This window comes from Hirundo rustica, chromosome 12, assembly GCF_015227805.2.
Source record: "Hirundo rustica isolate bHirRus1 chromosome 12, bHirRus1.pri.v3, whole genome shotgun sequence".
NCBI lineage: Eukaryota > Metazoa > Chordata > Aves > Passeriformes > Hirundinidae > Hirundo > Hirundo rustica.
Window position 1 is genome coordinate 15,654,290 of NC_053461.1, and position 273,830 is coordinate 15,928,119.

General features: G+C 42.6%; 1 protein-coding gene and 1 long non-coding RNA gene across 5 annotated transcripts; one reads left to right on the plus strand and one right to left on the minus strand.

Annotated features, from left to right (window-relative positions):
• Positions 1–13,000: 13,000 nt before the first annotated feature.
• TAFA1 (TAFA chemokine like family member 1) lies at positions 13,001–236,554 on the plus strand. 4 transcript variants are annotated; one of them, XM_040076558.1, is made up of 7 exons: positions 13,007–13,182; positions 14,703–14,799; positions 17,272–17,385; positions 22,574–22,694; positions 195,893–196,033; positions 232,242–232,366; positions 235,670–236,554. In XM_040076558.1, exons 4-7 carry the CDS (start codon positions 22,577–22,579, stop codon positions 235,685–235,687), a joined length of 402 nt encoding a protein of 133 aa, XP_039932492.1. In that variant the 5' UTR covers positions 13,007–13,182; positions 14,703–14,799; positions 17,272–17,385; positions 22,574–22,576; the 3' UTR covers positions 235,688–236,554. The 4 variants fall into 4 exon arrangements, 3 of the variants coding, with proteins under 3 accessions (XP_039932492.1, XP_039932493.1, XP_058278238.1); XM_040076559.1 differs by lacking the exons at positions 13,007–13,182; positions 14,703–14,799; positions 17,272–17,385 and adding an exon at positions 20,347–20,470; XM_058422255.1 differs by lacking the exons at positions 13,007–13,182; positions 14,703–14,799; positions 17,272–17,385 and adding an exon at positions 20,347–20,470 and having other exon boundaries at positions 195,896–196,033.
• Positions 216,641–217,867, minus strand: LOC120758380 (uncharacterized). Its single transcript, XR_005702875.2, has 3 exons — positions 217,711–217,867; positions 217,035–217,186; positions 216,641–216,773 (listed from the first exon to the last, which is right to left on the minus strand). It is a non-coding gene; the product is annotated as an uncharacterized LOC120758380 (long non-coding RNA).
• Positions 236,555–273,830: the final 37,276 nt, after the last annotated feature.

The following is a 273,830-nucleotide window of genomic DNA, read 5'->3' on the forward strand; positions in this document are numbered from 1 at the left end:
ACGAGCTGAAAGTCCTACAAATGCTTTTAAGTGGTTCCCCCTCTGCCCTCCCAGCACACATGAAGAAAACATTTGATTTTATAAAGCAGTGGAAGTGCTTTTTCTGTGGCTAGAATAAATTTCCTCAGTGTTTCTATAGTGGAGACTAATAACCAAAGTGGCTTTGTTATTACCTAACAAAAGGCTAACATGTTTTATCTATAAAAAATCGTATCTTTTCTTTTGTCTGTTTCCTCTCAGCCGTGTTTTCTGCTATAGTTAATTACTTTTCTCATAGACAATATAAACTCCATTAGCAGCAACAAGGGAGATCCAGATTAAGGGCTCAGGGAGGCTTGGATCTTTAAGTTAACATTATTGTGTGAGCTGGAATTTATCAATTTGGGATTAAGAATTAAACACCAACAATGTTTTCGAAGCATGATTCACAGTCAAACCAGAATACTAGAATGTTTATTTGATTCCACAGAAAAGATAGTTGTCTTTTTCTTAAGTCTATGGAAATTGCACTGGAAATCAAAAGGAATATGTCTTTAACAAAGCTAAATTTGAAACATCACTTTTTTTTTTTTTTTTTTTTTTTTTTGCCTTTCTCAGTGTGACAGGACTCAGACAAAAATAGCAGGATAATATCACAGATGTTCCTTTACACCAGTCACTGGTATTGCTGATCCAAATGATGTTTTAATACAAACGCACAACTGCTCCTTCTGTTTTATCGTTGTCAAAATTTCGCTTTGTATGTAATAATAAAAGGGGAAATGTGAGCAGATGCGGCATTGACAGTTTGCTTCCTCCACTGGGCTGCGTGGCAAGCTCCAGCCACATCTGCATTTTTAGAACATTCAATCCTCAGCCTTTTCTACCCAGCCTGACTCTCCTCAGTTGGCTGCTGTGGGTGGGCTGGGGCTGTGCAGGAGCTCTGGACAGCTCCTGCACTCAGAGCTGTGCAGTCAGCTCCCACCATCAGCCTGGAACCTCAGGTACCTCACTGACTTCTTGGAGAGCGCTGGGGAAACTCACTTTTCCAGCCACAAGTTCCCCCTTTGAGCTTTGATTGTGTTTATCCCAGATTTTTCCGATGTTTGCCGTGGTGCCAAGCATCCCTGACTGCTGCACCGCTTTGGTTTCAGTCCCAGCTGTGCTCTAGTAAAGCCAGTGATAAGACTGGCTGCCAAAATCAGATGGATGGGAGTCTGCAGCCTCTGGGATGTCTGGAATTTCAGAGGAAGGGTATTTCTGGTCAGGTGGAGGTGTTTCGGGGCAAAGGGGGGATTTTGGGCAGGAGAGTCACCGAGATTCCAGCTAGCAAAGATCCCCTACCCTGTGGAAATGGGTAACCTTTGAATCTGGGAACCAGGCAGTGAGAAATCCCAAGGAAGAAACTATTTTAGTATAGCAGCAGCTGAGGCCATAAACCACTGTGAAATAAATATACTTTATAAACATAAAGTGAAAAAGTAGTCCCTCACTTACAGTTTTTATGTGATTTATGTCTTTAATTTATTTAAATCAGTGACCCACCAAATGCAGGCACAAAATTAGAAGTTCAGAAAAAAATTCAACAGCCATAAGGAAACACAGAGGTTTTTTTTATTTGTTCTTCTCCTGCAGCTGCCTCTCCATGTATACAGGAATTTATCTCAAAATAAAGCACAATGAGAAATCATCTTGCCAGGTTATTATTGATCTGTGATTTGGGTACCAGGCTCAATACCCTGCAGACACAGATGTGAAAGAGACAATTTACAGCCTCTCACCCCCAAATTTTTCAGAGGGTACTTAGTTTCAGATATATAAATCTGTAAGCTTTTCACAGCGGTTTTGTGACCAAATCTATGCCACTTTTATTACTTCTGGGATTTTTTTCAGTAAACCAAGACTGAGTCAGTATCCTTGAATAATCAGCTGGTCATGCTTTGAGAGCTGCTGATATCCGTGCACAGGGCCCAGAGGGTTCCTCACATAGCCAGGCTGGGCTGGGAGGTGCTGAAGTGAAGGGGGTTCTTTTTTCTTATTCCTCTCTTTTTTTCTTATTCCTTTTTTTTTTTTTTTTTTTTTTTTCACCCCATTGGTTACAGTGGGATTTGGTTGGAGCTCAATAAATTCAACAACAAGCACTGGATCTTCAGCTGGTGTAGATTTCACACATTTGCTTCAAAAGCAGACGCTGCCTTTCACAGTGGGAATTTTCCTGCTATCTTGGGTATAGGCAATTTGCAAGTGCTGAAGTTAGAGGGTCCGGCTCTGTAACTTTGAAAAAGACACTCAGATTTTCAATGCTTTCCTGGTGGCTGTACAGTACTTTTCTCCCTGTTTCTATTGTCTTTGTTGTTGGCTGGTGAAATGGTTATTTGTACAGACATTTTTCAGAAATATATGACCGAATTATGCCCGCAGCATTTGAGTAAAACGTGGTCCATGTTTCAGGACAAAGCCAAAAATTCACAGAATGATATTTTCTTTGGCCAGCCCTGCTTAATTAAGGAAATCAAACTGTTTGCAACATTACAATCTGGCCCTCCCTACCAAAATAATCCAACCCTCTTTCAATATTTACCAGGAAAGCTACTACCAATACATCAGTCATTAGTTGTTGAGAACCATGTATGAGCACGGGAAGAAGGGAGTTTTAATGCTCTCCAAAAATTTTGATTTCTTTTGTAGTCTCTGAGAAGTCAAACGACCTCTTTGGCCCTGCCACTTCTTCAGGGTATTGGTGGTCAGGAGAGAAGGGTTGGTGGGGTTGAGTGTGAGTGTGGGCACATGGCCTGGGTGAAGCCCCTCTCTGCGTGGTTGCCTCAATAAAAAGTTAGTTCACTTTTGCAGGCTTGGAGCTGTACCACCTGGAGAAGCTCTTTTATCTTCCTTAGAAGAGGGTTAGTTCAGCTCATGAGAGTGTTTATTCCTTAGGAAGATATCGTCAGGATTAGGCTCTTTGAAGTACAACAAAGACAGGTTACACTTTCTCCAGGCTGAGTCATTATATGTAAAAACTCCTTCTGGAGCCTGACCATTTAAATATTTTAAAAGTTTTTTTTTTTTTTTTCTTAATATGTTGAGCCATGAAGATGAGATAATGGCAGCCAAACATTTGTTCCTGTTCCACAGTGATTACCTTATCTCCTTGTCCAAGTGGAGGAAGAGCTCTTACATTCACAGATTTCCTGCCAGTGCTTCTGCAGAGCTGTGCCCAGCTCTACACAAGGATCACAGCTTCCCAAAGGGCCACCAGACTCTGCTCTGGGACATTCTGTGATGCTCATGGGAATTTCTTCCTCAGCAAGACAAGAGGAGGACACTGAGGATTTCTGCAAGACAGGGAGCAGGACCTGCTGCCCGTTGTGCCCTCGCTCAGTGTCATGGGAGTGGCACCTACCTGCAGCTGTACCTGTGCAGCCTCTGTCTAGAGGCACCGCAGCCACAGGACAGGGGCCATGGCAGCTCCACCTTTCTTCTCATTGCTGGGGACAAAAGGTGACAGAAAAGATGTCCTAGTTCATCAGTTTTTCCAAAATATAACCCAGAAATTTTCAGCTGAGGAGCTTCAGAAGCTGAATTTGCAGCACCATCAAACCTCAGCTGATAATTCTCTTTCCAATGTCATCTCTATTGACCTCAAAATGAGATTTGCTTTTGCAAATACTCTGTGGAATATGGAGCCCTCTAATGTCAAGAAACTGCAGTGGGTGAAATGTGTCCTCCACAGCTCAGCTCCTCACCCTTGAGCATGTTGTGGGTCCTGGCATTTTTGTAGCACTGTGCTGAAACACAGGGTGATATCCCCGATGAATGAAAGACTTGTTGAGTGCTCTGACTCTACATGCAGATTGCCACACTGATAACAGCTGACTCCGCTGGTACTTCACCAGGCCCAAACCCAGCACTGTTCCTTCAAGAAACTGATGTTTTTCTCATTACAGATGTTTTTACAACATTCCACCAAATACCGATGAGAAACAAGGTAAATAAACACTGTGCACTGCATGCCAATTTTGTTTGCAGAATAGACATGAGGCAAATTTCTGGAAGAAACCAGTAAGTTAAAGTTAGAAATTAAATCCTGCCAAATCCTTAAACTTGGGGAAAATACATGGTTACTAAAGAAACAAAGAGTGTGAAGAGATAGCCGTGCCATTGGAGCTCAGACCTTGTCCAATGGCCGAAAGCAGAGCAAGCTGCATTAATAGGAGAGAGCTCAGCATCTAACAATGAGAAAATCTGTAATAACGGCTTAAAAAGCCAGTCTAATTTTCTGTGACCTTCTATAAGCCCAGTAATACTCATTAGTGTCTACATGAATTTGTTAAGCCTTCTCAGCACTGAAAAAACATGACTTCATTCAATTTGGATTTGCTTGCATCTGAAACTTCCATATGCTGTAGCTTCCCTGGGAGTGACAATAACTTGTATTTGAGGATTAAGGAAACACATAATATATTCCACACCTCAATAACAGCAGCTAAATAGTGTAATCTACCACATTTCAAAAAGCAATCAAATGCACAGATCCCTGCCCTTTTAAGTAAGAGAGCTTGCCTGTAAGAGAAGCATTCTGAATTTCTTAATTAAATGAAAGATGAGATGAATGCAAGTGAGGCTATGAGCTGATGCAGCTTCATTGTAATGGCAGTCATTAATAGTTATTAATGATAACTGGGATAAACTGTTAGATGTCATCCATGTGACATGAACAAATTATTAATGCATATTATCTTAAGGAAAAAAAATAAATCCTTGGCTGAGACTTGGTTGAGCTTGCAGGCTAAGAGAGTAGATACAAAAAATTACAGAAACTGGGCATTTGCTTTGATTTTGGATATATTGTGTTTGAGCAAGGAGCCCAGCATCCCACAGTGGCCCGGCAAGGAAACGGCAAAGGTTTCACAAGTTGTGATGAAGTGCTCCTTTCGGCTCAGAATCCTGTGTTCACCTCTGACTAATTCCATTATGCTGCTCAAGCTGGCATCCTGATTAAAAGCAAGTCATTCCATTTAATCATTAGGCAAACACAATATGAGTGCTGGGTAGCTTTGGTAAATACAAAGCTGATGGGTTCTTGCTCCTCAGGTGCTGATAGCACTGGCACCTGCCTTATCTCCTGTGTTATCGGCACCACAGAGAAATTCTCCTGCGTTATTCTGCCACAGAGACACCGCTTGAAACTGCAACCTCATAAACAAGAAGCCTTTGGGTATTTACTTTTCTCTCTTTCAAATACACGTAACCACTCAGCAATACCAGGATGGTTAAATTGCCCTTAAAACCAAATGACTTTGAGCTTGGTTTCTTCTCTTGACTACATCAAATCCTGGTGCACCACTGGCACCTGTGGATGCACCAGGACAAAGATCTTTGCTGGGGAGATATTTTGCTGCGCACTTACAGGCTAAGGTGGATGGAATGCAGTGGTTCATGCTGTGGTACACAGACCATGAATTTCTCCACGTGAAGAGGCAGCTGAGTCCATCCACCCACGCCCATGTTCAGCTGGTGGCCACCAAAGAGATCTCTCCTTTGTCAATGCTGTCTCCTCACTGAACAGGGACATTTTTGACTTAGGTGTATGACATACACTTCAGGACGCTGCAACAGCAGGGGGGGCATTTTCAAAAACACTGACATAGATCCAGCTCTTTGAAACTATGGGAAATTTACTACTGAATTCCATGAGTAGAATTAGAGGACAGCTTTCCAAGACACACTTCTGTGCAAAAGATGCAGACGGTATTTCAAGATTTAGGGATCATTGAGCCATAGAATAGCTTGAAATGGAAGGAGCCTCAAACATCATCTTGTTCCAACCCTCCTGCCATGAGCAGGGACACCTTCCACTGGACCAGATTTTCCAAAGCCCAGTTCAACCTGGCCATGATGCCATGAGGGTTAAGCTGAGCTGAGCTGTAGCACTGATGGGGACCCTCCTTTTTATCCCACTCCTTTCCTTGTATTTACACTGAAGTGTAAATTATTTACTGTCCTGTATTTACCACCTGAAGCATGAGGGGAAGTGATGGGCAGGTACACAGAGCTGGAGGGAAGGAACTACAGCACAGACAGAGCCTTTCCTTGGACACAGCTCATCTTTGCCACAGATCCATGGCAGGGTGGAGCCTTGCTCTGCTGCCATGCAGGGGTACCGCTCAGGAGGTTGCACCAAAACCCTTCTAAAATTGGTGTTCTGCCATTCTGCAAGAAGCAGCCTCCAAACACCTCTCTGAATAGGAGTTTTGAAAAGCCCTAGCTCGCAAATTAATATTTTTCAGGCAATTCCTGTCATATTTATTATTACATTACCATTACTACTATTGGCATTTTTGCCCGTAGTTGCTCATGCATTTTCACAGAGTGAGGAAAGAATTGGAACCCAATTAATTTTCCCCAATTCTACTCTCACACCTCTGAAACCCAAGAAATTCTGCAGTTGTCACCAACCTGCCTATTATACCTATTATTTTGTTTCCTGATTCCCTCCCAGGGAGGAGCATCAAGATGAGCTTACTCTTGAGACCTTGCTGTCATTTCCCCTTGTTTCCTGTTGCAGAGGGGAGAAGGTTCATCAGCTGGGCAAACTGAGGGAGTGGCATAGCTGGAAATAAAACCTCCTGCAGTTGCTGGTTTAATACTGTTGGCATGGCTTTCCCTCTTCAGTTTGCAATCACTCTGACTTCAAAGAAGCGTTTTACAAGCTCCTGCATTCAGAGCTTTGTAGAGACAAGTATTTGTTCCATCTTCCCATCAGGTACTCTCAGATACAGCCTTACAACTACTGGTTAAAGGGAGAGAGGCATTTTATTGTTTTGATTATCTTAAAGCAGCAACACCCTGCAAAACTGCAGGACTGTTATAGGTGCTGGGAGGTTTCTTTTGCTATCTCCCTTTCTAGCTTGTGTATTCCAGTTTAATACATCCTCACAACCATGATTTTCCATGATCATAGTTAACATTTTGCCTTCTGAAGGCAAAAAGATGCATTTGCTGGTCTCTCTGGAAGCTGAGCTAGGGACTGTTCTTTCCCACTTGATAACACTTTAATGTTCTTGGGAAACATTGGTCTATTTGTTGAAATTTTGTTCAAATAAAACCTCAGCCAAAAATGCTGTCGGGCTTTTTATATTAATCTTTCCAACGGCCTTGTTTTAAAGCATGAATTTTCTTCAGGGCCTGTTGTATTAACTTACTTATTATTAAGGACATGGAAGATTGAGAAAAATAAAGGCAAATCTGCCGACTGCTGAGCTGAGAGACCCATATCCTAATCAGAGCATACAGTGAGATGTAGAGACTGTGATTAGGATAAAAGTCTGGCCATGAAAAGTGACAAAACACTCATTGCCTTCAGGAAGATCAGCATTCCTCCAGTGTCTCTCTGTTGAGAACAGAGGTTCTCCTTCTTTGGCTAAACCTTGTTTCTAATTAAGTCACTGATTCCAACCTCACAGTGAACTTCATCTATTTTTTCCCCTCTGCTAAAAATTAGACTGCTTTAAAATGAACTGTGAATTCTACAGAAATATTCCGGTTTACACAAATTTGCCATTGAGTAACTGGGTACTTTTTGTTAAAAAGCCTTTAAGATTATGGCGCTTATTTTACACCGATCCTGAGAAAATTTCCCCTTCAGGCCCCTGTCTGAGTCTCCCATTGGTTTGATTCATTGCAGATTTTCCCCTTATCGGGTGAGTAGCTTGACCATTTGATTTTATTGTTGGTTTCTTTCCAGATGCCAGAAGAACTGAGTATTTAAATATATATCTGAAGTTCAGCAGGAAATTGAAAATTGATTCTCTACAGCAGTTATCTGAGATATGGTTCAAGTTCTCGCTTCAAGTTAGCCAGAGCAAAGAGCTGAAGCACTCTCTGGGGAACGCCAGCTTGACAGATGCTCCAGAGTGATTTCTGTGGCATCTTTGAAGAGAAATTCAGAAATTACGCTTTTGTTTCAAGAAGTCTCCTGTCTCCTCTTGGTTCTACAAAATAAGGGTGGAGGGTAAGACGAGGACAGAAAGGATTTTTAATCCCTTGGTCCCAGGCACCCTTCAGCAGGGATGTGTGGTGAGGTGTCAGGGGAGTGATGCTCAGGATCAGGCTCTCTGTGATCTTCTTTAGTGTGTCACACACAGTGACACCATAAAAGTTCAGAAGGCTTCTTTATTATGGCTTCATGCTGTCTTTTACACAGCTTCTACAGACCTCCAGGGCAACTTGTAATTGGTTAATAGCTTTCTTGTTGATTATTCTATTGGTTAGTAAAAGGTATTTTACTTGTCCATTCAATCTGTCTTAGATTGTTTACGTATTTTCTTTCCTGATTCTCATGGGACAAATCCTTTGTTATTACAGGCGCAGTTATTTTTCACCCTCAGAACAGATTGTTGTGTTAAAGGAACTTCTCCTTCTCAAAACAGCTTCACCTGGGGACTCAGAGATTACTTGTGAGCTGCACTTAGAAGAAACGTCAGGCCAGCTTTTTACCCTATTCCTACACTTCAGCTGTGCTGGGGCATGGCCACAGGCTGTGGTCAGAGCTCAGACAGCTCTGCTGGATCTCCTGGATGGAGCTGTGAAGGAGGAGGTGGCTCCTTCCCAAATATTTCGAGGAGAGTCAGCGTGTTGGGCAGGAGCAGGATGACCAACCATGGCTGGAGCTGGGATATCCACAGGGGCAGACATGAGAGTGTGGGTGGCTGCTCCCACAAGCACAATCCACTGCTGGCTGCTGTTGGAAGCTGCCTCTCAGCCTCTGCCATGATACTGGAATTATCCTCCTTTTGTTTCCCAGCCAGTTCCCAAGGCTGCCTCGTACTGCTGGGGCAGAGGAGACTCCAGTGCAGCCAAGTGCTTCCTGTAAAAGTAGAGTAGCATGACATAAAGTCCTATTTTTACCAATATTTCTATGAATTTGATGTCCTAACAGAGATTTACTGACTCAGACTGATGCTCTTTGGCATCCTGAGCTATATAAAAATGAATGGTTAAAGCAACATTTGGAAGCAGAGTTTATTGATGGTTTTTTTTCAGCGAAATTAATGAAACTATTCTTGGGTAAAATATTTACAAGACTATAAGGGCGACTTAGATACTTCCCTGCCTAAGTTTAATGTGTCTCCAGCATCACTTGTCACTTATCAAATGTCTCTTGGCCTCAAGAAGCTGGGATATGTGAGACCTCAAACCCTTTTATGGTCAGGCAGGAGAGTGAGTGCAGCAATGATTCACTGGTACGGGCCAGTGCTCAATACAGATTGATTTGGTTCTGGATCTTCTTGTTTGAAGTGCATCCCTGCACAAAGGAGTCTGGCGTGTTCAAACTTCCTAGATAATCGTTTTACCAAAATTCTGTAATAAATAAATTATCCTCAAAAATCTGCAGGACATACAAATAAATCTGCAGATTCTCTGTTCAACAGCAGCAATAAATCCTTCCTCTATCACATACAGTGTTTACATTTGCCTAGGGGCTCTAAAACATTATGAGATGAAATGATTTTCCTGTTCCTTGGTGTCTGACTGCCATAGAATTTAAGTGTTTCATGAATTTAATTGTGAAGAGAACAGTTTAACATCTTTCATCCCCCTGTGGGAAAATGGAAGGAGGAGCCAGCTGGATATTGCCTGGAAAATGATTCATATTTAAAATATAACAATGATTACTGTATCAGGGGAGGTTCAGGAGGGCAGCAAATTACCCCATGTCCATTAAGGATCTGTGCAAACTGGCAAAAGAAAGATTTGGTACCATAAGTAGGACCTAGCCTGCTTGTGGTACAGTTGCATTCCAGGTTGCATAAATATCTTTATTTATGCAACATTAAGCCAATTTTCATCATTTACTGAAAATCTATTAGTTGCTTTCAAGCTCTCTGGAAGGTATTCTATTTCATTGCAGGAGAATTCATCTGCCATGCTCTGGAGAGGGTGTTTATATCTCCAGCAACTAAAAGCTTACAAAAAGGCTGTTGCAATCTTCTGCCGGAGCAGAGGTAGATGAAACAAAAACTGCTACTGTTGCTCAGATGTAAAAAAAAGAAAAAAAAAATCTATTTTCAATGGAAAAGATTGTCCTGACTTGCCTTGATTACTGAAATCAAGGAAAACATAACTTCAGTCTATCAAAGCACTTTTGTACCATTTAGGGAAAGAAAGAGAGGGTTGCTGTACAAGGTGGGAAAGAAAGCAAAACTACCAGTTGTACCTCTTTTAAACACACAGCCCTTCATAGTTTCATTTTCCCATCCCTATTTTGTTTTCCTGGCCCTCTTTTATTCATCTTTTTCTCTTCAAGAAATACAAGAAGGAATTCCAATGCACTGTGTACGATCCTTTACTCTGACTTCCCTGCCTGGTGCAAAGAAGTCAGAGTGTGGCACGAACAACAATTTGGTGTACAGAGCCTGCAGTGGATTCTTGGATTTTATTCAGGACTAAATGACAACAAAATCTTTGAAAACCTGAGAAGAGGGTGGGGTAGTAAAGGGGATGTGTGGGAGAAGAGGAATTTTAAAAAAGGATCAAAACAGATAAATTTCAGTTGGCAAGTGATAATATACTCTTCACTTTCCTAGCATTAAATTTGCAGCTTCCAATGTATTTTAATGATGGATTCCACATAGGGAACTTAATGTAAATTAGCTATTATAAATTTGTTTTCTAACAAGAAAAAAACAAATATCATCTTATAAATTTTGCTAATGTGCTTGGTAGTGAAGCAGAATCAGCAGTAAGAAAAAGAATACTGCTGACAATTTCAGTGAAGAAGAGAATCAGTCAGGTGTAATGTTCATCATTCCTCATTTAACGGGATAATTTGATCCTGACATTCTGCACTGTGATGGCCGTGGCTTGCTTTGCTCGAGATGTTACCCATTTCGTGTCTCCAGGAGCTGTCTTCTTCCCTTGCCACCAACTCAATGCACATCCTTCTAACGCCCATGCGTGGGAAATGAGTGTTTCCAGAGCTCCTGATTGTCCCAACACCTCTCTACATGCAGCTGACACGAAGACAAATGAATCTGCTTGCAGGGACACATTGTCTGGAGCATTGCTTTGGTTCATTAAAGCAGTGCCTGAGCAGTGCTCAATGAATGCCCTTTACCACTGGAAATTAGCAGCGGTGTGAGCAGGTCTGTTGAACTGTGCAGCTACACTCAGGGTTAAGAATGACAGGGTCTGAGTGTTGGGAGAAATAAAAAAAAAAAAAAAAATGGAAAGAAATTAGGAAGAAATAAAAATCTGAAATCAGAGCAGCCTGGAGACCGGAGCATTCATCCCTGCATCTCTCTTAGGGTGGGACTGTGCATTAGCAGATGGCAGCCTAAAAACAATATGTGCTGAGAGAGCTGGAGATGTATGGCAAGATTTTCAACACCTACACAAGAGTTCTGAGGAGTATTGTCTGTCAGGGGTGGCTCAGGAATTTACGAGTCGCTTTTGTGTGGATTTCTGCAGCTATTATCTGCAGACGATCAGCCAGGAGATGTTGGAGGCAAATTCGAGGAGAATTTTTACAAAATGGAATAAGATAACTAGTCAAAATATTAATCCCTAAGCTTTGATGTGAGCCTTGTAAAACACATAAGAAGCAGCCCAGGCCCCTCTTTACTGGAAGATTCTGGAGATGGGTTGGGTTGTGAGAGGCAGCAGAAAATTGTGACTGAAGAGCAAACCATGATCTTGCCATCTGCCTGGAAGGAGCTATTATATGGGGTTTGCTGTCAATCAACCAACCTGTTTTGAAGCAGAGGCAGAAGAGTGTATGATTTTTTTTCATCCTGCTCATTTCATGCACTAATTCCCTACTCAACCTCACCATTTGCAGCACCAGCACAGCACTCTGTGCTCTGGCTGCAGCTCCTGCCTGGCCCAGTGAACAGAGATGTGTGAAAGAGAGTGCTTAGAGTGTTTTTCTTAAATAATGACAAAGATCATAGCCGTGACAAGGAACTAAATCTTAATTGTTTAAACAATGGCATCAGGGAATATTGGCTGTTGTATGTCACATATTCATGATCATTCTCAGCTTTTTTTGTTCCAGTGGGAGATCTTTCCCCCAGACTCTCATTTCCACCCTCTTTAATGGCTTCTTTTGTGTTGTTTTATGATTTTTTTTTTCTTTTGGTTGGTTGTGGGTGGGTTTTTTCATGAACATAACTGGAGGCAAAAATTGTTGCTGTCTGCCTGCTTTATCTTTTCAACGATTTTCCTATGAACCCTAGGCTATAGTATTGCGCAGCAGTGTATTTCATCCATAACTGCATTTCCTCATGTAGCACCTCTAGTCTGAGGATGTCCAAGCAGGCTAAAATAGGCGTGGGGAGGCCACGCTGTGCCCCTGCACAATCCAGGGCATTTTAGAAGTAATAAACTGAAGTATAATTTAATATCATAGAGTGATTCCATTACAAGAGTCCACACTGCAGGGAACCAGTAGCACAGAAACCTCTCAATTTGATAATGTTTGGGGTTTTTTTTTTTTTTTTTCCCAATGCTGTCAGTATTTATGACAAAGCATAAGAAAATACATGGGTTTGCAAATCAGCTGTTGTGTCAATCCCCTGGTGTAATGTAAGAGCTGAGATTTGCTCTGCAGCTGAGGCAAAGGCAGAGTAAGAAGACTTTAAAGTGTTATTTTCAGGGTAGCACCTGCACTTAGAGAGACCAGAAGTGCAACACTGCACAGCTGATCCGGCCTCTTGCATTTTCCTTTGGCACCAGCCAAAACTTCCTTTCCAAAAGAGGTGCTGGGCTATGCCAGGATGTGCACTGGGCAGATCTGGGTGTCTGGAAACATTTCACAGCCAGGAGAAGCTCTGAGCTCCCTGCGGCGCTCCTGGCACAGAACCACCCTGGCACCTTTCCCCCATCAGCCTGGGTGTGCCTGAGCATTGGGATTTACTCTAACTAAAATAAAACTGTGCACCTGAGGGGGTTTTGAGCCTTCAAACCAGCTCCTCCCTGTGCTCAAGTGGTTTGAGTTTATAAAAGCTCCCAGCAAGGAGGAAGGACACTGAGAGGTAGAGAAAGGTGGTGGGTTTTGTTGTCTTTGAAGCTGGGGAAGATCTTAGAGAGAGAGAGAGGAAAAAAAAAAAAAAAGGCAGTCTAAGGTAGAGGAAAACAAACAAGAACTAAACCTGTCTCTGACTTCAGCTCCATTTTTGGGGGTTTTTGTTTGGTTTTGTTAAGGTGAGTCTTTGGGAAATAGGATTTTGCAGGTTGTGGAGTGCTTTACTGTTTGTGTTCATGGTTTGCGCTTTGAGCTTTCATGGTTTGTTGGGGGAATTTTTTCTTCTGGCAGTGGTGGGGACTGGAAAAGAGTTAATGTATTTTTGTATTTTGGTCTGTGTGACAACTTTTTGTATGGATTTGGCTGCTTTTCCTACAATTGTCCCTGTGCCAGGAAAAGGTGGAAGGCTGGCTGGGCTGGGGAAGTCTCTCACGGAGGAGAGAGGGGTTGGTTTGCTGGGGCTTAATTGCCGCAATGTTTTAGGGGGAAATTTGTGCCCTAGATTGTCTTGTTTCTATGTTGATGTCTGAAATATGTCAAATTTGACAGAGGTGGCTTCTTTTAACTGCTGTTGAAGCCTCCTTTTTTATTGCTTCGTGATAATGACAGAATCACAGAATGGCTGGGGTTGGAAGGGGGCTCTGAAGACCATCTAGTCCAACCCTGCTTCTAAAGCTACTGAAATAATAATGGAGACCTACCTTTTATTAAGTTTAACTGAAATTTAGGAACACAGGGAGCGAATGTAACCCAGTGACCGTATCTGAGCTCTCACCATAGTGATTTGCTCCCCAAAGTTTCTGAATGGCTTTGCTTTTCTTGGATTTATTTTGTTTATGCTGTAAATATTAAAAACACCTGCGCCTTCATGTAAAAGTTGACTTTTCAGCAGCAGAAGCAGATGCTAAACCTGTGTTTGAGGACCGATGTTTGATGTAATAAAAGTGATATATCAAATGCCAAATGTCCCCTCTGGCTACAGATACAGCAATTTTCAGTTCCTGCAGCCTCTGACCCATGATTTGTCCACAGTAGGTGGATCTTGCCTGCAATGGGGTTTTAGCTGGTCTGGAAAAGCATCTGCAGCCTGACAGAAGTAATAGTTTGTTTTCAAACTGGGAGTATTCCAACAGCATTTTGTGTAATGGGTTCTAGCTAGCTCTTTTAAGAATCAGCTGGAGGCGCTGAGCTTGTGCTGGGACAAATTTGGGAACCCATGAAAATATTCTGGATTTTCAGGTCAAGATGATCTCCACAGCAGATGTACAGATAAAGGATAACAGTATCACAAGAAACCATGAACTGCTATCAGTTCATGGGCTGTTTTAACTTAGATTTCTTTGCTTTTTGGTATCTCTGAACTGAAACTAAAAAGACAACTCATCTCCACTACATGATGCTTTACCTGCCATGATATCCTGAGCACAGTCATGTTTTGCTGGTTATGTTTAAAATGTATTGAATGCTATTGAAATCCTTTTTCTTTGCATGATGATAATGTGCAACGCACAGACAATTCATCTTGTTAATCCTTAGCAAGTGCTGATCTTGTCAGCTAATGGCAAGCTCTAGATAAGGGCTGAGACTTTTTGTGTGCATTGTCCTACATACTTTAAAAATAACTAGGACACAAACTTTTGTGATATAAACTTCCCTGACAAATATAGATGTGTTCTTTTTTCTTTCCCTCCCCTCTTAGGCTTTGGAAAAGTGTGAAAAGCAGGATTACTGCCTCCCAAACACAGTAATTGTGAAGACCAGACATCCCTCTGACCAGGAGCAGCCACACGTTTAAGGTAGGCTGGGAATCATGAGAATCCTTCCTTTTGTGTTCTGTTTTCACTTCTTGCTTTTGTCAACATTTAGACTTGTCATTTAATTCTTTCTTGTTTTCCAGTGCAAGATACTTATTGCGCTCGTGTGGTTGTTGTGGGGTTTTGTTTGGTTGGGGTTTTTTTGGCTGGTTTCTTTTCCCCTGTGATTGTGTCATCTTCCTGGTTGGATCTTCCCTGTATATTTGGGGATGGCTGACAAAACCGCTGCTTCTGCCAAGCAAGTTTGGTGTGGCTGAGGCAGCAAGGAGAGAGGCAGAGCAGGGATGTGCCATGAGATAAGAGGGTGGGAAGGAGCCACCAGCTCCAGGTACCAAGAGCGGCAGGTGGAGCATCTCCTCTGAGTGCGCTGTGCTGCTGCCTTGGCTGATCCTCCGTGTCCATGTGTCTGCACCTGTGCTGGAAACAGCAAATTTCCCAACATCCTGTACTTGAAGTGGGACAATAACTGTCTGCACCAGCCCCTGGGCTCCCATGGGAAGAAGCTTCCCTGCAAATGTTGCTCAGCTCTGCTCTTTTAGGCTCCGTGTGCGTGGTCTTTGTGTGGGTCAGTGGAGGCTGTGGTTACAGCCAGACAAATCCTTGGTGTTCATTCCCTTAATGAAAAATGTTGTATCTTTCTAGCTAAGATTTTCTTGTTTGCCTCCAGGAAAAACACTGCATCTTCTCTTGTCACTGGAAAAAGCTATAGGAGAAGAAAACCTGACAGCACAGACAAGGATTTCGTGCTGTCATTGGAGACATAGGAACGGCAAGAGAGGAAATAGACTCAGTTTGATCACCGGGGTTGGATTAGATGTCCTGCAAGAGAGGGAGAAAAGCGTTGAGGACTGAGAAAAGGACAGGACAAGGAAGGCTTTCCTGGGAATGTATCAAAAGTTCTAGACATGAAGAGCACCTGGCTGAGCAGGGAGGGGATGTGCATGCAGAACATCAAACAGTGCTGCACTCATGCACTGCATGTGGGTTGTGTTTGTGTGTCCAGCTGAACTTGTGCTCTCCCTGTACCAAAGGAATCCTCTTTGTGTTTCCTGTTCCACTGGGGGAAAGGAAAGCAACCAAGAACAAGAAACACAGGGAGGCTCAGGGCCCTGGCTGAGGATTCCTTGGCTGGTTTTACCCTGGGCTCACTGGCATTGCTGTTCAGGCAGTCACACGTGGGCAGCTCAATCTTCACACGCTCAGCTGCTGCTTTTCCATGTGGGATGGTTCCCAATGGAGCAAAAACTCTGTGGGGAGGTGAGGGGGCCAAGCAAAACTGCTCTGCCAGAATTTTGAAAAAAAGCTTCCACAAATGTTGTGAAGCTGGGATGAGCGTCAGAAGTGTGGCTTTTGGTGGGACTGAGGTAAAACCTGCTGTGAGACTACACTTGGCTCACCTGGGTAGGGACATTTAGGTAGGGAGGAGCTGCAGAGTGCAGCGCCTGTTGCCCAGGCAGCAGCCAAGGCGAGGTCTGGGATGAGGGAAGGAGCTTTGTAGGGTGGGTGGAAGCAGCTGGGAGGGGTGGAGAACGCAATCTGTGAAAAGCAGAGCTTCATTGTCCCAGGAGCACACCAGAACTGAGGAGCTCTGCATTTCCAAGGTGCTGAGCCTTCCCCAGACCCTGTGGAACATGAGCCTGGGATGTGTCATGTTAAACCTCTTCATGGGGAAAAGGCAGGTGTGGGGGAGGAGGAGAGAGAGGCAGAGGAGGCAGAATGCAGAAAGCAGAGGCCAGAGGCCCCTGTTTGGGTGCAGGCACCAATCTGCCGTCTGTGTGAGCCTGCCGGAGTTGCATATGCTCTCCTTTTCTGTGTGCCCAGAAAATTGTGACAAATAGAGGTCCAGGCAGGGAAGAGCATTTATTTTTGTTTGCCTATTTTTGTCATTTGCTTGGCATCTCTAGATGGATGGTGGAAGCAGGAGGGAAGGGCTGTTCTCCTTGTGCATGCAGCCCTGGGTGTGGGGCAGATTCTCGCAGAGAGCTGGATTCCAGCTGACCCTTTGCAAGCTTCCTTCACCTTGGAAATATCATCCAGTGTAATGGTCTGGTTGTGGCAGCTGTGCCAGCAACCCCGTGGAGTCATTCAGAGCTGTGGCTCGGCAGTTTCCATGCTCTCCAGCTGGGATAGCCCAGGTGCTGCTCTCTGTCCTCTCCTCCATCCCATCAGGTGTCAGGGTGGGGTTTAAGGACCCCCCCGACACTTCACCTCCCAGCAGTCATACACGGACCACAATAACCCAAAGGGTGTTCTGCCCCTCTGCAGGGCATGGATTCATCCTGCCCCAGCACTGCCAGGAGCTTCCATTCCACAGGGCACCACCTTTGGTCCCCATCTCCCTTTTGTCTAGAGACAAATTGCTGTCAGCCCTCCCTTTAAATGAGAAAGCATTTTGGAATGTGCAGACTCCTCGCTCTGGTCTTTTTTAACTTCCTTTTTTTTCCCTCTTTCCAGTGTGTCAGTGTCAGGAGCCCTGCATTCAGCACAGGCCCAGGGGTGCTTGTAGAGCATCCTCCCCTCCCTGACAGATCCAAGTGAGGAGGCTGAGGTAAAGCCCCAAAGCATCAGGTGAATGTGACACTGTGCTTAGCGAAGAGGGCAAGAGGAAAATGTTTGATGTCCTGTTGGTCCACTGAAAGTTAAAATTGGCAGCGAAGACATCAAAGCAGGTGTGAGGATGCTTCTGGAAGATTTGCCAAGGACTCCTGTGCTCCTGTCTGATGCTGGGAGCCAGGGCAGGGGAGAGGCTGCAAGCACAACCTGTTTAATATTCTCTCTGTCCCTCTGATCTCCCCCCTACCCCGCAGAAGCAACACATCCCCTGTTTCTGCAGAGCTTGTCCTGAGCAATAGCAGCATCTGTCAGGGGTTATGGTGGCATTAGCCTCATGGAGCTGGGAGTTAGCAGTGCTTGGCAGAGTGACAGTTCTGCTGTACCTTACATAAATCTGTATCCTGCATAAATCTGTCCCTGCCTGCTCTGCCAAGGTGTGTGGTCACAATTTGTCTGATTCTTCCTGCTGTCCATGAGGCTTTTGAGTTTCTTAGAAGATTGCATCTGCTTGAGACGCTTCTCCTTCATCTGTCTTCACACCTCCCCACTCCATGAAGTCCTTTTCACCTGTATCTTTTCCACCAAGTCCTAAAAGGGACATATCTTAAATATTTTAAATATCTTATTTTCAATTAAGTTCCCATCACCTGCTCCTCAAAGGAGCTGCAGAAATCTCCTTGTATTCCTCTGGAATTGAACTCCTTGAGCCTCTCTATGGCTTTGGCACAAAACCCCAGCAGCCTCCTCCTGCTGAGTCCTGCTCTGGGCTGTGCCTGATCCTGGGTAACTACCTTGCTCATCAGTACTTCATGGTATTTTATTGTCTCTCATCTGCTTTTTCTGAGGCCATAAAGTAATAACTACGTCAGTTCTTCGCTGTCTTTCAGTGTCTAAGGAAATTCTTCAGGAAAACGCAACTTCAATTCAACAAAATATCATTATGTCATCATACTTGTTCCATGTGTTTTCAAACAAAGCACCTAAAAAGAAAATGTTGACCCCTTGAAAGCATCTCTGGTCATGTGAGTCTTGGCCTGAGCACTCTCTCATCCCCAGCTCTGCTCGGGGACCTGCTGTTGTGACCTGCGGGGAAGGTCCATCATCTCCTGTGTCACTTTGTCACACCCACTTGTCACCACCTGTGTTAAGGCTGTAACAAAGCCTTAACATTTATGTATAACATTTCTGTTGGTCTGCAGGGCCAGGTAACTTGGTAGGTGTTGCCCAGGAAAATAAAGCAGCTCCAGAGGAGCGTGTGATCTGTCAGGTGAACTCATTGCACCTCTCAGTGAGTCTCCACCGAGATGGATGTCCTCAGGTGCTGAGATGGAAGTACTTGAGCATAAGTGCACTTAGTCCTGGTGTTATTTATGATTGTTTGGCGTCTTGTGCTGGTGAGCAGCGAAGGTGGCACACTCTTCTCGCACAGGTTGTGCAGGGGAGAAAGAAATAATCCCCCACTGTGTTATAGCACACATCCTGGGCTCTTAAAATGGGAGTTTCTGTTTTGTCTCCAAGCCCTTCCTCTTTTGTAGGCAGACATAAGAGCTGTAACACCGAGTGAATGGTATGTACTAAGTCTATACAATGGCTCTTTAAAAAAAAATAATTACATATGGTACAAGAGGGAGAGGAGGCCACTCCATTCCCGTAAATGGCCACTTAAAACGTGGAGAATAAATAACTGCAATAAATAACCCGGCACAGCTGAGCTTTAGCATTTGGGAGCAAATCAGAGCTCTTTGCCCATTGTCCGCAGAGATGCCTGGGAAATGGGGTTGGAAGAAGAGATTCCGCTCAGAGTTTGGGCCAGGTGCTGGCAGCCCCTGGGAGCGTATCGGATCCTCCTGCTCCCCGCTGGGTCTCCTCGCACTTTCCCTGCACCACCTCCCGTTCCCGGGCATGTGCCGCTCTCTGTGCAAAGGGAGCAACACTCCCTTGAGGTCTGCCTCTCCTCTCGGCAATTAAGTGCCGAAATAAGGCTGGGGAATAAAGGCTCTGCGGGCGGCACCAGCAGGTCCCCAGCCCTCTCCTGGCTGCCCCTTCCCCACCCCTGCCCCTTCCCCACCCCTGCCCCTTCCCCACCCCTGCCCCTTCCCCACCCCTGCCCCTTCCCCACCCCTGCCCCTTCCCCACCCCTGCCCCTTCCCCACCCCTGCCCCTTCCCCACCCCTGCCCATCCCCACCCCTGCCCATCCCCACCCCCCCATCCCCCCCTGCCCATTCCCCACCCCTGCCCATTCCCCACCCCTGCCCATTCCCCACCCCTGCCCATCCTCTCCCTGCCCATCCCCACCTGCCCATCCCCACCCGCCCATCCTCTCCCGGCCCATCCCCAACCCTGCCCATCCCCAACCCTGCCCATCCCCAACCCTGCCCATCCCCAACCCTGCCCATCCCCAACCCTGCCCATCCTCTCCCTGCCCAACCCCACCTGCCCATCCTCTCCCTGCCCAACCCCACCTGCCCATCCTCTCCCTGCCCATCCCCACCTGCCCATCCTCTCCCTGCCCATCCCCACCTGCCCATCCCCTCCTGCCCATCCCCTCCTTCCTCCCGCAGCCGGAGCAGCCGCTCCCCTGCGCCGTGCGGGCTCCGCTGCCGCTATTTAAATGCGGCTCCAGCCTCTGGCTGGGGCTGTGTCGCTTTAAGGCACATGTGATGCTCTCCCGAGCAGGGATGTGTTGAAATAGGCTCCGGGAGCCGGGACCGCCGCCTTTCCTCGCCGCCCGTGCGGAGCCGCCGCTCGCCCCCGAGCCGCGGATCCTCGCCGCATCCCTTCGGAGGGCTCCTCCGGCGCAGAGGGGGATGCTAGGAGATGATTTAAGGGTGAAAATGAGAAGGTTTCCACCCCTCAAACCTCGGCCACTTTTCTGACGGCAGTCTGAGGGATCAGATGTCTTCTCTACTCTGGAAACAGGATTTGTAACGGAAAAGAGATTTTTGATTTTTTTTTTTTTCCTACTTTTAATCCCGAGAAAGAAGATTATTGGGAAGCTATAAAAGAAATCCCTTATTGTGATACAGATGGATTTAAAAAAGTATTAGATCTTTCCGATGAACACTACTAGAGTGCTCTGCTCTTGGTTGGATTACTCAGGTAAGGAGCTTCAGAAAGCAGATCTGGAACTCATCAGATAATAAGTGGAAAATATTCTGTTTCTAGACTAATTATAAAACGATCTCTGGGTAAAATCATGCGTGTGACAGTTTGCTGACGAACGAGTGCATGAAGAAATATTTGCGAGAAATACCGAGTTTGAGCTAAAGTAGTTTGAAATAGCGCAGTTTGGGAGAGGTTTTTATATTTTAAAAAACCCACAAGAACTAATAATAAAGCCTGAGTGGGTAAAGCATGCCTGCTGTCCATGTGCTAGGAGCATGATGCTGGAGGAACGACACGGGAGCTTTTAGCAGGTGGTGGAAGTTTTGCTCTTTGGCTGGGATTTTTAAAGTTCAGTTTAAATAACCTGAATACCTGGAATCCCCCCGCGTGAGGCTCACCTTTCCCTTTGCCTTGTGGTATAAAAAGCACGGGAGCACCAATTATGACAAGAAGGTGTTAATTCCTGGAGACACGGGAAGCCTCCCGGGAGCTCCCTGATCTGAGGAGATTGCATCTGTTTTGCAAGATAAATGGGTCTAAAAAGAGAGGAGAAAAAGTGCATTGTATACTGCAAAGCAAACCGTTGGAAATGAAATTAATTATACACCAAGCAGTGCATCAAGCACTCAGTACAGGGAAAGGAAGAGCCTCATGCTGATCAAAATAATGTTTTGGTATTCTCTATTAATTATACTTGTCAGTTTATGTGGTTCATCTCAACTAATTAGACTTAAAAAGCTTCCCAAAGACTCTGCTGCTTTAAAATCAGGGCAAAAAAAAAAAAAAAAAAGGATTTATATGCATGCATTCTATCACCACAGCATTTCACTATTTTAATATTGTTCATCATCCTGATGTAGAAATCCCCTGATATTGCATGCAGATTTTTTTTTTAATTTTTTTTTTTTTTTTTTTTTTTTTTTTTTTTTTTTTTTTTTGGTAAATACATGATTTTTTTCCATGTGAGAGATTTAATCTTTCAAAGTCTTTCTCGCTCTGTGAAAATGTGATGTTCAGCTGATTGGATTATTAGCTAGAGAGCAGCATCCCGTCATTGGCTGGGTGAGGAGAGTGCCTGAAGTTTGATTAATCTGGCCATCTGAAATGCAGCAGAAGGTGCTGTTAAGGGAACTGGACGATGTGGAGCGTAGCTGAGCCTTGCAAACCTCCCAATCCTTGCAGGCACCGAGAAAGAGCTGCTGAAGTTCACAAGTCAGAGGGAAATTCGGCCAGTTAGTACAGCCATGAGCACAAGTGTGAAATAGCACAGCTGTCTACACTGGATGGCCGAGAGCACCAGCAGACAAAGAAATTGTCTTTTCCCTCTGCAAAGGGACTATTTTTAAAATTTTGACACAATCTGCTTTGTGAAAACATCAAATCTTTTATAGAACATACCTGAAATTCAGTCTGGCCATACTCCAGTCCTTGTACATGCTCAGGTCAAACAAAAGGAAGCTGATTTCATCTGGGGAATGGAACATAATTCGGAGAAACAATTACTTTGTTTGGTAGACAGAAACATGATTAATAATTAAAGCTTGTGAAAGCAAAAAAAACCCCAAACAATGCACTGTTACCTTCTGGGTCAGCAATAGCCTTTTTAGTTTTGGGGATGGAGTATTTTAGCAATGTGTCTTGGATATGTGAGGATGTTTTTTGCCTTTCTGCAATGTGTTTAAAGCTTCTTTGATACTCTCTGGACATCATGTTGGTTTTTTCCAGCTGGTATTGTGATTTTTTTTTAAATTTGGTTTATATTTTTCACTCCCCTGTAAATTGAGCTATGGGTCAGTGTGAGAATATTTCCCAGCTTCTATTTATATTGTGGGGTTTTTATTCCTCAGATTATTACAGCTTGATTTTTACCACTGAATTATTAAAGTTATCCAGGCTCCTGTGTTGATGTCTCTTTAGCTCAGCTGTCCTTCTGGGCCATGACCTTTGTTGTACAACAATTGCGTCCTGCAGCGGGGGGAATAATAATCCAAAGACATTTAGCAAAAGGAGTGAAAAAGAAAAAGATTAAAAATGCTGCTGTAATGGAAGCTGACTATGAGGCTTCGGATAATAACGTGTGTCTAATGTTTTGTTTAGAGAATGGCAGTGGTCTCTGCAATGTCCTGGGTCCTGTATTTGTGGATAAGTGCCTGTGCAATGCTGCTCTGTCAGGGGTCCCTCCATCACACTTTCCAGCAGCATCACCTGCACAGACCAGGTAGGACTGAGCTCAGCTCTGGGCTTGCAGGCTCTCTGCCCGTGCTCGTGTCTGTCTTGAGAAATCACTGACTAATCAAAGTTCTTCTTTTCATTTAAGTTTTATGAGTTGTTTGCCTTTGTATTGTGCAGCATCTGGGGTTTTTTTGTTTGGTTTTTTTTTTGGTGAGTCTAATGTGCGTTGTGCTCTGCCAGCCCAGTGTGGGAATTGCCTTCCTTTAATGTCATTTTCTAACAATTTCCCAACGTAAGAACCCCGTTGTGGGTGACAGTTCAGTTTCCGTGTCCTTGTTTCTCTCTCCCCTTCTCCCCACTCGGTGAAGTTCTGGAATTTCTGTGGAACTTGGACAGTGGGACAGCACAGCTTTGGTGGAACTTTGTACATTTTCTGACCCAAGCTGGGTTCAGGTTTGTTCCGCAAAGCAGCGGCACCAAACCTCCCTCAGCCACGTGTGTGTGTGCTGGAGGTCAGGAGTTTGTCTTGGATTAAAGGAGACACTGAGCTTCTCAAGTTTACCTCTGAAAATAGCTGGGGCTGCCAAAGTGTGGCCTGGAGGAGAATTTGGGGCTGTGAATGGAGTGCAGTGCCTGAAAAGGCAGAACCAACCCCACAGGTGAGCAGTGGAGGGCACGGCTCACTTGGGCTGCTGGACCTGCAGGGACAGCACAGCAGTGCTTGTATTGTGTTTTTATTAATAGAAATGGATCACATAACTCCTTCAGCTGCTAATTGCATTTTGAAGAATGTGCTGCGCTAAAAATCGAGGTGGTGGCATTTTCTAGCACAGTATTTCCATCTGGTTAAAATTAGACCGGCCAAGAATGTCACTTAACCAAATCTGAATCCAAAGAAAAGGTGGGAGGAGCTTTAGGAGTTGTAGAAATGAAAGATGGAAAGTGTTAGCTCACAGTGCTGAGTCATTTTACGATGTGGCAATTAATATTTTAATGTTTTTTGATTGAATGACATCCCTTCAAAGACAGATGGTCTTGAACACAGGTCTCCAGCAGCTTTAAAACTCAAAAGTTTTCCCAAGAACATTTCTTGCCCAGGTACTGGCATTGTATTGGTTTGCTGTAATAAAGCATAACATTTATAGAGGAATAGACTGAAATCCTTGCTAGGCCAGGTCTCAGTGCCCATGTTAGAGCATCAGATTAACCAAGGGTGTTACCTTTACCACCTGGCACTGGAAATTTGGGAGTGCTTGAAGTTTGAGGAGTGAGGAGTTATTTGGGACTTGCAGAGATTTATTATAATGCAATTTACAGTAATGCTGCTGATTATTTGAGTGTGTCCCTAGTGAAGGAAAGGGGGGGAAAAAACAGCCCAGCTAAGCAGATATGTAAAAGGAAAATATAACATCATTTTATGGAATCAGTTGAAACAAGTGACATTATGAGGAAAAAATGAGAACTGGGCAGATCCAGAGCTCTGCAACATTTGCCTAAGCTTGAAAAATCACCTTTTTTATGAAGCAGGAACAGCAAGACGCTGAATGCATACCAAATGTTGGGGAAATGTGAAAAAATGACAAAATCTTTCACCCAGAGATGTGCTACAGATAGAGTGAAGGTTTTACAGCTGCCTCATCACCTACTTAGGAGCAGCCAAGCTTTCCCTCCTGCGAGCCTGGCTCAGGCAGCTTCTCTGCACCCTACACGAACAAGATTGATGGTGCTCTGATCCCAGGCAGCCAATTTCAGTCTCTCAAGAAATAATCCACTACATTGACAGATGAGTGGAATCTGACATGATGTTCACCTCAAATTCAGATTATGCTGCAACTGGGAAGTACCAGCCTGTGAGTGTCCTTTAGGGAAACTCTTGGATATTTTGGACGATTTCTGCTGTCACAACAGAAAATCAAGACAGTAGGTTGGTTTTTTTTGGGTTTTGTTTTTTTATAAGGCCATGAAATTGCAGTCTGCCAACTGAATGTGAAAGGTTGTGCATAAAAGGGATGGAAATATGGTAACTAGCAAACTGAGTGATTTTAATGTATTCAACTGCAGTCCCTGAGCACACCCTATTTTTCATATTTATATTATTAGGAATGCGTAGTTTACTTTTAGTTAGAAACTGTGTAAGTAAGATTAAAATGTTCAGCCAAATAAAAGTGAATGAAAAAATGGATGCAGATGAGCAAAGGCGTAATTTCAGTAATTTAATATTTGGTATATGAAATTTCAACTTATTGAATCATGACGAATAGAGCTGTAATCAATAGCATGCTCAGCATACCTTTTCTTTCAGTTTGCAATCTTCCATAGATAATGAGCTGCTCTAAAATAAGAGAACTTGAGCAGTTCATCTCCATCATGGGGCCACTTTTGGTACAAGATAATTAAAAAGGCAGGTTCCACCCCGTCTTGTGCTTCTCATACTTGATGAATAGAGGAGTCTCACTGAGCAAAGGAAGGTGCAGGTAAAAGATAAAATCCTCTTGGAGTGTATTTAGCATAATAAACTTGAACTGAACACAGTGGATTAGCACAGCGAATATATCCATCTGGACCGCAGCAGTTAATCCAGTTTGGAAACCCTGGAAATCAAGGGCAATATATTAAAAGGTTAGTTTATCATCAGAGATTTCTGAGCTTGATATTTTTAATTTTTTTTTTCCCCAGAACCTTTCTTAACCAAGTATCTGGATGGGCTGAAATGGCTTTTTACACACTGTGCAATCACAGAAGCTTAAAGCCTCTTTCCAGTGCAGAATAATTTTTCATTTCTGTAATTCAGTACTTCTGTATTCAGTTAGATGACTTAGCAGAAGGCATGAGCCTGGAAACAAATGTGATAAACTGCTCTACATGACAGCATTTGTGATTGACTGTAGCTTTATTTTCTGTGAAATGCTGGCAGGTGGGCACAGGTAGTAAGGCCATAGTAAATACTGCTTGCATGTAAGATGAATGATGCTGTATTGTTTGTGCCTGTTCATTAATTCTTTCTTGTCTCATTAACACGGTGAGAAGTTTGAGTGCTGCTCTTCAGTGCCCTTAAGTACTGGTGCCTGTTCTTTTTGACTTTAGGTGAGCAGGAGGAGACCTTGGAGTAAACCTGCAGAGCCCCACTGCAGTGCAATTCCCCTTGGGCAATGCTCCTGGCTTGCTGCAGGTTTTTTTTATGACTATATTTCATTTTCACGAAAATCATGTTAGGCAAAGGATGTGTGAAAGCATTCACAGGAAATAACTTTATGTGGAAACAAATCTCCATCTTCTTTGCAAACTTGTCATTTCTGTGTGATTTAAGGAGAAGCAGTGGTAGTGAAAAGAATTCCACGCTGGTTGTTTCAGTCCCTGAGTTGCACACAGCTGTAGGGCTGTTCAATTGGCCTCGGGGGTTAGAGTGGACATGTGATTTGCAGAGTTATCTGAGTGCCTGTGATAGTTCATTGATCATCTGATTGGCAGGATTGACCCTCCCTGCAGTAGGAAGCAGATGCTGGGCTTTGGTGACACAACAAGATATTAGCAAAGTGCAGGATTCAAGTTTAAAAAAAAAAAAAAAAATTAAAAAGCAGCCATCACCCTTTCAATCATGCAGTTCTATGCAAAATTTTGACTTTGCTCCATAACAGGGTGTTGGATGTGTCAGCTAATCATAGGTGACAACACTGGCCACGTGTTTCCTGGAAGGACGTGGGATTCACCTGTAAGTCTGTGCAAATGGATTAGGCACAGAGCAAGTTAGTCTTGTGTGCAGTGTAAAGATGTAAGGCAGACACAGGCTGAAAAAAGTACCCACTGCAGCACTGCTGACATTTGCAAATATGTTAATTAAAAATAGGCCTGTTCAGAGGAAGAAATCATGGGCTGAATCAAGGCTGGAATTTTATTATGCCAAACATGAAGTACCTTTTATTGTGACAGCAGTTAATGATGTGCCTATTAAAAATCTTCTCAAGAAGTGATTCTCTGTACTACATATTACGAGACGGAAAAATCAGTCTCAAAGCAATTCTGCACCAACTAACAAGGAACATCAACCCAAGGATGCTCTGAGCATGTTTCTCAGTAGACAGCAGTTTGCAGAAACCGTAGTCTGTGGCTGTGAGCAAAAAATGTCTTAGTTCTGATCTTGGCCTTCCCACTGATTTCTTTTTTTTTTATAGCCTTGGGGTAAACTGCATATTTTCACATTTCAAAAGGTCTGCTATTTTCATGTGCCCCATATATGTGGCTGTTCAGTTCAAAACAGGCAGGGTTTTGATTCTAATTCCTAATTCCAAGTGTAAATAAAATGTGTCTCTACTTTGTAGAACAATTGACATTATGAAGGTGAGTTCAGTATGACTTTTGCTCTTGGTGTTGACAGAAGCGAGTGTGGCCACCAGGTCGTTAATATATAAAGTTTCTATGATTAGGAAGAGCTGTGTTTCATTAATCACATGGTGTGAATGCGAAGTGTTGCCTTCAGTATACAATGTTCAAATTGCCAGGCAGGAACACAGCCAGCCACGGCCATGAAAGGTGACAGCTATTGTTTCTTGTTGTGTTAATTAAACTGAGCAAATGTTTAAGTTCTAAGATGTGATTCAGTTTTCATTTGCGCCAGCAAACGCATGGGAAGCGCCACAGTGCCCTGGGTGGTTCAGAGTCAGAAAATCCTGCTCACAAAGAACTGCTCCAGTCACTCACTGGAAAGATCTCCCTGGTGGTACCTTCGTTTTACACACCTGGCCTTCACAAGGCTGCTCTTGAAAATGTGAAATTACCAACTTCTAAGTGAAAAAATCCAGGTTGTAAGTACCCACTGTGTTCCTGGTCACACCCAAAATGCATTTGGATGTATGTGGACACGTATTTTGTTTAGGAAGAGAACTGATGTGACAAAATCAGCGCTTAAGCATGAGGTAGGGCTTCTAGCAGCATGATGGCAATGAACTGCCTGCTGTGCTTGTGTGATGTGCTTGTTTACAGCAGCAGACTCCATCAGAAGTATTGCACCCTGTGATTTGGATTTCTTGATTTTTTTTTTTTTTCCCCTGAAAAATCAAACCTCCCAAACAAAACCAGCATGGCTCCAGGGTTTGCCTGCAGATGGAGTTAGCCATGGGGGTTTTGGGGGGGGTCTGTAAGCTGAGGCACAGGGAAATAAATGGGAGAAGGGGTAGGTTGGCATTGCCAGGGACCAGGCAGTCCTCACTGGCTGGGCAGTGGCAGGAGGAGAAGGGCAGCTGGGACTCTCACAGCTCGGTGCAGGTGGAGGAAAGCTGTCAGCAGCCAGAACACAGAATCACGATGTTGGAAGAGACCTCCAAGACCATTGAGTCCAGCCCTAACACCTCCACAAAACCATGGCACCGAGTGCCACACCCAGTCTTTTTTAAACTTATTGTTATAAACACGTTTTGGTGCAGCCACGCAGAGCTGAATGTGCTGCCCTGTTGCTTCTGGTCCAGGGAGATGGAGCAACCTGAGGAGAGGGGCTCGATGGAGTGTGAAGAGCAGCAGTGGCCGAGGTGTGCACTGGGACCCTGAGCATCTCAGGGAGGCTCCCCAGGAGCTGCTGGAAGGGTGGGTGCACACTCCCTGTGGGTGCACACTCCCTGTGGGTGCACACTCCCTGTGGGTGCACACTCCCTGTGGGTGCACACTCCCTGTGGGGGCACACTCCCTGTGGGGGCACACTCCCTGTGGGGGCACACTCCCTGTGGGTGCACACTCCCTGTGGGTGCACACTCCCTGTGGGTGCACACTCCCTGTGGGTGCACACTCCCTGTGGGTGCACACTCCCTGTGGGTGCACACTCCCTGTGGGTGCACACTCCCTGTGGGTGCACACTCCCTGTGGGTGCACACTCCCTGTGGGTGCACACTCCCTGTGGGTGCACACTCCCTGTGGGTGCACACTCCCTGTGGGTGCACACTCCCTGTGGGTGCACACTCCCTGTGGGTGCACACTCCCTGTGGGTGCACACTCCCTGTGGGTGCACACTCCCTGTGGGTGCACACTCCCTGTGGGTGCACACTCCCTGTGGGTGCACACTCCCTGTGGGTGCACACTCCCTGTGGGTGCACACTCCCTGTGGGTGCACACTCCCTGTGGGTGCACACTCCCTGTGGGTGCACACTCCCTGTGGGTGCACACTCCCTGTGGGTGCACACTCCCTGTGGGTGCACTCCTGGGGTCACCCTCCCCGCACACCTTGTGCCAAACAGGATGGCAGAGGGCTCCCAGAGGGACAGATTCCTCCTGCCTGGCTGCTTTGCACTGACCCTCTGTGCTCAGCTTTAGCCCCCCCTGCTCTGCCCTTCCTCCTGGCCATGCTGCTGTCCCCATCCAGCGCTCCCTCAGGCAAAGCAAATCCCTCCTGTCATTGCAGGAGCTGCCTGGGGAGCATCTCCTGCTCCCACCCCATGTGCCGAGCCTCCTCTCCGAGTGCAGCCTTGGGGCCCTGGAGGCCATGCAGGGACCTCTCAGTGCACACCACTATTTGTAGCTCGCTGTCACGGCGTTAAAGGCTCTGAGAATTCGTTCTGTGCTGGTGAAGTCCCAAGGAAAGTTTGGCACCTACAAATATAAACCCCAAAGGCAGACTACATCGCTCTGCACTGAAGTATTTCTGCTGATAACATCAGAAACATGCCTTTAATGATTAGCCCGCTTCAGTCCAAGGCTCATTTATATTTTAAAATGTAATATTCAAGTGCACTGCTTGGTATGATTGATGTGTTTTCCCCTGTGAGTTTGATATTATTTTATCCTGTACTGTCTATAATCTTTGTATTTCCTTCTGAATGTTTTTCTTTCCGCTTACTGAAGCCAATGTTTGCTGCGAGCGAGGTTTTTTTGGTTTTTTTTTTCCTGGTGGAACTCAGCATTTTTTGCAGTTTTCAGATGCCCTGTGCAGAGCAGTTTTCTCCAGCTGAACTCACTCCTTTGCATGGGAGTGATGCTGGAGTTTTCTGTTGGTGGTGCCCTGGGCAGGGACCACGAGGACTGCAGCGCGGTTGGAGACTGAATTTATGATTCTCAGGCAGTGATGCACAATGGGGAATCGGGGGTGTAAATTAAGCTGAATGAAGTTACAAAGCCCAATGTTTCTGTGACTCATATTTCCACGCTCTGTTTAGATTGCTTTTTGACATCTCCCTCTTGCCTTCTGTATTTCTTTTGGAATAACAGCCTGCCCCTTTTCCTTCACAGAGGGTAAAGAAAAGCAGTCCTGCCCTTCCTGAAAGGTCGCTTCAGTGACAGCAGCGTGCAGGATCACTGTTGCTATCCTGATAATCAATAACTGTGTCCCACTGCCCCATTGTAATCCTTGTTTTGAGAAAACAGCTTGGCTTGGGAATTGAATTGAAGGCAGGAATGGAAAATTCTACTCGTTTTTGGAGGATGTGAAAGTGATTCCTTGAGAAGTGCAGTACATGAGCAATCTGATGTCTGGGATGGGTACCTTCCTTGTGCTGTAGTGTCTCTGAATTCCAGGTAACCCAGGGAACAACCTGCTTTCCATGAGCAGCTCCTACATATGCTGGGAGGTTTTTGGAATGGGGCAGAAGTATTTCTTCCATGAACAGTTAAATTTTATTTGTGTACCATGTACCTTAGCTCTCACTAAATGAATAGGCAACTAAAACCCAGCTTAAACACTGATCCTTGTGTCTTGATTACCAGGAGAGCTGTTGGTTCAGATTAAGGGATGTTTTTAATCCATCCTCTTGCACGATCCAGAGATTCTACTGGATTAATTTGGTTTTCCATAGCTGACAAATCTGAACCAAGAAACGTTATTTTGAACTTGCCGAAACACAGTGAGCAAAATATGCTGTCATTAAACTGTGTGCAAGTGAAAGTTATTTCTGTGGAGAACTGGATTAAAAACTCCTGTGAATGTACATATCATTTTGTTGGAAAGTGAGGAACCTGGGACTGGGATTTTTCTGTGTTGTAAATAATGTCAGCAACCAAAGGCTCTGCAGATCAGCCTGGGTGCAGGCAAGAGCCTCAGGATCTAAACTGCACACCCTGATAAAACTTTATTTTTGCTGTCCTCATTAATGCTCTCCAAAACTGCTGCTAAATATTTCTGGCAAGCAGTGCAATTGTACTGTGTTGTTCAGGATTTATTAATTATAATCTTTTCTTGCAGAGTCTATTTATATTTGATCATGACATTAATTGGTTGCCAAAACAAACTAGAGTTAATGGTGTTTAATTAAGTGGTTGAGAGCAAGCAAGGACATTTTATTTGGAAAACTGGTTTTATTGATTTATATGTTTGTTTCTTAAAAGAACATGCAGGAATGAAGGGAACCTCTTGGTTAGCACCTTTTTCCTAAGTGCTGGCCAGGAATCACAGTAACACAGCGGGGACTTTGAACATGTTGAAGAGTTTAAAAGTATCTGCAGTTCATATATTTGCCTGTATAAACATATGGAAACAATATATGTGTTTTATACATTATATGTTAGAAAGTAAGTGTTCACCTTCTGAATTTAAATAAAGCTCAAAACCAGACAGAAATGAGATCAAATAACACTGAAACTATCATAAGGTCATTTTCAGAACACTGCATTTTGAAAAAACCCCCACATTTTAGATAATACCTTTGCTTTATTTCTGAGCTGGCTTGAGGTGCTGAGGATAAAGAAGGTAAAATACACCGAAATATAACTAGATAGGCATTTTCTGTAATTATATTTATTAAAACCCCATCATTTTATTTCTATGATATAATAATTCCTATGCTATCATGTGTTTAAAAATTGGCTAATTTTACTGTTCAGAAACCTTTGAACACCAGCCTATTTTATGTTTTAAAGCCAAAATTGGAACAGGGTAAGAAATTCTGAGGACTTAATATTTGGGGGGTTTTGTTTAAGAATCAGTTTCCTAAGCGGAGACTTTAAAAAGTGGTTTGATATCTTTGTGCCTTCTTTATTTCTGCCTTGATATTCCTCTTTGAGGAAAAAGAAAATAAAATAAATTATCTGTGTGGGTATCAGCAGCTACCTGAAACAAGCCATCATCCTGATAAAGGCATAAATCCTGTCTGGAAGCATAAATTCAGATCTGCCAGTGGCTGCCTCATTCCCAAGAGGAATCAAGACCACAGAGAGCTCAAATTCAGCACCAGGGTGAACAAGAGGAGGGTCCTGGGTGTCCTCCTGGCTGGTACCAGCTCTTCTTTTGGCTTAGGGCAGCACTGAAATTAAAGGAGGTTTGGTGTTTTCAGAAGTTGCCCTTTTTAGTACGAGGATACACTTTCCATTAAACAGCAGAGACTGGGGGGGAAATCTTGCTTTAATCATAAGCTCTCGCAGCTAGGCTAACACAATTTACTGTGACTTTCATTAACGCATTAAATTCCTCTTTTTGGTCACTTGCATGGGGTGCTTTCACATTTGGGTGGTCAGCCAGCCAGAAGTCACTGCTGTGCTCAGCAGAGGAACCCCAAGGGATGAGCTGATGCTCACAGAGGTTTTTGAGTTCGTCATTGTTTTCAGAGTGCTGGGGCAGGATCTGACAGAGAACGACTGTGTCTAAGCCAGCTCCCACTTCTGTAGTATGATTATTTCTTCAGCAATATCTTTTTGTGAAGCTTTAAAATGCATCTCTCTTTTTTTTTTTTTTTTTTTTTTTTTTTTTTTTTTTTTTTTTTTTTCTTCAGGTAATTAGAAACTGCGTTTCCTCAGCTGAAATCTCAGTGCTTTCTCTATTAAGTCAGCTGCCTGGGTGGTGTTTATCCTAACTTTGTTTTGAGTTTCTCCAACAAATAGATGACTCCTTTAGTTCTAATTTAGTTTCCCTTGGTATTTCTATTATCTCTTTCTAGTTGGCAGGCAAGGAAATCAGATGTGCATCAAATGAAACCATTTGTCATGGATTAGTGCATGCAAATGCCTTGATAACAGCAGTAGACAAAAGCTGTGAGTGTCTGACTTAGGAAGAGAAAATTAACAAGACCAAAGCAGGGCTGAAAGCTGTCCCTAAATGAGATTATTCAATGCCTGAGAGCAGGGCAACACTTCTGTGCCCTCCCCTGACATTTGTCCTCTACTGAAATCTTAATGCACTAGGGAAATTCCCAGTGAAGCCGGGGAAGTGTCAGTGGCAGCTCCTGGCTTTCCCAGGAGTATGGACACATCAGGACCTTCCCTCTATCCATTAAATCCCATCTGTACCCCCAGCAGAGGTGGAGGATGGGGCTCACAGGTGGGCAAAAGCAGAGAGAAGACATTAATGATCCTCCAACCTCGTGCATCCCAATTTGCCACAGCACACTGGGAGTCGGGAGAGCTGCCAGGCAGGACACAGCAATTCTGTTGAGGTTGAATGTATCCGCCTCCATGACTTCTTTGGAAATGTTTCGCATTTCTTTCTTTCTTTCCCCGAGAGCAAAATTGGGTAATTGTTCAGTGCTGATTCCTGCTGTTGACAACACGCTGAATTGAATGAGTTGAGCAGTTATTAGATAATTATCTCATGTTTGTCATGGTTACTCCAGTTCCATTATGAGCCTGGTTGGTCTCTTCTGCGTCCTGAGAGGTAAATGTGAGCTCTGGAGTTCCCCACTCAAAGGATGGAGGGAGGAAGAGCTGAAACACAGTTGTAGGAAAGGGGAATTTTGAGATGTCCTCACTGGGAGCAGGCTGTGGGCAGTGAGCATCCAGGGCACATTGTATTTCTAACCCTCCAAAACCACCCCTGGGAGACCAGCAGACACAGAGGCTGTCATTTACTGCAAGGTCCACAATGCAGGCAGATTGCCAGCTGTTTGCTGTAGGTTTTTATCCTGTTTTGATCTTTATTTTACCTCTCCCCTCCTCTAAATCAGTTTCCTTTATTTTCTCTAAATCTTCCTTTTTGTAAGCTCCTATGGCTGTCACTTCTGGAAAAGGCTTTCTGAACTTCCTCCTCTTATTTAATGCACCTTGATGTGGTGTTTGAGCAACAAAATTCCCTTTGATTTCACCCCAATTTGAACACCAGCGATATCTTAATAAACTCAATAGTTTCAAACGGTTCAATTTAAAAAGCATAAAAATGCAGCTATTTGATAAAATTTGACATGCTGGAAAGAATTTCCTGCTTGCTGATATTTTTTAGGATAGATTAAATAAGAAAAACTGGGAGAAATACGAAACGTAACCTCTTCTACCCACAGGAAATGTTATTTCTGTTGATCAGAATCTCCAGTGGGGAAGATTTTGTGGTGGTATCTGGTGTCTGCACACCCCACACGTGTTTTGATTGGTACCTTCTACAAGCAGTGTGGTATTGAGCAGTTCTTTGTGCCAGTCAATCCTCTGAGGTTCAGCCTGTGCAAGTCCCCCTTAAACCCTGTCCTTAGGTGACATGAATTATTTCTCAGGTTCCTTTCTTGTGGTTCCAGCCTATCAAAGGAAAAGGTGTTATCTGTAGTGTCTAGAGATGGAAGCAAGCTACAAAGTAGTATCAGGTTTATGCTGAAGTGCTTCTCTTGAGGGTTGTGTGTCTCTAGTATGCTGCTCCCCAGATCTGAGTGGCTGTGCTCTTTAGCAGGTGAAAAGAGATTATCCCTTAGTCCTGACAGAATCTCTGGATCAAAATCTGGAGGGGAAATTCAGGCAGAGTTTAGAATGCAAGCCTGCTTTAAAATGTAAACTATAGTAAAATTTTCTCTGTATTAAGAATTATATAAATTAGGGTCTTAAGTCAGATATCTTACTCTGAGCTATGTCCTGTCTGCTTTCCAAGAGCTTTAATGTCCAGATTTCACACAGGAGGCAAAAATATGAACAAAACTCAAATATGCCTTTGTCAGGAGGGATTATTTCATATTTTGATAACACATACTGGTCTCAGAACCTCATTTGCTATAGAGGCAGCCTAGTTTTACAGGGACTCCAGCAACCACTGCCTGTTTGGTTCTTCTCTCTTTATGGCCAGCCCGGGGACAGCCTGTGCAGCATCCAGCAGTGGAACTGGCCATCGGAGCAAACAGCGCTCCCCCAGGAGCACATTGCTGGGAGCTGGGATGGGAACAGGGAGGTTTTGTTACTGTGCTGCTCACAGCCTCCTCTGGGGGCTGCCAGACGCTGTCCTGCAGCTGGTGATGGATCTGGGAGTGTCTCAGCTCCCTCTTTTCATGGAATCCAGTGCTTTGCTCTAAGCCAACTTCACGCTGGCTTAAACTTCCATGGTGGTTAAGCTCAGACTGCCCCCGCTGAGAGGTGTAAAGAGCCCTCACGTTGCTGTTGCTCAGTTGACAAACAGGTTGTGCTGTGTCAGGGACTGTTTCCCTGTCCAGGGAATATTTTCCTGTCCAGGGAATGTCCAGGCTGAGCTGGCAGTGCCAGCTTTGCTTCAAGTGTGGAGCTTCCCACTTTCTACTTAACTGCTTCCTTAAAGGGGTGAGAAGATTGGGCTTGTTTTAGGACAGGAAGGCTTCCTCTTTAAGCATGTTTCTCACTTGAAACCTCCATTTCCCACCTGAATTTAGTGCTGTGCTTCCAGCCTTTCCCAGGCAGGGGAAAATGGATTCTGTATAACTCGGTGTATTTTTTGAAATGTGTCTGACTTGCAAATATTACCTGCCCACTGTTACTCAATACTCAGTTCTTGCAGGCCAGCTACAGCAGAGTGGAAACTTGTGTCAAGATAAATGTCATCTTACAAAGGGGGAAAAAAAAAAAAAAAAAAATCATTGTTTCTTTTACTATAATTGCAAAAAACCACCCAAACCTTAATATCTTGGCTGATTCTAAAACCACGGATAACTCTGGGGAATGCCCTAGAAGATCTGTCCCTAAAGAGGACTGTGCTCTGGGAATCCTGGGTGGAAAAGAACCTGTGAGTGTTTCTTGTTTGGGCCAGCCAAAGGTGGGGACAGGACGCTGTCGAGGTCCTGCCTGTCCTTCCCCACTGATGGCCATTTTTGGGCTGTGGCTGTTGAGGTTGACTGCAGAAGTTTTCCTTCTCGTTTATTGGAACCTAGAAAACCTCCAAAGGTCTTCTCCATGGTTTATCTCAGTTTTGGCAACACAAAAGCTCAGGGGTTCTGTAGATATTTCTCAGCATTTTTGTTTCATGTCAGGACTTTTTGCTCTTTTTGCTGTCATGGAATGAACTGGGCGTCCCACTTCAGATTGGATTCGCCTGTTTGGGATGGGGAGTCCTGGCAAGGGATCCTTTTCCAGAGGATCCTTTTCCAGAGGATCTTTCTCCTCTCATGCAATGCAAAGGTGACTGAGCACCAGCTGCTGTCCTTGGCCTGACTTGCAAAAAGTATCTGAGGGTCCTCATTAGGCATTGAGTATCAAACTATGACTTGATTCCCCCTCTACTGATGAACTGATGTAAAAAAAAATGCTTATTTAATCTCTTGTGGTGGTAAGCTTTCACGTACTTGAGTAATTGCAGCAAATTTTCTGTTGTGACAATTGTTTATTTTTTAGTTAGAGGGAATAGAGGGTAACAGTCTATATTTTGAAAAGCAGCATTGCTTTTGTTGTGTGACTAAAGCAGTGTAAATAATTGAATTTTTTTTTAACATGACAGCCAAAGCAAGATATCAAGTGTTGGTTTGGTGCAGTATTTACATTTTGAAATTAGTTTAGAACCACTCGATTGTTTTTCTGACTAAGTGGAAAAGAATAAATAGAAAACAAAACCCGAAACAATTGGACAAATTTCTAGACACTGAAAGAAGTGCGAAGAAACGGACAGATAAAGAAGAAAGAACCAGAAAACTAGGGATGGTACTGGTTCTTTCCTTAAATAGATTTAATTCAGAGTATCTCTAATCAGAAGTTGTGTCCTGCTTTAGGGGCTGGCTCTTCATCTTTCTCCCTAAAGTAGAGCTGTGGTGTTAAGATGTGGCTGGAAAGGAGAGTGCCTTCCAACAGCTCTTCAGTTTCACCTCTTGAATAAATAAATAAGAGAGCAGAGATGGGACATCAGGATTTTTCTGTCTCACTTTTCAGGAGGCTGCAAAGAACCCCAGCCCATTGCTCTCAGTCTCCATGGGTAAGGTTCTGTGGGAGGTTGGAAGGAATTTGAGACAGCCCCTAACCCTGCCAGAAAGGGAGGAGATGGACAAGGCAGGTCTAAAATCTCTGCCACTGAAGCTGAGTCCATGGCTGTGCTCTGAGCTGGTGGGGGCAGTCGCTGGTTATTCAGAATTTAATATATGTGAAAAGGAAGTTTTAACTAACAAAGGGTGTATATTACAAAAGCAGCTCAAACCAAAGTTTGCCCTCTGGACAGGGAATACTGGGAGATTTTTCTTTCTTTTGGAAGAAAGTTGAATCCCTGCCCCCCAGCTCTCAGAGCAGCGTGAAAAGCAAAGACTTTCTGCTGCTCTGCTGTGTTTGAACCCAAGGCTTGACCTCTGAGTTTTGGGGGAGGCCAAGGCTGCAGCAGCCCTGCCCGTGGCCTCTGCCCATCCCTGCAGGAAGAAGCAGGAGCCCAGAGGGAGGGAAGGCAAAGCTTTGACAAACCCCTTTTGGTCTGCAGTGCTGTTGTGTTTTGCTGACTTCAGTCATCTCCAGCTAATTTAGTGAGCACATTTCACTCGTCAGTGTGACAGTTATCCGTGTCAGAGACCAATGCTCCTCCTCCAACACACATCTGCAGCAGTAACTCCTCTGCCCTTGAAGAAACTCAGGCTGAAATGTTACTTTGAGGGATGCTTTTAGGTTTTTTGTTTGTTTGTGTGTGGTGTTGTTGTTGTTTTTTAACAAAGTCTTAGTATTAGAAATGTGTTTCTTTATCTCAGTAATAACTTCTGCTTTTGTCATTTTTGTGTAAACTCAGCTCTGCCTTGCACAGCACCGCTGTTCTCTTCTTCTGGAGAAAGTGGCATCATGTCTCAGCAATGAAACTCTGTGTGATCTAATAGCAGCCACTGAGTCCAGCAGCTGTGAAAACTGTACCTGATTGTGCCTTTTTCATTGCAGGGAGGCTGGAGGGGATTGTGGTGGTATTCCCATGTGGACATGTTTGTTTTCAAATAGTAGGACTGGCAGTAAATGAGTTGGGGGTTACGTGTCAGGAAATGTTTGGCAAAATAAAAACTTGTGGGGAAAAACCCCAAAACCTCACACACTTCTGGTAGGACCACACCGCTTTCAGCAGGACCCAAATTTGGGTAAATTTGAGAGAGAGGCTGAGATCTGATGTACTGGGTTTGGCCAGGTTTGGTGACAGCAGGGGAGCTACAGGAATGGCTTCTGTGGGAAGCTGCCAGAAGCTTCCCCCGTGCCTGACAGAGCCAATGCCGGGGGCTCCAGGATGGCTCTGCTGGCCAAGCTCAGGCCCCTCAGAGAAGGAGGCATCACCAATAATAGTTTGGGAAGGAGGGAGGGAGTTTTGGACTGAAACTCACCCTGGAAAGAGCTAAGGTGTGGGAGGGAAGGCGTTTTCGAGACTTGTTTTTTATTTCTCATCATTCTGCTCTGGTTTGGTGACAGATTAAAGCGATTTCCCCGAGTGAAGTCTCCTTTGCCTCTGCCAGTAACTGGGCAGTGGTCTCTCCCTGCCCTGCCGTTCATTTTGTCTGTCCAGCTGCGAAGAGCAGGGATGGGAGAGCCTTGTTGGGGACCTTGAATCCAGCCAGGGTGACCCCACCGCACCAAGGGTTTGGATTTTTTAGCAGCCCAAAGCACAAACCTCTTTCCAAAGCCTTGTGATGCCTGTTGAAGTCCCAGCCCAGTTTTGTGAGATCTTTTCATGCTGTTCTCCATCTCAGTGGATGATCTCTTGCTGTCAAATCTTAGAGCCCCAACTTTCTGCCAGCAGAAATAGAATAGGGTGTAAAACACTTTAGATTTTGATGGCTCTTCATGTGGAAGAGAAAATGTAGATTCGTTTCATAACTGACAGAAAAGTGATTATTTATGTTTCTTAGAAAACAACGAAGGACGTCCAAGAATCTTTTTTTACCATTATGGTTGACTTTCCTTGTATGTTCACATCGTTCTTTTTTGATTCATGACAAAGTGAGATTAAACAACAAACAGCCCCTGAGATCTGTCATTTTCTTTCCAGTGATTTGCATAGGATGGAGGATGCATAAATTATGGAGGAAGTTACTGAATAGTGTGAATGCACAAATACTTTGTGATAAACTTTTGAGAAGCATCCTGTGTATTATATCTGCACAAGATAATGATGCTATCCTATAAAAAAAGCTGCTAAACATTTTCAGGACAATAAGCCTTGAGGCAAGGGTGCTAATTTCTTTCTTTTTTAACATAAATATGAGAAGTTTTATGCTGGATTATATAACACTCTGCCTACCTCTCTTCTTATTTATTTAAACATCAAAATTACAAAAATCCTCAGTGTTTTAGACACCCTCCTTTGTCTGTAAATCCTCCTTCAGTAAATGGGAAGCTTGGGAAAGATGCTTTAAAAAAAGGAGGCTTAATTCTGTTCTGCTGCAAATACTCCTTATTTATGGCTGCTTTTATGTTATTTCCATTCATTACTTCTTGAGGAGGGTGGAGGAAGGGGGCAATGTATCATCTCCCAAAGCGAGAAAGTGTGGAAATGCACATGGCCAGACTTGTCTGACTTTTTCTTCTCTGTGGCACAGGGATATTCAGTGCTGGCTTCTGTACCTTACCTCATCCTGTAGTGCAGAGACCCATTTTTGGTGTGCAGAGCTGGATTCTTCACATAATTGTCGTTTGCTCTTCCCTAATTCCTTGTCTTCTCAGCGCAGCCCACAGTGGGATGTTCACAGCAGCAAGGTCTGAGGTCCCTCATGGGTAACTCGGTGCTAAAAGTTTCCCTTTGGCTACCAGGTCCTGCCCTCAGTTATTCAAACACTCACAAGGGTTTGGGGTCTGGCTGCTTTCCTCCTGGCCCAGGTGAAGACTGAAATGTTTCCAGTCCTGCTGTTCCTGAGAGTATTTTTCCTCACTGTCCAAGTGCCAGTCTGGAACAAGATATTTCCCCTGGGACCTCGGCTTGTCAAGGACCAAAGCAGCAGGAACAGCACTGTGAGGGACAGCAGGAAATCCCTGCGCTGCACTGGCCACGGGAAATGGATGCTGTTGCCTTCTTCAGATTTCTCCCCCTGCTCCCTGGGAGAATTTCTGTTGCCCTAGCAGCAGTGAAGGTTTCTCTCTGCAGCTGCAGGGACAAGGAGTGTCAGAGCAGCCCTGGCCGGGCAGCAGCAGCAGCAGCACCCGGCACAGCAGGAGCTCAGCACACTGATTTTCCATGTTCCTCTTCCCTTTGTCTGTCCTGGGACACAGCTCTGATGGGCTGGCAGAGGTGCTGGAGAGCTGTGCACACATTGTCCAGGTCTCCTGCCCCCACAAGGCAAAGCCCCAGCTGACCTGGGGGTTGAAACAGCGCCACTGCAGGCACAGGGCTTCTGCCATTCTTTGGGTGAAATCACTCACTCAAATTCCCTGATTTTTCCTTGTTTTGTTATCTGTCTACCCCCACCCCAATAAGAAAGGTATACTCCTAATATTTTTATTTTACATTCTGTTCTCTGGTGGCCACAGCTGGGCCGACCTCAGTGCTCACAAGGATAGGTTTTCTAAATGAAGTACTTAAAATCATAAAGGATAAATGTATGAAACCTGAAACCAGTATCAATTACCCTGCCCTTGTTCTTCTCTAGAAATATTTTTCTTATTACGTTTTGAATTATTGCTCCTGTAACAAATTCTAAAGCCTATCTATTGACTCAAGTGCAGAGAATGCTCAAAGTGTCGTTCAGTCTGCCATGACTCTTTCTGTCAATAGTTCATATTTGGGTGAGTGTAGCCCATGCTGTAAACAAAGCCATGGCAAACTGGGGGAAGGTGGTGTGTTGTGTCCATACCACAGCTTTGCATCCATAGCTTTACTGTAATCCAACTCACTTCTGGCTTTGCATTCCCCACGATCGTCTGGATTTCTTCCACGGGAGTTTTGGGCACTAAGCCCTTCAGTGTGTGTGGCAAGATTCAGAAGCTGCAAATCCATGAAATCAATCCATTTGGTGATCATCCAGTAAATAGCACCTGAGTTTATGGCTCGTTCAGCCTGGTGATAGATCATAATTTGGATTTAGAGCTGTTTGCCAGCCTGGTGGGTAAATCTGCTCCTCTTGGGAGCCTCCAGCCTGGCAGCACCTCACCTGTGTGTGATGCTCAGAGCCTGGCAGGGAGAGGATGCTCCAGTGACTCCTTGCTCCTGGTAGCAGTGGCTGGGGATTTAAGGAAGTAGCAGCCTTTCTTTACTTGCCAGACATTTTGCTTCCATCACACTTCTGGCAGTGATAGAATATTAATTATCATTTTTATCATGTAATAGTCCATAGGCCCAAAATATCAAATTGTGAGCACATCTGTAGATTAGGTTTAACTTTTAGTGCTTTTCTGTATCTGAATATATATTATTTCTTTATTGGCAATATTAAATCACTCCAGTTGAAGAGTTAAAATCTGGATTTTATTAATTTCCCCCTTTCCACCAGAATCATGCCAACATCACAGCATCCTGCCCAGCTGTCAGTATATGATGATGTTTTTTCCTTATAAATCTCTAATACAGTTTACACCACATGAAAGAGTGGAGGATATAAAGATTTCATCTGTATGCTTTCCCATAACTTAATTTATATCTCCTAATTTTTCAAGGAGGGAAACTTCCCTACCTGTGAGGAGAGAAAAAGAGGTAAACTATGAAACATTGCTCTTAATGGCAGCAATGAAAGTGTTCTGTGATTTGGGATGTTAGAGCAAGTCTGCTGGGAAATGGATTAGTAGGCCAGGAGAAGGTATTGTGATCAAAGTGCATAGTAAATTAATTTACCTCACACTCCAGCAATTTATCACATGGATATCACCTCTACACATGTAAAGATATATGAGTATGGATGTGATATTGCTCTAGTGCTTATATCTTATTCCTCAACCTAAATAATTTAACACTCCTGTTTAACCTTATTGAAATATTAAAACCCTGCCATTCCTTAGATTTGGCTTTGTTACAACTGTTACATTACATTTTTGTGTCATTTTGACACCCGTTGGTAACTGCAGCCCAGACAGGTCTTTGGCTGAATAGGAAGCAAAGCTGGTAAATGCAAAGAGATTTCATGATGAACGAGAAAATGCTTTGTGAAGCAGGAGGAATGACAGATTCACTGACATCAGGAGCCTTTTTAAAAAGAAGTTTTTTTTAACTTGCTCCCTCTTGCAACTTTTGGCTTGTAGTAATTTCCCATCTCTAGAGCAGTTCTGAGTGCTTTTTCAAGTTTCACTAGTTATGCTGCACAATTAGACTTGGCTGGTAAACAGTTCATTAAAAATATCCACTTCAAAGCGAGATGAAAGACCGCTCTCAGAGGTTTTGTTGGAGAATGGAACGAAATGAAGATCCACCTATTGTTGAAGGGCCTCAAGGTCGGGCAGTGGAGGTGGTGCAGTGAAGTTGGGCACGGGGAATTCGCAGTTGTGTCCTGCCTGAATTAAGGGAGCGGGGAGAGTTTCTCTTTCCTACTCTTTGGCCAGGGCAGTGCCCTTACATGGAGCTCTGCTGTCCCTGTGCCTTTGGCCAAAACCTGCCTTGTTCCTCAGCAACTCATTCCCATCAAATTCCCAAGTGGCTCCTCCTCAGGAGGTTTCAGCTGGACAGAATGTGTGCCACCAGGTCACAAAAAAATTCCCTCGGAAAACTCCCAATCATCTCTGTGCCTGCGCTCAGTTCAGAGAAGATGAGCTGGTCCCTGCTGTTGGAGAGGGCACAGGGCTGCAGAGAGAGGATCTTCCCTTCTCCTGCCGTTCCACAGCCTCTTTCCAATGATTCCTTGGCTCCTGTCTGCTGAGCCACCAGTTTCATAGGATCCCTTTATTGCCTGCATTCCTCCAATTATTACGTATCTCCTGGTCTTTTAAAAATCTGTTAATTGGTGTATGTAGCTGTCTGTTTGCCTTAAAGTCTGAAACCATTTTTTGCACATCTTATCCAAGCATACAATCAGCTAAATTAATACTAATTACAGTTTCCAAGGCTCTCTTGATTTCATTTTCTGAAGGGAGAAAACTTTTCTTGATGTTTATTTACAAGTAGAGGTCATGAATATCCCTGTATTAATCTTTTTTGATTACTAACACCTGATAACTCTGATTGCTTCTTCCTAAAGTATTTTTTGGTTCAATTAATTTGTCTGTACTGCTGGATCTAACACACATTCTGCTGTAGTAAATAACCTGCTAATGAAAGTACATCATCTTAAATCAGTTCAGACTTGCCTTGTTAGACTTTCGTTTGAGGAAAAAAATGCACTTAAAAATACAGAAAATGCAAGTAAAAAATAGTTATTCAGATAATTAATTTTAGTTGAAATTTTTCAAGTGAAATACTGTGACTTTTTTTTTTTTTTTTTTTTTTTTTTTGAGTGGGCTTAGCCATCATCTGCATTTTTCTTCATAAATTTTTAGCATAGAATTATTAGTGTTTCTTGTAGATTTTTCTGTTTATTTGGTCGCAGAACCTGTACTGTCAGTATGAAAATATGACCCAAGGAAACCATGAAGTGTTTTTCAGAAGCTCCTGGAACGATGAGCTGGTGCAAATATTGTAACTCAGACTCCAAAACTGCCAAGAAAAAAGGGATGCAAGAAGTTGATTGTCTTGTATAGGAGAAAATCTTTCCAAGCCAGCAGCTGGCTCTCAGCTGAGCTTTCATCCTCCCTTTACTCCACCAGGACAATGCAGGCACCAAGTAAGACCACGCTGATTCAGTGGCATCTTTCCAGCATTGCCCAAAAGACTCAGGGCAGTAGATAACTGTTCCAGGATTATGCAGAAAAGCAGCTTTAGACCCTCTGCCAAAGGAAATTCCCTGATGGCTCGTGTGAGGGATTTCAGATGAGCCAGGTGACCCAACAGAGAAAGGTGTGAATGCTTAATCAGGGCACTTTGTCTTAACCAGGGCAAAACGAATCTCTTGCACTGAGGTAGAAAATTTGTGATGGCAGCTTTTGTTCAGGCCCTCAGGAGGGAGTGTGGTGTGTGACTGTGTCTGCAGGTGGCAAGGAAGCATTTGGTGGGCAAAAGGGAAGAAGGGTGCAGTGATCTTAAATAAAGATGCCAAAGCTCCAGAACCCCTTTGCAACGTGTCAGACTCTTCACAAATCAGCATATGGTGGGATTCAAAAAAATAAATCAGGGACTTAGACAACTGATAAACTGTAGATGTATTTGGATAATTTTTAGGTTGTAATCTTCATTTATCAGTGTAATCTAGCTATTCAAATATTAATTTATGTAAATCCTAGTTTTGCCTGCACTAAAACCTGCACCTGTCTCCCTGATGTCTGTGATATCTGGTGGTTTAGTCTGACACAATACAGTTAGAACAAAGTTCTTCTCTTGTCAGAGCTGTAGCAGGACTCATCATTGTGTCAAATCTCAGTTTTCAGTGTTGTCCACTGTAAATAATTTCACCCTGCCTGTAACCTGAGTATCATCTTCAGCTTGTGTCATCCTGGCTGTGTCTGAATCATGCTGCACGAGCCATCAAAGGTGCAGCTGTTGAAGTTGATATGTGCAGCCAGATTTCTTCTTAAAGTTCTGGTTTCATGCTATGATTATTTCCACCTTCTTCATAAGTTTTGTTGCACTGCTCTGGTGTCTTTCCTTATAGCCTGTACCTTATCCTCCCTCTTTCCTGGTATCCCCTTTGCTATTCTATCAGTTGTAGACTACCTGTTTTGATTTGTTTAATAGTATTTTTTGTCTGTCCCAGCAGATTTATTCCCTATTTGTTTGCTTTGCACTGGGCAGGTTTTCATGTTGCTCATTCCCACAGTACTTTCTGTACCCTTTCCAAGCACCAAGCCCCTTTGGCATCAGCTGATGTTGGGATAGGGAATTAGGACTAGCAATAGGCCTGATATTCTGTAATAACTTATTAATTACTACAGAAAGAAAGATTATCTAAAAAAAGTCTATCTTCAAAAGCCACGACTTAGGATAACAGATAAATTATTCTGAAACTCAGATGACTTTATCTGATCTCCAAAGGCATTTCCTGGCACAGAGTGGTTTGGGTACCCAGATGCAGGTTTGTGCTTTCTGTGGATTTCAGCCATGAGTTTCCAGGCATTTAGTTTAAAAGTTGCATCAGGGTTTCGTTTCAATGGTCTTAATTCTCTGAATATCCCTCTCTCATAAAATGATTCTAGGCGTGTCCACAGAGTGCAAAGGAGCACAGAGGTGTCCAGAGGCAGCACAGGTGCATCAGGACACACTCCCTGTGTTATTTTGCTACCCTGCTTCCCAAGCTGAGCTACTTTGTCTTGCTTCAGTGTCACATGTGTTGATTGCAAACCTGCTTTCTGCACTCGGCTGTCCAGAATAGCCTGTTTTAAGCTATTATACCATCCTAGGGGCTCACAAGGCAAAAATTCAGTATTTTAAGCATTATATTAATTGCATGTGTTCACGCTATGATTCTCAGATTTTGTTAATGGACTAAATTATCAGCAAAAACTGTTAGAAGGTGTAGCTAAAATTTGATATATTGATTGACTCACTTGTGCCTCTGGGTATGCATAATATGGAGTGCCCTGGTTTATTAATCTGAACCCAATTTTACCCTCTGAAAGAAGGAAGATGTTATTAAAGTGAAATATATGTGTACAGCCAGGCTATTTCCCTACAAACTGTGGTGATAAACCTGAGGCTTAGGTTCTCCTGAAAATATCCCCTATGGAGAAGGACGTGCATTTGTTTATAATAAGTCAGGGACTTAGAACAGGATTTCAGCTGGTGTTTCTAGCCCATGCCCTGGCAGCAGTCAGCAAACTCTTAATTAGCATCTAAACCCAACTTTAGGGCCTCAAGGGTGACCTTCAGTAGAGGGGAGCAATGAGACACTTTTAATTTCCTAATTACTGAGTGGGGCTAATGGATGCACTGCGACATCAATCCCACAAAAACTGCTCTCGTTCCTTTTGGGTTCCTTGGACTCCTTTGTGTGTATTGATTGCATCTCTGCCCTGAAAAATGTATAGGCAGTGTGAAATAAAGCTATTTTAGCCCGAGGGGCTGTGAGATCAACACCATCACTGTGCTGATCACCGTACAGGGTGATTTAAATGTGATATTCCAAACAGAGGGCAAGGCGCTGTGCTCATCTCCACTGAAATAATAATTGTTAACTGTGCTCTGTTTTTAAGGAAATAAATGTGAAATAGGGATTTTCCTCAGAGCTGAAGGGTTTAAATTGTTCCAGTGCATGGCACACATCGTGCCATCAGTTAAGAGCAGCAGCTGGGGTCACTGGGCTTTTTCAGCCCATTGAGGGGAGAGCTCAAAGCTCTCTAAAACTTCCTCACAAGGGAAAAAGTGGAGGGTCAGGCACCGAACTCTGCTCCCTGTGATCAGTGACAGGACCCAGGGAACAGCTGAAGCTGTGCCAGGGGATGTTTATTTGGGTTTTAGGGAAAGGTTCTTCCCCCAGAGGGTGCTGGGCACTGCCCAGGCTCCCCAGGGAATGGGCACAGCCCCGAGGCTGCCTGAGCTCCAGGAGAGTTTGGACAGCACTCTCAGGGACAGGATGGGATTTTTGGGGTGTCCTGGGCAGGACCAGGAGTTTTCTATCTGCACTTGAGCATCTCAGCTGCTGGTTTGTATACAGAGTGTGTTCACAGGGTGTCCCTCATCTCTGCTCACCAGCCCAGGGGACTCAGGGCAGGTGCAGAGCTGGGGCTCAGACCTCGCTGCTGCCATGGATCTGGGACCTAGTGGTGGATTCAGAGGCCACACCATGAGTTATTTCCTTTAAACAACTAGGATACAGGGTCCTGCCTCCCCTTGAGTTCTCTTCACTTCTTTTTAATGTAGCTCAAGCTTGCGTAGTGACCTGGAACCATGTAATTGCTGTGCAGTAAAGTACATGTGTTTACTGGTGCTATTGTGCCATATAGCAATTACACCGATCCAAAAATTGCTCGCCTAAGTCAAATTGACACGTCATGTCTTTAATGCTTTTCACCAGTTTTGCATTGTGAAGAATGGTAAATAAGTGTTTGGTCTTTCCATGTCATCTGCTAATGTTTGTGCTTTCCTGTGTCCCTCCCCTTTATTTGTCCCTGCTGGAATTTTCATGTTTAAATTGGTTAAGTGCTCTTGCTTCCCCTTGCTATTCTTGCTGGTCTCTTTCCCACTTTGTCATTTTTAGCGTGAGTATCTTACATCATACTGAAAAAGAGGAAAACTTATATATATTCCTTCTGTACTATTTTTTTCCAAAACTATTATGTTTCTAGCTCCCAAAGTGTCAGGTGTTATGGCTGAACTATCACTTTTTTTTCCAACCTGACATTGTTTACTTTAGAAATAGCTTGGGGAAGGTAGAGCTGACTTATGAGTTCAAGTGGAATTGCATCTGTTTTGTTAACTCTTGTATCATTTAATGATTTTTTTCCCCCTTTAAAAAGAAAAATTCGAACCACAAAAACAAATCAAAAATCAATTGAAATGCAGTTCAACAAATGAAAATAACAGTTAATGTTGGCCTTCAAAGTGAAGCAGGGGGAGTTAATGCTGGTATTCCCTCCAGAGCCTAGTGCTATTTTTCTTCCTTTGATAATACCAACAAAGTGGAAGCAGCCTGGGCAGATTTGTGTAGGGAGGTGTAAAAGTTGTGGGAGTGTGGAAACAGCAAAATAAATTTATCTTCGTCCCACTACAGTGTGTCATTGCAGCTGTTTATTTCAGTGGTAGCTCCACAGAAAATGCCAGAGCAGAGCCATTTTCTCTGCTGCCTCAAAGTGGCTGCAGCACTGGGGTATTCTCAGGAGATGGCCAGCGAGGACCAATGAGCCTGGGTGCTGCCCATGTGCCTCGGGCGGAGGCAGGTCCTGCTGCTTCACCAGAAAACAAAATCCTGCTGCCAGGAGCTGTGCCTGTGCGCAGCAAGAAAGTGACAACCCTCTGAGGAGGAGCTGGAGGTTGGAGGATGCTCTTTCCTCTCAGATTTGAAAAGCCACATCCTGTAATTTTTTTTCCCCCTGTGTCCCCGTTTCTGAAGGGAGCAGTGGGACAAGTGCTGAGAAGGATTCCCCTGTTTCTCAGCTGCCTTCTCCCTCCCTCTGGGAAAGTGCCACAGTGAGTCACTTGTAAAAGCAAGAAGTGACTCCAGGAGTGTTGCTGTTGGCTGTAGAGGGGAGAGCTCCAGCACGCCCTGATGAACCAGAATTCCTGCTTTTGCAGGGCTGTGTGGTTTGGCTCCAATATAAATAAAAACTGCTATTTCTTTTCGAGGACTTTCATGACACTTGAGCTATTGCATTGCAAAGAGACCTCACCATCTGCTCCCAGGTTCTTATCATACCTGGCCAGAGACAGGTGTCACTCTGGGTAGAAAGGGGAGAGGAGGCTCTGGACAATTAAATAAATGCAGATTCTTTAGTGTTTATTAAAGCACAGTAACTCTCATATTGAAATAGAAAAATAACTCTTGCAAGTGCAATTTTTCTCCTAAAGTTCATCTGCTGCTATATGTGATTCTGGTGCTCCTATACTTAGAAATGCTTAACATAAATTATGACCTAATTAACATTTGCATGGTAATCTAGACTTCCTACAGCTTATTCTCCTAATTAACACATGACAAATGATCAAGAATTAATATTTTGTTGAAACATAAACTGTCCAAGAAAGCCCATTAATGCTGCAGAAAATGTTTCGTTCCCTTATAGTTTTACAGCTGAAAAGTGTTCTGTTACAGCTGAGACTATTATATAAATTCTGTCATTAAAATTATTTGTTATTAGAAAAACTATTGTAATAAGAATGAGTGAAGGTGTTTCCATTTTTGTGAGTTGTGCTACAAATAGAGGAACACGTGTCCTAACGTGATCACCCGGGCTAATTAGGGCTAGGGGGAGTTTGGGTTGCTCGGTCGTTCCTCACTCGGCCACAGTGAGCTTCAAACAAGTGCAAAGAAGTGCAGAATGCACAAATAGTGCTGTCCCTCTGTGTTTATTTGCAGTGTGACAATGCCAAAGGGCAGTGTCTGCTCTGTGCTGGGCTGGGAGCAGATCTCAGGTGAGCCCCAGGGAGGCCAATCCCAGCACGCACAGACACCCTGGGCCCTGCAGCTGCTGGAGCCTCATCCACTCTGCATTTCACATTTTCCCTTTTTAATGTTGCAAAACATCCTTGTGTTTATCTCCTGCAGTGGGGTCAGTCTTTGAGTGGGACCCTGCTCTCTGTCCTCACCTTTCACAAGGAGAAGTGTTGCCTCCTTGAAGGATATGAGGATCTCAGCTCCAATTTCCCATCTTAAATGGATGGCAAAGTACAGCTAAAACAGAGAGCTAACACTTCAGGACAAAAATACTTTCTTTAGATCTACAGGAAGAGAGCCTGATGACTTTAGTAAATGTGTATAGGCTTAGGATAATTAACACTTAAATAATAATTAGCTGCTAACTCATATAACCAGGAAACTGAAGTTCTAAATCAAGGTTGTAATTAGGGTTACATGATCAATGCAGCACAAAAATCCAATGAGCTAATTCCTTGAGTTCACAGTAATTAAGAACTGGCCGTTTTTGCTGCGTCTTTTCAAGCATTTCTGTTTCTGGGCACCGCTTACCCAAAATTTGAACTGAGCTGTGTTTTCTTGGGCTGAAACAGTAAGTTTGGTTACACTTATGAAACTCCAAAAATTAAAAATAATCAAGCGAAGCAGATTTTCTACTGCTTGAATCCCCATCTAAATAATACCACTAAAATAATTGGCTCCCTTTTGCAGGAATGTAGGGCCCATCTTTGTTGTTTGGCCATCAGATACATCTCTGCAGGCACCACTTGCTCCATTTCTTTTAGATAATATGTCATCATTTGCTCACTGAGCAATAAATCCTTAGTGATTAATCAATCAATGCCTATCGGTTTCAGAAGGAATCTCAGCTGCTTGTGAAATACTGGCTCTGCTCTCTAAGGAAAGAGCAGAAAACATGCACATATTAGACTAACATTTGCTTTGTTTTAAAGTCAAATTAATTTTACCTTGCCTGAAGCTGAGAAGAAACTTAATCATATAGAGAGTATGTAATAAATCCTGCTTGACATCTGGTATTTCCTTATGAGCCTCTGAGAAGGAGGGGGACACAGCAGACACGGTGTTCAGGGACAAAGGCCTGGTGTTTCTGGAGCACCAGCAGGACTCTGACATTTTGGATTTGCTCTTGTACTCGAGCTGTGTGTGCTTTTCCTGGAAAGAGCTCCTGACTCAGTTTTGTTGCACATGGCTGCTTGGCACAACCCTCAGGTGCAGTGCAGAGCCACGAAGCTGAAAATTCTGCTTCACAGATTGTCACTCATCTCATCTCCGAGGTGTTTAAGGCTTGAGCTTTATGGCTATTGTTTCATAAAAGCCTGAATACTTATCTAATTATAAATTAATCATAATTGTTTTTAATTCAATCAACGGTAAAGATATTTGGGTCTATATTTTCAGTTCTGAGGTTATGAATATCTATCTCAGCAGTTCAACATGCCCAAACTTCTACAAACTGTCATCATGAAATGAGTGATCAGGCTGGGGAGGCTGCTTCCTCCCGCCCTGAGTTAAAAAAAAAGGGCAAGGATATGGGGGTTTTGCACAGACTGGGTTTGTATCTGAATGGTGGCATTGTGTACCGTGTCATCCCAGCTGTCAAATGAGTACGGGAATGCTGAGGATCCCTGTGTGTCCTCCTGCCGTTCTCAAGAGAGCCTGAGTGAGCTCTGGGTGTTACGGTTTTATGTTCGCTAAATTCCGGTTGCCAAATTTAGTGCAGTGATTTTAGTGTTTATTCTCTCTTTTGAGAAGAGCAAATTGATTATATTACACTCCCCCAAACACGCCAAAGTAAGAACTATGTACTCACAATAGTAAAAACTACCACAGGATAGCTAAAGACCTACCCTGTACCTCATGCTACAGCTCATAACACCATTCTAAACCCTCAAAAACAAGTTCTTTAAAAGCATGGTATCCCTAAAAAGATTAACTCAAACAATAAGACTCATTTCAAGAATAGCCTCATCAACAACCAGGCAAAGACACCAATTAATGTAGTAGTTTTACACTCGCTAAATTCTAGTTACCAAATTTAGTGTAGAGATTTTAGTGTTTATTCTTTTAAAAAAAAAAAAATAAAATCAAGAAAAAGCAAAGAAAGCTTAAGCTTAAAAATAAACAAATAGTTTTATTAACACACATTAAAAGAAAAGAAAAAAGAAGTTAAGAAAAAAACTAACACACTCATTTTTTGCCTTAATATTACAGTGAACTTAAAGTTGCAGGGTTGTATCTTTGACTTTCCTGTTAAGGGCAACTGCTAGAAGAGTTCCCTTTGTCCAGGATGGGAGTGCAGATGGAAATTGATAATATTGATCTGCCAACAGTGATGTATTTTACGGCTGAATGTGAAGCATAACATCCCTTTGAAGCTTCCTTTTTTGTTTGGCTATTTTTCCTTTGTTCTAGTTATTTTTTATGTTCTGGGATTGATGCCCACAATGCAAAGAGAACTAAATGAAAAAAAAAAAAAAAAAAAAAAAAAGCCCTCAAAAAACCTTCAGAAATATAGCAGTTCATGCCTGTTTACATTCTTCTGTTCTACATTAGAGATACTCAGACACATTTGACCCTGAAAAAAGGTTTCCTTTAAGGCTTTTGATTCACTGTGACATATTATGTGTGTCTGCATTATGGAGGTCCCATCATAGCATTTGTCCTCTATCGTACAGCTGGAGGAGTAAAGTAATAACACAAAATTTCATGTCAGTCACTTCAACTGTAGGTGACCTCTCAATGCTCCCAAAACCCAGATGTGTGCTGTTTTTGTTTTTTTTTTTTTTCTCCCATGAACTTCATAGGAAACAGTAAAAGATTGTTTCTATGGAAGAGTAACAAAGCTGATGGAGGGAATAAAGCAGAAATCAAAGGAGGAGTTGTTGGGTGTGTTTAGCTTGGAGGAAAGGAGGTTCCAGGGGCCTCATTCAGCTCCTAAAGAGACCCAGGTGGGGCTGGGTCTCTTCTCCCAAGTAACAAGTGACAGGATCAGAGAAAGTGCCAGGGAAGGTTGAGACTGAATATTAGGAAAACTTTCTTCACTGTAAGGGTTGTCACGCACTGGAGTGGGCTGCCAAGGGAAGTGGTGGGGTCACCATCCCTGGAAGTGTCCAAAAACAATGTCTGGATGTGGCACTTGAGGGTGTGGTTTGTTGGTGAACATGGAGCTGCTGGGTTAACTGCCAGGGGCCTGAATTCAAAAGAAAATATCTTAAATGTCTTTGATCTATGACAAAAGGTCAAAAGTCTGAGATGCAGAAGATACTGCACATCACCCGTGGGTCTGGGGATGGCAGAAATGTCAGTCAGGCTCCCGGCTGTTTTGCAGCAAGAGCGATTTTATGTGTTTTGTGGTCCTAAATCCTCTGAATGCAGAGCACTCTCACTCTTGTGTCCTTTGGTTTCTTCAAACACCTGAAGGGTGACTGTAACTTGGCCTACTGACTGAAAGGAATTATGAATAATTAACTCTTGGCTTATATGTGATTTTAGATCAGACAGGCTCTGTATTGGTTACTGAGATTTTTTTTTTTTTTTTCCCCAAAGGTTGGAGAGTCAAATACCTTGGAGTGATTTTATTTCTTTTACACAATAAACAGCAACGTTTTGTATCTCTGCATTGTTATATCCTAATTCCATTAGATCTGCAGATAAACCCACAGCCCTGACTGCCTCAGAAAAGGTTTTACTTTCTTCCAGCTGCCTGAAGCAGAACCTATTTGCAAACAAACAGGGAGTTGTTAACTGTGTCCCGTAAGAAACAACGCTGCTCAGCGCAGCGAGGAAGCTCCTCCAATTTGTCTGTCTAAATGCAATTAAATGCTGCAAGTCTTGCCATAACAAACTGCTAAATTGTCACTGTGATCTACTGAAAGAGACACCTCGAGTTATTGGGGGCACTGTTCATTTCCTGCTGGCAGATCAGGGATCTGTCCTGCTGTCAGGTGTCGGTGGCTGTCAGTGCTGGGATGTGCCCGGACTCCAGAGCGCGCACGGAGAGCTCCGGGATGGCGCCTGGGCTCCTGCTGCTGCTGCTTCAGGCCTGCATTTACATCTTCAGCTGATGCCTTAAGTTTTAGCTTTCACGTTTTTCAGATTCTGTGCTGCCTAGAGATGCAGTTCTGAGCCTCATATTAAGTGCTAGTAAGCTCTCTTCAGAGTAGGGACACAAAACATATCCTTTTCATTCTGAAGACCAAGCACAACTTCCAGCCCCAAAAGCACAAACAAAGGTGGCTGAAGGGAGGAAGAAGAAGGATGGGACCTCACAGCCTGGAGCTGGAATTGGACAATTAAACCTCATTATGTAAATGAACCAAAACTTATGAAAATATAAGCTCTCATGACCGGTCAGCCATTTTGTGATTGTTTTGGGTCTACCTTGGGCGTAGCCCTGGCCAGGCTCTTGTCCTGCCCAAGGTGTGTCCTAAAAGATTTTCAATAGATACCTACTTTATTCTCTAGCTATGTCCAGTCTCTGTTTCAGCTCAGCCTCCCCAAGGCATCACAGCTTCCCCAAGAACAACTTCTGATTGTAACAGAGGATGGCAATTCTTCAGGGGAAGAATGGAGTGGGAGCAGGGATTTAAAGGGGTGAAGTTTTGGCTTTGGTTGTTTTTGTGAGACAGGGCACAGCTCTGTTCCCTGGCCATGGTGAAGGAGCAAGCTGTGGTTTTACATTTGGGTCTGTCTGCAGGAACTGGCAATCACAATGTCATTTTGTTTTCTCAAAATGTGCTTTGTACAGAATACCTCCGTTTCCACAGACCAGCACAACATTTAAATGGAGGGAGAGAAAAAAATAAAATCTGTTTTTGTTGTTGTTAGCTGTAAACACATCACAGGACAGTCTTTTCTTGTTGTGAACAGAAGCCTTACTACCTGAATTTGATCTCTCTCTAGCACTGAACTCTTACGTGATTTACTTTTTTGCTTCACATCCCTTTTTGGAAACGAGAAGAGCCCACCAGAGGCTGTTTCCAGCATTAATTACTTGGCATAATTGGAGATACTGAGAAAACTCATGGTAGTTCAGGTACTTTGTTTTGGGCTGCTGCCTCTCTTACTGATTGCTGTTGCTTCTTCCTCACATGCTAATTTAGTGGGGAAAACACACACCGTTTCTTCTTTCTGTCCTCTGCCATCCAAAGCATCTGGAAGCAACTGCCTGTGTGCCAGGCCATTAAAGAGGAAATGTGGCTGTGCACTGCTGCACACTCACATTTCCTTCTGACACCTTTGGCTCTAGTGCTGCTGGAAGGCAATATTTTGGCTTCTGGAGCTGGTATTTACATTTAGAGCAACACTGTCATATTGCTTGATGGCTTGGAGACGTGAGGCTGTCCATCCTCAGACCCAGCACGGGTGGTGGAGAGCCCATGTGCTCCTGCCCCTTGAGAAGGGATTTCTTTGCACTGACCCATCCAGCCACAGAATCAAAATGTTTATGGTGTCTGTGTCTTGGCAAGGCTGTCTGCAGCGCCCCAAACACAAATCCATCCAAGAGATTGTTGCAGAGCAGCCATGTGTATTAACTCTATTTATCAGATAATTAATTTTGGTAGCAGGGAGAAGGGATGACCATAATTTACAATGCAGTTCGGGGCCACGTGGGAGGAAGGACAGCTCTGGAGTATTGTGGGCTGCAAATGGGAATTTTAAGCACACCTGAGTGTCTCAGTGAATATACTAAATACACAAGGCAACCTGCTAACCAGCAAGCCATCTTTGTAACAGGGTAGTCCAGTTCATGTCCTGTTTCTGGCAGGAAAGGAATCACTTCCTCCTGTACGTGTTTCTTCAGTAAGAGATGGGATTTGGGTTTTTGCTGGGATTTTTTTGGTGTTTTAGTATCACATAAATCTCAAGAGGCACTATTATGGGTTCTCTGGCAGCAGTCACGTTTTAATATTTTTTAAACAATATGGTATTTATAGGCCAGCAAAAAAGATTAAAACAATTTTAAGCCACAAATTCTGCTTGGACTAAGAGATGTGGAAATAAACTGTCCTAGGCAGGGCCTGAACCATATAAATGTATAATCAGCCCCACTGTCATTCCCTGCACTTTGTTGCTGAAGGCACTCCCAGGGACTGCAACACAACTTTACCTTGGTTTCCTTTGCTAGGAGAAAAGGAGCGCACATCAACACATCACATCATCTGTGTCTCCTCAGAGCACATGGAGTGCTTCTGCCTTCCACCCCTCAGCAGCCATGCTGAGGCAGGGAGAACACTTATCCTGGCTACCTCTTTTTTTCCCTCAGTATTGTGACTGGGCACTTCCACTTGGCAAAACATGTACAACATGCCGAATTTCGTCTTTTCGTAATTGGGGTGACCTCTTTTATCAACAGCTCAGTAGAGAGCAGGTAAGGTCTTTCAAAATTTATTCTCCCTCTCCGCAGTTTTCCTCCATTTTCTACAGTTTCTAGCTGGAGGGGAGAGAACCAAACTGAGCATTCAGTTTTATTTTCCAGTTCAGCATCCCCTGCTCTCCGGCAAGTAAAGCGCGGGTCACACTCCAAACACCAGATAAATGGCTTGTTTTACCTCATCTCCAGGTGAAACAGTCCTGCTCACTTTTTCTCTGCTCTTACAACGTGTTCGCTGTTGTTCCATTTGCAATATTTGTTGCAAGTTCCGCTCTGATGCCCCCGCGATCCTCTTGGCAATGTCTGCGAGCGGTGCTGTTATAGCACAAGAGGGAAACCAGCAAAATTTCCTTTACTGCTGCATGGCTTTCTGCAGAAATGCCAATTCCTTCGTAACGTGGTGCATTGTTAGTTTGCCTTTTATTTTACCTTGAGTAGTTGCACTGACTGTCGTGAGCAAGTTAAAGGAATCAAAGCTTACACCAGTTGGTGATTTGGAATGAAAATTTGGCTGTGTCCTGGGAAGTGAGACACTCTTACAAAACTATATCAGAATTTGAGCTGGTTAAAATGCGAGGTTTCAGGGAGATTTCTCTATATTTTATATTCTGTTTTTAAACTTCGTAGTAATTTTTTACGAGTGGTGGTTCAATATTTTGTCAGCTCATCTTTTGTGTTGTATCTTCTCCCGTGTTGTTTTGAAAGTTGTTATTATCTTGCACTGACTAAATCACAGTTGCCTTTATCAGAGAAAAGTGTCAGCTTTGAGCTGCAATGAAGGGTTTGACACATGTACCAAAATCATGCATTAAGACATGCCCATGGGAAAGGGTGAGAGCAAGGAGAGCCGTGTAAATTGTAAAATGTGCCACATTATTTTAATACCACACTTATAAACCCCTAATTTAATTTTCAAGAATGCCTAACTGGAATACATTTTATTCCACAATATCTTCATTGAAGTTTGTATCGAATCAGTAGAATTAGTAGAATTTTGGGGTTTTTTAGCAAATACCATTGGATCCATACAAACAAACAATGTACCCCAGGGCGGAATGGCCTCTCAAGACAATCAGGTCCTTATCAGAAACTCCATAAGACAGATGCTAAACACACTTTCTATTCTTGCCTGCTCTTTCTCAATCAACCTCTACTGGGGGAGAGAGAAGAAGAGCTGTTCTTTCCTAAAGCCCTTTCATGAGGCTCTGAAATCCATGACACAATCAAGTCCTTATACCCTAAGGAAGTGTGTGGTAGTTGTCAACCTAAATAGATTTAAATGAATTATTTATGTGCATATTTTTGGGATTGACAGTAATCAGTCTGAGATGGCATTTCTTTTGCTGAGCAATGTTTCCCCAGAAACAGGACCAAGGATGGGGCAGCTGGGTTGGGGCCCCTCAGTTTGGAGAGAAGATTGAGGGGGACATGGAGCTGCCCTGGTGAGGCACAATGTGGAGGAAAACCAGCCAAAGTGGAGCTGGAAAATTGGAGTTATGAGCAGAACACTGATTTTAAAGAACATTTGTGTTCTTGGCTGTTGCCAGTGAAGGGCTGTGGGTTTGTAGGTTGTTTACTCCCCTCGCAACAACCCCACAGACAGCTCTGGTTGTCACCAGAACTGGATTGTTACTTCTGAAGAAACAAATGAAATTTCAGTGATATGGACAAATTCTTTTGAGGTTGGTTTGCAACAGGTTTAGCTTGTTCCCAGAGCCACTTAATCTCAGAGTATCTAATATAAAAGATTAATATTCTCAGTTTTCAGTTTCTCCCGGTATCCTGTGTCCAAGCTTTCTGCAAGGGATGCAGATTTTAGGGTGTAATTCTATCATGACGAATGCATGCATAATGTATTAAACCTATTCCTAAGCAAATACTGGCTGATATTTGCCAACATTTTCCTTGTACCCAAGCCAGTCTTTTCAGCTCAATTCATATTGATCTTTCAGCCTGATTTCCACCTTTCCCCATCAGGCTTTTTTTGAACCACTGACCTTTATTTTGTCCTCTGGAACTGTAAGAATGACTGAAGTGATGCTATTAGCTTGCTTTTTAGGAAGATGATGGTGACAGTGGCAGCTTTTACTTCAAGCTCAGAAAAGCCTACAAGTGTGTATTTATATCCCCATATTAGTTTAATCTCTCAGGTCAATTCCAAAAAGAAGGAGCCGTTAAACCAAACACTTTGTCACCCCTGAAATGGGAAGAGTGTACAACAGAAGCCTGGTAGAGCAGACATCTCTGCTGCCTTTTGGAGGTTCTTACTCCAAATGACATGGAAACACCAGCTTTATACTCAGATAGGGAGCACACAGTTTAAAATTTGACGTGATTAAACACTGTCCCACTTGTGGGGTTGTCAGGAATTTTAGCTGTGCCCTGCAGAATGAGAAGAATCTTCTTGACATCATAGCCCCTAAATCCCAAGGCTGTATTCCCTGCCTTGGAGGTGGGATTCTCTGATGTTGGCACACATCTTCCACTTTGGCACTTGTGGCTTTAAGGACTGTATGAAATACTGACATGCTCTGCAAATGGCACTGCCTGGTTACTCTTGGACACCTGTTGTGGTGCAAGGCTTCAATCAGAATTACACAAAAGCTGAATCACAGCCTGTGAGACAAACTCCTCAAAACAATCACGCTTTGTTCAAAGAATCTGGTCCTTTAGCTTGAGGTTGGTGGAAACACCTAAAACTCCATTTCCAGAGGGGTTGTTCTTTTGTCTGGGTTGGCTGTATCAGGAGAGAGATGAATGCTTGGCAATGTTTTGTGAGAACATAAAAAACCACATCTTGGTTGGCATATTCTATATCCTTAGCTCTACTCCAGAGGAAAGAGCAGGTCACAAAGACCATCCTGCTGGTTTTGAGCTGAGTCTCCTACCATGGAGCTGTTCATTGATGAAGACCCACACTCTGCAAGCATTATTTTGTTGGGTTGGGTTTTTTTATGAAGGGTTAATTACCTTTTTCTCCTGGCAGCTGAAAATGCTGAGCATGTCACATGTTATGTTCAGTGCCTCAGAGGACTGGCTCTAAAGGATGCATAAGTATATATTAAGGTTCATTTTAGGTGTAAAAACCCATGGAGAGAGGTTAAAAATCATGACACTGAGATGATAATCTCAGCCCCACAGCACTCCTTCAACCTGCCTAACTTCTGAATCTTGTGAGGAAACTGGAAGAAGGATCACACCTACAGGGATATCTGTGGGTACATGAAGATACAGAAAGATGTTAACCACAATCTCACTGGATGTCACTCTATCGGTATTTTGTTGTTTCAAATCTAGCTCTTGGACTTTGGCTCTTTCCTCAGCTTTTCTAAGCCCCATCTAAAATAATACGGTTTTGTGGTAGTGTTTTGTATTAAATTTCTGAGTTGTGTTTTCTCCTTGGAAGAGAATAATAATAATAATAATTTTATTTTAGTTTTTGTGCTATGAATTAGTTCCTACCAATCCTGAGGTGTTTTCTTCTTTGGAGCCCTGCAAGATTGATGGGCTTGTTGTCATTTGAGACTAATGCAGAACTGTCAGTGCCACTTGCTCACTCAGGGATGAAGACAACTTTAATAATGAAAAATGGTTAATAACAACAGCTTTTCATGTCTACAATCTGAAATTAAAAATCTCATGAAAGCTTTTACGTGCTCTCAAATTGTGGCCACTAAGTATCTTGGTACTGTTACATGTTAGTAATCTAACAACTATCCCCTTCATGCCTGCTGAACTCACAATTGGCTGATGTGGGAATGAAACTACAAACATGGCTAGAGCTCCTCTAGCACTTGCTTGAAGATTAATTTTCATTTCTATTACTTGGTGATTCTAATCTTTGTTTCAATTATAGTTACATGTTGATAATGTGATATGTGGGTACAGATATAACCCAAAATTTATGAATATATAAATTTGATAGGTAGATCTACCTCTTTAATCTGATACAGAAATGTTTCCATGGGTATTAGTTGTCTAAAGAAGCATTTCTGCAGAATTTGCAATGCCAATTCATGCATGGTATCACAGTGCAGGATTTTTGGTCACCCCTCAGTGGATGGTCTCAGCCACTTTTACCTGAGCTGGCATATTTAGATCCAGGTAGCCAGGAGAAGTTCCCTGGTGCCTCTGTCAGCACAGAACAGTGGCTGGGAGCAGTCTGGCTGGAGGTGCAAGGTCAGGTACTTCTGGATCCACTCTTGCATCTTTTGGAGGGCTGAGGTGCAGCACCCAGTGGCTCTGCTGGATCAGCAGATGGAAACAGATTCCCTCTTTTCCAGAATGAGGATTCATTCCACTAAGCCCCAAACAGTCCATGATACCTACCCTAAAAATAAACCCCTGGTGTATGGGAAGTTTAGTGCAAAACCATTTTATGGTATCTTTCAAGAGAGCACCAATACACTCCTGGTAGTAAGTTAGAGCAGATATTTAGCTGAAGCAAAAGAGAAAATTACCACAGTTAACGTTAAACACACTAAACTTTTCATGTTGAAGTATTGGTGTGGATTAAGCACTCCAAGGAGTCTGCAGGCATTTGGATGACATTCACAAGTTCCTTGGGAGCTTCCTGTCTGCTCTGGAGACGTGCCCAATGAGTGCCAATTAAATATTTACCGCACCACAAACTATTGCACAGATACAGTGCTCACCACTCAACATCTCAGAATTTGTCTGCAGGTGCCTCATTCTCTCCACAGTTACTTGCTAATTCAGACATAAGCACAAAAAAATGGTGAGCAGAACAAATGGTATTTCAAACAGCTAACAGTTGGAGGAGGACTGAGGACATTCATTCACTGATTGTGTCAGTGTAGGATGTGAATTTAGGCAACCACCAGTGTCTCACCAGTCATGTTCAAACAAAAATAATGCAAGGTGTAAAAAGTGACTTTAAAGCCATCAGGCGACATGTCCTTTCATGGTTTCTTCTCACTTTGGATTCATAGCTGGTGTAGTTGTAGTGAAAATGATCTTTCTTTTAAGTTGCAGTTATTCTCGTGCTTAAAGGGTGCAGCTTAATAAAACACAGCTTCTCTTTGAAATGTCTCTTGTCAAAACTAAACATTCGGAAATTTTCAAACAAACGTCAGATGAACTCACTGCAATTGGCACCAGCGTGTTGAATATAAAATGCATTACTCTTGTAGGATTTGTTTCACTTCAGTCCCATATCTTGAAATGAACGTATTCTGCACACTGAAAATGTTTGGTGGCAAGAAAAGTGATGAATGAACGTGACTGGTGGCAATAATTAAAATGTGTAAGTAAGTGTGCATTCATTGTGCTGCTGTGTAAACTTTTTTCAGGCTGAATAGAATCAATTTGCATATATTTGGCTGAGCACTGATAAGTTTCAAGATTTTGTCATGTATTATTGCTGGTTTAATAATTCATGTATTTATGCAGCTGTTAGTACCCCTCGTTTTATGGACTGGGTAAGAACTGGTCTTTCTGCAGTGCCCAAAGAAGTGCACCTGTAAGTGGGCATGGGGTATGGAAAGAGTGCTAGAGGAATAGGATGTGGCTAAGAAAAGGCTAAAAGAATCATAAAAGAATCATAGTGGGGAGAAAAGCAAAATAAATCAAACTAACACATGGGGAAAAGAAGACATAGCACCCTAGAGGCAGGGACATAAGAACTGAAATCAAATTAAATTGCTATAAAGTATTACACCTGGAATACCTCTACCTGCTAGGCCAAAACATAGAAATGAGACTTCAAGGAAGACCAGTGTTGGTATGGAAAAAGGAGAAACAGAAAGAAAACCACATTGTCCTGAAAAGGAAAGCAGTGGCATGAACACCTTCAAATATTTCCCCTGTTGTACCTCAGGGGTGAGACCACCATCTGTCCCTTCAGAATGCAGAGTTGGTTGTTTTTTGGGGGGTGTTTTGTTTGTTTGTTTGTGGTTTTTTGTTTGTTTGTTTGTTTTCTTTTTTTCTTTTTTCTTTTCTGAGAGGCAGTGGAGGGAAATACCTGGAAGCAGTGTAGTATATACAGTGAGGTATGAATGGAAGTTTCCTCTGCTGAGTAAAGGACTGGGTTCTTTTTGCAGGGATGGGGAGGGGTTTTTTGGTGTGTGTATTTGTTTGTGGTTTTAGAAAGCTGCAATCCTGGCTGCTGTGCATTTGGAGGCTTTAGTCCCGCTGATGTGGAGAAGGCAGAGCAGAAATTCCCATTCTGCCCCATTCTGCTCCTGGTTGTGCATTTTTGTTGCTGAGCTGTTGCTGTGCTGCTGGGGTGAAGCCTGTGCTGTGCCTGGGTGTGGAAAAGCCCCTCAGGAGAACTGGGCTCCCTGTAAGAGCCAGCCACTCTAAAGCTCAGTGATTTTCACCCTCCTGTGCAGTTCATCACTTGGATCTCTCAGAATAATACAGATTATGTGCACCCACATTAAAAAAACCTCCTCCTGACGGTGCTGTTTAGAAATATGTCAGCTGCTGACATCAATGTTTGAGGCCTTTGGTTGGGAAAGCTGCCTTTATGTGGTTCTTCTCTTGCTAGAAGACAATATCAAAGCTGCCATCTCACCCTCCTGCTAATTTGCTTCCAGTCAGTCAAAGGATGAGTTAAACTGCATTCTTTTTCCTTGTATCTGGCAGTTTAAGTCAACCTCTACCTTTTCTTCCTACACAAAGCCAACACCACAGAAATGCCTCCTGACTAGGTGTGTGTACATTAACAGCACAGTTTCCTAAATAATCCGATCTCTAAAAAGCAATAAAATCTGTTGCTTGTACAGTTTCTGAATATTTAGTTTAAAAAAAATGTGCAACAAGGATCTGATGTTTAAAGTTTTGTTTCATTAAAAAAAGAGAGGGTTTTTTTGGGAAAAAAATAAATTGCAGTGGAAGAGTGACACAGCATTTCTAATCCTGGGATGAATTCTGGGTCACATTTGCTGAAGCTGGTCACAAAATCAGTTTTTGCAGCTCAAAGCCAGAGCTGTCCTTTCCTGTGCATCCACCAGGAGCAGGGCAGAAACGCTTCCCACAGTCTAATCACTCCAAACAAGCGTGCCTGGAGCAGACAGGATTACAGGGATATTAGGAAGGGACATCAATTTAATAACGATGCTGTAAGAGAAGCCAAGCATTTGGAGTGTATTTCAACCCAGAATTTGAGTTTCTGGCATTTGAATTTGTGAGGTTTCTCGGACTGCCTGGAAATCACTGACTTGAGGGAAGCTCAAAACAAGAGTAACTTTGACTTCTTTATTTTATTTTTTTTCGGTGCTTTGAAATGAGGTTGCTTGTTCCCTCTTTACAATCCTGGGCGATTTAGAGGGCTGGGAGAGGCAGGTAGACAGCGGAATAATTAGTTTGCGGTGCATAAAGCATTCACACGGTGAAAGGAGGCAAATGAGTGCCTCGGGGAGGATGTGGGATGCACCTGAATTAGCCTGGGTGCCCGACGTGGATGACAAAGCTGACCCCAGGCTGGCATGGGGACATTAAACACCCATCCTCACGGAGAGCTCAGGGAGTCACACCACAGTTTGCTGCAGTAAATCACCCTCTAAATGAGAAGCAAGCAGGTGAGCAGGATTTACACAGCCCTGCTATGTCATCCTTTTACACGAATAGGCACTTAGGACGTTTGCTGCGGTTATGTCTTGCTCCCCTGGGAGGCTGGGATCATTTTTTGTGGTGGTAGTTTAGTTCAGCTCTGAAGAGGTTTGTCTGTACCTTTATTTTATGGCACGGCAGAAGCTGCTGATCTCCCTCAGCCTGTCTTTGCTTGCAAGCACTTGCTGGTGAACTGCGTGATACCTCTGTTTCCCCAGCAACTCCACTCATTCATTTAAATCTTTCTTATAAAGTAACTTTTGCTGTCCACCTTAGGATAGAGAATTGTAAGGGAATTACAAAATCAATATACAAAACAAACACAAACTGCATTTAGAGAGACCGCTGCCAAAACAATGTGTGTTTGTGTTCCTTATCTAGGAAAGATTTATTTTTCGCATTGTTCGCTTTTATTTTCCCTACAACTATTTCTTTATCCATCACATCAAATGTAGGAAAGGATGCTGAAGCTGCTGAGGTGTGAGTTTATGCATAAATGTGATGGAGCTGTGTTATTTTCTTCATCCAGCTATGACTTAAATGTAGATCCCAGTTTTTGTAGTATATAAATTGCAGGGTGCATTTGTATGGATATTTTGGAAGCACAGAGAATATTTTGAAGGGAATTCTGCATGGATTCTGTGTGGATGCACACAGTGCTGGGTGGAGATCCAGCCAGGATGATTTCCCCACTCCATCATTACATTAGAATTAGGAACATCCAAATCTATTGTGTTAGTGATTAACTAGAGGATAAATATTTCGATTCAGCGCTGTTTGGTGGATGCACAACTAAGTGCTCTGCCTTTGGCTCTGGTTTAGAAAACATTGGCATGAAGATAGGAGGAGTTTCCCCCACAGTGCTGAACTCCCACTGCCTGCCCAGTTTGATTCCTTAGCACTCTAAATAAAACTCCCAGGACGCTGGCAGAGTCTTGAAATTTCCTTGGAACACAGGAAAACATGAAAAATAGCGGGCACTAGCTTTTAATCTGTTGGAACAAACCCTTAAAAATCAAGTCCTTTTGCTTTCCAGACTGTGACAAAGCCTCTTGTGTTGCAAGAGCTTTTCCAATCCATACCTTCATGGTGGCTCAACCAGAGCCAGGCTTTGAAGGTGTGTCTGATGCCTTCTCGTGCTGAGCAGAGCCCAGGCTGTGTGTTGTCCATGTTTTCTTCCCAAAATCTGAGGAGCAGTGGTTGGGGCACAGCCATCTGCCCCAGGGCAAGTGGAGTTTTCAGACATTTCTAACATCAGCTACTTCTGCTCAGCACTGTACAGGCGCTTCCAAGGAAAGCAGCGAGGGCCGGGCTGAGCTGTTCTCCCTGGCAGGGAAAGCTGAGTTCTGTTGTCTCTGCAGCCCCTGTCTGCTTTGAAAGGATGAAAATTAAACTTGCAGGAGCGTATCAATCCTGAGAGAAAGTTGTGCACAGTCCTATTGCCTGTGGTCTGCACAGGGGCCAATTTCACCCTGCCTTTCTTCATAGCCCAAGGCTGTCAGCTCCTTGCTTTCCCTGAGCCTCGAGGATTCAAAGGAAAAGCAAGATAAAGAAAACTGCTTTGATTTTTATATTTTCACTACCACCACCAAACAGTATATAATTAGCCTTTCTTTTACATACTAAAGCTAGCCTGGTGATGCAATATCCATTATAACTCTAAAAGCTTAAACTTAAACAGAGCAAAAAAAAAAAAAAAACCACAAAAAAACCAACAAACCCCAGAGGAGGATCATATGCCTGGAAATTAGCATAGGGTTTTTTCCTCTTTAAAGGAATGCCTTGAGTGCATGGATGCCGAGAGGATGTGACTCACACAGAATGAGAACAAGTTGTTCCCCAGCCTCTTGATATAGTGCCTGGGATCTCAAATCAAGTGCAAGCCCTGATTTGAAACTCCCTTAGAGGACCAATTATTAATTGGATGTGAACTACTTTTAACGAAGGAGGGACACCTCCTTTGGCGTTGTAGTTACTTGAAAAAACGAAAAAGTCGTTTTATGTGAGCAGTAACAATGAAGGGCATGCAGCCATCATCCAGTAGAGATGTTTCCTGACTGCAGGAACCATCATTTTTCCTCACAGCTGAACCATGGCATGTGGAGGCCACAGGCTGCCTGTGGCATCTCACACAGGGCTCGGCACATCAGTCCTGTGATGCTGCTGCAGGGATTTTATTTTTTACAGAAAACCTCCCCCTCAGGACAGGAGTATTTTGCCATGTTTATTCCCAGGAAAGATCAGACCCACCTGGTGATTCCTCTGTTCAGTGCATGTGGAGAATGAATAACCGTCTGGCCCTCAATTCCCCTTTCATCAGACCCAATTTTTTCCCATGCTGGCCGTGCTGTCCATTGCACCTCTGCATGAGCTCATTAACCTCCCTCATTAGTGCCGTGTGGTGGTCTTGGCACCATCCCACTGGGGAGTGGGGTCATGCATTTGTGACTTGCTCCTGTGCAGCTGCTCTGTTTAGTGGCTTTAACTAGACCATGTTTTGGGCTGGTTTTGCTTCAGTGCCAAGGCAGAAGCTTTCAGGAGACGCCTCCTTGCATCCTGCACTGCTCCTTGGCAGGCAGAGCACTGACCACCACCAGCTGTAATTGGCATAACAAGTTTGTCAAATAACTCTTGGTTGATTGTTACTCTTTCTTAGAAAGTAGATTTTGCTGGGTTTTTGCATTTTTTTTTCTTCTTCCGTCTTATTAACCAGCCAAAATAAATGGCTTATAAAAAATAACGTTTAGAACATCTCTTTTCTAGGCATAACAAGAAGCAGTTTGAATTAAAGCACTGCTTGGAAAGAAGGAAAAAAACCCCATGACTTGGCCTTTGCCTTGTACTTCTTACTCTTTTTCAGCAATGATAAACAAGCTACCCGACTATTTAAATAATCTTTCATTCCAATAGCTAAGTCACTACCACAGCCTCGTTATTTAACATTGATGGGAGTGTTTTGCTGTGCAAAATCTCACTGCTCTTCTTACCCCTTGTTGTTCTAGCTGCAAACCCTCTCACCAGTTGATTTTCTGTCTTTGCTTTTGTGATTTAACAAGTTTAATATTCTGCCCTATGATTTCTGTGCCCTGGATGTTCTCACAGAGTTGTTACAGAGTAGCTAAGCACGGCTACATTAATAATTTGCTTCTCAGTAATTTTCCTGCAAGCAAAAAGCTCTAAAACAATTATTTTTTGCTGAAGGTCTTGGAAACTTCCTTTGATTATCCAACAAGCAAAGACCTGGTCTCAGGGTTGACTGCATCCACCTTGTTCTCCCCATTCTCTACAAGTTTTTGTGGCCACAAATTCACAGCTGCACCTGAACAGCTTCCAGTGTGTCTTACACAGCACAGGTAATATCTGGGGTGTGTTTTTATTCTCACCTGCTCCTCCTTGGAAAGGGCAGTGTGAGCTGCAGTGTTCCTAGGTGTTTTTTTTCGTTGACTCATGCAATAGGAACGTGAGTTTGTCCCACTCAAGTGAGTGGTTTTGAAAAGGAAGTGTTGAAGGGTCTGTGATCCCTGTGTCAAACTGAACAACCTCAGCATCCCCCTATGTGGTCCCCATATTCCTTAGAACATTATTTTATTATTTTTTTTTCCCAAACAATGAAATCCTCAAACACAGGCTGTGATCTACAGACACCTCAGGTGGGCTGCAGGAATGGGATGTGTCAGGAGAGAGCAGTGCTGGGGTGTCACTGCCTGCTGGGTGGGCTCTCCAAGGCTCCACAGCTGTGCCAGGGAACCATTCTACTTCATTTATTCTGGTTATTCGGAGAAAACAGTCATAGGACCATAGTGGTAAAGGTATTTACCCTCTGGTCTAATTAGGCTGGATGCTACAGCTTCACACCCCGAGGTAGGTGGGATTCAAGAAGGAGATGGGATCTTTTGGGAAATCTTGGTGCTAGAAAACAGAAGAATAACTTGATTTATTTACAGTGGAAGCCAAAGGGTTTATTGCAGCTTTCTGTCCAGGTTCTGTTTTCTCTGACCAGCTCTTTCTGCCCAGGACCTTTGCACCACGTGCAGACCTGACAAAGTCTGAACCAAAGTCATCATCTGCACCCCTGAGGGGGACAGGGAGCAATCCTTGTGTGTGCAGACATTTGAAGCCTTGGATTTCTTGAGTCCGTAATTCCATGGAACTCTTTTCCAGGCAGCAGGACCCCTGAATCCTATTTCATTTTGGTCACAAAGGAAATTGGTCCAACCAATTTCATTATTTCCTCACTGAGAGTCAAATAGACCTCGTATTAATTGTGACAGTGCTTCAAATTTTCCTTTTTTACTATATGCTGTCTCATTCTTTCATGCCAGTTATTCTTTGTTTGGTCTGCCTCACTGCAGGAATTTATTAAGAATCCTCATAGCCCAGATTTAGACATGCTTAGGCATGATGATTTTTCATTTATTGTTATAGAATGAACATTGCAGAGCAAGCAGGAGGCTAACCATTTAACACCAAGTGTCTTATTAATCAGCTTTTGTTTATTTAATTTAATAAGCAGCTTTTGATAGCTGTGAGAGTCTGGTTGTGTATTTAATTAGATCAGCACTTACTGCTCGGGTCTGTAGAACATCTGACTTCAGCTTTCCTGATACTTTGCTACTATATAATATAATGGCCTTTGGATTTCAACAAGATTAGTTATTTTCTTTTTTCCTTTTTCAATTGAAAATGCAAGAAGTGTTTTCTCAGTAAGATAATTTCAGCTCATTCCTGATTTTGGGGGTTCTGTGTGGGGATACAGAAACCAGGGAACCACTTGTATTTTGGTATTAAATACAGAGAAGCCAGTGCTGGAAATTCCTGCTGCTGAAGCCTCTCTGGTCCATTGGGAAGACATGAAACCTTCTTGCCATCCTCCTCTTCTGCTGAATCAGTCCCAAACTACTTCAAAACCACAACTATGTGAGGTGGGGGCCAGAATCCCCCACAGAGACCGCACTCTCACAGTCCTCTGATCATATCTGCTACGGGTTTTCTCACACAAATGGTTTTAGAGCCATTTAAAACACTTCCCAACAGGCACAGTGCTGCATTCCTGTGCCTGGCACCCCAAACCTTGTCTCCTTAGGGATCTGGGGTCCAGCAGATGATTGTCACTCTGTGCTCCTCAGAATCCCCCAGGACAGAAATCAGACCTGCAGAGTAACAAGGCTCTGGGAAACCCTTCTTTACTTTGCATTCCATGTAGCCATGACTTATTTATTAAGTAATTAATCTGGTTTTATTTTTCTGAACTAGAAGAATGCCATATGTTTTTTTGTCTTCCATTAGTTCAGTCATGTCACATTAACAGGATGGGTTTGCACGTGCAGCCTGGAATTCCAAGAGGCCTTGGGCAGTTTCTTCATGGATCCTGTAGCTGAGGTTGAACCTGACTGTATTTAGTAAAAACTCAAGGATTCTCCTCAATAGACGGCGCAACAGGATTCAGTAAGATCTTGATAAATTGAGGACAAAGTATTACTGAAATAAATCCACATACATGCGAGTTCCATGATATTAATTTTCAAGAAAAAAAACCCCAAACCAATAATAGTGATATATTAATTAATCATATTTTTCGCAGTTTTGCAGCACTATACTGGCATGGAGAGCATGTGTTGACAAATTGACAATGTATATGTATGTGTGTGCCTAATTTTATTCTCAGTGCTGTGGGCTACAACTCTTTGTTACAGAAGAATATTCAGGATTAAGTCTCTTAACTTCACAACTCCTTGCATAAATTACTTAAATACTGCGGGGGCTGGGAGGGGAGTTTCAGAAAACCAGATAGGTGTAATTGTCTTAGGGACATAGATATTGACAACATTAGCGTTAACTATTTGAGAAACCCTTTGGGACACAAAAAACAAACAAACAAACAAACAAACAAAACCTGTTTGCTGTAACTGGCAGATCCTAAAGCACTCAGAGGAATACAGGGATGGACAGGACTGCAGAGTGGCCCCTGTCCTTGGCCCCCAGCAATGCAGCCCTCTACAAGTAGCCCCGATTACAATATTCTAAATAAGATTAGTGAAGGACAGCTATTCAGCGATGAAAAGCTCTTGAAACCCAGCCCAAAACAATAACAACAATAAACCCCCCCCCCCCAAATCTCTTACACAATTTATTACATTGGCTATTAAAATTACCTAACGCCCAAAATTCCATGCTTGGCAGAAAGCCAGGGGCAAGGTTCAATTTGTTTTTCAAAAACATGGGAATATAAGTAATTAACAAAGCAAGTTTTTAAACCCAATTTAAAAGACAAAAAGGGGGAGAGTTTTGAAGCCCATAATCCAGCTCCTCTTTCAGTTTATTGCCATGCTTTCATTGGATTTTAGGGGCTGTTGAGTAGTTCAGTCGTAGTCATTAGGATCCTAATTCTCTTAGGTACTTATTAAACACTGAATTGCTTGCTTGTGCCAGTTCCTAACAACACATTATCCTGGAATGAAAAGAGGGAGAGTACAGATTGACATCTGAGTTATTCTTCCTATTGTGTTATCTGGTAGAACAGTAAAATCAGCATTTTACAATATTTTCCTCTCTCTGCCCTATAATCAGCACATAAGACACTTTTGCCAGCGATGGAGATGCCTCATCTAAATGGGAAAACTGAAGTTTCAGTTCCCCTGATTTTTTCACCCTTCCAGGAGCAGGCATCCATAATTGATTCATGGTACCCAGCTCCCTCTGTTTCCAGGTATCCAAAGGAAAAGACCACTGTGCTCAGGAGCAATGGAATGTTCCTTTGTCCAGTAACAGCGGGACTTGGAAACATGTTCCCAAACAGGATCTGAAACAAAGACCTTAAGCTCTGTTGTAGGAGCCTCAGCTCTCCGCTGTGAGTGGGAAGGGCTGGTGTGTGGAATCGGCCATGGAAACCCATTTTCCTGTGTCCATCAGCTCCAAGAATGAGCCATCTCTCACCTGTGGTGCCCATAGAGCCTACATGGTCGTCCAAAACCCATTTCTGCTGCAAATAATGTCAAAAGGTCTGCAGGTTAATTACCTCTGAAGCATTACAGCTCCTCGGGGAGGCATAAACACAGAACCAAATGCTGCTGTGTGCATCAGGCACAGCATGTACAAGAGTCATGTTTTCGGCACAGAAAATGCCAAATTGGGAAGAGATCCCACTGCAGAGCCTTGGGAACCTTGGCTTTCCCAAAAAAAACCCAAGTGGCCATCCACAAATTAACCCGAGATGCCTCCGTGTTCTAATGGATGAGCTGCTAGGCACGAGGGTCAACAAGTGCTCTTTGACAGAAAAAATCCTGGATAAAAGATGTCAGAAACAGCCCCTGGGGAGGGGAGGCAATCAAAAGGTCACGTCGGATGAGGAATTGGCTTTGTACAGCAAAAGGTGACACCAAGCTCCCTGCATGGGTTAACAGGCAGGAAATGATCCTGAAAAGAGCTGGGACTTGTTATCCTTTCCTGACCTGAAGTGGTGTTGGCATGAAGGAACTATTAAAGGGCGGTGGAGCAGAGGAAAGAGAATCCTTTAAAGTGAGAAATGAGTAATTTGAGGAATGAGTTGCCTTTTTTTTTTTTTTTTTTTTTTTTTTTTTTTTTTTTTTTTTTTTAATTTAATTGCTTCTCTCTCTCTCTATTAGTTAGATACCAGATCTGAAAAATGTGCTCTTTGGGCTTCTGGGAATTCATCAGCAGTATTTCAAGTTTGTTTGTCTATTGTTTTTATAGACTTATCAGCAAATAAATCATGGGAGAGGGAAAATCAGAAAATCTCTAATTGTGTGTAAATAATCAGTTCATTTCCATGAGTATTTTGCAATCTTACTTCCACAACACTAAGTGCATGTCTGTGCTTTATTTTCATTGTGTTTATTTATTGGAAAGCTATGTTATCGATAGAAGAGTGCTTTTCTAAAAGCAGTCTTGCTGGAATTGTAATGTCATGTTTCTGGCACTCTCTCTTCTGCCAGTGAGAGTATTTGTTATTGCCATTTCCAAAAATTAAGTCATAGTCTACTGTTTCCTGCCTTATTTCTGGCTTGGGCTCTTTTCTCCAGATCTGTATGGAGCTGCTGTGGCAGCTTTGCTGTCCCCTGCAGCTTAGGAGCCTGTCCCTATTGCTGAACAATGTAAAACCCTCAAATTGCCTCCTCTCATCTGGTGATACCCCCAAAATCACACCTCAGAGCACACCAAGGGCTGATCCAGGCTTCATTCTTCCAATCCTTTGTCCCATTTATTTATCTTACTCTTTAAAAACATTTCATTTCCTCACACCTTGCTGTTGTTTCTCCCTTTTTCACATCTCTTCTTGCCCTCTCAAAGGCAAACCCTCACGTTTCACCCACCCTGGCTCTCCCTCTGTCCCAGGGGTTGCTATCCCAGGCATAACCATCCTCCTCATCTCCTTTTTCCTGGCACTCCAGTTTCTTTCCAGGGCAGTGGCTGGCAGACAGGTTTGCACCACTTCACCCAAGCCAGATAAAATGAATGTGCAGTTTTGTTCCTAGCAGCTTATTTCAGTTTACATCAAAATTGCTCTTACACTCTGCCATGGGGAAGCAGCACAGAAAAGAACTTTTTTTTTTAAATCTTTTTAAAGAAGCCATCCAACGTGTTTTGCTGGCTGATCCCTGCTGGTTCTTGGATAAGGAGGTGCGTGAGGTTGTGGACAGGATCTGAGGACTGTGTTTCAACCCACAGCCTCTCCATTATCCACTGCTTTTGCCCCCAGGTTGTTTTCAGGTGAAAGAAGCACTTCCCTTCTGCCCCAACCATCTGCTCTGGTCTCACCACGCTTTTTCCCTTGTGGCTCTAAATGGAGTTTGCACCATTTGGACCTTCTCCCTCTGAGTGGACAGGATTTGTAGATGACGGATTCTCAGCTTGGTTTTCTCACAATTTCCCTCTTTTAGGAGGAGCATGGAGTTGACAGAGCAGTCCCTCACGGATGTTAATTGGGTCACCCTCCTCAGCACCTCTCCTGACCCATCTTTTCCACCTCAATTTGTGTGCCTGAGCTGGGCTGGCTTCCTCAGTATCTGTGCAAACATTATAACATTTTATGGAAATAGCAGCGAATAATTCTGTTAGTTCCTCCTTGCTGGGGTTTCATTGCCTGTATTTTAAGCATAGCTCATTAAGGCTGTAGTTATTTTTAATTTTTTTTAGCTCTTATCGTTTAGCTTTCAGCTTAGATACCAACTACTGCTTATTTTTTTTTAACTTGGTGCCCTACTGCTCTAATAGGGTTTTCCTGAGTTTCTGGAAACTCCTGAGGGCTTGACCCTGTCAAAACCAGGTCCTTACCCTTTTTATCAGTCTGATTTTCCTGATATTTATGCCTGCCAATGGAACACAATCCCTTTATTTATAATGATAAAACATGCATCTGTACCCTCAACTCAGCTTTGGTTTTTTGTAGCTTGAGAAGGTGATGGTTGTTTCTCACATCTCTCAGTCTGACATAGAGGACAGCCATTCTTTTGTCTGTAATTCTGGTGGTGAGGAGAATACAGAAGACGCCTCTAGGACAGGTGCTGCTTTGGAGAGGGATGGATCACTGCAGCCAGGTTCCTGCTTGCAGAATCTCATGAATAGGCTGGATGCCTCCAGCAGCACTAAAAACTCACAGCTTCACTGGTCTGGTCTGCTGATCTTACTGCATAGAGGGGTTTAAAATAGGTATTTTTGCCTTCAGCTTAATTAATTAAATTTTCTAATTGTGTTCTCTTTTTACTGCTGTAGGAGGTGATAACTGGTGGCTTAATTGGGATAATTCAAGACAAAAAAAATCATCTTGATCTTATTACAGGGTTGTGGAGTTTGTTTGTTTGTTTAAGGCTTTCCTCAATTTAATACCTAAACACTCAACTGCTTAGGACTGTGGGAAAGTTTCTGCCAAATATGGCACAGGAAAGATGCTGAGAATCCCGGGAGATGTGGGCTGGCTTCCTAACAGCCCTGCAGCTGCTGATGCTGGACTTCACGCTGGGAACCCATATAATCACAATCCTTTTAGGATTAAATTGCAGCATGAGGACCACAGGTCTTGTTAGCCTGATCCCAATTTGTAATCACTTTATTGTCCCTCTGAGATGGATGCTGGACAAGAGAAAATAAGCCCATCAGGTGTGTTATGGTCACTGGACATGCACCACAAACCAAACTTTGAAGATCATCATGTCTCTAAGAATGGGCCCATTTCCCAGAGAGGTTTCATGAATGGTATTGGCTGCTTTGGGAATGGGCCATTGAGAGTTTGTGGATATTTGGCAGTGGCCGTAGCCAAGGGGCATCAGAGCTTTTCTACAGTGGGCAAATTAACTGGTGTAATTACACCTGTGAAAATACACCCCTCTAATTGTACCAGCACAAATACCCCATGGCTCCCAGAATGAGGGTCTCTTTCTTTTTGTTTATAGCGCTTCCACGGTGACGTGCTTTGGGGAAAAGGCAGCAAACTTTGGCAGGATGATCTCTCCCACCAGAGCGGTGGAGCTCAGGCTGTGCCAGGGGTTTTCCATCCTCTGCCATCCCCACAACCACGTGGATTTATGTCCCAGCACCGTGGTAAAACGAGGAGGGCTGTGCTGCATGGCCCAGTGGGATTATTTTGTCCACAGGCTGTGCTCCAGCCAGCCCTGTTATCCCTCTGTTCTGCAGGGTGACAGAAAGGAGACGTCCAGCAGGGACGTGTCTGTTTTTGGTAGCACAGGTTCTGCAAAGAGCTCCGTGTGCTTTCAGCAGGGCAGCATCAAATCACCTCAAAAGGGTGGCATGGGACTCTTTGGGGGGATGCAAGAGGCACATCCCCAGTGAACAGTGCCTTTCAGAGCTTTGCTTTGAGGCTGGGTGAGGAGAAGGGTAGAGGAGGCAATGCAAAGGGTAGAGGGTAGAGTGAGGGAGGAATTAATTTGCTGGAACTTCTGTGTAAGGTGCATTTTGAAGCATTAGGGGGGTCCTTGTGTAACCACTGTTGTTTGAAGAGACAAATCTCTAATTTTGGAGCTATGTGTGTTCAGGACAAAGAAATGTTGGTTCTTTCTGCAAGTCAGCATCAATAGCCAGCTGGAACTTGGATAAAAATGTTTCTCTTTGGATTTGCAATTATTTTTTGGTTAAATAAAAGAGAGGTACCTCGTTTTGTTTTAAGTACATGTTCTGCCATATTTCTGATACTATGGGAAAGAGCACACCACGAACTCTACAAATTACTGCTCAGTAATTAACTTCTTTGATCCTAAAAGTGAAAACAGCCCACCTATGCTACAAGATGGTTTGCAGAGTCTTTTTTCTAAAGACTTTTGCTGAAAAAGCCTATTCTCTCTGCTGTGTTATGCAAACAAATGATTTTTTTTTATTTTTTTTTTTTTTTTTTTAATTTTGAAGAAGTGAAGTATGAGTTCTTTTCCTTTTCCTAGCCTGCTAAATATATGTGATAACAAGTTGTCTTCTGTGGGAGTTCTGCATGGGTAAAATCTGAAGGATCAGTCCCCATATTGTATGTGATTTTGCCCTAGTAATTATTCTTCACTTGAACAGCTTCTCCATGGCAACTGCTTCAAGAAAGTCTTGTATCTTCACCTATTTTTAAAGATAGGACTTATTAAGATGTATGTTTTAAATTTTTTCACCCTAAAAAGAGAAACAGAAAAAGAATCAGAAACAAGCAGAAACATATGGAGTTTTGCCCAAAAAGCCCTTTCTTCCATGCACATCCCCACCTTTTCTCTGTCCTAGGGGTAAAAAAGAAAAAAAAAAAAAAAAATCCAACTTATAGCAATTAAAAATAAATTCACTAGCTTGCCTTTCCCCATCCCCTTCCTGAGCCTCTGAGACATTGTGATGCTGACTTGATCAATCATCCCACATCCACCCTGGCAGTTTCCTAACACAAACTTTCCTCTTCCCCCTATTTCCCACCACAGTCTGCTTTCAGTCTGGCAGTTAATTGTACCCCTGCTCCAGTCCCACAGCTGTGCTCTTGTCAGAGGGCTCAGCTGAAGGTCAGGACCTATTGGTTTGTAGCTTCTTGCTGTAAAGCAAAGGGAGCAAAATATTCTGTGGCTGGGTGTTCTCTTTCTTTCTGGACCCAGCTGGGTCACTGGTGGTGCCTCTACGTGCAGTTCTACTCCTAAAACTGGAAATTCTCTAATGTTTTGCCGGAGACTAGAAAACACATCTGTTGTCAGCAATGCAACAGTCGGGAAAAAAGCATCCATTTACTTTAAGCTTATTTTCTGTTTTCGTTTTTGTGTGGCAACTATGCTTTCTAATAAAACTCCAGGAGCAAGGGAGTATCTCTTTCTAGGAGTTCGCTGTCTTCTGAGACAACACATCCTTTAAAAAGGTTTTTTTCCCTTGATCCATTTCCAAATGCGGAGTTATTGCTGTATGCTGGGTGTTGTATTTTGTTCAGCTCCTTATGCTGTGACAGGTTTTAAAAGCTAATAGGGTAAAACGGGGTCCCTCTCCTTTGTGCTGACCTCATGAATATGGAAATTTACCTGTCCTGGTGACATGATTTTTTGTCACACTCCTTCCTGACTGACAGTCTTGCTGGCAGGTTTTCACCCATGGCTTTCTTAAACTGAGATACATATATATATAAAAGTATATATATATATATACACATATATATATGTATCCACAACATATATACACCTGAAATCCCACATAATGCGGCACAGAGAATATGTTATCTAATTGACTTCAGTAGGGTTACACCACTGTGAGAGCTGTTTTATCATTTCTAAGGTTGTCTCTGAAAGTTCTGGTTATGTCTGATTTTAAAATCGCTGCTCTTGTGATGATCATCAGCCACTGATGATTTTTTTGTTTGTTTTTTAACACAACCAGGCTGACTGGTTCAAAAGGTGTGTGAATTTGGCACTTTGGGGATATGGTTTGGAGGTGAACATGGCAGTGCTGGGTTAACAGTCGGGCTCAGGTGATCTCTTTTCCACCTTAGTGATTTTGTGACAGACGCTGTCTCTGAGTTTTACCTTCTGTACCTTCTCACCCTGTGGTTACGTGCTGCTCCCATCCTCCCAGCAAAGCACACTGTTTTTAGAGATCCAGTCTATATTATGACCCAATAAAGAGTTTTATCTGCTGAACTAAGATGACAACAAACCGTGGCAGAGGCTAGGAGGATGAGAACATAATAAACCAGCTTTCTCATTTAACCTGATTTATCACTGTACCCTGAGCCACAAGACTCGTGCAAGTCAGCAGGTGCTGCTCAGCTTTGTTCTTTTCTTTGCAACTCTGTGTTGAAAAGAGGGCTCATCAGGCAGCGTCCCCGAGTCCACTGGAGCACCATAAAGCATTGCCTGGTGCTGTTTCCTGACAATCACAGCAGAGAGGGTGGTGAGTAAAGCACAACCAGTGTTTCTCAGTCAAAATGTCACCAGCCATTTTGCAGTTGCCATCTTGGCTCTGGCACCTTGGGAAACAGCTCAATAATGAAGGTTGCAGTGGAGATTTTTAACTGTCTGCCAGTTCTGAGGAGCACCAAAACATCACCCAAACTCACTGGATGGAGCAGAGGTAGCTCAGGTGGGCTGGACATCAGGCACTGGAGAGCAGCTGTCCTGTTTGATTCGGTGCCATCAGATGGAAGAAACTCCAGCAGAATCTTAAACAGGATGCATCCATTAAGTTTTCATTATAAATGTTTGGCTTGAACAGTTACAACAAGGATTTAATTGTCTTTTGTTGACATTTAAAAAAATTAAGCCAGCAATTAGAAAATGAAATAAGCATAACTAGCAGTGAGAAATCTATGGTTGTTTTTTAATATGTCTTGGCTGTAATAATTGTTAAATAGTGATTAATGGTAGGCTGTCAGTCAGGTTAGGAGAATAATTTTACTCTAAAAAGCTGTAAGACAAAATTTCTTGTTACCCTCGGTTCTGCACTACCTGTTTTGTCACTTAGCCTAATACCAGAGTAATTAATTCCAAAGAGCTATCTTTGAAAAACAAATAGCCCTGGCTTCCTACTGAACATGATAGATATCACTCCACAGGGAGGCTAAAAAATAAACAATAGTTTATATGTATCACAGAAAATTGGACTTTTTAATTGAGAAGTGTCTAAAGTCTCCAAGCACTCTCTGGTTAGTGATTTAATATGTTAAATCTGTGGGTAAAAATGGGTGTGATTTGGTAAAATTCTTCAATGGCTGTACAAGTCTTTTGGTTAAAACAACCCCAAAATTACAGAGTTCTCTGCAACGTTCACCTTATTGCTAAACTTTTGATGATAATAGACAGAATGCAAACCTTAATGGTTTAATGTGGTTCTGTGGACCAATGTGAAGTGAATATTGGTGTCTTGTGGGCCACCAGGGACAGGTGGGACAGCATGTGGGACCCTTCCTGGTGGGACCCTTGTAGTCCATGGAATGCTGCTGCTGACAGAGCAGAACTTCCATGGGCAACGCATTCCAGCAAAAATCAGCTTCCCCGCATTGCCAAGAAAGAAACCTTTCTGCAACAGCAATAAAATGATGGATGGTGCTGTTTTTCATTACAGCTAAGTCTTAAAACATCCATTTATCCCATTTGTCTGTCCCATGCAGATTTTAGACAAAGTGACATCTTCTCCATGAGTCTCCTGAGCTCGCTGCTCTCCCTGAAGCAGGGCTCCTCAGTGCTTGTATTTTCCTCAGGACGCCCATCTCTTTGCCTGTGCAAGTAGGATGGTGAATAAAGTGTTCTTTTGTGGGGAATTCAGCAAGTTTATTGTTTCATTTATTGCTGCATTTGGATTTTGAGCGAAGCGCGAAGCAGAGGGGCCGCACATGAATGCTGGAGGGAAGGGTAAGTGTTGCACAGTCTGCGCCACTGGCTGAACTAAACTCATCTGGGCAGGGTCCTGAGGAACAGGGGACATGGAATTATGGACAGCTTGTGCATTGTGCAAGGATTAATGTCAGGTATTTATGCCTGACATCAGCTTGGAGAGTGCTTTCTAAATGTTTTTTGACTTTGTAACTTTAGCAGTCATCTCAGCCCTTTTATTTATGAAAGGTTATCTTTAGACACCTTCCAGCAATTTTTCTAACATGAATAAATTCTTCTAATCAAAACCTTTTCCATCCAAACTGGGCCTGATGCCCCACTTTATTATGGGAATCATTCTTCCTGATTTCAGCTGACACCAAGGTGTGTGTATCCAAATGTTGAAGAGAGAACTGTGCATCAGACGAGAACAGGGCATAATATCCACGGCTGGAGGCCGAAAGAGGAAAGGTTGTCATCCCTTCCTGTCTCTCAGCATCCACCACCTGTTCCCCAGGTTTCGGGTTGGTTTTCCCTGCTCTCCTCTCTAAGTTGCTCATATTTGAAACATACATCTACCTGAAAGGTGGTATTAAGATAATATCATAGGATTGCAGAATAGTTGGTGTTGGAAGGGACCTTTAAAGGTCATCTTGTCGTAATATGGTGCATGTGTCTCTGTCAGCTGTTCAACAGCAAGGGCTATCACAAAGTAAGTGGCTAAAGCTGTTTTTGTACCAGGTCATCTTGTTATCACAATTGCCACGTAGCAAACCAGGTATTAGGTCTCTCCTCTTCCTGCTTTTTTTACAAATTGATGGCCCCAGGACACCAGACTGGATGGGAAAAACTCGTAAGTCCAGCTTAGAATTTTGAGTCTTTTAAAGAAATAGACCACAAAAAAGAAGAATGTAAAGCTTTATGAGTGTTAATAATAACTTAAAAATGCTGCTTAAATGTGGTAAAGTTAACATGTGTTCCTACCAAATTCCATTTCTGGAAGGTGTATGAGCAGATTCCATCTTACTGTTTTTCTCAAGGTATGTTTGTTTAAACTCCATTGCAATGCAGCTGTGAAAAATCTGCTGTCAACATATGATTTTTTATTTTTTATATTTGTATCCCATGCCTAGATTTAGGTAGCATATAAGTTAAATTCTGTCACATATCAAGCAGTTAAAACTGATCCTGATTTTCAGGATCTATTAGAATGCAAAAGGAATCATGGCATTTATCTCACAGACTCGTGCTTTTGAGATATAAATGTGAAGAAATTTGATTTGCTGGGCTGGAGTTTCAGGTTATGCTGAATTTGTGCTTGTGCAGACTTTTCTGAAGGAAAGAGCCTTTGCTTATATCTTACAAGGGATGTGAGGTAATGGACTTTAACACTGAGACGTTTGTACTTCCAGAAAAGCTTTTACTGACTGAGAGCAATGCCCGGCCACTCCTGTGGTTTAGATAAAATTAATTGGTAAAGAGGCATTCCACTTTCACTGAAAATGGAAATACAGTGCTTTGATAACTTTAGGGACTTCTTTCCTTCCTAGAATTGACCATTTGAACATGCTGAGGAAGAGATACGGTCCTGTTGGTGCACGGAAATAAATCTCAGGGAAATACATTAGCAGGCAGGGTATGTAGTTGTGGATGTGGGCTAAATCAGATGGCTGTGATTATAGATATGAAAGAGAAATCCATGATGTGAATTCAACATGTATCTGTGTGTGCAAAGTAAATCTTGACAGAATAACAGTGAAAGGATTTAGTATATGCTGCGGAGTCAGAGTTGAAAAATGGTCCTGTGAGCTGCCTCCTTTTTAGTTAATGAGGACATAGGAATTTTTGTAACATATAGAAAATTAGGGCTCTGTAATGTGTTCATTATCCTCGCAACAAAGATTATCCTGGACATAGAAATGGAATATAAGTTAGTTTTATAGGGGAAATATTGACTAGACAGGCTGCTAACGCGGAGATGGATTTTATTATTTAGAAAGGCAGAATATTAGGATACATGAGTGTTTCTTTTTTTAACAGAGATGCTATGCTGTCAGCAGTGAAATATTACTGCAGGAGAGTTTTCTTTTTATACACAGTGGTAAGAAGTATGGCTTCCTTTCTCGGCACTTCAGCCACAGATGCTATCGGCGAGACCATCTGTGGTGACAGATTTGTGTTATATCACTTGGAAACTCAGCGAAGCTGGTAAAGCCTCCTACTACAGGATATAAGTAGCTCCTGCTAAGGCTGGGATGTATTACTGGGGCTGTCTTTCTTCAGGGGGCAGAGCAGTGGGAGGATTGTGTGGATAGAGGCTCACAATAGCTCTCAGTCACCTCCCCACCAAGCCTTGGAGTGCTGGTGTGGAACTTCTGGGGAAACATCTACACAAAGCTCCTTCCTCTGGGTCCCACGGGGAACAGAGCTGAACTCTTCTTGCTCTCTGTGAGGCACTTGCAAACCAGTCTGATCTGGGGGTGTCAAGGGGGACACTGACTCTGCCCTCAGAGGAGTCTGTGTAAGTGGCAATTCCAGGCTGTCATGTGGCCCACATCTCCTCTGGGGAACGACTGCAGAAAGGACCATGGCCCCTCAGAACATCTCCTGAACATTATGTTGTCCTAAAGGTGGTGACTCTTTGACTTCTTCTTGCCCAGTCATAATTTTTTCTGCTACTAATCTCCAAAATTATTTTAATTGGTATTCTGGGGTTTCCTAGGCTTGGATGGGGGTTGGAGCACCCTGGTCTGGTGGAAAGGCTCCCTGCCCGTGGCAGTGGGGCTGGAAGTGGATGATCTTTTGGGTTGCTTTGAACCCAAACCATTGTGTGATTCCCTGACTCCCAGGATGACAAGCTCTGATGAACGCTGTTAGCAAGTGACCACGGTGACCTTGCCACCATTTGGGCTCTGCTGGGACAAAAACCATGGCGCCACACAGGGCCAGCTGCCTGGGGCAGGTTTTCAGCCGTGAGTAAGCAATGAAGGGATGTTGATGGCACAGAGCATCGCACAGCATCTCTGTGACAAACTGCTGTTTTGGCAAGGGCATTGCAGAAATCCTGATTGAGCCAGGAGTGGAAACCTCCAGCCTTCACATCTGTGACTGTTGAAAGTATTTGGAGGTGTGTTAGATTGGAAAGATACTTATGTCTGCTAAGCATTAAAAAAAAAAAAAGGTGGGTTTAGTCTGAGAAGCAATTTTTGCTGCTAATAACATTGCAGTCACTTTGCCCTGTGTTCAGAATCAGTAGGGCATGCTCAGATACCAAATGTATGGCAGCTCTCCAAATATCTTGAACTGAGATTTACATGTTCCTCAGCCCCTTATTCCTCATCTCAAATTCTAACAAAAGAGCTTAAAGAGTTGAGCACCCTTACAGAAGTTGACATTCCATGACCTCAAGTTCCCCACCTACGAAACAGAAAAGATCATCCATTTGGTCATGTCGAGTAATGGCCATGACTTCTTTGAGTGATAGAACCCATAAAACAACCAAAAATAAAACTATGGCATTTTACAAAATCTAAGTGATAACAAACACCTACTTGTCAGTATAAATTTGTAAGATTGTCCTTCCGTTCTTTTAAAATAAAATCCTACTGATAGCTTATACTTTAAAGGCAGCAAAGAGACTTTCCAACAGATGATCTGAGGAAATTGTTTTTTATCTTTGTCTCTGGAAATTTTGACTTGCTGCATTTCCTCCACAATAATTTTGCAGAGGGAAATCATAGCAGTGTTTTTCTGGGTGCTGTTCCTGCACGCAGCGCAGCCACCTAAAATTTTCCAGTTGGTAAGATAAATATTGAAAGAGTCATCAAATGAACAACTCTCTTTTTGTGAAGTCAAGTATTTCCTAAAGGATAAATTGTCAATCCGTTAAGTCCCCAGCTGGAAGATACAGCTGATGTATCTTCCATACAATAGCTTGTCTCCTCTTCATTCTTTTCTTTTACTCTTTCTCTTCCTTTCGTTCTTCTGTTTGGACTCTTGTTTTACAAAGACAGAGTCATGTATCCAGAGTAGCTGGATTGATTGCAGGGGTTACTGCGTGCTTGGCATTTGTGGTTGGCACTGCTTCTGAGCAAATTCTCCACTCAAGTTCTCTTCTTCCTTGCTTTTAAAAATGTGAACTGGCCGTCCATTTAAAATCATGTATTTTGAAGCAAAATTGAACCAACAGTAAAGACTGCTGCATGTAATTATTTTCAATTTTTTTTTTACATTCCAAAAGTATTGTCTACAATGAATATGTTTTAAAAAGGAGAAGGAACTGTGGCTGGTTTTACATCAGTATCAGTGGTGGCTCTTTAACTGGGCTCTTTCTCATGAGGCATTTGTCAGGAGGGTTGTTGTTTGTGTACACATGGTAGGATCAAGCTAAGCTGATGATCCGCAGTTTTAATAATTGTTTCTTCTTGTTTCTTGTTTGTTTGGGGTTTTTTTCAGTCTTCAATACCATAATTTGATGCAGCCCTCCAGAATTCTGCCTCAGCAGGTTGCTGGTGCCTGTGTTTGTTTCTCTGGCCATTGGCGGAGTACAGGATGATGGGGGATTGCAGAGGGTCTGTCTTTGTCTCCAAAGCTGAGCACTGGCCCATACACACAAAGATATTTTCCCCCACAATGACCCTTTACACAACTGAGGAGATCGGTGCTGGAATCCAGCGCTGCTTGTTTCTCTGCCTGTTGCCTGGGTAATTTACAGCCCTGGTAAAACGATGTTGTGAGAGTGTTACAAACAGTTGGAGAAGCAGGGATGAGGACCATGAGCTCTTGTCAGCTGGACAGCATCACCCAGCCTGGGTGTGCTGCCTCTGGGCAGCTGCTGGTTAAATTCCTGCTCAGAGCAGGCTGCTCAGGAGCCTCTCTAGGCAAGCTCTGAATGACACAGGAGGCATGAGCTCCTAACAAGGTTTGTGGGTGAAATGAAATTTAAATGTAGACAGGAGTTATTGCCATAGAAAAGATCCTGGCAAAAGAAAAAAAAAAGAGATGATCGCTATGCCACAAGTATAAACCAAAGAAAACCAAAATCTTCGGCACAAACTCCATTCTTTGATGTGTTCTTGTCGTGTCCTTGAAGCCTGGAAATCCACTCCGTGGATAACTGGGGTCAGAACCCAGTTCTGCAGCAGACATACAACGACTCTTCTGTAAAGAATAATACTTTATTAACAATATGTTTAAGTTATGCCAGCTATCAGCCGTTCATGAACTTTTATTGACAGCTAAATAGAACCTGAATGATTTGAGCTTTTGGCTGTCATTCAGGGGGGCATTTGCTTTCAGGTCTGCCTTAACCTGCAAGTATGTAATTTGTTTCATTTATGGTGCTGCATAGGAAATGAACCTGGGTCTGTAGTGCTCAAAGGCAAATGCAGTAATCATCTGCATGACTTGATTCCTTATTCCAGTAATATGAAAATTGTCAATTATGGATGAATTATGGGTGCTACTGATACCTGTAATTTGGTTCTGCAATTTTGTAAACATATGCAGCTGCATTTAATTGTATTTTACTAGTCATGTAATTCATTAAGGTACACCTGCAGTCACCCAAGATACAGATATTAATGAGCTGAAACGCTGTCTTTCACTGCCTACTATTTATATTGACATTCCTTACAACTGTTTGTTTTTATTCACATATCTCTGTATCTGAGATGCATATATTAAAAAAAAAAAATTAAATGATTGTGAAATAAGCAGACAGCATAGCTAGGTGCTACATTTTTAACTTCTGAAAGTACTTGCTAAATAATTAATTTAAACAATTGCTTTTCCATGCAAAGCCCAAGACTGGAGGAAAGCTGTGGAATCGATTTTTGCAGCAGATATTGTGGCAAAGATGAATCATTAGATAACTGATTCCAGGGATGTGAGCTGCTGAAGCCCTTACTCTGTATTTCCCTGCTCCACTGGTGATGGATGTTGTTCAGCTCTGCCTAAATACAGTACCTTTACCTTTTAACTTCCAGTCCAATCTCTTGGAGATGTTAGCTTCAGATTTGGGAACACATTTATGAAATAGGCATTTTATTTTGCACAAATATGTGTTTAATATTCACAGCCTGTTCCTTCTCTGCTGCTGCTGGATATTCCTTTCATTTGGATTAATGCAAAAACCAAGTAGATTTATTAGCCATGGAACCAGTCCTTGATTCAGTGGATTTTGAAGAATGTGCAAGTAGAGCACTGAGAATCCAACCATACCCCAAATTTGATTTTTTTCCTTCTTTCAGCATTTCTCATTTGGCTTATTATTAACAGATTGAAAAAAAAAAAGGTTTTGTGGCAGAATCTTGTGCCTTCAGCAAGTGTGGGGCAAACTCTGCCTCCATAGGGAATTGTCCTGACTTTGTAGAGGATAAAGATGGAAAAGGAGGTGACAGAGAGAGCTCCAGCTGCTCTCTGCATCCCTGGGAACCCTGCTCCGTGGCTGCTGTTTGTATGGGAGCATAGGGGGAAGAGTGATGAGCCCATTAGCTGGGAGCTGCTTAGGGAAACACAAACCTTTCCATCAGGACAGCAGACTTGCTCTGATCCCCTCTCAGTGTTGGTCTCAGCCTGTCCCTGCTCTCTCCATCAGCTGTCTCTTGTCTCTGACAAAGTACCACAGTCAGGGACCTTCTTCCCATTGCTACTTTCTCCTTGAGCAGAGTTTTGTTTCCCTTGTCCCCTCTACTTTTTCTCAAAGGGTTACTCTCATTTAATTATAAATGGGAAGAAACCTGGTCTTTTATATCTGTTACAGATATTAAAGAAACCCTGTCTTTTTTATCTGTTACAGATATTAAAGAAACCACACCACTAAAGTTAACTAGCATAGTGACTAAACAGAATAAGGTTATTGAGTCCAGGAGAGATGTAGGCTTGCTTACCTGGGGTTACAAATGTTGTAGTTGCTATTTCTGTATCAAAGGTAATGTATGTCTTGAAAAAAATCTCTTTTCCTTAATGAACCTGTTGGCGGATTGAGGATCATTCCTGGGAACAACTTTAACTTGTATATTCTCTTTTCAGTGAATTGTTTTTGGTCAGGAAAGTTTTCCAGTCTCTGGCTTATTGGAATACTCCTCCTGCCTGACAGAAAGTTGTTCCTCTGCCCTGTAATATAGGTCCTGGGACAAAAATAGAGTGAATCCTTTCCATACATCCTGACATTTTCAGGAATGTGTAAAGCTTCTGTTGCAGGTTGGGGGGGAAGGGTGTTAGTTCTGCATTTCAGAAGTTTCTGTGATCTGTGTGTGCATGATGACATTATGTCAGCAAATACTTTCTGGCCTTATGAGATTTTGTGATAGATGCTTTAGCAGTTACAATATTTGTCACAAAATGGACTAATCCCATCGTTCAGACGAGGTACTTTGTGGCTTGGCATCATTTAACAGCACGGTGATGGTTATTGGAAGAGCAGGCTAAATATTCTTCAGCCTATCTAGGATATTAAGTTCTACCAAGCATCACACCTCCATTTCTGGAGGTGCTTTACAGACACAGTTTCCAGCTAGGAAAATGTCAAGCAAGAAGATGAATTGGAACCTGAATAGCAGGACTTGCATAAGATGACACGGGCTCCTCAGATGAAAGAGGCAGATATCAGGAGAGATGCTTTCAATTAGAAGGAATCAAGGATTTATGTTGTAAATAACTTGGGAGAAAAAAAAGATAATTAAAAAATTTAAAAAAAAAAAAAAAAAAGGTAGGAAAGAATAATCCAGTTATGTCTGTTCTGATATCTGTGCAAATGTTGAAGTGTCCAAAGGTATGGACATTTGCATGGGAACAATCTTGTGTGCTCTTCTTATGCTGGAGTCTAAAAACAGATATAAAAGTTAATTGCATTTTTTCTTTTCTTTCTTTGTTATACCTATTAAGAACATTGCAGACAACTGAAGGTGCAAGTGAAGGGAAAAGAGAAATGAGCTGCCATTTTTGGGGAGAGGGCTGGGAGATGAGGAAAGGTGGATTAGGAGTTTCCTGTACCTCACACTGAGATAGCCGTATTTACTAGGGAATTCTGTTCAGAAAACTGAGTTAACGTGGCAACTTGGCTGTTCTGTTATTCTATTCCACTGACTGTATTGAAATTAGGCATTGAAGAACAATTGAAATGCAGGAAAATGTTAACAGTAGGCTACATTTTGCAATCACTTTGTTCAAGCTGTGCTTTCCAAGGAAGTATAAAACAGATGAAGCATAGTTCCATTAAATTAATGTGTTGGTTGAGGCATTTCAAAGTCCTTCTTCTGTGTAATAACAGGATTTGTGAGGAAAATGAGATGCCCTAGTTCCAGAAGTTCATTCATTTACCAAGCTTTGCACTTCAGCCAGCTCCAGTTAGGGTTCTTTTCTTTCTTAGACTCAGGTAAAATCTCCTCCAAAGTTTGGCTTTCACTGGACTTTGGAGATCTTGGCGCTACTGACATCTTTCCTACTTCACTGTGTGAGGAAACAAGATTTAGCCTTCATCTCTGCCTACACTCTTCACTTGAAGTTTCCTTTAGATAAGAGGCTCTTCCAAGCCACACAGGTACCTGGATTTGAGATAAAACATCTCAGTCATTAAATGGGTCCTTGTCTTGCTACATTTCATGCAGTGTTGGGAATGGCTCAATTAGTTCTGAGTTTGCAAACACATTGATTTTCTGCTCCTTTTCCCTCTGCCAAAAAATGGATGCTGGTTATGACAGCACCTATCTTTATTAAAAAAAAAAATCCAAAAATCCACATACAGGAACAGGCTTTAGAAATAAATGGCTTTATTACAAACTCACAGAGTTGTATGGCTGCATTTGCTTTGATCATTGATTTGTACAGAGTCAAGTGTTAGAAGAGAGGAGAGGTGTATCCAACTCTCAGCTGACCAGTAAGTGCCATATCTAATTGATTCTTTTGTGCCAAGTGGAAATTGAGTTTTCTTGGCTTGGGAAAAGGTGTCTGTTTCTGGAGTTTGCTGCCATTGAAACACTCCTGTTTATGCTCATCATTGCTATTGCTCTGTAGCATTGTCATTTACTTTTGCTGCTGATTTCTAAGTGTGCTAAATTAATGGATTTAAGTTTATAACCTTAATGCTTGTTTGTATAATTAGTTCTTGCTACATTAAACCTTTATCCTTATACTTCCTGTCTTTTATGGCTGAAGTCCACTCAAACACTCCACTGATGAAGGCATATCCAGACTGTGGAACTGCTCCATACACAAGTCAGTCAGTGTTTGGTTCCTTGCAGTTCATATTAAGGACAATTATCCTAAACTTGGTTTGTATCGAATAAGAACAGAAATAGGATTATTTTTGGCAATAATAAAAGTCCTAGGGGCACAAAAATAAAATAATTTTCTCTTTTTGAAAACAATATTGGCAGATTCAGGATGTTACAGGACGTGCCTTTGGCTAACTTTCAGCTTCCAAGTCTCAGCTGCTGATTTCTGAAAGGCTCCCAGAGCAGAGCTCCAGTGGAAAGCACACAATGGCTGTGTATTAAACACTGCTCTAATCAAAAAGAAGTGTGGGATAGTTTATAGTTTAATTGGTTTGTGGCTTCATCTGCCTCGAGAAGGGTAGGAAGAGGGGATATAAACCTGCCCCCGTTCTGCAGCTTGCCTGAGCCTCTTCTCCCAGTGAGAGACCAGGAGAGGGTGGGCAGCTCCCAGGGCTGGGTAACACCTTGGCTCTGCCCTCCCACACACTGGGTCCAAATAGCTGAGCCAGCACCTGCCTGTTGGGAGGGAATAATTTCATCCTGCTCCAGGCCAGCAGTAGCTCCCTAGCCTTTCCCTCCCACAGGGAGTAGGTGCTGGTGATTCAGAGATGTGTCTCTGAGTCAGGTGGCCTCCCGGGGCTCTCGTGGGACGCTGGCTCCTGGTTTAGAGTGTGGAGATGCAGAAGAGTGGATCCTCACCAAAATATTGCTGGAAGGGGGATGATGGCATCCAGTCTGAGGAGAAGGTGTGAGGAACTTCTTTGCTTTTTGGTTCATAGAATCAGAGAATGGTTTGGGTTGGAAAGGACCTTAAAGCCCATCTCGCTCCAGCTCCTCCAGGTACAGCTTCCTGTATCCAAAGTTGCTCCAAGCCCCATCCAACCTTCTCCTGGACACTTCCTGGGAAGGGGCAGCACCCTCATAATAAACAATTTCTCCCTAATATCTAATCTAAACCTACTGTTTGCCAACTTGAAGTCCTTCCCCCTTCTCTGGTCACTCCAGGCCCTTGTGAATAGTTTCTCTCCATCTTTCTTACCTTCAGGTACTGGAAAGCTACAATTAGGTCACCCCAGAGCCTTCTCTTTTCCCGGCTGAACATCTCAATTATCTCAGCCTTTCATTCCTTCTAGACAGTGTCCTATCACCAAGGTGTTAAAGAATGGTTTAACATCCTGAAGCTGAGATTTATATCCACTGTTTTTCCAACTGGTAGTTTTCAAGAATGTGCTATAATGCACAGGAATGGGATCCATAGTAAAGCCTGTGTGCCTGCAGAGACGTCCTAAGAGCCTTCTCGTGCCTGCATTTCAAAAAGCAGCACTTCCAAAGGAAAAGGAGGAATCTCAAATTGTTGAGGTGGTAGAAATTTTCTCACAAATGACTTTCCAAAGAAAAACATATTTCCTCGCAAATCTGCAAAATGCCCGTCGCTAAAAATGTCAGCGTAATGCAAATTAATGTGGAAAAGAATATTGGAAGTTTTCTCTGGTGTATCCCTGAAGGCACTTCTGAAGCACTGTAATGTTGCCTTCACTGCCTGTCTGCTGGAAGGAAGGGAACATACAAGATTTTTTTCCCCAAGGCAGCAATTTCAGCCATGCTTAGATGGAGATTTTTTTGTTTTTTTTTAAACACCTAAAAACTCTTATTGGGAAGCAGATGGAATTATGTTTCTTTATAGAGTGATTTTCTTAAGTAACTCCTTTTTCCTTATACTTTCTGACCAGCTAAACACCCTGGCCAAAAGAAAAAGTCTGGTCAACAGCTATATTCTGAAGGTTTTATGGGTTACTCTGTTACCCCAGGCTTCCAAAGTCTTTTTCCTAGCTCAGGCACAAGCAGAAGTGTCAGGGTTGCAGTAGTGCAGCAAGAGCTGAAGAACCTGTTCCTCTGTGCGTTTCTTTCTGGTTGGGGCTGTTTCTTGCCTCAATCTTTTCCTGAGATTTTTGCAAAACGCTGTGACATCCTCTTGTTTCTGATCACTTCTGCTCCAATACCAGCAAACGGGCAGGAATAAGATTACGTGTTTAGAATCCACCCAAAACACCAAGAAATTTCTTCTTTCTCATTTACTGAGCCCGGTTATTCACTGTCTGTTCCTGGACAGTCAGTGCTGTCTCTCTCAAAGGAGCAGTGTTGCTATGTCTTGTAAATATATTACATGTGAACACTTTATTAGCTAAAATGAAAGTGTGATCAAAACCCTTCCTTAGGCAGGAGTGAAAGCAAATGAAAGAACAGGAGAGATTCAGGATTTTGTTCTGTCTTAGCAGCAAGTGACTCAGACTTGTATAAGGTAACTTCTATTCCCTTCTTTTTGCACTCATGTCATGACATACTCATGTCTTGTTCTTTCTGTAAGGCACCTGGGGTACTTGTGAAAAGGCTGTCATCAGTGCCAGGGAGAGACAAGTGCCTCATGAAAAGCGACAGTGGAACTTTTCCTGCTCCACCAGCGTCGTTGCCTTGAATTTTTTTCGGAGCTGTCCAGAGAATAAAAACCGTAGCTCAGCTATTATGGCCATTCAAACAAACCTGGCTATAAATATCTCCGCTGGCTCCAAGAGGAGTGTAGTTTTTCACTGGGAGTGTTTGCTCAATCAGTGTCTCCCAACTGTCCCCAGGCACTAATGAGTCAAGGCTCTGCAGAGGAAGGGCTGCTCTCCATAGGAACATTTTCCCCCAGACCTGGAAGGCTTGGGTCTCTTCCCAACACTCCTGAAAACCTGTGCTGAGAATTATGGTCACCCTCCAGTGTCTCAGAAAGAACGGTTTGCACACCTGGAATGGAGTAACTGCACCGTTGATTATTGCTGGTACAGGCCTGGGGCACCAGTGGTGGTCCCACGTGTGGTTGTTGCAGAACTGCTGATTTCCCAGATGATTGTACAAGGCACCCATGCAGTCCCTTTCCAGGTTATTTGATGGATGTTTCCAAATTTCCTTACCCAAGGGCATTATTTTTATCCTCTTCTGTTACCTGTGAATGAATCCTGTAGTTCTAATCTTCAAATTCAGGCTGAACATCAGACTAAAACTTCATGGTAATGTAATTGTTTCATACGAGATCATTCCACTTCATAAAAGGTGTGTTCTGATGGTCTGGAAATAATGTCATAGAACAGAAATACCTCAGAAACACTAATGCACTATGGCTAGAATTGCGTTATCTAAAAAATACTTGGAGTGCCTTTCTACTCTGCACTGTGTCCAGAATCAAAATGAGGAAAGAAAAATTTTTAAGATAAATTGGTTTGTGAAAAATTTATGTGCACTTTACTAGTGCAGGCAGGATGTAATCTGCTTTGTATTGAATCTGCTTGGGGAAAAAAAAAAAAAAGCCACAATGATAATGAGATTTTTTTAAAGGCACTTTTAAATTCATGCTGGCAAAAGACAAATAGTCATGACTTTTAATTTCTATAAACTTAACAGCTGGGGACAAAATAAAGCGTTATTAACTTAAGGGGTGTAAGGAAGTTGCTTTTGCTTCAAGGACGAAATAAGTTATTCTATTCTCAGTGTTATTCATCTCAGCTGTCTGTCTGATCTCTCTGCTGGTGCAGCCAGGCCAGTGAGTGGGTTTATTTATACTGCTTTTACTGTTAGCAGTGGGAGAAGGGGGGCTGTAGACATCTTTGGTGATGTCTGTATTCCTTGTCCTTGGTAAGGGCTGTGGAAACACTGATTATGGAGGAACTGTGCTTCAGGGCCGTGTTGCTCTGCTCCTAAATGGGAGATTTCTGAGATTCGAAATATAAACGGTATTGGCAAATAGTGAGGAGCTCCTTAAATGTATTTTATTGTTTGGAAAGATATTTGTCTCTTCTACCATGACAGCCATTAATGATAAAGATGTTTGTCCTTGTCAGGCTGAGTTCTTACACCAATTTTAATTGCATTAAGGACAAGTTACTGTTATCAGAGGATAAATAACAGTTATTTTTATCAATCAAGGTATGTACTGTATTGCAACTATGACTCAATCTGTTTGGTTTGGTCTTTCTTTTTTTCATTTTGATTATAAATTTAGTGGTAATCCAAAGATTTCCATAGTTCCTCTGTACTCTTATGCGCCTGCTCTTTCCTCTGCCTGTTGAATTCAATTGCACTTGTATTTGTGATTTATCTTTTTTGCTGCAAACAACTTTGGTTGCCACTTGCAGACTCCTCCTGTATTTTTCCGGGCTTCACCATGGACAAAGTTGCAGAATGTATTGTGTTAATATAAACCACAAGATCATGTTTACATACCCTGGGGTTTCCCCTGAGTCCCCAGACTTTACTAACTGATTTGTCACGGAGGTGAGGGGCACAACCTCTGTGTTTAGGAAATCAATAGCAGTTGCCATTTCCATTAAGGAGTCTTGGCTGAAGTTGCTCTGTCTTACATATTACATTGCTGTCAGGATATGCTTTCATTTACTCATGGCCTGAAGCTAAAGTGGGGACAGACCAAAAAAGGTAGAGGTTTGTTTGTTGGGTTTTTTTTACCTCAAATAAACATTTCATGTCTGTGGGATTGGGAAGGAGTGATCTGAAGTTGGATTGAGAATAGAGGGAATACAGGAAAACTGGTGTGAGTAAATGTTAAAAAAGGGTACTTACATAGGCTCAGCCAAATCAGAGCAGTAATATATATACATATACATATGAGGGGTCTGGCTTCTGTTCTTCTTTGCCAAGGTTGGAATGAATAACATGGGAAACAAAGATGTTGAGTTCAGACTTGGAATATTTATTATATCTTATCCATTTACAGTACTTACAGGCTCACAAACCCCAAGCTCTTAGAAAGAGAAAGTAAAATGGAGTGCTTCTAACTTTTCCAAGGTCTTTTAAGTGATAATTACCCAGCCCCAAGATGATACCTCTATTATTTATATTTTTAACCCAATAATGACCACCCAAGGCCTGCAATGAGGACCTTTTTCACCCAATTACCAAAAACCACCTAAACCCATGAAGAAGAAGGAAGAAGAAGGACTTAGACAATACCTAAAATCCTCCATCTTCACTCATATGTGTTCCTATATACTAAAATCTTAAATCTAAGTTTCTAGCATTCCAATATATATACATATATATATATGTATATAAATTAGTGTAGGAAAATGAGCGGAAGTGCCAAAAATTCAGGAAGATCGATTCCTCTGCAGGGAAGGTGTCTTTGTGTACTGTAAGAGCAGCAAACTAATACCTCTCAGTCCTTGACTGCTATCTGATGGCATTCCCAGGCACCTGAAAGAAGGACCAATCTTTGAAATAACTAAGAGTAGCAGCAAGGAGCCATGTTTAGGAGAAAATTTATTATTGCTGTTGCCAAATTATGGCTTCTGCAAGGGCTTGCTTGGGCTGAAGCCCTTGATCTGTACCTGTTGCTCTTCTTTTTCAATACTTTTGACCATCAACTCATGTTTTGTTACCTCTGAAGTCCAGGAATTCATAGTGTGATGGCATCATTACAAAATTCACTTGTGTCCCTGTAAATTCTGGTGAGGAAGTGGACTGTATCCAACCATAAATTCTTCTGAAGTCAGCATGGAAAATTGCAAAACCTGCTTAATACCAGCGTTAGTACACTCTTCTCTCCCTGGATCCTTAACTTGTAACCTCTAGACCCTCAGATGGGGCTAGAGAGATGCTCATGGTGGGTGCAGCATCGGCACCAGGGCTGCAGGAGTCTTGGCCATGGATTTTTGTCTACAGCATCCAACACCCTCCTAATAGCAGGAAATGATTTGTCTCCCGAGGCAGTGCTAAGTTCACAGCAGCCACAGTGGTGTGGAAGTGAGCTTGAAGAAAATTCATCAGCTCAGCTCATTTTTCATCATCTTTCTGCCTGGAAGAGCCACTGTGCCTTTGCTTGGTCTCAGGCACTCTCTGGTGTAATCCAAATATTCTGCCTTTAAACACTGGCCACCAGTAGAATGATGCCAGTGCTGAATTCTGTACTCACAGACAGGAAAATCTGAGGAAAGATCCATTTTTATCAAAATTGTTAAAGGGACATCTGATAGCACTGTTTCAGTTCAGGCTTATTAAATACTAGCCATTTTATCTTTCATTTTCAGGGATTTATAATTTCGCTATAAAAATTCATTCAACCTTGAAACTTGGCATCCATCGTTTTACTCCACAAGGTATTTTTAAAGATACAAGAGCAGAAATATTCCTATTCTGGCAATGGCTTAAACGGATATTAACTTTCAATCCTGCTGCACAGCACACTGGAAAGTTGAAAAAACTGCTGAAAATTACTGCTTAAAAAAAATAGCCTTTTCAGCAATATAGCTTGAACTGTCCACTGAAATCTTGGTCTGTTGAATGTGATCTGGTACCTTTAAAGGGTTGTTGTCCAGTTTCAGAGGGAGCTGCTGAGTGCACCAGTCTTGTGTCTCATGAATGCCTGGCAGCTTTGGCAGTGGGCACAGTGGCACTGTGATTGTGTGAGAATTACTCTGGAGAATTACTGGGATTAAAAAAAAAAAAACCTTTCTGTTTAGACTTGGAGCAAATTCCTAAATTCCTTAAGGTCGTTGTAGGTTCTCTATCAAGAGAGCTCCTGCTGGACAGGCTGAGCAAGGCGTGTCTCAGTAATGTCTCAGAGGGAGAGTTAGACTCTCTCACGTGTCCTCCTGCCCATTTTTCACACATATTTCATGATAAAATTTGCTCTGTGCTTTGTCATCAGTGCTGCTTATGCCTCTCCCCACTCACCAGGTGGGCGCCTCACAGATGCCTTAAGTGGGCCCTTATTTCTTAGAGCAGAGGAAAAGTTCTTGGTCTCAGTGGAAGTCTCCATTTTCCTGCCCTTTTTTCCTAACACGTCTGAGCCCGGTGCGTTCTTGATTTCATTGGCATTTAAACTGCTTGACATCTTTAGCCCTCAAGGATGCTCTGAGCTGTAAAGGCTCCTTGCTGAAACTGCTGTTCTGGAGTTAGAGGCGATGCACAATTGGTTGGCTGCTTCATGCACTAAAGAAATCAAGCAGCGCGTAGCTTCTCCCATTAAAAATTAACACTCTGCAGTAGGCAGTAAAGACCTTCAGAGTTTTGTTGTTAAGGAGCAAATAATGGAAAAAACACCACCTTTTTGTTAGAGTAGGAGGGATGCTTCAAATTAAGAGCTGTCTTCTGTTAAGTAGCTCTCTCCTCCTCGAAAGTGGTGACTGGAGAAGGATTTCTGGGGATGTGTGGCGCTGTGTGTGGTGTGCTTGGATGCTGTTCCACAGCTCGTATCCATACTGATTTTGCCTTCCATAGCCAGTGTATGCAATGTGTTAAGAGGTGGATAAGTACCTGTTAGAGCTGCTAGGATGTGGATATCCTTTCATGGACTTTGCATTCATGTAAACCTTCACACGACTGCAGATGGCTAAGTCGAAAAGAGGCCCGTGGGGAATTTGGCATAGAGCATATTTGTCAATGCAAATTACAATAATTCATCAGGGAAGGAGCGAGAGGATCATTTAAATGGATCACTGGTCCCAAAACTTCCCAGACATCTATGAATATCCCAGGCTAAGGGGCTAAGCTCGTGCTGGGGGATTTGGTATTTGTTTGGGGTTACGTGGAGGTGAACTGTGGGACGTCCACACTCACATCCATTTTGCACACTCAGCCTGCACAGGGGGACTTGCCTGCTGGGTGGGGTTCTGTTGCCCTGCTAAGGCTGTCTCAAGCTGTTCCTCACTCTGCAGAGCAGTGATGACTTGAAGCCTGGGAAACGTCCGCAGAGTGGGACGCGCCGATCGGAGCAGACTGCTGGAAAGCAGGCACGTTTCCTCTGTCTGCCTCAAACAGCATAATGGTTTTGGCAAGGACCACGGTGAGAGAGAGGAGAGGGGGCATTCTGTCCAGCCAGCTGGCACTGCTGATGTCCACCTCCCCTCTGCCTCCCTGGTACATCGACCCTTTCCATGGCACCATCTAAATGCTAAATAGCAGGGCTGTTGCGTGCCCCTAACGATGCAGCACTCCTTTTTTCCACTCTCTGCAGTTACCAGATGAGAAAGAAAAGTAATTATTAAGTAATCAAGGATTTAGGAGAGCTCTGAAGCACTGTCATGCAAATAAGAGGAAAAAAATATGATGTTATACGAATGAAGCATTTGTCTTGAGAAGGTCTCTAGAGTTACAGAAAATGAAGTCTATTGAGCAGCATTGCAGCAGAGGGGTCCTTCAGCTCATCTGGCATGTGACAGGACTTAAAAGCTGGTGCTCACAGTCTCTGTCTAATTGGGAGTAATTGCAGTAACCAAGAGGTGTAGTAAGGCCAGTTAGAATAAATGCTATTAATGAGGAACACGTATCAACATTGATATAATGATTGCTGGCTATTGGTGTGCAGTTGCTAGTTCTCATTTTTATTTCACGTAGAAATGATCTATTGTCAGCCACCCAGTTGTCCAGTTCAGTGCAAAGACAGTTGGTTAAGACACCTGAATTCAGGCTCCCCTGGTTGCTTTACCCATATTTCACTGTGCTTCTCTGTAAATTCTGTCCACAGCCTCCACCACATCCTTTATGGAAAGAAAAGAGCAATGTCACTTTGAGGCAGATCCACAGGGTTTAGACCAACTTTCCATTTCCTCAGTTAATTACCAACATAATCTCTAGATAATCTCTTCTCAAGTATGTGAAGATTGGCTGCCTTTGAATTCAGAGGACACTTGGTCTTTTTGGATCGTAGCCATAGATTAAACTTCTTCAAAGTGGCGATAGCTTTACTTTCCTGCTGTTGATTGAAACATGCCACTGAACACTTCTGAAGCTGGATAACCCCTCCAGAAACACAAACAATTGCTGGCACCCTGTGTCCTCCCAGCTCAGAGGTGCCAAATCCCATTATAACTCATTTCTGTGCATACAGTCAATCATAGCCTTGTTGTTCAGTCCGTAAGAGATTTTTCTAGTGTTACTAGTTTTATTTTATTAATAAGAAATCACACAATATGAAAGAGTTGCTTCCACCAAACACAAAATCATGTCTGTAATTGTGGTGATACGTGTTGTTAATGCATCAGCCTAAACAGGGGAATTTTCTGCCTATGTTTTCTAAACTATCCTCTTCTTGACTGAGTTCTTACGTCTCCCATGAAAGGAGAGATCTCCCACCTGCAGGGCAGGTGCTCCTGTGGCTTGCACTCCTCTGCTATCTTCAGTCCCAGGAACATTGGCTCTGCAGTGCCCCTCCATACAGAAACCTCGTAAGGTTTCTCTGATGTCACCCCTGGGAACCCTGGGTGAACTTTCAGGGGAAAATTAAGCAAGTGGTAAATCTTACTGAAATGAACAAATTTCCCTTATCCTGTGTGCTTTCCTTCTGTATCACCCACATCAGTTCCCCAGTTTTGTGCAGGTGTAGTTAATGTAAGGAGCCATTTGCCTTCTCTGTGTCTCTTAAGAACCACATCGAATGTCCAGGCTGTGCCTCAGTAGCCTCTAAAACCATTCCTGGCCCTGTTCTTGTGGCTCTGCACTTCTGATGGGCTCACTAAAAAATGCTGAGGACTGAGAGCATGAATTCATTTTGTGTTCACTACCAAATGCTTAATGTATGTTTTCCTGTAAGGCATAAATTTAAATTAGGTTTTTCCTTTTTAATTGGTCTTACACTTGTAAACTATTTCACATTAAAAAAAAAAAAAAAAAAAAAGCAGATACCTGCACAGTTGTGTTGGTGGGGTTTGTCTTTTTTTGGTTTTAAGATTTTCTCTCTAGCAGCAAGTCTATCATTTAGTTTGCTGACGTTTGTTTACAAACTAAACTCTGCCCATATCTGAATGTAACACAGTAAATGTCTGTTTGGTTCCATCACCAGATATGACCCATCGTTCAGATATCTATACAGTAATTTCCCATGAGCTCAGAGGAAATCATTCCATCTCCCGGTGGACATCCAGCACCATTTTCTATTGTATTTGAATTTCCTTTGCTTGTGATATTGCATTTCTCCCCCTCCCCAGACACATATAGTCATTCCAGTTTCTGGTAATAAGTTTTTGATCAGGTTTTCTTTGTACTCTTCAGCTTTCGAAAGCTCACCATTGGGGTAAATTTCCCTTTCATCTTCATGTAGCCTTCTCCTCCCCTTTTTCTCTGAAAACAACTGAAATTGGTAAGGAAGAAAGTTGCAGTGCAAACACAATTTGCTTGTTTAGTTTGAAATTGTAAATCTCCTTTTATAAAAATTCTCCCTACTGTGAAGGAAAAAAACCAAACAAACAAAACCTTAACAGTTATTTTTATCTTTTGACATTAAAATCTGAAATTTCTACTTCTGAAGGATAAGACAACACTCTCATTTACCAGCTGTATGTTTTTTTACAAATGTCAGGCTTAGTACTGAATGAATGCATGCAAATATAACTGCAGACCTAAATCTGTGCCATAAAGACATCTGAACTGATGGAATTAGGGTTGACACCCTTTGGGTGGAGGGAATGGTGCAAAATTCATTTCTGCCCTGCCTGATATTTTGAAAATTAGCTGCAAAATGCAACAGCTGAAGAGTTTGTTAATCAAATCCTGCTCTCTGCCAAAGTACTAGAGATGTTACCGTGCCTCAAATGTTTGTAACTCTGTGAGATGTGGAGAAGTGGGCAAAAAATACAGCTTTCAGAGAATGGTAGGGATTTTGGTTTAAATAGGAAACTCAGACTTGACTTTCTACTATGAAATGAATAGAAAATGTCTTTAAATGCAACTTCTGAAACCACTGACTGAACAGCCAGCAGTGTGTGCCATGGTTTGGTTCCACACCCATTGTGACAAGAACCAGGGATGCTGAGGCAGTTGTGGAGGGATTGCACTGGTTGAACTCGGCAGGAATATATTTCCATTGCCCTCTGTCATTTAATTCATCCCATTGCTCCTGTCACCGCATTCAGCCAGGTGAACGGAGGACAGGGAATCATTGGATCTTAGCATGGTTTGTGTTGGACCCTGGCATTTCCTCTGCCACGAGCAGAGACAGGTTGCTCAAACCCCTCCAACCTGACCTCAGACACTCCCAGGGAGGGGGAACCCTCCATAACACACATCCTTCTGCCCCTTGGGTCTGTCTCAGGGTAGGCAGGGTGTGATTCCAGGGCTCTCTGTCCCACAGTCACTGGCGTTCCTCAACCTCCTCACCTCCTCCTGCAGCTCTGGCACAAAGGGGAGGATTTCCTCCAGCAGGAGAGCTGTGCCCACTGCTGCTGGATGGAGCTGGAGCTAGAGCAGGGTGCAGCCTGCAGCTGGCACTGGGTGGGCAGAGTGCTCCCCCTGATCTCTGCCCTGCAGGGCAGCTCTGTCAGTGGTGGGTTCAGTGCTCACAGAATCCCTGGCTTTGTGCTGGGTGGGCACCAAAGCTCCCAGTTGAGCTGGCAGGGCCCATCTGTGCCATCTGCCCTGGTGACAGTGTTCCTGGTCTCCAAGTGCTTCCCAAGGGCTTATTTTGTAAGTGTGAGAGGGTTGGGTTGCTGCTGCTGCTGCTGGTCCCACCCAGGTCCTGCCAGCATCTGTCCCAGGAGCTGCAGGTGCCCATTGCCTCTCCTGGCTCTCCCAGAGGTTCTCCCAGTTTGGGAAAGCCCCCTGTATACCCCACCAGAGCACTCTCTGGAGCACCAGGGCTGCTCTCCTCAGCAGCAGCACGCCAGTAAAACACGGATAAAGAAGCCATAGACATTTACCCCTGGTCTGTGTCCCTTCTTCCCTGCCGCTGCCATGGAGCAATCTGCAGGCTGGGAGAATCCCAGCAAAACTGTTACAGTGACACAGCTCTGTATTTGCTCTCTTTTCTTGCCGTGCTCTTTATTTTGCCAGGGCTATGAACAGCATCCAAAAATCGTGTGATCTGGACATGTTGTGTGAAGGACTGGTCTTTCTGTGTCCAGAAGGAGTAAAGGCTGCAGCACGGGCAAGGTTTTTGGCTCAGCTCCGCAGATGAGCTCTGCTGGCACCGGCGCAGCCCCGTCAAATGCCACCAGATAAATCCCTGATCCAGAGTCAGGTGTAAAGCCAGATGTTTCAGGCAGGAATGTCAGCTGCCTTTTGTTGTCTGCAATGAGGACTGTGAGCAGTCTCAAAGCTGCAGTCTCACAAGAGTGACATGAGTGGATTCAGTGAGATTTCGGAAAGCGGTGAGCGTGTACGAAAATCTAAAAAAAAAAAAAAAAAAAAAAAGAATAATTTCTTGTGCTGAGCTTGTTGTCTGTAAAACCTCCTTGTTCTTATCTGCTTAGTCATACACATAGTTTAAAACAGAAAATATGTTTTATCTCTTCATCTGTGTGCATGTACAACAAATACTTTAAATAATAATAATAATTACCACATTTGGGGTAAATAATTTCTTAATGGAAAAAATCCCCTCCTGAATTTCCAGACCGAATGGGATCATATCCTTTAAAATCATAAGGTGAGACAGATCCCAGCTGGTGTAGTATACTGGTATAATCTCAATGAAACCAAAAGAGCAGTTCAGACCACAGCCAACTAAAAATATTTAATAGGAAAGTTTCAGAAATAAGCTGCTTATTCCTTTTACTCTAGAATATATATTGTGGCAGGATAACTTCCGGCAGCAAGAATAAGCAGTTCCCAAAATTGTTAAAAATATAGAAAAGGCTTGGGCACTGCTAAAAGCTGTTATTTTTTTTACTGAATGTGGTTTATTACTTGCATAATTGGCACAAAATAGAAAGCAGTTCACAAAAATGGCATTGTTTGTACTCCTATAATTAAGATTGTATCAGTATTTCAAGGGCATAATAGCCAGCTAGAAAAACTCATGCAATTACTGCACTAATTCCTCAGGGAGTAAATCTTTAGCCAGTTTTGGTGGGGAAAACATTACTTTGGTCAGTGACCAGGTAGAAGAGTCCAAAGAAAATCCTTCTGAGCTTCCAGCATGGCATCAGGTGTTCTGCACTCCTCACATAATTAAAGCCTAACGTGGAGGAGACGCCTTGACGGACTTAACAAGCAGAAATGCAAATATTAGACCGACTCAGTGTGTTCCACTTTCGCAATTTATTAATTGCTGTAAATATGCAAAGGTATGCAATTAAAAGAGCAAATGAGCACTTCTAATTAGGATGGAATGGTAGCACATTTCGTCGAAGTAGGACACAGTGTGCTGCTTAGCTGCGTATACGTTTTTGCCAATTAGTCAACACGGAATTCTCGTCTGAACAATTGAGCCTCGCGTAATTGGCAAACGAGCGCTGGAGCACCAAAGTCCAAAAACAACATTTATATTAGCTGTAACACAGAGAGGTGCTTTTGGTCTTCTTTGCGTCTGGGGAAAGGGACGTAATTCACTGACAGAACCTGAGCCTGCCCGTGGCAGTGTGGGTTTTTCTGGGCTGCCCTGCTCACATTCACCCTGTGAGCAGTGCCCCTTGCCTTTTTTCACTGGGATGTGTCATGCAGCGAGTTGCAAGTGTCCCCAGCATGTGTCCCTGTGACACTGAGGGTGGATCCTGGCTTTCCTGGCAGTCCTAGCAGCGTGCTGTGGCCAGAATGTCCTCAGTGGCTGAACGCCACACACGTGTCACTTTCTTAGGAAGCACTGAGAAACAGCCCTGAGCTGAGATTGCAACAGAAACAGAACTTAATGAAGTTCTGAATTAATTTTGATCTGGTTTCCTGCATAGAGCTGTGTTTTTGTGGATGGACCTGTGGGAGAGGGGTAATTCCACACGATACCATGTGTGGGATGTGCCAGGGCTGCGTGGCCACTTGGACCATGGAGAATGACCTGCTGGCAGGCTGGGATAGCTGAGCTCTGTGCTGGGTACAGCCCTCACACGGATACCAAATCCATCTCTCATGTAATGGGTGAGAAAATTGATTTTCTGGGCAGCCAGGAATATCCCAGTGAGTACTGCCTGTTTTGGATGAGGGGGTATTCACAGCAGGTGGAATTCCTCGTAATTGCTGTACAGTGCTCAGTCCCATGGGAAGATTTGTGTTTGCTGATTTCACAAATTTGGTAATTTTAAGACTAGATCTCGTCCTTTTTTTTTTTTTTTTTCCTCCTCTCAGGTCAGAGGAATAGGATAAGAAAGGGAAGTTCTATTCTTGGTTAATGTCTATATTTCCTGTATGGAAAAGGATGCTCACAGTATTGGAGCCACCAGTATATCAGTCACAACATAATTTCATACTGACGCAGGTTTTGCAGGAAGAAGAGTTTAGTCTGCTTCTCATGAGGAGCTAAAAATCTGAAACAGCTTTGGAAAGCCCTTGAAGAGGCAATGGAGCACAAGAGGGATGAGGGAGGAATGGTGGAGTGCACAGCAAAGACCCCCAGCTCAAGGGCTCACAGGAGCTGCTTGGAACACAAAGGTGCCTCTGGTTCTGTAGTGTTCTGATGGGTTTGGGGCTGGTCTTCCCTTGCTTTAGGATAAAGTTTCCTTGAATTTAGAACCTGTGTTGTGGAAACACTGAGTTTAGGGGCTTCATTTGGGGAAAGGAAAAGCCATTTTTCCTTTGTATAATAATTCAAATAAACTTAGACTTAGGCTGTACTTAGCCTGAGTCCTCCTTAGACTGACAGTTTCTATGACAGATGGAATAGAACATTCTGGGGTTGAAGAATAAAATAGTATAATTCAGGCTGTAGCAGTCAGCTTCCTGCCCTGAGCCATGACCCCTCAACAGATATTCTTCCCATAACCTCCTGAAATATTCCCAGAGCCTCTTTCATGGTGAAATGTATCTTGCTCAGTACTTCTCCTATGCTCAGAAGGCACAGACCTGTAGCTATAAATAATTACTGACTACTCACACTGCCTTGCACAAAGTTCAGGTTTGAACTTTCATTCAGATACCTCTGTGCCTGTTCCTGCTTGCTCTACCTGGGAAAAGTTGTATTTTTTACATCCAGCCCATTTGCTCCAAGTTAAAGTCATTCTGTCATCTGGTTGAGATGCTCAGACAGGGGATTAAGTTCCAGGGGTTTTTTGTGATTTGGGCTTTTCTTCCCATCTTGCTTCTTTTCCTGAATATAGTTACTAAAACCTTATTTTTTTCCTAAAAGAAAGGAAGCAGTCACCTACCTCCAGGTCATCAGGGTGAGAGTTTAACACCCTTGAGCTCCAGGGAGAAACACAAAGAGCTGAGGTCTGCCTTACAACTGCCTTTTCCAGCTTTCTTCAGCAATCAGGATGTCCCTTACACCCAGCTGAGGCAGGGGTGGGGAACACCTACAGGTCTCTTGATATGGAAATCCTCCAAACCCTGGCAGCTGCCCCAAAATGGGACATTCCCTGTCACACCACCTTTGCTGGAATTCAAGCCTGTGGTGGCCCAGCCATGATTCATCCTCTCAGCTGGGCTCATTGGAGGCAAGGTCCCTCCAGACTGGGCTCCATCGAGGCTGATGGCAAAAATCCCCCCACTTTTACACACTGAAAATCTTCACACAAGCCTATGGGGCTGCATCTCTGTTTCTTTTTCAAAGAACAGTTACATTTAGTAATAACAATTGCCTTCTGCATCATGGCTGAGTGTGAGGTGTAGATCTGTGTGCTCACAGGTTGTGCCTCAGTGGAACAAACCATCTTCCCCAGCTTTCAACAGCCCTCAAGGAGTTTTGCATCAGGTTCTTTGCTGCTGTTTTTCTGACAAAAGTGCTTTACTTCACTCAGGCTCACCAGATGCTGAGCTTCATATTTTGAGTGAGGGTAGCTTTCCTGATGTATGGAAGGTGTTTAGTCCTTTCATTTGACCTTAGCTTTAGCTTGCTCATATTTGTCACTGCAGAGAAAGGTGATTAGGAAGATCTATGGCCCTCAGTACTGATTGCAGACAGCAGGTATGCAGCATTGTCAGGGTGGGCAGTTGCTGACAGAACTGTTTCAAGTTCAGCACACTTTGGATCTCAGACTCACGTCTCCTTCAGCTCCATTTGAATATCTCCAAGCATAATTTCAATATTTACTTCCTGCAGAATAGAGAACATCTGGGATTTATGTGGCTGCTCACAAGAGTAAAGAAAAAAAAGGGGAGAAGTGTTTCTGGGGCTTTGCCTATAAAAGCTTCAACTTTCTGAGCAAAGCTAAATGGAGTTTGGCAGTGCTGTAGTAGAAAATTAGAGAAAAAAATGATATAAAGACTCCTGTTAATACCAAAAGAACTTGCATTCTGCAGAATTTGGCATAGTAACAACCTGCATTCCCAGAACTCTCCCTATGTATTTGAAAATAATGAAGTGAGAACAAATTGGGTTTGTGGAGTGCACTGTATGTGCCAACAGGCTTGTTTGTGTGTGTCTGAGATAAATGTGCATGTGCCTGTGTGTAGGGGGGGTAATTGTTATCTCTGAGTGCTGTGAGATCCCCTTCCTCCCCAAATCCACATCACCACTGGATGCTGTGAATAACAAAATCCTGGCTACTGCCATTTCTACCTCTAGACTCAGTTTCCATATAAACCATATAAAGAGGTTAATGCTTGCTAAGACTGAAATGGTCTTCTCTTCCCACTACTTTTGAGGCATTTGGGAATATTTTTATATCCTTTTTTGCTTTTAATTGCCGTTGTCCCAGCTTCATCCTCTCCCTTGTTGCCACTTAGTCCTTGCTGAACTGAGGAAATGGCTTTTACACGGTGTTCTCTAACTATTGAGATCTTTGATTATAAAAGGTGCCTGCTGTTTCTGCTGCCTTCTGGAACTGTAATTTGCTCAGGGAAGGAATGGTGAAGGCTGCATTGAAGGGGTGGCCAGAGCCTTAGGAAAGCCACCAGCATGAAAACACTTCTCTCCTTTACACTGGGGGAGGCTCTGTGTCCCTTCTGGCCCCTCAAAGGGGGCTATTTTTGTCAACAAAATAGGGATAGGGCTCCCCTACGGTGTCAGGGCTTTGTTATCCCAGAGGAAGTTAGCTGAATTTCAGGACAGCACAGTATCTTCCCATATCTTTGATGCTGTGATAATTTATGCTCCATTGACAGCCTGCATCCGAGCTGATGCTTCACACTCAGTACAGCAAGAGCCTAATGTGCTGCAGTAATTCCACAGCACTTCCACTCCTGCTCTGCCATTCTTCTTCCCATGAATCCCGAGTCTTTACCCAGCTCAGGAGAAGTTATTAGCATTGGGCTACGCCTGAGCCAGATCATCTGTGTGAGGTGAAGTTGCTCAATGCAAGACTTCTTGCAAAATGTCACAGCACGCTGCTGCTGACTCGGAACTGCTGCTATTGTGAACTTACAAATTCTCCCACCTATCCCAGCTCCTGTGTGCCAGCTTCTGGGTACCCCATCTCAGAAGTTTTCTCTGCTTATTTCCCTTTTTGATTCTACGAATGTTTCAAAGGAAATGTTTTATACAGTTACATAGCAATATTTATATCCAGAATTCCTGTGTGTCTTACTGACACGTGTCGAGGCCACTGCAGCAAGTAGGCAGCAAGTCAAACTCACCCTTTAAATGCTGACAATATGGTCTGTGCTCTGTAGATTTATAACCAAACCATAAAGCAAGCCCTGGAATTCGTGAAATATTTGGATTTACTTTGCATGTCTGGAAAGTCAGCCGTGTATGAAAGCGCTGGGTGCACTGCACGTGCACAGAGCATCTGTGTTGTACATCCACATTAGGAGTGATGCCTCCCAGGGGCGTCTGTGTGTAAGCAAGAAATGCACAGGCTGATGGTTGCAGAGCAGGGTGCTTGGCCTTCCAGGAAATCTTGCTTGGAGGGTATTTCGTGTGGTTCTATGGCAATGGGGATCCCCCATGCTGGCCCATTATTTCAGAGGGGTCTCTCCTGAAGGAAAACCAGCCCCATTTGAAAGTGGACTGGTCACCAGGAGGTGATGAAGTGTTCATTGGTGAGGGGAAAGAAAAAACTCTGACATTTCTGTAATTGCTTTGCTGCTGTGTCTCATATTGCAGCAGAGTCGTTCTGCATGTGTGGGTACCTATAACAGAGAGTGATGGTGTCATTAATCTCAGAGGAACATCAAAAGTCTGAACTGTTTCTGAGCATTGGTATAAATCAGTTAAGTGTTGTCCCTTCCAAACAGTCATCTGCTCTTCTTTCCTAATAACTCTGATACTTTTTTTTTCTTTTTTTTGACACATTTCTCCTTAAGCTTAGTGGTAAGATATACCTCTAGACATGAATCACAGTTTGTGCAGACTTCCATTCTTGGATTTTAACATCAATTTCACCTTAGGATAGTTACAGGTTGTCACCGTGCCTACTCAAGGTGTATTATTTCCATATCATTTTTGTGGGAATGTGGTGGTATTTATTCATACACAAATAAAGCCAATAAAATACATAGCCAGTGCATATTTTATTACTAATGTAGCATTTACAGCACTTTATAGTTAACATTAAAAAATGGTGCATGTATAAAAAGCAAATGTTACAGCATAAATCACCCTAAATGTTCAGCCAGCATGACCATCACATATAACGTTTCCATTTATCAATCAATATGTCAACATGCCTTGATGCTTCAGATGTAAATTATCACCTAAGGTGTCTTTAACTCCTCAAAATGTCATCTGCTGAGCTGAGCTCATTCAAGTTCACCTTTCAGCTTTTTCCCTGAGATGCTCACTGTCCATCAAATAAGTGAAGGAGGCCAGAGGTTAATGAATCTTAATTAGGCTTCATTATGGGGCAGTAGAGCACCTCAGGTGCCTGATTGTGTCGTGGTACTGAGGAGCAGCATCCTGAGGTGAGGATGTGATGGAGCAGAAGCCAGGCTTTATCATGCACTCTAACACTTCATGAGGTGTTATGGTTCCCTGCATTGTCCCCACCGAGGTGTCGATCTTGGTGCAAACCGCACCAGCCACATTTCAGCTTGGAGAAGTATTTAAAACACATTTGTAAGCATGAAGGCTTCTGAATGACTGAATTATGCTGTGAGGCAAGCCCAGTGCTTTATAACTTCTATCATTACTAAGAACTGGTGTTCTTTATTGCCTGTGATCCAGAAGAGAAACTGTATTCCCTTGCTGCAAGTAGGGCAAGGCAAACTGAAAAAAAAAAAAAAAAAAGAAAAAAAAAATCCTTCACTCGTGAATTTTATGGTGTTAATTTGCCACATATTAATTTTCACGTATCATTTGAGAGCAAACAAAGAATTAAAGTCGTTCATTTGGTAATAAAACTGTTTTATTCAGAGTTGTAATGAGGCTATATTATTTTCAGTTTCCCTTTGGAGGATTGGAGGCCATGAACAGAAAATGATTGCGCTGCTATTTCTTATGTCAAAAAATCTGCTTCTGCACTGGCTGTTAGCAAAAATGCCTGTGAGATCCTGGAGAAGTTAGGGGGGCATTGCATGGCCAAAATATGCTGGATGCAAAATGTTTTTTTGATATATTAGAACTACTGGTGTTTATATTTCTGTTTCTCAAAGATTCATGTTCTGCATCATCCAGATTTTGCCATTTTTAGGAGCTGTCTTTTATATAATCACTTTGTCCTCTTATCTAAAACAGGTGCCAGGTAAAATGCCTGTTAGCTATGAGCCATAGTCTGTGAATAAAAGGTGTAGTAAAGAGCTTTCAAGAAGCTCTTCACGTAGATGTGTAATTGATTGATAGGTCTGTTTGGGGTTTTGTGGGGATTTTGGCTTTTGTGGGGTTTTAGGATGTTTTTGGTTTTTTTTTTATTTTAGTTATGTTGGAAGAAAGTATTTTTTATTAGCAAAAAAAAAAAAAGTCAATTTAGGTTACCAGTTTGAACAACAATGATGGTTCATATATGTAAAGATTTTAAGCTTCTTTCTATATTTTATCCTCAATGTTAATATTCTGTTAATATTATTTATAATGACTAAATTGGATTTTAATATTTAAAAAAAAATCAAAGCCAAAAAGAAAATCAAAATGTTTCACTTTGAAAATATTGAATGAGCAGTTCAAATTTTAAAAAATAACACTTTTTTAGCCCAAAAGTCTTCATGGACGTCACCCCAGAAAGGCAATGTTGTATATGCCAACTACTCACTTTTTAATTCTTCATTTCTCAGGTCATTAGTTTTTCATGATTTTTTTTTCTTTTCCCCTTCAAAGATTTTGTAGCTTTTTTAGGGGAAACCCCAACCATATTCACCCCTAACATTCTCTTCTTGGGCTAAATCTTACTTAACAGTTTGTGTTAACGTTTGCAAAACCGATTCAATTTCAACCTAAAAGATGACAAACAGTAGGAGCACTCTAAACCTCACCACAGAGATAACTGCACTTTGGCTGAACAAATGGGCTGTTTCTTCCTGGCATTGAAAATGGCAAATAATTTTAAATTGTTTCATAAATAAAGGATTTTCAGCCAGCAAAATGCCACCTTCATTTCCGAGCTGAAACTGGTAATTTTCTTGTGGACTTGCAGTTGTTAGGGAGGGGAGCGGAGTTATATGCTGCTGTCTGCACCGTCAGGTATCCTGCTTTGAATCCAATAACTGAGCTCAACAGCCTCAAAAGGGTATTAAACATCAATATCCTCCCCTCAGTGAGAACTAATCAGCTCCATCTCTCTACCTTTTAGGATAAAAAGAACCGTCTGCTTGCTGCAGGATTTATAATATTTATGGGTGCACTTTATATTCCGTTTCCACCTGCCTTGGTTTCCATCTCTCTCGTTTGCTTTATTTACGCGGGATTGTGTGAGCTGATTGTAGCAGCACAAATTGGATCAAGGGCCAGACCTGGGGGAGGCACCTGCCGCAGGAAAAGAATCCAGTGGTTCCACTCAGTAACCGAGCCTTACAAATATCTTCATTCCTTATTTTCACTTTGTAGGGACAGGGGCTAAACAGAGGTTCTTTGGCACAGCAGCGACCACGGAGCCTTCACCTCTCTGGAAGTGCTCGTTCCTTTGGGCACCTGGGCACCCCTGAAGGAGCCCACAAGAAACCAGGAGAGGGACAATTTGCAGTGGACTGGAGGGGCAGGACAAGGGGGAATGGCTTCAAACTGCCAGAGGGCGGGGTTAGATGGGATTTGGGGGAGAAACTCTTCCCTGTGGGGGTGCTGAGGCCCTGGCACAGGGAGCCTTGAGAGGCTGTGGCTGTCCCTGGAACCCTGGAAGTGTCCAAGGCCAGGCTGGACAGGGCTTGGGGCAGAAGGTGTCCCTGCCATGGCAGAGGGTGGGGCAGGATGGGCATTAATGTCCCTCCCAACTCAAACCATCCTGTGGCTCTGTGACTGATCACACAGTGGGACCCTGGCTCCTGATTAGGCTGTCACAGCACTTTTATAATAACTTGTCTATTTTCCATTTCATCATCTGATAACCTCGTTCAGATAAATGATTACCTGAAGGAGATGAAAACAAACCCAAAAACCCTCAGGCACGTGTGGTGTATGAAAGCAAATCTCAGCTCCTATTAATTTTTAGGCCGTTAAAAGACACTTCGCTAGAGAATAACACACTCCTATTGTCCCTAAAATATAATACAAACAGCCGGTGGCAGCGAGGGATTTATTTGCTGTGTGTTCAGGTGGGGTTCATCTGGTGGAGTTGTATCACATCCTGATGGATTTATGACAGTTCAATCAGAAGTACAACACTCGCGTGCGTGTGCTCGGCACCCGCGGGGACAGTTCGGATTTCAGGGAGCGCAGTGAGCATTCCAGCAACAATCACAATTCAGGACAGCAGTGACTTCTCGCTGGATATCAGTGGCAGCATCTAATTATGAAGAAAATGTCAATGCTTCCCCTTTATTACTAACATTGTGGCTGCATTAAATCTAACTTTATTTGACAGGGCCTACTCAAAATTATTTCCTACAGAAATGTGCTATCAGACAGCAAGAGTATATCTTTGTCAAAACAGCAAGTAGTAGCTGCTGTTAGGCAATTTTGCAAACATGGTACCTTCAGGCACATATATACTGTACATCATTCTGCATTTCCTGACATGACAATTAGCCTTCAGTGTCAAGATAAAAAAGATTACGGATGCAAATATGGCTATTTCTTTTCTTTTGGTTGATTGTATCTGATTACAGCCAGATACTACTTCTCAGCATGATGAGTTTAAATATATTTTACTCTTTTCTTAAGGAAAAAAATGGAAATTGACAGCAGAGTGCTTAACTGCTGAGATTCATATGCTCACTTTATGTATATATGAAATGTAATTCAAGTGGCTGCAAACATTGACTAATCCAAGAATTCAAGCTTATTTGAGTTTTCTGTAAAGAAGCATAGATTAGATCAAGTTGATGAGTTCTTTTGAGTTGCATATTACAAAGTCATAAAAGACTAACTGAATTCATACCAAACACGAGCTGGGCTCCTGCTCTCAGCACCGCCAAAGAACAGATTCAGGATTTGCATCTTCTCCTCACAGACAGCAAACCTCCTCTTTCATTATGGGAGGAGTTTTGTCTCACTCAGCAGCAAAATAACATGAAAAAGTTGTCTTATAGAGCCAGTCCTTGCTTGTGGATTTTATTATTGTAATTTGCTAAATGTGAGCTGTTCTGCAGCTTTGCAGCCTGGAGGTGGCTTAAAAACCTGTCTGGGAAGTTCAGAAACAAATTTGTCGTAACAGCGCTCTGAAAAAGAAATCCTGGAATTATGAAAACATATTGTTAAAATTATTCACTCCAGGCTCATTTCTCATGCAGTTTGACCCTGGGGAGCTCTGCCAAAGGACCAGCACAGCCTGGGCTTGCCCTGGTGCTCCAGTGAAGCCCAGTGGGTTTTGCTCCTGGATGTGCCAGGGAAAGGCTGAGCCCCGGCTGTCTCTGCCCTCCTGCTCATGGCAGTGGAGACAGCAGAAATCCTCGTGCAAAATGAGCAGTCTTGAGCACAGTCTTCTTAATTAGAGACCTCTCCCTTAGAATCTGCACCAAAAAAAGTTACATTATTCTTTGCAGCTTATTACCTGGAAAACAAACATAGCAATGGAAGGAGCGTGTGTGATAAAGAGATGGAGCTAAATAAAGAGAACAATAAATATTGTTGAGATTAGGCTGTTGGGCAAAGAGCTGAATGCAGTTGAAAATCCAGCAGATCAGTTCAGGAAGATGAAGTTCATTGAGAGCAGGCATCAGAAAACTCTGTTTCAACCACAACAAAAACTGAAAAGCAAACACAGAGACAGCCACAGCAGGTGTACTTTATACTTGCAGCTCTTATGAAACCTGCCAGAAAGCAGTATTGACATGTAGCAGCAGAGCATTTGAGTAGAAAAGGAACATAAAGTTACCTTGGCATTCACATCCAATTTAAGAAAAAAGCACTGCTTGGATACCTAGAAAATATATATATCCTCCAAATATTTCATATGGAGCTTGTGTGCTAATCAAGAGAACATTCAGGAAAGAAACCAGTAAACAGCAGGCTTGAGCAAATGCTTCCCCAGCTACCAAGGAGGAATTATTTTTAATCATAAGACATAAAGCATCCATTGAAGTAACCCCTGATCAGTATCTAGCTGTCATGTGGGTTGTTTCATTGACTTCAGTGGAGCTATTTAAGATTAGCACGTGCCTAAGTGCTTGGCAGGGTTGAGCCATAAAGAGAGTACCCTATTTTAGCAAAGATACTGACAGAAACTGCCCTCATTTGCACCTTAACTCCCATTTCATAGTTCTGTCCTTTAAGAAAACCTTAACTCATTCAGAATAAGAAAGGAGTCATAGAGCCAAAGTGCACCAAAACAGAGGAAGAGTGTTTTCTCTGCAGAGATTTCAGCCACATGCAGTGACCTCCGACGACTTTAATTAAAGAGAAAATGCATACAGAAGGGAACAGTACAAAGCTGTAGCTGATAATTTAGTTCAGCATCAAAAGTCAGCAAAGCCGTGTGCTTCATGAAAAGCAACCGTCAGTCCTTGGTCAACAACTACAAAACCTGCTGTGATGCACTGAAATACCAGGGGGAAAAAAGAAACTTCTGACTTCTTCAAACTGGGCAGAGGGTTCATGTTCCTTTTAACTACCTGAGGGAATTCATTAATGAATTCCATCAACACGAAGTCCGCTGGGTTGTTAATTGCAGGTATCTGCTTTGCAGCTCACCTGCTGCTTTGGCTGTTCTTACCCAGGACTGCCATCCTTATCTGCTGCTGACCTCACCCTGTGAAACCACCCAGTGCCCCTCACCCGAGCTGCCTTTCCAGGGGTTAATAACCCAGGGCAAGTGATCAACAGAGAGCAGCCACCTTCCTTTTCCCATTCGCTGGGAGCTGACAGAATTTCCAGCTCCATGAACAGGGAATGGTCACAGCCCCAAGGCTGCCAGAGTTCCAGGAGGATTTGGACAACGCTCCTGGGCACAGGGTGGGATTTTTGGGGTGGCCTGGGGTCAGGCTCAGTGATTCTTGTGGGCACATTCCAGCTCAGGAGGTTCAGTGATTCTAGGAATGGACACAGGGCTAAATGACTTCTCTGACACAGGGTCCCTGCCCCTCCAGCTGCTTCTTCCGTTGGTTTCACCCCAGTCCTCATTGAAGATAGCTCTGTGGACTTCTCACTCTCCCCCCAGAGGGATGGAAAGGCTCAGGCTGGGCGAGGGACACCGTGGGAGTTTATCCTGACCACTCCTTATCAGATCTTACCAGTCACACAAAGCCAGGGCAGCAACGAGTCTGTCTTGCCTTCATCTGTAAATGTTTACTTTTCACCTTTGGCAAACACATCTCTCAAGAGAGGGGTAGGCAAATGTAGATCCCTTTGTAGATTCTTCTCTGATTTTCAGGGAAAAATCTATGGATTTTTAATCACAAAAGGTACTCTGTATTTACATATTGTTTTCCTGGAAAGTTCTGTGATATTTTGTGATGATCAGGACATAGGAGTCTGCCTGGGATGCATAAAAGTCACACAAATGTAAAGAGGGAAGGGACCAACATCTCTGGTGCTCTCAGAGACTCCTGCAGGAGGATGGGGAAGGGTTTGCTTGAGTAGGAGAGGACAGGCAGTGTTAAATTAGGGAACTAAACAGCCAGGTTGGCCAAACTATCTGTCCTTAGAGCCTGAAGGTTCCTGTTGAATTCAAGGCATGTTTTCTTGCTGGCAGGTCTCAGTGGAGGTGCCCTTTCCAGGCATTAATGTAACTGATAGCATCACTTGAGTGGTGTCAGCTGGAGTGATATTTCTCTTTCCTTCACCTAATAGAGACTGAAAGGGCTCTGAAGTCCTGGATTTAGTTGTGTGAAAGTATGGGGTATTTAGGAAGGAAAAGGAAGATCGGATGCAGGAATCAAACCCATGACAAAATCAAGAGTGTAATTTAAAGATCAGTCACACAGGGTTGGAGCCTGCTCGTAGCAGAGCTGTTTAGTCTAGGCTAAAGCAGGAACAAGTCTGAAGGAACACTGTAAAAAAACCCCAAAGCTGAAGCTGGGACCTTTACGTGTACTATGACAATGCTTAACTATAGATATACTTGATTAAAATGTTCTAGTGTGAACTGGACTTCATAGTTCTTCCTCCAAAAATGTTTAAAATATGTAATTTTGAAAATGTAGGTGGCTTGTTTACAGACAAGTAAATAGAGAGAACCTACTGAGAATTAGAGCGGGTAACCACACTGATTTGCTGTACTGTTTTATTTAGAATGCATGGTGAATTTGTTTTATTTGAATGTCTCACTCCCATATAATGTATGACTGAAATACTTGGCTGAAACTGAACCGCCAATAAGGTCATTGAAGTATTTATTTCACCTTATAATCAACATGTTTTTAATCCATTAGAGGTTACAAATTTAAAGGTCAAAGAAATACTTTTATTTCTTCTGAATAAACCTCCAAATGCAGCTTAATTTCGGGTTTTGGTTCTAGTCACCAGCAGTTTAGTTGAAGCTTCACCAGAGTAAAGATTTAAAATAGATCTCACTGATTGCAACCTCACTTCCCTGGTAGTCACAGTAATCTCAGAGAAAGTCTTCTGGCTGTTAGTGTGACATCTGTAGTAGTACAACTGCATTTCTTGTTGAAGTGTGTTTCATCTAAACTGTATCATTTAGCAAATAAAAACCATTTAGTGAGATACAGTAGATGGATGCTGAAATTGGCCTATTAAAGATGCTTTAACAAATGGTGTAATGAAATTCTCTGCAGCTGAGACACCACACTTAATATGACTCAGAATAGATAAAGTAAATAGTGACTAAGAGTAACAGCACTTTATAGAACATAATTATCATTTAAGTGAGGTGCTTTGCAGATGTGAGGAATTTCTGCAACACACTTTCTGCTAGCATTAAAGGTAGTTTTCTCTCGGTAGTGACTCAATGTGGAGCAATTTGTTTCATAACTGGAGAGTTTAAAATGTGGTTTGGAGGTTTGCTGAAATGTCTCAGACTCTTCATTTTGTGATGCTTTGAAATAGACTGTGTATTTATGAATGGTTTTCCCCTGAGCCTTTATTAACCAAGTCCCCCACATCTTCCAATACAAACTAATGTGAGTAGTAGGTTTTCTTGTTGCCTGTGCAATATTTTCATATGCTGTGAGAAGCTTTACAGACTTTAGTAAAATTCAGGCCAAATAATACACCATATGATTTAGGATTTCTAGTTCGGAGTGGAGCTGCAAACTTTTTTTGTTAAATATAACAGCGGGATGAGTGTCCTGTGTCTGACTGGGTTACAAATATGTCATAAAAATATACCCATTCCCACTGTGATATAAACATGAGCTCCAAAGCCTTGTAGCCTCACCTTGCCAGGATGTCTTTCAGAAATGTGGAGACTGTTTGTAATTCTGTATGAACCAGGTTTTGCTTTCCAGGATAAAACTGGTTCTAAGTTTGGTTTGATACACGTTCAGACCAGTGACTCTGGAATTATCCTCATGTATCAGCAACTCCTTCTGTTTGTGGATTACAGGAAACTAAAGTTTAAAATAAGGCTGTGTCTGGTTCATACAGTCAGGATCCAAAGCCTGATTCAGTCCAAAGCCAGATGAAGTGAGAGATGTTCATGAGCTGTTCTTTACAGCTCCTGAAATCATCATTTTTTCCTGGGCAGGGGGAACACTCCCAGGTAGGGCTCTGGCAGGACAAAACTCCCCAGAGCAGGTAGAAGAGGCTGGCACACAGAAACGATTCTGCCTTCTTAGGATGTGTTCTGAAATCCATGAGTCCTGCACCATTTTTCAGTGGGTGACTTATTTGATGATTACTTTGCTGCGATACATGCTATCCATGAGCAGTTAAAAGTCCTTTCCACTTCATCACAAAGCATTTTATTTTGCGAGATATTGTTTTTTATTTAATACACAATCTATTCTTCAGCTGATTGATGAATCTACAAGGTTTTTTGTAAGTGTTGCTGTATGTTCCTGTAGTCACTACAGTTATTGTAAGGTTTAATGTTCACGGTGCTTCTGAAACAAATGGCTTTTCAGTGTCCATATTATTTTATCATATCAGTAATGAGCTATTACATGAATATGGAACCAGTTTTATGTGACATAGCAGAGAAACAGTATTAATTTTCCATGCCATTACATCCTCATTTTGAATTAGCAAAGGTGTGGCTGAGGACCATTTCTAAAACACATTGTGCCATATATTGCCGTATGAGGAAAGTCTGACAAGGAGTTGCTACAGTTCAGAAGAGCATAAATGGAACTTCTAGATGAAAATGCCACCAATGATGCTGCACAGGAGAGGCTGACCATGCTGTTTTAGATACTGGTGCAGTGGCCCAAGGAATCCTGCTGTACCCCCCTGCACGTTTGATTTCATTTCTCTCAGGCTGAACCCCACTGTAAGGTCACTCAGAGGTCTTCCCTTACCCCCTGATTCCTCCTGCAGCAGATTTAGTTTTTGCTTGTGGCTTCCCACCTGGAAAGGGCTTCCATGGCTTGCACAGGAGTGTTCCAGGTCGAGATTAGATTAAGGGCCAGGCAGATTTTTTTTGATGGATTACGTTATTCACACACAGGCGTTGGAGCCATCCCAAAACCCCTGGCTGAGCGGTCAAAATCAAATCTGCTGAATAAAGTATTTCAGGCTAAATCCAATTGTGGGCTTGGGCTATCAGCACGTCAGGAAAGCAGAAGGCACTTGAGGAGGAGGGCAGGGGCTGCCCCGCTCTGTGCAGGCTCCCAGGGGAGCATCCTTCAGCTCCCCATAGCTCGGGGTGCTGCTCTGCAGATACCCTCAAACCCCACCACAGCCTCCCCTCATCTCCAGTTTGCTTTGCCCTGTACCTCCAGCTGTGTCCCAGCTCGGTGTTGGCATGTGTCTGATTTCCCTTCCACACCTCTGCACTTTGCATTTGTCTCCCATGAATTCCACTTTCTCTATTTCAGTGTGTTTCTCCGATTTATCAAGATCGCTTTTCTAAGCCTGTCCCTGAGAGACTTCCCAGCCTCTTGTCAGCTGCTTGTTCAGCAGTGGGTTCTCTTTTCTAATTACTCACTGTGTAAAAAGCTGTACCATTGCCACTGATAAAGCACAGTAATCATTCCTTTGCAGCCTGCAGAATTTAACCACTGATGCACTTCTGCCCTAGAAGGCTATAAATGGGCTCAAAAATCTTCAGAGGGTGTATAATTATTTATTTAAATGTAGCAGTTTTATCAGTTCCTGTGGTATTCAATTGATTTCAGCCCAGTGAAAACCCAGGTGAGTGAAGAATGCAGCCTCTTTGATAAATTAATAATTGAATGTAATGAATTCTTAATCGTGGCTCTTGTTCTGCATGTGGTGACACAAGGTGCTGAGACCCCAATTAATTCCTTGCCACCCCCATTTCATTCAATGAGCAGTTTCCACACTCAATTCAGGGTTTTTTTATAAATATAACAGAGGAATAGTATTAGATATACTGTTTGTCCTTTTAGTTTTTAGACTGAACTATATATTTGCAGCATCTGAGACTTCCTGAAGTTATTTCAGGGTGGGTATTTTTTACATAAATGCTTTTTTCAGCAAAAGACCCTCTTGTGTTCCGCAACTATGAGTTTCACTACATGTGTTCTACCATTGTGTATAAAGATGCGCATTCATCCACCTCCAAACTATGGATTAAAATAACCATCGAAATTATAGATCAGATATTTATGTGACCCAAATTATCCGTGGGAAAAAAAAAAAAAATTCCTGAAAATCGGGTCTTGATCTGTGTGTGGGACAGTAAGTGGAAGTCACCCAACAACACACACACACAAAAAATTGGTTTAAACCAATTTAAACCAAGAGAAGCCTTGCCCATGTTACAGGAGAAATCAGCCAAATGCACTCTGCTGTTCCACCCCATTCCAACACCAGTTTGTTTTGCAGTTCCCATTTCCTGCAGCTGCTCTCTTCACTTGTACTCATGATCTTGATTTACCTTCTCTTTGCCCTAATGGGGAGAACTCAATCCATTTTCTGCAAGATGGGATTACAAACAGCCCTGCACAAATGATTTCTCCTTCTCTTAGCCTGCCTCAGGTACCTGGTGCCCCAGGGGCCAGGTGACCAGCCAAAGCTGCTGCTCAGTGTCAGCTCCTTGCCTTAGGAAGTGGCATTGCTCCTAAGTGTCCTTGATCTCGCCAGAGGATTTTTAAGTAGGACTACCTCCCTCCTAAGATTCTCTTTTTTTCTTCCCTGAATTATTTTAAAGCAAGACATTCTCTAAAAGGATTTATAACTTACGATTAGAAATCCTCTTCGTCGCTTTTTAGCCCTTTAGGATTTTGTCAGGATTACTAACGGGATCTTTATCACCAGGGAAATATGGCTTCAGACATTATATCTTAAAAAAAAAATAAATCTGAAGCATGGACTGCCAATGAAGCAGCCAACACATTTATATTCACTCCAGAACAGCTTGTCTTGTAAACCAGAGGATTCTTTAGCAAGGTGTTTTAATTTTTTATGTGTCAGAATAAAGCAGATTTCTGGCTGAGGAAAACCATCTGCGCAGATGACAGCTTGGCCATCCTGCTTCCCCAGTTTGTAACATGTATCTGCCACGCAGTTTTAGCCGTGTTTGCACCGTGTTTTGCTGCAGCTGCATTCCTCATTCTGGTCCCATACTTAAATGTATTCTTAAGTCCAGGCCTGCTCAGCTATTCACTCAGGATTACAAGAACGTGCCTAAATAAATCAAGCAGCCCCTCAAGTGTTTTCCTGCATCAAGGCCTCTCTTTTTGTGTCTAGAGGATGAGCAAAGAAGGAATTAGGGACATCAGACCTGTGCTAGACCCAAGGAGCTCTGCAGGGTAAAAAGCAGAGTTCTGCCCTGCTTTTATCCCTGGGCACAGAGATTATAGAGGATTTACAGGGTTAAAACTCAGGTGGGCAGGAAAACAAGAGGGAACTCTATCTCTGACTTTATTTCATGGTTTTGCCAAGTGGGTTTTGCTTGTCTTAAGGTTGTTCTCCTCCTCCTCCCTAGAGGGAGGGTAATCCCCAGGTTTTTACAGCCACAGCTTTCTGCACATCCATTACACCAATGCAGGCTTCTCACAAGCGATATTTATGGGGAGACCTGTCCCTGACCTGCCCGGTCTCCACTTTCTACCTTGTGTATCAAAAGCTGGGAACGGGAGTCAAACTGGGAAGGAAAATGGGCGGGGGAAAGTGTTAGCCTCAGATGTTGTCATCAGGTATGAAAGAGCTGAAATCCAAGCAAAAGCAGATTTTGCTTCTAAAGACGCTTCCTGATGATCAGATTCCTTTCATTGTTTGTCAAATGAAGGAAGGAGGTTATACATTTATTTCTCCTCCCTCTAAAACTGTCCTCACAGGGTGTGGAGAAGAGCCCTGTGTCTTCAGTGAACTCTTTCTGCCCAGTGAGATGAGAAAAGGAAGACTGGATTAGTGTCAGAGCACAGCAGTTCCAGATCTGAGCAGAAGCCCTTAAAACAGGAGGTAGAAACTGAGTTTTTGACAGTGTTTTTCCAAGTCTTTGTTTTGCCCAGGAGGCAGATTCCCGTGCCATACCCCTGGACTCCAGGTTCACTGAGGCTCTGCATGTTCTCCTTGTAAACTGGTCAAAACAATTTTATAAATAATTGTTTTATTTAGGAAAATCCTGTGGTTTGGTTGTTGTTTTTTTTTTTTTCCTGCTGTTTGTTTGTTTTGCTGTGGCAGGGTTTTTTGCTGATCAATAAAGAGCGGAGTTAATTAGTTAAAATACATGACATTGCAGGGGTTAGTGGGCCACATAAATCTTTTAGAGCAAATAACTCTGGGGTTTTTTTATTCTAAAAAGTTTATTTCCAATTATGTGTCTGGGGAGGTACCATCAAGGCTATTTCAATTTTATATCAGCTGTAATTATTTAAATGACCTTTAATCTATTACACCTTAAAAAGTCTAGAAGGCTTTCACGGGAATGAAATCCTATGAGTACAAACTTCCTAGCCACTTACAGGATAATACTTGGAAAAAGCTAAGTGTTTTGGAAGGAATGGCCTTTCTAAAGACTTCTAGATAACTTAAGAACAAGTTCAGATTAATTAACAAGTGCAAAATACAGAGGTTCCTGGGGATGGCAGAAAATAAGCATGATCCATCCAGATCCAAGTGCCAGGGGCTTTGTCAAGCTGTGATCATATGAGAGCTGCATGCTCCCTTTTTGTTTACAGCAGCATTTAGGTTGTTCTCAGGCTCTTCTATATTTTCCTGAAGAGTATGAAGAAGTTTTTCAAAAAAACCCACAAAAAACAAACAACAACAGCAACAAACCACAAAACCAAAAAAACACCCCCAAAAACCCCAACAACGACAAAATAAAAAAGATAAACCCCCTTCACAATAAAACACCATCAATTTTTAAAGTGAGGAGCACAATCCTCTCAGCTGGTGGCTCTCTGCTATTTCCAGCACAAGTGATCGGTCTGTTTATGTATTTATGGCAGGCCAGGTGAGTGATAAATGTCTGGGGGCCACGGGGGCAGCTTGCCTCAGCAGGCAGCTCCATCACTGAGGCCCTGGAGCAGAATTCCTGCTCCCCCTCCTCGCCCAGCCCAGGTCACCTCTGTCCCTCCACCAACTGCATGTTCTGCTCTTGCACCACTAAATTATATAGGTCAGGAATCACGCAACAGGATTAAATGCCTGTGATCTTTGAAAAGAAATCCGTGTCAGGTAACTCTCATTTCCATCCTTGGCTTTGACCCTTCAGGCTTTAATCAGTTTTCATTTTCAAGCTCATCTTTGAACCCACAAAGGCTCTCTTGCAAAGGTGAGATATTATGTCTAATCACTCCATTTCAAGAGCCGGGCTTTCAAATTAAAATACCAAATATTCAAGTTCATGATAAGGACAGGAAAAGTCATCCTTAAAACAAAAGTTAGCAGGATTTCTTCCTCCTCTGTGCCATCCCTGAGCCCAGGGCACAGCCCTGGGCAGCCCTGAGGGACTGGCACAGGACACCTCCTTTCCTGAGTCAAATTGCACAAATTCCGACCTTGGCAGCTCGCCTCGTGCACGGGGTTGGTTTTAGCAGGGGAGCAAACAGTTTAATTGCTCAGATTCCTGGCCCCGACCTCGACTAACCTTAATTAATTCATTAGATATCGGCACAAGTCACCAAGCCTCTAGATGAGGAGAGGAAAAAGCTGCTACTTTGGAGCAAGATCTAGGACCTTCATATCTGCCTTTGCCAGAGGAAGGGAGTGGGAAAAGTGCTTTGCATTGCTGTTCAGACAAGACCTGGTGCAGATGGGGTGAGGGAGCTGTGAGCAGAGCTAGGTGTTGAGGCTGGAGGATAGAAAGCTTCAGGGAGACCTTAGAGCCTAAAGGGGCTCCAGGAGAGCTGGAGAGGGACTGGGACCAGGGCCTGGAGTGACAGGACAAGGGGAAATGGCCTCAAACTGCCAGGGAGCAGGATTAGGTGGGATTTTGGGGAGGGAATTCTTCCCTGCGAGGGCACTGAGACCCTGGTACAGGGTGCCCAGAGAAGCTGTGGCTGCCCCATCCCTGGAAATGTACAAGGGCAAGTTGGGCAGGGCTTGGAACAGTCTGGGATAGTGGAAGGTGCCCCTGCCATGGCCAGGGTGAGGATGGGCTTTAAGGTCCCTTTCAACCCAAACCATTCCATGATAACTTGGGGCTCTCCTACAGCAGCCATCCTGCAGGAGTTCATGTGACTGCTGTCATCTTGGGCTGCTTGATGTCCGCACCTGATCTGCTGAACAGCTGAACTGGCTTTTTACAAACTAAAACCACATCAAGGCAGAAGGAATGAGTGTCAGGCACAGTCTCATGCAGGGGTTGGGGTCAGGTTGTCCAACAGCCTGGGGTCATTTCAGGCAGAATTCACCCCAGACAAAGGATTTTATGCCCCTCTAGGCAGTGGGGACATTAAGGAGAGCAATGTGCATTCAGAGAGCAGTTCAGGAGAGAGGCTTGATGGGACAGACACCCCTTTTCTTGGTTGTAACCTCTCCCTGAGGTACCCTCCTGGAGCAGCTGCCTCTGCACATGGTGAGATGGATGCCCAGGGGCGGTGGAGCAGTTGCAGCAATTCCTGTCATACAGCTTGGGGTGGCTGTAACTCAGCAGGACAGAAGATTGTTTGTCTGCAGGCTGATGTTTGGGATGTAACAGCTTCCTTTGGGAAGGAAAACACAGCTCCCCTGAATAATTTATGGCTTTTTCCTAAATTATGCAATAATAGGAGCCCATTCTTTGGTATCGAGATCCCAGATAAAATGCCAACATTATGTTGTGTTATATCTCTAAATCTTATTTTCAGGAGTAGTTTAAGGCCAAATTTTCAAGATTATAAAAGCAACTTCAGATAGAGATGGCAATTTTCAAGACTAGTAATTAAGCCAGGCATCCAATTCCCAGGGAGCTCAACCTCTGTAGGCATTTAAATGTGTCTTTTGGCACCTAATGACCTTGGCATCTTTCTCAAGAACAGAGAACAGAGGGAGTAGAGATGACTTCTTATGCCTGAATTGCACTGGAAGTTTTTTATTAGCTAGGAAATGCAAAAATATCTTTCAGCATGTTTATTTTGTTAGCTGCTCTCTCACGGTACAGAACAAAAGATCAGACTTGTAAAAAGCTGAAGCAGCCACCAATCTTGTTGTTTTGAGGCTGTGCAAATAAGTAATGCCTTGTTTTCCTTCTGGTTCATTTAAAATTTTGTGTCTGAGCCTGTGGTACCAACTTTATGTGGCATCATTAGAATGCATGCACCAAAAATAACTTTGCACTATTCATTTCTTAGAAGTCTGAAATGTGACTAACAAATGCTAACTCTTTTAAGCGTAGTCTTCCCAGCTGTACACCACTACTGCCTGCCTTGGCAGATCCCCAGCATGGCTGGGAGTCCTCTCTCTACTTTCTGTCCTCAAAATGTTTTCTGGATCAGAGCTTTTGACAAGTAAAGGGTGTGGGAGTGTCACGTTCAACAGCCCTGAATCACTAGGAAGAGGCTGAAGTGGAGTAAATCAGCATTTCTGCTCTGACCAAACTACTCTTATCTTTGCTTTTAGCTGAGATCCCGATCCATTTATTAAAATATTTAATTTAGTTTAATGCTTTAAAATGTTGATTGAGGCGTTCTTTACATAAACAATCCCTTTCTAATGAAATATTGCCTCACTTTACAGATTTATCTATCTTTGGGCATAGTTTATTTATTTCAAAATCAAATTAATATCTGAAACTATAACAACTGAATAAGACATTTTAATAAATAATAGTAAGGAGTGGAAGAACAGGACAGGAATTCCCATAACCCTGGCATGAAATTTGTCCAGCTCCCACTGAGCGTGTGCTGACCATACCCCTCTCCAACCTCTGCAGTTCTAAACTTCTATCTGGTCACTCACAAATAAAATTGAGAGCACTAATTATTTACAGAAATTATATGGTGAATAATTGTGCACAAAAAATGTACTTGTTTAAATGATAACATGCTTGTTAAAGAGGGAAAATGAGATGCTTTGTTTAGGGCAAATTATCTGCTACTATGAAGTGATTTGAAGTGAAGTCCTGATTCTTGCCGTATATAGAGCTGTGTCGAAATTTATTAAACACTTCAAGAAAGAGTCATGAGAATATTGCATAGCACAGTCAGTATTTGTTTGTAAGGCTCTGGAAATGACTGCAAAAAATGAAGGTTTTGCTCAAGAAATTCACCCAACACTCCAGACTGGTATTACATTTTTTTTACATAAATATCAGAACAACGCTGCCTTGCTAACCTTAACTTGCATGTGGAGACCAGGGCAGAGCAAATAAAATGGCAAAGATAATTTTTTGCCAGGCTCTCGCTTCAAAAGATAATTTCAAAAAAGAGCAGCTTTTGCAATTGGTTTTCATGGTGCCCAGACAAACAGCAGCAATTCTTGGTACCTGAACTGCCGTGTGTGTTATTTGACAGCTGTCAATCCATCACTGTGGAAATTTACTTCTTTGTTATATGTGTTTTATGAAAAAAATATCAGAAAGTAGTCACACAACCTGAGGAGACTTTATTAGCATAATGACAATGACCTAGCACTTCTGGAGAGAAAAAGAGCATAAGGGAAGTTTGACCTGCCTTCTACCCTAGTGTCTGCATGGAATGGGAGTTTTCCAACCAAAGAATTGGATCTAACTTCTTAAATCTCCACACTGGTAGTGGAAATAGGAGAAGGAATAGAGGGGATTTTTTCAGGTGAGGGGTTATTGCTATTGAGACTGAGCAGGACTCTTTGGAGATGCCTGCCTGGCTGCTTAGTTTGAGCACTTCACCTTCCTACTGCCTTGCTTAGTCTTGATGAGCACGGTTATGGCTTTAGTCTGTGTTTTATTTTGCCAATGACACTTGTCTTGACATATGTGAGATATATATATATCTATAAATAGATTTATAATATACTTGAATGGCTCAGTTAATATTATCAGGATGCCCAGAAGCAGTACCACAGCATCTGTGGTATATAGATGGCTTTTGTCACCAGCTAAGTCAGCAGCACTTCTAAGTTGTTACTTTTCACCTGTAGCAAAAATAGGGCTGATACCAAAGCCCTCTCCAGGCCAGTAACTAGGGATTCTTCACGAATTTCACCCTGCATGAACTGGTGTGTGGTAAAGCTATTTTTTTTAAGGCTTTAAATGCAATGGCCAACCTATTTGCAACTTTCCATATCGTAGTCAATACAGAGCTGTACTATTTTTCCTCACTTAAAGACTGAAAATCTAGTCCCAGTGCTTTGAAATTATTACTTATTATAACACTCCAAGGGAAAAGCTTGTGATAGGAGTCCCAGCTTTGAAAAAATAGCAGAATTCTTTTTCTGTGGTAGCTAGGGAACAGGCTTGAAAATCAAGCTTATCCACGTATGTGCATGTAGATGTGCACATTTGAAATGCGTGTCTGTGTATATTTTAATATATATCTATGTAATCACACATCGATATTAGTGTTTGATTGTTATAAATTTAATTGTATATTCAAAAATTCGATCCATGCTAAATCAATTCTTAAATGAAGAACCAAAGTTTTTCCTCCTTACACAAGACATAACCTACAGAGTGTGCCAAGAAAAATACCACAGTTTGTGTGCCAAGGCACTGGAGTTTTTGCTGGTTTAAAGAAGTTAAATATAACTCATTTTGTAAGATGTTGTTTAATGAAAATTCTTGCTTTCTTTCACACTGGTGCTGTTTATTTTTGTCAAGCCCTGGCTGGTTTGTTAAATATCACTAAATGATATTTACAAGTTTGCAATGCTCCCACGGACCAGGTGCAAAGACTTTATGCATCTATCTAGCTATATTTTACATACATATTTTCTTTATTATTTATAATCAAAAGGAGAAATTAATGACAAATTCCCACCTACTCATCATGAGGCACGTCACTGCACATTGAATGTCATCTCATTTTATCTCTACTCAGTTTATTGCTCAGGGAAATGGATGAGACAATACAGCCAAAAAAACCAGAATATCCAGTAACTATGAGGCTTTCAAACAGAATAAGGTTTTCAAACCTTCTTGTGGACTCATCTCTTGATTTTACCAGAAACTTCTTCCCAATTCCCAACCCAACACAGCTGCTGAGGTTTGTTTCACCCTCTTTTCACTCCCAGCCCTCAGGAAGAACCCGTGTGTGCATCTCTAGTGCAATGTCTCCATCCATTTTCAAATACCAGCCATAAATATATTCCTCTTGCCCACAACTCTTCATTTCTCATCCCTCTGCAGCCACATTTTCAGTGCTGATTTTGCAGTTGAAGTCTTTACCTGTGGATTGTTTTTTGGGAGGCAAGTTGCAGCCCCAGACGTGGGGTTCAAGGGTGGGACCACAGACACCAAGGAGAGTCAAAAGATCATTAAGGTTAGAAAACACCTCAAATATTGTTATCCAGCCATCAGCTCGGCACCACCACCGTGTTCACCGTTAAATCATGTCCTCACTTGCCACATCCACACCTTTTTTTAACATTCCCAAGGATGGTGACTCCTCCGCTTCCCTGGACAGTCTGTTCCAATGCTTGAACGTTGCATCGTTCAGTTTTTACAGTTTTTGTCTGGCTCATGATCTGTTAAGTTTAACCACTGTCTGGATGGGAAGCTCAGCACTGTGGGACCCGTCAGCATCACTGCAAGCTCTGTGTCACAGATGGCTTTTCAGTTATTGGGTGTTTTCTTTAGGTACATTGGAAGAAAACTGCATTTTCAGCCAATTCCCTTGGTTGTCCTGAGTTATAGACAGCAAAAAGTTTCCACGTTATTTTTTTTTCCCAAACTGCCAAGTAAAACTGGTGATGCCAGTTTAATTGCTTACAGGATGGCATCAGTCAAACACTGGTCTCTAAGTATTTTCGGATAGCAAACAGGGTAAACAGCCACTTATGGCTGAGCATCTCAGCCTTTCCTTCTGTGGGTGTTACTGTCTGGACTGCCCAGGACCTTCGTGCGTGTGTACAACTCCACCTGCATTATTTCTGAGCCACATATTATGGGATGTATTTATAAATATGTATCACCTAAGAGTACCTCAGAGCACATCAGTTACCAGTCTGCAAGGGCAGAGTCAATTTTTTCTGCTTATTTCCGAGCTATCTTGGATGATCCAAAGAGCAGCGTATTGCATTCACCACATCACTGAGAAAGTCTAAATTCTGGCATTCACATGTAGTTGCTGCATCAAACAGGTTAAATGTATGACAGCAAGTCTAATTCAAGCCACGCTGCTCAGTCCACCTGAGTACAAAGACGATTTGATTGATAGGAAAAATGTGTGATCTATCTGTCTCTAGGGTGCCATCTTTTCCCATTGTCCCTTTGAGCTCTCAGTTCTGACACCACTGAAAACAAAGGGTCAGGTTACTGCTCAAAATGGAATGATTTTATGCCACTTACTAATGCAATTTCCTTGTAGGTGAGCCAAAAGAGGATGGAAGAGCTTGACATGCTTTTATGTCCCTTGAAATGTGGGATTGAGGACCATATTAGCACAAACATATTTGCTCCATCTCATTCTTCAAATGTATAGCTAATGTGTTCTAAAATTAGCCTGAATCATGTTTCTCACAGAGTAGGAACGTGCTTGTTTGAAATTTTTTTACCTTGATTTCAGACGTGCCGTATCTGAGCTGTATTTTAAATTTAGTTATGAATAGGGACATCTTACTAATAGACAAATGATACCACTGGTGCCTTACCTTCCTGTTATTTTGACATCTTCCTTGTAATTGGTGATTGTGAAACTCGAAAATTAGCAAGATGGAATAACCTGGTACAAAGAGAATGCAGCGAATTTTGCAACGCTAAAGTGGAACAGAAATATATCCACAACCATTTTCCTATAACCATTTCAGGTGGGTGTTTGTGTTTGAGAAACTGCAGTTTATTCTTCATAGCTCCTTTCATCCAGAAGAAATGGACTACAAGGTGTTTTATAGACTGTGGCAATTTAACTTACAGCAGTAATATAGGCACAACATGGCAAACAGACCTTCTAAACTGGCAGAGCAATTAATTCATGCTGAACATTAAGCACCTCAGTAGCCCCAAGATGAAATCCACTTGGAGACTGCTGACATTTAATGTTAATCACATGCTCACAACCTTTGCTGTATGAAGGACTTCATTTACCAACACTTCAACAGTAAGCAGCTGAAGAAAGAGAAAACAGGGAAGACAATAAGGAGTCACTCCCAGGTAAAAAGTTTTACACTTCAAAGTTTACTGAAATGGACACACTTACTTATGCTCACTGATACTATGCCAACATGTTGCTGTTTCCATTTGGATTTTTCACTGATAAGAGCAAAACCTTGCTCACTCTTTATGGTACGTGATTGATCTTGTGGCGTCAGTGTGTTGAATTCTAATATTTTAGGCTCATTAAGAACAGTCCCAACTGTTCCCCACAAGCAAATTAAAACACAATTTATCACAAAGACAGTGAAAAAAGTGAGAGCCAGCCTTCTCCTTTGGAGCCGGGGCTGTCACCAAAGGCAATGGAGGAAATTCCCTGAAATTATCTTTCTGTTTAACATAGGTGGGAAAATGTGTCCTTCAGTATGTGACATTAGTTATTGATGGTAGAACTGTGGGTTTGAGTTTAGGGCTTTGGTGAGCAAAGGGAAGGAAATATGGTGGATTGGGAACAGGTTTGATCCTCTTGAAATCACACAATGGAAAGATTTCAGAGATTGTGTGAGATTTGTGCGCTAACATTTGCTTCTGAGAGACTTCTGAATCCTCAAGAGGTTTCAGTGATAGAAAGTGTTTGGGATCTGTTTTGTATCCTCTTGTCTGTCTAATGGGCGTTTTGTGGATCTTTCCTGTATGAGCTTTGGATGACAGATTGCCTTCAATTTCAGTGAGACATGTTCAGTCCTCTTGACAGTTCCTTGGGGTTTGTTTGGGTTTTTATATAAACATATACATTTTTTAAAGGTATGTAGATTAACCAGTTGGGGAAAAAAAAAAAAAAAACCACAACATTTCTCTCATCATAATGAATGTAAGTGCACTCTGAAAGAAGTATCACGCAAAATAAAGGATGGAGAGATGTGTGCTGACTCCATGCTGACAGCAGTGAAAGTTTGGCAGAGTACATTGAAACTTCCGTCATTAGAACTATTTTATTGCAGCTGGGAATAGCAAGAACTGTGAGAACTGATCATTAGAGACAATAAAAACAATGCCTGTTTTTTTTCTCCAGATAGGTAAATCACATTTTGAGAGGTAATTGATAAGCTAATGCTACAGAGCCAGCTGTAAATAAACCATCCGTCCCAAAAATGATATATGTACTTTCTTCAGTCACAATTCTAAGTCTCCATCAAAGATCTAATTTCCTCCCTTTAGCAGGGGAAAATACAAGCCTTTATCAAACAGTAATCCTTTTAACAGAAATGCCAATTAAAGCTACCCTGTTCTTTATGCTAGATGGGTTCTTACCATCTGTCTTGCAACTCTGTACTGTAAATAAGAAGGAAAATAAAAGGATTCTCAGTTTATTATAGCTTTAACTGTAGAAAACAAAATTCAAGCATTCCCATGATGTCAACAAATATCCTTCTTGGCACCCAGTGGAAATAGGATTGTACTCCCTGCACTTCTGCTTGAATTAATGAGTTTGGGCTTGGTGTGCAGGGTGCAGGGCTGAGACCTGAGTCCTGGAACCTGAAGCTCAGGGCTGGCAAGCCTTTACTGTGGGCAAGCAGACCTTTGACACACCTTTGGCTGATGACAAAACAGCCCCCAACAGGAGTGGCAGCAGCTAGAAAAATATGCAATAAAAAATGTGCAGGTAGAGGCTGCAAACTGGGGGTTGGAATTTTAAGTTCCATTCCAACCCAAACCATTCTGTTCTATGAAATGTCCCTTTGCTGATTAAAGATTCCTTGGAACAAATCATTAATTTCTCATCAGCTACATTGAGACTGTGACTTCCTATTTGGAAATGGGATGTCTTTTTAGACTATGGAAGCTAGGAGAAATCTTCTTCACTTTCTTAAGAAGTTGCATCAGAGCAAGGTCCTGAATCATATTCCAAAGTAAAATCTCTGGCGTGCTCTCCTTTCTCTATCATGCCTAGATAGTTGCCTGTCCTACAGCTCAAAATCAGGAGATGTGACAACGAAGTTCATTCACACTAATACCAGTTTAAAAAAGAAATGAGAGTCACTGCTTCTCAAAGCTGCAGCCTATTTTCAGAAAAGTACCATGAAAATAATGAAAATATGTTCAAGTCCTGTTTTCCTTAATATGTAAGCCTATTTTAAGTATTCCATGACCCCTTTTCTTTGATTTTTTAGCAAGTGATTCATAAATTTATTTCCATGTCCTGTGGGACTGATATTCTCACAAGCTTTTTCTCTTCTGGCAAAGGCCTGATCAGTCGGCCAAGAGGAAATTGCGCAGAAAAGCTGCAAGCCCCCAAATTTACATAAACTGATTAAAAATGGCATTAAATGTTATTTCAGAGTGTTGCATAGAGGTGTGGTTTTCCTCCCCTCGATGTTGGTTCTGTTTCCTAGGGGTTCCCCTGCTGCCTGGCAGAGCACACGGGGCAGGTCCATGGTGTGCGTGGGACTGAGTGTGGTGGAGAGGGTTTGGTGGGTGGCCCTTGCCTGGGCTGTGACATTAATATTTGGTAGATGTCTCCTACAATGAATTCAGCAGGTGATTTTAGCAATATTTTGAACTTTTTATGAATTTGCAAACATAGGGGCAGGGAATTCAGGGAGTGATTGTCTGACAGGTAGGAAACTGAACATTTGCTCATTTCAAGAAAGATAAAATACCTTTTTTACTCAAAATACCTCCTTTAAACCCATTTTTAGATCCAGGAACGTAGAAGGCATTTGTTGTATCAAGCAAAATGATAAAAAACAAAGTTGGGCTGGTTTTTTTTTCCACCTGCATGTCATAAGGCAGACCCCAATGTATTTATTCAGGTTTGAATTAATAAAGTTATTATCAGCGTTATGAATCTTAACAAAATTACGTTTTGCTGGCCCGACTTTTCCTTTTCTCCCAGCTTTGTCTCTGCTAGTCTCATGGTTTCGCAGATTATTTTCTCTACTTCAGGCATCCCTTGTGCAGACCTAACCATATGTTCCCTCAAATTCTTGGTGGGTGGGTCAGCACCATCTCTGGGACTGGAGCACCAAAAAACCCTCAACTCCCCTTGGTGCTGGGGGAGTGCACCAGGAGCCTTCCTGCCAAATGACTTCCCATCCTTTTAATAACTCCTTTAACTCTCCCATCTCCAGTTTGATGGCTTCTGTTTTACTGCAGAGTGAGCTCTCCTCTTAAAGTTAATGACACCCTTTGGTTTCTAAGTACGCAGTAAATTGGTGCCAAGGTGTCGTCTTATGACTTTGACTTGTTGAAACATCCACCCCGTTCCTTGCACAGCTTCTCTCATATTAAAGCATCCCTGCCTAGTTTGTGACAGTGATGGGGTTTCTTCTTCAGTCATGTTTTTGATTGTGCCATTATTAATTAATACTTTGCTCGTCTGCAGTGTTGAGATGTGTTTGCTGCTGTGTGGGCACACACAGAACTCCAAACACAAACGCCTAACTCAGACAAAAGTTTTATTAAGGAAAAAGTCATTGTATGCGCCATGGAAATTACTTTCTCACTGAAAAATTGTAAGAAATAGGAGGAAAAGAGGATAAGTTATTCAACATAAAATGTGATGTATTGAGGTAAATGAATCCTGTCTATCAGATCATAATTTCTTTTCCACCACAGCAGCTGAAATCTTACAATAAGCCTGAGGAATATTATGTGTTTTCCAGACAAAAGCAACCTGAAATATCAGATTCATAATCTGGTAGAATTGTGCTGCCTAGGAAACCTAATAGTATATAAGGATAAGTGTTATGTGATCCAGGGTAGCAGTGGATGACAGGATGTTCCTAAGCCAAAAGAACCTAGAATATGTGTAACTAAAGAAAAGCAAACCTGTGCTACAATGGTCTCAGGAGAATATAAAAGACTTCAGTTCCCTTTCCAGCAATGTGTAGGAATGCACTGGTCATCCATAAAAAATATGAAACAAAATATCTCCATGAAAAAAATATCATGGAATGTTTAAACAGGTGTCTTCCTCCGGGAAATTTAAACCCATCCAGAAAAAAAAAAAAAACGAAAAACACCATCACCACCACCACCACCACAAAAAAAAAAAAAAAAAAAAAAAAAAAAACCAACAAACTGCAAAAAAGCAGGTAGCCTCTTCCAAAAGCTCTGTCTCCTTCACAGGACACGTGGGTTTAAATTGCACAAGAAGTTCATGACAATGCTACAGGTGCCAATTCAGACAAATGAAAACAGAAATTGCAGATCCTCTAGAGGAGTACCTGTTCTGGTGAGCCATGCTACTATCTTGGGCATATCACTTGGCACTCATCAATAATAATAAAAATACAAATAATAAGTAGTAATTAATTGGAATAATGTACTATGTGACAAGGAAACAAGGCATGTGGCTTTCTCGCATAATGAACATAAATAATACCACAGTGAGAGTTTTGTCAGTCTTTCTCAGTACCACTTCTGAACACTTCTCTCTGAATGGTCCACTTGGCCTGTCATTCGTGTGGCTTTTGAAATAAAACAGCCCTCCTCATGCAAGCATTCAGGGTAATTACTGAGGCCACTGCTTAAATAACTCTGCTGGAGTGGCTCCATCTGTGAACGGCATGAGCCCACGTAAAACCATTCACTACACTCGTAAAGAGAAAAAGAGAGACACACAGGAACATTGCAGATAACCTCAGGGCTTGGCAGTAGGTCTACGACACTTAAATCAAAGATTTTCTGAAGGTGACCCTGTGGATGTTCATTCCTTACTCCTGTCAACAGTGGACCATGATGACGAGGCGGGCAGAAGGTGGTAATGAGACAGTTTGATTGATCAGTGAATGTCAAATTAATTCAGCTGGAAGCTTGCCAGAGCAAAACACAAAACTGCACGGTGGAATAAATAGAAGAGTTTTGATGCTTTGGCTAGAACAATGCCCTGAAACTATCAAAAAGAGGTCTCAGGCAAGAAAAGTTTAAAAATGAATTCTGTAATGAATTATTTGTCATTCAAAATAAATTCGGTTTTACAACGGAAGATATAAACGAGAAGCAAATCTTAGCAGGTTTGCCAAAAGGAGAAGCAATATCTTAGAAAAATGTTAGTGGGACAGATGACACATATTCATTTATCTTTAGGCAATCTGAGAATTCAGCTTTTTAGATTAAAATCAAAGCAACCGGTCTGGAGTATTCAGTAATTTAAAACATAAGGGAAAAGGGCCCTTTTTTCACTATGTTTTATATGTTCAGGCACGTATCATTTTACAGAGCTTCTTCAGAATCAATCCTGAGAAGATTGGTCTATTAAATATATTTATTTGGATTTGATTGCAATCATTTATGAAATGTTTATGGTCTTGTGTATACACAGCGGGGGACCCTGGCTTGTTGAGCCAGTGGCAAAGCCTCTCTGACTTCAGAAGATGCTGCTGCATGTACAATTGTGCCTCCTGAACTCAGGTTTGTGTCTGATAATTAAATATCATGCCTATTTTCCAACTTAATTCAACCCATTTTACTCCTATTAGCACAAAAACCCCATATTCACCTTCTTAACAATACTCTTGCGTGAGAAAAGGTCTCCACAAAGCCTGTGCCTCCAGAGAGCTGCTTGGTGCTGGAGGGCAGCTCCCTTTCCAGTGTGGCTGCACATCCAGAAAACCTTCTCGCTCATGAACGTTACCTGCGTTTGACATGATGGGAGGGAGGGAGGCAGAGGGGGGCTATGGAGACACCAGGGCAAGGGGCAGGAAAACCTTCAGCCCAGCCCTATCAGTTGTAGCACCCCACCCTGTTTTTCCCCAGAGCTGCTGTCCTGGGATCCCCATGCTTCAGTCAGGTGTCGTCTTTACCACCAATTTCCTCAAACCAAAAAGCTGTCCCAGTGAATGCAGAGTCTGCACAGTACTTATGCCAGCACAGCGTTGTATCAGCTGCTGGCAGCCCATAATTACGTAGCTGCACACTGTTAAATGTTCCTTTTTCACAATGTAATTGGCATTGTCCTATTTAGACAGCAAAGGTACTTACAGCAGGTACTTTATGATGTGAACTCATCCTGGAGTGGGAACTTGCTGCAGTTTCCCAAAGCTTTGGTACTTATGCTGCAAGTGCAAGGCAGCACAGAAAGATTTCTAATTGGGCTTCATTATCAGCCCTTTATGCATCTGCTGCTCAGCTGCAGGTAGAAGAATTTTCCTTCCAAGTGTAATGCTGAGAAAGCACAGAGAGAGCCCATGTAACTAGGGTTAGTTCAATTGCTCAGTGTCTCCTGGGAATTTTCATGCCATCACACTTGTAAATTAATTTCCTTTGGCTATTCTGTGCTCCACTTGTGTTAATTTTCTATGAACATTTCTACAATATGGTTTTATCAATTAAATTATATTCATAGAACGACTGTTTCTAGACCAAGACATATTTGCAAGGTTGACTCTGGTACTTGCTCATGTCATGTGCTTATTCTGAAATCATGAAGTGTTCTTGCATGGTGTGTAAGAAAACCTTGTTTTTAAAAATGAGCACTAAAAACAGTGGCAGAGCAGTGGGAAATGTTGCTCCAGTGTTAGAAGAGTCTCAGGGCTCCAGATGTACCTGCTGAACACCAGGAAAGGCTGAGGCTAAAGCCCTTTGTGCATCAGCTCCAGCACCTTCAGTGAATAGACCATAAATCAGGTTTTGTGTCTAGAGGAATAAAAGTAAATTCCTCAGGGTGAGTCTCCTGTGAGTGGCCAAGCTGCAGGCTCCTTCTGCACAATGCAGAAGGAGCAAGAAGAGAGCAGTGGTGGGACAAGGTCCTGTGGATTTTCCCCACAGGCACCACTCACAAATCCAGTGGTGTTGTTCTGTCACAACAGCAGGACTGCTGTGAGCACATCTGGGCCTTCTGGCACTGACTGGAGGGTGGAGAGTAGCAAGACACAGGAATTTAGCCACCAGCTTCAGTGGAAAACAGATTGATGTGGTGTCTTTTTATGCATTTATCTGCAGTGATTAATTTTTCAGGGAGTCAGGGCAGCCAGCTGCCACTGAGCTATCTGTTCCGGGCTCCAAGTGTTCGATAACTTCCCAGCTGGAGGAGCCTTTGTCCCCACCTCATCTCTTTTCTGGTCATTCCCATTATCACTTGATAAATATCTCATGACCTGATGCTCTGTTTTACCCAGACCTGCACCTCAGAGACCTCCCACCAACTTATGCTGTCCCAAACCCAAGACTGTAATGCATCAATAAAAAAAAACAGTGACTTGATGTGACATGAAGTGAGACCTGCAATACCCTTGGTATTGTGTGTTAGACACATTGCAAACTGTCACACACTACAGGGTTTAATGGCTTGCTACAGTTCCACTGAAAAACTTTACTCTTTTCATCTGAGTAGAAATTTTTCATGTATTCTGGAATAGTAAGTCGGCCTGATAGAAGAGAGAGCCTCTTGATGTGATCTGTGTGATTATACAATGCTTATTACATTATTTGCTCATTGTTTCTGCAGCTGTAAGAGTATCAGAACATCTCTTTGGGCATTACCTGTCCTTGGTGAAAACTCCTGGGTTTTTGGTAGTGGTCAGCACATCCTGTTAGGGCAGTGGAAAAACTCAGGGTAAGAAACTACCACTACTAAAATTCAGGCAGCCAGTCTGAATGCCCCAAGTAGGATCCTGATCTCTGACAGGCTGAGCTACCTTCAAGAAATGCCAGTTTCTTTCCACCATGAGGGGAAGCTCAGGAGTCATTTGGGTGCTGAGCAAAGTGCTGAAACAATGCATCCTCTGCAAAGGGCCAAAATTATCCCTAAAACTGCACAGCCCGTCATTCCTCCAGGAGCAAGCATTTGTACATTGATAAAGCTCACTGGACTTAATTTTGGTGCTGAAACCATCTCTTGATTTCAGAGATGCAGATTCCTGCATGCACGGGGCAAAACAATACTGCAGTTAAACTTGCAAGAATTTCAGCAGAAAAATGATCGCTGAGAGATTTGGATCTTTTAACTCTCAAGGCAGGAAACCTGCTGCTTTTCAAAGTAGTGATTGTTTTGGTCTGAGTTTGCACCTCCTGCAGTCTGTCATCAAATGCAATGGGAAGGATCTCAGCCTACCCACTGCCTAGAAATTCCACCTATTTTTTCTTGGAATAAAAATAAGTATGGTTCTGTCCGCTGTGATAGTGCCATTTAACTCTCCAGTTCATTTACAATAATATCCTCCCTTAATATTTATTGTACATGTTGAAAATCTTTACTTGCTCTTCATTTCTAGATAATGTCCTTATGCTTATGTGATAATATTTTGATTTTCCAGCTGATGTACATTTCTCAGTAATGCAGCACTTGAATGCATAGCCATGGCTCTGAACTTTGAAGAAGTATCATAGGACTGGAATGAACCTGAAAGTTTCTTTAAAAGCCTCTCTTATCTTAAAACACTTCATGCAAAAAATCAAGTGCAAAGCATTGCATTGATTAAAGATTATTTAGCATGTCTGAATAGCTTTCCAAAGAAGCCACGTATCTAAAATTTAGTCACATTTCTGTAAGCCTGTGCTGGTGTTTCTGACGTGATTTTTATTAATATTAAAGGAAGGGAAATAATTTTGAATTTTCCCAAGAGAAATAGCAGGTTTTTGTTGGGAAGGATGAAGCCAGAAAGCCCTATAAATATGATTGCTTAGATTCTGAGAATGTGAAACCTGTAACTGAGATAGAATTGAAAGTAAGTTTTGATGTTTGAGATGTCCTAGCTGCTGGATGCCTAGGAAAACAACCCCCAATGTATGATTTATCCCACACTTGTAACACCCCCCTGGAGTATCAAGTATCTGTAACCCCATTGGCACAACCCTGTTACAGCCCACCTCGAGACCCCTTATCAGGGGGCTGCGAGAGTGGGCCTCTCTCTGTTCTCTCTGTTTCTTCTCTTCTTCTGCCTCTTCTCTGTTTCTTCTGTTCCTTCTCTCCTCTTATCTCTTTGTTTACCTCTTGCATCTTGCTCTTGGAATTTCCTTATCTCTCACTACCCCCACCTTCCAAGGCCATGCTTCAGCTGCGCCTGGCGGCTCTGAGCAAGGCCTCCCATCTTATACAATAAACGCCTTCTTCTAAAACCCAACTTCAGAGATCTCTCGTCTACATTCATCTACACCGTCCTGGAGTCCTCAGCAGCAGGAAGAGGCATATTTCTACAAATTGGCGCCCAATGTGGAAGATGCAGGACCCAGCCTTTCAAGCTGTGAGAGACTTCATCATGGACGGTAATTAATTACTAGTGGTACGCTACTCGGTGTCGTGAGCACAGCAAATCGCTGCTGAGCAGTGTGAGGCTGGAGCTCTTTAAAGTTGCCGAGGGCAAAACCTTGAGCACGAGGACCGTTACTCAGTAGCGGACACCCTGAGCTCTGAGAAGGTTTTTGCCAGGCATCCCTCGAGCACAGACGGCTGCTGCTGAGCGGCGGCCAGTGGGGCTCACGGAGGGAGTTTTGCCGTGGTACGTTGCCACGTGCGTTGAGCGCGTGTGGGCACCGCTTTGCACTGCCCGCACTGAAGCGCCGAGGGGAGGTTGGAGTCCCGAGCACGGAAGAGCTGTTTCTGAGCAGCGCCTGGAGCCGTGACTTTGAAGGGGACCCCGTGCAGTGTCCTGAGAGCCGACTGGAGTGTCTGGCCAACCCCCACGTCGGATCTCGAGTGAGGACCTGCTTCTGCGACATCGAGGTGAGCTACACTAGTGTTAACAATATGGGTCTATCCCGTTCTACCCTTGATAGAGATCTCTATAAGAAACTTAAGCATGTTTTACGCTGCAACAACAGTACTTTACATAAGCAAGAGCTGAAAGACCTTTTAGAATGGACTCTAGTTAACTTTCCCAATGCTGACCGTTCAGCCGTCTTTACCAGAGACTTTTGGGACTCAGTTGGAAATAGACTCTTTAATGATATTTCACGAAAGAATTTTGCTGCTGCTGAGCTCGTTCCAGCTTGTAGGGCCCTCGTAGAGCTCTTTGCTACAAAAAATGCCGCTGCAGACGCGACACCTGGTCACCCCGCTCCCGGAGATCCCGTCCGCATGGCCGCGGGTCTGCAGCAGAAACCGCCCCCCTCCCCCCCTCCGTGCCACGCGGTTTCGGCACCCGCGGCCCCGCCGAGCGCCGCGGCCCCATTCCCCACCCTCGTGGCCGCGGCACCCGTCCCCTCGGCCCCACCGCCTCCACCGGACCCTGCGGCCCCTCCCACCGCGCCCTCGGTCCCGTTCACGGCTGGAATTCCTGTTACCGGGGCTCCCTCCCCCCGCTCCAGTGTGCCGGGCCCCGTCCCTGCTTCTGCCCCTGTGAGCCCGCCCACTGACAGCGTTCCGGCGGCAGCCCCGCACCCTCCTCACCCCGCGGCTCGGGCTGTACTCCCCCTCCCCCCCGCGGGTCCCGCCGCTCCGCCGGCCACGGCTTTTGCAGCTGTAGCCGCGGCCGTTGCCGGCGTCCTTCACACACAGGCAGCGACCCTCCTGCAAGCGGCACAAGCCCCCCTCGCAGCAGCCGATGAGGCGCTGGCGGTGCCACCGCTCTCGCCCGTGCCAGCCGCTGCCTCGCCGCCGCTGCCTTTCTATGAGCCGGCGGTGCCGGCTGCAGCGGTGTCGGCGCCCGCGGTGCCACCGGCGTCGGTACCGGCTGTCCCTGCAGTTCCCCTTGCGCACACTAACGCGGAGATGCCCACCACCCCCCCGCGTGTTCTGCCACAGTGCCCCACCCCCGCACCGCGGCGGATGCTCCGGCCCGTTCCAGTCCCCGCTCCGCGGCGTGTTCCACCCCGCCCCCCCGTCCCTGCCAGAGCGACGGCTGCACCGGAGGCCGGGGCTGTGGCCGAGTTCGCAGCACGACCCCCTGCCGACGTGTCCCCATCGCACGGTGACTCTCCGGAGCCCCCAGCCGCGGCTCCGGCGTGTCCTGTGCCCACAGGCTTCTTAGAGATCCCTCCCACGGTTCCTGCTGCGATCCCTGCGCCTCCGCCACGTCCCGCGCGCCCCATGCAGCCCGCCGCCACGATAACTTCCTACGTCGACCCCGTGCACGCAGCGCATTCGCATTTCGCGCCAACGCGCCCGGCCGCGTCACCGCCTGTGATACAGCCCCATGCAGAAACCTACGCTCAGCCGGAACCTGTTACAGCGCCATCGCAAATAGTCCACACTGCCGCGCGTGCTGCACAGCCCCCGACGCCACAGACTTCAGCAGTTTCTGCACAACCACAGCCTTCAGCAGCCCCTCCCCCGTCCACGACCCTGCACACACCACAACAGCAACATGATTCTACAGCAACTCATATGTATCCTTCCACGCCTCTTCCACCGCCAGACCTACATGCTACAGTAACAGCTTCATGCCTGACGACTCCTCCCGCGGCTTCAAGTTCCTCTCAGATGTCTTCACTGACAAGCTCTCTGTCTCCTGCATTCCTGCCTGTGCCTCCTGCATCCCTGCCTGTGCCTCCTGCATCGTGCCCAAGCATGACAAAACCACAGCTTGGCACACAAGCCTTGCAACGAGAAGGGGGAGGATGGAATGTGACAGCCACTTTAACAAATACAGGACAGACAGAGAACTGCTTTGCCCTTGCAGATGCAAGCTGTCTCAAATCTGAGGATCCACCACCACCAATCCCGATTTTGGAAGGTCCCCAGAAATGTTCTGATGACCTTCAACTGACAGACTGGCATGAAGTCACACGAGAAATTTGCAAAGAAGAAAATCTAAATCCTTTAGCCATGCCTGTGATATTCAGCCAGCAAGCTGGAGGTCCCAGAACAGGGACACCTATCCCATCTCAGGACATGAAAGAATTGCAAAAAGTGATAAAGGACAGTGGCATCTGCTCTTCATATTTTAAAGAACTGCTGAAAAATACCCTAGAAAGAACACACCAAACCATAAAACACATTTTAAGTCAAGTGAAAAGGGGGAAAGCCCAAGCTACACCTCAAAAGAGATTGAAGAAAGCTCAGTATGTTTATCATTTTCTGAACAGCTCTGCAAAAGAGCCTCACCCTCACATTTACAGACATTTCTTGAACACTAAAAAGGTAAAACTGAAAGTACTCCCCCCAGTTTCAATTAAAAATTTGAAATCAAGACAGTTAGAAAGACCATATAATCCTGTAACATGGGGGAAGAGGTTTGCATTTGCCTCCACAGAAAGAGGACTCAAGTGGGTTCCAGTGAAGAATGTGAAGCAGTACCACGCATCGAAGCCTGCTGAGACCTCCACATCAGCCAGTACTGCTGCAAACCAAGAAGCAAGCACCCAGACCTGAGCTGCGCAGAATCATCAAGAGAAGATGATCCGCCAAAAGCAGCCCAAGAAAAGACTGAAGTTTTATTATTTGCATGTTACTTTTGTTCTTTTGTTTTAGTTTTTGTAGTGAAGCTTTACCTAAGTCAACCAAAGATGAATGTCTGAGTTGTTTTAGCTAAGTCTGCAGGCTCTGATACCATCTGTCTATCTGACAGAAGCCCTGAAAAACCTGTTTAGTTAGAGTACCTTTTCCAAAAGATTTTGAAGGTTTGTGCTACATGAATTTATCTGATCACTCTGTTTCCATTCATAAACAATTGCAAGAATTGAGAGATTTAGCTGGCCAAATTACAATAGATGACCCATCTTGGCTAGACAATTTTTTTGATGGTATGAGCTTTGCACCTTGGCTAAAGGAACTTTGTAAGATAGGTTTGATTGTTTTAATAGTAGTAATTGTAGTTTTAGTAGCGGTTCCCTGCATACTTCAGTGTGTGCAAAAAATAATGAGTAAGACAGTATCTAGCGTTTTAGTTGTTAATAAGAACGGGGGAGATGTTGGGAAGGATGAAGCCAGAAAGCCCTATAAATATGATTGCTTAGATTCTGAGAATGTGAAACCTGTAACTGAGATAGAATTGAAAGTAAGTTTTGATGTTTGAGATGTCCTAGCTGCTGGATGCCTAGGAAAACAACCCCCAATGTATGATTTATCCCACACTTGTAACACCCCCCTGGAGTATCAAGTATCTGTAACCCCATTGGCACAACCCTGTTACAGCCCACCTCGAGACCCCTTATCAGGGGGCTGCGAGAGTGGGCCTCTCTCTGTTCTCTCTGTTTCTTCTCTTCTTCTGCCTCTTCTCTGTTTCTTCTGTTCCTTCTCTCCTCTTATCTCTTTGTTTACCTCTTGCATCTTGCTCTTGGAATTTCCTTATCTCTCACTACCCCCACCTTCCAAGGCCATGCTTCAGCTGCGCCTGGCGGCTCTGAGCAAGGCCTCCCATCTTATACAATAAACGCCTTCTTCTAAAACCCAACTTCAGAGATCTCTCGTCTACATTCATCTACACCGTCCTGGAGTCCTCAGCAGCAGGAAGAGGCATATTTCTACAGGTTTTAACGCGGTGAAAGGACAAGCATTTGCTGAGATTCCTGTTGCTGTGTCATTTACTTATCCCACTCTTTCAGTAATTAGCTTGGACGGTTTCTTTTTCCGCCACTTTGGCATTCCCAAAGCATGTGAGGGAGATCCTGGTGGTTTCTGTTTGCAGCAGCTGAGATGAGGAAGGTGCTGGGTACTTTGGCCTCGTTCCCCCACTGTGCCATCAGCAGGGTGGGTGCCTGTCCCCTCAGCCCCCAGATAATTCAGGTGTCAGCCGCCAGCAGATGGATTCGGAGGTGGAGCGCTCCTGCCAGGGATGTGGCGTCCCAGAGGGGTCACCTCTGGGGAGGGAACATTTTAAAAAAGACACGGGGAGGAAAATGCCACTTTGGGAGGGTTTTGACACCTTGGGTTTCTAAATTGGCTGTTGGATATGAGGAGAGATTACTGCAGGGAGGTTTCCCCCTTCTTCCGAAAAATCCTTTGCCGCATTTTGCAGTACGAAGCAATTTTTAAGTGCAGGGAGGGTGAAGGGAGGGAAGCATTAAAGATAAGGATTGTATTAAGGGAAGTGGCCAAGTTTGGAACCACAGCAGCATGACAAGATTGAGGTAGAAGAGCAGAGACTGATTTTTGATGTGGGATAATTTGACTTCGGACCGTGACTATCACTCCCAGTTTTACATGTTGTAATGAATGCAGGCATGCAGCAAGAACAGTTTGGGAGTATCTGATACATGAAAGCATGAATATGATAATAGGTGCTTTTAATTGCTGGATTTTTGGTGTCTCAGGCTCTTTTTTTTTTAACAATTCCCATTGTTATTCTTTCTTAAGGAGCTATAAGGGAGCTCCTTTGCTCTACAGAGGGTGTTGGACGTGGAAATGTAGAAAACAATTGACTTGTTTCTATACTCTGTGCTAGAAAATGAGTTATTTTGTACAAGAGCAGCTTTTGTAAAGGTTCTCCCTGATTAAGCTCCTTCAAGCACCCTTCTGAGCTCAGTGTATATTGGCCTAGGTTCAAGATCTGCTCAGTGCAGAGGAGGAGCATCGGGGAACCCATTTCAGGTCTCAGCCACACAAACCCATCTGCTCCTGCCCTGACTTCAACTACAGCATCTCAAGGGGCTGCTCCTAGTTGCCCCCAGTTCCTCTGGGGCCTCACAGGCTCCCAGCTGACTGGGAACTGGGCAAATGGAGATTTCTCCCCACTACACACATTGTTCTCAGCCAGGACCACATTCCATCCAGATGTGGTCTGTTAGTGCTCAGGATGAGTGGGAGGAAACTGTGGCCCTTTAAATATAATCCTACTTCACCAGTACATCTGTCTCCTCTCTGCTAGTCCCCAACAGCCTAATTGATGGGAGTGGGTGCTACTCTCCCCAGACTTCATTACAATTAAGTAGTTACAAATCGTATGAAAATTTAGTCAGGATACTTCAAAAGTTTCCTTAGGATATTCTAAAGGAAGCTTTTCATATGAAGCAGAGAGGAAAAAAGTGGTAGCTTCACTTAATTCAAATGGAGATCCTGGACGTGCTGATATTCTTGGAAGATTTCTGTCAAAAGCTTAAGTTCAGCTGTAAATGTTTCTGTCAAAAAAATATTTGAGCTGCAGCATTGGGGAGACAAATACTAATCCTGAGACTTTGAGAAGATGCATTTATTGAACAAATGCTTATAAAACTTAGCCACAGGCAGGGCAGTTCTAAATAAAGTTGATATCTGCAAATACCACATTAGATTAAAAAATAAAAAATAAAAAAAAAAAAGAGAGAGAGAGAGAGATAATTTGGAGAATTTGTTGTCCTTACTTAAGTGAAATAAATTGTGTAATAGGGTGCCCCTTTGCAGCTCATTTGCTGATATTTGAGATACTTAAATCACCTGTGAAGGATTTTGGCCAAAAGGAGGGTTGCACTTGAACAGCTCTGGAAGCAGGGCTGGTGATTTGAAATTTTAAAATTATGAGAAGAAAATCTTCTTGCTGGAAGAGTCAAGGACAAACCTGGAGTTAAAGGGAATTGAATCAGAAATCTTTTGTAAATTATACTCCCAGGCTACTAAAGAAGAAAGTTTCACAGATGTAAGGGAAAATAAGTCCTTGGGCTTGACGTCCACCATTTCTGAGATAGCTGGTGAGTACTTTTATTGTGACTGTGTTTATGTTTTTATGACTTGTGAGGAGCTTAGAATCTTTTATCTAGTTTAACAAAATATAATCATAGCAGGAGCACTGAGAAAGGTGCAGGAGGCCACTGGGGAGCTTTGTCAGCTGTGGTGGCTCTGCTCAAGAGGGTCCCTGCACAAGGAGAAGCTCTGGGAGCAGGGGAACTTCCAAACAAACATCTCTTTCTGATCTCCAGAAAGCTGCTTTTGGATAGGGCTCCCAGGTCTCTTGATAGAATTCCCCAACATACTCAAGAAGAAACATCCAGGTTTCTGATGGAGTTTATTCTGTCTCTAAATACTGACAGATTATCCTTGCTAAAGACATCTCATACCTGAGCACGGGAAAAAAAACACACATCAGAATGGTCTTTGACTTTTTTTTTTTTTTTTTTTTAATAATCTTAAATAAAATAAATTAATGGTACTTGACACAAAGTAAATAGGAAAAGAAGATTTCAGTGCCCCAGTACCCAGTTCTCTACCATCAATATTCACAGAATGATATTCAGCTCTAAAACACAAATGTTAATGAAAAAGATGATCTTAATAAAAACAGCCTTTTCATATTTAGGTTGTCTTTTGTTTTGTTTTGTTTTTTTTCCTCCAAGTTGCAGAGTTATTGCTTTGCAAAAGCCATTAAAAAAACTCCTGTAACTGCACTCTCTGCTGGAGAAGGATGTCATGTCTAAAAATGTTGTCACCTTCAAAATACTGTGAAAGTCAGGGCCAAGTTATTTTAATCAGGCAGTGCTGGAAGTTGTGGGTAGAATCATAATGGGAAAAGCAACATTTACCTTTATATGGCCAATGCAGTAATCCTGGCTTCTCTGGGGAGTCGCTCAGAATTATGTGGATGGTGAGATTAGTGTATTACTAACGCATTAGACAGCAACAACAGCTACTGTGTTGGCTCTATAATGCATTAATAATACTTAACATTTCCTAGTTGTAAAGCCCCTTTTTAACAGGTTTCTTGTGCCCGTGCCTTCCTTGCAGCAGCCAGCTCTAGCTGGCTGGAGAGGCGGAGGAATAGGAAAGTTTTGTTAGGGAAGTGATTGATTGAGGTGAGGCTGGGGCTCCTGTGGGAAACAGAAGGAGGCTGCCAGGTTCATGCTTTGGAAAATGCCACTGAACAACAGTGTGATTTTTATAAAAGAGGAGACCTTCTTGCTTGGGAGAGATGTGACACTGTGCAGGAAGTACCTGATGGTGATTCTCAGATGAAAGGTTAATAAGAGAGTCATTTTGTAGCCAACATAAAATTCAGCTTACATTGATGGCTTTTCCATTTGGAAACTTTTTTTTTTTCCCTCTGCAGGAGAAATCACAGTAGGTGAGAGCTGGAATAAAGGAGATTTCTTGCCCATTCTCCTCCAACTGACCCCAGACCTCACAATTTATGCCTTGCGCTGCTTTCTCTCATTTGCTCCATTTGCTGCCCCCATCAGCTCCAATGGCAATTGTTAAACTGCTTCCCGTTGGGACTTTTCACAGGCTTTGCTTTAGAGTTACACCTCACTCATGGAGTTCCAGATTCCCTTCACTTATTTATTTTTGCGTAAAAGCTCCTTTTCGGCAGAGGAGCAGGAGATTCTGTGGTGTGGGCAGCATTTTCCCCAAGAGTAGGGTTGGATGTTTCAGGGGAGATCTCTGCTCAGGCTGGGGTTTGTTTGCAGCACTCCATTAACACATTTGAATCCATCCCAAGCCTTGTTTGCCTGCCTGCTCCTAACAGAGCCCCAAAGAGCATCCTGTGCTCACCCAGCCTTGGTAATTAGCCTGGCTACCTTGGTCTCTGCCTCCTAAGCCAAAGCTGAACAGGCCTTCATCGTCTTCTTAATTGACTTTTTGGGAGAGCTGAAGTTTACCTATTCTGCCTGGCTGATTCGCTAACAAGGCTCAGCTGCCTTCTCTGGGCCTTGACAGGCTGGAGAAGGATTTTCAGGGCTTGGCTGAGTTCACAGGCTTTGGAACAGCTGCCAGTAGTACCTGAGGGCTTCTGTCAGTGGCTTCATCTCTCCTGTGAGAGCCTTCCTGTGCATGTCCAAAATAAGCCCTTTTGCCATTGAAAAAAAAAAAAAAAAAAAAAAAGATGAGTGAATGCTCCCTCACCATCTCTTAAACAACCTCTTCCCCTTTCCTTCACTTTTCACAAACCTATCCAAGAAGCAGAGTGTGGCAAGGAAAATAATGAACCTGTATGTGGCATTTTACTGCTATTTTCTATCCGTGTATACTATGTCAGATACATTGAAAGGAATGGGATTTATAACACTGTTATGGTTCTGATAGTTGGCCCTATCCATGGCTAAACTTATTTTTTTCTCTCTGAGCTCCCCTGTCCTTTCTTGCACTGTGATTTGCTTGGTTTTTTTTTTTAATGTAGTGATATCAGTCTCTAGGAGGCAATGGCCTGTCACAATTAGAATTATTAGATGGCACTATTTATAAAATGAGGCCAAAGTGGCTAGGGAGTTATTTCCTTTTTTTTTTTTCTTTTCTTGTAGCTATAGACCCATTAGAGGAGCCTCATCCACTTGTGGCAGGCAGGCCAAAGCACACCTTATTAGTGTTTAGTAGGAGAAAATCCTGGCAGGAGGCACCAGAGGTTAGTTACAGATGTATTTTGTGATGGTTCTAAAGCTCTCTATTTTAACACTTGCTCTGAAGTAAAGCTGCCGAACCGTGGCTCTGTATCACTGTACATTAAAATGCAATGGTAATTACCCTCATTATGAAAACATCTCCTCATAGCTCTTGAAATACTTGTGTAAAAATGTATTAAGGGGGAGCACGCCAGTCATGCAGTCCACAGAATGTGGGGGGTGAAGGGTAGGAGTGCAAAAGTACATTTATGGCCAGCAGAAGTGATGAAGAGATGTCCCTCCCTGACTGAACTCCACTGCAAAACGCCATCTCTCAAGAAAGCTCTAACTCAGCACTTTCCAGTCAGAAGATTCCTTTGTCCTCCCTGGAATCAACACTTGGAGAGTCCCAGTGGTCTCCCAGGGTCCCCTATGCAGGCCTGGAGTAGGACTGACCAATTAAAGGGGTTTTGTGCAGGTGTGTGCTTACCTGCTGCTCCCTCACACGCTCCCTGTTGGGATTTTTGAGGTGACAAAGTGAAAGGTGGCTTAGCTGGAAATAGGACTCGTTAAAAGTCAGATTTGGGTTTCCAACCTGGCCGTGCACACAGGGGAAAAAGCAGTTCTTGTGCCTGTGTGACCCGCAGGATTTGGTTTGAAGAGCTGCAGTAGCCTGGAGACAAAAGAGGGCAGCCTTAATTAGAAATAAAACAAGCAGGCTTTCAGCCCCCCTGACTTGGTGGGATACAGAGGAGGCCTTGCACTAAGAAAGCTCCTTGATCTACTGAATTTCCACAGCTGCCACCTCCTAGAAAAGCTGTTGTACTGAGTGAGAGAACAAAAATAGGATATATCTCCCCATCCTGAGCAGTGGTAGTGTGTTCTGCAGCGTGCTTCTTAGCAGGGGACAGCACTCTGAGAAGGATCAACATCTGATCCTTACAAGGCTGTGGAAAACTTTGCTGACATTTCTATGCCTTGCAGTTTGCTGCTCATTTGGCGCCTCCAGGAGCTGTATGAGCTGAAAAACCAGCCAGCTGGGTAATCGAGGTAATTAAAAGAGATGTAAACTTTCAAAGTAGCTGACACTTAGTCATTACGCCGAGCTGTCATGCTTGACTGAGCTAACGTTAATTCCGATATCCCATTATATCTTGCTGATATCAGTTTAAAAGATAGCTGCTGTGTTCCTTCAGCAACTTGCAGCTACACTCATAAAAGTATTGATTGCAGTGGGCTTTGACAGATGTGAGATGTATTTAAGAGAAATTGTGCCGTAGATATTCTTTTACCCCAACTGCTCAGTGCCTCATGGATTCCAGATACATCCTTCAGGATTCCACTGGTGAAGTCCTGTGGAATCTGCCTGAGAGGCACAAGATTGAAGAAACACCTTCTCCCGGGCTGCATTTTTAGTTTTCTTAGCACAGATCTCTTTGATTTTTGTACCTGAACTACAAAGGTGCCGGGGAATGAGAGAAAAAGCAGATTTTAGCCAACTTAGCCATGTTCTTTGAGCCTTCCCCACATGCTAAGGTACAGACCTCAGCTGAAGTGAAGTCTTCTAATTGACTTCGGCAGGCTTTGATGAAGAGGCCGAGCGCCGAAGTTTTCCATTCCCCAGGAATTATCTACATTTTTAAGAGTTGTTTTATCTTATCTTCTTGCTGGCATCCCACTGATTTCCCAGTAGTGAATTATTATTTTTAATGCCTTGTTAGATTTCTATGGATACAGAAATCCCAGCCAGTGAAAGCTGCTGGGAGCCATGTAGGAGCTATGGAGGAGTTCTCAGTTACAGGATATAAACTCTGTGGAAGTGGCAAGTGGGGTGCTCACAGTAGACTTTGTTCTTGCAAGTGTCTGGAAAACATGAAGTTTCTGTGTCCAAACCCTAAAGGATTTTTTACTTTCTTTTCATAACTATTCCACCCTTCTTTATCTTGTAAATGAAAATAAGTTTTATTGGGTAATAAATTCCATTTCTTCTCCTCTGTATCCAGTTTTGAACCAGTCCATGTGCCCACACTGAAGCATGAAAATACTGTCAATTGTCTAGGGATAAGAAAACTGAAGAAAATTTTTCATGTCCCTTAAAAAAAAATCCCTAAAAACTCAGCAACTTAGAAAACTCAATGAGCCTAATTACTGACATCTCTTTCCTTAAAATCATGTGCTAGCTTACAGCATGGCAGGAAAAAGAAATCAGGAGCACTCCCCCAAACTGGTATGAGCAGAGGGAATAATGAAATGAAGTAGTAAAAGATTATCCATAGTTTAATTCTCTAGTTTTGGCCAAAATAATTGTGACTCCATGCACTTGCATGGAGACAGGCATGCTGGCATTATGAAAAAAAAAAGACATTTTTCAGCTCTATCCAAGTGTTCCAAAGCTGTCATCAGATCAATGTATGCCTTAGAGTGGAGCTTGCAAAAATCATTCCTCAGCTAATATTCTCAAGGACAAGATGTAGTTTGATTTGGCTCTTCCAGGAGATATTCCTGATTGCCTTGGAAAGCACTATTTTAAAATGGGGGTGAGGGAGGGTGGTGCAGATTTTTATTTTTAAAGCGCTTCAAATCACAACATCAGTCAGCCGTGAGGATGGAGAGTCTCCTTCTTCCCTTAGAAAATTCATCTTGGATTTTCTATTTTATGCCTAATTGAGAATTGTTTTAACGAGTTTATGAAAATCAGCCTGCCTTCCAAAATGGTCCAGAAGTTGTTTTTGTTTGGGTTAGTGCTTCTGTTTGTTGGTTTCTACACTGTATAGGGGAATTTTGGACCTTTTTTTGTCAACATTTGCATTTGATTCATATGTAATAGACCCTTAATGCTGTGTGAATGGACAAGCTAACAAATCTTATCAAAAAATGCACGGAAACATGCTGGGGACAACAACCCCATAACTTAGTGCCTGTACTGAGGCATTATGAATACCAACAATTTTTTTTTTTTTTTTTTTCCCAAAGCTGATTGACAGAACAAAATGAAAAGGGTAAATAAATGTTCATGCTAGTTTATTTAAAGAGGTGCACAGGCTTTTTCTGTGCATCCCACAAGTTATTTAATGAGATTTGTGCACAAGGCTCCCACACAGTGCTTACCCCCCAGGAGGCAATTCTACACTTTACATGGTCACTTCTAAAAGCAGGAGCCTGAGAAGCCCAGGGCCTGTTCATTCAGTCAGCAATGTCATTATAACTATGGAAGGAAGGCATCTCACGTTTTGGAAATCCAAAATCTTCTCTCCCACTCCTACCATGGCAGCAGTAGCTCCCATGAATCTCACGCAAATAATTACTGATGGAGGAGCACCTGCTTTTAAACCCCTCAGGAAAATGAGTACAGGGATGGTTTTGCTCAGGAGACCCCACAAACATCACTAAAGGAACAGACAGACACTGCAGAGCAGAGTCTTCCTTCTTTTAGCCTGGCTGGAGATGTGGTGAGAAGGCAGCTTCAGGTGTGTTCATAGTTAATTTCATGCACAAAATACAGCATGTAAAGACCCTCAGCAGGCCCATGCTTGGCTCAGAAAGGGGAGAGGTTTTGTGAATTTAGTTTAAAGTGTTTTACAGAATAACCTTGAGGATGAAACTAAACCAGGGACAGGTTTTGAAGACAGCGTAACTGGCTACTGATAGTGTGAGAGCTGTTTCTGGGGCAGGTGTACCCATTTTTATTTCTAGATTTATTACTCTGAGCGTTTCTGCTGGTCCCTTTATTTGGTGTGCTCTTCTAGCTGCTGATTTTAGGTTTTTTTCTGGTGTTTGGTTTTGGTTGGGTTTTTTCCCCCATTAATGGGAGGAAGCCATTTTTCTCCAATTGTTCCTTCTCAAAAGATGAAGTGGAAAATGTTTCATAACTGGGTTGTCTGAAAGTTATGTCCGGTGTGCACAGCTGAACAGCAGCACAGGGAATCAGAATGAGCAATTCCTGAATAGCAGCCCTGTTAATCAGTTGAGATAGTGGTGGACTGTTTTATAGGGACTGGGAACGCCAAATTTTCAGAGCTATCCATGTGAAATGCAAAAATAAAGGAAAGAGTGGGAGAAAGTTCCTTTCTCTTCTCTTCACACGTGTCAGTATAAAGCCTACACTGGCACGAATCAACATTGATTTTTCCATCTCTACTCTGAAGTGGATTTTGTCTGCCTTTTGGTAAGCTGTGGAAATTCCTAGTTGCTCAGGGGTGTAAATTAGCATGGAAAGTTTGTCTGTGAGAAAACGAAGCACATGTTTTTAATGGCTCTGTTTCCTATAGGTACTTGGAATTGTATTTATTTCACTTAGTAAAGCTTTGAAATGTGTTCCATTCTGGCAAAGTTGTGTATCAAGCGCACCCATGGAAATGAGCTGGTTTCACCTACAGTCCTGATTTTGCCAAATTACATCAGGATGTAGTTTCCTGAGTCCCTGGAGTTGTGTTTTTGTCCCTCCGTCACCAGGCGTGTCCCAGGCATCACCTCACAGTGGCATCCATCCTGCTGTTGTACTGGTTAAAGAAAAAATTAACGTGGTATCCAGCTCTAAGATGTCAAAGACACTGAGAAGAAGAAAATTTGCCACTTGGCAAGACATGTTTTTGCAGTCATTTTTCCAAGTGCATCTTCAGCTTACTGGTTTAAAGGGTATTTGTCCTCCAGATCCTAGTGCTTCATCATTTTGCAGAAAGGAGAAAAACAGGTTTATAAAACTCGGTAGTTTGAACAACGACACAGCCAACTCTAAAAAACACAGCCTTTGAGACATGGGAATCTTTCATGTGGAGTGCCAGGCAGTGATCCTGGGCTGATGGTTGTAATTGTTTATCACTCTTTAGCGTGATCGATGCAGGTGTTAACCACAGCGCTCCCTCTCAATGCCATTGATTGGAACTGCTCCCACTGACAGTCCCTGCGTGTACGCCACAGCTCTAGCTACATATTAACATGACTTCTGAATGGCTGGGGAGATTTAGACTCAAAGGATGCTATTCTTCACTGATTTACAGAGCTTGCAGTGCTCCCGAGGCTACGTGGAATGTAAATCAATGGAGAAGCTGGCCTAGGTGATGAACGGTTCCATTCCAGAGGAACATTTCCATTTTGGTGTATTTACAGTATAATGCACTTAGGTCCTCAGCTGTTACCTCTACAGCGAAGTAGGGGTGCGGCATTGGGAATGAAAAATAAAAAACCCTATTTGTTCTTTGAACACACTCACTTAGAGTCATTACTTGTCTTTTTCCTAGTGATGGAGTCAGCACAAAAGCACAGACCTTAGAAAAGCAGTTCTGGCATATTCCCTGCAGTTTGACCCGAGTTCACTGTGTGTACCTTGGGTGGATACACTGCACTCGCTCAACTGTAGGTCATTGCCTCGGGTACACGTGCCTCCACTTGGCAGGTGATTGCCAGGGGTGAGCTGTGAACCCTCCTGCTCAGATTGCTGCCATCCTCCTGCAGGAAGGTCCTGAGACAGACCAAGGACCAGATTGCTCTGAGCAATTTCAGCCTGCACTTGGGCAAAGGGCTCTCAGCAGATCTGCCCAGTGGCAGGAGCTTGCAAGCTGCTGGTTCATCGCAGTTAGCCTGTGACACGGGCACCAGGGCAAGAGTCTGATGGCTGAGGACAGCCAAAGCTGCTTTATCTGCTCTGACCTGGGAGCAGATTCAAGCTTTTTTCCTCCTGGGATAAAAAAGCAGAATTACATTAATTTATTTCATGATTTTTATTTTTATTTCCTTTGACAATGCGTGTAAATATGACAGTAACTTCCATTTCAAAAAGGAATTGCCATTGCATCCTCACTTGAGCCCTCCACATGAATCAAGCTGAAGGAATGGATGGTAATGGCTCAGTTGTTTATTGACAACCATTGGGTTTCTCCTCAGCCAATTCATGATGCTTGTCTGGATTAGTGTTGGAGACTACCAGATAATCTATTAACACTTCAGGCTATTGACAGACCTCCTTGAGACACTTTAAAACTGTTTTTTGTGGAAGTTAGCTTGGAGAAAACAAATGCTCTCCTCCAGCTCTACCCAATAGATTTGGCTTTTGTGATGTCACCGGCTGCAAAACAGGTTTGTGCATGCTTGGCCCTGCCAGGACCTTGGTTTGTGCAGCCTGCATTGGTAGGTTGCCATTCTTTCCCATGTGCCAACAGTTTTCAACTGACCTGGAAGATGTCACCCAAAGTGTCACAGTACATCCTCTCCCTGAGTGCAGGTGCAGATGTCAGAACTTGTACAAGGGGGAAGATGGCTGAGATTTTGTTGCTGTTGTTTGCCCGCACCATGGGTGCTGACGTAATCATGATTCCTGTTTATTGTGTGCCTTCTCAAAACTGCTCCGTGCCAAAGTTACAGCCATGGTATGCAGTGGCCTGGAGCAGGAAAAAGCAGCAATCCTACATCAAGTGAGTGCTGTTTCTATTTTTTTTTTCTTTGTTTTCTAGCCTCCTCAATCACTAATCACAGGCACAGAGATGAAATCTGCCTGCGGCTGTATCTCTAGACTCCCACTGACTTGGAGTGAGATTATAGAGTGGGACCTGAAACCAGAGGTTTTGCTTTGGTTTTATTTTTCATTCTGAAAAAGAAAAACTAGACAAGGGACTAGTCAGGGCTCAGAATTGGAAATTCGATTCCCCAAAGAAATTATTTCTGTGCACCTACACCTTGAAAATAGGTTGTTTTCCTACTTCTTTGTGTTGATGTCTCAGATGCTAATTGCCTAATTAGCAAGCTGACATGATCTCCACTGCTGAATAACTGAGCAAATTAGGATAGTGCTACATGTGTGTTACTTGAAGGACATGCTTCAGCTGGGATTTCCTTGAGCATCACGTTTCTGTGGAAACCTAATGAAACTGCTTTGTATTAAGTGCTTGTGATGATGTTTCTGACCTTTTGTGCCTCCTCTCCATTCTTGGAAAAAGCACCTGCATTCGGGGCCAACTTGCTATGCATGTAAATCACCATAAGTGGTGAAATGACTTTTTCTGGATCTGACAGAGAGCACTGAGTATTGTGCTTTTGTTCCCTACGCTACTGAGTACGAGCTGGCTAACTCTACATACTGCGAGAGCAGTTGTGTCACACTGTTAAAACCTAAGGAGCTTTTTATTGGACTTGCATGCTAAATAACTTCAAAGGTACCACCTGGTGTTTTTATATAAATTATAAATGTTTTAAAAATACTTCAGGAAAAATACTTTAATAGCACAGTTGCCCACTGCAGTGTCTCACGCTATGTAAACTTTTGGTTACGGCTATTTAGCTCTCCCCCCACCAATGACAGTCTGCTACGTGGGATTCAATGACAACTTTTTGTTTATTCAGCTTGAATAAAAGGTTTACTTAGATATTTGGTATTAGAGCATTCATACTTGTAGGTTTGGTGGGAAGCACCCACCAATATGATTTTTGCTGCAGTCCCCGAGATAGCAATTGTGAAACACGGTGTAAAGAGCATCATAAAATAAAACCACTGTAGCTTCAGAGAGGAACACAGAGTTTTCCATGAGTTTGATCTCACTCAGCTTTACTGGAAGCTGTGGAACTCTCATCTCTGGGATTCAGAACTGCAGGAATATCAGGAGTGAAGCCCTGCAGCAGCTCTGATAGGTCAGTTCTGGGTGGTGTGTGCAGGGCAGATCAAGGATGATGCTCTCATGTGTGAGAGGTTTTGTGGGGCCAATGTTAGTTCAGTGTTGTCCCCCTTAAACAGGGCTGAAGTGCTGCTATGGGGCAAGAGTTTCTTGCCTTTTAAACTTTTTTAACCCAGGCAACCTTTCTTCCTCTGCTTTTCTGCTCTCGTCATTAATGTCAGCTTCAGGATTTTCCCTTGTAAGGAACGCATGATCTTTGACACAAAAGTGTTCATAGGGTTGGGTCTGTAGACTTAACTGCAGTTAGTAATGGAGCATCAGCTTGGAAGCAGGATACTGTGATCCATCACTTCCAACATGGTCCAGAGCCTCTGGGTGGAACTTGGCTGCTGGTGGAGCTGGACTGTTTCTGTTTGGTGGTGAGGTCCGTGGTGAACGGTGATAAAACTGGAAAACAGAGAAAAGCTTCCTCCCAAATATTTGCATAACACTGGCCAAGCTGGTCCTGTGAATTTCAACAGTGCAGGAGACCTGCAAGGCAGCTGGGTGTTTGATTCTAAGCAAGGGTTTTTCCTAGAATAGGCAGTTATTTGCTGTACGTAACTCTTGTGACCATCAGCTGTGCGTGGGCTTACAGTACACTGCAGATCAAAGTATTATTTCTGCTGGCCTTGAAACTGCTGCCTGGAGTGAGATAAAATCTGCAAATGATGCATTGTAACTGTTGACACAGGAAAACTGTTTTGCAATCTAGTACAGCAAAAATAAATTAAAAAAAGCAATCCGAGAACTTGCAAATGTAACAATCCTGCAAATATTATTTCTCTCTGCCTTCCGATTTATTCATACATTTGTAAATGCAAAAAATGTCTTTTACCTGCCCTTTCTCAAGGGCAGATCCCTAGTGCCATAGTAATTGAAAATTAAGAATTTACAGTATCGTAATTAAATTCTACCCTTTGAACTCGTGTGGACTCTAGCTGCATATTAACAGATTCCCACGCAGATCATGAGTGGCAAGAAGTATTTTGATCACCAACTGCTGCAAGATAACATAACAAGCTCTGACAGCTCCCTAATTACCAAACTACCCACCAGTTAAAAACTCTTTCATACTATAGCAATTCTCTTCCTTGCACATAAGTCAAAAGGTATAACTAATTTGCCCTTTAATTGATACCTGTATTGCTGCTTAAAAAAAGGGCAAATTCTTCCCCAATATGCTTAAATATTAATTTGTCACTTATGGACTGAATTTGGGAAATAATTGGAGTGACTAAGACTTTCTCATTGATTTTTATCAATTTTACCGTGAAACATTTACATCTTATTTGATCATTAGTCATGTTTAGTGATTGACAAATCATGTAGAGTGATCCTGAGAAAAGCTGAAGTTCAAATGTTTCTGTACGCATAAGTACAGAAGTCCAAGTCCCGGTGCTCGTGGCTGGGTACAAAACAATAAGTAATTAAGATTTAAAAATAAAAAAAGGTTGCAGAGAGGGCAGTCCTGGCACCTGGACAACAGCAGAGAGAGAACCAAGTCGTGCCTGCAGCACAACACCCCCTTCCTTGTCCATAAATGCATCATTAGCGACTTGTTCCCCACACCAAGGAGGGGGAGATGGCTCTGCTGCCTCAGCTACCCCAGACGCCACCAAAACTGGCCCTTGCCCAGCACCCAGTGCCATCTCTCTGCTTTTCCTGTTGCTGGCTATACTTTAGGGGAGAGAGGGAAAAAAAGAAAAGGAGGTTCTGGTGGCTTGCCAGTTTGGAAGGAAGAGTGGGAAGGTGATATGGAAGCTGCTGTGACTACATTTTCAGCGCAGACGCAAAGAGCGAAATCTGGGGGGGTCTGAAGGTGGAAGAGGGTAGAACTCTCTGCCCTCCTGAGATGTTCTGCTCCTAGGAGCGCCGTTCTTTCCAGAGGGATGAGGATATCGGGCAGATGCTGCCAGGAGCGCTGTGCAGCCCCTTTGGAGGAGGCAGCTCCCAGGGATGCTCTGTGGGAGGAACGCGCATCGCTCGGGCTGGTGATGGGAGTGCCGCGGGTCTCTGAGCGACTCCTGTCTTCCTGCTCCTCCTGAGCCTCTCACGATTGAGCTCTTCCCTTAAACTGCAGCCAGGGGAGGTGGGAGACGGCTAATGAAGCTGGTTTGGGGACATTGCTAATGCTGTGTAAACACCCCTCAGGGAATGTACTGCAGGCAAAGGTTGTAAACGCTGGTTTCCTTTCTGCTTTTCCCTTTTGTTCAATGCCTGGCATGAATTTAACAGAAATGCTGCCTTCAGTGCATGTGAATACAATGGGATATTATGATGTTGATGACTAAGTTTCCCAACATTATTTAGGTAGCTAAAGATGCAGGCAAGTGCTTCTGAGAGCACCACCCTGTGCCTCACTCCATCAAGGCTCCGGCTCAAACGAACCCACAGGTACTGGCTGTACCTTGGCTTGCCACTCCATCCTTCTGCTCTGCCTCTCATGATGCACAAAACAGACTCAATTTCTTATATGAAAACCTTCTCCCTTCAACAATGCCACGTCCTTTGCATGCATTCCTTTAATGATCACCACTGAATTCAAACTGCTGGTACTCACTCGGTGAAAGCCGCAGCAGATCTATGCTCTTACAGCACACAAGCATATCTGAGGTCTCTGAAGAACAAAAGAGAGCTCAAAATGTTTTTCAAAACTTATTTTTCATTTTTTTTCATGTTCAAGTTTGTTTTTGTTTTTAATGGCAGGGCAGAACATTATTGATCTAGCTAAGAAGTCTCTCCATAGCAGAAAAATAACAAGTTACCCAGAACAAGAATATGGTGACCCGAGTACAAGTTACTTAAGAGAATCATTATCTAAAACTTTAAATTAATTTAACAATCTTTTTTTTTTTTTTTTCTTCTTTGTAAGGAATTTCTGGGTCATGCTTTTAATTCTGGCCAAAGCAGAGTCAGCTCAGTGAGGGAAAATGTAATTGATATGAATGCCTGATGAGACCAAAAAAAAAAAAAAAAAGACATTTAGACTGAGACTCTATCTGTCATTAAAATATTTTTAACAAGCTTCCTTGCTAGTAAGAAATACCTTTGTGCTCTTGCTTTTCCACTGGAAAGAGAAAGAAAATAGAGCAATGAAACAGGAGGAGAATCACTGGCAGTCTGAGCGATTTTGGTAAACATTCACTTTTTGCCAGCTTCCCCCAGATTCATTTATGAGTGAGTCAAATGTTGAAATATAAACCTAATGTAGATGACACTGTGGAGAGGACAAAAGGGGATGGTCACTCAAGTGACAGCCCAGCATGGGCAAATTCTGGGATGAATATTATCCAAAAGGAAACTGGATATAGATCCACCCATTACTGTTCTGTACAACATGTTGTGGATGACCTATGTAGGGAGCAGTCCTCTGCTCTGATTACAGAAAATCCAATGAAAGTCACCTCCATGCCTCCCGAAAGAAGGAATATTTCTGTATAGTTCACAGCAGAAAGTTTATATTCATGTGGTTTCCCCACTGTTTCTGTGTTTGCTTTGGACCCATTTCCTTCTGTGTGCTGCCGTGGATGGTGTGAAACTCCTTGTGTGGAACGTGTTGCCTCAATGCCTTCGTGGGGCAACAAGTTGGTCATGGCCCATCAAAGTGACTCTCAACAGAAGCAGGGGGAGGGAGGGAGGTGAGCAGCTACCACAGGTTTAATGAAAAACCAATTCTCTCTGCTTCTCTGGGTACAACCACCCGGCTTTTTGTATCGACTGCTGAATGTTCTGTAATTGTGTAAAAGGGACCTCTGGACAGAAATCTATTTTTCGTTCCTCCTCTCCTTTGTATTAAGTGAGCTCTTCTGTAATGTTACTTTTTATAGCCTATAATCATGGTAATTATGTTTTGTTGGATCTTTCACAGTAGTCTAACATTTAGTAACGTTTATCTCACTGTGCTGGGACTGGAAATCTTCCCTGCCATCAGATGCTAATTCTGTTATATTGTTGTGGCAATATGGGAGCTAAGCCTAAGTGCAGTTGTTACTTGTTACTGTTGTTACCTTGGCAAATTACTTTGGTTATTACGAGCAGCTGCATTTGGAAGGTCAGTATTAAGCAAACCATGAAGAAGATAAGAGCAATAGAGACTTTTAAATATCCATGTAAAACACAGAGTTGTTGCATTGGCCAGCATGCAGCAATTGGCCTTGCTTTCAGCATTGTGCTCATTGAAATGATTATTTTTTTGTTGAAGATGCTCTCGTGTGCTTTTTCAACAGAATGTACGTGTATCCAAAGCTAACTCAACCAGAGACATTCTCCTAAATGCTAATATTATTATGGTCTTGCCAGCTTATTTCTATAAATGCTGGACTAGATAGCATCCTTGTATCATCAGATCAATAAGAGGAGGTATTTCAAAGGATAGAAGTTTGGAGAAATAACACTGTGCTTTCTGTCACATACTCTGGAAAAGGGAAGTGCTCATCCCTTTTTCTCCCTGTCATCTGCTCACTTTTTCTCCCACTTTATGGCTGGTGTTGCTCTCTGTGCTATGCACAATCACCATTAAACTCGATTGAGGCACTTCAAGACAGCAGCAGAACTTACACCAACTGTTTATTTCTCGTTGTGTTTCTCCAGCCTGGCCTGCTGTCATCCTTCCAAGGCAATATCCTCAGCTGGCAAAAACCAGCTGTAATGTGTAAGCTTGTGTCAGTCAGGATGCACCCTGTAATAAAGGCACTTTTATGAAATGTCTGTCAGGTTGTCAGCTGCTTGAGGTGGTTTCTCAGAAGCCACAGATCCTGGATTGTCAGTGGGGCTGACACAATCCTCCCCAGATCATGTCTGCTGCCCACAGCCCAGTACGTCACAACGCGGATCTTAGCGGGTTTGTGTTCATCTCAGGCTGCGGTGAGCTGAAATAAAACTGATCAAATGGCTGATATTTAGCTAAAAGCGCTGCTGCTGCTCCTTGGTGTCTTGCTGGTACACCCTTTCCTGAAATGCTCATTAGCTGGGAAATGCAGTCGCTAGAGTCTCTGCCCCGAGGGCAATCCTGTGATACACCCTGTGCCCTTAACAGGGAGAGATTTCTCCAGCAGGAGAGCAAAGCCAGCAGTAATGCTCCTGCCTTAAGTGGGATGACACAACAGAGCTTCAGAGCACGATCCTTCCGAGCTTTCCTGGGGTTTGTGTCACAGGGCTGGAGGCCCTTTGAATTGGATTTTCTCTATTTCCACGTGGCCACAGCTGAGTCCCCACAGCTCCTCTCAGCCCTGGGACTCAGAGCAGCACAAAAACCCACCAGGGGCTGACCTGGTGTCTTGTGTCATTGTAAATTTAAACTGCTGTAAAGATAAATGGGTGCCAAGGAAGGCAGGTGGCTGTGGGTGGCATATGTTGTGTCACGAGAGTTTAAGGGTGAGAAGCAGAGAGAAGGGAGTGTCACATCACCCTTTGCAGCTCCTTCCAGGCATCACTTGGCATCTCTTCACCAAGAGGTTGCTTCTCCTCCAGCTTTTTAAGAACTTGTCATCCTCTCTGTCTGGACACAGCACCACTTCTCCCCACAGGTTTCAATTTTGACTCAATGAGAGGGAAAGTGAACTTCGTCATTTCCTGTAGCTACTGTAGGGAGCACAAGAATGCTGTCTGCAAGGTGATCTTGGGAGTAGAGCTTTGAGGAAGCACAGCAGAGATGCAGCGTAACCATAACAAGTGATTTTTTTTGTTTGTGTTTTTTGTTTGTTTGTTTTTGTTTTTTGTTATGACATTGTTCAGCTGCCACTGTTGCCTCTGCTTTCAAGGGCCTGATGGTACTCTGGGATATACAACTTTCTTTATCCTAGAATAGTTTCCTTGGCATAAAATGTCCCAGTGCTCTGTTCACCGATAGAATCCCCAGCCTCAATTTCTTTTTATAAAAGAGCAATAATGAGTGCAGCATCTGCTTGCAGAGCTTTGTGCTGCAACAAACTTTTAATATAAGAGCAGTCATTATTGATTTCTAGTGTTATTTGAGTTTCTCTCCTTTCCCACCACTGCTCCAGTGCTTCTGACAAGAAATTGGCTGCCAGGTCCTGGAGTAGAAACCAGCAAGACAAATCCCATACAGGATTTGAGCATCAGTGTAAGGCTTGGGCAAAATTCAGGTTCCCGTGCCTGGAACTGCAGCTCTGCAAGCTCATCCGGGTACCTGCTCTGGGAATGCCGAAATGCTTTGATTTAACAGCATGCCTCAAGTGACTGGATAAAATGTGCCAGTACTTCTGGAAGCAGGGTCACAATTCCAGGGGTCCCACCTTTCCAGTTATCAGATTTATTGTTCTCTCCACCACCCGGCAGCACTGGGCTGCTCTGCCTATGATTTAGTGACCAGGGGGCTCAGCAGAGGTGGGTGGTGAGAACATTTGGGTCTCTGCTTCGCTGGTAGAAGATTTTGGCTACAAAACCTCTGTGCAATGGAAAGGAAAGCTCCAGCAGCCTCAATTTTAGCTTTTTTTGGCACTAAATGGCTGATTGGAGCCCGTGTTCTGGTACAAGGGCTGTGGATGCGTGTGTTCAGAGAGGGCTCTGGGTGGGACCTTCCCACAAGAAGGAGTTGGGTGTAGGGCATTTGGAGGTGAGGGTTAAGTCTTACATCTGACCCACATCTGCTGATGGGTAACTGGACAAAAGTACTGATTTCAGGTACTCTGGGCTTCAGCCATGAGATGTTTCATACTCATTTGGAGGCACTGTGTAAGTGTAGGAATTGTAGCACCAAACTACTCTACTAGATCTGCTCAGAAATTTATAATATTTTCTTGCATTTTACCTGTCCAAGAAATCTTTCCCCCTTTTCATGTTTTCTAGTGGTGCCTTAAAAAACATTTTTAAAATGAAAAATATTAGCCACCTATGTATCATTGAAGGACAAATGCAAGTTGTAACATCAGCTGTAATTGTTCGCTTGTGTTCCTTGAAATGCTAGTTTTAGCCAGTTTTGCACATTTTACAAATGTCTTCCGTGCCAAATCATCCATGGAACGTACAAATCATCTCAGTTGTTAAATTCATTAACCTAACAAACTGTGGACTAAAAGCCACATTTAAAGCATGCATCCTAAATAGTATTCTCATTATGAGGCATCAGATTAGTCCCTAATCAAATTTGATTTGGAGCTTGGAGCAAAAGGTAATGGAGTATGACCCCTGATGTAAAACAAGGGTAGGTGAAGTGAGTGTCCAGCAACACAGCAGCTCCACTTTGTGCTGTTCCAACCAATTCCATCCTTTCCGAGCTCTTCCATAATTTTGTAAACAGGTTTGTGCTTGTTTAACTCCTTACCTCAGCTTCTCACACACACATGACATCTGCTAAGAAATTTGCAGATATTTGTCCCAGCAGCTTGGTGTTTTTGCACATTTGTGTCACTGATGTAACTTTAATAGCATGGACCAATAATAATTATCAAAGTCTATTATTGTTGTGCCAACACAACTTTGCTGGGACACTGTGATTTGAGACACAGTAGAGACAGAGCAGGAGAACATTTCTGCTTCAGAAAGTTTGCTGTATAAATAGAAAAGGCAGGACAGGGTACAGCATGCAAACAGAAAGAGGGGAGAATGCTAAATAGAGACAAATGTTACAGTCAATTTTTTCTCTCCCAGAAAACAGAGACATGAGGAGAGAGACTTGCAATAGAAAGGAGAAGAAGGACTGGAAAAGTCCATATCATATTATGCATTGGGGTAGTGGATTTTTCCTGGGGATTTCCAAGCACATCTGAATGATGTTCTTTAATAAAGATTCAGGAAATCTTATTTTCCCCAGTTGCAGTCTTAGGTATTCCAGTTAACCCACTGCAATGTCCTATTTATTTCATGCAGGAGTATCCAGAATGTTTCTGAAAAATCAAATTTGTCCAACAACTTTGGTAAAGAACCTACATACAAACAACAAACAAAGGTTTATATTGAGGTTTTAAAGTTGTCCTTTTTGAAAAACTAGACTTTCTTAGAGCATCCTTTGAAACTGTCCCATTTCATGCACTGCCATAGGAAATTCTATTGTTTGCCACTGTCTAATTAAAGATGTATCTGTTTACGGGATAAATGAATACCATATCCTAAAATTGCTTTAGCTCTTTAGTTGTGTATCAATAAGGAAAAATGGACTGCATATGCAAATACAAAAGAAAAAATAGTTATTAAGTGATACTAAAAAAGATCCTTCTGCTGTTCAGAAGCCCCACTGTCAGCTCTTTGGAAAGCAGGAGAGAAATACTTGTAAAAGTGTGGTCAAGGACACAACATGAGGTTACCACAAGGCAATTTAGCAGATAAGAGTGTGTGTGACAGTGCTGAGGTCATTGCCAGCCTGCTCATGAGCTGCCACCAGCCTGATTTGTGACCAAGTTTTAGACACCTGAGATTTGTGGCTGTCTGTTTGCAGCAGTCAGTGCTCCGTCAAGGTCCTTGCATATTTTCCTGCAGCAGGGCAAAATATGGTCCCTTGTTCTACCAACTCCACTGGCAGTGTGACACCTTCACCCTGAGATTCTAAAACCATCCCGGGGGAAGGTGGGTGGGGTTTTATTTGTCACAGCCACCTCAAAGCTACCATCAATAATCTGGTGCAGACAGCAATCTTTGGAAATAAATGGGTAAAAAATTAGTTAGCAAAAATTGCGGTGATTTTTCATAACTTGCACTTAAAACTGAGATTACTTTTCCTTTGTTCCAACACAGAATTAAAAGACTTGTCCATTTGCTTTTCCTCTGTACAGATGGCTTCTTTTCTTCAATCTCCTCAAAAATTTTAGAAGATAAAAAAAAGCTCCTCAAACCAAACTCTTCAGAGGGGCCTAGAAAATTAATGGGATAGCTAGTTCTCTTATTGTTCTCCTTTTTAAGCTATGAAAGTTTTTAGATTTTTAACTTTTGGCCCTTTTAAGTCAATTTGTAAGGAGTAAGGAGTTTTGATTCTCACTTCAATAAGGTCTGTCTTTCTTCTGCTGGAAGAAAATGTGGTTATGCAATTTGAACCATATCAAAACCTTTCTGCTTGCTAAAGTAAAAGACCCTGTTTCTGCCACTTTAGCACCTGCCCACAGGTAGTTTTTGTGGGGACTTCTGGAGTCAGCATCTGGGTGAGAGTTCGGCTCCAAGGATTTGCTTTGAATTGAGAACCAGAACATGAGGATGGAAGAATGCCAGGGATAGAAAATAATACAAAACCTGAGCAAACATAACTTAGTAGCTACTCTGCATCTCCTAGTACAACTCCTAACCAAAATCGTTTGCACCTGGAATATCTGGTTCAGTTATCATATCTACTAGGAGAAAGCTCAGTGGGGTTTTTATCCCAACCCTCTGTGTCCTTTGCCATTTAAATATGGTCCTTCCCTCCCAGCTCCTCACCCAGCCCATGAGAAGCTTCTGTTTCAACGCACAGAAATGCATTTTAATTAGTTACCTGTGCTCCAAAATAAGATGCACGGCTCCAAATCCCAGCATCAGGGCCTGCAGGAGGGCAGAGCAGGAGCAATAATATGATTTCATAACAAACAGTTGGGCTCCAGCACATGCACAAAGCATAAAAACTACTCCCTGTAGGCAGACATGGGCTAATTTGTCATAATTAAGAGAAACAATATACTTAAGGCATATTTTGCCTATTCTGTGGGCCCCTTCATGGGAAATATTTTGAAAAATAAAAGTGCAGTAAGGACAGCCTTCTCTTTCCGTGCTTCTCTTTCCATTTTTGAGGTGTTAAGAATTTTTTTTCTGCTTTCTTTAACCAACTGAACTGATGCTGCCTTTTGGTCATGGCCACTACTTTACTGGACAACTAATAAATTATCTGAAAAAGAGGAGCTAGCTGGGGAGAAAAGAATTTGGGTCAAATCTTATAAATAGCTCCTGATGAAAAATATAGGAACAAGAGAGAATTCAAAACCAGTTCAAGGGAAATGCCAAAATGTTTCTTTTCAGCATTTTAATGATCCAACTTTTGAACTTTTTTGCTTCAAATCAGCATTTTTAGTTTATAAAAAAAGCAAAAAAAAATCCTCTATGTACTAAAAAACGAAACAATGCTTTGCTCAGGAGTTAAATAAACCTAAAACATAATAAAATACTTTTTTTTTTTTTTTTTAAGGTTAAATGAAGCATTTTAGACTGTGCCTATGCTAAATGCAGAAGCTTTCTTGTTGTTGAAATAGCATATATATTTTGACTTAAACCAATTTCCTTCTCAAGACCAGAATTGGCTGTGAAACTGAAAAAGCAATTTTTCCTCTCTCCTTCTCCCTGTTCCAGCATTCTTGAAGTCCTACATTTCCTTGGCAGACTTTTTGAGTGTGGACAGGCTTTCCTGGAAGCAAATCTATTTACCTGTGATTAGAAACCAAATTTCTTCTGCTAAAATGTTTTTCACATCTGTTCTGAGACAGACTTTTGCTGCAAAATACTTTGCAGAACACTTTTCTTGGACAGGCACTCAATGAGCAATTATTCTTTTAAAGCTTTGATTACCATGGCAAACGCAGGAGTTAAATTCCTGTAATATTCTGTGAACAGCGGAAACGCCCTCAAGAGTTGATTTATGTGCATTTGCAAACCACCAAAGGTTGGCACTGGTTAAACAGGATTGGTGCAGGACCCCTGCAATCACATCCAGGTCTCTTCCAGCTGGGTTGGCTCCTGGTTGGAAAATGGACCTCTGAAAGATGCTCTCAGGGATGTTCAAACCTATAAAAATATAGTGTCATACCGTGGTAATCTTACCTCTCACTCTAGTAGCTCTTTCAGTAATGTCAAAAAATACGTCAGGACTGTGAAGGGCAAGGAGTTGGATGGGGAGAGAAGGCAGAATGGAGTGGTTTTGCTCAGAACACAGCTGTTCAAGTGGCTGGCACATCTATTGCTTTGTTTGCTCTGTGAAATTTGCACTCTCTGAAAATGGAGGAGAGAAAAAAAAAACCAGTGGACATCTACAGACTTAAGGTACTTCTATGATGACTGAGAGCAAGAGGTGGAAAGGAAGGCTGGATAACCAAAAATCAGGCAGCTGCTGCTGGCCTAATTACTCACAACATTTGCCTTTTGAATTTCCCACTTGAGCTGGGACTGAGTGCCCTGGGGGATGTGATGAGGGGAAGCTGGAGTTTCCTGGGGTCCAGCTCACACCCAGAGGGTCTGACAGAAACAGGAGTTAGCCCCAAAACTCTAAGGGGTGTCAATGATGCTGTCTCTGCTGCTCTTCTCTGGCACAGCTGAACTCTAAAATGCAGCTGGAGACACAAAGGCTGTGTGGTGAGTCCTACCTGGGCATCCACTGTCCTTAAAACAGAGAGTTCCTCTCAATTCAGTCTTTGTGCCATCTTGTCATTTTTCTGTTTGGGAAGAGACAGCTCCATGGCTGAAAACAAATTTCTGACTCCTCTTTGCTGCTCTGCTGAGATTGTGAGTACAGGGAGAAAAAAGGAGGAGAGAAAAATCTAGACTTTGTGGTATTATGGAGGAAGAAAATAGATAATTTTCATGAGAGGAAAGAAGAAGATATGTGTGAATTTACTGTAAGTTAGAGTAAAACTTTTCACAGATGTATGGATGTTATTGTCTAGATCAAGAGTATTATATGAAAATATATTTAAGTTTTGTGCCCAAATTCCAGTTTAACTTCTGCTAAGTCAATAGAAAAGATTGCAGTGTGTTGAATGGAAGTGAGATGTAGGTCTATAAAAGTGCTTTTCTTTTCACTAGGGACATTGCTTTGCTATTTGTACTCTTTGTTTCTTAGGAACATCTCTCAGAGGTCCTCCCTCTTTCATTTCTCTCGTCAGAGATGTGTGATTAATGATCCCTTTTTAAGCTTTATTATTCAATTCAGCTCACTAATCCAGTACACATGTGCATAGTTCTGAAAACCTGAATTGTCACCACATTCATCCAGCCTGGTGTACGTAGACTTGTAACTATCCTGGAATCTGACAAATAAAATCATTTTAATGAACTACAGCAAACAGTTCGTGTTGAAACAGCTGTAAGCACAGTATGCAAATCATGTTTACTGGTAGCTTATGCTCCAGAGAAATAATCTTTATATGACTGCTTTATTATTTACAGGAGTTCCAAAATTTAATTTTAGTCAACATTGACAGATGCCATCCATGTTAATAGTTGGGCTGCTATATATGGAAAATGCTAAGCATATGCAGAGATCTCATGTTTGTGAGTTGATAATGTGGTTGACAAATGGGTTTAACAATATCCACTCCTTTCTGAGCACTGGGCTAAAATTCACCTGAGGACTGTGGGAACAGAGTGAAGAAGAAGGTCAGAGGAATACGAATGAAGATGAAATAAAAGAATTACTCCAGAGAGCAGCGGGTATAATAAAAGCATGACAGAGGATGATTAATTATATTTTAGAGTCAGATAATTCCCAGAGAATATGCGTGCATGATAAAACTTTCTAACCTTTTGAGTTGTAATTAAATGAGAGATACACTAATCTGACCAAGTAGAGACCATTCTGTTCCTAAAACAGCATTAATGCATATATTAAAAACGTGTTAGTTTAAATAAGCAGTCCTACCTGCCATGAATAAAGTCAGAGGCCATAAATGCAGAAGACAGACATGAGAGTAAAAGAGCTAAATTAGAAGAAAACTAAAGGAGATTTTGACATGTGAGTGCAATGTGTAAGATGGCATAAGATGCAAGGAGCAGAATTAGTATGAACAGCTGTGGCTGGAAGATAGGGATGAAATCCTCCAAAAATTTTCTTGACTTTTTATTTCCATGTCCTTGTTTTGAAGATGCTCATTTAAGCCTTTGCACACTTGCTGTCAGTGGGTTTGGTGGATCTATCAGAAGCGGAATGAACTCAGCTTTTGAGTGGTTGGTGGGTTGATTTAGGACAAGAACTCCGAAAAGACTTGAGAGTGTAAACCAGACCATATGTATCCAGCAAAAGTGAGCACGGATAAGGAGTGTGGTTTCTCCTCCATTGCTTATTGCAGTTCAAAAAGCATCTGAAAATCTTTCTGGATCTTGACATTGGCTGAGCTGTTCCTTCAGGTGAAATCTCAGAGTGGGTGGGCAGGAGCTGTTCTGGATTGCTTGGGGATAGACCTTCAGATTGCAATTATTTTCCATTTACCTCTATTCCTTAGTAGCAATTACTGAGGTGTTGGAATCTGAGGTAGAAACCCACAGTGCTTCAATTTTTAATTAACCCAGAAGGGTAAAGCTTAAGGACAATGAGCCGTGTCCCCCTGTTTAGTGATCTTCACTCTGGTAAGAGTCAATATGTTCATTTATACTTAATTCTACAAGAGTTATTGCAACCCTCCTTTTCCTACCTCACTTTTAAGAGCATGTTCTTGAAGGCCATCACACAGCACATATGAGACAACCAGGAACCAGCAGGAGTTTAGAAAATGCAGGTCCTGCTTGACTGTCCTGATCTCCTTGTTGGTGACACCATAAAAGAAAAAAAAAAAAAATACAAACAAAATAACCCCAAAGAGTTGAATTTGAGAAGGAAGATATCCTTTTAAATAGATTTGGATGTATCACAGTAGCCTGGGCATAGAGCAAGCCTTTATAGTCATGGTCTGCTTAACAAGCCTATTGTTTGGCATTAAACTTGAAATCTGTGAAATGGCTAAGTGCATGTTTAATCATAATGGATTGTGGACCCACTCATGTATACCATTTTAACAGTTTTTCAGCTTTTTGAAGTATATTTTCCCTTAAATTTTAAGGTAATAATGCAGTGAATTGTGCTGATTTCACCCTGATCTCACATTTTTGACTTTGCAGGCTTGATCAGCAAATTTTAAATCAAAGCATTTCCTGTGGCTTCTTAGATTAAAGCAAGAGAAATACAGCTCAGCTGTTTATATACAAACATGCAAGAGTTATAATGAAAGAATTACCCACAATGCCAGTGTAACTATAGTAACCAGCATTCACAACGATCCACATTTAAGGGTGGTTAAAGCCAAATACATATTTGTTTCACAAAGACAATATTATTCTTGCAATGGAGCACAACTGCACAAAAAAGGACCTACAGATGCAAATATTAGCTGGGTGTGGAGTCTCCTACAAAATAAACTCAGCCTTTGCTGGCATCATGAGTACTCCCAGGCTGCTCCAAGCTGTCAGAAGACAGAGGCATTCAAAGTGCTATTTTAGCACAAAATCAGCTGCAAACCCAGTTCCCTAAACCCTCCTCCAGAGCAGTGGAGATCCTGCTCTGCAGAGTCCCACTGCCTTCAGCAGGATGGTGAGGGACAGACACTCTCTAACCTGCAGCAACTGCTGCACCCTCATGCTGCTATAAATACCAAAAATGATATATCTGGTTGTGGCAGGGCTGACTCTAAGTGATGGAAAAAGAGAACAGCAATAAGCAAACAGAAGGCAGATAGAGAAAATAAAAATAACGAGTGGATGTGCACTGTAATCAAAGGCCCTTTCTAGTTTTGATACACTTTATGATGATGCTCTGTTAAGCAGAGGTTGGTTGGGGGTTTTATTTCAAGTCTATGGTTGATTGCAAGCAAAAATAACTACTGATCAATAGAAACCTCCACTGGGAATGGAACACTGCCTGGAAATGATCTTAGTAAAACTCTCTGGCTTATTGCCGTGCAGGTTTATGCATCTACTCCTTCACAGTTGTTTTAATTCTTCTCGCATGCAGAAAAGTCACTGCTAGCCTGTATCCTCCTTTGCAGCCTGGCAGTTTCAGGGAGTGTGAGGATACAAAAGATGACTGGTTCCTCTACTTTGACTGCTCTTAAACTCTATGATTTTGGGTTTGTCCCACACTGAGGCTGCAGAGGTTTCAGGGCAGTAACAGAGTGTGGTGGGCAGGGGACAGGGAGAGTTGGGAATTCAGGCACTTTCTGAGGTGGGAGGATGACCCCAACAAGAAAATCTCACGTTTCTTAAAGAGAATGGCACAACCATCCTGAAAATCTTGCAGATCTGACAGAGAGGGAAAAAAAGTCACTCCCAGCCCAAAAGCTGGTAAGTGGAGAAAGCTTGAGAGGCAGAGCCTGGGAATGGATATTGTCTGTGCCACCTCCTTCTTTATCCCAGCAGCTCCTCTTCACAGCGTGGCTCCCCACTGATCCTTCAGGTAGGATAAAAACCCTCAGATATTCTCTAGGCAGTTGTTTGCTTTACACAGAGAAAGCAGAATAAATATGACCAGGTTTGTCTGAGATGAGATGTTTCAAGCCTGAAAATACAATACAATACTGACCAAGGATCCTCAGGATTCAAAATAATTCTGGGTTGTGTTTGTTTCAGCCAAACTTAAAGCAATGCTGTGTTTTTCACAGGACCCAGCTGTTATAATATTATTTAAATAATGATAGCTGTCGTTGATTGATTTGGAAGGAAAGCTAAGGCTTGGCAAGTGGAAGGGCTCAGTTCATTAGCACCTTTCCATCGAATGCGAAGGAAAAATGAGACAGTAAAATTGAGAATGACATATAAATAGAGAATTGGAAGTAGCAAAGTGGGAACAGTCCAGGCAGGATGGAATAGTCATCATGACATCTTCACGACATAGGACGGAAGTTCAAAATCTTGCTCCTAAATCATTAAAGAATTTAAAATTGGCATGCTTTACTCCAGTCAAATAACACTTTGATCTTCAATTTCAAATAAGGCAAAAGCAGGTTGCCATGACTACTGAGTGCTACTGGGTGTCTTGGTATCTGGATAATTGCTGAATATTTGTAGACAAACAGCTGACATGCATCTTTCGCTTTCACTTGCAAACTTGGAAGCTTAACTAGTTGTTGATGTGAGTCTCCCGGTGTCTTTGTGAATAATTGGCTCAACACTGAGATACATTTCTCTCTATCCAGACAGAAACAGAGCCCTTCAAATCTCCACATCAGGTCCACAGTTAACACACAGTGAAGCTCAGTGTTACAGAGCTTCCCTGTTTGGAGAGATCAGGGCTGCTGGCATGGTTGACATGATTTTATGAAGGCTGGCTGTTTGATCTTTGCTTCCAGAACTCCATAGCTTTTCCCAGAGAAGTGGATCTTTCCACACAGCTGTGGAGTGCAGGGAGAGCTGTCAGGTTTTTCTGGGCTTGTCAGCGACCTGTTGTGGGTATTTTGTGCAGCTCTTCCCCACAGTGTCTCCTGTTCTCTGGTTGGGTGGGAGATGAGATCCAAGAGGAACTGCTTGTGATTTTTTTTTTTCTTTTCTTTTCTACCTGTACTAATGATTTCAGTTGAATGGTTCACACATAAAGTGAGATGTGGAATTTCCTCTGTCCTCATATATTATGCATATATACTTTACTCTGTTTGTCTGCTAAATGCAGCACTTTTCACAGTCATAGAACTAATTGGTGTTTGATCCTGCACAAGCAAGCACTGCCCCCAGTGAGGTTAATTCAGACACCCATAACTTTCAACAACATTATAAAATCCAAATTTTTACTAACTTGCAATCATCTATAAGTAACCTGTGTAGTTCCTATGTAGGCAAAGCGTTCAACTTTTCAACTTCTCTCTCTCTCTCTCTCTCTCTCTCTTTTTTTTTTTTTTTTTTTTTTTTTTGCCTGTGGCACGTATTTGAGAATATCTGGTCCTAAAACTAGATGGAAAATACTTGAAAGAAAAAGAAATCCTCAGTAATTTCCCTGCTCCTCATCCAATTCAGAAATACAATTAAATGTTAGGGAAACCAAAAAAACCTGTTACTTCTCTCTCCTTTTTCATTTTAACTACATCTACAGTAGCACAGACATGGCAGTTACTAGCAGGAAAGTGGTTTGCAAAAACAGATTTTGTATTGTTGGACTTGTTTAGACAGTTCTCTGTGCCATACAGCACCTGCAGAAGAATTAAGATGGCACAGGATAACAGGGCAAAGTTCTGTAAGGTACCGAGAGCTTTAAGCTGAAAGTCATGCCAGTAAATCTCTGAGAAATAAATGTATGTGAAAAACAAATTGAGAAGGAATGTGGAAAATGCTGGAATATTCTGGGGAGCTATTTCCCCTTCACTCCAGTAAAATGTGTCCTCTTCTAGAAACTGCTATTCCTCAAACAGAACTTCAGAAGCTGTACACATGTTTCTCACCAGCAGTGAAAATCATAGAGTTCTTGGTAATTAGCTTTTATTATTAGAAAAATGTCAGAAGTCCAAACCAGAGATCTCTTAAAAACTCCTGGCAGCACCTATTAAAACAGATCTGGATCAAATTTGGTAGCAACTCTCTTAATTTACAATTACTCAAATTCCAACTTAGACTTTCCCTAGTTCTGGAAAATAATTTAACCATATACTGAAACCTAGTAGTAGTGAAATTATTACTTGTAGCTTGTTATTGTTAAAAATAATTAATTAAAGGTGTTTAGCTTAAAGTCAGAAACTTTATTTTCTTTCCACTAACTGTACTAGAACGGGTCCAGTTTATTTATTCCGTACTTGAGGTCTGTATATAAATCAAGTTCACACAATGCTCTATTTGCATAATTCCAATCAACCAGTGGTTGAAAGAAGTGCTCCATCAAAGTCTTTGGACTTCCTACCTAAGCTTGTTATGCCTCTAAAGAGCACTCAGCTACCCCTCTAATTACTTAGATTTTTTTCTGTCAAGCTGTATTTGTATCTGTTCAGGTACCACTAGATTTAAGGTTCTCTTTCTTGGAGTTTGCTTTATTGTATAAATGGAATTCCTTTCCTCTTGCAGAGCCTTTGGAGAATGCTCCACACCTTCAGTATCAGCATAAAACAGCCCAGTCCCCACATGATACATATTTCATTGTTTCTCCAACTGCAGTTCTCCGCTTTTTCTATTTACATCATTTTCCCTTTCATCACCGAGCCCATCAACACCTCGGATGTGAGGCAAACAGTTCTTTTAAAGACAAATCATTTATACAAACGACGTTCAGGTTTCTGTGGTTTTTCAGGACCACGGATTTATCCCTGTGGCCCTGCAGACAGCACCTTGGAGAGCTCCATGGGTGTTGAGCCCACACCATCTCCTGGCAGCTCCGAGGGCTTTGGGGGTATTTTTGACACCCTTTTTAGGCATTTTTGTCACCCTTTTTAGGCCAAGAGAAACTCAGTCCACTGTGCCTGGGGCTGAGCTGTGAAATCATCACCCTTTGGCAGCACTGTGTGCCTACACCAACATTTAAGACATGTAATTCTGGTGTGACTATGGGGGAAAAAAATGTTGGGTTTTTTTCCCAGCTGTGCCAAAAATGTCACACTTTCCCAATTTTTCATAAGAAGTGGTCTCTGCTATTTCAGTTTAATGTGCACAATTTATAGTGCTTTGAAGTTTTTTCTTGTTTTATACATCGGCGCCTGTAAATTAGGTGGCAATATAATTACGTTGAGTTTTAGATATTATCTCCGGAGTAGATGAACATTGAAAAAAAGAAAATAAGCTAAAAAAGAGAATACATGGAATTAATTCTTTGAAAGCCCACAGACTCAGCATCTCAAAAATCTATGAAATTCCTCCTTTTTTATAGTTATTCCATTGTCTCAAAGATTTTTAAGGTCAGAAAGTGCCTCTAGAATTCCATTCTCTTGTGCAGCAAAGGTAACAGGATTTCATCCAGCTGTTTCAGTGCTGAGCCTTGTAAACTCTGTTGAATAAGCATATTTACTGAGGCAGAAGTCAATGAACTGAATAAATGAACTCAGTCTGCCCCTCTCAACCTGTCAAACCCCTTCTGCCCTGTTTTATTTTTACTCAAAATGCCAATTTTTTAATGCAGAAAAGTATTTCAATAGAGAGAGATGATGTCACTTCCTTGGAAGTACAATCCAATGGTTTCTTTATGGAGAAGAAAATACGTATGATGTAGTCCTCTGAATACAGATGTGCTCACACACATTTATCTCAGGCTGCTTTCTCTAGTTGCTAAAGTGTCCCTGAGAACAAATAGTGTTGGTTCTGCAAACATCTGTAATCCCTGCTTCATGATCATCTCTACATCTGTAATGAATTTGGTTTAGACAGTAGTTTCTGAAGAGAGAAACTTCATAAAAGCTTTATAGATCAAATTTACAGGGCAGAGAAAATTCTAACTTGCATTTTTTCTTTGTTATGGAAGTTTTGCTTTGTATGTGTGGTCTGGGCTTATTTGTATAATTTTCTGGGAACAAACATTTGGCAAACTCTCTAGGACAGAGGCTGACTTGAGAGGACTGTCTCTGGAATGGGCTGCAGTGAGGACAAGACTGTTCCATGAACTCACAGGCGGAGTTCAGCTAAGGCTGGAAAAGCTGACGTCAAGGCTCAGCACTATTTAAAAAAAAAAAATCTTCTCTTGTGTTAAGCATAAAATCTTGTTAAAAATAAGATTTTTCCATGTCTTAATTGTAATACAGAAAATATCTTTTATTCTTCCTATGCTTGAGATAGCAAGGTAATTTCAGAACTGAAACTGATTGTCTCAGACACTCATGACTCAAATATTTAATCTAAAGGGTAAAATTCCCAGAGTACTTCTCTCATCATTCCTCAGTTCTACAGAGAATAAAAGCTTCAACTTTATATGATGTGATATTATTTCCATTATTGGTATTATGCTGGAGGCAAATATCCTTCAAAAAGCAAAATCCACTTCCCCGGTGCTCAGTGAGTTGTGCACCACAAAGACCCAATCCCTCCTTTGCACTGTGTGCTGGAGATGCCTTGCAATCTGCTGAGAATTTAATCACAATTATTTTACTTCTTGTAGTGAAGAGCCTTTAAGATGTAATATAAAATATTCATCTGAAATCCGATGTCTCCAGATTCCAGGGGTGATTTAGGACTGAAGGATGAATTTTCCAGCTAACTGAAGATTTTAAGTAACAGTGCCTCTGTTTATCTGCCTCTGTGTATCTCTGTACATGGGTGTGCAAGGATCTCCTTTGGCACCTCTTTCATTTACTGCTCTAATACATGAAAAAGGCTGGGATAAGTATTATCTTACACCTAAGTAATTCATACATTTTTCGAGCCCTGCCTCAGGAAATGAAAATAAAGGTAAGGATTTGCCTGTATGGTAAGCAAAGACAAGGAATTAATTTGTTCCAATAACCCCTCAAATTCTTTATGTCCGTAAAAACACCTCCAAGATTTTCACACAGTCTTAATCCAATTGCTCTCATCTGAAAGTGGTAAGAGCTGCTAAATAGGAACTTCTAAAGAGCTTGCTCTCTATTATGACAAAATTTAAAATATGCTGGGATTGCAAAGTGTGGGTAATGTAACGCACTTTATCTGTAATCCAGAATAATAATCTCTTAGTTATATCAGACAATTTCTTCATGTCTCTTGTAGTTCTTTACTGAGCAGAAATCCCATTGACTTTATCATCTTAGTGGGGCTGCAGGATTTTATCCACCCTGTCTGATAGCATAACAACGTGAATATGGATCATTTTATTTATTGTAATACATGCCTTGTAATTATGGATAATGAGGCCTGTAAGGCTGAGAGCTGTGTGTGTGTCTGCTCCTTAGCCACAGACACGCAGGCAGGAGATGGATGCAATTTCTCTACTATCAATCACGTCTAAACATCAAAGGAGATGGTAGGGGAGATTGCTTCCTGCAGCTGCACAAAGCAATGCTGCTTCTACAGAGGGAACTTGTGCAAATATGTGTTTTCTTGGGGGAAAGAGTGAGGACTAAGTATAAATACATGAGAATTCAGGGACACATGGGTGGTAATTGGGTAACAGTACACACATGGAGCAGCGAGATCAAAGATTAGACCGACATACTGAAGCAAAGTCTTTGCATCACTGAAAATGATTACTTTCTCTATCCAAAATACCTTTGAAAAGCATTATTTCCTGCATGTGAATGTCATAACCAATTTGTAGATGGCACATTTGGGCTTTGATCAAACAGAGAAACAAGAGAACTGAAGACCCAGATTAAGCAATCATGACTCAGGACTGTGCAACAGACTGAGAAAAGAAAAATCACAACCTGTGCCAAGACTGCAAGTATAAATGTGTGCTTAGTCTGAATTTTCCATGGCGTCCAAACCAGGAAAATAAGAAGAATCCAGTCTAGATATTTAAGAGTTGCACAAATATATTCCTGTTTTGGCCAGGAAAGGGGGATTCATTTCACAGTGGTTTGAAGGTTAGCATACAAAAGTTTACACCTGAGCTCAAGGATCCCCCTGCACTAAAAAGCTTTGCATGATCTAAGGCACATAATGCTGCTGCCAGCAGCAGATGCTCCAAAATATTGATAAAGCCATGTAGATAACATGTGAGTTTTATGTATATTGACACACTAAGACAAAGGCCTAAAAGACACTAATAAATTAAACACCAAATGGTGTTAGAAAAGGGAATTGGGTTTTTTTTCAGGAGATGATGCTTTTAGTTTATGTTGGGAACCAGATTTTAAAACATTAAAGCCCAGATCAAGTAGACAGATCAAACAATAATAGCTGTGATGGTCTACATTGGTAATGTTTTCATTCCAGGATTCTAATTTTGGTATTTTCAGAGTAGAAAACAGAAAAATAATGCAATAATTTATTTGCTCTGATAAGGTTAATTACCACAATAGTTCAGTTCTATTGTCTGGATGTATGTGAAATCAGGATTCCTTGGATGAACTGGGGTTGTCACCAAAATGTGATATTTCATTGTAGAAAATGATCTGTATATGTATTTTTTTAACCTAACTTGCAAATAGCTAGTAAATGTCAGAATATGCCAGATGACATTAAGAAACTTATTCAGGCAAAGATGGTTTAAAACACTTACTGAGTGCCTGTGGAGCTTTTAGATGGAGAGTAGAGGACATCACTCACTTTCCTCTTGTATCCTGAAAATAACAGCAGGTAAGGGCAGAGCATTTGTGGGAAGGTACCTCCAGCTATCTGCTAACTGCACAAATCCTTCAAGATAGTCAGAGACTCCTGAGGAAAACACAACGGAATTTTAAATTCTGAGCGAGCTGAACTTTCATGGGTATATATATTTAAGAATGAGTACGTGCTTATACACATGCACAGAGATTTTGGAGATATTCACCCTGAGTATGTGCAAATACATCCTTAACTGACATTATAATCTCCATTTAAATGCAGCATATGCTCTACTTTGAAGTCAATTCATAGCATTTCTCTCATCCTACTTTATTTGCCTTTTTCAAAGTATGTTGTAGGAGTGAAGTCACACTCAGTCTCTGATTTCATAGATGAAAATAGATAGTATAATTTAACATTAATTGATAACCCTTTTATTATCTATTACTTGGTCTTTTGAGCAAACATAATGCTGCCTACTGTTGCATGAAAGTCAATAATAATTGCTCTTTGGTGACTGGAAATGGGTTTCCTCAGCTTTAGAAGAGCTGGGATTTTTTTTCCTATTTCGATTTTATTTTATTTTATTTTATTTTATTGGTATTTTAGTTTGCATTTACAGCAGCTACTTGTGTTGTATTATCTGGATTTTGTAGGGACAAAGACTGTAGAAAATATCAGATTCAGGAGCAATTGTAGAATAGAGAAAAGATTGAAAAAGAATTAGAGGAACAGCGAGAAAACAGCAAATGGGAAGAATGATATCCAAACGTTTTGTCCATCTTGGGGAAAAACAAAGCAACAACAATAAAAAACAGCACCACCAAAAAACCCAACCACAAGCAAAAGGGCTCATTGTGGTTTTATTTGGTGAATAGATTCTACAGTGGCTGACACCCTGGAAATGATGCTGATGAATGAAAAATACCTAATTGGTGATATTACAGGACAATGTGATGAAGTTCCTGGGAAGGGGACTGTGTTAGTTATGCCATTAAGAATCTCTGTATTTTGATGAAGGGGCAACATCTCTTGCCCCCACCTGGACTTCTCAGAAGGCACTCACAGGGAGTTTTTGGGGATTGGGAGGCAGTGGACTTGCTTGGCTCAGAAGGATCTCAGCCCTAATAGAAAACACAAAGAGCTAAAGAGGTCTCACCCTGGCAGGAAAAGGTCCTGCAGAGAGGTGTGAAGTTTGTAGGAGACCTTCCAGGTGATGCAGGGCATCCCTTAATGAGGGCAAGTTCTTCATCTGGGCTGAAAATAAATGGGTGAGTCCTGCCAGAGGTTCATGTTACCCTGAGTTACAATATAATGATGACTCCACTCTAACAAAGGGTATTTTTGGGCATGTTCTACAAGAGCTTTAAAAGTCAATTTCTAGATCTGGCAAGCAGAGAAAACAACTAAAAAAAAATGCACTTTTTAAAACATTTTACATTGCTGCCCAACTCTTGAAGTAAAAAATAAAAGGGAAAAATCTGTCATCCAAGCTAAGTGCAGGAATCCAAGAATCAAACATTTTCTGAAACTCTGTTTCCTTTCCAAAATAAAACAAGCTGCCAAGTAACTTCCAGCCATTCTTACTGTAACATTAACCTTTCTCAAATAAATTGATGCCCTATTGTTTATTAACTCACACGGGCAGAAAATTGTCTCCAGCCAACCAAAGACCCTCTCCTTGAAGAAAATACACTGAATTTAAGCATAGAACAGGGAGTTTCTTGGCACTATCTTGTCCACAATAGATCACTAAAAAGAGGTGATACAGCTGTTTATAAAGCAGTTAGTGCTGTGTTAGTGTGGTATCCACACTAGTAAAAGTGATTTTTTCCAAGGGATTACCTTGTAGCTCTTGGAGGTGCGATGGAATTCTTTGTGTAGGGATGAGTACAATTCTACAATGTGAACCCTAGATATTTACATAACATTATTTCTAATGAAAATTACATTTCTCTAAGGAGAAATGTTTCTGGTGTTCATGGTGTGTTACTCAAAAAAACCCTTTGGGATTATAGTTGTATAATTTTGTCCAAATATATAAATAGATCATGTAGAACCAAGGGGTTTCAACATTTTATACCTGATGCCTATGAATTTTATTAGGAAAACCTCGTTACATGGCCTTTATTAGAGGAGGGGTTTTTGTCTGGATCTCTTCCACAGTGACGTGGTGTTGCTGTGTTCCTTTGAACACTTAATTTCATCCTTTGTTTCTCTTCTTCAAACAACTTTGCTAGAAAATGTGAACAAACCTACCTAACCCTGGCAGTTAACACACACAGAAAGATGCTTCTGTTTGACAAAATTAACCAAGAAACACCTGGATTTCTGGGTGTGTGGTGGAAAAACTTCAGAGGATTTTTGATGATGTCCTAGTAATTGAACCCTTTACAGCACAGAGCAGGGGGGAAGGAACCAGTCCACAAAATGAGCTTTTAAATTGCACTTATCCTCTTTTATTTAGAGGTTGGAATCCTTCACCATAGGCTGGAGATCAGCTGCACGGATAAAATGAAGGCAACTTAATTTCATACGGTCCCCATCCCAAAACCAAAGCAGTTTTCAATTTGAATAATGAAGCAGACACAGTGAAATCCTGTCCACATTTGCTAATTTTTTCCGTAGGACCAGGATTTTGCCTTGAGATTCTGTGTGGCACCCAGGGACCAAATCTCCTGTCAACTTTTGCACTCTGAGCTGTCCTTATGAGATAGATCTCTTTTCAGCTGTGCTAATTCCTGAGAAGCTTCTTAGAAATGTACTTTGGTGGATTTTGTTACATATACTCAGAATCACTGTGGAAATTCAAAGCAAGCCAGAGACAGAAATGTCTATTGAAATCAAATTCTTGGTGCTCCAGTGTTTGTAACTTCAGCTTTGCTTTTTTTCCTCAGTTCTACTTCTCTATGTTATTACCATCTCATTAGATAATTAGTGTTATTGATTCTAATGTATCATCATAGAGAAAAGTTTTCCCTTTTGCTTTTCCTGTGAATTATGTTAAGACATGCAATAATTACTTTGATAACAGTGGCTATAAGGATGAAGAAATCCCTCCTCCCCTCATCTGAGATGGAGAGGCTGAGGCTGAGTTGAGCTGCAGGTGTTTTGGGGTGTTGCTGTTCAGTTAAACTGGCGTGGCTGTGACCCTCTGCAATCCAAGGAAAAATCACAGTGGACAGATGCTTGTTTGTGAAAAGAATCCAGGTATAAGGTCATTAACCTGTTACCATGTTTGTGAAAGGGAATCAACATCTCTTACCCACAGCTTAAAGTAAGTTTTGAAAGCTGTACACAGGGGTGGTATTGTTTTGCCTGTTCTCCAATTGCTCTTTGGTGGTTGGCATCAAGGATCAGGCAAGTGTGGCAGAGAGACCTTGACACATCCTTTGGTGATTTCCAACACCTCTCAGGCATGGCTGGCATTCACAAAAAATTGGCTTTCCATGAATAAAATTGTGACACCTCCACAGAAACCGCCTGATATCCAGTGTCTGCCCTCCACCACCTCAGCTGTGATACCCAGCCTTCCAACTGCAGCCTCAATTCACAGCTCTGCCTGAAATATTGTCACGCTGGCAATTAAGTTTGCAAAGCTCATGGCAGCAGTAGTAAAACACAAAGTCTGCAGCACACAGAGTTTAATGTTACTGAAGAAAGCTCTTAAGAGTAGCCTAGTGGAATTAGAGATGTGCAGGCAAGTTTGTGCGTGAGCTTAATGAACTGGGCTAAAAATATAAGAAATGTATTTTAATGACTGGAAAAAAATGCAGGAAAATGTACTGCTCATCTGCAATGAGTGTTTTTCTGTAATAGGCCCCGTGTCTATAACATGGAAAACTCTTTAAATCTGCTCAGCACAGGCAGTTGCAGACATGGATGGATGCTGATGTGCACAATTGCCCACCCTGTGCATGTGCATACAGAGTTTTTACAGGCTGATGTGCACAGCCACAGCTAAAAAGTGCACGTTGTTCGTGGCCCCTGCTGTAATCTAAAATTCTCCCTCACTGCATGCAAACCAGTATTAAAATTAAAACCCCCTTATCTTTAGGGAGCCAAGACAAAGTAAAATTATATAATGCTCGTGTAACAGTGTGTGTACATGTGGGAATGTGTGTGCAAATAATGGAATTACCATCAGTAATGCCTTTAGAGTGCTAACACTCATAAAGTGCTTCCAAAGGTGTGCAGAAATGTTTGTTACAGGTATATCTTATTTTTATTGCTAATTAATTAGTACAAAGAAAATATTTACCATAAATTAGATCTGCTAAAAGTTTGGGCGATTATCTGGCACCTTTGGAGAAGTATGGAATAAAAAATTTTTATGAAGCACATGTAAAGGCTTGATTTAGACTGATATGGTCTTGGGTGATAGAGAACAAAGCAAAGATTAAGAAAACTGGATGAAAACCAGGTGAAAGGGTAGTGTAAGGGCCGATGATCTTAAAAAAAAAAAAGTTGATAAAAGCAGGGAAAACAAATGTTTACACAGAAAGAGAATCACAAAGGATAATTTTAGCCTTGGGGCATTGTTCTACCTTTGTATTCAATGGAGGGAGGTGCATTTAAAGGGCCATTTACAGGATCATGTCTGGGCTACAGGCAGTCCTGGTGGATGTCCCTCAGTACAGGGCTCTAATTAAATCCTGACCACTGATTCAAAGACCCAATTCCTTCTCCTGAGCAGAACATCTGGTTCACAACATTGTGAATTGAACCTGCGACACGGTTCACAACACCGTGCTCTGAAAATGAATAATGGATCCGTGACGGATCCTGTAAGTGAAGAACGAGGGAAGGTGATGTTGTCAAGATGTAAACGGGAGAGAGAGACAAGAGCACCCAGGGGAACGTGTGCTGAATTGTTCCTGGGGATGAGCAGAGAATGCAGAACAGCACAAAAGAAGCTCAGGCCCAAGAGGATAGGAAGAAAATGGAGAATGATTTGAAAGCAGAGCTAGAGTAGTCCCAGGGGTGAGCCACCTCCTGCCCTTGGAGTGGCGGGGGGAAATCACCCATCTGGTGAGGTTGCAGAGGGTGATTTATCACAAAAACATTGGTTATTGGGAAAAAACCAAAACAAAACAAAACAAAAACCAAAATAACCCCACACCCCCCCCCAAAAAAAAACCCAAAACAAAAACAAAAACAAAACCCAAACAAACAAAAACCAAAACATAACAAAAAAAACCCAGTACCTGAGTGAAATAGGTGTGCCCAAAGTGGTGACTACTGAAATGCTTGGTCCAGCACACCAGGACAAAAATGGGAAATGCTGTATTGAATACGGAACTCTTGAGTGTTTTTATGAGCATTTGAGATGTGCCTACTGACAGATTCACATTGCCCCTTTTGTCATCAGTTTTAAAGCACCAGTGAAATCTAAAAGGGGAGCCACATGATATATTTGAGGGATGAGGAAATAGCTTTATATGAAGGAAAATCGACATGTAGGTGACCATACACAATAGAGAAAAACTCCTGAAGGGGCACAAAACAGAATGCAGAATAACTGTTACATTTGCAGTCCTTTTGATGAATGAATGAGTGCAGATACCCAAGAAATTTGTAAAATTGATGCAGGGAACCAGGTTTAAAATATTTATTAATACAGTGTATGTATTTGAAAGCTGTGGCACACCAATAGCAAGTATGGACATATAATAATACGTGTATTTTTCTGGATTATTTGAACATTATGAATTTCTCTAGGATTAAAATAGAACTGGAAGGAATAGGAGCTGCTATTCCCCAGAAAATAAGTGTGTATACTAACCCATGACAGCAGCCTATATTGCAGTTGTCCCATTTATGGGCTCCTCTAATGTTCCTTTGAAGCTCTTTGTGTTTCATCTGTCACGGGGAGTGCAGAGGAGATGATGGACAATTGTTCTGATCGAGTTTGGCAGTATTTGTGTTCCAGGTTTGTACATGTTTAAGGGCCATTTAGCAGTGGAGGATCTGAGGATTTCTCAGGCATGTGCGAGATTCATCCTCAGCTTGAAGCCCAAGAACAAAGAAGTTTTGGAGAAGGTGTGGCTGGCAGCAGAAATCAAAGGACTGGGGAAGGTGCATGACAACTTTGACATCTCCTGCCTTGTTCTGTCCTGTAGCAGTGACTCTGGACAAGGCTCCACAAGGCAGGCTGTCAGATGGTGAGGAAAGAAATAAAAGTTTAGGTTGCATTTGTGATGGCACTTCATAGCACGGGTTGGAGAAGGAACGTCGAAGCTGATGTGATTTGAATACAAAGAGAATACAGGAGATGGAGATTTGCCCTGGATAAGAGCGGGAAAAAATGGAAATGCAAGACCTGCAAAGGGACATGAAAGTCCCAATATATGATTTATGTTAGGAATATGTGTCCTAAATAGCTTGGTGATACTTTACAGTGGGTTACTATTTTCAGATGACTAGAAGAATGACCTCTGGGACGTTGGGACCATCTCTGGGAATTTAAAAACAACCATAATGGGTTACATCAGGAATCCAATCTTGTTTCCAGTATCAGTTGCAGCACATGCTAGGGCCGAGTGCAGGAGTGATAAACCAACCAGGAGAATTTCCCTCTAGACCTTTCCAGTTTTCAGCAGTTTGTGATGCAGGGATTGTGTTTAATAACCCTTAAAAATTTTGCTTTTCCAAGTGCTTTGTGAGCTCATGGAAAACTTTCAGCTCATGTGCCTCGTGTGAGATTTTTTTTTTTTTTTTTTTTTCTTTGAACCTTCAACTTCATGTTCTGTCTTAACTCCTGGGTTTAACACTGGGAAACATAATGAAAATTTGTATTTTCCTGACGTCTCTCAGTACCCTCATTACTCATCGCTCCAACCATCTCTCTTGTTCATCACTCCCAATAGTATTCTTCAGGAACCCACTCTTACATTGGTTAGAAACATTTAAATTTTGTTCTTAACTGATGCCAGTTCACTACCATATTAAAATTTATTTTTTACTGTTGGGTATCAACAGGTTGCTGTTGACTTTTTTGGTCCTCTTCTATTCAGTTTATATTGCTATTTTACTGAGTTCTGTTAACAGATATTTATTGACTTCATTATTGGTTTTGTTTTGTTTTTTTTTTCAATTGAAACCCAAAACTATCAGGAGGCGTGGGGCGGTTAGCCTAAACCTAAATTTAATCTAAAAGTTTGCTTTGAATCTAAATTTCTCCTAGAAGTTTCAGTGGAGTTTTGCACTTTTTTTTTTTTTTTTCCTTTCTTTTTTTCTTTTTTTTTTTTTTTTTTTTGCCTTATTCTGATGCCCAAGTTCTTACTCTCCCTGTGCTGAGGATCAGAAGCAAAGCCATAAACCCATGAGCAGTTGAGTGGAAAGCCGTATGTCAGAAACTGGCCAGAGGGAGCAGAGCCACCATCAATCCATCATGCTGATGACCAGCTGATGAAATTCACAGCACTATAAAAAGAATTTCTTACTGAGTGAGGGTCAGTGAGTGAGTGAGCAACAACAGCTGAGAGCTCGTTTGTCTTGGGCATTGATGAGTGCATATTTTCAATCTTCTGAAATATCATCCGATTTGAAGCAGTCCCAGTCAGGAATTTATTTAGGACACAAAACCTCCAACATAAACATGGTTGAATCCTGGAAGAAAACTAACAGAGACAACAGCTTTGTGCCATTTCTTTTGTTTGTATAATTAATGTTCAACATTAAGTGCTCACTGGGCTGACACATCTGTGGTACCAGTAAATTCATTCAAATGCAAACGGTTTCTCTTGTATTGTTTCTGGAGCTATACGGTACATTTGTTCAGCTCCCTGGTAATACTTTAAAAGCTAATTAGTTTGCAAAGTAAACAGATATGCAAATATACATCAAGAAGTTCCAGTTTGTTGTCTCTGATGTTTTGGGTTGAAAAAAACCCAAGAAGAGAGAATCATGATTTCACTGAATTACCAACAGTGCTGTGGTTTCTGTTTCCTTTTGATACTTTCTGTATCCAGACTAATTTTAAAATAATTGAAACCAGTACTTCAATTTGTGCAAAATTCCAGCTGAAACAAGTCAACAAAACAGGGAGAGTGGGGAGGAGCCCACAAGTGCCCAGGTGGGATATTTATGTACAAAGACACCAGACCCTCAGCCAGCTTACCTACATCAGCCAGGGATGCCAGGCCTGAGATAAATGTAGTGAAAACAGGGATGAACAAAGCAGGAGAGGAGAATGGGAAACCTGTGGCAGCTCTGTCCTGTAGTGTCTCTTCCCAGCCCAGCTTTTGCTGGGACATCTTGGAGTCAAGGATTCCCTCTCTGCTGCAGTTCCTGACCAGGAGCTCCAATGGCACAACCCAACCTCCTTTCTGCTCCTCACACCCTTATCCCAGCTGTGAATGGGCAGGTACAGCAATTTGCTCTTCAGTAGTTGTTATTTACCCCAAATACCTCAGCGTTCAACTGTGCCATCGAAATGTCTGCACTCAAGTGCTCTCGCCAATTTTGCCTGGGTGCAAGAGACCACGAGCTCAGCTTTGCTGATCAGGATTTGGGAACCAGAGTTGTTTCTGGATGCCACACTGCTGGTATTCCATGAGGCTGTTCCCTGGGCATAACCAGCGAGCAGGAGGACAAAGTTAAGGCCTTCCAAATCTAGCCAGAAACTTTGATTTTTTTCAGTGATAAAACTATTCACTTGACACTTAGGTATAGACTCAACAATGACCGATGTCCAATAACTTATGAAAGGCAGTAATTAGTGGTGGTGATGATTATAGTAGTAAATAATAAAAATATTTCATTACCCTGATATAAGGGAGATCCTGGTTCATGTTTCTAAGGGAACAGTCAGATTATAAAGTCCTTAGTCAAAATTTATGCCGGGGACCTCCATATTCTCTGACATGACAATTATGTAGGACCTACTGCTATCTCAGAGATAGAAAGTTTCTCACAAGACTGTCTGCTGGGTTCAGAAATTCCTGCCATTAGGTTTTTGTCCCAGAATCATTAATTCACTATTCTGTCTCTCAGTATGACACTGTGCTTGCACATCCATCTCTTAGAATGGTCTTTTAGTCTAAAATTTTGGTTCCAGCATGGCTGAATACTGTTTATTGATGTGAAAGAAAAAAAAAAAATCTGATCCTGAAAGTATTAGCATATATATTCAGGTATTGAAGAGGTGATTTGTCCCACAGAGAGAATTATGATTTTTTTTTTAAATAAGAGAAGGGTTGTGATGCATGAGACTATGAGGTGATTGCAATATCAAAGGAGAAAAAGGGGAAAAATGAACTTTCCAATTATTTTAGTGACCTTGCTTGATAGTGTGCAAATTATTGTAATTTATTCAGATGAAATTTGTTTAGGCAAAAGTATTTTTCTAGGTACATAAAATTTATCAGGAAAAAAAAAAAAAAAAAAGAATTTCTGTGAAGTTTCCTGAAGGTTTCTTTTTGTGGTGATTGAAACAAAACCCACGTCCTAAAGCTATTATTGCAGCAACAAGGATTTTCTGGCTGCATTACATGTTCACAGATGGTTAGCCTTTGACACGGCAATGAGATTGTTCACTTCTGCAAGATGTTAGCACAGATCAATAAGGAAACTGTCTTACAGAGGGAGCACCTGTTTGTCAACCCAGGCTGCCTTAAAGGTATTGCTGATATTACTTTTTTGTTTGTTCAGTGGAAAGTCAGTAGTTTTTCTGGCTGTGGGGTTAAATTCTTTCTTTGTTACTGCACAGTTTGGTAGGAGAAGGCTCCCACTGGAGCAAGAGGGAAACCCACATTTGCAGTGCTGGGTAACTTGGTAGGTTGGGCTTGAAAATCTGCTCCTTTTATTCCATTTAGGGCCATGGCAAGTGCTAGTTCAGCTTTCTGCCAAGCAAAAAAAACATCTTTCAGGTTTTAAAAGAAATTTTTGGGGATGTCTTTATCCAGCTTCTGGCTCACAGGAAACAGGGCCTCTGCCAATTTACCAGTGATAGTAAAATGTGTGTTACAACACATGTCACTGAAGTACAAGGCTCATAATAACAAGGATCAGAAAAATCTGAAGGCACAGGAAATAGAGTGTATCTAGGGAAAAAAGTGAACTAATATACCTGGAGAAAAGAAGTATTCAAGCATTAATGCCGGAAAATTGCCAGCTACTACAGTGGGAATGGGGAAAACAGGAAAGTGGTGGCATTTTCTCCAAGAGCAGGAGGCAGCAGTGTCTTTCCTTGTTGAGAACACTGCTGGGAAGCACAGAGCACCATTTCAATTAGATATGGCATTCCTCTTCCATCTCAGAGTGTTGGCTGGATTTTCTATTACAGAGCATCTGCCTCTGTTTCTACATCCTGTTTTTTATTCCTTGTCCATCTCCACAGTGCTGACGTGCCCAGGCAGTAATAAATACCAATGTAGTTTATACACTGGTGAGCAAATATTCTTGAGACTTTATTAACTTGTGCTAGTTGTCTGTGTTTTAGTTAATAGTACTGAATATCTGAGTAGAGATAAACACTGGATTGGGAAAATAGGGGAGATTTTCTCTCTTAAATGGAGATAATACTCATCCAATTTACAGCACAAATTTTCTATCACTTTTAATAATAACATAATTGCTATACAGTGGAATTTTAAAAACATCAGTGATGTCAATGATGCTGAGAAGAGCCGTGGACATCAGTAAAGTGATGGGGACAGGCTCATGGAGAAAGATGAAGAGAAGCAGCAAATGCACAGCTTGTCTAAGTGGTGATAATGATGATGGGGGATGTGGTGACCATCTGAAACATATCTGACATCTGTAAATGTGGAACAGGGAATAGCTGTGTTCAGTTGGTCATAGCATCACAATTAGTGTTAATGAGGAAAACTGAGCAAAAGAAAACAGAACATTCTTCTTCTGTTCAGCCCAATGATAGATCCCATTAAACACTAGAATGGCACCATCAAAGGATCCCCTGTTGAACCAGCAGAAGTCCAATTGCTTAAATAATGTGAAAATAAATCGAGCAAGATGCTCGTGAGTGTGTGGAGGGAAACATTTTGATACTGGGAAAGAACTGTGCAAGATGATCTCTTCTGCTTCTAATTAACAGCACACCATTAAGGAGAGTGGGCAGAGCTGTCCTATTTCTAGCCCACAGGGTTTTCTCTTTTTTTTTTTTTTTTTTTTTAATTATTATTTCTAATGAAAGCCTAGTTTATAGCCAACATTATCCAAAACCCTTAAGAGTGGAAATGCAGGCAGGGGTCAGAGCACTGGGGTTGTTTCTCTGGTAGGGCTCACCCTGTGGGATGGCACTTCAGCCTGAGCTCTCTGAAGCTCTGAACATGTCAATGTTTTTCATCAAAAATAATTTCATTTTTAAAAAAATCTGTTTAAAAAGCAACTTTTAATTGAAAAATCAGATTCCAAATTCTCTTAGATAGTGTTTGGATGAATAATGATCAACACCAAGGGTACACAGGGGAGAGAAAAATAAATGTGTTTTCTGCCCGGCCTCTTAGGATCTGCTAACTGCAGAGCCCCCTGCATACAGCTACTGTTTAACTAATAAAAAATAAATTAATATGAATTTCATGCCAATGTTGTAATGTGTCACATGTTGCTTTCAAAGTAGGAAATTATTTGCTCACTAGACTTCCTGTATTTCCACTCCAGTATGCAGCCCTTTTTATTCACATTATAAAGGAGCAAAGTGAACTGAATTGCACATGTATTCAAAGGAGCAGTACAAATCTGAACAGCAGCCAGGTGATCAATTATTAGGAGGCAGTACTGCATTGTGTTGTTCATCAGGAGATGCCAGAGAGAAGAGAAAGAAATTGTCAGAGAGAGAAACAGTCAATGCAGCTGGAAAAAAAGGTAAAGGGGGGGAGAGAGACAGAGAGTGGGGAACCAGAATAAATCAGGGTTACAATTGTATGCAGAGAGCTGGAGGAGAAAGAGCAAATCAAGGTGGCAGGAAATAAAATATTGCTCATCAACAGGAATGGGGAGGAAAGAGACATCAAAACATGGAGACTCATACAAAAAAAAAGCAGCTCAGGATAGTGACTTGGAAAAATGCAGGAGAAGAGAGGTTTGGTAGGTGATTAAAGTAATATGGGAAAAGTGAAAATCAGCCAGACTTGTTTTGTTTGCAATGAACGTCACCAGAGCAAAACCAAAAGAAGAGATTAAGAGGTGCCAAACGTTCTCATGAAATTAAATATTGCCACTGTCCCCTCCCTTAAAATTTCAGTGAGGAGGAGGCAACCAGCCTCCCACTGAGGCTTCCCACAGAAGTGGCTGCACTGATGAGTTAAATTTTGAGAACAATACAATCTGAGTCCCACTGCATCCTCTGCTTCCTCCGCTGTAGTTTGGTCCTGACCTGAAGTAAAACAGCTCAATCATGCTTAAGTCTGGAGGGAATAGATCATTTTGAGGGGGAATTTTTTAACTTGCTAATTCATAACCACAGTAGAGTAGCCTTAAAGTTAAAATAGATTATTTTGTGAGAGAATTCCTTGACTTGTTAATTCATAACTGAGGTATAGTAGTCTGGAAGTTAAAATACTGCTGCTGACATACCCAGTCTCTAACATTTACTGAAGTGCTTGACTGTGCTTGAAGCTAAATAAGGTTCAGAAATGAGTGTGCTATAAATTCCTTAGGCTGGAGACTACCAGGTTCTTCTGCTATGGATAATGAATGCAGTGTAAAATGCTTTCCATGCAAGAACAACTGATTGCTTCTGAGCCTTTGGTCCCATCTTCTGTCCTGGCAAAGGAATCCTTTTCTGCTCAAGTGCAGGACCAGCTGCTGGCAGTCACAGTATGAGTAATTCTAGAAATACGTGGGGTGGGATAAGGGGCACACTTGTCCACCGAAAAATGCCTGGGAAGGGATTGCTTGGCATTGCTCAGCTGTTGCAGAGGGCAGGATTTACTGCTGCTGCTCATCACACACAGCACCTCACAGTGACTTTTGCTTGCACGTGCTGTAACTTGCAGTCTTTGTTCTCCTCATGGATTTTGTAGGGAGTGGTCAACCCCATAGATGAAAATGTTATTGCCATATGGAAAGAGAAGTCTTTGGTAAGAGATCCCACTCAGAGCACCTCCACTTTGATCCCACCATGACATCTCAGTTTTATACATTGCCCAGATTTGTTTAGAACCATTCCTTCCTGCTATTTTATTTATTGCCATTGGTTGGAAGATTGATGCAGCCTCTGCACTGGTTATAATTCTCTCTATCAGTCTGTCTGTAATATCTCTGCAATCCCAGCTCTTCATCACCGTGCATTCTTTATGGATCACATTATTTTCACCACTCCTTATCTAACTACTTCATAAAAGCACCTCACACATTTATAAAGCATGACAAGAGCATTACCATAAACTATGCTACTGTGCTCAGTAAACACATCATAGGCTCTCCATAGGCTAATCACCTTAGTGGATAAAATTATCTGGGGATGAATTTATCTGCAACCATCATATCAAAAGATGAACTGTAGAGAGAGAGACATTGTTCTGCTTTTCCACAAGAATTTAAGATCCCTGAATCATTTTGTGGTGACTCAAAGCCTGGATTTGAAAGTTGGTTTTTGCGGAGCTGCTTTGTAACTAGTGGATTATTTTATAATTTTTTTTTTGTTTTTTTAATCCTTAAAGTAGGACATTTTCATGTTCCATATGAAAGATGCAAAGGGTGCATCATGAGTATAATAAGAAATTTTGAGTGTCTTTTAAGGTTGAAAGGAAAATTCATGTAATAGGCAGTTTTAGAGATCTGGTGCTTGGGTAAAACCTGTTAGGCAAAAGTGAGACTCTGGCAGGACCAAGCTGTGCTTGCACAACTGACATAGAATAATTTCTAAATCCTTTCTTAGTAACCACTCCTCATGCACTTTTGTATATTCATTTGTCATCAGCAGGTGTGACTGAATCACTTATTTCTTATCAACTTAATTATTTCATCCAAAAAGAGAGAAGTCCTGACTTTCTTGTGTGTTTTTCCTGAAACTTAACACCGAGTCTTTGGATGCCTTTGCTGGCAGCATTTGGAACAACATTTTGAGGTTCCAAGAACAATATTCTGTGGCTCAAATTTTATTATGAGGGTATTTTCAGGCCTAATTCCACTTTGGATTTTCACTGTTGTCTCGCAAGGAACTAGAGATGTCAATATCGGAAATGTTCCTTTCTCTCCAGAAGCAGAAATGTACATTTCTCCACAGCTTTGATACCTAGAAAATTTGTTCTGGGGAAGAATTGTGCAGCTGCAAAGCAATGATCAGAATAGCACAGCAGGTCTTTTTAATCTCTAGTTTATACTGCTGCCTGCAGTTTAAGTTACAGGAGGAGCACTGCTTCAATGCAGGCGTATTACATCTATTTTGTCCAAACTCGGTTTTTTCATCCTCTCTGACATATCAAATATTAAATTTTCCAAACCACCCAAGTGACTAAGAGCATGATTTTTTCTTAAAGGTACTTACAAGATTTTATGCTCAGCCTTACTGGCATACATCATTTAGACCAAGACATCCTATTTACAAGTGATATAGACCTCTAGGAGTGTCATATCTCACTGAAAGTCAATGAAATTTGGAGTCATAATGCTTATTACTTTTTGATATGGAACTTCAGTTATTTCTCAAAAGTAACATTCTTCTCTTTCTGAATTAAGTCCTGCCTCTTCACACACATCTCTTAATGGCATTCCAGAGCTGAAAATCCCACCAAGACTTCTAATTTCTAACCTCCATTTCTCCAAGTTGCAGTAAGCAGGCCTCCCTTTGAAGTTAAAAAAAAAAAAAAAAAAAAAAAAAAAAAAAAAAAAAAAAAAAAAAAATCTCATTAAAAGACTGAAGATCCCCACTAAGAGAACATTGGATTCTTGCCTGCCTCGTGAGTTACATGTCTGGGTTTTGTAGTTCATCAATACAAGAGTGCTGATAGTCCTTATTACAATTCCCTTGCCACACTCCCCGTGACAAAAAAGCAATCAGTCCTGTGGGGAGCGGGCATGGCCCTGGCAGCCACAGCTCCGCACACAAGAGGTGGGATTTTCTCATAGATTCTGTCATTTTGGGGGTGTATTGTGCACAGGAATGCAAAATCCTAATTAGAACCACTCACAGCCCTGCCTAAATAAGAACTGGGAGCAGATTCCTCATCAGCATTCCTCTCCAGCCACCCTTGCCTTGTCGCCTCCCTCAGCCTTGCTGGTTATTCCTCTGCCTTTGCAGCTGCAATGTGCCAGAGGCAGGAGCTGTGGAAGGCTGCCTTGTTGTTTTGGAGACCATTTTCCCTTTGATTCGTCTGTAAGAGATTATTTTTATTATTATTTTTTTTTAAATATGCATAAGAATAAGGTTCCTGCGCAAATTTCTCAGGAGATCAATTTGCAAGGCTCTTTAGTAGAAAAAAACCTATTCTCTGGTGTGTATATTGGTTTGATATGGAAATCCGTAAGCCAGCCCAAGATCCAAGCACGGCTCACATGCTGGTGTGCTCTGGGTTTTCCTTGTGAATTCAAGAGTAGAATCCATACCATTTCTCCTTTACATAAAATACATATTTTTAATTTCTGTGAATAAACCAGTTGGTAAGGATCAGAACCTATTCTGTTCTGGGTGTAAGTGTAAGAATCTGTAAATCTCTCAGATAAAAAAACCCTTCTGTGGCTGATGGCAGATAGCATTAGTGGAAAATTGTAAAAGACTACAAATCCTTGTGCTAATTAGAGCTTTGCATAGCCCTGCTTCCCCTATTATACTGAATGGGAAATAAAATATGAATGGAAAAAAAAAAGAATTTAATATCAAATTGAAATATTAACATTCTGCTGAGCAAAATATTTTAAAGATATAATTTTCCTCTAAAAGTTCTTTTGTTCTTTATTTTTGCAGAAAAGTTTGATTTCATGAAAATGGCCTTTTCGGTCAAGATTACTCTTAGAAACTCAAGAGTTTCTAAGATAAATAACCAGGGATGCCTGTGAGGATGCTCACTGCCCCTCTTAGCCCAGGAATTCTCACTCCAGAATCTATCAGAACTTTGGCTGAGTGCGAAATGAATTTTCACAGGTAGCTGACCTGCTTCGTCCAGCAACTCTCCTGCAGACTCTGACCACGGGCCAGCACAAAGCAAGACAGTCTCATCATTTGTCTCACTCAAAATGGGGCTGTTGTGCCACAGGCACTGGGGCCTCAACCTGCAGGAATGTTGCACCTCCAGGAATGCTTTTCTAGGTGACCTGGACATCAAAAAACCTCTGTAGGGTTTTAAAGTTTAACACAAGGTGCATTCCCAAGGGAAAACAGATTTCACTAGCCATGGTCCTCTCGTTCTGGTCTTTTGTAGAGAAGCAGGAGTTTTTCTCAGAGGGTACCCTGTGTCTCCAGAACCCTTTCACAGCAACCCAAAACTTAATGACCCACAGTGGGAGTCACTCGCGTTGCTGCTGTTGCATAGATTCTTCCCAAAATGAAGATAATAATGTAGATCTTGCACAATGAACAATAAAATACTGCATATTAATAAAAATATAAATAAAAATTTAGGAAACAGACCACTACAGTCTATTCTGATCCACTGGGCCAAAAAACCACAAACCAATCCACTCTCTATCAGGGGACTTGCAGAGCATGTGTGGAGCATTCTTAATTCCCATGGTTATGGTCATTCCACATATAGAGAAGAGATCATCAATTTATTTGTATCAGTTATCATAATGGAAACTATTTAAGTAAGGAGTAATGCTGATGACCTAATACTTAGGTCAATTTTTTGATGGTACCTTTGTGCTACATCAGAGTTATGAGCCAAGTTCAGCTGTTTTGTGACTTCATTGATGGTAATTAACCTTGACCTTGTGAAAATGAGTGAAAACCCTAAGCCTTCTCTGATTGCTCTAAAAATGCATCCTGTAAGCTTGATCCTTTTCCTTCTGGGCCAGATGCACAATGTCAGTGGATTAAATGTAAAAGAAAAATCAGAGTGTAATTGCACTGTGGCTGTGAGTCTTTTATTTGTTCACTTGTGAAGTAGCTCGTGGTGTAGCATGGGACTTTGTTTTTCCATCTGTTACATATTCCTGTCAGAAGCAAAAGCGTTGCTTTGTAAGTTCCATGGTAGTGGCTTATTATTTCTTAAAGTAAAGTATAGTATTTTCCCCTGTGCACAGTGTAGTCTGTAGTTCTGGCACATTAGCTGGCATAAACATTTTGATTAAAGCTTATGAATGTATTAATTACACCTGGGAAGTTTCCAAAGCTTATTCAAACTGAAAACTCTTTAAACTGCAGCCCCCAAACCTGAATTCTTTATAGTGAATGTAAAAAACAAAAAATGGCTGTCACTGGGTTGTTTTCCTTTCCTCTTGGATGTTTGTATAAAGACATGGGGTGGCGAGGGTGCAAATTTTTTTATCCATTAGTTTCTGGGAGCACTTTTTTCAGCAAGTCTACAAGGGTCTGAAGAATTTTTGCCATCACATTGTTGAGCATTTGCCTGGAGTCTATAGAACTTAAATTCTCTTTTACATTTTCCCTGTTCTCCTAGGTCTAGCAGCAGCATCTGCATATACTCAAGCATTTTCAGAATAACATATGGGCCTATGACCTTAGCAGGATGATAGCACTGGCACTTAGACTGGCCACTTGAAGCTGTATAAATAAATAGAGCTACCACAAACCAGCTGTAGTCCTAATGAACTGTCTGGAACTGTTGATAAAATTAGTCCATATGATTTCTTTTGCTTGTATTCCCGTGGTGGAACACCAGTGGTGTAACAGAGGCAGAATTTGGCCAGCAGAGCCCATGATGTTGTTTGGGCACCGCTTTTTTTTTTTTTTTTGCAAGTAGCACAAACAAGTTCTTACAACAGCCTTCATCTGGATCAGGCTGCGAGGTGCATCTGCAATGAGCTAGAAGCAAATGAAATAGAGGATCTGAATTCTAAAATCGCTGGGCGTATGACCCCGAAAAGAAAGGCACATCTTATCTGTCAGCCGTCTGTGCCAGTGCCAAACAGCCCAAGAAGCCTCACCAAAGCTCTGCTCTGCTCATGCATTCGTGCACACGTGCCTTCATTATGATTGACCTGCCCTAGGAAGGTCCATTAAGTGGAACTCATTTCAAGCACAGATGGTCCTGAATAGCTTAATGTCTGTCTGGTGGCCAGAGTAAGTGAATTCTTGATGGCCTTAGACTTCTGATCACATACATGCAGCCAAGGAGGAAATGAAAACATGTTTATCATTTTGATAAACCACCCCTCTCATTGCTGCAGGACGCTCCATGTAACTCAGCAGAGTCGAATACTATTAAATTGTCATCACCGTCAAAGGGAGAACGTAGAAGTTTTGCTACCTGAGTCATAGTTAATGACTTCCACAATGTATAACACAAATCAGTAGTGCTGTTTGCCTTTTTTATGTTTGTTTACTGATAAGTTCAGGCTTGGCTGGAATGCAGAGGAAAGTTATAATTTTGAAGTGCAAAATATGCTTTTATTATTACCTCCTAGCTAGAGGTATAAAAAACAGAGATGACTAGAAGATGGCTTTTTGGCTTCTGCCAGGCATGCACTCAGACCTTATAGGTGATTAGATATTTTAAATCACAGCCTCCCACAGCAGACTCATACTCGTGATTAAATATTTCACTCTGTGGTGTGTAAACTCAGGGTGGCATTATAACAGAGACAAAAATGAGTGTTATTTCAGGAGTTTAGTGTCCTCCAATTAGAACCAAACCATTTGCAGGGCTAACAAACAGTTGTCCCTGTTTTACAGCAAGAATGATCCATTGTTTCTACAGTTTTCGATTTTAAGTCTGTGCAGAACAAGGATTTCTGGATGGCTGGGGAGTTTGAGGAGAGTGTCAGTGACACAGATAGGTGCCATTCTCACCAGTCCAGGATACTCCCTGGCAGGCAGTTCTGTCCCTCTTGCTTTGGTCACTTTTCCTTCATGCAAAGCTGAGGGCCTCCTGTGAACTGAGTGCTCGGAAAGGATCAGCTGTTCTCACTACCAGGTCCTGCTAATGTTTGGTGTGAAGAAGACGTAAGTCATGACAGGACATTTTCATTCATCTCTGAACCTACTTGAAGGGGGATCGATGCTCTTCCTCATCTGCAAGTTCCAATTCCATTTCTAATCTTCTGATTTTCTTGGGGCAGAAGGGAATTATTAAAAAAACAACAAAAAAAAGCCAGGTGGATAAAACAGCCACTTCATGAAATGTAACTGTCAACATAATGTTCAGGAGACCCTTACTTTGAGGATTTTTAGGCCCCTTTCCCTTCCTTTTAAAATCAATGGCAAATACCCTACTGACTTGAATGAGTTGGATGAGGCTATAGTAATGGAATCAAAGCCAGAAGCTACTGTAGCTCAATAGACCATAAACTTCCAAAAACAGAGACATCTGTGGGGTTTATGAAAAGGATTCAAACTTTTGCTGCACTGGCAGGCTATCAGGTCAATAATTCACATTTTTTCAGGGCTCCCAGCCATGTAATACCTTGTCAGGTCTTCCCATAATCCAGATAAACCACTGAGGGAAAAAAAAAAAAAAAAAAAAAAAAAAAAGTCTCAGGAAAGTCATCAGATATTGAATTAGAGCATTTCTCAGCACTCTCCAGCCCCCTCCCCTCAAAAGAAGAAGGAGGGAAATAAAATAAAAAAAAAATCACAGAATGCAAAGTTATTTCACATATGCTTCTGAACACATTGAATGGCTTTCAGAGGAAACTGAAGATGGATGCTTGTTCCTCTCCCCACTCAATTAATTTCCTCATTTATGCAGCTGAAGTAGATTTAAATAGAACCACCCACCCTCAATGTATTTGTGGTGTATATCTTTCTGTGACTGATGTAGAAAGGAGTATGCTTCTTCAATGAGGTTTTTTTCCTGTTCTCACTGTGTCCATTTATATCTGTCTCCATTCCCATTTTGTAAATGGCTTTGTGAAAGTCTCACGTGTACACGCATGGTTGGTAAAATTCATACCAGAAAAATACATTGCATGCAATGCTACCCAGCAGGCATCCACAGGCTCAACATGCTTTAATTCAGATATCTGATCCCACTTAGCAGATTTTTCAGGAGAACAGGCTGCATAACATGCAGAATTTTCTCCATGTGAGGTGGATTTTTTTCTTCTCTGTCAGCACTGGAAAGGGTCTTTCTATTATTATAATAATTGTTAATATGTGCATACTTTCATAGCCTATGTAGATAAAATTTCCAATTAATGTGTTTAACTGTCTAGCAGTTTTTCATCGCTTTTAGTTTCATTATGTTTTGTCGCTCCTAAACAACTACACACTTTGAGATAAATTCTTTACTGCTCCAGCAACTTGAGCTTCCACATAACAATTAAAGGTGTTATGAAGCTCTTCCACCAAAACCCATTATTTTGAATAGATAACCAAATAAGCAAGACTTGGTCATGTGTCTCTTAGTACTCATACAACAAACTTATAGAGAAAATTAGGCATTTAGGTTGTTCACAGATATTTACCACACAGTTTATGTAGTCTAAAATTAGAAATGTGTACATTATCTTTATTGTTGAAATTGCAATCAATAAAATCACAAATCTCCCTTCTCCTAGAGCATGACCATGAGATGGATTAAACCAATGAGAATCTTTTCATTGTTTTCAATATGATTTGGATAGGGGAACAGGGAGTTTGTGTGAAGGATTGCTTCATAGAAAATGCAAGCATTTGGGGCTGAGTTGATTATCACAATTCCTCTTACTCCTCAGAGACCATTTTTCAGAGGATGGCTCTCTGGATTGTTGGGATTTCTCTCTTTTGACACCTATTGGCTTTCAAAAAGCTTGTGTCAGCAGGCCAAACACACCTAGTAAGGGGTGCAGCAGCATGCCTCTCCAGATGACTTCAATTGTTACCCTGGTTTTTCTGAGCCTTTTGATTTTCTTAAATGGAGTCAGATCTTTTTAGTTACTGTAGAATATTAAAGCAGTTTTCTACCTTTTCCCACAGATGTAACATAAACAAATCCTTTGTTTTTCATTCTCTGTCCTTTGTTTGCATATTTCTAACCTGAAAACAATTGTAACTGACAATTCGTCTGGCCACTGAGGCTGAGGAGTAGAAATCCCAAAAAGCCAATCTTCTGCTAGACCCAGAAATATATAAAAAGTAAGAAATAAACAAAGGGGTCTCTTCTCTCGGCTCTCTCAGCTGGGAGCTGGTTCGGAAGGACCTCTGTGAAAATCTCTTGTCTGCATGTGACTGCTTTGTGTGTCTCGGTGACACTTCAATATTTACTACAGAGCTAATCTCATGCTTGCAAACTCCACCATATGACCAACATCAGGCAAGGCAGAATCCTCCCTGCTACCTGCCCAGTGCTTCACTGAAAATGTCACATTTTTAGAAACCCCAGGTACCAGGACTCACTCCTGGTAGGGAGATGCCACTGGACTCCCAGACCTCTACAAAAATCCCTTGTTCACAGCCAGACTTGGATCAACATCTCCACACTTCTTATTCTCCTACCTGGCCACACAGCACACAGTGTCAAAAGCTCTCAGTATTCCTTCAAAAGGAGTGAAAGCCAAAGGTATGAGTAATGTGGTTTATGCTGTAGTGAAAGCGCTGCACACTTGGCAATTCTTAATGGCATGAAGAAATTATGCTCCTCCAGAAAATCTTGCACATTCTGCCCTTTAGTGGGCAGCACATGAGGTTTTGTACTAAGTTGAAACAAGCCCTGCCAGATTCATGCTGCAATTTCAGAAAGTAGCCAAATATCTGTGGGGAACAGCCTGACACCATTAAACACTCAGTGATTACGAGCTAAATGCGATCTGAACTGAGGAGTGGAGGAATTGCCTGGGCAGGACATTAGCCCACTGTGGTGTTTGTCTCCTTGCCCTGCAGAGCTGAAGTGAAGGGGAATGGCACACCTGGCACTTCATTTCTGTGCTCAGCACATGGCACAAACACCAAGCATTCATAAGCCCCAAGCCACCGTGGATCTGTCGACCACTCCCCTGTGCCCTCCTTCTAACAAAACTATTGAAAATGTTCATAAAGAACAATTAGGGAGAAGCCTAATTAAACCTGGTGATCTCACACACAATGGGAATCTTTCCTGCCTTAAAACAGCCAATTTAGTGAGTGGGGGAGCAAAGGGAAGTGGTGTTGGGCCACCCTGTAAGCTGGAGAAACTCATTGTCATTCCCTCAGGGCTGAGTACTAGCCCAGAATCAAATATTTGGAGAAAAATCTTATTTCTAGATGGATTCCCTTAGTCTCTGTCCTTGCATGAGAAAATATTTGGGGAAGAGGTTTTAATATTACAAGCATAAAACCAGCCAACAGTGGTTGCACATTTTCTGTAGAGTTTTATCTACGTTTCTTCAGGCCCAGACATTGACAACAATATTTTTAGGCCAAAAGTTATATGGATGTCATAGAAACTTCTAATATAAGAAAGGCAAGGGGCATTTATCTTCATTTTCTATTAAAAATGTAGTATAGCAGTACCTGGCTTATTTAGGAGCACACAAAAATATAGAAATAAAACTGTAATCCCACCTGTACAGAAGCTGGGCAGAGGCACAGGCAGGAGCACGACTGGGTGCTGTGATTTGCCACTGCTGCTCTTCCTAATCAGAGTGTCAATATTCTCTTTTTAATTTTTTTTTTCTTTTTCTTTTTTTTTTCTTTTTTTTTTTTCTTTTTTGCCAGAAGGAGGAACGTGTGAAGTTATAGCAGCACACAGATGCTGTAATAAGAATCGAATTGAGGAAAGATCACAAACAGTAAAATGCTCCTGTCTACCTGGGAAAGTGGCTGGGACTACAAGAAACAGACCTTCCTGTGTTGATGGCAAGTAGCTCCTCCTGTGTATATCTTTCTGTTTGTGTACCATCCAGTGGAAAGCTGTAAGTCTTTAGACTGTGCATAGGAATTACGTTGTGTTCTTTATTAAACAAAATACAAAAAAAATCTATAAGCATAGCTGTATATTTAGATCACTTTCTTGTTACTTTAGTGCACAGTTCTTTGTACATGGGTCATGCTAAGTTTTACCTGAAAACTGTGACAATATTGCCCAGTATGGGTGCTTTGATGAGTATAAGAGATTTATTTATTATTCATAAATATCTGGACAAAATTATCCCTTTAGTCACTTCACAGGCCCTCTTCGGTGCCACATTACTTTTGACTCATAAATATTCCAAAGGACAACTGCCATTCATTTTGATTTAATTAGTCATTTGGAAAGTCAGTGGCAAGATAACATAAATAAATGAATTTTGTATTCTAGTCCTGAAACGAACATTACAGAAAGCTGGAAAAAATCTTTGCCTTTTGAAATCACTGCTGCTGTTGCTTGTCAAAGATATTTGTTTTTTTCTTTTTTTTTTCTTTTTTTCTTTCTTTTTTCCTGAAGGAAAAGCACCATGTTATCTGTGTCTGGATTTCATATGAGGTTTAGCTCCACAGGGTGTTTTCCTCCCTGGGGCTCCCCTGCCAGCACTGCAAGGTGAAACCACACAGCAGTCGGGGAGAGTGCCACGGCTGGGAAGTGCTCAGAAAATATAAATCACATAAGAAGATGGGGAGTAAGTGGTACTAATCCCATTAGTTACCCTTCCCAAACAAGCTGCTCCGTGCTGCAGAATCCCTCAGAGCAGCAGCTTTGTGGAACGGAGTATCTTGTAAAAATCCCTGGCTGTTCTTTTTGGTGAGCGTTGTGTGCTGTTGGTTGTACCAACCCGCAGGGGCCTCAGAGAGCCACGGGCTGGTTTTGTGCAGCACTGTGAGCTCCGTGCTGGGCTCTCCTCATTCTTTCCATGTTGGAATCCCGTGGGTGTCTCTGCCAGTTTTGGGAGCATCTAAAGTTTCCTCTTTGGGGCTGTGTTTGGCGCTCAGCCTCACCCCAAGCAAGTGAGAGTGGGGAGTTCTGCAAGCAAATATTGGGGAAAATGTTCTCTTCTGGGTACCTTTCCTCAATCCCAGGCTGCTAAGGGATTAGAATGGAGCAGGGAGTGGTCCAGTGTAGCTCAGACAGGAGCTGTAGCTAGACAGGAATATTGGCATGTGTTGTGGAATGGAGAATTGTGCAGGCATTCTTGCAGGTTTGACACCAAAAAGGTGAGAGAATAGGGGCTGCCTCAGAGGAGTGAGAACCTCCTCTTCTCTCAGCAGGTATTTCTGGCATGTGGATGTCTGGTTTATGTATTAGAGATACAAAGGGAAATGTTTTGCTATTTAAAAAACACATTCAAATTTTTAAATTAGGAAGCAGTGTTTCATGGCTTGTTACACTGGGAATGCAATTCAGCTTCTGAACTCATGATTAAACCCATGCTATGAATGCACCTGTGAATGATTACACTTTAGTCCACATCCTGTCATTCTGTTATTGCTTAATTACCCCGATAAAAAGAAGCTTTTCTTTTTCTGCTAAGCACACTCCTAAAACGGTAGTTGAAAACTACAGCTGGTTGTAACCAAAGATCAGCTGCACAAAGCTTGAAGAATTTCAGGTTCTTCATCAGGTCATGAAATACAGAGGCAGCAGCTAGAGCAGAGAGACACCATTAATTCATCTCTCATAACTCTGTTCAGAGAAGAGGAGCTCAAAGAATGCCGTGTTAAGAAAAAAAGCCGTGTGCAGGTGTGGACTGGAGCCTAATTGCTCTGTCAGGATTACAATAAAGGGAAATGTTATGGTGCAGAATTTTGAAAGGAGTTAGGATAAAACAATGGCTAATATGAAAGTGTAAGGCAAGTCCCATTGAAGTCACTGGTAAGACTCACTGTGACTTCAAAGCCAGCAAATGTGAACTACAAAGAAATGTCTTCTCCTTTCAAGTTTAGTTGTTGTAGTTAGCCCATGGCTGCTTTTGTAGATGGCTGGAGAACGGTTCAAAAGCCCAAAAGCTGCTGGTAAAAATTAACCCAAAGGACGTTTGCTTTGGCCTTTGTTTTATCCCAGACTTTGCTTTGTGACTTTTGACATACTGACCTGGTTTAAGTCAAAACTTTTTTTCCCATTTGATGATTCCGTTCTTGTTAAGACAAACTCCCAAAATTCCTCATGGGAGTCCCATTGACGTCAGTGCTTTAACTCACACAAAGATTTGGGATTTGCTGTTTATTTTGGACATGAGAACGTTACAAAAGGTCACCTGCAACTTTCTACCTTCTTTACCTACCATATTGGAAGGATTAAGACCAGTTAATCTCACACTAGGTTTCAGTGCGTGAATAAAATATAATTTCAAGCCATAATGTGTCACTAAGAAATCTTTCTTGGGTCATAATCAAATATCCACAGGTGTTCAGGTGCAGCAGTATACTCTCACCCAAACAGAGACATCACCTCTGAGAGGTGACAAGGACTGGGAGAGCCCTGTGAGCAGTTTGGCTGTTGGTTGATTATCACCTCAAGCCATCTCCACCCCATGGCTGTGCACTAATGTGTATCAAACAGGCTGAACCTCAGTATTGCCCTGCCAAACTGTGACTTAATGGTGTTGGGACCAAGCTTTTGGTGTTTCCCAGCTAAACTGCATCAGAAAACACCTCATCAAGGCTGCTGCTTTGACAGTTTGAGTCCATGTTGTGAGCAGAGATTGCATTGCCTTCCACTCCTGCCAGCTGTTGCTCTGGGACACAGCTGGGCTGTGCAGAGAGATGGCTTTGCTTTCTCATTCAGAGAATACAATTATATGTAGGAGTCATCTTAATGTTTTCAGTAAGTATCAGGGGTGATGAAGGGTCCTTTTGTCCCTTTTGCTGTGGGATCTGATCACGGCTAGCACACCATCCCAGGACACAGGGCCTGGCATGCAGGCCTCCCCTGCATGGGCCAAAATTCAGGCTGGGGTTATTCGTATTGTTATTTCCCAAGTATCACTTCCTGCCAGGTCCAGCAAACTTCTTCTTTGGGATCTCACCTTAATAAAAGCATCGTGAGGCCAGGCTGTGGCAGCCTCAGAAGTCATAAATGGTTCCTTGTGGCTCATTCAGTAGACACTGTCCTAAAAGCTGCCTCCAACACCAGTGAACTATGCAGTAGCAACAGTAGGAGCAAAACAAAACCCAAATCTTGCCATGAAACACCAGTTTCTGTTTCTTTGCCTGTTCTGTCACACATTTACCTTCATGATTCCCTTCGTTACTTCAAGGTCTTTTTTGTTTGAAGGATGGTTTGAAATGTTCCCTTCCCTCTCTCCAATTTATCTTGCCTGCCACTTAGCCACAGAATATACCACGGGCATCAGGCTGCTCAGCTCTCTGCCATGGATTTGATTATTTTCTTCATTTGCCCAAACACCTCTCCAGAGCGAGCCCCAGGTGGGTTTACTTCCTTGTGTCTTACAGGAGTTTGAGAGGATCCTTTTTTCTGGGGAAAGAAATGTCCAGCATTTCCAGTGGGCTCCTGAGGACCCTCTGCTTCAGCAGAAATCTCTATCACTGGTGCAATTTCTCTTGTGGGCTGAGGTTTTATTCCTTTGTCATATCATTATTATTATTAAAAAAAAAAAAAAAAAAAAAAGATACTTATAACTTTAATACTGTCAGTTTCGTACTGGGAATGTTGTGCTTTGTACCATATCCTTTAAAGTGGTGTTGAACCATCCTGTACAGTCAGTAGGTGGTGATGTCTGTGTGTTCTTCAAGGCTTGTGAATAATATATAATTTGTTCATCTATACTGGAGTTTACTATGTTACAGTCAATGCTCTCAGACACACTTTTTTTTTTTTAATGTTCCATTTTTCTGTTCCCTTACCTTCAATCTTCTTCCAGGCTATTTTAAACTCTTTCACAGGCAACATCATATTTCTTGCGTAATTATCTGTGAAATTTGTTGGACACACAGAGTATGGAATAACAGAAAAGCACCTGCACTGGCTTTTGAAATCGGCCACAAAGGGACTTTCAGGCAGGTTGTGCATATTGCCAGTGCTTTTAGGAAATGAGGTGGGCTTAACACTGGTGAAAACCAATGAGGAAAAAAGGAAGGTGCTGCTAAAATGCTTAGCAGTATCTCTCCCTTGAAATTGCGCCGGTAAGAAAGGCCTCTGCAGACGCATGAGGGGATCCCATTCCAAGTTTTCCACAGCGCAGGATTCGAAGCATTAACTCCCAGGCAGCAGGGTTGGTGCTTTAGTCTGCATGTCCTCTTTTATACCAGTCATGTGTCAGGGGAAAGAGAAATCATCCATTGACACAGAAAAATAAAATCAAGCCAATATTTTCGTTTTCCACAGATTGATTTTGGATCATCTCAAGTTTCAGATCATTCCACAATGTATGAAGTATTAGCACACATGCACTTACTTCAGATTTCTGTGAGTTTGAGGGCCAGGAGCCACCAGGTCCTGTGAATTTACATCGCACTTCATCAGGGCAGCACTACCAAACCAGAGTCTTAGTGATCAGTGGGAGCACCCTGGCTTTTAATGCCCCTCTGGGCCAGCACCTCACACCTCTCCAGTCGTGCTGCTGGATGATTGGTGCTGCTCATCCTGATTTTTCCATGTGCGACAGTCGGAGCAGAGAGAGGACAGCATTCACAGCGCACATTCCATTTGCTGGCATTTACCCAGGACCCACAGATGAAAATTCCCATCTGGTCTGACACTCCTTAGGCAGACAGTAAGTGCAGCCACCCTGTTGACACCAGTTTATTTATATTTATTTTTAAATTACAGAAAAGACACCAATTGTGGAGTGAGCATCCATAATCCAGGAGTGCTCCTTCAGGACAGAGGTGCAGCTCAGCCCCTCGTGCTGGGACTCAGCCTCAGCATCCTCCCCACAGCACTGGTGCTGCCCCAGCTTGCACCAGCTGGGAGGTGGGCATGGGATGCACAGACACTTCCTGCCTCTCCCTGCAGTGAAAGCAGGATTCAAACCTCGTAGAGTCAAATGAAAGACTGCTATTGACTTTGGGTCAGGTCCTTAGTAAATGCTTTGTTAGAGATAATCCTGTATCTATCAGCACTTACATCAAGTGAAAACAGTTCACAGTCACAAAGCCAATAGTTTTCTATTTATCTAATGTGTACTTTAGGTGGTATCACCAAAAAGACTCGGGTTTTTTCCCACTCTGTGAAAACACTTTCAATCAATTCTTATTTCTTGAAGAAAGGGGGAAAAATGCTTTTTGAAATCCAAGGAGTCAGCTTCTCATCCCTCTAGCTGTGCTTCGGCCTAGATAAGAAGAGATCTCAGGGTCCCATATTATTAATTCACTGTCTATATGAATAACGAGCAGCCTTGGTGAATTATTCCACACTCCTGAGAAAATCTATAGCCCTGTCCTTCTGCAGCATCACTGGAGCCAAGCAGTAAGCTCATATTTATTTTTATTTGGTGAATTCAGATGACTTCATTTGTAAGGAGGAAGAAAATGTCTCTCTTTCCCACCGATATCCATTTAGCAAGCTCAGAAAAAGTTGCAGAATATCGCATGTGCTATAAAAAAAAATAAAGAAGAGGTGGGGGGAGAGAAGTTTAACTTTACTGAAGTATTTTAGGCTTTTGTTTTGTCCAGATCATGTCTTCTTGAAATGCCCTTGCAAGCAGCCTGAAATCACAGCCGGATCCTGGGAGGTGCTGACTTCAGAGGGAGCAAAAGTGAAGCTGGCAGCGGCCACGCAGAGTAATTAATTCATTTACCCGGGCACAGAAGCTCTCATTACCACTGTGCCTTCCCCTGGCAGGGCAGAGGCTGAAGGGAGCAGAGGGGAGGCGTGTGCCTGACCCTGCCAGTGCTGGGTGAGATTTCGTGTCAGAGCACAGCCTGAGCCCAGAGCATCAGCGAGCAGCCTGGGCAGAGCAGAGAGGCTGCGCTTCTCCCTGAGCACGTGGACGTGCAAACAAATCTCTGTGTGGGCACATGGATGCGTATCTGTGCATTTTTATATATATATATGTGTGTGTATTTCTGTGTGCACCCTGCAGAGCCGCCCTGCCACGCGTGGTGCCTCCCAGCAGCCAGAGCTGCTCACGCACACAGGGATGCTTTCCTGTGGACATCCAAGGAGCAAACCTGCGGCTCACCTGAGGCAGTCTGCAACACTCCCCCATCTCCAGAGAGGGCTGCACCGTTCCTGCTGCATGCAAAGCGCAGCAGGCCCCGGGGAGAGGGGGATGGATGCTCCTGCGCTCCCGGGGTGAGGATGCTGCAGCTGAGGAGAGCGTCTGGCTGGGGGTTTGTGTGAGCTCCACGCAGCTGTAATTTGTCTCCCCAGCTAGGGTTTGTATTTCTTTCTTTCTCCAGTGACATGGTGGTTTCCTGCACAGCAAAGCAACCACCCTTTTTAACATCAAGCTCATAGAACAGCTGACTAATCCACCCCTGATGAAATGCGTAGAGCTCACTCAAATCCCGATTTCCGTAGGAAAGAAAGAAACACATTTTTCTTTTTCTGCTTAAGAGGGGTAAAGAAAAGAAAAAGTTGTAAGTCATGGCACTATCTCCACCTGTGTGAGGGGTGGTCGCTTTTCCAGGCTCCAGCTGGCAGATTTCAGCGCTGACACAGAGGGAGCACAGCCCTCACAGCCAACCAAGGAGCACAAACAGCATCCCTACAGTGAAATTAAGGAATGGCATGGCTCTGGAGCCGTGTGAAGACACACAGGAACATATAATTACTTCACCTCCATACAGGGGAAGGTAACCTTTCGCTCAAATACTTGCAATAAACTCGCTAGAGGCTAAATGGAAAAAACAGTAGGAGCTTTCTCCTCTGATAGGAAGCATTAAGTGTTAATCACAGCACTGGAAAGAGCCTGGGAAGGGGGTTTGGAGGCAGGGAGGGCAGCTGGCCACACCAGAGTGCCAGGCACCAGAGGGAAAAAGAAGCACGAACTGGAAGGGGAAAGACAGTCTAGAGAAAATTCCCTTGCAGGGGTGAAGCCACAGGCAGGAGCAGGGGTTCAGGTTAAGGACTGGTCAGGCTGCCTGGAGAGCACAGAGAAAACCAGAACAAGGGGTTTCACTGCTTTGGTGAGCCCAGAACAGGAGACTCAGCCCCCTGTGAGCCATGTGTAAATCCACAGATGGTAGACCTAGGGGGGAAACCAGCAAGAGCAACGCTGAGGAAGGCTCCTCACAAACACCCTCCACCCAGCAATGCTGAGGGAGAGGTTTCCAGACATCAGGAAGGTACGGTCTGGTGTGTATCTGCCCTGCACGGCAGCAGGAGAAAGAGATTTGCTGCCATTTACTGTGCGGGGAGGTGATGCAGCTGATGGAGGATGTGTGGTGTCTTAGGAGCAAGAGGGTTAAACCTTTACCTGCCTTTAAACAAGCACTGGGTTCATCTTTTCCTCGTGTGGCAAAGCACACACGCACAGCCCAAGTGCAGCATCCAAAATCCTCTCAGAAGGTGGTTTGAAACCCAGATTTCCAGCTGGTGCAAACTGGCTCTTGAAGCCCTGAGAGACTTGCTAGTTTGTGCCAAATGAGTGCTCAGAGGGTTTGTGGAGTTTAGGAAAATGAACAGGATGGTGACTGGCTATTAAGCCTTGCTCACAGTCCTCAGGGAATGTGTGAGACCAGTGTCCAGCTAATCCATGGCCAAGGGCAGCTTAGGGAAACATTAGGCTCGGGTTAGCATCTGTGCTGTATCCTCTCACACCAAATCCTGGCAGGAATTCTGATGATAGTTTATCTCTGCTGGGAAAGACCGTACCATTAAGTGGCTAATTCTGCATAAGCTCACTCCACACATCTTTTCTGCATCAGATTCTGTGGTTTTGGTGCACTGTGAAGTGCTGTGTGCCTACAGGTGTCTCTGATACACTGTAGAAAATATATGATTGGAGTATTGCAGGGCAGGAAGTATTTTCTTTTCTTTCTTTTCTTTTCTTTTCTTTTCTTTTCTTTTGTTTTCTTTTCTTTTCTTTTCTTTTCTTTTCTTTTCTTTTCTGTTATTTTCTTTTCTTTTCTGTTATTTTCTTTCTACCTTCCATCTGTAAACATGGAGCTAGTTCACAAGGCTTGAATGTGGTTTGTAGGATTAGGGTTTGAACACAAAAGAAGTGGACGATTAAGTAAGAATGAGAAATGCTCCTCCACGGTGAGCTCTCTTTAAATTAATAAATGAGAACCTGCAGCTATTACACGCTGAAATTTTAAAGAGGCAGTGACCAAATCTTTGAAGGAAGCAAACACATCATTTATCCTCTTACTGATGAAGAGAGCTCAAGTAGGAGTCACCAGTTTAGCACTGAGTGTCTGTTGTGCTGAACTATGTGAATTAATCTGGCAGCTGCCACTGGAAGCAGGCAAGTCAACGAGTGTTTAATTGATTTCAGAGGATCAATTATCCATACAATTGATCACAGACACGTTTATGGTTCCTCCTCTCAGAGTACAACCAGGTCACTGTAGGACCCAAGCTCCTCAGCATTTTGTCAGTCTGTAGTGTGCTTTGGGAGATTTTTATGCATTAATATTGCAGAATTGTCTTAAACTGAGGAATCAAGCAAGGACATTGCAAGCAAGGGATTTCTATCAAATCTTAGACTTTTTGCTGAGGAAGTGTGATACTCAGCATGTAAATAACCTTCAGAGTTTGGAACAGATCTCCATATGTAGGTGTCAAAAAGCAGTTTACTAATCCTGTATATCAAAGAAAGTATTATTGCTCTTTGGGAGCTGTTTTCATAAACCACTCAGTTTGTCACAATAACTGCTCAAGGTTAAGCAAGAGGGAGGATGGTAAATTTCAATATTATTTATAAAGTGCTGCCTCTCCCTTTTGAAACCATCATGCAAAAGACAGTGGTGGGGAAAGGAGCTGTGCTCCACAATTTAAGTGTTCTGCCCTACGCCATTAGTACATAAAAACTATTCTGCAGGCAGATGGATTGCTTTTAATATGTGAGTTTGTGTAATCATTTCCTTCTGATGACAATTCCTAGGCAGCAACCATACAGCAGAGTTTTCAAGATGCATGTGCATGGTCAGTACATTTTTTTTTATCTTCCAAATGTGCCCAGAACTCAGGAACAGCAAGGTGAAACATCAGCACAAACCATCACTCAGAAATGAAATGGAGAAGCAAGTGACACTGTCTTAACTGAGGACAAAGGCAAATCTCCCATTAACTCAAATGAGAGTAGAAAACCTCTCTCTCTATTGGTTTTCTTATTAAAAAATGCTCTCTCCTTTTTCTCCAGACCCCTCCACGAAATACCATAAAACACGGTTGTGTGTAATATAGTTATGTAAATAACAAATGAACTCTATTTCCTTAAGGAGCTTCCTTTCCTCTTCTTGAAAATTGGCAGCTGGATGAGCACTTTTTGAAACAAAAGTGCCTGTAGTCCCTGTTATATGTAAAAACTTCTGGGATTCAGCTCATTAGCAGAGGCCCAGCTCATCATTGCACCGGTGCTGTTCATTTCCCTTGTTTGTCTGGTGAATTTGGTTGAGCTGAGTGCCAGGCAGGGAATCAGGTGAGGTGCTTGTGGCAGAGCTGGAGGAGTGAATTGCTTCCCCCAAGCACTGGGACTGCTCCTTTCCTGGGATGGATGTGCAGTTCCAGCCACTCTGCCTCCAAAAATGGGGTGAATTAACCCGTGGGGCCAGGCGTGGGGAGAAGCTTTGGCTGCTCAGGAGAGGAGGCAGCCTCTGTCCTAGGGCAGCAGAGCAGAGGATGGAGGAGCAGGAATCTGCTGTTGGATCAGGAATCTGCTGCCAGACCAGGGATGCAGAAAGGCTGAGAAAACAGTGGGAGTTTAATTGATATAAACTCCCCATCAGTAAAATGTAGCTTGGAAATTCAAAGAGTTCTGCTAGCTCTAAGAGGGGGTTGGCAACAGCTTCCCACCAGGGTTGTCAGCTGTTTTTGAAGACTTCCAGTGTCTTTTGTCTCACCCACAAAATGCAAAGTAATTGGTATTATTTGATCAAATAACACTGCAGCATGCTGGTGAGCAATGGGTGGATCACAGACATAAAAGCCTAGACAAAATGCTGTACAGCAGACTCATAAAATTCATTTTTATGTTAGAGACAAAAAAAAACAAAAAACAAACCCTCTTGAAATCTTTAGTTACAGTTTGGCTTTATTTGATACAATCATTTTTTATTGTTTGGTTGACCAACATAGGTATCTATTTTTTTTTATTCATTTATTTGCAATAACCTGCTGATAAATCAGCTTTAGCAGTGGAACCAATTAATTCTCCATTGTAAATATTGACTTAGATATTTTTAATCTATTCTGTTTGTCAGAGATGGCAGTCCTGGACCTCTCTGGCTGAGCAATAATGAGGCAGCATTGCAGAATCCTTTTCTAACTACTCCTCTGAAACAGCCCTTGTAAATTCTTCCTGATCATTGCAGGAAAAGACCCCACAGCACTTGCAAACACAAATTAAGTAAATTATAGTTTAGCTGCATGGCTTGCACTCTACCAATGACCCATGGTGCCCACAAGTGGGGATTCTAACAAAATGTATCCATCTGAGTTTGCAGGTTTCCCAGCTGAGCCGCTCATTAACACACATGGCCGGATGGAAAATGATCAGAAATTATCTGTGATTACAAGAGACGTGGTCTAAATGCGTTTTGTGTAGCCATGCTGGATAAATAGAATGAATGGGGGAGGTTTTGAAATTCCTAAAATTCAAACCTAACTGCAAATCACCCAGGTCTGTGTTTTACTGTTTTGTGCCACCTTTTGAAAGCAGATACAACTTCCTAATAGAAGGGATAAATTGACAAACCAGGTTAGAAGTTTAAGTTCTGAATGTAACAATCCTTATTCACAGGTCTTCAGTGAAACCTCCTGCAAGTGTGTGCTGAATCCCATCAGTCTTTCTCAAATCATCAGGAACACTCATTTGTAGCTAGCTTTGGGTCAGACCCTTTCCAGCTGAACCACTTTCACTTTAAACTCATTACTTATGGTAAGCATAGCCACCCTCTTCATGCATTTTGCATATTCAATTTTTGAGCCAAAATGTAGGAGCTGCATTAGCTTCAGTGCTCCCAGCAGGTAATCAGGCTCCTGCAACATCAAACCTTATGTCACCGCCAGTAATAGGCTGAAGTCGTCCTACCCTCAGAAGGACTGTGCTTGCCCAGCTCCTATTAAAATTAATGGGCACTGGGCATCCGTTCCCTCTAGGCAGCTTCGGAAATATCAGCCAAAATGCGGTTTGTGAGTATTAACCTTTAGGAAGTTAGTGTTGGCAGCTTCCCACCGCTCGGCACTGCCTTCCAAAGCTCTGCTGAGGCGTGAGCCCTGCCCTGCTCCGGTGGGATCAGCTCCTCCAGGCTGTTTTGGCAACCTGGGGCTGTTTTGGCCGAGCAGAGCCCGGGCAGTCCCGAGGGAAGTTGCCAGGCTGCCTTTGCCCATCTCCCAGGAGCAGCCTGAACCGAGCGTGGCTTTTTCCTGGTCATCGGACAGAAAGGAAGCCCAGTGCCATAAAGGTCAGTAGAGGCGGTGTGAAAATGCTGCTCTGACTCAGTGTCGGGGTCTGGGGCAGAAATGCCAAAAAAATTGCAGGCTAACTGTTAAAATAAGCATATTTGATATACCAAAAAAAAAAAAAAAAAGTCTGTGAATGCTTTTATATATTAAACCTTGTAAGGAACTTTGTCCTGCTGATTTAATGTTCTTTAATTAGTTGGGGTTTTGTCAGTTTTTCTTTTCCTTTCCTGTCTGTGTATGCGAAGAAAAATAGTCTGGTATTTGAAAAGAAAAATAGGATTAGAATAATTTATTATTGGATTACTATTAAACTAATAGAAACAGCCATATAAATTCATTTCTATAAAGAACCTCCAGGTCTCAGGTCTAATCCATGCAGATGGTGACCTGTGAGGAAGCAGTGTTCCAGGAATAAATTTGCTGGTTTAGACTGGAGGGTTTCAACCCAGCTAATAAACTCTCAGTGGTGCATGACTGAAATGTTCCCGCAGAGCAAACTGTCCCGTCTCACTTTTTTTTTTCACCAAATAGTTCTAAAATAACCAAAGTGTAATCACCACTCTCGACTAGCAGATTGTTCATGGACACAAAATACAGTCCTAAATCAAATAAATTGCTAACTGTGAAGCATTTACTGGGCTCTGCTTTGCATATTATGAGATAAGAAGCAAATATAACGCACTGGTCTCTATTACTAAATGCTGCTAAAAATGCAAAGTGATAAATGTGCTCTCTCAGTTTCAATACAGCATCATTAGTAGAGAAACCCTGTAAGGATCACCTGCATCTTAATGACCTGCATCTTCCCCACCACTGTGAGTGCAGCTCTGTGCTTTTGCTGGGAACCTGTGATATTTTAGGAAGTATTAGTGTTATTTTGTTATATTTTTGTTCTGGTGTTCCTACTCTTTTACTTTCCCTTCCTAAATATGAGTGTCTAGCAGTGAGAGACCCAGAGGAAATGTGTAGCCAGGGACATGAGCAGTGCTGGCAGATCAGAAGCAGCAGAAGGGGCAGCCAGAGCTCTTCCTGGCTGTGCTGAGTCCACAGGTTTTGGGCAGAATTATGGGCATGGCTTACTGCAGTATTCCTGGGCTCAGGGTATGGATTGTGCACTTCTTCTGCCAGCTTTTCCTGAAATATTGGGTCTTGCTCCGTGTAGCTTCCTGTGGAATACAAATCAGCCATGTTGGCGTAGTGTCCAGCTTGCACAACATATTTGGGTCATGTCTACCCTTGTATTTGCTCACTTCATGGCGTTCTACAATATGTCAAAGAATGTAGATGCTGCTGTAGATTCCCATTTAATTTATCAGCTAAAAATGACCAGGTGCCTGGAATTATCACCGTATTATTTTTGTTTGGGTTTTTTTCACTAAGAAAACAACATCACAGATGTTGAGAGGTTCTTCCCAGGAGTTTTGCAGAGACCAAGGAGGCTATACTTGCACTCTGAAACATAAGAAAAAAAATACAGTCTACTGTTTTATGCTGCAAAACAAGGCAGGCAGTCAGCAAGGGCAGGAGCACATAGTGAGAAGAACAATTGGGCTGTGAGCAAGAGAGGAATGAAGAGAAGCCACACTGCAGAGCGTCAGCAGACTTGCTGTGTAGGTAATGCTGGATGCAGTAAATAACCTCGAATATTTGGAAATTATTTTTCTCTTGTTTTTGAAACCTGGAAGAATGTACAATAAATAGATTAAAGATGTGCGATGCTCAGATCAGTGTTACTGTACCTGTGCAGGATGAGATAAGAACAGGGCATGGGGGGAAGTTCCACAAGGTTGTGATTGCCAGTGACTCTGGGGAAACCCTCAGGTGAAAGGAGACATTCCTACAGCCTTCTTTTCATTCCCATCCAAAAACATCCTTCTTTCCAATTTCTCTTTGGCGTCAAAATAAATGAAAACATTTCATAGTGATTAATGGTGTGCTGGCTATACAGTGAACACCGGTAGGGATGCAGCTGATCAGCAAAGAGGATATTTTCAGAAAACCTCATCATGTTTTGTTTTGACTTTATGCTGACACGTTGAATTTTGACCAAAAAAAAAAAAAAAAAAAAAAAAAAAAAGTGATGCAATTCAGCCAGTTGTGTAGGCAAGAGCGTGAGCACTCAGACACACTCGGGGAGAGTCGATCCCACGGTGATTCTCTGGTAGGAGATACCTTCCAGAGAAATTCCCCATCACTGGACACATGCTGAGCTGCTGGCCACCACGTGCACCTGGATTGTCCTCCCCAAGGATTCTGTCTGCAGGACAGGAATGCAGGAGCGTCTCTGTGGTCTCCAAGAGCACCCAAGGCACTGAGGGACCCAGCAGGTGCCACCTCTGAGAATAGAAGGAGGTGAGAAATGTCACCACGTCCTTGTTTCCTTTAGGAAACAGTTTAGTTATTTAAGAAGTGCTTACAAGGTTTTGGAGGAAGGACCAAAAGAAAAACTGCAACCTAATGCAAATTAACTCTGTGCTTGTAGGTTTTGATGGAGCTGGTTATACATAAAGTCTGTGCTGTGTGTATTCACCTGGAGACCTAAACTATTATGTAGAAAAAAGAAAAACAACAGCACAATATTGTTGCTTTCACTACCATTGATCTTTAATTTCCCACTTCAATTTTGCTTTCTAGATTAAGGGGATGTTTTTTTGTGCTGCTGTGTATGTGAGACGTTTAAAACTTGCTTGAGATTTCAATTTCCAGAGGGTTGTCTTGGCTGGGGTTGTAGCTTATCTAATATTTTGATGAAGTCTAAGCTCTCTGCTGTAAAAGTCAATTTAATTTTAAGCTGTTGTTTTCACCACTAGAGTGAATAATCCAATTTTTAATTATTTTTTATGGTTTTTTTTTTGTTGTTGTTGTTGTTTGTTTGTTTTTTTGAGGGGGGGTTGAGCATAATTTGCTGAAAATTTAGCTGCTTGTCATTACTGTAATTTTAGTGGAAGGGACATTGGAAAAACCAAGCCTCACTGGAATAGATTGTTATCCAGTGTAATGTATTGATCAGGTCAGGCAGTAAATTAACAGCAGCAGAACACCATTAAATTTTGAACTTAATTGCCTTCTACTCTTAATTTCTATTGGATATAATCAATAGGTGCCAGAGGAAAGTTAGAAGAGTTATTTAGCAAGCTGCTATTTCCTGCAGCATAATGGAAAACTAATGTTTCATCTTCTAGTTGATGCAAATAATTTGTCGTTTGAGAATGGCCACTTAAACATTTTATCAAAGACTCACTTTTAGTTCTGTCTTGATTAATCTTCATCCATCTAAGAAGAAACATGATTTAGTGACAAAATCTCTTTTGGCTTAGCTGCCCCTTTGGTTTTTGTTTCCCTGGAGGATTTCCCCAGTCTCTATTCCCATCTCCATCCATGCACACCCTGAGTTTTTTTCCAGGGGAGGGTTCTCAGGCCAGTACCTCTCACTATAATTTCCTTTTCCAGGGAAATGCTGTGCTACAACCAGCAGAAATGAAGACCACGCCCTTGGTCTTGGCTTTTGTCCTTGGTTCTTTTCCCAGCTTGTTTGGGCAAGTTGCTCATTTCTCTTATTTTCCTGCCTGAAGGACACACGTGTAAACAATTGCTTTTGCCAAAGGCTGGTGTCAAGCTGAAGGGCTGCACTTTCTTGCTGGACTCCCAGTGCTGATGACACACTTTGTTCTCCTCTCCAGCCTCAGTTTGTTGCTCCCTCTGTCTTGCATTTCTGTCCATAGTAATATTTTAGACACCTTTTTTTAACTTGCTGTTGAATTCCAGTATTGCTTATCCTGCTGTAATCTAAACCCAGCCCCTTATAAATCAATATCTGAGTGCTGTTATTATTTTTACACCTCTTTGAGCACTCTTTCCATTACCTGGACTTTTGCTAATAAATTGCTGCAGAGGGGACACCGTGCTTTGGGTGGCCCCATGCCAGGGCCATGTGCCCAGTGTCACTGCCCTGTGGAATTACAGGGACATTAAACAGCCATTGAATGGAGGATAGACATCTGATGCGAATTCGGGAATTACTGCAAATTTTTGGTGGGCCTTGGAAACTGTATTACTGAAGCAGCACACAGAATAAAACAGGCCAAGGTAATCACACCTCAATATTTTACAAGTTCTGTGCCAGTGGTGCTGCTCCATATTTATAACTTTGTACTGGCGTGAGGCAATTCACGTTCGAGGTAATGGGAGTTTTCCAGGAGTGTTGATTCAGGTTCCTGGTGAGAAATGAGTATAGCCCCTTTTGCTCGTCTTCACAGCAGAAATAGCAGTTAGAGTTGAGAAGAGTCTACTTGAGGTGTTATGAAGTGGAGCATAATGATGCACCTAATGAACAGACCTTCATAGAAGCCTCATTTTCTAAGAGAGTTGACCTATACTTGCTCTGAAAACCAAGTGTCTTCAGGGAGTGGCAAGTTACCCACCTCAAAATAGAGTGACAATGAGTGATCCTTGCTTTGAAATCTTGATCTACGTCTCTCCACAGCTCTTTCCACTATAAAATGTGTATAACAGGTATTTTACTGGGAGCACATTTGTTTTTATTCAAGCCCTATATATATTAAAAAAAAATAAAATAAAATTGCTTGCTGCCTGTGCAAATTCAAAAACTGCCAAATCATCAAAAGAGCTGAGTATGAATTTACCTCTTCGACAATTATTCCCTGTCACATTATTCTGGTTAACAGGGAATTCATCACAGCAGAGAAAGCAAAAATAAAGCCTCTTTGACAGTTACAAGAAATTACCTGTGTTTACAATAATCTATTTTCCAAGGGAAGGCTGGAGGGCAGAGTTTGACAGCGCTGAAGCTGTACCACCTGCAGTGATGTCCTGTGACCATCACTGGCTCGGACTTCACCTTTGCGGAGGGAAGGCTCGTTTGTCCGTGTTACAGACCAGCAGGAATTGTGGAAGGTTCAGAGTCCCAGCTCCCCAGAGAGGCTGAAATTCTCCTGTTTTGGCTGTTCCACTGGTGTCCATCACATCACCGGGCTTTATACTGGGAGGAGACAGAAGAGGTGGTGCTGTGCCTATTGTATATTCAGGGGGCTGAACCACAAAGCACAGCTGCCCACGGAAGCCAGTGGCCAAATGGGAAATTGGACGTGGGGCTAATTGAGCGCCCCTGGCCAGGAGGGTGTCAGCTGCTGTAATGGCATTCCCATTTCCCATGAAGAGCTTCTCCTCGTGTTTCACTCTTCTGCCAAGAAAGAGATAAAAGGAGATTTTTCTCTGTCTCACTGCGGAGAATCCCCTTTTCATCCAAATGAATTATGCTGTCTTTGAGGCGCCAGATTAATCTGTCTGTGATATCCCTCGTGCATCGCTTCCAGACTAACACATTATCTGTGTTTCTTCTTCCATGATCTGCTGGTGCAGATGAAAGCTAACACACATGGCAGGCTGGAAAGTCTGCTGTTCACGGCCATGGAAACCTCTACAGGAACAACTCTGCCCTGCTGGAGAAGGGAGGTGCATAGTAAGACAACATTTATGTTAAGGTTGATTACAAGGATAGTTTGGTGCAGGTGAAGCTCCTTCTCTGACTCGCTGTCATCATAAAAGCTTTGTGAACCATAGATTATTGCATTTTAGGCACCCACAGCAGGACAGGCAGACAAGGTAGGAAGTCTCAGAGACACACATGAATTAGGATTAAATGGAGCAAACTAATTCTCAATCAGATCTACTCAGCACTAAAACAAAGAAGATGGAAAAAGACAGCATCAAAATTAGCGAGCTAACAGATTGCATTTCTGCTTGGGAGGAAGTCCTGGGTTATGAAATGCTGCTGGATTTGAAGTTCAGTTCCACCCTTATTTGTCGCGCACATTTGTAGCACTTATCTGCAGCCATCACCTTCTAGTTCAATCAGGGCAGTGAGGTTTTTTTTTTCGAGGAGTGCTGAAGGTTTTAAAGCTTAGCCTTGGCAGAAGTCTGCCTGTGGTGTTATACAATTCACATCATGGTTAGGATGGGCACTGCAATTGTTGCTGCTCTGTCTGTTCTCTGCTGTGTTTGTAAAAGGATCAGGATTAGAGCTGTGAGGTTTTCTTCTGATCCCTAAATCCAGAAGCGTATTTGCACCATTTTTATCGCAAGAAAGTTATCCACTGCTCACCACTTGCTTTCCTGAGAAAGAGTCAGACAAGACATTTTGGAAAGCAGGATTTTTCTGTGCATGCTGTTTGCGGTACTAAGAAATTATACCTGGCAGTAACTCCAGTTATGATCCAAAACCTCCACACAACAACAACAACACCCCAAAATCCAAAAGAAAGAAAACAAAGTAACCTCCCAAAAAATACCAGCCCTTCAGAGGTTTTGCAAGGTAGTTTTGGGAGTTTCAGGCAATAATATTTTCTTTGCATAACTGTTCAAACTGAATGCATTAACTCTATGCATAAATTGTTTTCAACTCTCTCTTGTCATTCAGTCTGAAGAGTTTTTTGGTGGCACTTGGGAGTTTCTATAAATGTTGGTACTGGCAGGTGTAAGACCTTTGGACTCTGCTGAAGGGCAGCTGAAGGGAAGCTTCAGTCTCTGGAAGAAGCTTTGCCATTAGTTTCATGGCCAGCAGAACTAACAAATGGTGGCTGCAGGACAGGCTGACCATGGAAAGGACTTTATATGGCACCACTGGAAAAATGTGTGAAACCTTGCCCTGCATTTGCACATATTTTCCAAGAGTTTCAGCCAAACTAGGAGATTTCCACACCTTTGTCCTGAATGACAAGCGAATGCATTTTCTAAAGATATGTTCTGCACTGCCGTAAATAACAATTTCTCTTTTTGCCTTTGCAAGCCGTCATCAGGAGGCGATGGCATCACCTCCTCATTCCTACCCTCCATCTACCCACAGAGCCATGAGAGCATGCATGCAAAAATGCATAAAAATGTCAGCCTTGCAATTTAAATGTCAACTCCTCAATCTTATTCCAGTACATTTAGACCCTCCTTTGCATACAGCGTGGCTGACTTCTTACAATTCTAGTTTTCTTCAAAATGACAGAGGAGGAATCCGTGACCCTTTCTGATAGCTCCATTTGTTACTGTCCCCTTGCAGAACACAAATGTAATGCAGTGTGCTCTGCTGAGAGACCAGTCCCAGGCTACCCCTTAGGGATATTAAATAGACATTTTGATTGTCTTTGTGCTGATCTGACTCCCTTTCTCTTCACCAGAGTTTAGCAGGCTCTTGCTGAAATGCTGCTGGGATTTGGCTCCATTGGGATATCTGCCAGCACTGCTGCATGGGGGGAAGATGTTGCACAGTTGTGTCTCTGTTGCCCATCTCTTTCAGCGCCCTGGAAAAAAAGAAAACACAGAATTAGATATGTAGATACAGATATATATTGGTGTGTAATCCATTTCACAACTTTGTCTAGATGCTTTAGGGTTTCTTTTTTTCCCCATCCTGTGGAGTTTTTTCAAGTCTCCATCAAGGGGAGGCATTTGGCATCATGCTGAGTGATGCTTCGGTGGGTGCTGCAGGCTGCTGAAGAGCACAAACGCACCTCTGCTGCACTGGTGGAGCTGCAGACACAGCCTGCTCCTCCCTCTCTCCCCTTAGTGCAAAGTGCTATTCTAAAACTCAGTTTGAAGGACTGAGGGCTTCCACTGGGTTACCTAAATTCTGTGTTTGGACACCTAAACAACTTTGCCCTCAATGGTCTTCTAAATTAAAAGTTGCAATTAAAAAAAAAAATAAAAAAAACCCAAAAAGCACCATCTATACAATTTATTTTCTCAGATCATTTGAAATTAAGACCAAATGCAATGAGTGTAACAAATAAGTTAACATAACTAGTTAGCTTTTGAAGAATTTCCTCCCAAACAGTAATAAGAAATGTACATGTGTACCTTAAATGATTTCTCTGGGGTCAGATCAGTTTTTTAGTATTCTTATTTAGTGAGATAAAATCTTATGGCCATTCTTGAGGATCTCCTGAGCTCCTTTTTATTCCACTGTCCACAGAAAGTGGAAAGGATTGCCTCTGCTTCTGTCTCTGGCAGAGAACACAAATACAACCCAATGCTTTCACTGAAGGATCAGGGACATTTTTACAATTTTCCCCCATGTCCTGCAGAGCAGCTTGTACAATCCACAGTGATCCAAGGACAAGAATATGCTTTCCTTTCTACCTTGGCAGGATTTTACAATGTCAGGGTAGGGCCTGAAAAGTACTTTGAGATCCTTGTGGTAGAAGTGTTGAAAAGGCACAGGAAACTGCTCTGGTGTGATGAGATACCAACCTGGCTGCAGCATGAGCCTCCCCATTACTAAAAAAGCCTTTGGAGGTCAAAAGCTGTCCCAGTTTGACTACTTCCACCTGCTTTTTAATAGGAAAAAAAAAAAAAATCTGATAGTGTCTGAATTATTCATTTATATTAAAATACAAAGTCTTGAAGCACATCAGCCACTAAAGACTCTTCCTTGCAGAAGTCCTTCTGCATTTCCCTGGCCAGGGCTGCTGCTCCCTGCAAGGCAGAGCTGGAAGGTCTCCCCATGAGCTCCCAACACAGAATTGAAGCCTTGAATGCTCCCTGGCCACAAATTGAGGCCTTGAATGCACACTAACTGAATATTCATTTTGTCCATTCTTTAGAAAAATAGTCACAATTTGAAGTACAAGAATAGCTCCATTCATGAGCCAGGATGTGAGCAAAGCCTCTGCCACCGGCGCCGTATCTGCGTTTCTTAATAAGAAGCCAACAAAGCTGAGATATTACCACGTATAAAAATAATGAAAAAGAGATATCCAGGGAGAGAAATTATGTTTTTGTCATGGAGCGATGTGGGTTGATTATAAGCATAGGTGTTATTTCTTTCTCTCTGTTGTTCACTTGTCTGTGCAGTGTGGGACAGTCGGGACTCAGAGCACTCCTGCTGCAGGGCTGGGCAATATCAGGGTTTCAACATTTGGAACAGCAGATACTTAGGGTAAAACTTTCCCCTGATTTGAGCTGAACAATTCATCACACACGTAGCTGTCATTAATCTTACATGCAGAGCCAGGCTTCTCATATTTCAAAACCTTTGGAGAGGCAGCTTTTTAATCTATATTTGGTTCTTCTTTTTTTCCCCCTCTGAGATTGGTTTCTCTTTGCATATAATGCTGCAGTAGTTTCAATTTAAACAGAACCCTGAAATAAAATACTCGAATTTAAAACCCTAGCAGAGAGAAAGGAAAGAATTATCTTGAAATTCTTTTTTATTTTTTTTGAGGTATAAAACTTGAATGACAGCACTGCTGGCTGCCAAAATTGACATGCATTTTAACTTCTGTTTCAAGCAATGCATTATCTTAATCACAACAAGAGGGCACGTACTCCAGGATGGAGCCATAGATTCAATTAATCTCAGTAGTAATTCACAAAGCAATTCATTATAATATAATGCAGCACCTTGAAGTATCTAAATTACAGCAGCTGAAGATGCTCAAAGACCAGAGGCAGATGCAGAAGCTGCCCAGCAGCTCCTGGTGGTGAGTTCTAACTTCTCGCGCCTCCTCTCTGACACACCATCCCAGACAAAAGGCACATCTGCTCCTATGAGCCTGGAGAACGGGTAAAAAGGCCAAGGAAACAAAAATGTCAGGAAAAACTGGAGAAAAGACAGAATTGCTGTGAGGGCAGCAAGTGGCCAGAGGGTGAGGTCTAAGCTTATTCTCAAAAATACATGAACTATGACAGCCTCAGGTTATGAAGTATTCCTGTCAAAACTTTCTGGTGACCAAGAGCAAAATTTTTAAGCAATTTGCATACCTCTCTGGGTTCCTGAGATAATAATATAGCTGTCTGCTCCTTATTTTGTGGGTCATTAATACAGCTCACCCTCTAAACCCTTCTGTCTGCTAACATTCAAACAGGAGGTTCCTGGAATCCCAACCTCTTTGCCGTTTTGCAGAGCAGAATCTGGACACAAAGCATTATAAATTCAGCGCTGTGTGTCACTATGGGAACAGCTTCTGCTGCCAGACAGCGTTGGGAATGAACTGGGAACTGGCTGTTTAGGCACAGTGTGTGTGTCTGCCAGGCAGCCACACGCATAAACATCCAAATGCAGATATGTAAATTTTACCATTAAGTGTTTGCACCTCTTTGCTTCCCCATTTCTTCATATTTTGCTTCATTTAGCATAGATTATCTCAGTAAGTCTGGCAACTACTCAATTACTGAATTCCTTTCAAAGGAAGGGAAAGGAAGATGACAAAATTCATCAAGCTAGCATAAATCACCATATCTTCCCCACCTGAGGATCTGACCCTCTAACAGTAGTTTCTTTCTTCTTTATAAAGGTAATTATTCTATTAAAATTAATAGCAAAATGAATACTGCTGTGACTGAATTACATGGGATAAGCGTGAAATACTGTGATCAGTTCTGCTATGAATTAGTAATTATAGTGTGCCCAGAGAAATTTGCATACTTTGCTCTCCTCCCCTGCTATCTGCCTTGGTTTGGCTGCCAGCACTCACTCCAGGGCTGGAGCCAGAGATTGCTGGTGCTTTGTGCAAAGAGGAGGTGTTTGCAGAACAGTGCACCCCTGAGTTTTAAGAGAGCAGAAGAAGTTCCAAGATAAGCTTGGGTTTGTTTGGTATTCGAAATAGCTGCGGTTGCCTTTCTAAATGTGATGGTGTCGGGGGTTTTTAGTGCTTACATAGATCAGGTGAGGGGAAAATGGAGAGAGGGGGTAAAAGTCTGCCTCCTTTCTTCCTCCTATTGTGTGAAAAGTTTGTGTATTTATGACTTTGAGCTGATGCTGCCTGGAGCAGTGGAAGTAGTTGGTGTCTCAGAGGGATGGCAGGTGGAATAAGGGAGAGCTCGTGGACCTGCTTCAGAAAGAGCTGTGTGCAGCTCCTCGCACTCAGGTGCTTCGTGCAAAGTTTAAAGGTGACCTTGAAGAGATTAAATGACACCAGGATGAAAGGCAGCCTTTCGCACACACACACTGAGAGCCCTGCCTTGGGCCAGCCAAAGGATGGAATGTAATAATCCCTTTTATTTTTTGTGGTGCTGTAAGGTCGTAGGGCAGAAGTCAAGCGTCAGGTCCAGGCTGGTTTCTCGGGAGGAGAAGGAAGTTTTTCCCTGCAGCCTTACAGCCCTGCCATGCCAGGACACCTGCTCAGCTCAGGGACTCTTCACCTCAGCACAATCTAAACATCCCAAAGGAATGGGATCTAAGGAGAACACAGATGGGGAGAGAGTTCCTCCCCTTCAACACTCAGAGACTGGAATCTGACATCCTACAAGTGCTCAACGCAGCTCCAGAGGTGGAGAGACGAAATCAGTGATGCCCAGGCAGGCTTGGGAAGCTCTAACTGGCTGCATTCCTGTGAAGTAATTGCTTTTGTTACTAGGATTTTATTGTTATTATTCATATTAGGATGATCACAGGCTGGTTTTAGATAGCTTATGCTTGATTAAATAATGGCCTGCTGCAGTGATTAATGCAAACTTGTTCCAATGGGTAAAAAACTTGTGTTTCTTTCCTGAAAATAGTGTGTAGCAACAATTAAAAGAAAAAAAAAAAAGGAAAAAAAAAAAGGGGGGGAGGGAATGGGGGGGAAAGGAGACTTATGCTGACATAGTTAACATAATATATTTTGTTTCTTTGACAATCCCCAAGTTAATAGAAAGTAGTTCTTTTTTTCCTCCCTAGAATCGCCTGTGTAGTGCACAGCTTAACCAGATCAATAGAAGCATTTTTTCACCCCAGGAATGCAACCTCAGACAACTTGTAAAAAGGTCATATAAACCCCTGATGCAAGCCATTATTTTTAATTCATGTGGTCTACCCATGTTTCCTAGCACCTGAACCGTCCTTTCTGCAAATTACATTCCTTTTGTGAATATAAACAGTTTATTAAAACTCCTGTATTAATTATTTAAATGAGTTTATAAATATTTGAGGAAGCCCATGCAAAAGGCGCTCATAATAAATTATTATATTCTACCTTCATTGAAAGCTAAATTAAAGAACTCTGATGATTGCCTTTTGTGAGAAAGCCTTTTCAGCTGCCTGTCATCACAAGGTCTGGGACAGGAGAAATTCATCTAAGAAGCACCAAAAAACATGAAAATCACCACCTAAAGGTCAAAGTGAGATAACAACATTTGTATCTTAGAGTGTTTGTATTAAGTGTGACACTATTCCTTTAGCTGTGCTCAGTATCTTATGGGGGAGCCATCAGTTTCCAGCCTCAGCTTTGGGATCCCAGGTGTGGAGATGGAATTACTGACAGAAGGGGAAGGATTGGTGCTAAGGAGGGGCCTGGAGCAAGAGAGAGGAGGAATCACTCACACAGATTGATTGATCGAATGAGAAGTCAGATCCTGTAAGTGGTGCTGGAAAGAATATCAGCCCCAAGAGTCTGTGACAGATCAGCCTGAGCAGTGCAAGGGGATTTCTTGTATGGAATGAAATGGGGGGAAAGAAAAAAAAAAAAAAAAAAAAGATAAAAATAAAAAATTAAATAAATAAATAAATTGGAAGCAGCAGAATAGTAAAAACTTCTATGGATAAAATTTTCTGGTAATTTTTTTTCTGGATGGAAGAACTCTTCCTATTGGAGCTGTCAGTTTTGTAGTGTTGGTGGGTAAGAGTCACTTTGTGGACATTCCCATCTTTTGGGTCCCTTTCTCTGTGCACATGGCCGTGTCTGGCTGTCAAGGACGTTGCACATTATAAATGGCAGGTGGCAGTCAGGACAGAAGTGCTTCTGCAGAGTTTGGGCAATGGATAATTAAATTGATTGAATAGAAAGGGATGTCTGGTGATGCACCCCTTCACCCTGTGCTTCTTTCTCAATTGTCCTGTGTTCCAGGAGCCTCATGAGGTAGGTGTCGCAGTGTCCTAAGTGTGCTGACCAGCGCAGCCACAGGCTAGCTCAGTCTATCCCACTGCGGCAGCGTGGTGAGGTTGAGGTGACAGGCAGAGCGAGCCACCTCCTCCCTGTGGGAACTTGGATCCCACCACCAGTGACGGGCACGTAGATGGAATACACGACCGCGGCAACTGAATGAAGGACTGACTCCTCTGAGCAGGGTACAAGGTGGTTTATTGGAGAGGGAACACGGAGCTCTGCACTCTTCTCCTGCTGCCCAGAAAGAGCCCCGAGAGCAGCTGTGCAGTAACTTATAAACAGGGGAGGGATTAGGGGTGGCGACAACCGATCAGCCAATGGGAACCAACAGGGGCGTAACTGGGGGTGTAAACCTTGGAACCGGGGACCAACCACAAAAAGGCAGTAGGGGATTTCCAAGGCCCCAGCCTATCACTCTACGCCCTCCCTGGAGCTTTCTAGAAGCCAGGGAAGGGTCCTGGAGTGATAGACAGGGCGCCCAAGAGGGGAGAGAGGGGATTGACAAGTGGGTATGAAGGGGAAGGGATGATTGACAGATAACAGTAAAACTTAACTTGGGGGTAAACAAGTCTGAACCGTTATATCCGACAGCGGGGTACATGGAACGAACCAATACAAAATCCAACGTAAAATCATATTAAATAAACGAAACGAACTACGCACCGCCACAGGTAGGCACGTGGATCCCATGACAATTTGGTAAAGTCAGTTTGTGGTCATGCAGGAGGGACCAGGAGATGGTCCTGCTCTAAAGCCTCAGAGTGTGATTTGAGGTGATGGCTGATAAAACCAGAGCACCTGTAGAGATGGGCTCAGCTCTCTGATCAGTGACAGTTCAGACACAGCCAGTCTTTACAGATTTCCCAGCACTTTTCACCAACCTGCTTCTCTTGTTCGTCCACCTTCTCTTCTATTGGTGATCACCATTAAAGCAGAAAATCAGAAATAAAGTCTAAGAACTGCGACATAACACCCAGAATTAGGGGGCTCCCTAGGCAATTATCTTTCCTAATTTATCAGGTATTTTGAAGATTAATACTTAGAAAGAAAACCCAGCTATTTCACCCTTGTTCTGTTTTAAAGTGCTTTAAAATGATGGAGGAAGGGAGTATTGTAAAAATAAAGAATATAAAATCATAACATTTCATCTCAAGCTTTCTGTTCGGTTTTCTGGTAACTACAGCAACTCCCAGTGTCTTTGTTTAGCTGTTTGTCTTTGGAGGGCTCCTGCTTGCCTACATTTTGCTACTGGCAGAGGTGAACACATTCTGCAAAACCTTTTCGACTAATTCATGCTCATAATTGTAAAGAGCTCGCGCTGGGCACGCTCAGGCTCCACGTACATTCATTTTGTACGAGCATTAATGAGATCAAGTAGAACAAGGACAGATGTTGGTGAAAAACAAACTCTTTTTTGTAGTGATGAGAACAGAGCTCTCAGCTTCACAGCTGAGAATCACCTGAGCAGAGTGGGCACGAGATTCCTGGAGAACCTGGAGTCTGAGGCTCGTGGCTTCTTCCACATTTTATCATTTTCAAGAGTGCATCTTGTGCATTACAATGGAAGTAATGATCTTAGTATAAATTAGGGATTATTCCCTCTAAGGACAACAGGGTAAGGTCATTGTACAAATTAATAGTAGCAAAGGGTTACCCAGAGGAAGTGAAATCCAGGGCCTCTTCCAAAGTAAAAAAAAAAAAGAGAGAGGAAAACTATCACTGTGAATGGTTGTGAATTTTGATCTTTTAAAATAATACAACTCGGAGTTAAATTGAACGGAGGCAAGAAGACATGAGCAGTGCCAACAGCAGCGTGGCCATGAAATTTCAAGTGCCCACTAAAAGACTTCTCCGCTTTGTAAAAGGTCTCAGAGTAAATAAGCATTATGAGCACTGAAGGAAAACATAATTTCAAAGGAAAGCTTGTCACTTAAGGTCAGTTTAATATCCACACATGAATTTCACTGTTTATAAGTCTTGCTGATAAGCTTTTATAATTGAGTTACTTCTCTTATTCCATGCATATTGAAGCAGTAATTAAGCTATGATATGAAATCCAAAATATTGTGTGCTCAATTCATCAATTTTTGTTCAGTCTGGCAGTTCCTGTTCCAATTCCACTGGCATTGTTGCACTGAAATATCTCCCAATACATCATGCCAAGTTTATGCATGATGTAATTTGTGAGAGCAGCTAGGGATTTGTTTACAAAAAACAAATGTTCCTTTAATCTTTGAAACAAAATTAGACTTGTCTTACATCACAGAACAAAGATAGCTGAATGAATACAACACTTTTAATAAATCAGTAATTACCTTGTGGAGTGCCAGTTGGCTCATTTATCCTGACCTTTGAAAACAACATCCACCACATAGGTTTTAATATGTGTTCTTCTGGACTGTGGAGATTTGTGTGTGTTATTTATACCACAGCAAATCCCATGGAAAAGTTCATGGAAAAGAATTGTGACCTTTTTGTCCTTTCCCAGCAGAGATAATTGCAAGTTAAGTAAACTACCTCCTCAAGAAATTTGCAGGCTCTGCCTTTGGGTGCCACTGTGCACAAAGCAGCAAACACCACGTGCAAGTTCAGAGTGCCATCATTAGAACCATAAAACCTCCCTTAGTTTTCCTTTCACATGGAATCATCCCTGCAATGAGAGCACAGGGCACCTGACCCCGTGCAGGGTGGGTTTGGGTTGATGGAGGTCTGAATAAACAAATTTCTGCAGCTGGACTGAAATTATCTGGTGGGTACAGACACCAGCAAAGGGCTGCTCCCATCCTGCCCTGGAGTTTTGCTCCAGGAATCTTCCAGATCTGATTATTATGCTCTTCCCATCCTTTTTAAGGGGAGAACAGCAGATGACTTCATGTACTTCACATCTCTCAGCAGTCTTTTTTCCCAAAATCTCCTTGACATTCAGATTTCAGGAGAAATATAGAATTACCAAATGGTTTGGGTTGGAAGTGACCTCAAAGCCCATCCTGTTCCACACCTGCCATGGCAGGGACACCTTCCACATTGCTCCAAGCCCTGTCCATCCTGGCCTTGGACACTTCCAGGAATCCAGGGACAGCCACAGCTGTTCTGGGCACCCTGTGCCAGGGCTTCCCCACCCTTACAGGGAAGAATTTCTTCTCAATATCTAATCTAAACCTGCTCTCTTTTGCCCTTTTACTGCTCAGGTCTTTCACGTTTTCAGTTCTTTTGTCACTTTTCCTGTCCTCTCTTGCTTCCTCCAGCAGCAGGCACCCATCTGATGGCCCCCACTATTGCAGAGACACTTGGGATCTCAGCCACGTTTCAACATTTTCTGAGTTTGGAGTTCCAGCCACAGAGAACGAAGTAGTTATTACAGAGGAAGAGATGGACAATAGAATAGCTTTCATTAAAAAAAAAAAAAGCCAAAGCAAACCCCATTTTTCCACTGAAAAAACATATACCAATTTTTTTTTTTAAAGGTGGTTTTCATTGACTAATAATATAATAAATATAATACAATCACATTATATCCTATTAATTTCTGTAAATTCGATGGAAGAATTTTCTATGTATATTTATTTACAGGAATCCTCTCTGTTAACTAGAGTTCCTCTGGTAATGAGAGAAACCCTACACAATTTATACCCAAGTGGTACACCAGAATTTCATTTCATAACCGATAACCCTCCGATATATTATGCATGCTTTGTTATGCCTTATAAATGCACTGCAGTTATAGAATATATTCATTTCCAGTGTTCTTTCATAGAGTGCTTTGCTGCTAGGCTGTGATTCTGGCACGTCATTCAGACAAAATTTCTTGATAGACTTTCACCCTTCCGAGCCCATTTCGCAGCTTTCCCCTTCCACACCCCCAAACCCAACACCCACAGCACAGGAACCCAGGTTTGAGCAAGTGGCAGCTTTTACAGACACCAGATTTGGTCTGAAGTCTGCAAAACTGAGGGGTTTTTTTCCCTGTTTCTCCAGTAACTGTTGGATCACACACTAAACACAGATTGTTGGTTTACATATATATATATGTGTGTGTGTGTCTGTGTCTGTGTGTGTATGTATATATGTATGTATATGATTTAGGGTCCCAGCAGCCACTGGAGAATCAGCACTGCAAGGCCACCCTCAAACTTCTGTGTACCCTCCTAATCTTCATCTCACAGCCTGGCACTTCTCCTTCTGCATTTCGACTCGTTCATTTACTTTATTAATGAATTATTATTCCTGAAATATTTCCATTGCATGGAGATAAAATTCTTTGATGGCACACAAGTCCCCAGCTCTGGTCTGAAACGTGTCTGTGAATATTTATAAGTAGTTTCCTATTGTCTTTCCAAATATGTATAAATATGTTGCATTTCATTGGCATTTCATTAAATATATAACAATAAGCTTAAGCTCTCACTAGGTTATCTGAAGCCATTCAAAGAGGGTGTAAATAACATTGCTTCATTGCACAAATATTTTAGCAGCCTGCTCTCAGCCTTGTTCTGCAGGGAAGGGTGGATTCAGTTCCAAAATTCAGTAACAAATAGCAGCAACCTACAAAAGAACCCCAGACAGGTCGGGAGGGGGGTCCTCAGTCACCTGCATTCACATCAGCTCCCTGAACGTTGGATTTCCTGTTCTCATCAGCCTCATTAGCACTCATTAGTGGCAGCAGGTTGCTCTCAAATGCCCCACTCTCTTTGCAGAGAGGTTATGTCAACCACCAATAAACTCACACACATAAAAACTATCAGTAAAGCTGGCAGTTTGATGCTTGCCTTGGACATATTTGGCCGTGCAAGAATTCAGGAAATTCCAAGAAAAAATGTAAGACTGTGTTCTAGCACTCTGGAAGGTCATAGAATACTCCATGCACTTTAGGGGAGACAAGTTTATCATACATGATTTATTTTATCATTTCATGTCCTTTCTCTCTGCCACAGACATCTGCAAAAATCTGTTTTGTTGAGGCTTGCTCTGCCTTTCCTTTGCAGAAACCAAGTTTCCTGATAGATAACGTTGGGACAATGCTGAGGGTTCTGTTAGAATATCAGCTATGATCCATGACTTTCAGAGAAAAAGTGTCAAACTTCCGTCATGCCTGAGTTCAGCGGAATGTGGAATAATTACAGCTTTGAAAAAGCCTACCACACTTTTTGAGTAGAGGATTATCAAATGAGAACAGGGCTGAGAGCCAGCTGCCAGCACGACTGGCCTGGGACCCTCTGGCATCTCCTGAAGGAGTGCCACCAGAGGCCTCTCAGCCTGCCAGCTTCATGCTGGCTTCATTTTTGTATTTCCCAAAATCCCAGACTTGGAAAAGATCTCAAAAGTTGAACTGTGAGGGGCTAAGAAACATTTTGATTTCTTTTCCTTGTCGTTGCTGCTGACATCCTCCCAACAGAAAATGGTTGTGCAAATTCTACAGCTCTCCTTAAACTCTGGGTGCTTTATCTGTGTGCCTGGCTAACAAATCAGAGAGTTTTAGCTCTGAACAGCTGGGCACACTTTACAGGCGCTCAGATGGACCTGGGAATGGACTCAGGGACGGGAAGATGCACATCCGCTCACCATGAAGGTGCTGCCCATGAGGAATCCTGCTCCTGCTTCAGCTGTGGAAGCCCCTCAGCCTCCTGTCTAAGCAGCAGTCATCTCCAGAGGTGCAAGGAAAGGGACATGGAAAAATGACAGAGCTGCAGCTGTTGACACTCCCAATCTGAACAGCACTGAGGGATAGAAACTCCTTGGCAAAATCTAAGCTTTTCTGTGTGAAATCTGCTCTTTAAAGGACCAACTCCATTCAGCTCAAAGTCAGGAGTGTGCTCGAGGACCTTCTGGCAGCACCTCACGTAATTTTATAACGCTATAATTTCTTTTCATAGTACCTGAGAAACCCATTCTTCAAGTTGTACAACTGGAGAAAGAAATGTCAGGCCCAAACTCCTGCAATTCAGTGTTAAAGTTCAGCAGGGCAGAAGAGACAGAGGGCAACATCCAAGGAAACACAGCAAGAATAACTCATCCTCTAAGTAAATAAAATTGCAGGTGGCAAACTGGTATGGCAAGGAGATGATTTACCTGTAGAAATCGAGAAAGTGAGAAGCAGAGCTGGGATTAAACAAACCTTGGGAGTTCCTGCTTTTCAGGCCATTAGCCACCAGCACCTCTCCTGGTCATGTTGTTACGAGCACACATCGTGTTTATGTCATTTTTCCTAATTTACCTAACAGTATGTTGGCTGCTAGGAAATGGCAATGTAAGTGGTTTTTCACTAGTGAGTCTTCCCATGCTGTCGAATTAACTCACCCTTTTTTGCTGGTTCATGCAGATCTTAAAAGGAAATTTTTCATGGATTCTTCGCATCTAATCTGCCCTTTCATATTTAATGGTGCAGCCCACAGCGTTGTTCAGACATGTAATACACACTTAAAAATACCTTACTCTAGCTGCTGAATAGTTTGCAATCAGGAGTTCTGAATGGGAAAAAAAAAAATTAAAATCTTCAATTCTTTCAATTCTGCCAGTGAATTTAAAAAACATTTTAAAAAAACCTGGAGAATATCACAAAAATCAGCATGTTAAAAAAAAGAAATTTAGTATGCTGATGTCTTTTTAATGTTTTCTACAATTAACAAATATTAAGTTAACTCAGCAAGACTGAATTTGAGGCAATTAGAGATACGAGACACCACTTGCCAGACTGAGTGCACTGTGCTTGCATTTTGAACAGGAAAAATGTCCATTTTCCCAGAGCTACGAAAGGTCTGTTATCAAAGTCTGCGAAGCATTGCACTGCAGGAGCATTAGATTGATACTTCTAAAATTGAGTAAGATTGAATTAAAGCAGGGAGTTTGATAGTTTGGACTCCCTGTAGGAAACATCCTGCGTTTCTCTCAGATAGCAATATTCAGCCTGAAATCTTTTGTTTCGGATTTGTATTCTTTAACTTATCAGATTGCTTCTCTACAGCTCCCAGAGTGGCTGCTATCTCAGTCTGTTTGTGAAATACATAACCCTTCAGATGACACTTTCTTTCAGTCCAGTTTTCTCATCCTCCCAGAAAGTGTGTTCCCACCCCTGTAATTCATTCTGCTCCCCACGACATCCCAATAAACTAAGAGAAACTGCATGTCTCATTCAATTCTCTGAGATTTTGTTGTATAAGGAATAGGTGAGCACAGGGTTGCAGTTTTTCCCATTCTAGTTTTTTTTCATCAAAAAAAAGGCAAACTATTTGAAAGATTTTACCCACCTCTGTGCTGTTGCTATTGCCAAAATCCCCATCAGAGCAAGAATCTCTCACAGGGAGTTTGAACTTTCCTTTAATCTAATCCATTTAGAAAATGACTCACAATCTATCGAATAAAGTGGAGAAAATTGATATCTTTTCATTAAGCTGACAAAGTCTTTTTCACTTCTGACATCCATGAAATGCGTTTGCTATTTAAAATTTATTTATATCAATCTTCGTTGGTGGAAACGAGATTAAAACAGAATGCTCTGTACTTACAGGGAAAACTTTCCCGTCCTGCAATGAGTGTCATACTGGTTTTGAAAATGAGCTCCTCATTCCTTGCAGTAACACGACACCTATGATCAGGAGGAACCACAATCTAATATCTCCATTCCTTTGTATTCTATTTCTATATAAACAAAAGGTGTGTACTTTATCACAGGCAAAAAGAGAGCTGCTGTGGCTTTATAATGGCAACTGCAGAAGCAATCTGGGAACATTTTAATACATAGCATGTTCCCTCTAAACTGTTGAAAAATGCATGATGATACTTTGCCCTGTTTTCATCTTTCAGGTTATTCCATAAACATGAATTAAAGTTATCTATTGCTCTGTGAGGATGGTCTTATTGTTACATTGTTAAGTATAATGTCTTTATACTTTTTGCCTTATGGACTCTGTCATATTGTTAAAGCAATTTCCTAAATTCCAATGCAGAAAAGTTAAGGAGGATTTTATCTGCAAAACAAATGAAAAATTTGCATTTTCTCTGCAGACAGGAGTAGCAAAAACGACAGAAACAGTTGCCTGTGAGTGTCTGGGCTGTGTGTGCACATTTTCTCTGCCCATGTCCTGTTAATCCCCTGTAAAACAGCTTTGAGGAACTGAGTAGTTTCGGTTTAATGCAAGAACTTGAAGACTGAGAAATGAGAAACGTAATAAATGCAGGAGGTGCAACAGGCACCTTTAAACAAATGGATTGTGTATTTTTTTCCAAACTTTGTTTGACTTAAGAGGAATATGATTGAACAATTAGTTTCCATGTTGGTTTGATCTATTAGGTGCAGATATATGAAGGTGTTCAGTGTGTTCCTACTGCCCCTTAATAGAATACTTTGATACTGAAATTCAAGGGGGAATTTTTCCCCAGCCAACTGCCTTCATGCATCAAAGCTTTGTGCTCCAGATGATGCACAAGAGCAAATCAGAGCACGGTCAGGACCCTTGTGCAACCTCCAAAGGGTCTTGTGAACTTTGAAGGCTGAATCCAAGCTTAGCTGGCAGTTCCCTGCAGCCACCTAAGGCTTTGGGCATTATTTTTAGGAACAAATATTTTTTAAAATGCAATAGAATTGTGTAAACATGAGAAAAAGAGCTATTCTATTGGTTTTTTCCCTGTATCCTAACTGATCTTCAGATTTCTTATTTGCAGTTTATTTGTCTGGAGCCCATGATTTGCAAATGCCATTTCAACCAAATGCTTTTTGTGCGTGCTAATCCATGCAGACTAAATATATCAGAAGTTAAATATTTTGATCAAAATTATTCTGTGGCTTTGCAAACAAAGATTTTTAAAAAGCGTGAATTGGGTTAAAAAAGAAACCCCGAGAATCTCCTGAAGAAAGTTCCTTCTTTCCCCAGCTCCATTGGTGAAATATTAAGAGTTAAATATTCTTATAGAAGAGGCATTTTCTTGAAAACAGTCCAGATGTAAACAATCCCTTATTTAACCTAGAAGGTGATGGGGGAAGAAAAAACAAAGGCACTGAAACAAAACACAAGCAAAGCAGGAGTAGTCAGGGTTCTTCTGCTCCACGTCCTTTTCCTTTCCCCATGGCAGAGGGATCTGTCTCGGTCAATTCAGCCTTGCACAAAGAAACTCTTGTGCTTCGTGTACTCCCCAGCCAGTGAGAGGAGCACTCCAGAGTGCTACAGGTGTCTAATTCAGCATGATGTGAGCTCTCACAGCCTGTGCTGCCCGGTGATTAACAGGAATCTCTAATTCTCACCCAGAATGAGTGGCTCGGGTCACTGAGAAGCTCTGGGAGTCCTTGAATAGAAACCACCCTGAGGGGGAGCATCTTAATTTGAGCAATTCCCTCTCTCACCCGACTGCTTCAGCTCGTCTCAAAGTGAGATAAGCTAAACACAGAGAATCGTGTTTCCCTGGGGAAGGTTTCTCCCCTCCTCCTACAGGTGGGCCCAATCTCAAATGCTGCTAACTGTGATTCATTTTAAAGATTTTTCCTCCCCTCTTTGAACAGAGCTGGAGGTGTAAAACTTTGAAAAATCAAGGAGAACTCAAAGGATCAGCGGTACCCAAGAAAGACAACTGGTCCTAAAGATTAAAAGGCTCTTAATAGAAGAGAAAGCCTATAAACACAAGGTTCAAAGAAAGTAATTTTCTTTGGGTGTCAGATGCCCCTGCCACGGTTGTGGGGCTGAGGGCTAGACCACAGTGAGCTTTGTAGTGCTTCAGACTTATAAAGGATTTTGCCTACTTACATATTAGAGACAAAAATTTGCAAATTTCATCTGCAAATGTTCCCCATTAGTTTCCCCCACTATAAAAGGAGCCTGGTCTACAGCCCAGGTGAGTGCGCTCACTGCTGAACACTTTGGTGTAATTGCACTGTGATCATAAATCAATAAAAATAGATATGTATATACTAAAACCTACACACCACTCACTACATGGATCAGTTGCCATTAAGGTTCAGCACTGACTTTGCATTTGATTATTTTTCAAGGTCAAGGTCTAGATACTTGGGCTGCATTGAACAGCATTAAGAAGTAGTGAGATCATTTTAATTGCTATGAACAACATTGCTTCTCCGTGCTGCCTCTCAGTCTGCATTCACCTCATATCTCTGTTTTACACTGTAAACTCTCCAGGCCAGGGCATTCAGGTTTGTGGGATTTAGTACCTCTCACCACAGGATCCTTCTCCGTGGTTATTTAATGCTCCTAGTAAATAATTATGATCACTTCTGATTCCACATCACAGGATTCTTCTCACACATCCTGAGGATGCTCTGCTCTGATGATTGCTGTGAAGGCCAGCATTTAGCTGGTTTTTCAGTTTGCCCACTGCAAGGTCTATTACAGAGCACAGATTCAGCCCTCACGCCTTTTCATGCATAGCAAAGAGGGAGATCTTTTTTCTCCTCTGTTAACAGCATTAATGATACCCTTCTGAAAAAGGTGTGTGAATAGCATCATTAAACTGCCTTGCCAGCACAGGTGTAAAGGACTGCTTTTGTGTCTTGTCTATATGGAGAAATGATACATTATATGATAAAAATCAGATGCAAGCTGTAGGAAAAAAAAAACAGGAAAGACAACACCGAGACCTATATGATCATTGTAGGGCCTCTCAAACTGAACTATTCTATTCAATTTCATATTCAAGAATTTAATTATAAGCTCTGTGAATGTCCTTAAATCACTTCATGCACAAGAGGGCATTTTCCAGAGCTGAATGGCAGTCAGCTGGTGTGTGTGTATATATATATATTAATATATATGTATAAGGTAGGCAGCTGCTTCAAAGGTATTTTGTGGGCTTGAAGCGGCCATGAGGGATGATATGAATGGGTTAAGCATCTCTCTTTGAGTGACTGTGCAGAAAGCTTTGACAGGCTTCCTGAGTGCAACCATGAAATGAATTCCTGCCAGAGAAAGCAAACCACAGAAAGAGCCACTCATGAGCCAACTCGTCACAGTTGCAAGGTTAGCTAAAGTTTATCAAAATCCCCAGACAAAAAACGTCATTAAGATACAGTTAAGGATACAGTCAGATACCAATTCCCAGGCAAGGAACTTCATTAAGGTACGTTCAAGGTTGTAAACATATGCAGCAATTAAAATCAAACAACTGGGTACAAACACTGCCATTATTTACAATGTTAAATATTTGGAAATTAAAAGTTACTTTTAGAGATAATATGGTTTCTATAAAATTCATAATCGTGTTTCAACAAACAGCTTCTGCTGCTGTTCAGTGTTACCTTACCCTCTGTTTCTAGTTGTGGTGCTCCCTGTGATGGCATACTGGGAAAACTGAAAGTCTCCATGAGTTCAAATAATTCTGGACAGATTTGTGGTTAAAAAAATCCAGCTGTAGGTCCTGAAAGCAAAGCAGACATATGTGGAGTACACTGAACCAGAAGTCCTGAAGACCTGGAGAATACTCTGAGGGAAATCTCTTCAGACTTCCCTTGCAGATTGGCACTCAGGGAGGGGGCTGTGAGGCTGCATGGTCCTTTGGTCTGCAGCAGAATCGCTGCATTCCCTGCAGCCACAGCACGGGAGCAGAGCAGATCTCCTGTGTGAGGAGGCTGTGGTGAGCAGTCTCAGGCACTATAGGATGCCAAACAAGAACTTAAATATGAAATCCTTACAACTAAATTCCGTTTGAAGGGACACTTTGCCTTTTAACTGCAGCGTTAGACCCTTGAGATATTATTTAATTAGATGTGGTCATTGTGACATAGTTGTGAACGTTGTCTTTTCTCTTTTAGCTTCTATAGTGATTGGGAAATGGTGGTGTGAGATGGAGCCCTGCCTAGAAGGAGAGGAATGTAAGACATTGCCTGATAATTCTGGATGGATGTGTGCGACTGGCAATAAAATCAAGACCACCAGAGTAAGTCTCCTTTCTGTCTGCACCCAGGAGGTCTTAATAGGAAAGGGAATCACTAATGACTGCTCACCCATGTTTTTCCATCACCATGCCTGCTGCAAAAGTATTAAAGAACCACTGTCATGATCACCCAGTGCTTCTGGCCATAATTTGGTGAGAATTCAGATGAAACAGGTTGTTCAGCTGGGTCCAGGCTTGATAATCAGCAGGTTGGAGCTGCTGAATTGCCAGGTCACTTTCCCACAGACACTGTCACCTCAAAATACCTTGACTCTTTAACCAAAATACCTTGACTCTTTAACCAAAATACCATCACTGAGTCCCTTTCTGGTAGCTAAAGGGATGAACATTAGCTCAGAGGGATCTGCTGGATCCTATAACCATCCTATAGGCTGGTCCAGGCCACATCTGGATTAGCAGCTGTACAAGTGCTCTGCAGCAGAGGACTCCACTCTCTGTTTGCACTGCAGGCCTCATTTCAGAGCAGCTCCAACCCCATGAACTCATTAGTGACAAGCTCTCGAGATGCTGCAGGTTCAGGTAACGCGGGCCAACAGGTGACAACAGCTTTCACAACACCATGCCAGGAAAAGGCAGAGAGAGGGCTGCAAAGAGAGAGTGTGAATGAGCTGCCTAAACCCCCACTAGGAGATTACCTTGGGAATAAAAGTGTTTTTCAGGAACAACTCTAGCTTTTCTTTTGCATTGTACAACTGTTTCACAACCATTGTCTTAAAGCTGTCACCTATACCTGTATTCAACGATTTTAATCAGCTAATTTTTATACCACAATTTTTTTTTTCCCAAGAAAATTACATGGTTGTCAATGCAAAATGATTTTATAAATATATACAATTTCATTTTCTGTGATTCGGAAAATGGCTTTGGAAACCCTGCTAAGTGAAAAAGAGCAAATTTTCAAGAATTTTTCCCCTCTTTGATAGGAAATTCTACATACTCATGCCCAGCTGCTAATTCACAGGAATGTGCAGCGTAGTGCTGTGATTTCCTGACTTATTCCTTTCTCTCCAATCCTAACTCCAGTAATTTTTCCTGTCTTCTAGGCCTTCTGTTGGAGGAGGAGATTTTACCCTAACTGATCTCCATGCCACCTGAATCCTTTTCTTTCCCTCCATAGGCCCTACCCCAGGATGAATCATTTACGTTGCAACCCACATTCTGGACAATTTCAACACATTAAATTATCAGGAGACCGACTGACTTAGGAGGTTATCTTTGTAGGGAGCAGTAATTGGCCCCCCAAAACAAGATCCATATGATCTCTGTGTCACCTACAAGAGAAAAGGAGGAAGGATGGAGGGAGCTGGGATTCAGTTTGACTCAGTTTCTTTCTGCGGTGTTGTTCCTGCAAATCTCTCAGCCCATAGCTTATCTCTCCCCACTACAGCACCACTGGAAGGCTGTTTCCTAATCAATGTGCCTTGAAGGGAAATTAAAAAATCCCAGACCACAGACTCGCTTTCCAGTGAGGAAAGTGGAGAGTTAAAATGGATGAAAGCGATGTAGAAGGACTAAGAAGCAACATGAAGTATTTTATACAATAATTCAGCCCTTCTGCAGTCTGTCTACAAGTTACATAATTGAGGAATTGCATTTTCTTTCTTCAGTGATGCTGTCCCTCTCTTAAGTCCCCCAATCCTCATCATATAAACTAGTTCTAGGCGATAGAAGTGATCTCTAGAAATTTAGCAGCCTCATTAATATGCAGATATATGGTCCAATCTATTCAGTATGCATTATTGTATTTCATTTGAATTAAATACTTGCAGAGTGAGTGCTCATAACTGAAAAAAATATTTCTTCATTTACCCACAGGAGTTATTTTAATTAGCTTGTGAGGGGAGTACCTTATGGTGCTGCTTCCAGTAGAATTTTGCTTTGTTGCTCTAAAATATCATTACAGGACCCAATTGACAAAGGCAACATGACATGATGTGCTCCCCAACTGTCTCTTGCATTTTCTAAGGAAAAATTCTACTTTAGTCCCTGAAACTTTGCTCAAATCTGTACTACTGTGTCAAGTCTAGCAACATAAATATAAAATAATGGAAGCAAGCAGATCCTGAAACAGGCTTGCTTCTTTCTTTCTTTCTTTCTTTCTTTCTTTCTTTCTTTCTTTCTTTCTTTCTTTCTTTCTTTCTTTCTTTCTTTCTTTCTTTCTTTCTCTCTTTCTTTCTTTCTTTCTTTCTTTCTTTCTTTCTTTCTTTCTTTCTTTCTTTCTTTCTTTCTTTCTTTTTCTTTCTTTCTTTCTTTCTTTCTTTCTTTTTCTTTCTTTCTTTCTTTCTTTCTTTCTTTCTTTCTTTCATTCTTTTTTTCCTTCTTTGTTTTGCCATTTCAGACAGCAGCAGAGAACGAGATTACAATGTAATCTGCCCTGACCACAGTCCAGGTTCCAAGACTGGGCCATGTGTGTCTAATTTGAGTAGTTAAGGAAGTTAAGAAAGCAGAAGAAACAAGACACATCAGCCAAGATCCCAGATCTCTCTGTGGTGATTAGACAGAAAGCTGCAGCAAGTCTCCATAGGCTGCGTACTGTAAACTGTTTTAATGAAGGCTTTTCCTTACACTAAATAGATTTACGTTAGGCAACTGCTGTCCTGACAAGGAAAACATTCACATTTATGACTCTTGGGATTAAGATACCCATTAGTACACTCATCAGGCCCACAGTAAACCACATAGAAGCATATATATACACAATATATCTCATTTTTTAGAGTCGTGCAGAACTTCATGGTTGGGTGTCAGATGTGATTAAAACTGACCAGTGTCAGAAGGAGGTGGACAACAGACAAGCACAAGGGCACAGCACAAGGGAGAATGGCTTCAGTCTGACAGACAGGAGGTTTAGATTGGATATTAGGAAGGAATTCTTCCCTGTGAGGGTGCTGAGGCCCTGGCACAGGGTGCCCGGAGAAGCTGTGGCTGCCCCTGGATCCCTGGAGGCGTCCAAGGCCACGTTGGACAGAGCAGCCCAGGATAGTGGAAGGTGTCTCTGCCAAACCAAGTCATTCTATGATTCTGCAATGTCCAGCACCACCAGCCCAGGTGGTTAATCCACATCCAATATCTCCCAAGGCAGAGGCAGGATCTAGCTCAGGATCTGTCTCTTGCGTATTTTTATACCCCTGCAGCGCTAAAAGACACCCCCCCTCTAGTATTGCATTTAAACCCAGCTGTATCAATCAGCTATATCCTACAGAACCTGTGTCTTTCTTTTCCAAAAGATTATATTTAAAAAATAACATATAATGCACAACTGACTCTCCCGTTTTCCCACTGCAGATCCACCCAAGGACTTAACAGAGCGCCCGCACCTGCACGGAGACAGTGAAAGCCCTGCTGATTTATGAGGACAGAGTATTGAAAGTTTAAAACCATCTCAGCATTTACAAGCCAAATGGATTTCTTATTTGCACTTTGACTGTTTACCAGAAAACAACAGTGGCTTTACTCTGTGAAAGAAAGGATTCGGTGGAAATAATGGCCCTGATTTTTTGACAGCTGAAAATAAAAAAAAAAATGAAGAAAGTGGTTCCTTTGGTAAAGTTTCTGAGATTGCAAAGTACAAGCAAGAGTATAAGTTTGGATCTACAATTTACTTTATAGCAGTTAAAGTATATATATATATAGAAATATATATATATTAATATATGATATTTTGAAATAAAAGCCTCACTCTTCAAGAAATTGAATAGTACCACACTTTGCTGCAGCTGCTGTATTTTTTTTTTTTTTTTTTTCCTTTTTTTGCAATGGTCTGGAAGTTCCCTACCTGTTTGAGAGAGAAATGTGGCAGTGAAGAGGCAAAGCAAACCTGCTGTGGTACAAGGACGCCTAAGAGCTACACGAATCCTCCCGATGCAGCATCCAGAGCTTCCTGTTCCCTTCGGCAGAGTTTTGAGGGCATTTGTTGTTCCACTTTGTGTTCTGGAGGCTTTTCCCCTTGTGCAATACTAGCATGCTGGCTTTGCTTCATTAACCATACTTGATTGATATATAACGATGATAATTCTATCCTCCTCCAGGAAAAATATTTTTAGAGCTGTTAGATATTCCATGAAGAAGAGATGGACAACTACTGAGTGAAGTACAGTATGTATTAAAAGTTTATTTGGCAGAGTTTGGTAGACTGTGAGCTCCCTTCTTATTAAAGATGTACTGTACGTACAATGTCTTCAGACTTTGTATAGCTCGTAGAGACTCCAGTAAAAACCCAGTAACCACCTCCAAAGCTTTGTGTTGTTGGCTCACTAATTCTTTGAAACAACAACCAAGCTATTTCTTTCCAGACCAGCACGTGAGGGGGATTTTTCATACAGTTTGGTTTTTCGGGAGCCCATTTCCAATTGGTAAACAGGCACCTCAGCTTAAGCATGCCTCTGTGGACACCTGGCTGTATGCTCTTATCCCACAGCACACAAGGGAGAACTACCTAAATTTAAGTTTCCCTCATTGCAGGCCAGGCTAATTCTCATTGAGAGCATCTGCCACCAGCTAAAAGCATACACAGAAACAATTCCACGGCATAGCAAATGCACAACACTCCGTGGCAGGCACAAACTTGTGGCTGATCCCTGCTTTTGCTTCAGATTAGTTTCCTTTGGTTTATTTTCAATCTGTTTCTTGCTATGGTGAGTCCAGCAGAGCTGAGATGCTCCTCACCAAGGACATGTCCACAGAGACCTTGACCCAGTCCCTGTGAGCAGTCTGAACTCCCATTTCTGGCTGTTCACCAGGCACTCAGGCCCTTGCTGAAGATCAGATCTGAGTGCAAGCCTAGTTCACATTCCCAGGCGTTTTTGTGAGCGGTCCAATTAATTTCAGGGGGTTTATTGGTGTGGAAAAGTGTCGTGCTGTCACGCATAAGTCTGTGCAATCTACCCTTCAGTCTGCCTAATGCTACCAAATCAAAGAGGAATAGGGAATTGTAAAACTAGTTCTGTCCAGTCCAGCTTCATTCCTTTAATATTTCCAATTTCTTTTCAGCCTGCTTACCTGTCTCTCACAGGACGCCTTTGGCCAAGCTGATCACTTTTAATCCAATGCAGAGGAAGTGCTGCACTTCCCATCCTAGTTTTGGTTGAAATTCTCCCACTAAGTTTCTTTCTCCTTCAGGGTAACCACTTCAATCCTGATGCTTCAAGAGGCAGAAATTGTCACTGTGATTACAGCGTAGATTAAAGCAGCTGCATGACGTGTCACGCCATATTCCATGCCGCCTTTCCACGCTGGCCTTTTCTCAGTGCTCGCAGTGGAAATTGATAAGCTGTTTCCAAGTACTTCTATTAGCCCCCTTCAAAAATATGAGTGAAGAGTATCCAGGGAAGAAACAGACTGCCCAGAAAACGGTAGAATCCCTGTCCCTGGAATGCTCAAGGAAAGGCCTCCATGTGGCACTTGGGGACATGGTTTGGTGGTGAAGGTTGGCAGTGTGAGGTTAACAGTCGGACTTGATGATTTTAGAGGTCATTTCCAGCATTAAGGATTCTGGTTCTGTGCACAGAAAGGAGCGTGAGCCTCACCGTCCCTTGTGAGTGATGGTGATCCTTGCACATGGAGACCATCCTCCCTGGGGGCTCAGCTGGACAGGCCAGCTGTTCTCTGGGGACAGCCACCTGCCCAAACCACAGAAGATACCTGAACCCTACTCTGTATTTCAGATGTAGTCTACCATGGCTGTGTGCCCCCAGTGCCATCATCTCTGTTCAGAGGGGAACACCTCCTGCCTGGTTACCCCCAAATGGATTATAAGATCAGCCCCAGGACCAGCTGTCACTGGTAAAGAGAAACTCCTCCAAAATAAACCCCTAGCATTTCTGAATTTTGCTCAAGTCCCAAGATCCCCTCAAGCATTCCTTGTTGCACTAGGGGATAGACCAGCAGGTAAGTCCATTCAAAGCCAGGACATGTTATCAGCCTTTTACCAAGCTGGAACTGAGGTCCACAAAGACCTTTTTGAGACCCACAAAGCTAAATGGCCTCTCACAATCACACTGGGGAGCTGTGGAAAATCCAGCAGATGTTGAAATTTGGTTTCCTTTCTCCCACTCTACTGATACTCTTAGAGGAGCCCCACAAATGTGTGACCTCTTGTACCCTTTGCCAAAGCCCAAGGTATCACCACTGGGAGGTTTTTACCCCACAGCAGAGCAGCTGCCATGGCTCATTCTGTGAGTACATAACGCCTGTGAAACACGCCTGTTGAGACTGGGAAATATTAAACATGCTAAAATATCAGAAGGAAATGTTGTCATTACCACAGGAAAGTTTCTTTGAGATGTTTATGAATTTTTCCTTTGCCAGTAGGCAGCCTCAAATACCGCCCCACCAAATTCAGTAAACATCTGCGTCTCTTTGAAGCTGCTGCAGAAATCTACTCGCGAAGTGCGGCACCGAGAAACTGCTGTTTTAATTAAAATATTTTAGAGGGGAATTAAGGCCTTTGCAAAAATAATGCCTGATGGAACATGAAGTCCAATTAAGAGTCGGATGCAACTAACCTTCATTGTTTCAGGGAACCAGATTGAAAACAATAATGAAAAGGAATTCAACAGGCCTAGAGTCACAAATATTCTGCATTTCAGGGATATTGAGAGTAGCACAGTGTGTAGCAGGAAGATGTCAGAGCTATTTACCCTGGCCGATGGAAATCAGATATGTTTCAGGGGTGGAGTGAATGGTCCTTATATCCTCCTGGGAAAGTGACAGTCATGCCATCCTCTGCAGAATGTTAAAAAAGATATTTATGTTAACAGAGGAGAAAAATGAAAGTTCCTGCTTTTTGGCAGAAGTCTAGACAGAGACACTTCAGGAAATGAAAAAAAAATAAAATAAAAAGAATATTTGTATATTCATCAAAGATAAATTTAGATTTATGTCAGTGTTTCTTCAGATGTGTGAAATCAAGTTCTGTAAATCTAAAATGTACAAGTTGGAAAAAAATGCTGGGAAAAAAAAAAAAAAAGTAGCTACCATCTGCCTATTAATTCAGAAAATTTACATTATGTGCTCCTGTCCAAAAATCTCCAGTAATAAAAAGCTCAGTGTGGTATGACTTGATATTGTTTTGAATATGCTATATGCTGTATTAAAAAAAACAAATCAAAACCTTGAAGGAAGTCCACTCCCATGGCCAACATCAGGAACAGCGTGATGCTCACCCCTACTTGGCACTACACAGAAGAAGGACCATGAAAAATTGCTGAAGGTGAAGCAGTTTATGATGAGTGATGCACTTATCAGAGTTATTGATTATTAGCAGAGTTTGCAGCTACTGTCAGTGGTGTACTGCTCGGATGTTTTCCTATCATAAAATGATTAGTTACATTCCTAACTCTCCTCATTTGCCACTTACCTGTTTCATTGGCTGGTCCAAATATAATCACAGATCATAGAGGAGTTGTGGAGGAGATGAACATACTTTGGTTTGGAAAACACATCCATTTCATCTGAAGGTGGCAGGTTTTGCTTCTTCTTCAAGGGCAGGATGAATATTGTGGCCTAAAATGAGCTTCTCTTTTATCAATACCTCAGTCACATCCCAGTAAGCAGGGTTTAGAGCTTGCCTGACGAAGAAATGGGTCATGCTTCTTTGCTTGGTATTCTATTTTTTTGTCAGAGAAAAATAGAAACACATTCCACAAATAATCTTTCAGGTAGACAGAAGGAGATGTGTGTACAGGGCAGTTGGTTTCAGGCTGTCAACACTTTTTCTAGTTCACCAGTTTGAATTCAGATCATAGGCCTGACACATATTTATGGTTTCTTCTCTCAGAGGCTCACACAGTCAAAGCACTTAACTTCACAAATATTTGTACTTTATAAAACCATGCTGCTCCGAGGAAAGAAACTGAATCCTCTGTTTGCCAGGCAGGAAACTGAAACTCATAAGACCTGAGACCTGCCCAAGGTGATGCTAAAAACCTGCAGCAGACTCAAGTAGAACTGAGGGCTCCTGGATTTCAGGGCATCGCTGAGGATGGTTCATCTGTGATTCACATCAGAGAAATTTCGCTGAGAGCAGACCCTGGCCTTGAGCTTTAGTCTCAGAGAGCAGAATAAGAGGGCCTGCAGTCGAGTGTGAACAATTGTGTGCAAGCACCAGCTGACCAGAGCTTGTGCATCTCCCTTCAGCTGGGATTTTCAAACCACTGATGCCTGGAAGATCACCACCACCATCTTTTGCTCTCACAGAGACACAATCCTGCCTTAGTCTGGTTTCATGGCTCCATAGCAGAAGCTGCTCTGAGCCCTTCAGATGAGAGCAGAGATAGAAAATGGTCGTGCTTATCCTGACAGGCTGAAAAAAAGGACCAACAGTTCTGCTTTTGGAGGTTGTGATTTTTTAGTGACATCCACCTGAAAGAATGATTTTCATGTGAAAGCTGACTTTGAGGAGAGCAAGCACCATTGTCTTCCACCAGAAAAATGATGAACTAACCAATGAGGAGCACAACTAACTTGGTCTCACGTGAAAATGTGAACACCACTGCCATGGCAGACGATACTATGCAGAGCAACTAATTAACGGGAAAAAATTACCTCGTTTCTGACAAATATTCCAGGGTGGGTACATTTGGCAGATCTTTGCTAAACCTTTTACTGTTGTTTGCTGTGTACCTCTAATTCCTGTGTGCAGGTCAGAAACGTGGAGAGGTCTTTCCCACATAACAGACCGGGATATTGCATCTTCGCATCCAACACTCATGGCTGGATTATTTTTATTTTCCCACCATGAAGCAATATGATCAAAGTTGTCTGACCAGAAACAAAATACATGTTTGGGCATCAGGTTAATAACCTGGTTCCCATTATTTCTCATCTGTTTTATTTCTCAGATTAGTGTCCTTGATTCAGTTAGAAGTGAGGGCTAGAGGCTCACCTAGATGTGAAGCAAACTACCCATAACCTGAAATATTCCTCAGGGGAATATGTAATTTCTTCCTCCCACCTGCCATTCCTCTTCATTTCCTGTTTCATTTCACTTTCATTTCATCTCATCCCCTCTCTTTCACACCCCTCAATTGCACTCATCTGTCTCTATTAGCCTTTTACCACCACTGCTGCCCCACAGGCTAAAGCAGAGACCCCTTTCAGGAAGCTGTCCCCCACAACAACAGTGATTTATGTGATCCTCTCTCTTTTTCCTGTGTGCTTGGGAAGGTGAGATGCCAATCTGTGCCAGCAGCTCCCTGTATTTCACTGCCCAGACCAGCAATGCCCAGCTCAGGGCCACAGGGTCTCTGTCAGGCGTGCCCTGGGTACAAAGCAGCTGCTGCTGCTACTTGATTTGCAGCAGAGGAGTTAAGTGTCAGCTCCTCACCTTCCCTGAACCTGTTGTTTGTTGCTTTTCCGAAGGTCTCCTCTGCCTTGACCAGATCCAAGAGCTCGGCACACTGGCTTCTGGGGGCTTGGCATCAGTTAAAGTCTCTGCAGGAGGAAAATTTATCACTATTGGTTTGATCAGACTATTTTTTTTCCCAGACTTGAAATAAAAAGTGAAGAACTGGCCAAGCCACTGTGAAATGCACAGTGTGGGATCCGAGGACAGACGTAGAATCATTTAGAATGGAAAAGACCTCTAAGATCATCAGCTCCAGTCATTAACCCAGTACTGTCAAGTCCAGCACTAAACTGTGTCTCTGAGCACCACATCTACGTGGTTTTTGAGCAATTCCAGGGACAGTGATTCCACCACTTCTCTGGGAATCCTGTTTCAATGCTTTATCTGAGTTTTTTATTCCCCTGGTGCTCTCTCAATTACACTTTCTCTCTGAGAGACCCTGCTATCTAAATTAGTAGACCCTTCATGCTGTCCCATGTAGAACAGTCCTGAGTTTTTACAGATCTGACCCCAAGTCCCTCAAGCCTTCCTGGTGTCTCACAGAAACTGATACAGAGCAGAGAAACAGTTAGGAAATATTACAGGCTAAAAAAAATGGTCTCTGTGTCCTTCCCTGCTTGAAGAGGATACTCCCTGGAAGTGTTTTGGAAATTAAACAGCCTTTCATGCATTCTGCAACCTGAAGAACCTCGGTACTGAATTAATGCTGAAGATCAGCTAAAAATGCCTTTAAAAATGCACTTGGCTCTTGAATTCAAGCCCTTAGGCAAACCTTCCACCAGCTTTACTTCTCGAATAGGAACTGATAGGTCACATTGAGACCCACTTAAATCTTAGTAATGAACGTAAGCAGGGAATGAGACCTGTCACAAAGACGTCACTGCCTCGCAGTGCTACCTCCAGGCACTCTACAGCTTTTCTTTAATTCTGCCACAGGCAAGTTTATCATTTAGCACTGGATCCACAGTAAGCAGATTTGTATTCCATCAGCTTTCCCTGCTCTTAGTCTAGCCTGGATTTGACTGATGAGTATGTGTGATAATGGCACTTCTGTCTTCACAACACAGCACAACAGTCCAAATAAAGCTTTCCTACTGAGGAAGGCATTTCCACCTCAGCTGAATTACCTGCTCTTCGAGCAGAGTTTGGTGGCATTTATGCTCAAAGCTGCTCAAGAGGAACAACCAGGCTACGATGCTTTTCCTCAGCAGCTTCTCCCCATCCTCTTTGGCCAGCAGACCCTCAAGGACACATCAGCTAAGTAGCAACAGGCATTGCAAGGAGGAAGTATCACAGTCTGGACGTGCACCTGCCAGGGGCAATTTCTGTGAGGGCTTCACTCATTTGGCTTCATTTTCTTCTGACTTTGTCTCCCAAAAATTTAGGGTCTCAAAAGAGAACGGTGCATGGAAAACAAAGCAAAAAAAACCCCATAGCAGTTGTTGGTACATCCTAGAACTGCTTTCTCCTCATCCGGAATAGAAGAGATGGAAGAATTATAAATGCAAGGACAAGGAAATTCTGGCATCCAAAGCTGTAAGACTCTTACAAGTGATATTTTCTGCTCATCTGTGCTGAGATGTGATTATTATAAGAATATCACATTCTCAGTTAGCTTTTATACTCTCCCAGCACCTGATTTCTAAATGTTATTATAGCCTATCTCCCTTTCAGCTCATCTCTACTCTGTCTTTGTCCAAGGCAGAAAAAATTATAGCTGGCTTCCACAAAAGCCTATTCTTTTACTTGGCACACAAAACAAGACAGGGGATAAGAGCCTGTTGGTTTTATTCAGCAAAACTCATCTCAGCATTGCTTTGCTGTTGGACTATAAACAGCATTCCAATCTACTCCCATAACTGAAACACCTTTTTTATATCAATTCCTTTTTACTATCACCAGACCACTTTGATTTGTTCACAGCTCTAGCTCGTGTAACCTGTGTCTGTTTCTCTGATTTGAGCAGAATTGAATGCAGTTTTCAAAACAGTGGGTCCAATCCTACCATTTCCCCCATCTAATCTGCAACCTCCACCTTACAATGTTCTTTCCAACAGTGCCTTGTTACAGTCAACACCAGCCTCGGGCAACAAAAACTGAAACAGCCAACTCTGAAATGATATTATATTAGAAATTCATATATTCAAATTCATATATTAGACAAATTAAAATGCATGTTAGCTTGTTTCATATTTTTCCTAGTCTTTATCCTTTAGGCACCGACCACAAGAAGAGCATGGCAAAAATTTCACCATTGCCCAGCAAGGCAAGGAGAACAACTGGGACAGGATCAAAAGAGCAGAGGGTCACCCACACACGCTCCACCGGCTGCCTAGGAGGATTTCCTGGGCTGAAGTTTCTGAATTCACCCCAAATGACTGGATAGTAAGGGTCAATGCCTGCTTTCTGTAGGTACCTTCATTTCTCTCAGCACTGGATTTGACCCACAATATTTGCTGGTTCGTAATGTTGCTTCGCAGCCCCACCGCTGACTTAAAAAATATTTTTCACCCCAATAGTGATTTAATTTTGACTTTCGTGACTGCTCATTGCACATGATCTGTGGGATTCTGGAGTTAAAGCTCTCAGAAGTGTCACAATGGCTTTTCTCAACAAGATCATCTCCACTGTGCTTCTAGCAATCTACAAAAAATACTTGCAGAGGGACCAGAGCACATCCCTTTTTCCAGCATGGAAAAAAGCTGCAAAGGAAAATAAGAGTGAAAACATTTCTTACAGCCAGTGCTGTTGAAGACCTGGGGGACGAAATCAGGAAGAGCAGCCTAAAGGTGGCAGAAGGTTTAGCCCCAAAATTAAAACTGGTTTTACACAGAGGTGACACCGGTTTCTAGCCCTCATGATCTTCCTTTAATATCTTCTCAGAGACTCCAGCAGCTCCACCTTTAAGCACCTTCTGTAGCTCTGCCATTTGGAGCCCTGACAATTGAAAAGGAGCCCCAAAAACCAAGCTCACAGAAACGAGTGCAGGCCTGGTCAGTGTGTTGCTGTCTCCCTTACTGCTGCCCTTCACACCCAACAGAATTTTACCAGAATAGCCATGAGAAAGTTGTTCGTCCCAAATTGCTGTCAGACATGAAAGTCATCTTGTGTCTGAGTAATTGAGGCACTCATCCCCACCAACATCCAGGCATCTCTGTAGTCCTCCTTGACCCCCAGCAGCCCTCTTTAAACTGGTCTAATTCGTCACTTGTAATCAAAGGCAGTGGTTTGGGCAGAAAACTTGAAAAATGGGTCTTCACAACAGGTAAAGTTCTTGATCAGGATTATTATAATTTTTTTCAAATCAAACCCAAAGTTTGCATAATGAGGGTTTCTGGGAAGATAGGGTCTATTACACAGAAAAACCAGCTGTTCACAATAATTGACTCCATCCTTCTCAGACACTTTCCCACAGACACCTGGAATCAGGATTTCTGAGCACATACAAGCCTAGCATTAAGTTAAATGAAAATTGAGGAACTGACCTGAAAGCAAAGATTACCAACCTTAACTTTCAATTCATCAGGACCTTGCCATGATTTAAACACAGGCTGCTCTGCTGAAATGCTGAGAGTTTCTACTTGGCAGCTCTTGATTTTCTTCACTGCTCTACGAGGCAGGGGTTAAATGTAACCTGTTGGAAACACCCTGCACACCCTTGAGGTAACTCCTCAGCAGTTAGCACTGGGACACCCTCAGACACAGGGGAGCCCATCAAACATAACCCATAGAGAATCACAGAAGCATTAGGGTTGTAAAAATCCTCTACAATCATCAAGTCCAACCATTAACTTAACACATGTCCCTGAGTGTCACATCCATACGTTTTTTGAGCGCTTCCAGGGCTGGTGATTCCACCACTTCCTTGGCAAGCTGTTCCAGTGTTTGCCCAGGGTAAATGATACTGGCAATTCAGTTTGTCAAAATTCAATTGTGAATGATACTATCAATTCAGTTTGTCAAAAAAAAAAAAAAAAAAAAAAAAAATAAATCAAGTTTATGCAGTAGAGAGGCAAACCAGACTCCTAGCAGGAGCAAATTGGTATTAAAACCCTGTCTGGACAGCAGAAGATCCACATCTCACTCAAGACTTACATAAGTGAATCTATACAATGGCTGTGCTGATCATTTCCTTAGGTTTTAGAGAAATGAACAACTTTAACTTTACAGACTTCATGGCTGCTTGATCTCACTACAGTAAACAGCTCCATATTTTTCCTTTTCATGTTTTATCCTGAAGCAACAGAGCGTTACATTAATTGACTTGTCTTATTAATTCAATAAGCTGCTTCCAAGATGAAATGCTTAGCTATGCTTGCTTGTTTTTGGCACTTTTTGGTTGTTGGAAGAAAAGCTTTAAGGCTAGAATTGCTCTGATGTTTTCCACAGTTCACTGAATAATTTTATGCACTACTGAAGATTTGCCACATTTGGAATTACCGCAAACTGCTACTTTTTCATCATATTATAATTTAATTCACACTTTTAGTATGATAAGAAAGCATTTAACAGTTTGCATATTTGAGAAGTATATTTGTTCTGCCATAAAGTTGTGATTAAGAATTCATTATGGGTCACTCATTTCTAGGATTTGTAATTTGGACTTAAGATACATTTAGAAGATTAAAGATGACACAGAAGCCACCCCATTGAAATGAATTATATGCAAGAAATCCAGGGAGAAAAAATTGACCTTGCTGTAAATATAGGGCAAAAATAATTTATTGCGAGCTTGAGTGAGATTGAGAATTTTTTTATTATTTCGGCAAGATATTGGACGGGAGGTGAAACTATATTAAGCTTTAAAAAACAAAACCTCGACATTCCTTAAGGGGAAAATATTCATGTAACTATGCAGATTCTTAGATTTCAACTCCTTTGGGAAGCATGAACCCTTGGTTTGCCTTTCAGCTGGTGAAAATGATGTGGGGTTTTTTTGTTGTTGTATTTTATTTTATTTTATTTTATTTTTTGTAGGGGGGTATTTTATATTTGGTTTTGTGGTTTCTTTGTGGGTTTGTTTTGTTTTGTTTTGGTTTTTTTGTGTGTTTGCTGGTTTTTTTGTTTGGTTTTTTTTTTGGTTTTTTTTTTTTTTTTTTTTTTTTTTTTTTTTTTTTTTTTTTTGGTCTGTACTGAGGGAAAATGAAATTTCTTTTTTTCACTGAGTTTTTTCTTTTTCAAGAAGTCTGGCCAGGGGCTGGCAATGCGCTTACCTTTCCATCCATCCTCCAAGGTCAGCCTGCTCAGGGCTGGCACACACCTGGCAGTGACACAAGGCTCGTTCCACTCGGTAGCATCACCCTCAGCAGCCATCACTGGTGTCCCTTAAGCTCTCTGTGCCCTTTGAGGGTCCTGTCACACCATGGGCTGTTGTTCTAGACATAAATATCTCTCTCCATTTTATTTCTTGGGCTTGGAGTGCATCCTCACAGTGAAGTCTCTAAGGTGAGGTCTCTGCAGGGTAGCTGTGAACGTTCTACTGCCTGTAGGACCTCCACCCTCCCTGGTGGGAAAATGGACTGAGTGACAGAGCCCCTGGCAAAGCTCCTGGAAGAAGTGCTACAAAAGGAGTCAGTCCCTGGAAAAACACTTCAGCTGTTCCTGCTCCTAGGAACATGCTAGGAAGGCATGGCTGAAACAAATGTCCTTTACACTCCTTCTCAGCCCAGAGCCAGCTACAATCCCTGCTGCAGCAAACCCAATCTGGAAATCACAAGGTTTTGAGTTAAAGACTTTGCTTGCAAGGTCCTGTTTTTAAATGAAGGTTATTGATCAACTTCCTGGCCTTAAGAAAAGAAACCAAGACGTAATTTATGCTCAGAGTGACCTGTAGGTGTTTGCACAACAATTAATACCCACAGTTATGGTGATGCAGCTGGACACAAAGCAATTGATCTTTTCCTTGAAACTTTTTGCCCTTACAGCCACTACCTCCAACTCCTCATTATGTGTCCCCATACTCGTTGCATTTCAAAATTATCACACTAAGCAAAGCTCAATGCACTGTTTAAATGAGTAAGGAACATCTGGTGAGCCGAGACTACTGGGACTCCATGGACAGATAAAGTTGTAGCACTTTTCCCCTGTATATGGAAATGCATTGTAAATTAAATCTGCAAATTGTCTGAAAAGGCACAGGTCGGGAAGGAGGTGGAGAAGCACCTCATTTGTGCCAAGGTCAAATTCCATGCAGCTTAGCTTAAAGCTTGTGTATTTTCATGCATTCGGTCACAAAGCTTTGTATTGTTCGCTCATTATTTTGTACCTTAACAGTTTTCTAAAGGTGCTTGGGACATCCTACTTTGGCCATCACAAAATAAGTGCCAAATATACTATAAAACCGACAAATCTTGTGGCTATGAAAATGTTTCTCTCCCAACATTTTGGCTTTAAAGAAATATGGGATAAAACCGATATCTCAACCCAGAGCCGCCTGAGACTGAACCTCTGTGTGCTGATCTACCTTGGTAGAAAAAAAAAAAAAAGCAAAACAACAAGTTGTGCAGTAGACCATCTGCCATGAAACATAAATGTCTTGTAATAGCAATAAGCCAAGAGCCATGAACCACTTAGCCTGAGGGAGAAGATGTTTCAGCAGGGTGAGCAGCAAGGAAACCCTCAAAGAGACGGGTGACGCTCCCGTTCAGCTGCAGCGGTGTTGGAGGCCAGCTCTGCACAGCCTGCAGAATTCCTGCCCAGCCCCAGAGCTCCTGCCGGGTCACCTCTTCACCTTTGTGTTCATGCAGAGAGGCTGAGCCCTTGGGAAGATGGGGGCACTTTAGTTAGTGCTGCTCTGTGGTCAGAGATCCTGCACAGCCCCGTGCCAGGGGAGGATGTGACGGTACTTGTGAGGATGTGATTGTCACCCCCCCCGTGCCAGGACATCCCTGACCTGCTGCCACCGTTTGTGCGACACAGAGCAGCAGTGCTCGTGTGTTAGTAAGCCTAAATTCCCTGCAGGAAGCAAGGAGAGAGCACTCAGGCTGGTGGGATCATGGTTTTGTTGATCAGAGCTTCTCCTGGAAGTGATGCCACAGATGTGCCAATCTTTATTGCTCCTGCTTTTTTTCCCCATCCCAAAAGAGTGTTTGCAGGAGCTTCTTGCACATTTTGGGTCTTGTTTTTGCATCCCAAAAGGGTGAAAGACAACTGGGTGAGCACAGTCTCCTCCTCTGAAAGAAATTTTACCCCTCTTTTCTCCTGAAAGCATAAAAACACCCTTTATTCCAGGTACACCTGTCAGGACTTACTCTGGCACAGCTTCTAACCACAGCCCCCGATGTGAAACCTGACATTAGTACGAAGCAGTAGGACATTTCCAACTGTTTACTCTGGAAAAGAGCTAATAACCAAAGACAAGCAGTTTTCAGCAAAAAGTAGGGTTAGCTCATGTCACAGCAGCTAAGGAGTACCATTTGAAAACCCCAAAGGGAGTATTTAAGAAAATGTCTTCCAGAAAAATCCCCTCTCTTGTTACCATCTCAGGAAGAAGCAGCAGGAACATGACACCTTTGCCTTGTTGGTGTAAAAATGGCACTGAGAGCATGGCAAGGTTGAGTGCTAATTGTTCATTGGGCGATCAGCGATGTTCCCAGGTGGCTGCAAAGGCAGAGTTTGAAAGGAGGGAAAAGTAATTATTTGGATTTCTCCTTTCAAGAAATCATTTAAACAGTGGCGTGAATGAAAGGAGTGTCAGCGCTGAATCTGCAGATGGCTCCAATGTCAGGGAACATTTATCTGAGAGCCAATAAAAATGTGACTGTCTCCTGTTTTCCCAGGCTGTACAACGTCACCTTGATGAGTGTTTTCAGCTCAGACAAGTGGATGCAGGAGGGCACAGCTGCTGCTCAGCACAGCGTGGGTCCTGGCAGAGCAGCACTGCTGCCACTGCTGCTCCTGCAGCCCCGTGCAGCTCCCGCAGGGAATGGCACCCAAGGCTTTGGTTGCACCACCCCTCTGACTGCCCCAGCCTCCTCCTCTCACTCTCCCCATCATCCCCATGAGGTTCATCAGCTTGGCTGGTCCTTTCTGGACCTGTCCATCCATTCCCAGAGCTGGAATGGGCCAGCAGCTCACTGTCCTGTGTGCAAATTAATTCCCTTCAAAATTCAGCCTCGTTCACAATGTACCCACAGCCCTGATTTTGGAGGTCATGAGCAGCCCCTCACCAGCTGCATCTCTCACTCTCATATTTGGTCACCCATGCCCAGGTGCCCCTCAAACTTCTTCCCTCAAAACCACAAGCTCCCAGCCCAACCCTTCCATTTGTTGCTGTACCTAGGGATCTATTATTTCTAAGCCCGAAATGCATCTGAGGATTTGGCTTTGATTTCCCTCAAAAAAAGCACTTCAACAGCTGGTCTTTACCTAGCCAGAGTGCAGGGCTGTGATATGCATTCCACTCCTTTGAGCAGGGCTCAGTGTGGAGAGGAGAGCAAAGATGCCCCACATCTGGACAAAACACATCTGCAGCCTCAGGAAGGTCTGACACTCACTTGGTATCAGCTGAGGGCCAGGAAGGGTTGTGGAGAATCACTCTTGGAGCTCCCTTGTAAGAGATTATCTGGCATAGTTGATAATAATCAATGCCCAAGGGCAAAGTGAACGGAATTAACCTAGCTGCCCTCTAAATGAAAATAATTCCATCCTTTGTATATTCCTAGAAGAAGGGGAAAAAAGCCAGAAACAAAGTACTTAAAAAACCTGCATTTGTCAGACTGATCCTGTTTAATTAAACAGGAAATTGCAGGGCAACTAAATCAATCTTTTCAAAGAAAAGCTGTTTCTCTGTTTACAGAAGAGAAACTTGTGGTGATTTATCTTAAAGATTGTAATTGCCTAATGATTAATAGTGACCAGAGATAGGAGGAAATTGGAAACAGGAGTGACTTCCCTTGGTGTGTGAAGCATGGCAGAGCTATCTGCCCCTGCCACAGGGAGCATTAAACAAGAAAAATGTCCTGTTTTAAACCAGGAACCTGCTATTCTTTGTCTAGTTCCTTCTTTTGATACAGAAGTTATCACCACTGGAGAAATGCAGATATGCTATTGGATATTAAGAGATTTGGGTCCAGGTATACATTTGCTTTTTTCTTTTCTTCTCATGGTGATTCAAAATCAGATTTTCATCTTCCTTCCCATCCCTTTCATACAACCTGCCACAAAAAAGCAGCGGGCTTCACAACTACGTTGTACCTCAGTGAGCACCACAGTGGAGCATCCCAAAAACTTCTGCAGAGCCACCCTTGGGGGTTTCATCCTGGTTCTGGATCCTGCCCTGGCTGCAGGACCCCTGAGGTAGAGGCAGGAACTGATGCTGATTAGCTGCAACTTAGTGCAGGGCCCCAAATGCTAAATACCACTTTCCAGTCCAAGGGGTGTCTGCTCACAGCTTCCCAAGAGAGAAATTAAATTTTCCGGTCACCAATGACGGCTTAGAAAAGGGGCTTAGAAATGTGGATTTAACAGATGCTATGGCTGCAGAGTCCAGGCAGGACAGTAAGACATCCCCCACCTCCACGACTGCATGTAACAATCGATCAAAGTAATTCCCTTGAATTGAAATAGGAAACAGATGATGCCAGTACCTCTGCAGGGAAGGCAAAAGGAATCACCAGTGACTTGTCAGAGGAGCAGCACACCCTGGGCTGCTGAGCATGGAGCAGGGCATCCCAAAGAGCACAGGGCTCTGCTCAGCCATAACTCTGACTGAAAGCTGCTCTAGTGTGGGACTTGAGAGTCTGACAAGTCACAAGTCAATCCTAGAGCACTTGATGATGCCATTAACAACATCTTCTGCAGCCACACACAGAAATGTCACTGCAGCCCAACACAGAAGGGCCATCCACACCATCCCTCTCACCTCACCAAGCAGATTTAACCAATGGGAACAATTTCTGTTCACGTGGAACCAGTGAAGGTGAGGATAAAACTCTAACATTTTATGGAGCCATTGCTTTTTGATTGTTTGTGAGGAAAGGCAGACAGAGTTCTCACAAATCATTTAAAAAGCCCTCAGCAGTGAAACCTCCTGGTTTACGAAAATGAGGATTGTTTATTATTACTCTAAGGTGGCTTGCACTGAGATGAAGGCTTGAAACCTGTAACACCTGTGAAAGAGGGGTCTTCAACTTGGCCAGAGTGTAAGAGAACCAATTTTACAGGTGTTTCACTGTTTCTCTGTTGTAGCAGAACCGAGGCAACATTCTGCTTGTTTTCTCAGCTCAGTCAAGATCCATCTGCACCTCCAGTGGGACTATTCTGACCCTGATAGTTCATGCTCTCTCCCAACAAAAGTGTTTTGCCAGCATTTCAGTGCCTTACGCTAAAGCACCATGTTATTCTCTCAGCTACACAATTTTTCCCCATTTCCTTTAAATGACTCAAGGAAAATCTGCTCCCAGTGTCATGCAGAAAGGAATCTGTCAGGCTTTGACCCATAACCTTTTTCTGCTTTACTGACCTAAAATTCTCCTGCCTGTAAGGCAGAGTCGCATTTTAGAGCATCTATCGCCATAATTTAGGGAAGGTCATGAAACATTGTCCAAGCACATCCACTCTCTTTTCCCACAGATCATTTACTGATCATCCATAGGCAGCATCCCAGCTACCTGTTTGACAAGGGCTTTCATCCCTATGCCTCCATATGAAGTAACCCATCTAGACTAATATCCACACACTGCAGTATAAATTCCCTGTTAAATCCTAACCATTGTAATTACTCGTTCCTAAATACTCTCATTTCTTCCTCTGTGGGGTCCAAAAATATCTAGCACATGAGGATCTCACAGCCACCCTCACTGTTCCCCTGCCACCACTTAATTGAATTATAACACCATAAATAATCTGGAGGCTATCTCAGAGGCACCCCGTACAATTTTCAGGGATGTTGCCTGCTGGGTGACCTATTTGGAGAGGTGCAGACAGATTTCTCAGCATTTTCTTCACACTGATTAACTCCATATCCCTGATGGGCCTTTGTTGCAAAAGAATTATTAAAAAAAAAAAAAAAAAAAAAAGTGCTATTTAATTTATTAACAGCTAGTCCCAAACAAAATTCCCACGGCAGAGAAACACTGAGCAGATAAACCTAAACTTCTGGAACTGAGAATGTCCGGACAGCAAAAGTGTTTTAAGATGGGGATCTGAATTTTACAGCTAAAGACCATCTTCAGGCAATGCATGGATTATGCAGGGATACAAATGCATGAGGCACTTAGCGCCAAGTACCTCCTGGCACTCACAAACATAATCTCCACAAAAAGAAGATTTCCACCACAAAGAGATGTTTCGGGTGTACAGCCAGAAACAAGGTTGCTTATTTGAATTAAACGTTCCGAGGGCATTAAGGCTAATCTACTGGAAGCAGTAGGTCTGCACTTCAGGTAGATGGAGTGCTTGTGCTGTATTGTAGCCCTGCATCCTCTCAGCATAAGGTATTCAGAGAATCGCTCTTCTCTCTACTTGCCCGGCTGCTCTGAGGACGCTGCCACACTTGTCAGACAATAGATGTGGTTTGGGAGCAGTTCACATCCCAACCACACGCCCACGAGTGCTGTTTGTATTAAACAGGGCTCTGCAGAGCAGGTCTGCAGGGCACACATCTCCTTTTGTTACCAGCCCCTGCCAGGCTGCAGGTGACACCGAGCTGAGCGCTGGCACACCTGAGGCTTCGCTGCCACCCAAAGGGACCTGGCCGAGCTCACGGAGAGGGCCCATGTGAACCCCAACAAGGCCAAGAGCGAGGTCCTGTGCCTGTGTCACTGCAGCCTGGGGGATGAAGGGGTTCAGAGCAGCCCTGCAGTAATTTGTCCCTCTTCCAATGTGACCAACTCGAACAGAAATGAGACACTCGGTAACCTGAGTGTAACACAGCTACTGAGACCTTACACACCTGATCTGCTTACAGAGCAACTTAGAACCCTTCCAGGCACGGTGCTGCCTCTCAGAGACACTGTCCAGCACCAGCAGTGCTTCATCTGCTCAACCACCCACACTGGTGGGGCAGTCCTACCATGGACCCACTGTGCTCTCCAGGTGCTTCCTCTGGCTTTGCTCCTGCCTGTCCTCTTATATGGACCCAGCAGGAAGGGATGCTCCTGGGATTGCAGGGATGTGGTGGCTCTGGTTGCCATGACACCTGGCTGAGGGGTTTGGTTTCCTCTTGGAAACCTTCCTTTGGTTTCCTCCCTTCTTTCTCCCTGACTCTGCCCCTGCGAGTGCCCCACACGTGGAAGCAGGGATGTGTGCCTGTGTTGCCAGAGGATCACAGAGCTGTTGAGACTCAACGCTTTTTCCCAGCCCCTCTGCTGCTCTCTGTGTGTTTTTGTGTAACCAGAAGCCACTGCAGCCTGATGTATTAATATATAATGCCTTCAGTGGGAAGCAGCAAGGTCTCCCCTCCTGCTGCTCATAGAGCACCTTTACATCTTCCCTGCTTCCCAAAAGAGGGCAGTGGAAAAAAAGCCAAGGCTCAGGAAGGAATCTGCTCTTTCTGCCTTCCCATCAAGCCCAGCTCTCTGCTTGTGTGAGGTCTCACAAGGGGTGGGAGCCAAGCTCTGTCCTCATCCCAAGCTTCAATTAAGGAAAGAGTGAGCAGCGAGCCTCAGCCAGAGCCAGGACCACACCAAAGCCCAGAGCTGTCAGTGTGGCTGTCTGCAGCAAGTTCCCAGGAGCTCTCTACTAAGATTTAGAAAACGAGGGCAAACCAACCCAAAACAGACCCCTGAGCCCGAATTTCTGATTAAATAATACTGAAGTACACATAATCCAAACTGCTGCATGCCAAGGAACCTGGAAGGTGGGCAGTCCCTGGGCAGCCCCAGATGCAAGAGTGTCCTCTGCTCTCAGCCAGGAGCCAGGAATAGGAACTCCTGCAGGAGCAGCTGTTTGGGGCCAGAGAAGGAATCCAAACAGAGAAAACTCAGGAGGGCAGAGCCTGGAGCGGCCACACCTCGTGCTCATCCTCACCAGCATTTCATGGGCTCCATTTCACCACTTTGAGTGATTTTCTGTTAACTTCCTCAGAGGTTTTACCCAGCCCAGAGGTGAATGCCACACCAAATCAGGGTTTGCAACAGACCAAAATACTTCTTTCCAAAGTTTCAGAAGCTCCTGAGGTACAGCTGGGACTCAATATAGAGCTGACCTGCACAGAGAGGAGAAGACATTTTCAAGTACAAATCCCACAAATTCAATTATCATCCACTCAATGCTGAGCCACGTGATGGAAGGGAGGGACAGGAGGATGCACAGTGCTCTGGGTACCTGTCTGGCTTTACCTCTTCGGGACAAGGGAAATCCCAACTCTGCCTCTGTGCTCTGCATCACTGAATTCCCACAGCAACGGGGTCAGACTCATCTCTCTCACAGAGGAGAATTAAACTAGGTTAGCAATTTAAAAATACACTCATCCTGTTAAAGAAAGTAAGTAAACACCCTCCCCTGAGTGATGGATGTGTTGGGAAGTTACACAGCCTAATGAAGAGCACTATGAGCTGTTGGCATTATTACTTTTGCTGTGACCTTAGGAAGGAATAGCTCCAGTTGTCTTTGGAGTACAGCTTTGTATGTTCTTGGATTTCTAATACTAACAGGAGCACAAAATCCGGCACTGATTAAAATCGTCAAAGCTTTTGCTTCTGCATCAAGGAAAGAGTGAGAATGGATTGTATTACAGGCATTTTGACAGAAAAAATATTTGCTCTCACAGAGGGAGATATAATGTGTCAGTCCCCTAGTCAGAGAGCAGACAGGCAAGCTTCCACTCCAGCACCATTTCAGCAAGGTCTGGTTCGACTCTATTACACATTTCAGGGCACATGAGCCCAGGCCCTGTGCAAACACCTCCAAGAGCCCCTTTGCAGATCCTCCTGGTGCAAATGGAGCGGGTCAGACAGGGTGGGGTGGGCAGGATTGCAAGTTAAAGGAAAAGGGCTGTGCTGGCAGCGTGGCCCAGGAAGAGCTCACCCACCGCGGGCAGCTCCTGAGCCACGCACGGGGCTGCTCTGGCAGGGCTGTGGTGCTTGTGGGGCTGTGCAGCAGCAGGGACTGCACAGGATGCCCTCAATGGGCTTGTCCCTCCCCCTGGGACCATCCATATCCACGGTGTCCCACAGGGAAAAAAGGGGATTGCTAAGAGTTTCCCACAGCGTCAGCACCTTGAGCATCCCTAGCCCAATTTCCTGACACATTTCTCATTCCTTAACCAGCAAAAATTGTTGGGTTTGTGGCTCAAATTACCAGAAATTTCTCCGTGCAGCCATGCCTATGTGAACATGGGTTATGCTTATATCAGGTTTTTTAACCTCCCTGGTCTGAGTACATTTGGCAACAGGGTTGCTGTGAAAACAAATTAGATTCGACAAAACCCCTTTCAGAGACAGCAGCAAATTCCAATTGCATTTCCATTTTTGTAGAGAGGCTGAGGGTGGTTATTGTGCATCTAACGTCAGTATTCAACCATAGGTGACTAATTATACCAGAAAGGAAACAAAGTCAATACATTTCCAACTTCATTGGCTTCCAGTTGGGGCTTTACTAAACTAAAAAGAAGAAAAATAAAGATGAGGCTTGTCTGTTTGAGATTAAACTAGAGGATTTAAATGCACATTTTCAGACTTTATACCACTCTTTCATATTTAATCTTTCTTTTTCCAGTGTTGTTATAAGCGTTCAAGTGATCACAATGCCTGAGTCTTAAGATACTCATTTGTTTGGGAAAGTATATGGGAAGATTTCAGGAAAGAGAAAGTTGGGTTTTACCTGCTTTCTCCTAGAGAAGAAGAATATAATGTTATAATTAAATGTATTTATAGAATAGTGTCTGGCAAAGCATATTTATGCTGTTGCTGAGAACTTGATGGTGCTTCCCCCTCTTTTGTTATATTATCTAGAAAAATAATTATTTCCCTTATCCATTGTTTTTTAACAAAATATTTTTGTTTCTTTCAATATGAAATGTCAGACTGAAACACGCAGCTATTTGCTTTGGAGTAAGCACAATATTACCCACGGCTCCATTCAAAGCACCAAAGAACATACTAGTGTTAACTATAATTAGATTATTTTCCAGAGAGTTAGAAAGACTCATTGTAGAGCAGGGGTTGTCATAAGGAAACAGAAAGACTTACTTTATCAAATAACTCAGCACAAAATAATTTTGGAGCATTAACTCCCTTTTGCGCCTTGGCTTTAATTATTGTCTTTTTGGCTTGGTAATGCCTGGATTCCAATTATCACATTTTAACAACATAATAGATGACTCAACAGATAAATGTGGTTTCAGACTACAGAATTATCTTATCCCACTGCTACTCCAAACCTCCTGTGCCCACAGCACATATTACAGCTGCTCTCAAGGACCACTCCTTACCTTCTGCATAGCCCAGTAGCACCAGATGTAGATTTTTTCCACAGAAATATTCCCTTTCTGTGCCATGCTGACATCCTGGCCAGCACCTCACAGGGGTCAGCATTTCCCTGGACAAGCATGGCACAACACTCTTGCTGCAGCAGTTCTCTCTCAGCGCAGTGCTGCAGGCTTAAAAAACATCTGATGAGACATTTACAAAGGTGCATCTTCCTGACATCAAGCAGGCAGGCCATCACAAGAAATCATATCACCAATTTCATCAGCTATTTCTGAGCCAGCAGGTGATCATGGCTTAAATTCTTTTATGCCAGGAAGTCTCTGTAATTGTTTGTTGTGTTTTCCTACACCTGAGGTCCGTGTCCTAATGGATGTTTCGTGGACAACTCATCTGGCATCTGGATCAGAGACTGGAGCCTCTATTGACCTGTTTGGTGGGAAGTCAGTGCTGATCATCATTGTATCTGACAAGGTTTAAGGTAAACAGAAGCTGATAAACTACCTGCTGCTATACACCTGGCACTTTTGGACTTACAGGATTTATAGCTGCTCGTTCATCTCCAGTTTTCTTAGAAATTTGAAGAAACCCAGGAAATCTTGTAACGTAAGATTTAACACAAATTCAGCACTAAATTGAAGGACTCTGCACAGATCAATGGCCTTTTTTCTGTGAAAGCAAATCCTTTCTTTGTGAACCATAATTATTTCCAGTCACAAGGCCTTTTAATTTTCAAAAATCCCTAAGGTATGGTGTTACCTATTGGAAACCCACTGTGGCTCTGTACAGCTGGTCTGGAAAGCAAGATATAAGCACTGCTGTGCTTTATCTCACATCCAGCTGGACACTGAATCAAATTCCTCAGCATTGGCCCGGGTCCCCAGATAAATATCTTTTCAGTTCTTCTCTACCCCCATGTGTTTTAACTCTCCATGAGTACTGAAAGGATCAACCTCACACCTTACTGGCTTGCAGGAAGGGAATTTTTAGAGAGAAACCACTAACTCTTGAGCCCTAGAGTTGTGCATCCAGCTGGGTGGCTCCTGAGGAAAACCACACTCAAAAAAAGGGAGAGGAAATTTCAAAACCTTTAAGTCAGATCAGAAGATAAAACTAAGTCTAAACGAGGAATTAATCTGAGAAACTCATCAACACTCTTGACCTCCAGCACATATGAATGTGGTTTGGCAGGGTCTCTGGGGAAACAATTGCATCTGCCCATGTGGGTTAGTGCATCCCTATTTGGCTGTTGAATGCTGCACTGCCAACTGCTAAAACATCTTTCAGTTCTCTCTGTTCAAAGGGCTGAGGAAATTGGTGACAAACCTGGTTAGCAACGGCCCCTGTTTTGGAGAAGGTGTTCAGTGGTCTCTGCTGAGGTGTTTGATGCCCCTCCCTAGCCGTGACATTGCCCACAGCAGAGGAACCTGCCCCAAGCCACGGGAGCAGCGCTGAGTGCCACCTCACTGAATTACATGGGCAAATTTACCTGTACCCCAGGCTGCTCCTGGAGGTCTTCCATTCACAATGGACAGGGCCCAAATCAGCTTGCCTTGCAGGACTTCTGCCCAAGCTCCTGTGGCTGCAGATATGTGAACAAATCTCCATCAGAGAGAGCTGAGAGCAGCAGGAACTGCAATGATGCTGGCAGTGAGCTAAATTTCATGTGTCAGCACTGGGACTTCACAGTAGCACTGGCGTGGAAATTGGATTAGTTACTCCAACTAAACAAGGCTTAAGCCATTATAAAGTCAGTGGGAGGTTCTGATTGACCTCGGTGGGCTTTGGCTCAACTCCCAGGAAGAATATGACCAAACCAGACAGTGTTACCACAAAACGTTGCTCTTAGAAGACTTCCTTGCCCATGACAGAAGTGTTTCTAGTGAACAGCTTGCTAATGGAGAGCCTGGGCTACTGGGAGGATTGTCTGGCTGGTTTTTGAAGGCAGCCTCTTGAGCTACTGCCTCTTGAAAGCAAGAGCCAGACAGGGAGCAGACAGTTTGGTCTAAAATCTTCCTTTAATTGTCACCTAGTCAACCCTAGGTGTTATTAACCGCATTTTCTCACAGTTGTTTTCCCCGTCTTGAAATCTCTGGATAGGACCTCAAGAGAGTGGAGAGCTGGAGGGTTTTTTTGTGAGCACTAAGCAAATTCTCCTCTCTGCTTCTTCTACCCCTGCTGTCAGAGCAGAACATGATGCCACTTGAGATGAATGAATAGAAACTGCCATCCAAACTTTTGGTCAGCTACTTCTTTTAGGTGAAAAAAAAAAAAAAAAAAGGAAGAAAATAAATACAGTTGATAAATATATCAGCTTAAACCCTGACTTTTGTTTTCCAAACCTGTAAATTAACTGAGGGGAAAAAATGTGTTTTATGGGCAGATAGCTTCACTATGTACAGGAAAGAAAGACATGGTCCAAAGCCTGCCATTAAATGTTTCTCATGATTGCTTGCTGCTGGAAGGGAGCTGCAGCTATGCTAATACAGTGTGCTCTCTACAAAAAACCCTGTAATTGGGACAAGGCAGCCACAAAGCTTCCCACAGCTGGCAGGAATTGTGTCTCTTCTCTTCAGCTTTAATCATGGCTTTTAAAGCAGATCAGTAACAGCAACAATTAGCCTTTTAGATTGGTCTCAGAAATTACCATTTTTAAAATATGGTGACTCTGCAGGCACAAGACCAAAACCTCTGAGCTCTGCACAAAACAAGCAGCCGCACGCTCTGACTCGTTTGTCACTTGTTTGGTTGCTCCTTCATTTCTGCAGAATTGTGGCTCAAAAAAGCAGACAGGGACTTGTACAGGTTCTCAAGAGGTAAAAACTTTAGGCACCTCCTTTTCCTCTATAAACCCAGCCCCTGAGACAACTTCTGCTCGGAAGGATTGTCTGGCGCTCCGGCTGTGTATGAGGAAAGCGAGGCGCGGCCGTGTGGCGCCTGGTGCCTGAAAAGGTTGCTGGTTCTTGCTTAGCAGAAAAACTTTGAATCCTACTTAGTAGGGAAAATTTGAAACGAAGCCGTTGGGAATGGAGGCATGAGAGAACAGGCGTGAAATACACAGGAAAACTTTCATTCCAGCAAAGGTCCCCGAAGATCGCTGTGGGGAGGATGTGGAAAGCGGTGTAGGAATAAGAGCAAGCCCCTCGTTAGAGCAGATGTTGGGGTGTGTGTAGCTTGCTGTTGAGAGGGTCTTTCAGTGCACCTCCACAAACAGCAGCAGGCAGCCCGACAAGGCTGGCAAGAGCTTGTTTTGCTCATATCTGCCTCTGCTAAGCCACTCAGAAGTTTCTGTCTGCACAGCAAGGTTACTCGGTGACCCTCACATCTTTTGCGAACCCTCTGTGTTAGCCACACGAGCCCCGGCATACAGAACTCGGTATCCCTATCTAAAATCTCTTTCCCTATTCTGTGTGGGATTACAAACGCCTCATTCCTTCTTGGAGGGTTTGCCAGCACAGCAACACAAAGGAGCTTTTTCAAGTACAGATCTGGCCTTTGTGCCTCAGGGCTTAATTCTCTGATGCTACGACTGCTTTGTACCACTCTGGCTTACAGAGCCTTTAAAGTACAAGTGTAAGTGCACTTGGATGTATCTCCGTGTCAGGTGGTAACAGGATGTTTCTTGCCTACCTCAAAGAGGGATGGAGCGGTGCTATCAACCAACACTTCCACCGGGCTTTGATTTCCCTCAAAAAAGAACTTTTCCATTGACACTCCTGGCTCGGTCTTGCTGAAGCCTGCTGCAAGCATCCCTGGCAGACTGGTGTGCCAGCTGCTGCCCAAATTCTTTGTTCCCACATCTTTTTTAGCTGCCTCACAAGCTGCACGTGCCGCGGGCAGCAGTGGGTTTGGGAATGGAACCGGATCTCTGTGGCAGGTATGAGCAGTCCACAGTCTGCTCTGTGTCGTCCTGCTTCTGTGGAAACAACAGAGAGGTGATGTTCCCTCAACCAAGTTTTCCAAGCAATGCAATTATAAAACGGCCAAAGGATAAAATCCGTGTGTGCAAGAAATAATGATGAAACCCGCAGCCCATGCAGCATATCCATAAAGAATTCTGATATTTCCTTGCTTTATTTCTGCCACAAAATTGGGAAATTTATAAGAATTTTCATTTTTCAACACCATAATTTGACTTTTTCTATACTCACTACAGACCTAGGAAGAAAAGGGTTGAAGCCTTAGTTGCAGGAGGTTTTCAAAGAAGCGAAGGGAAATCAGCTTTATGGAGCAATCCTTCTTGATTAATAACATGTGGAGCTTAGGCTGAGGCTTTCATCTCCATGGGCTGCACGGACATGTGGACAGCAGTGCAAAGTACCCACTTTGTACTTCGAGCCTGTCATTCACATCTGCTCAATCAAATGGCATTGAAAGGTGGAAATGCTGATTTTGTCCGTGATGGCTGATAATGGGTTTAACACCTCCCTGGGAAAGTACAGCAGGAATTGGCAGGAACATAAACCTTATATTTCCTGAGGTCACGCTTTGCTTTTAAAATGGGACTTTTTGCTGCTGTAAATAGGGTGGATGCTGAGCCAGAGCCATCATTAAGGTTTGCATGTTCTACGCTGCCCATTACTACACTTGTCTACATCAAACTCTGCACATAGCAGGCACAGCAGGAGTCTGATAAACCAAACGCTTCTGAATGCAGTCTAACGTTGGGCTTTCAATTATTCCCGCTCTATGAAGTTAATCATTGAGGCAACGTGCATTAACAGTAAACCAAAAGGTACCTTCACCAAGGACCAATGCTATTGTAATGACTTTGAATGATTCCTATTACAAGTAGCAAAGCAAAGGATAATGAGTTTATTTCAAATGCCAAAATGGGCTGCATTTTCACCCCATAGCTCTAAGGGATAAGAAAACATCTTTTTTGTATGCATTTGTAGTAACTGACACTAGGATGGAGCACAAACAAATGACTTGGTGCTGGTGCTCGCTTTGCCCAGCTGACACACCTCCTCCCTACTCACCAGTTCCCAAATATCACCTGTGAGGCACACATCCTCTTCACTGCTTTGTCTTGAGGCACACATCCTCTTCACTGCTTTGTCTTGAGGCACACATCCTCTTCACTGCTTTGTCTTCACTCTACGTCTTTCTCCTCATTCTGTGGTGCCTCCTAGGGATGCCAGCACCAAGCACTGATGGGAGCATTTTAACAGCAAATTCAGGAGCACTTGCCTGTAACAAGAGCAGAGCCTTATTCAGAGCTGTATGGCCCTCGTGGATGTGCAGTTCCTGAAAATGTATCAAGTGGATGTTGCTGTCTTGATGTTCTCTTTTTATGCCATTCAGCAAAATGTGCTTATTTAGATTCAGAATCCCTGTCCTCGGGAAAATAAAGAGCTTTTTTCCATCCTTCCCATCCAAAAGTGGAACAGAAAACATCTTAAAAAGTTGAATTTTTGAGATTTTCAACCTGTTTTCAGGAATGAAGTAATGTAGGCTGGTGCAGCAGCTGTCCTTGCTGGCTCACACAAGGTGAAGTTTTGTGTCTCGTTTAAGCAGGTTCTGTTCCTCTGCATTGCACAGACTGTGGTGTTTGGTGGGAAATTATGTCCCTTAGATCATCAAAATCTCCTAAGTATGTTTTCTTTATCATGATTCAGGTTTTATACACAGTCCTTGTCTAAACTTTGTGAAATTCTTTCCTCAGAAAACTTTTTTTCCGCAGAAATAACGGATTAAATTTTTAACATCTTGTGAAAAATTCAAGAAAAACTGTTCTTTATAATTAAAAAATTAATTGATATCTGCTTGAATATGTTATCCAATTCATTATTGAAATTCTATTCTTACTAAGCTTTTTTTTTTTTTTTTTTTTTTTTTTTAAGCAGCGCTTCATTAAAAGAAATGTGACAAGTCTGAATGTCTTCAAATGAAAATTATTTTGCATAATGAATTGTGGCATTCAAGCCAACCTCATTGTCTGCTCTCATATCTGATAATGCCATGTGGTACAGACAGCCTCTCACATCCACAGAAACGTAATATTCAACACCACTATTTTTAAAATTGCTGCATTAGCATACAATGCAACTGAGTTTCATGAGGTTTCAGGATGGAATTGCCCGAGGGGATATTACACATGGTACCAACAAATCAACCAACCTGCCCATGGCTTTAATTTCTTGCAGAGAGCAATGCTTGGTGATAATGTCAACTCTGAAGAAAAATCTAGCAAAATTTTCTTCATCTGAACGTGGAAGACCCTTTATTAACAGAGAGTATTTAACTTGCTGCTTGAATGAAGGAAAATGCTTCATAAAAATAGCTTGGAAAAAAGGCAATTGTCTATTTTTGCCTAAGATGGATCTATAACTTCTAGACCGTGTCCTGCTAATTGCAAAAAACCTGACGCATTCAAGTCATAAATCAGCATTTCTCAAGGCAGCCAAAATAGCCTTTAAAATTCATTGGGGTAAGACTGCTTTATTGCAGTGCTGAAACCACATTTTCTCAACAGCAGCTCCCTATTCAATCCAAGGGTCTCTGCCAAGAGCTGGTAAGACAAATAGGAAAGGTGGGGCAGAAAAGAGGGAAATGATGAAAGAAAACTTTGCAGCAAATTATATACAAAATGATTAAAAGTTATCTCATTTTGAGTGTCTTTTGGCTCTACCACATCTCATGGTTACTCTTTCAGGAGAGATGGGTTGTGCTGATCAGCCCTGACTCACTCCTTACTCAGGAAGTCTCCCAAAGGCAGATTTCCCCATCCAGAGATGGGGAGGCACTTTTAGAATTTCACACACTTTGCTTGAAACTGTAAGCAAGACTGGACCACAGAGCGAAATGCAGAAGATAGCTCTCTTTCTGGGGATCCTCCTCCCTACTGTGTTTTACCTGGTTCTCTCTGTCCCATCTCTGTTTTGATTTATATTCCTTTTTCTTTCCTTAGTCAGCCCCTCTTACTGCACATCATCTCCCTGCATCATCTTCCTGATCAGGCGGAAAAAGTGATTATCTTGTGGCTCCCACTAATCCTCACGCCCCATCGCTTGAAAAGGTTTTTTTTTAGGGTGATGATATCCAGCCTTCCTGAAATTGAGTAAAAATTAACACTTAGAAACCCCAGGATGTGTGTTCTGTTGATCTGACCCCAGGCAAAACACAGCTCTGGCTGGGGCTGTTTTACATCTAATCACAGCAGAGGAACAGCTCCTACCCAGTCTTATTTGTAGGATTTTTTATCTCACCGTCCAGCTAAGTCAATCAATTGCAGCAAACTGTGTTGTGCTGCAGGGTAAAGAATAATAGGGAAATATTCAGCCAAACTGTACAAATGTTCCTCCTACTGGTGTGTGTCTGTGTTGGAACAGCAGCCCAGCCCCGGATTGCCAGGCAATGCCACTGGTCTTTGACAAGGCTCTTACGGCTCTTCCAGTTTCAGGGGGAAGAACATAACAAGAGCCATCATTCACCTCAGGAAGCATCCACGGAATAATTACTCCCTCCAAAACAATTATATCTGCAAAATGCTCCTTTTCCTCAGAGGGAAAATCCTCGTGGAGACTGTTCCCAATTAAGGTTAATATATGCCTCTGTTTCTTCAGGAAAAGGGTTGTTCTGGTCCCCACTGGAACCACTCGGAAACTTTAATGGTCTTTGCACCAAGCCCAGTGACAATGTGTCTTCATTAGTGAGAGGAGTGCTCCCTTGCTTCAGGTTTGTCTGAGGGTTGGATGCTTATCCATCACACTGTGGCGTGCTGGGGACAAGAAATTGGACATGAACTTACAGGAAGAAATGAGATTTCCTACGATTTGGCCGCCCCTCATGCCTGATTCAAGGGCTGCGTGGAGGATGGTGTTTTCAGTAACATTGGCTCTGGTGACACTGTTGGGACCAGTCCCTGCCTACAGCTACAGCATGGCTGGGAAATCACGAAATCATGGAGGGTCAAGAGACCTTAAAGCCCACCTCAGTCCAATCCACTGCCGTGGGCAGGGACACCTTCCCCTAGACCAGGCTGCTCCAAACTGGGGCTGGGCAGCTCAGCACTGGTTCTGGACTTACTCCAGTGTCCCCAGGTGTCAGCTGGTGTCCTCTGGGCCATTACTGGAGCAGCATATTCTCCTGAGTCATATGCACCCTGAAGCAGTCCTCAGCTTTGGGGGCTGAAAGCTGCCAAGGGAGGGGAAGGAAATGAGTAATTATGCAGCAATCTTTCTTGCTTTATGCCTCTGCAAAACAGCTTTGGAATGATTTCTGTGTCGATTGTCCCACAACAACTACATCTAAGGTTACTGGGAGGAGCAGGATTTTTTTGTTAATGGAATTACTGTTTAATTTCAGTGTCATATTAAACAAACAAACTGCCAGACCGCTACCCTGGAGCTCTCTGCAGAGTCACTCTTACCAAATGCCTGGAAAATTTGAAGACAAATTCCCTCTGACTTTCATGGGCTTTTTTATCACTTCATCCACTCTTTCATCACCCTGCTTATGTTTTCCTGTATATCCCATTACTTTTTACAACAAACAGTGCGCAGTTGTTAATATTGATCACCATTCTTCTTTCTCTCACACACAGACTGACTTCTCTCCCTCTCCCTTTCATCATACAGTTGTCTATCTTTACTCTTACCCTGGTTTAGATATTGTATAAGCTTTTCTTTCTATTTTCTATTATTCAGTAAATGGCTCCTCTAGATTGAATCTGTGCTACAAAATCTCTGTAACATGCTGGTACCTGAAGTTCCCCCTAATTCTTCCAGTGCTGTGGTTTCCAAAGCTTTGCTCTCTTGCCATGGCTGTCTGTGCAGCATTTCACACAGTTCCCTCACAGGATTGCTTTTCTCAGCTCCTCCAGCAGCGTAAGGGTTTCCTTCCAAAATATCCATGGTTCTTCTTGGCATCCTGGTGCCTGTAGCACATTACAATGAATGGGGGAAATAAGTCAGTTGTGAGCTGCAGACAGATGAAGGGGTTGTGCCAGACTTTAAATCACCAGAGCATCTAAATGTTTGTTAAAAACAATAATAAGCACCCTCTCATCAAATGTAGTACTCAAAAAACTATTGGACTTTAATCAAATGAGAACAAAGGCAGTACACAGTGGCTCCCATTCATCTCAAGGCATCTTAATTCTGGCTCCAAATATTGCTGAAAGTGAGATGAATGGGAACTACTGACACCACTGGCAGAGTCAGCTCTTGGCTCCTGATCACTCTTAAAGCAGCTCAGACACTAATGCCCTCCCATCACGGGGTTTCAAGGGAAAACCTGTGCCTTGGAGCGACAGAGACTTTAACTTCTTGGTTTGAATACATAGAATTGAGCCCCCATCTCCCTCCAAACATAAAATCTGTTTTGATGTGTGTCTCTGTCCAGTATTCCATAAGACCTACCTGGTAGGAGAGCCAGCATGATCAGCCAGGAGGTGTTCCCAGGACAAGGCTCATCCCCTGCTCTCCACTGCTGCTGGGTTTTACACTGGGCCTCTTTGCAGCTGGACTAGACGAACACGGTAGGATCCTTCCAAGTGAACTACATCCATTCCATTCCATTCCATTCCATTCCATGCTGATAAAAAAGGGGCTGCAACCATTTCTACACAAAACATTGCAGCTGAGCCTGAGCACCCAACCCAGACACGTCACACACTCCAAGAACAGTCTCACCTCCAGACCCACCTCTGCTGACTTTAACAGGTCTGGGCTCTCTGGGTGTGCAGCCTGCTCTGAAATACTCTTGGGAGCAGGAGGGATGTTTGCAGTTTGGGATCCAGGTGAAATAAGTGGAAGAGCACCCAGGAAAAAATAACATTGAGGCTGCTTGGAGCACGCTGTGCATCAGCACGAGAGGGATCCCACTGAGCACTCCACCCAGCTCTGCCAGGATGGGATCCCACTCTGCACTACCAGCTGCCTGAGGAGCCATTTCCAAAGCCACTGAGTTTCTGTGTGCTCAAATGAAAGAAATACTCGTGGGCCATAAACCAGTAGTTGGATTTTACGATATCTGTGTTGCTTATCAAACTTCTGAACTCTGTGAGAAATACAAGAGACACATGTGAGAGTTGCTTGTGAATATACAACGAAATTGTTCCTTTCTGGGCAGCAGAGATGCTTATCAAATAAATGAATAAAACAAAGTATTCCTTCTTAACGTGGGACTTACATCTTTAATAAATATCAGCCTCATGCTCTCATGAGAGTCTTATTATACAACTCCCTTCACTGATTCATGTATTAATACCATTTTGTATTAAGCTGGTACATAATTGATGATATGGAAGTGTTTTCATATAACAACTCCTTCACTGCATAATATAACCCACTTATCATATTTTCAGCTCAAAATTCAGAAAGTTCATGCATGCATTGTACACTAAAATGAACACATTAGCTGTATAAAAGTACAGTATATCATTTGCAAATTGCATGAAAACTGAAGAAAATATACAATGCTAAATGCTGACTTTGATACAGCTCAAGTTGAAAGGCATAAATCAGCTAATAGAAAAAAAAAAAAAAAGTTGAGCTCAATGGAATGGAAAAATCCCCTGCAAGAAACTAGACCTGACCTAGTGATTTGGGTGCTACCTGTGTCCTTTATGGCTGTGATTAACACACATGTTACCCATTCAGAGACAGGCATCCCCCTCAGAAAAAACCTGTCCTGTCTTTCAGTACCACTCACTAGAAGCAGGTGAAATCCCTGAAGAGATTTGATTTTTAGGTTTAGGATGTTACTTGTTTTGTTTTGTATTCTTTGGCCTGGATTTGCTTAACAGGATTCAGCAATACTTCAATATCTAATATGGTAAAATTACCTAAGGCTCAGGAGGTTGTTCTGTTTTATAAAAGCTTTTTAAAACGAAGCCCAGGAAGAGAGAGAAGGAAACCAAACAGCACACCAGGGCAGTGACAGCACAGACCAGCAGTCCCTGTATTGACTTACAAGGTTTTCATCCTGTGGAGCTCATTTTACAGATGCTCAGGCAAAGCCATTAATATTGGAGAGCTCTCTGGAATAAGTTCACTGATAAAAAAGATGATGGTTTGCAGGAGGAACACGTGTCCACTTCATCCATATGCAAACAGAGGGAGAGTTCATTTCTGTGCTGCTGCTGTGTCCCAGCTGTCCCAGCCTAGCAGAGGGACCTGTGAGATGCCACCACTTGTCAGAGACTTGTGCCAGCACAGGATTGGCTCCGTGTTTTCAGGCGCTCTTCAATTCCCTGTTACCTCCACAAGGGGGAATGGCTTTAAACTGAGACAGAGTAGGTTCAGATTAGATTTTCGGAAGAAATTCTTCACACTGCGGGTGGAGACGCCCTGGCACAGGGTGTCCAGGCTGCTCCTGGATCCCTGGCAGTGTCCAAGGTCAGGTGGGACAGGGCTTGGAGCAGCCTGGGACAGTGGAAGGTGTCCTTGCCATGGCAGAGGATGGAACAGGATGGGCTTTAAGGTCCCTTCCATCCCAAACCTTCTATGACTCTATGTTGCACCACTAAAAACACAACAGTACTGAACCTCCTGGCTCTTCTCCCTCCACCACAACACCAGCCCATCGTTTCTCTGCTGTTACAAAAGGTGCTCAAGACCCTGGGTTCCCTTCCAGCTCCCTTGAGCAGGTGACAAGCCACACTACCTGACCTTTTAACTCCCTCCCCTCAAGATGACCTCTCACTTCCCAACCCCGTGGCCCCTCTGGGCAGTAAAACAAGCCTTGCTCCAGCGACGGCGCATTCCATTATTAATCCAGCATCGCTGGGACTTTGAGTCCGAGGCAGAAATAAAAAGACAGCAAGCACAGGCAGACTGGGAGCACAGTCAGAACAGTGTTTGTAATTTAATAGAGCTACCTGGAGTAACGCTATAATCTCAAACAGCCTCCATGAGTTGTTCAGAGAGAGATTCCCTAAATCCTCAAATCAGCTACAAATATATAGTTGCATTACTACCATGGATTTAAATGCCTTTGAAGTCAATAGAGAGATTCTTATGGATTTTTTACAGGCTTATGTGGTATTTACATATATATACACACATAGAAATACATGTACATATATATATATCCCTAGGGGTTTAATCTGGATTGAGAGTCCCTGAGGAGCTCATAGCTGAGACCCTAAGGAAAGACACAGTCAGAAAGCTCTCTGTCTGTAGAGTTTTAATATAATGTCTTTTGAACATAGTTTTTATTCCATTAAACCACAATTTTTCTTTTTGTCAAGGCAAGAGTTGTCTCTATTCTGTGATGTAGACATCACCATCTCAGGGCATGCTCCCAAGGAGGCCAATTTAAACACTGACAAGAAAACCACCCATTCCATTTGGATGGAGAAAAAATCATATTTTTCCAGCTAGAAAAAAAAAAAAAAAAAATCCTGCCATGTAATCTTAATCAGGTTTGCTGGACAAGTCAAAATGCCAAAATGAGGATCAAAATGATGGGAAAAGTGACTGAATTTTATTTGCTTGTATCGTTTCAGTAGTTTTCCCAAGCCTTCCCTTGGTGCAGAAGCAGGGTTGGTTGGATGCTTACACGACCTGCACGGATCCACCCACTGTCACCAGGGCCCCCAAAGCTGGGCTGGGGCACCCATTCATGTTTTCATCCCTGTTTTTATCCTGCCCATCCTGCCCCCATCCCCATGGTCTCCCACGACACAATCCCCTCCTTTTCCACCTTGGATGGAGCAGTGTTCCTCCTGCTGCAGGGCTGAGGGATGACATCGGGTCTGAGCAGCTCCAGCATCACCCACAGCTCTGCACAGGCAGCTTCTGAGGCAGCCACAGCCCTGACAGCCAAAAACACCATCCAGCAGAATCACCAAAAGACAGAGAAACCAAAAGACAGAGGGCTGGAGGACAGCTTCTGCTGGAGGGCTCAACAGACAAAAGGAAGCGAGGCAAGAGACAGGGTAAAAATAAACACAGGTGTCTTTGGGAGAGCACAGGTTGGATCAGAAGCCTTTGACATTTTAACTGACATCTGTGAAAGCATTTCCAAACCAGAGAGCAACTTGCTGTGAAAAGGAGAAATGTTCCAAAGAGGAAAAATCCTTTTTTTTTTTAAATCAGGAAAAAGGATGGTATTATTAAACATGTTTGTTTCGTATTGTTTTGGGGATGGGGGATTAAAAGTAAATTAAAAGGCTGGTTTGCAGTCTAGGGGCTGTTTCTCACCTCAGTGGTCCTGCCAGTTGGGAAGCAAATCTTTTCATACAAGTCCAGGATGGGTTTAGCACACCAAGTCCTGCTGCTTGTTCTCAGAGGTGGCCAAAAATCCTGTGGAAAGCCACCAGCATGGACCATGTCTGCCATCGCTGCAGGATCTCAAAAAGCTCTGCCTGGGAGTCACACAAGGTTTAAACCCCAGAACCAGGCACCACTGCACTACAAACACAGAGAAAGGGTAATACAAAAATTAGCTGGAAAGAAAGCCAAGTGTTCTTTAAGCAGAAAATTTAAATTTTTCCTCTATATTTCTTTGTTTCAAAGCAGAAGAGAAAAAATAAAACAAAGCAAAAAGCAAACAACAGAAAACGCAAATGCAGACCAAGAACAAAAGTATGTGAGGTGTGTGTCTAGTGGATAAGTAAAGCTTGAGTAAGGAGTAAGAAACATCAAGCTTCTTAAAATGTCTTTCAATTGCTAATTAAAACACCGTGCAGGATTTCCTACGGGAAGAATCATGGAAATTGAGCCTTGTGGCACAATTCTGGTAGAGGGGTAGGATACAACTGCTTTCCTCTCAGACAAAATCCTCTCCCACACTTCTTTCCACCACGGTCCCTCAGTCCAACTTCCCACACACCTCACCACACTGTCCACCCTCTCAGTGAAGAAATGTTTCCTAATACCCAATCTCAATCTCCTCTGCCACAACTTGAGGCCATTTCTTCTCATCCTATTACTCCTGGGAGAGGATGCTGCCCCCCACCCTGCTACAATGATCTGCTGGGGAGTGAGAAGATCCTCCCTGAGTCTGCCTTTCTCCAGGGTTAACACCCCCAGCTCACTCAGATGCTGCTCATAAGACTTTTCAGGGCCAGTATTCCCAGGGACGTGTCCTGTGCTGGATTCTGCAGGTCAGGAGCATGGGGCACCTTTGCAATCCTCTCCCTCTCTGCTCCCAAAACCCTGGGCCAGTGCAGCCCCCCTGGCACAGATCCTTGCCCAATCTTCTTCCCCCAAGCCCTGCTCACCTCCAGCTTCAATGCACAAATCCCAAGCTCTGCACTTGCTGGAACAATCTTGTGTCATGTTGCCAGAGATCAGACAGGATTTATTTCTAGATGAAACTCGGCTGATAACATAAAGCAGGTTATTAATCCACTCAGACCAGCAGTCCACCACCGCCTGTTACTCTCGCTGGCTGGAAGGAGATGTTTGATTGAATCAGGAGGGTCTTTTAGCTCTGTCTTCTTGTTTGAGTTAGAAGCTGCTTAAAAATGTGTCCCTGCATCCACCACCTGACTGTGGGCCCTCTGTTACTGGTGACTGAAGCTGTGAACTGTCTTTGCAGGAAGAACAGGAACAAATAGTCAAGATTCAAGTTCCCCCTGCTACACTTTCATTTAGTACTGAGATCCCCGCACTAGAAAGAAGGCCAGTCCTGATTAATCATGTTTTTGGGTTTTTTTTCCTAAATATTCATTAAACATCTCTTCCTTTTGGGCTCTGAGCTCTGTTTCCCTGCCTCTCCCTGGCTATGGCTCACCAGCTCTCGGTCTCCTCTATCCCAAGCTGATATCCCCCACTAGCTCCCCATCTTTCAGCCTCCCCCCTCCAGCTCTGTTCCTGGGATCATGGCACATCCCCACAGTCCCCAAGGGAGAGCCCCATGCCCCCAGGCTGGGCAGGATGCAAAGCAATACCCTGCAGCATTTACTGCTCTTCTGGTCACGAAAAAGCTGCACCTTAAGAGTTTGGCGGGGTACAGATGCTTTGAAGATTGGTGTAGCTTCTAACACTCGTGGATTTGTACCTCTGTGCTGAAAAACTCTGATTTCACCGTAGGGGTGGTTTAGATCTGTCAAAACTCTCTGTTTAGCTGCTGGTTTAACCAGCAGGGACTGGATTTTCTCTCCTTTTCTGTCAGAGGGTTTGATGAGAGAACCGGTATCAAGAGGATCAGCCAGAGAGTGATGATAATGCTTTTAGCATCTGAGCCAAAGCCCACTGCCTTCCGTGAAAGCCTTTTCATTGACTTCAGTGGGGTTTGATCAGCCCTGTGCCTCACACAGGGCTGGGCAGGCTTTGCTTTGAACACAGCTTCAGCATCAGACACCAAAAGTTTCCAAAGGCCACCAAGTGGCCCGGTCACAGAAGTTTCAGAACAGGCAGGGCAGCCAGGGGAGAAAAGAATTATTCTCTTTCCCTATGCTTTCAGTTCCTTAAACACCTTTCTCATGCCTCTCCCAATATATTTCTTTTTCAAGTATTCCCCGACATCTCCTAAAGCATCCAAAAAGAAAAAAAAATAGTTATCGACTCACTTTTAACAGATAGAGGTAAAACCCAAAAGATTTTGTATAAATAAACAAATAAATATGTGGGGAGTGCAGAAAGTAAACACAAAAAAAAAGATGATTAAATGCTTTGAGAGCTTGACAGGAAGGCATTAGTTTAACTCCTCTCTCACACAGCCTGAAATCTGCTAAATGCAGGGAACGCAATTCTCCCCGTCTCTATTTATTGCATTATGCATTAACTCTGCTATCTGGGGAGACGAGCAGATCTTGACACGCTGTGACAAGCTGCCAAAGTTTCTGCAAACAGGAGGTTCCTGAGCAGCCTCACTAAATGAGGACAGCCCACACGTGCTCCTAATGAAGCGAGCGCGGAGCTGTGCCCAAAATCTGCCTCCCTGGGCACCAGCGCCAGGCACACCAGGAGCAAATGGGGGTGGAAAAGCTGGCAGTGGGAGCAGCACTGGAGCAGAGGATGTGAACTTCCACACCTCCCAACAGCCACTGTTGCTGCTTTAAATCAGAAATTAAATGAGAAGTCGCGGGGCTGCGACCATCCGAGGATTTAAACTCATTAAGATGCTGTTTGACTCCCCGTGTTTTTTGGGGGGGGCGAGACCACAGCCTCGTTTCCCTCCTAGGGTTTCTGCCTCGTTACACACTAAAAACTGAAAGCTAATTAGCAGCTCCCATAAAATGCAGGAAGGATGAGGGAAGGTGTGACAGAGACAGGTGGCTGTCACCAGGGAGTGTCTCTTCCCAGAAAGGCTGGTGCCCATTCACAGGCTCCAGAAAACCTTGTCCCTACAAAAAGAAATGCCAGCTGCAAAGCACGTGGTGTGTGCTCTGCTCCTCTTCAGCAGCTTCCCCTTTGCACCTCCAGTTAATTACAACTTTGAGGGACAGGAGCCCATAATCGTGGACGTGCAAACCCATTTCTCTTTAAATGAAACCTGGCTAACGGTTGAGTTTTATTGGAACAATTTTCAAGCAAACAAGCTCTGAAAGTTAAAAGGAATCTTAAACTCCATTAAATAATACAGTTCCTTCACAGGGATTTCTCCTGGGAAAGGATGTCTTCGATTCAAGTGCCATGTTATGACAAGCATGACAGACTTGATAGCGATCTGTTCCAACTCATGACATTGCTTAAATTAGGTTAGATAGAATCTCTACAGGCTTTGGAAGGAAAGCTCCTCTGGGTGAAAGCACTATTATTTTTGTTAATGGCAGTGAATTATGATTTTCTTCTCCTAGGAGTCATAAACTGTGCTTCTACACAGTACTACC

Bases quoted from the DNA above. Each gene is read 5' to 3' on its own strand.
- TAFA1 (XM_040076558.1), top strand. From the start codon at position 22,577: ATGGCAGTGGTCTCTGCAATGTCCTGGGTCCTGTATTTGTGGATAAGT. The intron at 22,695-195,892 runs GTAGGACTGAGC...CTTTTTTGCCAG, and splicing joins GCATCACCTGCACAGACCAG to AAGGAGGAACGTGTGAAGTT. The intron at 196,034-232,241 runs GCAAGTAGCTCC...TTTCTCTTTTAG, and splicing joins CAGACCTTCCTGTGTTGATG to CTTCTATAGTGATTGGGAAA.